Source organism: Siniperca chuatsi, linkage group LG8 (genome assembly GCF_020085105.1).
Source record: "Siniperca chuatsi isolate FFG_IHB_CAS linkage group LG8, ASM2008510v1, whole genome shotgun sequence".
NCBI classification, from domain to species: Eukaryota; Metazoa; Chordata; class Actinopteri; order Centrarchiformes; family Sinipercidae; genus Siniperca; species Siniperca chuatsi.
The window spans coordinates 4,802,657-5,091,014 of NC_058049.1; the positions used below are offsets into that span (position 1 = coordinate 4,802,657).

General features: G+C 39.7%; 2 protein-coding genes and 2 long non-coding RNA genes across 4 annotated transcripts; 2 read left to right on the top strand and 2 right to left on the bottom strand.

Annotated features, from left to right (window-relative positions):
* Nucleotides 1-8,313: 8,313 nt before the first annotated feature.
* On the bottom strand, nucleotides 8,314-90,643 carry LOC122880641. The gene is made up of 2 exons (XR_006378990.1): nucleotides 90,264-90,643; nucleotides 8,314-8,820 (listed from the first exon to the last, which is right to left on the bottom strand). It is a non-coding gene; the product is annotated as an uncharacterized LOC122880641 (long non-coding RNA).
* Nucleotides 90,644-108,203: 17,560 nt separating this feature from the next.
* Nucleotides 108,204-217,461, bottom strand: LOC122880138 (protocadherin Fat 4). The gene is made up of 17 exons (XM_044204945.1): nucleotides 211,870-217,461; nucleotides 161,290-161,421; nucleotides 154,616-154,877; nucleotides 153,470-153,820; nucleotides 150,122-151,044; nucleotides 147,902-148,076; nucleotides 135,554-135,734; nucleotides 132,033-132,283; nucleotides 127,364-131,713; nucleotides 125,719-125,823; nucleotides 125,002-125,309; nucleotides 120,651-120,736; nucleotides 119,599-119,778; nucleotides 119,011-119,135; nucleotides 116,848-117,065; nucleotides 113,272-113,533; nucleotides 108,204-111,468 (listed from the first exon to the last, which is right to left on the bottom strand). Exons 1-17 carry the CDS (start codon nucleotides 216,970-216,972, stop codon nucleotides 109,559-109,561), a joined length of 14,922 nt encoding a protein of 4,973 aa, XP_044060880.1. The 5' UTR covers nucleotides 216,973-217,461; the 3' UTR covers nucleotides 108,204-109,558.
* A 28,174-nt stretch (nucleotides 217,462-245,635) lies between these two features.
* On the top strand, nucleotides 245,636-254,259 carry LOC122880661 (C-type lectin domain family 4 member M-like). The gene is made up of 7 exons (XM_044205993.1): nucleotides 245,636-245,732; nucleotides 246,197-246,291; nucleotides 247,870-247,968; nucleotides 248,169-248,858; nucleotides 248,970-249,112; nucleotides 251,233-251,342; nucleotides 252,050-254,259. The coding sequence occupies exons 2-7, from the start codon at nucleotides 246,222-246,224 to the stop codon at nucleotides 252,183-252,185; spliced, it is 1,248 nt and encodes a 415-aa protein (XP_044061928.1). The 5' UTR covers nucleotides 245,636-245,732; nucleotides 246,197-246,221; the 3' UTR covers nucleotides 252,186-254,259.
* Nucleotides 254,260-266,130: 11,871 nt separating this feature from the next.
* On the top strand, nucleotides 266,131-279,286 carry LOC122880675. The gene is made up of 4 exons (XR_006379001.1): nucleotides 266,131-266,331; nucleotides 267,063-267,132; nucleotides 267,263-267,315; nucleotides 277,938-279,286. It is a non-coding gene; the product is annotated as an uncharacterized LOC122880675 (long non-coding RNA).
* The last annotated feature ends 9,072 nt before the right edge of the window (nucleotides 279,287-288,358 follow it).

Genomic DNA, 288,358 nt, shown 5'->3' on the forward strand with positions numbered 1-288,358 from the left:
TATGGCAAAACTGGTGTCGAAAAGTCAGTATGTGGTCTTAACTCAGTTTTGACCAAATATGTATGGGATGTTTAGTAACTGTGTCTGTTTATTTACAGTAGCAGCAGCCCTTAGTTGGTTAATTTCGAATTACTTACTTATAATTACGTGTTGTTTGAGTTAACAGGCTAAACTTGCTAGCATTTATTGAGCTTGCTAGCCTAAAAGAGGCAGGGGGCTTGAGACTGACTGAAAGGTTTGGGGACGGTGACAACACCATTATCATGAAAAGTCTATTATGAAATGAAATGTGTCATTACAAAAAGTGGCAGTATAAAATAAAAAGTTTCATTAAATAAAAGTGTCATTGGGGAAAATGCCAATATGGCATTTTGAAATAAAAATGTCTTATTAAATTAAAATGATGAAATAATATTTCATTTATATATTTTACACAATTTGTTCATGTGATTATTTCCAAATGACATATTTATTTAATACTGAATTCTTTGGGGCTCCAGACTACATAGGCTATAAATAATAATAATCAATCTAATTTCTTGCTGTTTTCTACATGTTTTTTAGAAAATAACAAAAGGAAATATTCCTTGAATATTTCAGTCACCTGTCACCATCTGGTCTATGAAATTACTGACGACAGACAGCCGTAAACCACTTGGCACCGCTAACTCTCAACATATTATTGTATTCGCAAACCTACACCACAAAACTGAAGGATTTATGAAGTGAGACTGACTGAGAAGGATGAGTTTGGTTTTGACCTGTGCTCACATATAGAGTTTACCACAGGAGAGTTACACAAGACTGGATTCACCAGGACAGGGCCAATAAAAAGGCAATTTGTCAGTTTGGTTCAGGTCTTTTTTTTCTTTGTTGGAAACCTGTAGGGGTTTCAAAGACTGCATTTCGATATGAGCAGCAGCAGCAGCTAGATGTCATTAACTAAACTACTTCCTCTGTCAGACGCAGGTACATTACACTCTATTTATTCGTGTCTCATAAACGTCTAACGTGTTAACAGCCTCTGTATTTGGTGACACCCGACAGACACACTTTCCCAAAGAAAATACACTTTGTCAATTAGAAGATGTAAATACCGACTTCTATGCTGAGCTCCAGAGAAGTCCTGCTGCTCCGTTTTTTCTCATACTGGTGGAAAATGAAGAAATACCTCGGCCATGTGTTACAAATCAAATGGAAATGATGGAATTAAAATGAAACAGGGCACTGAGATAACCATTTAATTAGCACTTGTGGTAGCGATCAGGATGAAATCCAAGAATAAAATCATGTGGTATAGTTCCTTCGCCATCAAGGCTATTGCATGACTGTTGCCCCACCTACCCCAAACTGGTCCTTTCAAAATTCTGCAGCAAAGGACTAATTTCACGCCTGTTATCATGCTACAGCACCTGGAGCCCTATAGTCGCTCAATGTGTGCGAGCGAGGATGTGGATTTCTTATATGAAAATTTTGATTAGATTGGATTTTAGTAGAGTTTCCTATCCACTCAGCTTAAAACACCAACGCCCAAATAAAGAATGTAGACGTATCGAGAAAGATCTGCCTCTTCGGACTGCACACTTCATTGACTGACGTTCAGTTTTTACACCCGTCGGACTTAAAGAGCCATGAAGGTATTCAGGACTACCGTGGCAAGGCCTGAAGGAAAATAAAGAAATCTTTCACCTCAGCCTAAACATGGGCGGATACATAGTAGCTCAAGCACATAAACAATGTGAAGTTGGAACGATCGCACAGTTTCAATCAGGACCCGTAGCCAAAACACAAATGCAAAGTCTTCCGGGAGTCGGGGCAGGGCCTCCTGAAGCCCGCTGAAGTGCTGAGAGTCCCACTCACATTTACAGCGTGTGTGTAATCATCGCCTCCCCGACGTGATGAAAGGACAATTAACAAGATGGTGAACATCACGCTGATAATGCAACCGACACTTATGCTCTCTCATCAATTTCTCATTTACAGCTTCCTCCCTGCTGGTGTAATTATGAAGTCAGAAAACAGAGAGCAACTATCTGTCTATTGGACAACAGGAAGTGGTTTCACAGAGTAGAGAAGGGCCTCCTTTATCTGAGAGCTGCCAAACCGAAACGCTTGCAAAATCCACCAGGAAAATTTAACCAGGACATTTCCAGGATTGGAAAAGACAGGATCATATCTAACTGGATTATATAATCTAAATTCATCTACAACTACCTAAAAAGTTTTACTTGACTGAAAGAGGCAACATTTCATCAGGCAAGTGACCAACATGAGAAAGAGCAGGGTACACAGTATATCACACCAAATTGGTTACATCATTCTACAGCCATTATATGTACAAATCACGATAGGACTCCATACATAATCAAGATAAAATACATTATCAGTGCCTGAAAGAATCACGAAAAACAGTCCCTAAAAATATATCAAAAAAATATAGGCACCGTTATTAAGGTACATCGTGTCAGTGTTATTCAAATGCCTCATGTGGCACAGTGCCAGAAAAGGGTAAGATACATTTGACTATTACTACCATTTAATCCAAGATTTTTTAAAAATGTGATTGATTCATTATCAGAATTTAATTTATCACAAAATAAGGTGAAAAAAAGAACATCATTCATTCAGTATAGGGTTAATACTTCTAACCCAACTACCTGTTGAGATTTCACCTCTAACTTGGCATTTGTTACTCATTGTCAGGCTTGTATGAACTTTGTGATGTCTTGTCTTTGTTTTATCATTTAGTTTAATACATTAAAACCTTTTCCATTGTCAGCAATTGTCCATTTCATAATAAAACTTTTTCTACATTCTGCAACTTTACAGTAGTGGCAACATGATACATCTGAGCATGTTGCCACTACTGCTTGCCCCCGAAAACTTGTTTATTTTTCCTAAGTTAATTCTTTTAGGAACTGGAACTGAAGATTATGCAAATATAATACACTGTTTATGACCAACATCATGTGATAGCTGGAAACGTGCTGAATGAGCCACCAAGATGATATTATTATTATATATACATTTGATTAGTGTGTGCTGTGCAAAGACAAAAATTCTACCTTGTGTGGTTAATAAACCACTAATCTATTTTATGTGTGGTGCTGTCTCATATAGGTAGAATATTGGTGCTAATGCAGCCCCTCTTTGGCATTTGATTCCTACATCTGTTCAGATAGACAGGTATCTATGTGCTGTGATATCTGTGAAAGCCTCACTGTATGCTGGCTGCTATAGTGTGTGAAACAGAGCTTCTCTTCATTGTACTGTGCATCAAATAACCATTAATGTTTATCTCATAAGTTCTTGGAAGATTCTGTCCTTCTTGGCTTTGTGATGAATAAGAGCATTTCTCTGGCCAATGTGACTCGACAAATATTGTGCTGAAATATAACTCTACGACTTTATGTGTTTAATAACGCTTCCGCTGTTGAAAAGCTGTGTGCTGCGAGGCCGGCCAGGCCTTCGTTTCCTGCTATTGACTGCAGGCCTGTTGTTTTTACCTGCTCAAACAATAACTTGGCACAAAGGCTTTGACCAAGAGACGTCAACATGTGCAAATGCAGAAGTCCGTGTGTGTTTAAGGGCCATTTATGCAGTTTTATAGACTTATAGGCAAAATGCAGTAGGTTATAGTCAACACAAGATTGATTTCTGAAAGGGGCCGGTGAGTTCAAGCCTCTGAACTAGCTGAAAAATCTTGACAAGTGAGATAAACAGGTAATGTTTTCCCCTTTTTCAGCAACGACTACTAGGTTCACATGAGCAAGATGCGTTTCACCTTATTGCTCCAGTTTCGAGCAGTGGTGGTTTTACTGGGCAGCACCCAGGTGTAAATGTGTATAATGTCTGTATGAATGTGAAGCAGGGTGTTGCTGGAAAAGAGCAGCACTCAGCAATCCTTTCCTGGATAAACACAGAGATGAAGCTGGAAGGCACTCAGCAGAGAACAAACCTCCATCAACACTAAATGCTTCTCCAAAGCAGCAGCTTCCATAAAAGTTTGTTTGTTTATTGTTTATCCTCTGGGTTTGATTTTCTGACTGCATTCACATGCTGTTTTGTTCAGTCAGCGACTTGGATGCCTGACTTTCTCATCAGCACATGAATGTAGCACCATAGTTATGGCCAAAAACAAACAAACAAACAAAATAAAAAAAAGATAGTTGAAATCCCACATCCGGATCAGCAACAAAAGCTAATCAAGTAATCTGTCTGCTACATTTCAGCCAAATCCACTTATCATTAGCAGACTGAAAGTTACAGTTCCATACTCAATATCTTCTTTTAAAACACGTCCTGTCCATGCACAAGTCAATTACTCAGCCATTTGGATCAAAAAGACAAAATCAGACAAGACAAATTGTTCCAAAAAAACTGCCTGCACACAAAGGCCTTTTCCTGGTCATCTGACAGGAGCAGAAGGTAGGTTTGTCCTGTTTAAGGCACTTTTCACAGCTACAGCTATCTAACTGGGTTTTTTGAGTTTTGTAGACAATAGGCAACAAAATATGACATGTTTAACAGAACATAACATATAAACATATCTAAACATTATAAACACAGAATACACATACAATAAAACACATATGGGTGTAGTGGTGGTGTCCATATTCTTCCTGAATCAAATTATTACAGTACAGTATTATATGTGTATTTATTTGTGCCCACAATTTACATGGGCATAAGCCGCCTGCTCCATTGTTAATAGGTCCATATATTCTTTGAGCCAGTTATTCATACTTTAACAGTCCTTTTTGGACTTCAGTTGATTAGGAATGTTCCTTTTACTGCCAGAAATGTAGATGCATTAAGGAGCTTTGTTCGCTGGACAGAAGGAAACGTATACATGTAATAATGATGACAGGAAATCAATTACATCCTTCCAGAGCCTCTTCACCTTATGATGTGCAAATCCATAGCATGTGCACGACTGTGCCAACTTCACCGCAACCATGTCAGCACATACAGTATAGTCTGGTTCATAACGGCTCTCTAACCGTGATTTTAAATGCAGACTGAGCCAGGAAGTTGTTTTCTAAAGGCTGTTGGTATGACACACTTCATCACAAATAACTGAGAACAAAATGTGGAATTGTGTGAATTCTAATTAGGATATTACAGGGGGATCCAGTACAGGTCAGAAATGCATGTACTCAAACAAATGAGACAAAGCACTGCACACAAATCTGTCCTGCAAAGTAAATATGAATATTTCAGTCATTTGTCATTTACAAGTTTCAACCTCATTTCATCAGGTTTGTAATGGAGAACAATCAGAATGTCTATTGCCTTGACTATCATATTGGCAGAATAAACAGGAAACAACATAAAATAAACTGTGAACTAAAGTAACAACCTTTGCATCCAAAATTTGGCATTCAGCTCATCAAGTGTGACACTAGGGTAAGGTAAATTCATTTTGGGCCACTTTGCAACATGGGAGGGAAGGTCCAGACAACTTGCCAATACAGATTAGAGTTGCAAATCATGTTAGTAATACATTTTTGTTGTCACTTTTCTATGAGAGCCATCTGCCGCCTGCATCACATGTGTATCCACAGTAACAACACTCTGGCACAGTAAGCAGGCAGTGGAGTCACCGTATGAGCCGCTGGCTTTAAGAATATATCACCTCTGAATAAATCAAACCACGACTGTTTATTTTGGCCCGGGATCACATTCATCTGTAGTGCTGCCATGTAATGTGGTAACACCTATGTAAAGTCGTGTGAAGCGTTCTGGGAGCCATATGTGGAATCTGCACAGCATCACGGCATGATTTAATAAAAGGTTTGACTTTCGCAAAATTAATTTTCAACAAATGTGATGAATGGCTTCATCGCCAAGTATCATTTCAGATAATAAACCATCGCATCTGTGTACTTGATTAGGCTGCTTTTGAATGCGATCCATGCTTTTGCACGCAACTTTGTCTCCAACAGGTGTTCCAGCAATGCATGCATAAAGACTGTTTTATGTATAATGTTTTTGTTATTGCATTACCACACTATGAGGTCAGATGAGCAGGTTTCCGTGATTGGAAAGTTAAGGTTTACGGCCTGAGACCACAAAGAAAATCTAATATGATTTTTTATTATCAGGGATGTGGTGGAACATAAAACAGAGGGTGAATGTCTTCAAAGACAGAGAAATGAGGTGAACAAACACAAATACTGACAATAATCAAGTATATGTACATTCTTTTCCATTAAAGACCCTCTTTTCATACACTTAACAATAGAAACCTTGCAATAAATATATCTGTCCTACAGTAAATAAGCAAAGAAGTTCATAATCTGTCTAATTTAAAGAAGCGCTGATAACACCGGCACATTCAGGCAGTGACTACGTGACCTCTGTGTACCTCTGCAAAGGCAGTTATACAGCACTTCCAATGTCTGCATAGCTGCAAGAGGCCACATAACGTTAATTTAGTTAACTACTCATGTCCAGACTGTAAGCACCTAAAAACTGTTGCGTTGTGTCGGGAAGTTCCCAGTTGTGCATGTGTGCAACTTGTGGCCTGCATACACATCCAATGTGGTATGTATAGAACCATTTGCATTCCACTGTCTGTATATGCATCTGTTTTAGACTACTGTATATCAGGGATGTAAGTGGCCTTCTGTAATCACTAAAACTTCACATATAAAGATTGCGGTCATTTCACTGCCATTAAACTCAAGATATAATGCTAATGGTATTTATCTTAATTTGACTCACTTGTTTAGCTGCCTTGGACTTTACACCAACTTAATTGCCGGGGCATCAGTCACAAACACAGCAAAGCTAAGCAGAGAGAGGTAAGGGTCAAACGTCTCTGAAGTCAAGTCAACCACATGAAAACTGCATCAGCAAAGACAGTGAACCCTTACTTAACAGACACAAAACAGGATATTCAATGAATCACTATTGTATCAAGTCCTCTGTCAACAAACTAATCACATCAAATGAACATTATGATATTATATGTTTACTGCTGGGTTATTATATATATATATATATATATATATATATATATATATATATATATATGATATTCTGGGTTATGATATGAGACGTTCTTTTACTGTTTTGAGGGAGGCAGCCTGGTTGAATGCTTTGGCATACAAAGCACAGGACTTTAACACCAGTGACGGGGGGGATCAAGTCCTGCATATTTTTAGGTTTGGGCTACTGAAACACTTTGTTGAGTTTTGGGAAAGATTGTGGTTTTGGTTTAATAGCTTCGTTTTTGATTTTTTTCACTATTTAACCAAGGCGACAATCTTTACCTAACCTTAGCCAAGTGATTTGAGTTGCCTAAACATAACCAAAAATGAGAATCATGCTTTTACTGCCAGAAGAGCGAATATTGTAGGAATACAAATGAGTTCACAGTGAAAATGACTAAATACGTTTAGTATGATTATTTTGCATTAGCACTATACAGCTGGCAGATATAAACACTTCCTTTTTATATTGATAAAAAACATGATTCTGGCAGCATTTTCTTTCCTACAAAAGGCATTTGCTGTTGCAAATTAGTTGTATATGAAAGTCAATTTAAGGAGACAGGGTTGTCAGCCTAGAAAGCTGAGTAAAACTAACTGTGGGTAAACTGGGATTACAAAGGGATAAATAGTGTACCAATCAGTCAACTGCTTGTCCCTGAACTTTGCTGTGCTGCATCCACACCAGGCTTAGGCTGAGGCCAGCTGCTGCTGGTAAGTGATAAATGTGCAGGTACCGCCAGTGGAAACAGCAGGAGGCAGGGAGGTAGTAATTACCTGGACGTAACAACAATATACACTGGCGCTGGTTCACACTCTGTAAAATAGCCTAATATTTACTCCATTATTTCTATTGGAAATTATGACCCTCGTCTCTCTGTCTGAAACCGTTGACCTCCCAAGAGAGGCCTTGTTATTCCCGCAGCGGCTACATCTCTACCTTTGATTCCAAATATCACCCCTGTGTGACCCTGACCTTTGACCTCGGGTAGTAAATTCTGTGCTTGCTCAGGTACCTCGGCGCCACGCTTCCGTGGGACCTGAGCAGTGCTTTTAATTGCTTATCCTCATCTCTGTACAGACGTTCGTGGTATTGAAATTGGTGCGTCGTATAAATTAGCGTGCCTGATGTCGGGCTTGGAGGAGGACCAGTGCCAAGAAATATATGTGAGTCTCTGCGGCCTCCTATGTCTTGGACAAGAATACAGTCATGAAGAATAGAAGCAGTTGGGTTTAGGGCTCTGTGATCTAGGGCAGTCTGAATATGAATATTTTTATATATATTTCTTTACAGTCAAAGAAGCACAAACAGCTCTGTGACATGTTTTTATATGGATCACTATCTTTTGCTTTCACTGTGATTAAATTAAAGGGCAAATTATAATGCCATTAATGAAGGGCAACAACTCAAACTTCATTAAAGACATCAGTACAGGCAGTAGCTCCATGAAATCTGCCAGGTTTTAATATAGTTTCAAAATGATCATTAAAAAAAATAAATACTGTGCACATGCCAAGCAACAGTGAGCCGACACTGCTTGTTAGTTAGCAGTTCATTTCAGTCTGCAAACAAATAAATGCAGAGTCAGGATCTGAACCTCCTCTGTCCACGTTTGTCCAACGCTCTGAACTGCATGTCCTTGATACTCTTGGTCCAAGCCTCAGACCGCATGCTCTTATCCTGGGAGTCCTGTTTTCGGTGAGTTATCCAATCACGGCAGCAGCTCTGGGGTCCTTCGGTCGACACTCCAGAGCTAAGGCCCCGCCAGGGACCTCATTCGCCATTCATCCGCTCCTGTTCTGCGTCTCTGTCGCCGAACCCCTGGAGCGGAAGTGGAAAACAAGAGCAGTGAAATGGCGACAACTCTGTTTTTAATGTTAGTTTTTATAAAGAAACCCCCCCCCCCCCCCTTATTTTCTCAGAGACAGGGAGGCTTAGACACTTCACATTTTCAGCACTGGATAAGTACATTTTCAGGTTTCCACAGTTGTTCCTGCTGCAGCCTGAGGCTGTCTTTTTCCACATTCAGCAGAGGTTCAGTTCCATTTTGGAAGGGCCAATGCTGCGCCTTTTTCAGGCATATTATTCTAAACGCTGCCAATGTGCCACAGGCTAAGAGGGCAGCACGATGATTTATGCCCAGCTTAAGTGATTTAAAAGTTCTTTAAAATATTTTACTGCGCTGCTTCTCCTATAGGAAATAAATACATGTATGGGAGGAGACGGGTATAGGCTGAGGGCGCAGCTTGCTGTTCCTACACCGGGATACGCACCATTTATTTGTACTTTAGGTGTGCAATTATGAGAAATAGACGAAATGGATGAGGTGGTATCAAACTGAATGATTTAGGATAAGCTAATTCCGAAATTGCAGATATGGGAATTGCTCTTTCCGGGGTTTTCAAGGTAGTTTCAAAGACTGAGACGTTTTCTTGGCTCCTGGTTGAAAAAATGAAAAGTGGCAGGCGGGGGGTGACAGGAGGTCTGGATCTGCTAAGCTGACATTGATGAAGTCTTTCAAGAAGTCATAACCACGCGTGGAAAGTCCTGCCCACTCTAGCATGCTACCACACACGCACCCAGGCAAACACACTCGTTGGAGCTCATGCTGTGTTAGTTTTGAGGTTATTTTTAGTTGGTGGCTGCAATTCACATTTCCACACATCTGCGTCTGTGCCCATGTTGTTCTTTATGATGCTGTGAAATGATACATCACTCCCGGGAGGCAATGACGTGTAGAGCTGTCGCCAGCGACTTAACACTCGAAGTACCCAGCGATAAAGCCTTAAAACGTAAAAAGCTATTTGTGATTATTTGAAAACTTTATCATGATGCTACTGCTGCACTGTGTGGCTTCAGTGCTACAGTTCCTCAGTAGATACAACATGCAGAAAGCTTTCAATCACTGCAGACCTTGAACCCATTATGATGGGGAAGCAAAAATAAATCCAAGCACAATGTGAAACACCATAATTCAACCGTTAATATACAACTGCATTACGGTCAAGGGCATAAAAATGCCAAATCCTGACACATGCTTGCACAAAAAACAAAATGTGGTGTTTACAGGGACTAGCAGCATTTGCTATTTTCGGCACCATATGGACAGTGCAAGGCCTTGGTAATCTGCATTGCTGTGGTCACCCACCATAGTGGAAATGAATTCGAATCAAATATGTCAACTTCTCTAAAAGCACAATCTTCCCCAGGCTGGTTATATGTTGATGCTGTGGGAATGTAAAAACCTGGGGATAAAGGATGGGAAATTCAAGTCGATGTATAATTTTCACTTTTTAACTCAAGAGAATGAATGAGCTTTCTATGTTTTAATCACAAACAACACTACAGTGGAGCTTCCATTACTGTATGAGCCTTTGCCAGGGCAGCACCAGGCCGACACTAGATGGCAGCAGCACACACTGCTATGTCTTCCTTCAGCTGCATGAAAACTGAGCTCTAACACTAAATAGGTGTTTGCAGAAAGAAAGTAAAGCCATAAAAATTGCACCTCATTTCTATTTGAGAGCAAAGAAGGAAAAATACTACAGCTTGGCCACTAGAGTGTGAGAAAACAGTCTGACATTGTCACCTGTTGGGCCAGACCTGCCTGTCATCGCCGGGACTGTTTTTGCTGAACGCATTTGAGTTACATCCTGGACAAAAACAAAGGAGTGAGCTCTAGGAATCCAGTCAAAGGAAGGAAAGAGAGGAGGAGGAGGAGGAAAAAGTTGCAGGAACAGGGCTTTGCTTCCATCTTTTACACTCCGGAGTGATGTTTGGAGTGGAAACACCCAGAAGAGATAAGGTGGGACGTCACGTCTGGCTTTCATCATGGCACTGCCTCCTGCGTGTTGCTGCCTCGGCGGTGCAAGAGCCGAGAGTGACTCCTATTCTGCTGTTCCCTCCCTGTTCAAACAACACTGCAGGAATCTGAGGTCACTCTCCTAAAACATAGCGCAAAAATATAACTTGCTGCACACTTGAAAGAAGCCATAATAAATCTACACGCGGTCTGGTCTAACTAATGCATGCAAGTAGGGAGAATAAACTGAGGGCTGCTATTAAAATGAGCTTGCTGACCACAACACTGAAAGTAAAAGAAAACACATTCTATTGTAAAGTGAGAGTATTTGCACTTCTCAAGTTTTCTCAAAAGATGGAGAGTCACATATGTTTGTTTACCACGAGGGGAGGGCTGAGATTTATATCCGCATCTTCAAGCTGATTCCCCAGAGGAACAATTCATCCTGACTACTTTTTATGGCTTTCAATAAAACATGCTTTAAAAGACGTTCCTTCCCTTTGTCTGCAGCTCTGATTTGATCACCAGAGCTCCTCAGACCGAGGGCCTTGGCCTGATTTTGCTTTCAAATAGGATCACATCCTTCTTGATGTTCCTCCCTCCACTTCCCCTGCGATTGAATTTGTTTTCTTAGATAACCACTTAATTCAAATTCCCATAATTTTTTGCGAGGCCATATAAATAACATGCCCGATTTATCCCACAAATAAGATATCTGTCAGTTTGCCAATGAAGTCCTAGCGGTGGCTGAGACTCATCATGCTGTGAAGTAAAGATCTTTTACTGCTGTGTCATAGTTGTGGCATCAAACACGCACTAATTTATGGTTGCACATCCTAAAGCGGCCCTCCCTCGTGTTTTGTTTTTAAACTGAGGTAAAGTGAGTGAGAAGCAGGCGCTTTGCTTCTCACGAGGTCTGGCCATATTTCAGGCTATAGTTGACCTTTGAACTCTGAGAGCGGGTCAGACCCTGTAGATTAAGCTGAATATTTGAGGCGAGTGCCACATGGGCTGTGAGAATGGACTGTTGAAGGGTTTGTCCATTAATCACAGCTTCAGCTTTGACAGAGTTGACCTCTGGAGTCAAATTTCCAGCACACTGAATCAAAGTTGGTAAATGTCACCTAAAGACAAATGGTCCAAATGACTACAGAGACTAAATAAGGACATAAATGTGTCTTGTTTGTTCAAATGAAACATTGATGACTCAGTGGTAGCTATCTGAAATAATGTTTGTCATGTAATATTCCAAGTTTGAATACATTTACATTAATTAATTACATTATGTGTGGCAGACAACTAGTCCAGAAGGTCACTTGTTTTGTCCTTGCTACAAACCCTGTCAACGTGGTTTTTATATTAAACCTCTATTTGCTCCATTGGTAAAATCCCAACTTAACTTATCAAATGTAGGTTTCAGGGCTGCAACAAACAATTATTTTCATTATAGATTAGTCTGTCAATTAGTTTTTTGATTGACTGATTAATTGTTTAGTCTGTAAAATGTCAGAAAATAGTTAAAAATACCCATCACTTCACGTCACAGTCCAAGGTGACATCGTCAAAGGTCTTGTTTCGTCCAACCAACAGTCCCAAACTCAAAGACATTTGGTTTACAATGACATAAAACAGAGAAAAGCAGCAAATCCTCACATTGGTGAAGCTGGAACCAGAGCGTGTTTGGTATTATTCTTGATAAAAGACAAAAAAATGAATGAATTGTAAATTAATTGACAAGAAGAGTGGCGAATAATTTTCGATCAGTCAACTAATCCTTTCAGCATTAGTAGGTTTGTGAACGTTTTCAGAAATACCCTGCATCTTCTTCACACAGTCTCACACACTCGGGAGCTGCCCAGCACAATTAAAACCTCACAGATTTGTCTCGCAAACAACTGCTTCTAAAATTGTAACCTTGTTTCTACAGATCTGAAATATCTGTGTGCTGTTTTTGCTGGGAACAGATCTTTTTACCACTAATATGTCGGCTACATTATCTGATAGCTAACCACTGCTGTCTTCATGTGAATACATGTAATTAGCTCCCTAGCTAACCTACAGTATCAACACTAGAAGTAAATCTGAAAGAAAATTTAAGTTATCACTTTACTGTGTGATTGTAATCCATACATATTTAGCGATAAAGCTTTTAAACACAACTCTGACCTCTCTGGTGACTTAAAGCACTCAAAATCTTATAGAGGGTACAGGGGTATGTTTACAATACAGTACAATGCAGTGCTTTCTAGTAAGGCCAACATCGGTCTGCTCACCGATGATTTAAAGCACTTTTCAGACCTCTAAACTACATCTGGCTGAACTGCCTCCTCCAAATGAATGTCAGCCACACCTGCTAGAGCTATTTCATATCAATTACTGGACTGATACGTTACATGAAAACTACGGTTCAGGTGTGCATGTTCACTACAGACACATGTAAAACACAAACACACACACATATGCGCACATGTACAGACACACACACAAACACCTGTCCAGCCATCACTATTCTAACACTTCCAGCTGCACAGCTGCATAGAGTCTCAGTGTCGGCTTCAAGGCTCACTTTAGTATCGACCGTTGTCAAAAATATCGAGTGAATAATGCAGTGTGGACGGGGTGGAGCGGTGAGGTCAGCTTTTCAAAGCCAACACTTGACAGGATTTTATCCTCTGCCATGTAAATTTGACACCTGTTTAATCTGACATTCACGACTCACAGATCCCGCATAATCTCTCTGCAGTGAAGGCAGCATCATATCCTAACAGCTACCAGACTGAGTCAGTCTCTCCTCTATTTAGTATTTGTGAGAGGCTTGTAAACCCTACAAGCCTTGTAGTGTTTCTACGTTGTGCTTCGTAAGGAATGACACTGCACTATATAATGTTTTGAAACCAAGTGACACTACACCCAAAATCTGTCTTATGAGTATAAAACAGTCACCCCCTGTAAAGTCAAAGGGTGGTTGAGACAATATTGAAGGCTACTTCCTCATGTAGAACTGTGTCTGTGGTTGGCTTAAATTCGTGTCTACACGATACAAGTTAGAAGTTCAGGGTTTCCTGCAGCATATTAATGGAGATATGAAGCTACTCAAATGAAGAGCGCCTTCAGCTTAAAGACGAAATTATCGCACTGGAAATATAGCATTAGGAAAAAAGCAGAGTCGCTACATGAAACAACAAAGGTCACATATTTCACGAGTGAGGCAATTGTTTAAACTGTCATCTGCTAACTAAATTGATCACAAGAAGGGATGCGTCAGGATATGTCTGATTCAGCTCAGCAGGGGACAATGTTGGATTGAACACATTGTATGTTCGGTTTATGGTATTTAATCAGAGGTTGAGAGAGAAAAAGTTGGGAAAAGAGACCAACGGCTCAATCAGTTACAGTCAGTGGGAATATGTGAGGGAAAACTCAGCACTGCATTGCGGGTGAAACACCAGGCTGAGGGTTTTTTTGATGATCACCATGAAGTTAGTTTGATAATACCCATCGATGTATGACGCAAAACTGGATACTGTGTTTCAAGATGGCGCCCTATTCATTCCTATGGAAAGTTGCTCACGTGGCGGATATGCCGAAAAAGTTATTCAGGCTTCCGCAGACTTCCGTGCTTTTGGGCCCATAGAGCATGCTCAGTAGAGTGAATGTGTTAGAGACTTCTTCTAGCTGAGCCAGTTGACTCCCCGCACATATGAACAACATTAAATAATTTCATAATACGGCCTTTCCAGATGGATACAATTCTAATAATACAAAGAGTCATTTTGGGGTGTCTATCATGTATTAATTGTTTAACAGCTTTTCTAATGATTGTATATGGGAAAGTCTTTTTGGGTCATTTTGCGTCAAGTGATTCTGCAATATCAAGTGTGGCCATTATACAAAATCACTTCAAAACCAAGAGCTGCTGCTTGGGGCTTGGACTTAACAAACAGAGCTTGCACTGAGATGACATTAGTTTAAAGTTTGATATGGACCAGATGGATTAATATTCTTTCCATCCATCCATCCATCCATCCATCCTCAGATGGACCTCAGGTCTACGTTCAAATATGGGTTAATCAATAAGTAGTAGTATTTTACATGTTATAAAACTGTACTTTCCTGCAGAACAGACCATACTGTCTGCTTCTTCCTGCGATCTGCAGCTCTATATTTTTCTTTTTTCTCCTTACTTTACGTTCATAGAAGACTTGCACAAAGTAATACTGCCTTTTTGTCAGCATCGCCGGGGAATTGTCACTGGACAAAACCTACCGGGGGGTCCGTGCTTACGTTCAGTGTGAGCAGCCACATCATGGCCAGTCAGTTGATCCCTACAGTGTGAGCATAAAGGTTGCAGGTTCTGTCTGTGCAGAAAGGCTGATTAAAAGTAGCAGTGTGAGTTAACACAACATACAAGATTAATAAATACGCAGAGTGTCTGCCACTACTGCAGTATAATCCACTTCTTCACTGTCAGCATGCTCACTATGTGGTAAACAGCCACAGTTTCACAAAAATATGACTACATATGCTACCTACAGTGGAGCTTGTAAATGACTGAAACATACTGCACATTAGGACCAAAGTTAGAACAAGGTTTGTTTTCTGCAGATTGTTGGTTTTGATAGTGTACAATACTAATAACCCATAAGCCCTAATAACCAATGTTAATAATGGAGCAGATACAAAATCCTGTAGACTCACAGCTAACACACAGACAGAGGTCAATCTTTAATTTGCCTATTGTACAGTTCGTATTCTCCTTGCCCAATGTGCATTTCAACTGCAATATTTGCCTGCCAGAAATGGAAAAACCAGTTGAAGTTTCATTGATAATGAAAGTATCATCAGGGATTTGTGGCTGTTTCAGCGCATCCTGGTTGATTTGTTGGCTCACTTACAGCAGCTCCAGAATTAATTTATTCCCTTTATCTCCATGAATGCCAAGAGTCGTGGGGTTCCACAAGGCGGCCCGAATACTCCAGCATTTATTTATGTTTTTTGGAATACTCTGCAGCCATGAGACAATCCATCATGCAAGTTTTATCTGCAGACAGAATAGTTTGAGGTAAAACAGGTTTTTTTTTTTTTTAAAAGAGTCTCATCCCTCCTGTTGGCTTTGTACATGACGCCTAAGCAGGCCCAAGTTTGGAAAGTAGACAAAATCTTGATAATGTGGTTTGGAGCAGTTGACACCGAGTCTATGCATGCAAAAACAATCAGAGTCATTAGTGGGAGATAGTCAAAGCTGTTGAGCTGCCCCCCCCAAACAGACCTTGAGAACCTCTTCACTGAGTTTTTTCTAAGCCTCTTGTGCTGAGCTTAAGCTTGCAGTATCTGGGTGGAGGTATCAACATACAGCAGAGACAACAAACCAGAAAGTGCAGATAATCACAGGAAATTTTGTGAGTGTCAATTTAGTGCATTTTACTGTAACTGACTAACCAGATTGAATGGCGAATTTGTTACCACTCCATTATTTTGTCTGACATTGCTGTCTTGATAACTGGAAAAGATTTGGATAAGTAGAACACTACTAGCCAGCGTACGGCTAGCACAAGTTAGCGTACAGTTAATGTAAGTTTGGTAAGATTACGTGCATGCTGCCTGTCGCCGTTGCTTAAAGAGTTTCCCCTCGGGAATCAATAAAGTATTTCTGATTCGGATTTTCTTACTAGCTAGCTAAATTAGCTAATTTACTAGCTACCTTATTATCTATCATAACTCCTCATTCATGTAACATCGTAGGAGACATGAACGTTCATCTCATGTCCATGTTCACAGCTACAGTGTCTGCTACTTGACAAAGAGAATAGCACAAACTGAAGCCAAAATGTCTAAGCCACCATTATTGGTTGCTCAGTGAAAAATCCAATATTAACATGATTCAGTTAATTAGAAAGGAGCTGTATATCCCACAGTGTGTTTTTATCTATTTTCACTTGTTTGCACAGTGCTACAAATACTGTATGCAATAAGAATATCTAATTTGAATATCTAATTAATATTTTGTGATTACAGCTAGCAAATGGATATCTATCTTAGGAGTAATGTGTCAACACAATGGGATATTTTTCCATTCCATTCCTTTTTTTAATATATACTATATTTGTGATTTCTCACAAGGAACACGCATTTAACCATAGATCCAGTGTCATAACTTGAGGAAAAATAGGCAGGTTGGGACAGCAGGAATGTGATGGTACAACATCTTAGCTGATGTTGCTAGCTAGCAAATTCTTTTTTAAAGCCTGTGTCTGCTAACTCTGCTGATACAGGTGACACTACTGCTACTACTCTTAGAAAAGAATAATTCATTTGCATTGATTCTATGATTAAACATTTTTATATTTGATAAGCAGTGACTAGTGCTAATAGTGAGTGCTGCAGTCTGCCTCACTGCTCACTGACTAGGCCATGTCAATGTAATTACCGCTCACAGAGGCTCCGATTAGCTGGGTTTTTCTGTCCAATTGGGGAAACAACACTACAAGAGCAACACCAGACTATTGAATATCTCCACTAACTCAAATTTGAGACGAGTGAGGCAATTCAGGGAATTAACGTTGCAATCAAAAAACCTTCCTGAATATTGCGATGTGTTCACCTTATTCAGAAGTACATTTGAGTCACTAATTGTGTTTTTCATTATTAGCTAATGTTTGATATGGACTACTTGCATGTAACAAATGCTCTCATTAAAGTAATTTCCCACAGATTCAACATGAGATTAAGATGATATTTAAGGATAAGAAGATCAAAAGGTAAAGGGTAAAGATGCAGTGATGTATTGATACAGTAGATGCAAGAAAGTATTTCTCTTTGCATGCAGTGATCAGCTTTGATACAAGTGTTAAGTGTAAGAACAGTCATTTTATGCAAACTACAAGAAATACATACAAACATATTCAGTATATGGACTTCAGGAGCCCAAAATATCACAAAAATTAATGACAGCATTAACCAAGGACCAGATGTACTACTGAAGATTATCGTTATTTAAAAAATAAGGTAATTAGCTTTTCCCTCCGGGTTATCTGATCTAATTTTGTATTAACTGTTTATTATATCATCAAAAGCAGCTGCTAGGCCAGCGCAAGTCTTTTAATAACTATTTCATTCCTGCTTTGCTCTTTCTTCTATGCTCCCAGAGTAATCCAGCAGGAGCACTGATTAGAAACGGATGCTTCCTGACTGTTTTTTCTCCTTTCTCCAAGTTGAGGTCAGCAGAAAACGAAAAGACGTAACACGAAAGATTTCAGACTTGATTAGCTTTCACTGACAGGCTGGATCTGTTGCCTGCGTTGGCTAATTGATCATACCGCTGTTTTGTTGTTAATGCCAAGAGAGTTGTGTTTGTTGCCACGCAAATCACTGCAACTTGCACAATGCCACGTGTGCTCGCTTTGACTCGGGCTTCACATTGGGCCATGGGAAAATATGGTTCCCCAGAGCTGGCTGAGCTCTGCAGCTCTATGTGTCATGGTGGTTTTAGGAGAAGGAATGTGTGATGTGTATTACATGCAAATATTCTTCTGCATTGACAGACAGTTTTTCAGCCTCAAAAAGCTTCTCTCTAATCATCCAGCTCAGATTAAATGTTTCTTTATAGCCACTGTAACATGTTATATAAAGTTGTTATATTTATTACTGTTATTATACAGTAGCTGCACCCTTGTACCCTAAGTGGAATTTGAAAAAGCACACATGGTATTTATTGGCAACACAAAATAACTTTTAAAAGATTTCTATGTGAATGAGAGTATACATGTGAGGAAAGCTGTGTCTGAAGGACATTTTTTCTTTAGTTTTTTTAGTTAAGTTTATTTCATTACTAGAAGGAGGACATTACAGACACACAACTATAATAATGTCAAGGATGAAGTCCATGACTTATTTTCCTATCTTTAACGCATGAGTCCAGGTGGCAAAACAACATCATACTACCAACAAAATAAATGAAAATAATAAATTAATTATAGAAAATGTTTACACATTATAAAAATAATTATAAGCCATAATTTGATCTTCTTTTTAAAGTCTGTAGGGCATGAGTTCAACCAATCTCTAAGGTGGTCTTTAACATACTAACTCAGGAGCTCTGTTATTAATATTACGTACCACACTGATCTAGAGTTGTACGGCTTGAATTACTGTTAGCCAAAATGTGCTCTTAGATTCAAACCCAACACAACCCTAACTAACTAGTTCTGAGAGATTTTTAATTTGTGTTAGCAGTCCTCCTGATTTGTCAGAAGCACAATACCAACAAGCTCCTGGACAGTTGGTGTTGCTAATGGTATCTGAATGCCATTCAGTCATTTAACAGAAGGAATTTTCAGTTTTCCTACTATGACATAAAATTAAATAAATTTAATTAATCCTCCATGTAGCTGTTTGCTAATGATGACATGATCATGTCCTGTTTACATGCTGAGGTCTGTAGTCATAGCGGACATGTTAAAATGTCCTTAGTGGGCTTACTGTAGCAAAGAGAATGAAAACACAACAGCATGTCAGCTGTGTGCCACTGTCAGTGCAGCCTGCCCACTTCCCCCTTTTGAGTTGGTAAGCAGCTTTGATGCAGAGAATAGCGTGACGAATCAACGGCAAGACATGGTAACACTTGCAGATAGAACAACTTGAAAATGATTAACTTCAGTGACACTGCCGGCATCAGTTTCGAAAGCTAACGTTAGCTACCACCAACGGGCTTGCTTTGGTCAGACGGTCTTCTTGCTATCAAAATTAAGCAGCTCTCTGCTCTTCAATGTACGCTACACACTTTCACATGCCTCCTTAAATCTGATGTGCTAGACATTTTTAAGCAATTAACTGTTTATATACTCTCTGCTGTTAACACATGAAGCTCCATCTGAAGGAGAGGGCTTGTTTTCCCTGTATGCCTACCAAGTGTAAGCTGGACAGTCACCAGTCTAGATCACACACACTTGTCATGTCACCACATGTTGAACAACAATTAAGAGAATGTCATCATTCACAAAATAAATACACAAAAAAAGGGTCACATTAAACACTGACGCGCCTAGTTATGTGTTTAGTTCCACTAAAATGACGGAGGAGTAACAATTAGGGTACTGATATGTAAGCTGCATTGTCAATAAGTAGGCTTACATTGAGTGAGTGCTTAAGTGAGTGAGATTATTGATAAGGAAAATAATGAAGGATTGAATTGAGTGTAAAGATGAATAAGTGAGATTGAGTTTTTTGTGGTCAGCTTTTAACTCTGCAGTCAACTCCACTGTGTATTGGACCAACAAGTAATCTGAGCAGCATAGCCTGCAGATGACCTACACACACACATACACACAACAAGGCCTATCAAAAGTCGGGGTACAGGGCCTCATCCTGTTACAACTCCTGCCAACAACAGAGCCGATTCATGCTGGCACCATCAAAGAGAACTACGGCAGCAGGTGAGAGTATTAACATTCTTTGGTTAGAACATGAGGATGTGTTTATTCTCCTCTGCATGTCTAATGACAGCATCTGGAAACCAAAAAAAAAAAAAAATCACTGGAGTGAATTCTGTTCTTTTTATTACTGTTCTGCCAGTTTTCACATGATTGGGATGGTAACATTTGGCAATGCTTGATTTAAAGATCGTAGATACACACTTGTTTGTTTCATTATGACACAACCGGTCACAGACATTTGTGGGTTTTATCAGGCGTGCAACACGTTATGAGCACATGCCCTTTTGCACTTTACCTGATTGAGCTATGACTACTACACAAGCAATGGGGGTTTCACTCAAAGAAACCATTACCTGCAAAACAGTTGCGTTAAAATTGCATTAGAAAATAATGTTCATGGTAACAGGACTAAAAGTCTATGGCAACGTTAGCAGCCAACAGAAAACAGAACTGTTGGACGGATGAAGAATGAAGAGACCACTTTGCTGTTCTTAGATCTTAAAATTAAGTCTGGTTGGGTGGTGACAGGGGAAAGGCCATTTTGTTAACCAATGACCTAGCTTACTCTGTGGGAATTATTCCCATTTTAACTTGGGTTGTGTCATGAAGTGTTAGACAAGTAGAAAGTGTGACCTGTTGGTGGCACCAGATGGAAATATAAATGATATTACAAACATCGATTGATATTGCCAAAACATACTTATTAGCCTAAATAACACTACTGCTAATATAAAAGATAATACTTATTAGCCTAACTCTCATACTGGGGACTCATTGGAGTAAAACATCCAATTCCCAGTAACTAAGACCCGGTAGAGTGATCCTGTTTAACCAAATTCTGACGTGGAAGCAGAGAGAACCATAAATTTCAACTCAGGAGCAAAACTAAATATTTTCTTCTAAAATGTAGCAAACATGTTTTCTCCATTTAGAGAAGACTGGACTCAACAATAAGGCATCAGTTATGTGTTTTGCCTATATATTGTTTAGAGAAACTGGGACTGCAACAGAGCAGATGTCAGTTGGCTGCCAATTAAAAATAGTATTTGTTTTTATGAAACAATCTACACATCTGTTTGAATCCTTTCACTTCACTTTATACAATTCAGCTGTAACATAATGGCTTTCCACATTTTTCTCAGAGTGATTTATGTTTCATGTCCCACCATATTTAAGGGTCCCATTCCACTTCCATGTCATGATCTAAATTCTGCTTGACCCTAACCCACTTCTTAATGGACATTTTAAATCCCTTCATAAATTGGGGTTAGGAGATTAGAGGACAAACTTCATTGTGCGTCGATTAAACAAACAGCATTAACGAAATACGGCAATGATTTATACAGCTGCTGTGTTTGAAACAATATTAATCCCACTTTTAGCTGCAGAAGAATTGCTTCCAATATCCCCAGTGAAAGAAGTCTGTTGAAATATCAGTCTGCGGGACAAACTTTAATGTCCCTAATGTGGCTCAGAGAGCTATTCTGTGGGATTGACAACATTCCAAAGTCTGCAATTAAGGCTCATCTCTTTGCCCACAAAATACAACATGGGTCAGCAACAACTGTTTTTATGTGCAAGTCATGGTGTAAAGACGTGCTGTATGATTAACTCAAGGATGGCATAAAGAATTGAAAGTTTCTGGTTCTCACGGACAAACCCACGTATACTCCCTTGGCCTTCTTAAACATTAATTATGTTCTGCCATTAACTTTGACTAAAAGAAGTGATCGGATGTACATGAAATGACATTGCATGGGAACGTTTGTTATGGGAAATCAGTCTCTCTTATATGGGTTTCCTTGTTTATGGTTCCACCTGGAGGGGGGCTTTATGAGTCAGAATTGACTCATTCCTGTATGTACAGCTAATTGGTGACTGAAATAAGAGCAGTGAAGATAGAAGTATTCTGAAGTCCTGTATTCATGTTGTTATTTAAACCTCCAATAACAGATTTTTTTGGCCACTTGGGGGCAGCAGAAACATGTTGTTAACAGTGACATATCATCACCTTTTAAGTTGATATGGGGAACTTGTTGGTAAACAGTTCAGCAGTTTACAGAGCAACTTTATCATTAATTTGGAGTCGTGTTTGTGTCCACCTAATAAATGTAAGTCCAATAATCACTCTCTTTTAGCTCTGCTTTTGGTCTCTACCAGCACCTGAGGGAAATATCTGGCTCTTTAGCTGCTAAATGCTCCACTATGTTCACCAGCTACTGCAGTCGTTAACTGTGTCTGTCTGCCGTTCAGTGCTGAGCAGGTAGTGTACAGTGGGTTTTTAGCAAAATGTTTACCAACATTTGCAAGAACCTAATATCGGTCAATACCAAACAGACAAAGTTAGTGATAAGCTGGTGAAGAAAGTGGAACATCTAGTAGATAAAGAACCAGATATTTTCTTTTGGAGTAAGTGGAGACCAAAACAGAGCTAAAGCGAATATTGGACTTACATTCATCAGGTGGAAAGATACTTGACTCCATGTTGCTCTGTGTCTGCCGGATGGGTAAATAAGCAAATGTTTGACACACACACATTCGCCATAAGAACCTTAAGCTGATAATATGTGAATGTTGTGTTTTCAGCTTGTTTTACCTCCCCAAGTGGCCAAAAAGTAAATTAACTTTGTTACTTTCCACTACCAAACCAGATAGCAATAATTGTCTAACAGATGAAGACTCGCACACAAGAAGCTACGACTCTCATTCTCAATCAATGGCTGTCTGTTGTTGGACTGTGAAAGAATCACTTTGGAAACATTTTTATGGAGCAGCTAAAAAGGAGGAGGATACTGTACACTTTCACCAGGAAGGAATGTTTTTCCAGAGGAAGAAAAGGTTAAGACCAATTTCAGGCCTGCGTGTTGCTACTGCTTATTTGGCCAAAACATCTGTAATAGCAAGAAATGTAGGCCACAGCAACTGGGAAGCCTGCGGCCCAGAGGACGCGAGGTACAGTATTATGAGGGCCTTCCATCTAAAACCAGAGTTGCGTCTGATATTGTTGACAAGCATCATTAGTGTCCCACTAGGTTTTCCCGTGCAAGCATCCAGCAATGTACTGTTCTCTGCAATATGTGGTGCAGTGTTCGTTGACATTTCAGTTCGTGAGCACAATGCACAGGACAACAGCTTTTAACTTATCTGCTATAAAAACAACTGAAGGCAGAAAGCAATACATTTCTGGGTATTTACGATCAGTATAATGAAAATAAGTTTTAGTATCATGTCAGAGCCAGTATAAATATGACATGGGTGTGTATCCGCAGCTTTGGTCTGGGCTATTGTACTCATATGTCTAAATAAGAGAACCCAGCCTGTTGTTCTCTATGAAAAGAAACATTTGGATATCCTCAGGTAGCAGCTGACCGAGGGTGTGACTATCTTCTACTGTTGAAGATACTAGTCAGATTCGTTTAAAAAGCCTCGCCTACAAAACCTTTTCTCCACAAATTGAATTGTGTTAAAACCATCCATCCATCCATTTTCTACCGCTTGGTCCCGTTAGGGGTCACGGGTGACTGGAGCCTATCCCAGTGACTTTGGGCCTTAGGCAGGGTACACCCTGGACAGTGGCCAACTCGTCGCAGGGCTAACACAGACACAGACAAGGACAGACAACCATTCACATACATTCAATACGGGCAATTTAGAGTTATCAATTAACCTACACATGCATGTCTTTGGACGGTGGGAGGAAGCCGGAGAACCCGGAGAGAACCCACGGTAACACGGGGAGGACATGCAGACTCCACCCAGAGAGATTGTGTGATGATGGTCTGGTCCGGGAATCGATCCCACGAACCCACGATCTCCTTATTGGGAGGCAGGAGCTTTAGCCGCTCTGCCACCGTGCACCGTGCATGTTTGTGTTAAAACATGGCTGAAAATAAGAAAAGAGTAAACTCACAATAGAGAAAAATAACTCAAAAGATGATTCTGTTTTATGACAACTTCAGTTTTATTCTCAAAGCTTTGGCCATTTTTAGTCATGCAAGTGGCTGTAGGGATGGCAATGTTGGTCTGACGGTCAGTCTGTTGGTCCACCACTTTGACCCAGACTGAAATATCTCAACCACTACTGAATGGATTGCCATGGAATTTTGTGGAGACATTCATGTTTCTCAGAGGATGAATCCTAATGATTTTGGCGATCCCCTGACTTTTCCTCTAGTGCAATCATGAGGTTGACGTTTGTGGTTTGGAGTGAAATGTCTCAACAACAACTGGATGGATTGCATTCAAATTTGGTTCAGACATTTGTTTTCCCATCATCAGGTCAACATTTTTGTCTGTCTGGTGCTTTGATTTATGACCAAAAACTGTTCATGTTTCTTGCCCCCTCTGATTTCTTTGTAGCAATGTCAACGCATTTCCAGATCCCACCTACCTTGGTGAGCACACTGTTATTGTTGCCGTTTGGAATGATGGCCAAAACTACACAAATAAATTGTGATTTTCAAAAATATAATTCTGATTTATTACATCTGTGTTGTTGCAGTTGAAGGTTTGTAAATGTCTTCAATGATCCATCTGACCCACACTTTCCACCAAACCATTTCTATGTCAAACAACTGCCTGTTTCCACGTGTGTCTCCTCCACTCAGTCCCCTTTTGGCAGGGACAGCAGACTGACACCATAATACAAGCTTTTATTAGGTCGTGCTGTCAGAACGTCAGATGTGACCGAGGTTTAAAGGCCAAAACCAGCCCATAATTGATCGTGAGTTCTGCTTCTCTGTAACAGATTCCCCTTGGGTGTTTGTGCAATCTGTTTTTTAGTTTGGTAGAGAACCCCAATGATCTACATCTAAGATAGAATTACAGATGTCTGTCATGCATTCATGCAGCTTCGGAGGTGATCACAGATTACCTTAGAGCCATCTGATACCACCCAGATTGAAACAAAGATGATTAAAGTGGTGACGGATTGCCGTAAAAGTAGTCAAGTGAATCTGCATAATTTGACTAATGGAAGAAGAAAAGCTTTAAGTTACGGAAATGCAGTACTGGTAAGTGGTGTAAATGGGGAGGAAATAGACCCAATATCCATTATGTACACCACATGATCAACTGTTGGTGACAAAGAGAGAGACATGCACATTTCTTGCATCATAGCTCTATCAGTGGCGATGACTCATGGAAAAGATAAAGTCTTAGATGAATAGAAACCAACAGCCTAAAGGAGGTGATCCAATCCCTGATGAATTTGCACAAAACCCCCTAATGAGTTAATTTGCATAATTTGAATAATGCTACACCCAGAGTACATACGTGGCATGAGACGTGTAGTACAGCAATTTTAAGATGAGCTGGCAAGAAGCTCACCCCACAGGTTTCAAATGATTTACTCCCAGTCATGTGTTGCTGATCATCTGAATATTTCCACATCACTGTAAAGAAGAATCCTACCATGACTCAGATCAGCGTGCAGCTGTGCGACCAAACACATCAAGGAGTAAAGGGGGGGGGAAATGGCAAGCATGCACAGAAATGTACTGGCTTACGGGATACCCTGCAGAGACACCACAGCCACAAAGTAATACAGTCAGACCCCCCTCCAATGGAAATGCTAAATGTCACGGGAGTGTGGTCAGTGCCCAGATGATTACCACTGATTTAGCGGTGACCCCCAAGCATATAATGAGTCAGGAAAGAAGCTTCCTCAGATGTATTAATACTGGTCTGCAGGCCATCTCCAAGTCTTAAAATTCTGAAGTTTAATGTGCTTTCCTGGAACACATACAGTACCAACAAAGGAGCTGTTTAATCTAGAGCTCAACTTGTAGTTAAAGGAATAGTTATTCGCTTTCTTGCCCAGAGTTAGATGAGAAGATCAATACCACTCTCCAGGAAGTCTCTGCTGGTTGCCTGGCTACCTCACGGTGACAACCAGAATCCAGGGAGTCACTGCCCCCGGACGTGCTGGATAATCCCCCATAAAACCACAACGTGCCATTTTTAGACCGCTTTTAGTACAGATTAAACAAATGAGATATAACGGTTATTAGTGACCTTTAGAGGTGATTTTAAAACGTAATTATTTCTTTATGTGGATGTATGTTGGAAGATGGAGGAGCATACAAATATTTTTCTCTACAAAAAGGGAGGCTCAACAAAAAGTTTGGGAACCACTGGTTTATTCACTGTTCTGTTAAATCAGACTTGGATCCATGTTGAACGAACACAAAGTGAATGCAGATTCATTGGTACAAAATCGTGAACTAACTGGTCAAAAATCCAGGAATTTCTTTTAAATTGAATTTAAGCTGAACTGCGTTACCCCTACACAGACTTATATGTGGAAGGCAGGGCTCTGAAATGCCATCCTACTCAGGCAAAATATCCAGTAAGTCTGTACATTCAGGAATTAAACTCTTTGAGACTGTACATCCCTCTCTCTTAATTTAAAATTCATTTTCGAAGTGTTTCTCATGCTCGGCTTCCGCAATTGATTGCAGCTGTCCAGCAATTTGTACCATATGTGAGGAGGTTTGTGTAAATATTGTACCACGGGAAGCCTGCTTTACATTTCAGTTACTACATTTATATAATCAGCAAACATGATACACAGGAAAAATGGTAGAAACCCGATTCTGCCTGCCATGAGCGCAATTTATCAGGAATATTTCGTCAGATGTTACAGTGTTGGAGGTCACCACACTGCTCTGGCACACTTTAAAACAATGATTGGCTATCATTCTGCTCAATGTCCTGCTTCGTGTGAGTCCCTTTGCAGTCACAGGAGGCTGGTAAATTAGATTAGACACAGGAACATTTGGAGTCTTGTTTAATACTGGAGCATTTCCATTTGCACAAACTCCGATAAATATTTCAGTAAATGTACATAAATGTTTATATGCGCTCGTGTCATTTTTTGTTTAAAACCTTGTCATGGCTAATACGGTAAAGAAGAGTTTGATTGTTATCAGATTGTGGAACTGAATATATTTTCAGTACTTTATTTTTCATTTACCACAATATGTTTCCTCCTTGCATATGAAACACACTGTTCTTGACTACAGTCTGTGCTGAAATGAAAAACACTAACCCGTGCCCAGTGAATTACCTCTGGCACCTTAGGCGAAGTATTAGAAGCCAGAGCAGTCAGAAACACTAGAGCACCTTCAGGAGGGTTTTGGCATTTAAACCATCTAGCTTCTTGGCAGGTGTTAGGGGGATTACAAATGTTATACAAGATGAATGTACAGTAAGTGTTGTGATTCTCTTAGTTTTGGCTGTTCTTTGCCCATGCTGCCTTTTTCGAAGATGCTTAGGTGTAGCTTGGCCTTTGGTATGAGGGATTGCGGGGCACCGGTAAGAACAGGGGTGGTAACACATCAATGACATCATCGTCAAAGATACAGTTACAACAAAATGGCAGATTGGCAGCCATGACCTGTAAACTATACAGAATATGAAACCCTCCAAAAACGAACACTGACCTGAAGGCTTTAAAAATAAGTGATGTTACTACAGCCAGACCACAGTTATTGAGCTGTCGCATGCAGGTATAATACTACTCAAGTTCAGTGATTCTGCAAGCTCTTACCAGGGTAGGCAATTTGGATAAAATCTTCTTCACTGTACTTTCTATGCAATTTTATTATAATTCAGCACATTTTCTGGAAACTCAATTGATAAACAGTTTATAGATAAAATTACCAAATGGGTATGTTGGTTTTATGGCTAATCCATTAATTTAGCATAGCGTTAGTTCAGGCAGGCCACGATGTCAAGCTCAGCTCACAATCCCAGCTACCTATCAGCTGACAGCAGCCGATCTCAAGCCAGCCCACATCAGCTGATGGCTCAGCTGATTCCCTTCTACGCATTCAATTGGCAAATCTCACACCCTTACCCTTATTTAAGCTGCTTTAGCCTGCCTACCCTTGCTGCTTCCTCTGCAAGCCTGGATTCGATCCCTGGGCGCTGCAGTCAGGACTCAGCCTTGGTACATGGGGCACACACATCAGGTGAGCTACTGGGGCGCCCCTGCAGAATTTGTTTTGGTTCTGTGAATCCATATAATCGGTGGGAATCTTTGGGAATCTCACAATTTGATCCAATCTTCAGGCTCTTTCTCCAGTGCTCTGCGTAACAAACTCTTCACCTATGTTTTTACTCCAATGAATTACAATATAACACATAACCGGCAGTTAAGCTAACTGTTCTTGATAAAAAACATTGTCTGACGGAACAGAAAAAAAAGCAGAGAAACAATGTGGGAGTATGCAGCTTTTATAATTGGTAAGTGGCTGCATTTACATAGCGCTTTTAACCAAAGCCTGCTGAATGTCTGTACAACATTTCAGGGCAATCAATTTAATAATTGTTTAGACATTTAATTTTGGACCAAAGCTGTGGGCCGACCGCCTGACCAACAGACAGACGGACTGTCAATTCCAGCCCTGAAGCCACGACGATAGCATGGCTAACAAGTTAACAGCAATTCTCTGAGTATCATGCAGTCTTCTGCCTGTATGAGAATAATGACATGAATGTGTAATTTACTGACCACGAGCTACTGGTCACTTAGCTTTGACTTGCAAAATTAGTTATTAAAACCAAAATGTGCCCACTAGATGCTAGCTAGACCTGCACTTAACAATGAGAAAATGTTATTATGGAGTACCAACATTTTTGCAATCTGTGAATTGTTTGGTTGTGTGAACTGAGTCAGAGAAGATAAGTATTGCAATTTGTATGCAGATCTATTTTCCCCCCACCACTATCCAAGATTAAAGCAGTCCTTTTTTATGGGCTTATACAACCAGAGATTTTAAAGGGACATGTAGCTCGGTGCTCAGAATGGTACAGCAAAATATGTACCAGTTGACAAATCTCCATCATCTCACAGAATATTGTCATAATGCTTAACCCTGTTTCATTCATTTCTTTTTTCAAAGTTTTTTTTTTTTTTTTTTTGGCATTTCTGCTTCATTATGATAGTGACAACTGGAGAGAGACAGGAGGCAGGGGAAAGAGAGGGGATTACATGCAGCAAAGGGCCCGGGCCACTGCGGTAATGACTCAGCCTTGATACATGGTACGCGCTCTACCAGGTGAGCTACCCGGGCGCACACCCTGTTTCATTCTTAACCACTTGTATAAATTAAACTCTTGAATGAATGAACCTATGAAATAGCAGGCAGAAAGTAGAAAAATGTATCAACAGCACTCACATATGCCTTGAAAACGGTACAATTTATGATCATATTTGATATGCTGCGATAACCAGGGGTACACTGTTATTTAAATCATAACATCAAAATACTCTTTCCAAATGGATTTCATGTGAAGCTTACGCCAAAAACTAAATCCAATATGAAAATAATATGATCTGGATACCTGTGCTGCTTCATAAGGATTACTTTAAATTGGAGTAAAAGCACTGCATGACTGATAAGCTGTTTACAACCTGGAAGCACATGTTCAATCAATTGCTGATATTGCCGTCCTGCGTTACACACACAAGCTGAATTGTAGTTACTTAATCATAATACAGTCAGTTTTAATAGCTCACTGTGCATTTTCATGTCTCTCTTGTTACATTTTGTAACAAGAGAGGAAGGATGACATAGCAACGATTTAAATCTTTCTGTCCACGTTCATAATGTTTGAATGCAGAGTTGTAAGTCAGTTTGGAAAAAGACTGATTATTTGGTGTAATATCACAATTCTGTCTCGGTTAAAAAACCTCTGAGCAGTTTGTCTAAGTGCAGTAGGCAGTTTCCCCCTTAAATTCAGCCCAGAGCAGCAAAGGGAAGCCATGCACACTGCAGCGAAAAATTCTTACATAAACTCCACAGTTCATATCACTTATCAGCTCGTTGGTAGGAGCATGTTTCTCCTCGGGGGTTACCACTTCTTTGTAAATGGCAGACAATGCTTCCTTGTTGAGCCGGCTGTGCCTGTCAAAATGAGTGAAAGCTTTATGAACGCAATCATAATATTTTCGAGTTGCTTTGCAGAAGGGCCGTTTTGGCCTCTTTCAACCTGTGTGGCATTGCTGGTTTTTTCATGGGAGCGGAGCTACTAGTTGGTATGGGTGAAGCCCTTTAGTTCCCAGTGGAGGAATTGTCTCCATGGGTCACATCCCGTCCTGGATTCTTTCAAATTCGGGGGATAAACACAAAACATTTTTTCGAGCCAAAAGGATGTCAAAGCAAGGGTGATGGTTTCATAAAAGCAATAAATCGCAGCAGCAAAACAGAGCAGGATTTCCATTATTAATATGTCCACATGCCTGCTCTGGTGCCCATGTTAAATCATTTGTTGTAATGGGATAAACATGACTGGGCGCCGGTTTCACACAAGGCCTGATTCAGAAACAATCTGTTGCCTTGAACCTCTCAGCAAAGGTTAGTCTGTCTGGCTCGCGGCCTTGGCTGATCCACCTGCAACTTTATGACCAGCAAACGGTCACAGCTTAAAATGTGTATCGCTACCGTTTCTTGTTATTTCCTGAGAGGATTATACAAGCATCAAAATACAACAAGAAAGAAGGTTGAACTGCATTTGTTTATCTTTTGTTTTGATTGATAAGCTGCACGAACCGTTGCTTTGGTTTCCCATAAAACGTATACTAATGTTTTACCACATCCAAAATAAAAACATCTGAAACTTCTTTCTTTTCCTTTACTCAAAACATTATTCATCACGTGTCATATATAATAATTTTGGTGTTTTCTTTTTCTCACTTGAATATAAAATATTCATGGTTGATTATATATTGAATGTATTTTAGGACTCCTAGGCCTGGACACCTCTACATAATTTTGAAACTGTTTTTGGCCTTTGGCATAAATATGAAAACAGCCGGCCTTTTTCGTCATCCCTGAAGCCATAATCAAGTGTTTTGAAGCTGCATGACTTTTTCCCATCAACACCAAGTAGTTGTTTTAACCTTTGTAGCATTAACAGCAACTCCTCCTTTATCCTCCGTATCTGGGATGGGTTTTTAGAAGACCTTAACCAGTATTGTAGAGGTCAGAGACCAGATGGTGAAGTGACTGAAGGACAATAACGCCAGGGACACACAGGAGGCCGAAGTGCTGCGCAGCACCACGCTAGGTCATTTCTCCTGCGAGCAGTAGCTTGGCTGTTCAGACCAGAAGCGCATTTCTCCACGGAGGTCAACAAGCGATTCTGCTCCTCTGTTCTTTTCTAATCACAATAAACAACCGATCTTTATAATAACCTCATGAATTTATACCATAAAGCTGTGTGTTTCCACGGGGGCGCCGCTTCATCTGCAACAGTGAAGTTAAAAGGATCGCCTAGTGTGATGATCTGCGGAGAGAGCACACACACACACACACACACACACACACACACACACACACACACACACACACACACACACACAGACGAGCAGACACACACAGGCCTGTGTCGTCTCTCTCGCTCTCTGTTTAGCGACAACTGACAAATATGTGGAATAAGTACGTAATTTAAAATACACAATCACAAACAGCAGTGATAGTATTTCTAATAAATATAGTGGATGGGCAGATCTTGATATTTCATCATGTGAGGGGGGACACATGATGAAATATCCTCCTGTTCTTCACTCCAGAAGAACAGGAGGGAAAGGGGCCGACAAATCAAAAGCGTTGGCAAGCATGGGATATTATTTATCAGAATCTGATCATTTCTATCATATATAATATCAATGTATGTTGTTTATAATAGATTATTAGTGTGTTTTCTTGCCAGATTCACTCGCGGCACACGGAAAAAATAGACCAGACCAGACCAACTATCGCTGCTGAGCGCGAGCTGCTTCGGGGCGTTTCGCGGCGCTTCCGCCTCCAGTGTGTCCCCGGCGTAAGCCTATCATACCTGAAAGTCAGGGTTAGCCTCATCGCTTCTTCTGTGACTGATAATGCTCGATGCATGTGGTGATGAAAGTCCTTTAGATTTAGAGGAAAGCTTTTAACAAACCAAACAAATGCCAGTTTGATTGCACAGACTAGATAATAGCAGTGAGAGTTATAGCAGGCAGGAGCCACATTCGAGAAGATGTTTCAATCCCTTGCTGGTGGTGAAACGTGTACTTCCAGAGCTAGGGATTTCAAGATTTCAGTTCCACTTGAAAGGGTTATTTGTGGTACACATGATCAAAGATTTTTCATAGAGACATTAATCATAAATAGATTTTCTTAAGGCGGTTAATTTTGTAGCTTTCAATATTCAAGCCTTTACACTCGACAGTATTGTAGAAACTGCTTTTTTCCCCCCAACAAAAGGGTCTCGATTAGTTCCCTTTGGCCAACAACATGATCCACTTCATCATGAAGACCATTACTTGTATTCTGTGGCATTAAGGTATATCGTACAGTTGGACTATTTGATAATATAAACCATGAGACGATTGAAATTTGTCAACCATCAGAGAATTTGCCATACCATTTATACCATGGTAGCTATCTGTTTACATCTCTGGGTGGATTAGTCTGCTGTGGGCTGTGTTGCAAATCAACGAGCAGAGCTGTGTCCAAAATCCCTACGTCGTACTGTTTTGCTGTTGGCTGTAGATGTTTAACAGATTATCAATAGAGTATATGTGACAATTCATGAACATACCCTAACCGAGATGTTTTTTGTGCCTAAACCTAACCAAACATATATTTGTGAAACAGTTGAATTGTTGAATCTCAATTAATAACCTTTTGAAATGTTACAAATACTATCAGTACCTCCAGTTTAGAGCTTAAACCATTAGTCGATTGACAGAAAATCAATCAGCAACTATTGTGATAAACAATTAATCATTTTCAGTCATTTTTCAAGCAAAAACATTCTGATTCCAGCTTCTCAAACGTGAGATTGTGGCGCTTATCTACTGTATTTGCAACAGAGGAAGCTATATGATGTACAAAAGCTTAAGGTCACTGTTCTCTACAATAAAACATGTCAATCTCTTCACTGACCCTTATGTTATGCATTCTACACTCTATCCAGTCTACAGTATGTGGTCACTACCCGTTTTCTCTTATACTTCTCAATGCTGTAACCTTGAACCACATTTATGGACTTCAAATATCGTTCAAGAAAGATATTGCCAAAGGGATGGGAGCAGTTTATTGCATCTACAGGTTCAGATAAGGTTTTTGGAGGCCCTGAGTCGTCCTCATGAGAAGAACTTGTAAAACACTTCAGCCCTCCCAGCATCCTCGAGGAGCTTACTCAGCTTATAGAGACAACAGCCCACTCTGCTGCGTTTCGTTGTAACCCAATCGCCCAACGAGGAGAAATATTTTTGCAGCCTTGCTATCACAGTTGACATTGGCCCCGATCAAAAACCAATTGCACCGTGTTACGAGGTTCAAGCAGAGGAAGTGCGTCTCTATTGAAACTTGACGTAGAAAACAGGCGAGCTGCAGAGCAGTGAGTGGGCGGCTGTTTTTTATTAAGGTGTCGCTGGATCTTCCGAAAGCACTTCCATCTTTCTGGTTCGGTTATACATGTGACGGATTGATATAGCATGTGTTGCTGCTCTGTGATTAGAAATACAGTTGCAAAGTCTTGATTTATACTGATGGTGGGAACTTTTAAAAACAAGTTTTTTTCCTAATCGCTGCTTTTTCTTTCCTTATTAATCAGTTGGGAGCACTTGATGACAAGTGCTTAGGTTGTTACCATTGTATTAAGACATGCACTCAGTGTGTATCTTATTACAAATGTATTTATCAAAGCCATTTTCCCAAATAAAACAGAATTGCAATCCAACAAAAAGAGCCAAAAACTACAAAATCACACACTGGTGCTTTACAATTACTTCACAGTGTTTTAAGTCTCAAACAAGAAACATGTTTCCATCACATTTATTTCTTACATGGAGTTTTTAAGTGCAAGTACAGAAATTACTTTCTGTGTGTTTTTCTCTTCCTTTATTTCCTTACATTCCGTGGTGCAGAAAACAAGACCACTGGGAGAGAAATGTAATCGCCTACACCTTGCTGAAAGTCAGACCTGTATATAACAACTTACAATCCCAGCAGTTTTTTTTTTTATTTGCTGATTTATCCACCATGTGCACATCCTAGTTCCTGAGACAGCTTTGCATAATATGGTATTTGACAGCCGGATGCGATATGAGGAAAAGGAAATAGGATAAAAAAAAATTCCATTTCAGCCCTGGACTCTGAACTTGGAAGAGCTAATTCTTCTTTTTTTCATCTCCAAATTGCCAGGTGTAAATCCGTATTGGCTCTGGGCCTGACAGGATACAGAGGGAATGGCAAAGTCTGTACAGCTCAAAGTGAGCTCCATTGAGTGGGAGTCCTAAAGTGACTTTTGATATGAAGAGTGTCAGTTATATCTCCCAGCTGCAGATGGATGAGGTCTGCTTTGATAGATGGGACCAAGCACCAAGCACCTGGACTACTTTTCCAAAAGCTCAGGAGAAATAAAGCTCAGGAGTTGAGTACTACACACATTAAAGTCAAAAGTTTTACTTCTGGCTTATGTTTTAATGTCCACCTGGATTCAATGCACACAAACAGTGAAACTTTTTTATAAAGGCTGCTCTCTTTAGACGGTTTAAATAAGTAAAGGTGAGGAGGAGTGTCCTGTTGGCTGAGTAGATTTTCCAAATCATGTACTTAGGCAGTCACAAGTTTAAATCTTGATTCATAATCTTGCACTGCATCTCACCAGAGTCTCTTTGCCCTTTCAAGTAAAGAATAAATACCATGAAATATTTTTAATGTGGTTACCATTGAGATGTCCATTAGCACTGCTCTTCTGTCTGCTGTGGCTACCGCAACGCATTCTAACAACCCATTCTTCTTCTAGTCATCATTAAAAAACCAGGAATGTAAAATAGAGCCTGACTGATACGGTTTTCTTTAAGGCCGATTTTGATAACACTATTTAATAGTTCAAATCCTAACCATATATCTGCCTACAGTCATATACTTCTCCATAAACACATACAATGAACAAACATTTTTGATAAGTAAAGCTTGAATTTAGTTATTAAAGAACCAAGATATTAATTGAGCCAAACATTTGTGGACAAACTATGTAACAATGACACTGTTTCTAGATTACCTCTGAATTACATCTTTTCAGCATTTCTGAGGCTCTCTCAGGCTGACTTATACGGTGATACGGATATATCTGTGATAAGGTAACACTGGCTACCAGGCGAAAGGACATATAGACCTACAAACTGCAATGTTGGCATTGCCATAACAGCATTTTTATTATAAACCAGGTAGTTGAATCTGAAGGCTGATGTACAGCAACTATTTTTGTTTGGTCTAAATATGATGATGATTTGTTATCGTATAGCTACGCTCAGAAACACCTAATCCACAATTCATCCTCCATATTTAAATTGCAGCACAAGCAGCATCCTTCAGCCGTTAACTGACCTCACAAAAGGTCAGTGTACCGTAAAAGTTCAACACACTGGACGTTTTGGTACGAGGCAACGCCACACAGCGCACCATATACATTAGCGCAGAAAAGAAAGCACACACTACACCCACATTAATGGAGGAGGCGCGAGCCTGTGATGTCAACAAAGCTTCGATCTGTGTTGGCATTAATCACTCAGTTATTTGTATGAATAATGAAAGATGTCCAGAGCCCAAGATGCAGCCTTCTATGATATTTTCTTTAAATTTAAACAACTCAAAACCAAAAGATATACATTTTTTAAAAATCATTTCAGTATTACTATTCACCACCTCCTGTGTGATTTGTTTCCCAAGAAAGACCTACCAGATCCCAAGTATTAGTACAAAAGTACAAAATGTAAAAACTGATGAACTGCTTTTAAGTTGAATTACTTTTATGAAAAAATGAGCCGTACAGATACTGTATGTGTTTATAGAAACTGTGACATAATGCAACGCACAGAAAAAAGTGGGATTAGAGTAGGATTAGAGTAAAACCAGTTTACGTTTCCTGTAAAGCCCTGATATGATACTATCAATAATGTGATTGCCATGAAATCAATGATATACATACCAAGAAAATACAAATATTTCCAAAACATGTAATATTAATATAACTAATACATTTACTCCTCCTGCTATAGGAGTGATTTGATACTATTAACTAGATTGTTGCAAAATAAGGCACGTTTATCTTTACAGATCTTCTAAGATTCATTGCTTTTGGGAATGTGTGATGGTATCACGAACAAGCACTTTCAGATGGTGGTTACTGGAATTGCTTCCAAATGGGTGTGGGGTTTTCCGGCCTTATCCCCCTTTTCCATACTTGTTTGACTTTTTTTTCCTAAAGGAGGGAAAACCAAACACTGATTGTAAAGCCAGTTGAGGTCATTAGATAACAGGAGTTCCTCTCTTTCTAGTCAACTTTTTCATTATCCTTTGGTTTTATAGCGGCACCTCTCTGTGTGATCTCGCAGAGTTCCGCTGAGAACTTGAGGCTGGGCCTGAAAGCAGAGCAGGAGTCTGGTAACAATATCAAATAGTCGTCGAGCTGCAAAGGAGCTTTTTGTTCCCTGCTCGGGTGTGACTGTGTTGGCTTGCTCTCCAATCACCATGCTACCAGACTGGAACCTTTTCATTGATAGCCAATGCCTTGTGAGGCGCTTGCAGGGGATCTGGCATACGGGTGACATCATCAAAGCTATGTGTGCATTTTTGTTCCTCTCTGAAAATAAATTTCACCGCACAGGCTCGTTATTTCACAGCCGAAAAGCGGAGCTCCTGGTTGTTTTGTTATGGGTGGTTCTCAGGATCGCCTGCCAGTGGTATCCGCATGCTCAAAGAAAACAGTCCAGAGGATACGTGGCCAATTCAGGCTGCCGTAGGGTTCACAGCTACATAACAAGAACCAAATGTTTATGAGATACTTGTGTCTTTGACAAGATTCCACTTGAACATGTCTCCATGATCAATTGATCAGTCATTTGTCATAGGGCATAGACCAAGGGCAAAATAAACACCCGCTTTTGTTGAAAGATATGCACTCATTGTAGAACATCTGTGAAGCATTGCACTCATGACAACCTTAACGTCCCCACGTCTTGAGAAATAACTGCTAGAGAACTGCTTCATAAGTACTGACATGTTCCAAAGTTTTCTTTCAGTTTTTGAATAATTATTCAGCCTGGCCAGTAAATAAATTGACAGAAATATTACATGTTTACTCGCTTAAATGATGCAGTTTTATGAGCGCTTTGCATGTTTTAGGCCACACTTGTATTTAAGATAACATTTCATATGCGCAGTTTGTTCACCGATGTAAACACCAAAAAAAGCATTGTTTAAACAGAAAGAGCCTGACAGTCTGTTAGGCATTTAAAGGCTTGGAAGTGCATCAAATCCAGTGCCATTCAGACCAGTAAAAGAGCTACAACAGCTACAAACCTTCTGTGGTGATTGGAGCTTTCCCTGTTCAATTGAAATTACCTCTCATCGTACTCTGTTAACTTAGAACTGAGCAGGAACAGCTTTGATGGTGTGGATAAACACTTGGGAAATGTGGGTCAATCCAGCTCACTGAATGCCACTGTGACTGTGAGTCCAGGAAAGAAATCCAAAATGAACAGCACTTTGCATGAGACTGAAATGGATATACACAAAGCACTACCAATATGCTTTATAAAAATTCTTAAGAAAACAGTCCAGTGACCTCTGCTTTGAAAAAAACTCCAATATGTTAAAACCTTTAGTTTGTATTTATTCAGAATTCATCAAATTTGATTTGGAAAAAGGTTTTCAAACTTTCAAATCTTTCTTTCCCGTTAAGCAGTGTTTGAATCAACAGAATATCTGTGCCACGGCTCAGAAATGTATATGTCAACAGTTTTGGCTTCAAGACATTATGGTTTTCAACCATAGCAGCAAGAACAAAAACTCCATCCACTGAGGAAGACCACAAGATATGTTTGAACAACAACACATAAGTTAGACTTTGTGTTGGGAATTCTTTTGTTAATGGTGTCATATGTTAAAATAACATGCATGCATTCTATTATATGGTCATTTTGCCTCAAGAGCATATTTTAAATATCATGACCTCACTTTAAAGCAGCTGTAATCGATATTTTTATAATGACAATGTATCAAGTGACAATGTGAAAAGGATGTGACAATGTGAAAGAGGTCGCTTGTAGTGATGAACCTAGAGAATCAACACGTGAATCTGCAGCTCCCCTCGGCTTTATGGAGCTATACACTGAGTTTCAGCTCGTTGTTTAGCTGTCCGACCGCAACTTCATAATTTTGGTTCATTCTCACCGCTCTCATGGACTCGTTTGCAAACTATCTGCTCAGCACCAAACAGCAGACAGACACAGTTTGCGACTAGCTGGTGAACATAGGGAAATATCTGGCTTTTTAGCTGCTAAATACTCCATACAGGAGTTGGTGGAGACCAAAAACAGAGCTAAAAGAGAGTGAATATTGAACATACATTCATCAGGTGGCTAAAAACACAACTCCAAACGAACAATAATGTTGCTCCGTAACTGCTGGATGTGTAAATAAGCAACTGTTTGCTAACGAGTTCACCATATCAACTTAAAAGGTGATGATATGTCAATGTGTTCACAACTTGTTTCTGCTGCCCCCATGTTTATGTAGTAAATAAAGATATTTAGCAATAGTTTATGCAATATATAAGAAGTGCCAATAATTCATATATTCTGTAATATACTTGATTTGATAAATACCACAATACTTTGCAAATATAAGTAAATCAATGTATTTGGTCTCAAAATATGGAAAGTGTATTTCTGTTTCTATTTCTGCAAGGTGTTTCAGTGATATTCAGGCTGTTTTCAGGTATACATTTGTCATGTGAGCATGACTAGTGGTGAGTTGAGTTATGGCAATAAGGCTATTAAGTGAGGCCAGCAACTGCTAAATGTACATCAGACACGATTCACCATTTAAAAATATTGTAAGTAGTGGCTCTACTCCATTGTGTCACTTATCTGCCTCTTCAGTATTGCTGAATGGATATCATTTATCTCAGCCTCAGGCTCCACGTTCTTTCACGGCAGACGGCTGAATAAGTCGAGACACAAGCTTTTGGAGTTGGAAATGAATGTACAGAGTGGAAGAAAGGTGACACTTAACAAATATATTAAGTGATTAACAAATATAATAAGTGCTTTGAGGGCATCTAAAAGGCTTTAAGTAAAGGCACTTTCATATTGAATTAGAGTATGAATACTATACTTACGTGTTCTTTATTCAGTGTTGTTATGTCCACTGACAGACAGTTCTTTCCTGACATTCACAGAACACCATGAACCTAACATTAGGCAGATGTTGAGAAAGGGTGCACCTCAATAAACATGAATTCTGTCCAAAAATCCTCATAATGAAAAACTAAACGTTTTCACGACTCCATTCCTGTGAAGGGGACAGCACAGGGGTCAAGTGCATTCTAGGACGATACCATTGTCCGCTTGTCTCAAAAATATACATCTGAATAACATTAACAATAAGATATCCTCAGCAACTCATCGAAACTAACTCATTGGTTCTCATTAGTTTTGACAGTCATTTAATCCTGTCAGGGCCCTCAAACCCCGTCATAATCCTTGTTTAATCAACTGGTCTTTACCCTTTCCCCAGTCATCAGTGACAGGATTATCATTTAGGGAGACACATCTGTGGCCAATTCAAGATGCTTGCTGTTATGTGAATGACCCCGTGAGATGATACAGGAGATAAACCCGCTGCATTGAAGTCTCCTTCAGACATAATCCTCTCAGATCTCAGCTCGGAACCACTAAGACGTATCGCGTATCCGCTAATCATTTTCTAAATTGTTTATTGAAAATACTGCTTGTCTGGTAGATAGTGAGTCTGAAGGGAGAAGGGGTTTTCTTTAAACTGAGACTTGTGCTTGGGGTCATGCGAGGCGAGCGAAATGTAGAACATTACTTAAAAAGGACGCAGAACACAAATAGGTTCTGGGCTTGTTAATGGAAACAATTATTGCATCAGCTTCTTTGGTTCACTGACACAAATGCCCTCCACAAAACCTGCCTTGTATCAAGTGTCTCTCGGAGTGCAGGAAAATTGCAATGTATTCCTGCGAGCCCAGTACATTCAACAAATAAACAAACCATGACTGGAAACATTCGGTCATCTCGGAGGCACGTGAGCTCAAAAGACAGTGATTTGTTTCCCCCCGGAAAACACTTATTTATTAAGAATCTGCCTGATACAAATCGTTTTGTTGAGAGGTTTCTCAGTTTTTGGAGGTAGCAGGAGGTGCAACCATTTCAGAGGTTGACCACAAGTAGTTTGAAAAGGAGATTAACCTGAATAACCTTTCAGCTGGCAACTTGGGTATTTAGATTTATTTGGGGGTTTCAAAGCTGCCACAAATGTCAGAGCAACAAGAAAAAGGTTGGACATGCTTTGGGTTTTCTTATTTTGCCAGAACTTGTATACTTTACACAGAGGAATAAAGAAACTGCCAACAAGAGCAGCTGCACAAATGTATCTGGTAGAAATCTGTCATACCATTGTTCAGGGAGGTGATTGATTTCTAGGATGCAGACAGCTTGGACCAATCCATTATCTACACCTTATTGAAGTTATTACAAACAGAGAGAAACAATATTTCAAAGTATAAAAATCAAAAAGGTCAAAAATTGAACTATGACAGTTATCTCTCTCTCTCTCTTGGTTTTAATTTTCTGCAGTCATGCCTTAAAGCCATTACTGTCGCCTCTTGCCAAGACAGACGCGGGACTCGCTGCATTCATGTGCTGTGTCCCTCACTTCGCCCACATCACAGTATCTCAAATGGTGCACGACTCCCCTCCTGGCTTCTCCCCATCATATCATACAACATCTGGGGCTGTGGGGCCAGCTCCAAGCTTCGGTGGAGGTCTGTGTCGCTGCACACTGCAACACATCTCTGAGAGGGCCCTCCTCAAGACGAAGACAGACTGCGCTGGCAGGTCTGCATCTCAGCAGCCCGCGATGTTCGTCATGCATTAACATCTGTCCACAACTCGGCAGGATGTAAAAGAGCTCCTTTTCATTTTCTAGAGGAGAAGGGCTGGTGCTCTGTTTTGTGTTTCTGAGTACTGTGAGGAATGGGTGCACTCGTGCTTGAAGACGATGATGCACTGCAGCATGGAAAGAGTTTGCTCCTGCGGTCACATCTTGGTACATGAACAGTTGTGATTCATGGTTATTATTTTGCACACATTTTGGCCGGACTACTGTAACAGTGAAAATTCATATTGGTTTAATGTTGTATATCCTTTCCTTTCCTCCTGTGAGCAGTATTCAGTAGTGGACATATAGTCCAGAAAAGTTATTTGTGAAACGACTGCCAATGAGTTATGTGCATGAATTTTCATTCTTTGGATGTGGAATAGTCAAGTTTACCAAATCAGAGGATGTGCACAGTGTAATTTCTTATAAACCACATAAGATTTATGCTGATTGGTAAAACTACTGCAAAATAAAAAAATCTTCCAAAGCATCTTGAGTACCAAATATTTCTCTAAAGAAATTACACTTCCCAGAAGTAGTTTTGCAAAATAATTACACACAGCACTTCTGACTTGACAGAGAAATGGCAGCATTGGCGGTTTGTTCACGTAAAGCTGCACTAGCCAATATTTGTATAATCAACAGTGGATCAAATGACTATGTGTAATGTGAAAGGGGTCGTTCATAGTGATGATACTACAGAGAATTATCACCTGACTCTGCAGTTCCTCTAAGTTCCCTTCAGGTCTACTGAGAGTTTAAGCATCTTTTAGCTCACTGTTTTGGTTTTCGGGATTGCAACTTGATTATTTAGGCCCAGTCTCATCACTCCCATCTGCTTTGTTTCCAGCACCAGCTGTACCTGTTTTACGAGGAAAAAGCTCTAAAAACCCACTGTACATTGCCTTATCAGCACCAAACAACAGACTAACAAAGTTAGCGAGTAGTTGGTGAACATAGTGGAGCATTTAGCAGCTAAAGAGCCAGATATTTCACATTTTAGTCATTTTTATCCTTCATAGTTTTAGTTTAGTTTTAGTCGTCAAAAAGTCATTACATTTTAGTAAACTTTTAGTCAAAATGTTTTCTTTCTTTGAACTACTCCAATTAGGCTAATACAGGTATCGGAAATTAAAATCGAGGTGACAGTATGTGTTTCTTTTTAAACATGCCAGACAGTTTGATCAGGCTGTTGTGTAGGTTGTACTTACAAATATTACCATTAAAATCACACCAGTGCTGAAACAATTAGTCGATTAATATGCCTACCTGGCTAAGAAATCATACACAAATATCTTCCAAATAAACTGCAATGCATGTTCAGGGTTTTCGATTTAGCTTTTTCTGGTTAGGACAAGTAAGTGTCTCTCTGTCTCCTGTTTCTAACAGTGCACAGTTAAAATAGTTGCTGTAGTTGTAAAAATATTACCCTTGTAAATGAACATTTAGAGGTCACAAAGATGGCTAACATCATGACAAGCAAGAAAAATATAAAATAGATGTTGAGATTTGGTAAAACTCTGTGGTTTGGATGAAAATCTACAAGTGGAGGAGGAGAGTCTACCTCAGTAGTACAGTATATTTTCTCCCTTGGCTTCATGTCTGTGTTCAGGAGAGCATAAAAGGAGGTGAAGTCTGGTCTTGAGAGCCTCATTCGCCTCAATTCAGCACAATTTGTTCCGTGACTGGATTTAAATCATGGAACTTGAATGTAAATATGTCTGCTGCCTGATATAATGGCTCGGCTTTGATGCTGATTTCACAGTGTAACATCCACTGAAGCATCAGCTGCTCAGTAGATTCCAGGCGATGAAATCAGATGAAGAAGACTGTCATAACAATGACAATTTAAAAATGGTGGAAATTATGCTTAAAACATACAAATCAGGGTCTAGATATGGTTGTGCTAGATATATAAAAGAGGGCATGAAAAGTAATATTGATGAAGTTTGTTTGAAAGTTGAAGATGATCCTGATGTGCTTCTTGTGCAATCACAGATGAAAATGTTTGAAACTGAAAAGAAATAAAATGGGACAGACTTCTGTAGCCTGCTTATCTTTTCTGACACTTGCTAGCTATCTTAGATTTGAATCAACACCTCTGTCATCTCTCCTTTTCTGGTGCAGTGGGCCTGTTGAATGCATTGTGGTTTAGGTTCTGGACGGCTGTAGTATGTCAAAACCAGGTGGTACACATCTTAATGCAACATGGCCCATCGTAAGCATTCCAGCGCAGGCAATCGCTCAAAATCATCAGTCAGACAACGGAACTATTCAAACCAGAAGCAATTCTTTATGAAGGAGGAAAGTGACATACATTAACTCAGGCACGTCTTTATCTTTCAAATATCCTGACCGGTGAGCAGATATGGGGTCATATCAGAACCCGTATCAGCGTTTGATGTGAGAATCCTGATGAATGATTCTTTAATGTGGTAGATGGGTCCTGCAGACCAAATCCAAAAGAAGGAATTCCGACTTGCATCTTTCTCTCTGTCTGCGTCTGACAGCGGGAGCAGTGGGGTAGCCTATCCTGCAAATGGAAATTTCACCTCATGCAAAGATAAGCAAGAGGAGGGTGGAGGGTGGAGGGAGGAGGGCGGTCTGCAGCTGGAAGACATTACTAGTACCAGTCATCCTCGCTGGAAAAGAAATAGACAAGGAAGAAAAAGAAGAAACAAGAAAATAAGAGACAACCTTCAGATATCCTCAGATGTTATTTATTAGAGAGGAGAAGCCCCCCCTCCTGCTCATTATTGGATGTGCTTGCCTGGAGACTGAACTGTGCTGGATTCAGTCCTCTTTTTGATGTGCTCTGACTCAATAAAGATTTGACAAATGCTTTCCTTCATTATCACTATTTCATCACAGTAATTATGTTGTGACTGAAGGTGATCAGACCTGAGGATTTGGAGCACAGAGCCTCCTGAGAATCTTACACCGTTTTAAGAAACACTATTTATATATATTTGTTGCCTTTTACACCTCTTGTAGTTGACTTTTTAACCTCCTTTGACCCAACGGTTAATGAATATCTCAAGTTTTACTTAGCTTATTGGCCTGTATTTCTGGTCAATTAACTGTTCATAAAAGCATCTCATAATGCATACATTATGTCAGTATTTATTTATTTTTTTGTCTTAACATTCTTTGAGGCAATGTTTGCCTGTTATCATTGTCTTTTCATGCCTATAATAATCAGTACCCTTTTCATAACAGTATTCATTTTGTTACTTAATTCATCCTATGTTTTACTGCTGTACTGGGAAGGGGTCAAAGTCATCAACCATGAATCAGTGTACGGCTGCAGAAACATCAAGGAGGGCATTCACATCCAACAGCAGAGACCATCTCCGCCACTATATACAACCACTTGTTATTAGTCATAAACTCCATACTTAAGTCAACGGATAACAATGAAACCATCTCCATGACAACTAAACAAACTCCGTCTGCTATTAAGGCCAAAAAATGTGACTGAAAGCTCCAGGAAACTATTACTTGGTTTGTTCTCAACTGGCAGAGCTCATTGACCTTAATGTATATGGATGCTGTGAGGTGTTTCTGGCATTCTCTGATTGGTGGACTCTTCCCGGGGGGATATAATACATAAATGGTACCAGAGGCTGTTTGACAAAATTAATCTCACCTGATAAAGGTCTACCCACTGAAATGTTGTAACTAAATAGTGTGAGTACAACGCCCATGTACATCTGGTATTAACATGCAATGTGTAACTAGAAATCTTATATGGATAAGGTAAAAACGCAAGTTAATCCAAGGTGTAAGGTGCAAGAGTCAATACAATGCTAGCAGAATCAAGATATATCAAGATAATGTATCCAGATACAGATTGCATGTTAGTAGCAGGAGGAAATGGTGTCCAAGTGACCAAAAAAAAAAATTAAAAAAGGAACAGTGAAGAATGTAAAGAAAACATTATTAGATAAACTTACTGTATGAAACTAAGGAAGGTAAAGACCTTAGTAATGCCTTAATTTTTAGGTTCTCCTACTAAACTTCACTGGGCCAGTTCAATGTTACTGACTGCCCGCATTGTAAACACTAATTATGTTGGAAAATACAAATACTATGAATCAGTAACATTATCCATTCACTCAACAGCCATGAAAGGCTCTTGAGCAAGGCATTCAGCCCCCACCATTTTTCCAGTAAAGCTAAACATTGGCCAACAACAGAAAACTGTGGTTTTACTGGATAGTTCCTATGTTTGAAAGCATGTAATTATACATATATGAAGCATGGATTTTGCTAAAAATGAGCAAACTCTCAATTTTAGAGAAGTACATTTTGAAATGCAGAGAACAGACCACATGAATTTACGGTATAAATACATCTGCCCACGTAACAGTACAAAAACAAAACTGAAACTCAACCAAATAAAAGCTATAACACATAGGAACATAAAAAAATACTGGAAAATGACAACAATGTAAGAATAGAAACAAATTAGTTAACAGTAGATATGAAAAAAGTTATGATACAGATTTTGTGTTGCCCCTGTGGTAGAAAATGCCAAAGGAATGCCATGCTCAGTAGCTCTTGTATAACAAATGTAGACCATTTACAGACAGTGTCCATTCTTCCATGGCAGAGAGGAATGGCGGAAATTATCTGTCTGAATGTCTTCATTTATTCCCCAAAAGGTTTTAGATCCCACTGTGAAAAGTGCAACCAAGGATTACCAGCCCCTGACAATATTTCATCCGAATTTGCCTGGAACTGCACATTTCAGCACGTCTCCCCCTACCTGGCCCTCTGGAAAGCTCAACATTTCCACACTTCTTTCTACATGTGAAGCTTGTATTATACTGGTTATCCAGATGTACCCACAAGGCACTGGGAGAGGAAGTATATGATCACGCTGTGATGATGAAGAAGCATGCGTGGGTGCGGCGGCGTTCTGGTGTGGCAGCTCATATACTGTGTAACATTTTATAACGTTGTTCACCAGCTTCATTTCTTCACAAGCAAGCACACACACACACTTGCAATCACGCTCATTAGATGTGGGAAAGGACCTCGTGTGAAAAGCTCACTTGGTTTTAATGTGGTAGGACATTAATGAAAGGCTGCGACATTGAGCAGCGGTGTAGACCACTCATAAATTCAGAGACAAAAAGAATCCGCAGAATTTCAGTCTGAAGGGTTTTCTTTCCAAAAAAAGAACCAAATGTAACTAAGTACATTTATTCAAGAAATAGAATTTTGCAGTACTTGTGCTTTGCTTCAGTATTTCAGTTATAGGCCACTTTATCCCTTTATTCCATTCCATTTATTTGTACTGTTCAGAATAAGAGTTTAAAAATTTATGAGCATATAATGTATGAGCATATTAAATACAGTTAATTGTTATACAGCAAATTAAACGACTCAACTAGCGATGAGCAATATATTCAATCAATACAAATTTTTATGTAAAATGTCAAAAAAGTCATTCTTGAAAATCAAGTTATTACAATGTGCACAAAAACGTTATCTTCAGTCAAAAAGTGAAGATGAGAGCTGGCTACATTAGCCAGCTATATCAGCCAGATATCAGGCTGGTGTCTTGGTGGGATAACCTGTATTTTTTGAATACGATGACAACCTTGCAGATCTTTGTTCAACTGCCTTGATATTTCAATCATATTTTAATCTTACTGAATCTTGCAGGGAAAAAAATTATTAAAACCGTGAATCGTCAACAAGCTTGAAAAAAAAATAGAGATTGAATTTTAACATTTTAAAATTAGCGCCTAACATAACAAGTGTCACTACCTTTAAGGTGAGGGTATGCAATTCAATCCAATACCATGACAAATACCATTATATAGAGTGAACAACAACACAGCAAGTAATGTAACTAGCGTTAGCTACGTTATGGTTTTTGTGGTTTTGCAAACTGCTAACATGCAGAGAGGACGAGACATCAGCTCCAGACAACGATACTCACAACTCTCCTGCTACTATAGCTAACATCACAACAGCAGCATATCTTGACAAACTAGAAAGTGAGCTGAATGTCCGTGGGCAAGTCATTTAACATTACCTGACACACAAATCATGGCTGGAAAGGTTGGAACAGTGTGGTGTGGCCCGGTCCGAGCCACTTTGTTTGTTTCCCATTTACAGAGCCAGGGCTGTGTACAAACACCGGAGTTTTTTTTTTTTCAAATTACATGTTGAACGGACAGCTAGCGGACCGGGAGGAGATATTTGCTGAATTTAACAAAAAGACGTATATTGGATTAGAATCGCATACCCCACATTTAAGGACATTACATTGCTAATAATACTTGTGGTCAAGTAAAATTTTGAATGCAAGGCCTTTCCTTGTTGTGGAGTATTTGTATATCATAGTATTGCTTCTTTTACTTAAAACTTGATCTTGGCCACTTGGGGGCAGCAGAACAAGCTGAAAAAACAATGTCTGACATATTATCACCTTATGAAGTCTATACAGTATTCACTCTCCTTTGAACTCTGTTTTAGTCTCCACCAGCTCCTGAATAAAATATCAGGCTCTTTAGCTGCTCCATAGTCTCTAACTTGGTCTGTCTGCTGTTTTGTGCTGAACAGGTTGCGTTTTTAGATACTGTTTGCTGAAAATAGCTGTCTGTTGCATCTAAAAAATGGGGTTGATGAGAGTGCTGACACTGAATCATACAGCAAATGTGCAGTAGAACCACAACAATGACCTAAAAGGAGGCTAAAAAGCTCCATGGAGCCGAGGGGAACAGAGGAGTTGGTGATAACTGCATAATAATAATAATAATTGCAGGTTTGTCACTAGAGGCCCCTCTCAAATTGCACATAGTCCATTCCATAGTCCATGATCCATTCTTTAAGTAAATGTTCTGAAGGTATCTGCCAAAGCATCGGGACTTGTAAACAATAGGATGTGTAAACATAAATTGCCTATTTATAATCCATTTAAAACCCCTTCATTTTGGATAAAAATGTCCCTATTGTTTTCCCTACATGACTTGAAAGATGACGTGAAAGATATGTGTATCCATAATTAGATGATCGCATAGAGAATATACAGTATTGTCATCACCTACTTAACTGAACCAATCACCGTGGATTTAGCATCATTAGATCATCCTTTGGAAGGGCGCCATCCTTCCAGTGTGGTGTCATAAATAAAGAGCCAATGGTGGGAATGATAAATTGCAGTGCAAGGGGCTGCTCCACCTCTCCACAGTATTTATGGCAGCAAACATTGAGGACACATGTAGATAAATTCAACAACTTACACATCATAACAGTCTCCATGAAGGCTGTGGTTTGTACAGTTCCAATTCCTGAGCAGAGTTCGGTATGTCTGCTGCCAAATTTTTACCGTCATTCTTTGAGGGGACTGAGAAGGGGTCAACATTTCAAGAGGCTCTACGAAAAGTCTGGGGGAAAAGGCACATTTGGGAGTCTGCTTTATGACAGTAATGTAAGCATAATTTGAGTCAGGTTTTATGATTTCTGATGTCATGTACTTGTGTTATGACTATGGAAGCTTGTGCCATGCTGAAGTTTTTTCACAGACCACATTGTCTCCAAGCTTAGAGAAAAATAGTCCATAGGACAGCCAAAATGAATGCGTATGATTAGTGGCAGTATACTGAAGGGGCATCAATGTGGCCACATGAGCCAATGGCACCATCTTCCTATTGAAAAAGACTCCTTTGGCAAGACATTTAATCTTGAGGAAAAACATCCAAAATCTATCTTTTGATTATCAAGCAATCAGGCTGTAAAATGTTTGTTGTTTCGTCCTTCATAGAGCACGTTAGCTTGAATTCAAGAAGGTTCCAATGGATTTCAACAGTGACAAATTTTGATACAGGAGAAAAACTTGCAATGGTGAAAGTAGTGAAAAAGAAAGTATATAACTCACTTTGAGTTGCGTTCTGCCTGAATACTGTATTTCCTTTTCATGCAACGTCCACTCCACTACATTTCAGGGCTAAGTATTGTAATTTTTACTCCACTACACTTATTTGACAGCTTTGGTAACTAGTTACTTTACATATTAAAATTTTGCATACAAAAAATACTCCCCAACCTTTGGCTGGTGACCCCTTTGAAACAAATTAGTATCTGCTTGCGACCCCTCATCACAGGTTGAAAGTTAGTTTCTCCAATAAACCTCTCAGATTATTTCATCTAAATAACTGTTAGGAGGCTAAAGAGGTAAAACTATCCATTATTTCACAAGAAAAAAAAAGCAAAGAGCAGAGGAAAGTCAGAGAAAAAAAATATTTGAGTAGAGCAATATTATTTGTCTTCTTTTCTTAGCAAAGTACTGCACTTATCTTGCGACCCCTACATTTGATTTTGCAACCCCTTGGATAGGTCCTAAACCCCACAGTACATGACCAGTTATACAACACTCTTAAAAAGGGCCATTCAGCATAATGAATACTTTTACTCTGAATACTTAAATAAAAGTACAGAGGTATTATTAGCAAAATATACTTAAGTAATTTTGAATGCAGGATATTTTCTTGTCATTTTTACTTTGTGGAATAGCTATTTTTATTTAAATACATGATCTGAATACTTCTGCTCCTAACATGAATGCACCCCACAGCCATATTAACAGAATGGATTCATGGTGTGCATTACAAAGCCCCACAGCAACAATTTTTTTTTGACTATTGGTAATTAACTGTGAGATGTTAAAACTTGACGTTTATGAATTTGTGCAAATCAAACCACATGCTGTACGATACACATGCTATCTGGTCTCTATAACTAAAGCTTTAAACACGAATAACAGTGACAAAGATCAGCTTTGTCAAGAAAAAATGGGGACATGCTCTCGATCTGGATGCCATATATTTTGCTGTGGGTGGGCTGGCGGCTTCAAGCTAAATTACACGCATTCTGCACAGCTGTCACTCACTGTGAACCTATAAAATGGCTTTTATAGGTTAGTCTGACATAGTTTGTTTAATCTCCGGATGGATCAAACCACTTCCTGTTGTTTGCCCCAGGCAGACTAGGTAGATAGATTATGATCTTGGATTGTATGGTTCCACCATCATGTAAAATATTCAGTATTACAGCTTATACATCCAAGAAAACATCATCCAGGAAAAGTGCTATGTAGGGTAACTGTGTTTTAGAGAGACACAAAACATGATAACTGAGTGCAAGGAATCAAAATAGAGTAAATATGTAGGTGGAATTACTGTAGTTTATCCATATCTGCCTTTCAAATATGATTATAGAGGCTCTCAGCTGTGTATTTTCTGTATATACATGACATGATAGCCAAACTAGCAGCGTGTCTCTATGAATGGCAATGTCGGTCGGCCCACCACTTTGGTGCAGACTGAAATATTTTACTAACTACTGGATGGATTGAAATTAAACAAAAACAAAACTAAATTTTGATCTCCTGACTTTTCATCTAGCACCAACATCAGGTCAAATTTGAAATTTTCCAATACTTTGGTTTATGACCAAATACTTGCAAAACTAATGACATTTAATTACATTTTATTTAAGTAGCGCCAATTCATTGCAGAAGTTGTCTCATTGAACTTTTCATACAGAACAGGTCTAGACCGTACTCTTTATATTATTATTTACAAAGACCCAACAATTCCCACACAAAGTGTAGCCTCACAGTGCTGGTAGCATGGCTGTACACTCTAGTCTTGTTTCCTCATGTTCACAACATAATGCACATGGCTGTATTAACAATTATGACCAATAAAGAGTTTACTGTATTTGTGTAAATAAAAGCCATTTGCAACTCAGCCTGTTGTAACTGTACTGTCTTGATCTGGTTTGTTTTAACGATAAATACTCTGACAAAAACGAGTCACTCTTTGCAGCAATGTGCATGTGTACCAAACAAAGAGCAATGACTACACCAAACAGAACAAGTACAGTACGCCTGCATTTTGTTATGGAGGGGCTCAACAAGGCTCAGTCATCGTGTCTATAAACCATTGTGTTTTTGTTTGAAACACAGTGCTGGGAAACTCAACTTCCCGTCCCTTGAAAAGGGATTGCCCAACAGGATTATTTCATCACCAATTTATTACCATCTAATCCTGGAGATTTCTGTCTTGGCACGGTGCTTCTCTCAAACAAACAGACAGAAGAGGGCGGACATGGGGTATGGGGCCTTAATCATCTGCTCTCCTGCTGATTCATCTTGTGAAAATGGGACTCTTCCTCTGTTTCCTCATCACTGTTTAGTTCTTTTGATTTGTACGAAGGCCAATTCTCTAGTAACAAGTCTGTAATTAGGGAATTGTCTCTGAGGTTTTGAATACAATAGCCAAAGCATGTAGTCACGGCATATTCAAGACGTTTCTCATGTTCAAGATGATTACTGACAGCAAGGACTGCAAAGGCCACATACTGTAATCTTTGGTTTTTTTGATAGAGAAAACATAAAAAAAGAAGAGAAGAAATGATACCTTGTTGGTGAGATAAGTGGCGAGATAATTTACCTCAGACAAAGGGAGAAAAAAAAACAAAACAGAAAATGTCACATCAAGATGACTGTGAAATTTAGCTTTAAAGTTAACTCTTGACCTTGGAAATTGTAGTTTGACAACAATCCCAACATAAAGTCCACTAACTAGTTTCCTTGGGAAGTTTCAATCTCATCACACAGTCTTGCTCAATGGACATAATTCAGTCCAGCTCAGTAGCTGATTTCATCCATAGCACTTTAGGACTTCTTGTCTCATTTGGCTTAAAAGTTAAGCATACAATTGTATTCTTTTTAAGTAACAATGAGGTTTCCCAGCCAGACTCGAACAAGGGAAGTTGAGGTTCATGGTAAGCGAGCACCAGGACACTCTATGAAAGTTAACTCTTGACCTTGAAAATAGCAGATTGCTGCAACAAACCCCCTAAAAGTGTTATGGATGAAATTACAACAGCTACTGAGCTAAGCTGAACTCCATCCACTGATAAAGACAATGCGATATGGTTGAAAGCCCTGGAAAAAGCCAGAACATAGACACTGAGATGGGATTTTTTTGTCAAACCACTGTTTAACTAGTTAAATTCAGTAGCACCAACTTGGCAACAACAAAATGCAATGACAACATTTTACTGGCAAGCTTGTTACAAAAGCTACTCCTGATTGAAGTAAAACTTCCTGAATGACTATAATGCCTTTGCATACCACATCGATTATTTACATGTAAAAATGTTTGGCGTTAAAAAATTATTAGGACCTGTGACCTGTTTAGTCCATTAGTATGTTTACACACCAAATTCAAAACTGTCATCCATCATAAATGGCTTTGGAACAGTTACGATTTTCTGCTTTTTTTGGCATCTTACAAAAGTGAATCCTAGGTTTTACATGTACATGTGTTTTTCTCTCTGTGTGTCAATCGTACTGCCAAGGGCCAGGTCCTTTTTGATCCAGCATTTCTACTAAGGTATCAAACTGGTCTCGTAATAAAGTAGATTTTTATTTTGCTAAAATCCCCCTGCTCTCGACACTTTTACTCAGGAGGGACAAGGCCATGATTGCTTGAGGGCTGCTTTTGATTTCTTAGTATGCATTTTCACAAGTAACAAGATTATTGGATAAATTGAGTAGGTATTTTCCAAAGTTATGATCTTAGTAGTAGTACAAAATTCCCTCTTTGCATTTCCCTGGACAGTGTTTCTCCCATACAGTAGTTCATCCTGGCAGTCATGAAATTTCGAAGACGATGCTACCTGCTCTATTTGGCTAACTGAACTACACATTAGTTTCAGCTAAACTTCAGGAATGCACAGAAGGACTGTGAATGTTGTCCCACATCTTTTTCAGTGTTTCTCTACAAAGGTATTGCTTCAGGGCTAGTGTGAAAAGGAGGAATGTGGAAGGAATAACTCTTTCAAAGTAGATATGTCATGTGAGTATTGCATTAATATAGACTCCAAAAAATCTGAACCTGAATCCTATAACAGTGTTCACTTAATTTAGAAACTCTCTGTTGTACTTGTTCTGGCTGAGTCCTAAAAACAGAACTGTTACAAGAGTGAGAAAACTTTACTGGTCCCTGCTGTCGTGCGGTAGACTAATAAGCACAGAGGGGTGATCCAACACAGTCAGGTTGATGAGCTTTTTGTGAATAATAGCCCTCAGTTCACATGTAGCATACAAGCTAACAACTGTATCTGACAGAGTCCAGGCTGAGAGGAAAAACTTGGAGTGGAGGGACTTCATGAGGAGTAGCCAGGCAGTAAAAACGGAGTGTATGTATGTATTGGCCAACCTTGATTTAGTCTCAGACCCATTACATACTGCTGAAGGATTCTCTTGGGTCAAGTCAGCAAAGCACAGAACACAGTGTTTGGTTAAAAAATACAAAATGCATAAAATCAGTTGGAAGCTGAAACAATAATTTGGGTTAATTTTGCTGAAAAGCCTTTCTAAATTAATATGTTGGATGCGACTCAAGTAATTGCCATCCAAGCATAAGACATTTTTGGCGCTCGTAGGAGTGTTTAAAGTGTGTCTCTAGTATGTTTTTGTATTTTGTTTATTGTGTTCATGCAAATCTCCCATTAGAGGCTGTATTGGACTTGAACTTTTAATGGAACTTGAAGTTGGCTTTTCTCAATTAACGCATTAATGTGGCAATAAATATTAAAGCCAATAACTGTAAACTAAAGATTCATAAGTCAGTTTTTCTTTTCCTTTCTCAAGCTGCTGTGAATGATGAACAGTGTCTTTCCAAAATAAAACATACATCATTTACACAGTGTAACATTCACATAAAGTGAGAGCTGGATTGAAAGTTAAACTCGTATGTGAGCAGTATTGAAGCTGATAGTGATCATTGGCCGTTTACTTGCAATATGCTAACATTTTGGTTAAATATTGAGATGTTAATACAAACAGAATGAAAGCCCAGTGTATGCATGTTTGCAGTACAGACAGAATTTGATCACAATGAAATTAAATGACCTAGATTTCTGATCACACCACTGTGAGCAGAGCTTGTTCTGTATCCTTTCCAGTGATCACTTTTTAAATGTTTTTCCACAACATTTTCCTCAACATTTAACAGATTTTCCACCTTTATCCTTTTTTTGAGGAAATCACTCGTAGGAGACAAAGAATTCCCAGACAGTAAAAAGTGTCCATAGAAACATGAGACATCTCTCGACTCACATTTGCATCCCCACATAACCCAGCATCCTCCTCGATTCCATACGGTAGCTTGTATATCAACAGATTTTATAGAGTCGAACTCTGTGTAGTAGTAGTAGTACTCTGTGGGTATGATGGTATACAGTTAGTGCAGTGATAAACTTCACAGCCAGGGGCAGAAAGTTCGCCGCTTGGATCGGTGGCCTGCGAGACATTACTTATCATTGCTCTGGTGAATAACAGACCTTGTCCTTTAATGTGGGTTGTGTGATCACGCCAAGCTGCACAAAGCAGCCGTTCAACCCACAGCAAAGTGTGGTTTCAGAGGAATCCCTTAACCCCCTACCCTTAAGCCTACCCTCAAACCCCCTCCTTCCCTCCTGGATGCTGCCTCACCATTTCTCGAGGTACTGCAGATGTGGAGTTAGTAGCTGGCACAAGTTACAGTATACGACTTTGTGGGCTGCGAAGCCTCAGTGTGGCAATCAGGGGTGCATTGGACTGGACTGCAGACACTAAGTGGGCTGCTGCCAGTGCTTTGAACTGTGAAAATAAATACTGAATAGGGCTACGTTGTGCTAGCCAGGCCTTGAGTCCTACAGTCATCTGTCTTGGTGTACACACTGGTGGGAGTGTTTGCCTTGGACTTAAGCCACCGCATGTGGTAGCTGCAACATTTTTTTCACACTGGATCACACTTTTTGAGGGCGAATTTAATAAAACTGGCTGCTGAATATGAGGGGCAAGAATTCAGACTCGTTTTGCACATGTGATAACTTTCCCTCATCTCTACTCTCTGCCCTTGTCATAGATGAGTTCTGCACAAACAGCCAGCGTATAGCTCAGTATCTGGTGGAGACATTTGTTTCAGAGCTGAGAGAGAGATCACTGGGGTGAGAGGATGTGGGCCACTCAGAGGAAGGAGGCAAACGAAGCACCTGGGACAGGTTGATTTGAATGTTTGGATGTTGAAGGGGAACTTGTTTGGTGGCCAACACTGTATCTTCACAGAGATGTGGAGAACTGACAGTGCTGGGCTGTCTGCTGCACAGTAGTTTTTAACAGAGAGTGAGAACAGGAGATTGGACGTCAGAAGAAACATTCAGGGCCGTTTCGGAGGATTGTACACTTATAGGTCCCTTGTTGCCATATATTGCTTTATCTGCTGCAGTGTAAACTAAATCCAACGCAATCCAATCCCAGCACGAGTGCAGGGATTAAAATCTGACTCTCTGTTAGAGAGTCATGTAATGTTTGGGTTTAACAAGTTACAGGGAGGATTATAGGGTATGCCATGCATACTTTGCACTAAATACCCTGCTCTTAGTTTTGATTGGAATATCCCTCTGCACTCAGATGTTAGTTTATTATTGGTAGCTCTCTACAGGCTGAGGAACTCTCTAGCAGGTCATATTAAGAGCACACCTTGAGTTTGTATGAAGGTTTTGATTTTTGACAGTTTACCATGCTGTTGTTCTTTCCCTCTGGCTCTTTTTCATTCATCCAAAAATGGATTTTCTGAGTATGCATGCACTTTTTAATACTACTTTATTATGCTAAAAGACATTCACAGTTGGGAGACAGCCAGCGCAACCCCATTCCTCTACTGTTGGCCACTAAACAGCTTCTCCAAAGCAATTGGAGTAATCCTCAACCCAATTCTTCACAACTGGCTTCATTTGATATTTAAAATGCAGGATATGCTGGCAGCTTACATGTTAAAGTTCTATACTAGTGTTTAGTGTTGCATAGAATCATGTGATTTTCTCTCCAACTCAGCTTTTTTGCCAATCAGTCTGTTTTTTTTTTTGTCTTTCGGAAACATCATAAAACATTTTAGCATTTTTGTTTAATTATGACATTTTGGAAATTCAACAGCACTTCTAATCTAAAAATACTAAAAAAGTGAAATATGCACTATTATCCCATTTTGGGTAGCTATTGTGGTCTAACTGCAAAAAAACATGAAATACAAAAACACACAGTGCCACAACTGTCACGCTGACATGTATGAATGCCTTCTGCAATGTGAGCCACAAACTAGCACCCACTTTTTCAAGGATATGAACCTTATCCAGTGTACCGGGAACAGTGATTATGTTTTGCCTGTTTCCATCTCACAACAGATGCCCCCCAGATCTGTCACTGCTACTGCAAAAGCATGTCGGCATAGAGCTTACAAGCTTAAATGTCACTTAAGCGTCCTGCTTTTACTGTCATGCCAAGAAAAGCCATCAACTTCAATCAAACACTGATAGAAAACAGATCAGATCCTAATTGGAGAGGTTCACATTAAGATCCTGGTGGCATTTTTTGGTACAAAGATGCGGCAGGCCGCGTTGAGAAATGTGCCCGTTTTTGCTTTGGTGTGCAGATCGTGGTACAGATTCAGTTTATCGCAGCTGCCATCCCTTTTTCTGGACTTTGCTCTTTCCCATCTGTCTGGAACAGACTTTATCCTGTTTTTAGCCATGTGCCATCTCCTGCAGTGGATGAAAATTGAAACATGCTTGATAAAACTGGCAAGATAAGCATGTGATAGCCAGTACACCTTTCTGAGAAACAGGTGTGGCTATAGTTTTACAGGCGTCTTTGTATATACATTTGTAGGAGGGTCGTAAGTGCTTCTTGTGTCCGCTGTTAAAAGAATTCATGGCAAACCATCACAAAGACACAAAATGCTCATATCTCTGACATGAAGGTATTATGATAGGGATAAAAGTACCAGATGTTAATAATAAATCTAGATAATGTCAGCTGTGTTTCAGTATGAGAATTTCATAAGACAAATTTTGTTGTATTCTCAGAGGTACCTAAAGGGAACATGCCAATGTGCAAAAAACATCAATATAAATGTTAATTCTAGTACAACTAACTATACAGTTTAAACATACAGTGCAATGAGCGCATACATTGTCTTGGCATGAGTGGCCGAAGTCTGGTTTTGAGAGTCTTGCTGATATCTTGGACTCATCTGTCTTGTGGCTGTTTTGACTCACACTTGTCTTGGTTTCTGCCAGTATTGGATATCAACTCAATATACAAACAAAATACAATGCCTTATTATTCATTAATTTTAACATATTACAGGATATTACTCAACAGTAAAATTAAACGTTATCTGATTTGAAATAACATTATGTTTAACGAGACAGTTCACCCCAAAATAAAAATATATATTTGTCCTCTTACCTGTAGTGCTATTTGTCCATCTAGATTGTTTTGGTGTGAGTTGGCGAGTTTTGGACATATTGGCTGTAGAGATGTCTGCTTTTTTTGAATATAATGGGACTATATTGCACTCGGCTTGTGGTGCTCAAAGCACCAAAAAAACTACATTTGAAAAACTCAACAGCAATGTCTCTCTCCAGAAATCATGACCCGGTTACTCAGATGAAACTGCTCACAACAAGATCTGTGGAGTAACTGAAGCCTCTGCATTGGCACAACCACTGCCACATTACAGTGGGCTAACTCAACGGAATAAGGTCGCTGCGTTTTTTCATGTAGTGGTAATGCTGTCTAGAAGCAGTCTTAGTCCGTCACCAGGAGCTTTTAGCGATACTGCAACTGTCTGTCAACTGTTTCTGCTGCCCATAACGTTAAACCTACCACCATCGTATTCGCACTGTTAACTGTTTTGGTCTTTACCTTGAATTGCACTTGCAGTTTGCTCTGGTTTTGGTCTCAATTGCCTTTGAACTACATCTTGAATTTGGTGGAGGGTGTCTTGACTTAATATCTGCACATTTAGGTATAGAAAGCCACTTCCCTGCTTTCCCACTTTAAAACAGAGAATGAAACAAGCTGCCATCTTTAAGAAGAGGAGCCCAATGTGGTTTTCATATTCACTCAGTGACTTCATACAGTGATTGGGGACACACTTAATGTGGTTCATTACAAACAGTGATGGGTGGAAGTGGGGAAGGACTGAGAAACCTGATTCTGGCACAACAGTAGTTTACCAAACCCTCTTGTCTGTTTAGAATTGAATCAGCAAGCAGCTGTTCCCATGTTGAGTGACTACTCTTCAGCAGACCGTGGTTGTTTTGCCTGCCTGGTACAAAGTGCCAGGCAACGTTTGGCTGAACTCATAGTGCTGCTAGCCCTCTGCCACGCACGTGTCTTTGATTCCTATGTAAGGCTTGAATAGCAACATCTTCTTGACATTGCAGATGTCGGTCATTAATAGCACATGTTTGTCATCTTTTTTTTTTCATCCCGTGTCCTAATAGCCCTTGAACTACCATTTTTTTTTTTAATCACTTACGTTTCCTTAGGTTCTGGAGGAACATCTGAGAAAGTGTTAAATGATTTAGTGCCTTGTTTAAATGAAGCTCACACGAAAAGGGGGGTATAATTTTGTCCTTGTGTGAAAGTTACGCCTCTCTCAATGATGACTAATGCCTATGATCCAAATAATCGTTTTTCAACTTTTGCCTTAACAATTAATTACAAAGACAAATGATAGGATACTAGTGGGCTTTCATGGCATTTCCTGTAAGGCTGCTGGGACATGCTCAACTTGATTCTTTGTCTAATTGGTTCATTTCGATGTCTTTCTTCTGTCTTTGCTTATTTGTAAACATATGACAACAGGTAGGACTTTCAGGATATTTATGTAAGCTTGTCCTGTTTAATATTCACACAGTTTGAGGTTCTTATTCTTGGGCTGAGAGATGTTTGTTATTCCAAAAGAGAGCTGGGGCATATTTTTCTTATTATCATTATCCTATTGGTTGTGTTTACAAGTTTTACATAATTGGCATGATGTATGGTTACTTGAGACAACGGCAATCTAAGAAACTCATACACACTGTCTGTTTTAGTCTTTGTCAGGAGTCGACGCACACGACTGTATTTAGTGTAATGAAAGCAGCACAAAGTAACTATGGTGCATTTATTTACTCGGGTTGAAATTAGACATTTTCCAGAGGAAGGAAAGAGCAGGAGAAATCATACAAAAGATTCAAAACACATGCTTTACTGAGTAGCTCTGCAGAGAGAGGCCTGAAACTCGGACAGTTGAAGTGGTTTAGAAGAATCATATCCATTTGCCTGAAGGAGGAGAGCCACTGGAAATGACTGGGGAAATGTGGACACACTTTACAAAGAGATTATGATCAGAAAAATATTCAGTACATCCTAACAGACCAAGTAAAGAAATTAATACAAGGTATGAATCACAAGTACATAGATAAGGTAAATGTGTATATACGAGGTTGTTGTATTTGTATTTAATTCTTTATTGTAATTTTCTTGTCTCCTCACCGTATTATGACCATTTTGTAGTTACTATTTATGTTTGGTGTATATATTATTAAGTACCTTTTATCCTTCCTTTTGTGTAGATACTCATAATGTATAAACTGTAGTATTCTAGTTACTTATTTATATTAATGCACCTGTTCTTGTACTACTGCTTTGACACTTCAGTTTACACGCGCGATATCACTTAAGTGTATTTTATCTTATCTTCAATATGTTTTTCTAAAAACCCTTTATTTTCATTTAACAAAATGAAAACTTAATCTAACAAAATGTTATGTTTTCTTAACACTTAAACAAGAGCTGCAATCAGATTTGCAAAGATTCCTAGTTTCCTAATTTAGATCGAGAAATCAATCTAATCAAAGAAGTAAACAAGACTGAGAATCTGACCTAGCATTCAATGCCAACTTTTGAAACTTGACAGTTTGATACGCACTCAAAATATATAGGGGTTTAATACCCAGTCCTACTTTTAAAAATTAAACTTAATAAATTTGACCAAGAAAATTACTAAGTTACTGAGTGTTTACATGCATACAAGCATCTGGTTTATTATCGGGTTTTTGGAGTATACTGGTTATGTTTTGCACATGTTAACACCATATCCTTGAATCAGAAACCTAGCCTTTATCCCGGTTTTGAGAAACCTGGATATGCCGACTGGAGTACTCTGATAGAAATGGGATACTGTGGCATGTACACAGCTTATCTGGGTTTCTTATCATTCTCTGCCATGGTCACAGGTGTTCTCAACACAAGTTATGTAGAAGTTAATTAGTAAAGTAAAAAGAAAGGTTCACTAATAATATACTGATGAGCTACATGCTGAAATAAAAGGCTATTCATTTTATGGTTGCTATCGTCTTCCATTACTGAAGATTAGATGTTAAGTTAAATCCAGTAGAGCAGTAAATGCAGTAGAATCTAGGCAATCTGAAACAAAAACTGGGTTCACTGGTCCTCACCTGTAAAGGTAACTCACTCTGTACAGAAATGACAGATTTGCCAGATTTCCAAGACAAACCTGCACCGACAAACACAATCAAAAACCTGGATAATATTAGATTTATATAAACAGGGATATGAAGGGATATAACCAGATTTCTCATTTCTCATTTTCCATGTAAACATCATATCCCAAATATGATAAAAACCAGAAGACTCAAAACCGGGATGCCAATGAGCATATAAGCGTAGTCACTGAAGCCATATTTGCATGGAACTGGGACTTAAAGTGATTTCTCATAATTGCACATCTACATTAATTAAATCCGGTGTAAAAATCTGCCATGTCAAATTTTATAATAATTAGTACCCCATGTGTCTATACTAATTCCAGTACAGGTACATAATTACTCATAATTACTAATTTAATTCCCATAGCCTTTAACAATCAAGCTCCCACTCTTTTTGCAGAGCATTGTCTAACGTCGTCAGAGCTTCATGTTCAGTCCTGAATTCAGGCATCATTTTTGTGTATGTTTGTATACAACCCATATCTGATATCAATGTGAATGACAGCAGTGTTGAAACAGAAAGTGCGGATGAAATAATGACAAGAAGATGTCCAAACAATATCAGTGACTATGGTTCTGTGGCTTTTTAATTTGACACACTTCAGTCATGGTGCATATTACTGTGGTTTTTAAGGTGATTCATGACTCAACATCACACCAGATACTGCTCGAGTTAGACGTTTGGCTTTTCTCATCATTTACTGGCATGGTAATGCTGACAAATTCTGATTGGACTATTCAACAACAAGCTGCACGTACAGTAAGTACCATGCCGTGGAAATGTATTTTTTTGTTAAACCACGTTAATGTCATTTAGATTGGAATTGAATTGCTGCTCACTCTGATTAAAAACATCAAATCTATGAGGGCAAAATGAAAAGTGGGACATTTTATGAAGCAGTGTAAACATAACCAGAGAGCTGTATTTGTATGAATTACTTGTTTAGTTCCCTTTCACTTTGTTTTCTATAATAAATGCATTAAACTCTGAGCATATATGATAGTATTTGGGACATAAGGCAGCACACAACCTCAAAGCTATCACAACTATGATACTATAACAGCCAATCTACAACAGAAACACTACAAAGAAATCTTAGCCACCATCTGAAAGCTCTTTTGTCCTTTTTTTGCCAAACAAAGCAATACAGTCGATCTTTCAGCTATGGAAAATGGATTAAGTCTTATTCCTTCACAGGATTCCATCTTTTGCCTTGAACCTGTAATGGTAACAATGAAAAAACTTGGCCAAACTCTGCACCTCTGTAAGATCGTATCAAGCAGTGGAACCAAAAAAGGCTGTAAATCAATGGGTTCGCAGTAGTGCTATATGCAGTTTTTGACAATGCCTTTTAAAAATGTTGTATGAAACCACCATGATCACATACAAAGTAGAGGTGCTCAGAGCCTTTTCCCAGATGCCTCAGGTTTCATGACTGGACTCAAGACACCAGGGCTCAACCTCTTTTGACACTGTTGTACTGAACTGCACCAATACAGGCCACATAATTCCTGTTTACATTATAATTTCCAGCTCTGTTCTACCAGAAGCCAGGTCAGTAAAGTTCAGGTCAATTTCATCCTATGTGCAACAGCCCTATGTAAACGAGAGGCAAAAAAGGAAAAGACTACGGTATTTCATTTCCTGCTTATACAAACTTACGTGGAGACCTTCCATTTTCCCACTAACCCTTTTGGAGGCCATTGGTTTTCTTCACTTCCTGTCCCTCTTTGAAGCTCAATCCTCGACTGCAGCATAACTAGCTGCAGCAGTCGGCGGATTATTATTTGTATCGCTCTCAAATTAAATTTGCTGAAAGGAACTGTCTGACAAATTAACTTGGAGGCAGCTGGCATTGTGATGAGGACACTGGCTTCCTTTCCTTGTTGGTTTGAATGGGCTTCCGCTACCAGCACCGGGTGGGCTGTCATACTGCTAATAAAGCAAAGAGGGGCTGGGGGTGAGAGGAGGTCACTGAGACGCGAAGGAAATGGGGCTCTTGTGAAACAAATGGAAAATATGTGCTTTAAATCAGCGTTTAAGGCAACAGGAGAGGGCTTGGAGCCAAACTATTGTTTCAGACTGTCTTTGTTGCTTTCTGCCTTCTGTTTTCTTCTGTTTTTGGACAAGAAACCCATCTCTCGTCTTGTTTTGTCTCACTGAGATTGAGTCCTCAATGCTTTTCCAGCCGCTCAACACACTGCTACACCTCACACTCTCAGGGATGTTAGAACAACATTGGGGGAGTTATATCTGCCGCCATGCGTGAGCCTCTTTGCTGTAGGTCGCCAAAGCCTGCTGTGAATCAGGGGCTTCATCAGGTAGTTATGTAGGCTTAGCTAAATTAAAAGCCAAATATACTCAGAGAGTAAATGGCTTTATCTGAAGCCAAACCAGCCGTGATCCCATGAACTCATTATTCACGAAAACGCATGCCTGACTGCATGCAATGCTATAAGGACACGCGCCATACTCCGCTCTGTATGTGTGTGTGGCACCCCTTTGTACAAAAATAAAGCTTCTAGTCGCTCTGCTGAATAGGAGTTGTGTGCTCATGCTCACTAGCGATTTCCTGTGGTCTAGTCTCCCAATATTGCAGGCTAGGATAAACCCTGATCAGGAGGCCCTTTACAATGAAACGTGAAATCCTTAGCACGCCAGCTTTGTCTCAGAGAATTGTGTAAAAAACATATTGTTTGGCTCCGACAAAGAGGGCAATAAAGACAGAACATTACTCTAGACATACAGTAGAGATGCATCACGTGCGACGGGAAACACCTGGTGCGTGCAGACTCTCTCGGGGGAGGATAAGGCGAAGAGCGGAGCCAGGGTCAACAGGTGGATGCAAATGCACTCCAGAAACAGCCATCGAGGGTTGTGTGTTAATAAGATGCAAGTGCTTTTCTCTTCTCAATGACTCTCATCTTAAAACAGGCACTTCTGGTTCTAATTCCACCTGAGTAGTTAACCCTTGCACGCGTGACTTGTGCAAAGGGGGCCTCACACAGATTTAGTTAATGGCTCCTTCTGCTGTCTCTGTGATATTTGTACTTCTTTGGTTTCAAAGAGGTAGAATTAGTCTGTGTTCCCATGAATCTGGAAAAGAAAAGATGTGGTTTAACCCTTCTTTGCAATGATTTGTTTGATTCCACTTTGCACAGGAGGCGCATGAAAGACTCAGTCTTCAGTGTTGTCTCACACTGATGGGGCAAGTTTCATTATCTTACAAAGAAAATCTATCAGGAATTTTATTGTAAATTATTCAATTGAAAGTTTAGTTAGTTTAGCTGGTTATGACTAAGATTGGCTGTGAAAAAATTGCAATTGTTCATTTTAAAATCAACTAAAATTCCATAGCTAACTGGCAAGTTTAAGCGCAGTGCTTATTAAGACAAATGACAGAAAAATGTAACTTAACTAAAGAAATTAGCTTATGAATGGAGAATTAAATATTAAAGTGTGATTAAAAAAGCAAACCTCAGTCAGTGGCTCTAATTCTCTCACTTTAGCTTTAAAATAAAAAAATCAATTTTTTCTGGACAGTTGAAGCTAACACTGTCACTAATATACAGTAAATGGAATTATTATGAGATTTGTCATATTAAGGAATCATGTAACACTGCAACACAGACCGTGAGAGTACGTGAACAGCACAGATGGCACATTGTGGTCCAGGATATTTCACATCATAGACTCCATCGACTTAACCATAACACCAATCTTCGGATGTGGCTACTGTCTGACAAATATTTAATGGAACCACAAGCAAACACAACATGTGATTTAATGTGAAAGAGGAGAGGTCAGAAGACGACATGCATATGTGATTTTTTCCCTAAACTCCATCCCCAAAGCAATATAAAACAAACCTGTTGAAATGTTAACGGCACATGACTTTTTGTACACAGAGTTGGTTGAGCCTCCACAGTAGGCTACTGTACTGCACAGCGGTGGGACCCAGTGGGACCACCACACTTCTGGGAGATTTTCAGACCATCCAAACTACATTTCCTCTGTGCTGGGTCAGTTGAGCGTGAGCTGATGGAGTTTCGTGGAGGGCCTTGTTTTTCCTGCTGTTATTAATCTTTGCTTTGAACTGAAAAATGATGGCGAGACTGAAAGGCACATGTTTGCTTTTGTATGCCACATGTCAGATGTTTCAACACATACTGTACATTTTATGACCATTTTATGGTCACTGAAGAGTTGGTGGAGCTGAGGCTGTACCGTTTTTGGCTCCAAAAGGTTATTTGGGACTTTATATGAAAAGTTTGATTGATTGAATTTATTTTTAAGTCACAAAATACATATGCATCAGAGACTCGCCTTTTACACCCAAGTGAAAGTAAATGATGCAATAAACCTAAAAAAAAAAGTATTTATCATTTCAATAGTGACAAAAGTCACTATTCAAAAGTAAAAATTCAAGTTTGTAGACATTAGAACATTATTAATTTGATGATTAGAACATTTAGTTTTTAGTTAGTAGGAATTTTAATGCATTTAAATTAACATAGAAACTCTACAAGTTAATATGGATTACATATATATTTTCACTCTCACATACATATATTCTCCTTTCACATTACATATATTTTCACTCTCATATTTATATATTTTCACTCACCCATTCATACATTTGCTCTCATATTCATATATTTTCACTCACACATGCATACATGTATGCATGGTGTGAGAGAGAGTATAGTGGAAACGGAAGGCAGCTCATTTATTGCGCTGTGATTGACTGAGAAGCTCATGGTCGGGTCTGAGGGGAGGGGGCAAGGAGAACGTGATTTACATCTGCATACAGAACGTCATTCTTCCTGAACCAGCAGTCCCCTCATCCACTCTGAAGCCTCTGGCATCACCGCAAACCTACGGCAAAGGCTTCCATGAGTTCACTGGGAACTCTCAAACAGCAAGAAAGTCTGTGTCTCTCCGATGAAAATGTATTTCAGAAGCTAAACGTTTAATTCGGTTTCCTCTGGAGAGTTTATAACTACAGTTTTTAGGTTTGCTGCTTAAATGTCCCACGATATTTGCTGTGACATTACTGGGTTAAAGAAAACACTCATACATTAATATAACACACCTGACCCGACCTCGAGCTTCTCAACCAATCACAGCGTAATAAATGAGCTGCCATCCGTTTCCACTATACTCTCTTTCACACATCCATATACTCTTCTCTTACATGCGCATATATATATATACATATATATACATATATATATACATATACATATATATATATATACATATATATATATATATATACATATACATATATATATATATATATATATATATATATATATATATATATATATATATATACATATATATATATATATATACATATACATATATATATATATATATATACATATATATATATATATATATATATATATATATATATATATATATACATATATATATATATATATATACATATATATATATATATATATATATATATATATATATATACATACATATATATATATATATACACATATATATATATATATATATATACATATATATATATATATATATATATATATACATACATATATATATATATATATATATACATACATATATATATATATATATATATATATATATATATATATATATATACATATATATATATATATATAAAATAAGCATATATTTTCTTCAGACATACATACATTTTCTTCTTACATACATATATAATAAATGTATACATTGACTGCATGTGCATGAGAGCAAATATATGAATGTGTGTTTTAAAATATATAATTATATATATTATAAAATATACATATATAAAATATATGTATGTGAAAGGAGAATGTATATATGTGAGAGGGCCAGAATGCATTATGGCTTGTACGGCCCCTCATACCCGGGGTTTTATGAATCTACTTCATAAATATATAGAGTTTGTACGTTTCTGGTGAGTTTTGAGTTCAGTCAGAGTTTGAGCTGAACACACAAGCCCACTTCCACAGATATGGTCGTAGCGTTCGTAGCTAGCTAGCTTACAGCTAATGTAGAGCTGGTACACTGGCTGTTTGGTGCGAATAAACAAACGGTCCAGCAGTCAAATTCACACGAATGACGCAAGGCGGAAATCCCATTTACCTTCTGTCTGAACACACCTTTAGTGTCTCATGTCTTTAACATGCCTTTAGGTTGTTTCTAGAATTCTTATTAGCAGTTATATTTATGATTTTACCATTTTTATTCTGTTATCTTTTCAATGTTGCTAGTCTGTAACTCATTGTCGTTGCTGCCTATCTTGGCTGGGACATTCTTGAAAAAAATGACAAAGAAATCTCAATGAGGCTTTCCTAGTTAAATAACAAATGCATTCAAAAAACGTAACGCATTTAAATGTTTTCAGTCTCTGAAACCTCAGCTCAGCCTAATGAGTTTCACAAACCAAATTTTCACACACTGAAGACTTTTCCAAACTCCAAACAGCACTATAATAATGCACTGAATCAATGAACTGACTTATATTACCCCAGATGACACCCACAGATCCTAAATGTAGGGGTTGCATGTCAGGAGCAGCTGGCGGTTTACAGAGAGACACCTGTGCGGATTAAGCTCTGGTGTCCGGTTGAGTTTCGTTCTCCCAGTGGCCCCGAGACTAGACTGATAAATGACGCCCCGCTCTCTCGACACATAGCTTACTGACACACATCTCACACACATGCTGCTCTGATTTCACAGTGGAAGTGGCCTCGACAGACCTAGATTGAAAATAGAATGGTTAGGTCATGTTGTCGATCTAGGAACCAGGACTATCGTGGTTAAATATGGATTTGTCGCAGTCTTGTGCCTTTTTTTAAATGAGACTTCTGGAAGCCTCAGTCATTATTAAATGTCTTGGCTATTTTCCGTCTATGTGAAAGTCAATACACTGTTGCAGGGAGTGCATCTTTTATGCATCATTATAGAGGTGAAGTAAGAGGAGAAGTTTTTTTTTTTTCCCCCAGAAGTGATGATGTTGGATCTTAGATTTAATTTTGACAGTTAATTGTTCTTTTATCATGCAAAAATGTTATACATTAGCTGAATTCAGCTTCTCAAATGTGAGGATTTGCAACTTTTCTCAGTTTTATATCATTATAAATTAAATACCTTTAGATTGGACTCGGGATATCCCGATCAAGTTTTTTTGGCCCCAATCCCGATCCAGGTCCTTTAATAAATGTATATTTACCTAAATGTTGATTATACGTATTTGACACATTGAAATAACAGCTACTTGATCCAAATACTGATTCAAAACTAGAAAGTTGATCAGCTTAAATTATTGATACGATATGGATGAAAGAAGAATGTGACTCCTGAAATTGACATGAAGTGGTTAGCTAGAGAAAAGATGTATCACTCTGTTGGAGATGTTGGAACTACAAAACACTCTACTCGCAGTGGTGTTACAGAGGGATGCTTCTTTTACCTCATAAACAATCTTTGACCAACGACCAACACCAGCTGCAGAGCACACAAACAGAAGTTGTATTTTGGCCCTTACTCACAGAATTAATATTAATTAGCAACAGCTGATATGACCTACAGTGCATGACATTTGTCATTTTAACCAGCAAAAGCGACGGCTAAAAATGAGAAGCTGCTTCCTAAATGTTTTGTAGAGCCCAGCTGTCATTAAGGAGAGCTGTGTTGCAACACAAGCAGGCTGAGGTGGAAAAAACAGTCGAGTTCAGTAAAGAAAGAATTGGATTTCGATCCGCTTTCTTTTAGCTGATACAGATTTTTTTAAAATATGCCCGAAAAGGCCCCAATACCGATCATCTTTCGATTGGACTGTTGACTGTTGGACAAAACTGGAAAGTTGTGTAGGTTTTTTTAAAGATTATTAACATGTCATTGATTAAACAATTAATCAAAAAAGGGAAATGTGGTACATAATCAAATATATTGAAAATATATTCATTGCACCAATACAAATCAAACGTTCCTTGGGATTTTTTATTTTTGTATGTGGAATTTTTCCTTATTTGAATCCAGGGTTACAAGGATAGAAGAGTCATATGTTGTAAAGAGTCCTCTGAGACAAACTTGGTTTTGGGATGTATAAATAATATTGACTTTATTTGTTGTGTGGACCCAATAAATTAAGCTTGTGACCTGTTTTGGACATCAGGTGCAACAGACTTAAGATTTAAAGAGTAACAAAAAAAGGATCGACTTTAAACAAACACAGATCATTATGGTTGAATGGCATGTGTTATAAACCGCTGGGCCTCCGAGACACCGCTTTTGATGTTTTTTTGGTGGAAAGAAACAATGTTTGTCTTTGATGACTTTGTGCTGTGGAATCAATAATATATAATAAACCACTGGGGTGGCATCTTCACATAATCCCCACAGGAAGAGCTGAAAAAACAAAGAAATAAAACAATACTGGGCTGAGCATTCAACCCTTCTATTTTTTTTAGATTCCATTCCAAAAATATTTGCACAATGTTGCTGAAACAAATCTATGCATCTTTTTCAATGCTGTGATCCTGACAGTTAAAAGAAAAAAACTCAAACAAAGCGAAACAGCCTTGTCTCACAAATTTTCATGTAATGCAGATCATGTCATACAATGCAAATTACCAGTCCTGGTGTGCAGAAAGAGAACGAAGTAGATTCCCCATCATTATGTCATTTAGCAGCTGAATAAATCTGGTAACGACAACAGACTGTGATGGATAAGAATTTAACCCAGGTCAATAGGTCTTCTCAACTCTTTTGTCGTTTTGTGGTGAACACAACTGTGTTGACTTCCTGCACTTAATCAACAAGAAAAGCTACACCTTGTTATTTATTGGAGGACTTCATGCTGTCAGCTGGCAAGGAAAAACCAGATCTTCATGTATGAAAGACCAGATGAAGCTTGTGGACCACTGAGGGAAGAAAACAAAGCAACGCAAGAAATCCGTGACAATAAACTGAATACACTACACAGCTTAAAAGTCCACTCACAGCTTGTACATTTTAGATCATTATGGTAGTGAAGTCAAACATCTTCATCAAGTTCTGCTGCTCCAACTAAAGGCCTCTGTATGCTTCAAACAAAGCACTTTTCGAATTGTCCAAAACAATCATCCCTACTTCACGCAGCAATTGGCCAGGTGTGTGGAGGTGTGAAAGTAGCCAGGGTTTGAACTAGACCCCAGAAAGAGTAGTTGTTGCCTTGTCAACAACAAATGGAAATTCCAATAAACAACTTTTAAGCTTTACTTTTAAGCTCTCTGGCATATGGTTTTAACTCAGCTGTACACATGAGAAGGTATCTAAGGTAGCTCTTAGAGGCATATTCTTAAGATCTGCGAGCTAGGTTTGACAGTAAGGGATGTTAAAATTAAGGTAGCAAGGGAGCATATTGATCAAGTCATGATAGAGACAGTTTTTTGCCATGATTAAGATATCCTGGGTCAATCTGTCTCTGCATCACACTCATATTTGGTTTTGCTGAAAACACTACAATGTATGAACCTCTCACCAAGTCATCAGAGAGATGTCATAGTGCTGAATCTAAGAAAATTCTCCTCAAGCAAAGTATTAGAGAACTTCATATTGATACCCAGCTATCTGGGCTTTGTATAGTAAACACACTATAAATTTAGCATACCAGTCCGAAAAATGTACTCTGAAGTTAACCAAATTTGTTTCACGTGCATTAGTCTCAGTATTACTTTCAGGTTATAAAAATGCACTGCTGTCACATTCTGTAACTTTATCATGAAGGAGGAAAAAAGCCAAATCTTGTTTTTTCCACAAGGCATAATCTTTGTTTCAGAGCCCCAGATAATTTCGCAAAAATTTAGCTTGACTGTGGGGTTAAAATGGTAAGCACAGACTTCTTTGTAGTGCTAGCTGGCATTAAGGATGCCTCGCAGCAACACAGTCCAGTCAGTTATAAACTATAGAAAAGTATGAAAAGGAGAAGAGAGGGGTAAAACGAATTTGGGAAAAGTCCCTTGACTAACCGCACAGTGAAAGGAGTTAATAGTTAGGGAATGACATATGTGTGCTATGTGAACAATTTTCTCTCCAGTCCCAGTTCAAGGCTGATATACTGTAAAAGGAGACATGTGAGACGGTATGCGTATGCAGCAGTAGCAAACACAACAGAGCGACAACATAAATCGAGTCCATGATGATGTCATTAGATTCCTGTGAGAGCAGAAACCATAAATGTAAAATTACACAGCATGAGAGCAGCCCCAAGAGTATATTCCTTGTGTAACGTTTTAATTTCATGTTTCCAACGTTAAAAGACACAGAGAACCGTCCTCCAGGATTTGGTCCTGCTGGATCTACTATTCCAGGATCAAGTTAGAGCACATCTGTTTTAGATGGAGAGCTAAGACTGTGGCAAATCATGGCTCGTTATGATTTGAAATTAAATTTATAGTAGACCATGTTTATTATGTATTCAGTATGTTTACGATATAGACATAAATAAAACTAGAGTTGTCCTTAAAAACCTGACACACAAATCATGGCTGGAATGGCTGGAACAGTGTTGTGTGGCCCGGTCCGAGCCACTTTGTTTATTTCCCATTCACAGAGCCAGGGCTGTGTACAAACCCCAGAGGTTTTTTTCAGTGCACACACTGAACGGACAGCTAGCAGACTGTGAGGAGATATTCACTGACGTGTATTAGATTAGAATCCCATACCTCACCTTTAATTCTAAAATAAATGATGACCAAAAGCAGCCCTGTTGTGCCTGAGTATCTTGTTACTTACACTGTGGTGTTAATTCACATATCAGTCTAACTGAAACTATTTTTGTCCCACAGCATTGTCTACATTACATCAGCTAAATTATAAAGTGTGCTAGGCAATCCAAGTTTTAAAAAATGGGGCATCTACTCAAAGAAAATTAAAGTAAAATTCTTGGTTGAATTTAATGTTATCTTGAGGCAGAGACTTACAAAACAGTAACATTTCAGAGGATGTAGTCATCTGTGCTTTGAGCAAGTCACACCAGCTTGTATTTCAGCAACAAAATGCACATAGTTCTTTGCAATGAAAGCCTTAAAGCAATTATAATCTATATTTTTATAATAATGTATCAAATGATAATATGAAAACAATGTGATAATGTGAAAGGGTTTGCTCGTGGTGATGAATCTATAGATAATTATCACCTGAATCTGCAGCTCCCCTCGGCTTCACAGAGCTTTATAGCGAGTTTCAGCTCATTGTTTAGCTGTCCGGCCATAACTTTACTGCTTTGGTTCACTCTCACCGCTCTCATAGTGTCGTTTTCAGCCGCAGCAGGCAGCAGTTTTCAGTAAAAAAGCTCTGATAAACCCACTGTACACTACCTGCTCAGCACCAAACAGCAGACAGACACAGTTAGTGATTAGCTGGTGAACATAGTGAAGCATTTAGCAGCTAAAGAGCTAGATATTTCCATCAGGAGTTGGTAGAGACCAAAAACAGAGCTAAAAGAGAGTGAATATTGGACTTACATTCATCAGGTGGACACAAACACGACTCCAAATGAATGATAACTTTGCTCCGTAACTGTTATCACCTTTTAAGTTGATATAGATGTCAGTGTTGTGTTCAGAACTTGTTTCCACTGCCCCCAAGGGGCCAAAAAAGTCAGTTATTGCAAGTTTAAGTGTTTTTGACTCATAAGATGTTAAAGAATAAGGCTGGCAATATTCTGTGTTTTTGTTATTGTCAAAAAATTGGATGAAACCAACAATGTGTTAGACCATCTCAATAATGACTTCGCTATGCTGTCTGTGGCACCTAAGACCCTTGGCTCATAATGAAGATGTAAATCTTGAAAAACAGGTCAAAATGTATAGTTTCATTTTTAAAAAGGCCAAATAACTTCCTGAAACAGTTAACTGTAATATTCAGTTAACAGGAGTACATAGTGTATTTGCTGGGGAGTATTTTCATAAAAATTTGGTATGCTAGTGAGTATTTATAGTAGCAGGATTGAATCTAAATAAACTACAACGTGTGTGTTCATCGTAATGAGGGAACATGTCACCCAGTGCAACAGTGTGGCTCATTGTGAATCCAAAGCCTGATATAACTTTTTTCTCTGTGTCATACTCTTTAAAAACAACACTTGTTAGTAGGAGTTAAATTATTGTTTTTGTTTTTTTCATTTGTTGACAAGAAAAGACAGAACAATACCAGACTTATTTTTAACTTATGTTAAAAATCAGATTGTACAGTAATAGACAGGTGTTGTGGTAACCCACAGGTCTGAACAGCTTCCTCAGGCATGGTGGTGTCACAGCCGGTGCGTGTGAATAATTCCAATATGAGTCATCCTCTCCTCTTCTTTTAGTCCCGCAATCACCAATTAGAAGAAGAAAGAGCCCTAACATGCATCGTTTATAACTTCCAGTAGTGCAGACATTAATTTTAGCCCAAGTTAACCTGTCTGCACGAGTTAGACATCAGCGTAGAGTTCAGAGGACGAGCCCAGCGGGAGAGCTCCTGCCACAACAGAGTCTTGCCTTTGAAAGGATTTGAACTAGTTCAGAGGACACGGAGGGGGCAGGAAGTAGAATAGCGATGGCAATGGTCTTTAACACTGTAATCCTATTGTCAATTTCAAGGATTAATGTTCTTTCATCACGGCCATTGTTTATGTGTGTATGAGTGCATGTGTGTGTGTGTGTGGAGGGCAGGCCGTACAGGTTAAGGGACATGTCGGCAGTTAATGGATGAACCAACCAACTAGCCTTACAGTCAATTACAGGTCAGTCCCTCTAAACCTTTGACAGCGCCTGTTGCTGTGTGGGACAATTTTTTATGTTTTACCAACAATACTGTGAAAACAGGAAAGAATAGGGATGCCAAAAATAGTGTGCAAACATCAGATATGACCCTGCAGGAAATTCTTAATTTTCCTCCAGTGGAGGTCAAGGGATTTAAAAGGCATTTTAAAGAATTTACATACGTTTGATGTAGTATATTAATAGAGAACTTGAGCTTTAGTTTTGCACATATTTTTTGGATGCAGACTGGTCTATGTTGAAAAGGAAGCACACATTGAGAAGTAAAAAGCTGACGCCGAAGCCTACCTGCATAGAGTCAGAAAGCTGTTGCAGAACCACTGTTAAGGCTGAAGCTTGAGAAAAAGCTAAGAAGCTCAAAAGTTATAAGAATCACATAAGGTTTCAAATCAGCTCAAGGTAAAAGTGAACATTATTTTGAAGAGCTGACTTCCAAATTTGAGTCTCCAGGATGACAGTCAGGGGCACTGTAGTGGGGAGAAAAGTGGGACTGATTACCCAGGGCCCCAATGCGGGGAGGACCTCTAAGCTGCTTAGATTGCACATTCAAATATACATGTCTAAACTTTTAATATGGACATGCTACACATCATTAGATCAGTTAGATTCTCCACAATTCAGTCAGTTCATTTTACAGAAACCCGTGAGCACCAAAGTATAATTTATTCTGATTTACCAGTCTGCATGGTAAACAAGAGACGAAAAAAAAGGTGACTCCCTACTTTTAAAGCGGTTATAAAATCTGATTATTTGTCCATTCCTCGATTATTTATATTCCTTTATTCCGTAAGGGTCCACCGATCAAAAGAATCTTTTTAGATTGCTCAGAGTGCAAATCACCCTCTCCGTGGCTGAGTTGGGTTGTGAACTCTCTGCCATCATTACCACATGGTTGTTGTTGAATTATTCGCTTGTTTCAGCTGGACGCGCTAACGTAGGCGGGGATGGAGAGAAAAAAATATACTAGGAGAATCACTGATCCTGCGTTTGAATTCAAAGTGGTTGCCATTGATGGCAAACAAAGGCTAAGAATTTGTTGCCAATTTCTCAAAATGGTTGCCAATGGCAACCGTTACTGTCCAGCCCTGAGCTTCAGGTGCATCACCAACACCCTCTGGACTGAAGCACCAACCGGGAAAACCAGATTGATGCTATTGGATTTGTAATTTGTAAGCCAAGTGTAAACAAAAGTGTAGGAATCAAATCGAGAAATCAAATATGGATTTTATCCAGATACGAGACACTTGAAATGACAAGTGTGAATGGGGCCTAAGAAGAAGCTAATTTGAAGTATTGTTATGCATTTCAGTTGTACTATGTAAAAAAAAAAACAAGATTTTGTTATTAAATGAAAAAAAGTAGTTCACAGTGTCATAATAGGGAACCTAGCTTAACTTGTCTAGCTAACCTTTAACATTTAAACTAGCCATACTAGCTATTTAGATACAATAAGCTAGTTAGCAAGTGTGTTATATGTCAGTTTATTTGCTAAAGCTCACTTTTGCATTTCTAAATGATTCAACCACAATTTTGGCCAACAGGGCACCAACCATGTCAAAACATCAGCAGCTTTGACTGTGATCTAATGGTGACATAAAACAAAGTCTGGGTTCATTGAGGTGAGAAGGTATTGCCAAAAAAGGGAAAACAGCAGCCATTGTAAACTGTGAGTTGAAGCAGGTGGAATAAAAACTCACATTAATTCCATTTTGATAAGTCTCTGGAACACATAAGGAACATTGAGGGTAAAGAAATAGAGCAAATCCTCCATTTCACAGACTGTATTCATACTTTAATAACAGCCATTGTTTCGGGGGCCAAGTAGCCAAATAGCTTATTATTCAGTGATTCGAAGGGGCTGGGAAATGATTGCGTTGCAGTCAACTTGCAATGATGAAAATCACACAGATGAAAGAGGAGGGAACTGTTTTTGTCCTCAAATGAACAGGTGGAAACATTAACTGCAGTTGGCAGGTTGTGCTAACAAGCTGGAGGGCGTTTGAAGGCTTTCTGGGATGTGTGTGTCTGCACCGTGGCTAATTAATCACAGTACTGACACAGTTAAAATGAGGCAAATGACTGCACTTCTCCAAGAACACAGAAATAAATGGGTGTGTGCTCTGTAATTGATTCCTCATTTTCACAGACTTCAAAAGCAACCAAGAGTTTTAATCAGATAACAGTTCTGGATGATTCCAAATTTATCAGCCAAATTAAGAAATGTTCTATTTACTCTTGGAGGAGTGCAGTTTCTCCTCTTGACAATGTTGGGAATATAATGACCTTATGCTAATAATGCCGCCCCCCCCCCCAGAAAAACAACAACAGATAATACACTCCCCTCAGGGTTTTGAGAAATGCTGTTTTGGGTTAGATGTTCTTTCATGTCTTTGGGTTTGTTTTACATTTACTCAAAAGTAAGCAAACTTTTGGAAAGTGGAATACTCTCGTTGAGATGTAGAATATGTTAAGCAAAAACTCAAAGAGGATGGTCTCATACCACTTACTGAATTCCCACTATATTACTCAGTTTACATAGTTTTACATGTCCGCCATGGCAAACATCTGACATTCATTCAAACTATTTAGTTAACAGGGATTTAAGGCTAAACAAAAGCTGTTGTGCAGAGAAGTGGATTGGATGTCAGAGTTAGTCTTGGATGTATGAAGCACGTCATGATTAAGCACTTTTATTTAGATAGTAGAGATTTTGTAAAAGTGAACATAAATTGCACGATGATGTTTGAGATAAAGCTTGTGTGCCACAGTTATAGTGTTTATGTGATCTTTAATATCCAACCAGTTTGTTTAGAATGATTGGGATTCGATTACCTCGCTGAGTTTTCACAAAGCAACCCTTCTGCTGATGTTGCACTATAATTAGTGTCCAGTTGTACAGTCTTTATTTTTTGGAAATCCCGCTGGGGGACTGGCCCAGATGAATCTACATTATCATCGTTATTATAAAAAAAAAAACTTTTTGCATTTCAGTTGAGAAACTTTCAGGCTTCAAGGGCATGATTAATGATTAAGAAGGAAAACTTCTCATCTTTGAAGCTCTTAGAGACATCAAAGCTATTCAGCTTATTGTTAAACTTAGTTCATATCCTTAAGCACAGCTAACACTTAACTGCATTAAAGAGAGTTTCATCAAATGTGGGGAATGAAGAAAACTGGCAAGGGAGGTATAAGCTGTCAAGAATACATTTCATTCAAGTATATTTAAACTATGTATGTATATTCAGTTGGGTTTTAATAGTGTGCAATATTGAATTGACCATATAAATGTTTATAGTCACATATACAGTATTATTAAGATTTCCCCTAGTATATGGTTAATGTTTAAACTCATCTTAACCTAAAATGCTGTTTAGAATATATACTGTACATATACACATCATGTGTCATAAAAACACAATATGTGTAAACTGCAAAAAAAAATAAAAAATAAAATAAAAAAATAAAAAAGAGGGCACAATGTTGCATTTACAGAAAGTTTTAAATTAATGCTCCAAAAGCTCCTAAACTCAACTTTTGCTGTAAACGTTACTGGATGTTGTGTATTCACTGACAAAGCTTAACAATATATCCATCAAAATGAGTGCATATGGATCACCACAGTAATTTTTCATCTCGCAATAGATAATTGTGAGTGTGTGAGAGGATTCAAATTCCAGACAATCTCCATGTCTGTCATGACCAGTTGTTTAAACTGACTCTTCTCTTTCCAAACAATAATAAATGTAATAGAGTTGCGAAGTGGGAGGAGCCGTTTTTAATGATATCCTCAATGTTCCTTAAAACAGAAACGCAGGAATCTCAAGGACAATGTAACAGTACTATAGGTTTCTGTTATGGTTTGAATCATTTTCACTTTGTTTCTGAGAAATCATGTTTTTTCCTGGCAAGTGTGGTATGGCATATGGCTATAAATACTGCGATAACCATGAGCCTTGGTTGTCGTTGCTATGGAGAAGAAGCCAGTTAGAGGCATGAATGTGACGTGTAGCAAATTCCAAACACGTCATTGAATAAAACACAGTTACCACAGTTGCCAAAAACATCCATAATTGACCCACAATCCTGAACAGATTTCATTAAAGCTACTTGTGTGATCAGGTGACTGGATGTTACTGAAATGCACCTTGTACCTTTGACTTTGTTATTAAAAAGAACCAGATATAATGCAGTTGCTCATCATTTGTATGGATAATTCAACAGGGAGTTTTATGCCCACCCAAGTACGCCAACTGCTAGTCACCTACACTGTTTATGCAGAAAATGAATGGGGCTTTTACTGGAACCCTGGACTCTGGTCACCCAAAAACCTTTCTGACCTGGGAGCATTGTGTAATATTTCAAGATGTATTGTGGATTTAAATTTGTTGACACAAGGACCTTTTGCAGACTTTACCTGTAGGCATATTTACAAAATTGGTTTAAGTAATATATTAGCTGAATATCTGAAGAAGCATTATTTTGCCTTTTGCAGTGGCCCATTTTGAGCCTCTTAGCCACAGTTTCAGTGTTCTGGCTGACCTGAGCTCCATGTTTACTGTTGGCCTTTGGGGACAAAGACACTGCAAACCTCCTGAACTTTTGGACCCCTACATGTATCACACATACTCTTGTTTAATCGCACACTCAGACAGTTGGTTTTTCCCAAATCCATGATAACCAACAACAGACTCCATTAAGTGTTTCTCTTGTATCCACATGGTGCCCACAAGCATCCGCATTCACACTGGAATGTGTTTTTAATCCAAAACAAAGAGTCAAACAAAGGTCTCTGTCTGATAAAACTGACAGTCATAATGACAAGTTTGATGGTGGCCCTAAAGGTTAGGGAAGTGAGATTGTGACTTAGAGGTCAGTGATTTAAATCCTCAGAGCAACTGGGCAAGGAAACAGTGTGAGATACATCTGACCCCCCTTAAGAACCATCAACAAGGTAGGGATCCTTGAGCAAGGACGTATGATAAAAAGTCAGTAAATATATTTATCTATTTCTGTGGTAGATCTGAAAAACCACCAAGCACAGAGCAGTTTAAAGACCACAGTTTGAGCTCATTCTTCTCTCAAACAATTTAAGTGATTGAGATCTGAAGGTGCAGAGTTCCAAAAAGAGCTTCTTTAAACAACAACTGCAGGATAATCCAAGTTTGTTGAATCCAAGCAATTTCACTTTGAGTCAAAAAGGCAAAGGAAACAGGAAGTAAAAGTCCCATATGAAATTGGCCCAAATGTGATTAACTCAAATAGATAAGGTTAGGGATAGTTAACATTAGCACAACCTCTTTAATAGCAGGTAAGCAACTGCATGTGGTCTTGAAGAAACCCAGTACAACCATGTACTTACTTGGTCTGTGAAGAATGAAACATCCAGAAAAGAATTAATGAGCACTTCATGCTGTTCTTTAAACTGTAAAACAACCAAACCCATTTCACTCTTGCGGTGTAATCAAGTTGCAGTATGTTCTGGGGTCCTACTGTCTGAACTGAAGTGTTTACTGCCATGAGGGTGAATAGATCATTTTCAGTTTGGGGTTCTTTTAGCTTCTCAGATAAATACATCAAACTGTTAATTGACCAGCAGAAGTAGCCTGAGAGTCAGACTGAATTACCATTTGTTTCACCTCGTTCATCCAGTCTGACATCATGTTAATGTTACTCGTTTTCTATTTGTTTTCTACTATCAGTAGCAAGTGATGTGAAACTGAGGCTGGAGTAGCGATTGCTGGGAGCAGTTTACGGTTTTCACATCGGACCAAACAAATCAGATGTTGGCGTCTACAGCCACACTATTATGTTTGATAGTCCTGCATGAACTTTGACTTTCTGCTGCCAAGAAGCTATATGGATAATTATAAACTATAATGTTCATTTTAGGGTACACTGATCGTTTGGACTTTTAGATAGACCGATCGAACCACTCTTTGGCTACCAGCAGAACATGTGGTTGTGCTGGGCATTTACAGTTGTAAATAAGTGAGCCTCTATGAGACAGATGCTAGTTTGTATTAAAAAGAAGCATCTAAGCAATGTGAAACTCTTTTGGTCAAACAAGGTTAAATTCAATAAAGCAATCAATATTCAGTATAAGCCTGATTTGTATAGTTGGGTTTAAAAGTTGACATGTCATCATCAATAAACAAACGTACACTTTAAAAAAAAAAAATGTCATTTACACACCGATGGTATGTGCTTCATCCCATCTAATCCTGCTAAAAAATACGACATTTGGGTCAAAATGTCATCCTTAAACTAAGGAGCAGTTTCCCCAAGGCCAGGTCTAATAATAGCCCAGCTTGAGATCACTTCCACATCTAACATAAAATGTGGCTGCAGCCCGGGTTACGATCATATCTTTCCCTTTTCCACAATTTTTTGCCATCATGAACCAATCTAAACCAAGCTGGGGAATGTTCCCTGGAATGACAATTAAAACGAACAAAGAGCAACCTGTGCAATGAACCAAAACAAATGGAAAGAGAAAGCCGTTGCCAAAATCTATAACTGTGCAGCAGCATTTTACACACTGTAACAAAAATGTTTTTGTTTAACATAATAGTAAGGGTGTATTTATATCTGAAGTGATATGCTGGTGATTTCCTGAGTTCCACAGATGAACACAATGCACCTGTACCCCCCCCCTCCACACACACACACACACACACACACACAGGTCACTCAGCCCCAATGTGACAACCATGGCCTTGTTTTGTCTCTAGTATTCTTGAGTCCTTAATTAAATAATCCAAAAGGGATTAGTATGGAGGTCTTTGAAGTCCCGTGTTCTTTGCCTCTGGTGAAATATCGAGACACGGTGCTTCTTTTGATCAGTGCAATCAAAATCAACTTTGGAGTGGCCGCTGTGTCGGATCCAGTCCAGGAACAGAAGCTTCCGCATGGCTTCATCTCCGCTGTGAGGGCCAAGGGATTCCCTTATTTGCCACAAAACGTGTTATGAGTTCATAATTATAAACTGTTCAGCTGTTGTTTCATGTGTATGAGGTAATATGTTCTTTAATGACCAGATTTAAGTAAATTCACTTAACTGAGGTAAGCTCGTTCTTGCACTAAATTGGATGTAAAACTTAACATCCTTCCTTTGAGATTTTTAACAACAACAACAACAACAACATCTTATTTCCCCATCTCCTGGGGTGCAGCCGGGTGTGTATTTGCCTGGACATCTGAGCTAATTAGCGTTTTCTTCCGGGGTGGGGGAGGTTTGGGTTCTCAATCTATAGCTTGATTCACAAATTTCACCTCTGGGGCTGTCGTGTGTGAGAACCAGCATTTCAAACTTGTTTTGAAAAGAGTTCAAAGTTATTGAGAGAAGACAGCGCTTTGTGTCGTCTTTCATTGCACTGAAGAGACTGAAAGGAGTGAAAAGCGTCACCATGACGAGCTCAGTCATCTGTGAAAATAAGTGCCTGTGTATTTATCCTATAATTAATGATGCAGTAAGGTGTTTACATAGTCTAAGATGATGGTGTGATTTTGTTAAATTTGTATACATTATTTATCTTTTTTATCTTCTATTTGGTCTATGTGAAAAATGCCCATAACAGTTTCCCAGAGTCTAAAGGTGACATCTTCAAATGTTTTGTCCGAACAGTCCAAAGATATTCAGTTTACAATGACATCCAACAGAATAAAGCTGCAAATCCTCACAATGGAGAAGCTGCAACCAGCAAATGTTTGTCTTTTTTGCCTGATTAAAACGATGAATTGATGATCAAAATAGTTGCTGATAGATTTTATGTCAATCATCTAATGAATTAAACGACTAATTGTCTCAGCTTTAATCTTTATATAGAAATGGAAATGTGAGCTAGTTTTGACAGCTGGTGAATTTAAGGTGTTAATGTGTCATCTTATTGGATATTACAAGACAGGATATTCAGATTAACGCCTTTGTCTGTAGCTGTGTCAAACTCTTTCCACTTGTTTAATTTGAGTCTTTGTGAAAATAGTGAGAATTCAGAACAGATTTGGACTGAAAGTATAGTTGAGTGTAACATTTTTTCATTTGAGGTTTTATGATAGAAACGTCTGGCACAAAATGAAACAATACAGAAAGGACTCAAATAACTTATGGGCCCAATCAACTTTTATACAAGCACAAGCTCAGGTTAAGTAATGTACGACACATCAAAATGAGACTAGAGTGCTCACACATGGTGGAGTAACTGTGGTAGCTTTTGATGTCCTGAGCGCCTTACAAGCTGATTAAACACAAGGTTTACAAGGCCTGTGAAACACTGGCGATGTCTCTCCACAAACCAAGCAGCATGTGGTGTTGCAGTAATTAAGTTATTAAGTCCTTAGTTGAAGGTCCATCCTCTGTGCAAGCTGTTGCGAGGCAAATTTATGGCTCAAATTAGATCCACAGCTTATTACAGCCTGAGTGGTATGGAGCTAATTTTGCATGGCGAGTAAGAAGTCAACCAAAATCTTCTCTACAAGTGTATTTGTCCATATGGACCTGTTTAAGGCTGAAATGTGTTCCTTACATAGCGCAGCACTCAACGAGTTATGAATTAGCCTGTGACATGCAAACAGGTGCACACAGCCAGAAATATACACCGGCTAAGCTAATGTTTACTCTGAGTGAGTCACACCAGGCATAATGATTATCATTCCACACCCTGTCCAAGATTCCTCGGACTGTATTAGCAACATTACCAATCACAATGTCATGCCTTGTGTTGATATCCAATCAGCTCGTTTGAATAGCATCAAGATGTGTCGATCCCAGATGCAGGGAGGGGAAAGTGGGTGAGGGGCTGGGGTCAAAAGGTGTACTGCAATCTAAACTTTCAGATTTTGCCAAATCTTCAATTTTGTTCCCTCTCCTCACTGTGAAAAAAAAAAATGTATTTGATGAGTTGATTTCTGATCTTTATGGCTTTGGAAAATTTGGGTCAAAACTTCTTTCAAAAACAGGTGGTTGTCTGCTAAATTAAACAACAGTATTTGTAACAGAACTTCCTTTCTTTATGTAAAGCAAACTCATCCTGTGAGTGAATATTGGACTTAAATTCATCAGGGGGCCAGAAAAACGACTCCAAATGAATGCTGATGTTGCTCCGTATCTGCTGGATGTGTAAATAAGCAATTGTGTGTACAGTGGTGTTACAGATTGATGGTTCTTTCCTCACAAATGATCTTTGGCTACATACCAACACAAACCAGACAACAGGCAAAGTTAAATTTGGGCCTGTCATCAAGTTACTCACAGAATTAACATTAATTAGCAACAGCTTATATTAGGCTACCTACCATTGGCAAAGTTTGTCATTTAAACCGGTGAGAGCAACGAACAGCGCCAGCTAAAAATGAGAAGCTGCTACCTGCACACTGCTCTTTGCTAATGATGATTAGTTTAGCGAATCCGTGCATTTCCCCAACCCAGATGTCAGAACTCTGAGTCACTCGGCGGTGCACCCAAATAATGTTCCACATTCTCACACTCTAATTTTCACTTACATATGCAGCGAAATGCTCGCAACACTAGCAGGCTGAGTCCGACAAAACAGAGTAGAGTACAATAAAGACAGGATCAGCTTTCTATCAGCCAATACGATCCACAAAAATATGCTCAAATCGACCCTGATACCGATCCTTGGGATCAGCTCAGGACATCTTTAGTAATGTATGAAGATAGTAACTGTGTGGTCGCCACTCGTAAAAAAAAAAAAAAAAAAAAAAAAACTCAACGCACCTCATACATTTTTCATTGGTTACAAAATTAACTTTGCTTATACTGATTGGGAGACCAGAACCGCCCAAAGAGTTCACTTGTTTAGTCCACACCATAGTTTGAATAACACCTTTCACACCAGCCCTAACAAACCAAACAGGTTAGGTGTGCAAGAACCTTAAATAAAATATAGTCTAAACTTAGAAAAGTTTTCTTTACTAAATAAAGAAATACCTGATTAAAGAATAAGTAAAGAAGCCTTGTCAATACTAAATGCTACGGGAACATTTTAGTTGGTACCCAATTCATTATTTGGAAAGCAAATTATGTAGATGTCTTAAAACCTAAATAGTTCACAAAACTGTGCTTTACTTTATCAAGCTCCTGCTTCACCAATGTGTGCATGATGACTTCATGATACAGTAGAGACATTAAAAAAAGTTTAATTTTTACAAAGGAGTTGTCATTTAACTAATGTTATCACAATTTCCTGCACTTTATTAGGTCCTTGGTTACCATTAGCATTCTCATGTGCTGACATTATCTCAAAGCAGGCCTACATGCTAAGTTGAGCCACCACTTGGCAGGCTGACCCACTAACCCAGACCCGCCCTTGGCTCAACTTAAGCTACTGGTGAGATTTACTACAACCAGAAACTGGCCAGAGCTTTCAGCTTAAAGAAGAGATCACAACTCCCTGATCAGTAGATACATGCCTCTGAGTTATGGACAATAGAAAAGTATCTGAAAAAGTTTTTGTATTTTTTGAAATCATACATGTTCACATTGATACTTTACGAGGATTTGAATGCCCTGGGTTCACTGCATATTCAAAGAGCAAACTTTAAATTCAGAAAAGAACACCCCAAAAGCTTCAGTTGGTGTTTCTGGGAAAGCAGCAGTACACATTCCAAACATAATGTATGGATGCTTGAATATCCATCTGAATGTAAAGGACGCCGGTAGCAGAAGAATACTGCCATGTATCCTTCTATTTACTTTTGACGTTATCTGTCATGCCAACATCTTAATTCACTTCTGCATAGCTGGTGAAGCTGTTTTTACTGAATGATACTGTACAGATTCCCTGGAGATCTAGTCGAGTATCCCTTTTTCATCTGAAGTGAGAAAAACTGACATAAGAATTTAGTTTTAATGCACAATTACTTGGTTGTCATACAGCAATTTAACAAAATATGCACCTGCTGCAGAAGAATGCAAAAAGCAGGACTTTCACAACTACATTACATTGAGAAAGTCTTCTGGTAAGCTACAATAATTTGGTATCACAAACATGCTTTTTAACTTCACGGGGGAGAGAAGTGAATTCTAAAATGCGTGAAATTGAGGAAGTAACAATGATTTATTGTGACAAAGGCTGAGGCGGAGCCATCATTGAGGAATGCGAAAGAAATACTGTGTTCGGTGTCAAGAACATGTCCAAGTTTGGAGCCAGAGATTGTGCTGTAAACAATCTGTTATCTCTGCTGTCAGGTTCACAGAGGGCAGGACGTTAATCCAGATGATGGAGTTTTAAAAGATTGCTGTCCAAACATTAGACTCTTAAAGTGTTGTTTGCTTTTCATCTCCAGGTATCTCTGCCCACATATTCTGAGCTTTCCAGAAACTGTACGGTATGTTTTTTATTATGATCTTTTTCATTTTACATTTAAATCAGGTAGAATTTTCTAAATTGCAAAACACACGTATTCCACATATTTAACCAAAATCTAAAAGTTTCACTGCCTGTAAGTGAGGGTAAATGTCTATCTGTTCCCCAAACTGATGATTACTGTAAATATTTTTATCTTAGGGGGTAAAATGTTTTGCTAGGTTCCCTCTCCCCGTCTCTTCTTGCCTCCTGCCTGCTTGTCTCACTAAGGTTACCCTTGACATTTCAGGGAGGTTGTGAAGTTTTTCATGGACTCCAGGGAAAGAGCCACACAGCACAAGACAGGGAGGGCTTCTCCAAGGTGAGGGATGTAATGTGTTTTCCAGGAGTGATGAACTTTAAACTGTAAAACAGAGACGCTGACAGGCATAACAAGGAGCCTCAGCAAAGTAAATAAAATCCCTGTAAACTAACTTTGTAGTTTCTTTTTTTATCAGCAGCATTACAGTGACATTGTATTTGTACTGTCTTTGATCTTATAGTTGGTTCTCTTACTTCATGTATAGTCTTTGCTGCTGCAGTGACCCAGTTTTCCCTCAGAGATCATTTAAGTTTTGTTGAGGTTGAACGTATCTGCAGATCTGGATGAAATACTGCATATTCACCAGTCTTTTAGTGTCATTTCAAGCCTGGACTCTTCAACTGTTTTAGATCTGTTACTTCCACAACTTCTAGAGATCTTGTGTGCAGAGATTTTAACTTCTGCAACAGTTTGTCCTGAAATCTACCAGCACCCCATGGAACACATTCTTCAGCTGTTTGAGAGTGAACACACAACACTTTTTATTGTCAAGTCATGTAATAAACCTTAGTGGTAACAAACCACGGTTGAAGCAGCAGTTCAGCATTATATTATACTCACACAGCCAGCAGACTGCAGTGAATTTAGACCAGACAAACAAACATTATTATTATTATTAAACATTTATAGTTTAAAGTTAAACCAATTATAGTTTATAAGTGTGTCCAGATTCAATACAGCCAACTCACATGGAAAAGATGATTATGTGACACAGCGTAGACGGAAGCACCAAGCTCAGCACAGCAAGGAATGGGGAGTGACAACAATGACTTCCCTGCTACAGGAATGTAGACTCATAGCCTTCAGGTGGATGTTGAGGTGGAGGTGGGTCTTTTGAAATGCTATTTGAACAGCAGCTGGTGACAGCATAGTTTTCAGGCAAGTCGGGTGGCAGCAGACATGACAGCAAAACAGTGAGTGAAAGTAGAGCTGCAACTATTAGTCAACTATTTTGATAATCAATTCATCATTAAGTTATTTTTCAAGCAAACATGCCAAACATTTGATTAACCCAGGTTCTCAGGAGGTATTTGATTTGCATTTTTTGGTCCAACATTGTAGTAAATTCAATAGTTTGGGGGTTTGGACTGTTGTTCAGACAAAACAAGACGTTTCAAGCCTGTTTCACCTGTAACCACACCCAACACTGATGTCACAGGGTCCTGGAGTACACTTATACATCACTGCAGCAAGGCGAGAAGTTAAGTGTAAATAAAAGTAAATTCTTCAGAGAGTGGCATCTGATCTACACTGTAGGTTTCCACCGCTTTAGCTAGTTGTCACAGCCAACAGCTAAGTAGAGGGCTACTTGTCTGTTCCCTATAGGAATTGAATTGGAACTCCCCTCTTTTGCCTGTACTCTGGACTGGCTAAGTGAACTGGTCATTAAGGCAAGAAGAACACAGTAGAAAATGTGATTTTTACATAGGCTTTAAAATGTTTTTTAACAAATTACTCGGGATAAGACTGTATTGCCAATATTGGCAAAAGTAGATATCAGCAAATACAATACAACCACCACTACGGAGGTACAGATGAAATTTTACTTTAATAGCCAGTTTGTAAAGTGGACAGTGAAGCCCTGCCTTGAGAAGCTGTTATCCCACCCAAAAAAAAATTTCATTAGTTTGTTTTTCAGTGTTTTAATACATTTTCCACCTTCGGAAGAAAAAAAATCTTGAGGAAAGACTGAATCCCCAGAACCTTTTTTTTTTTAAGGTCATGGCAGAAAGTGGTCAAAATTAAACTGAATTTGGGCACAGATTATAAGCTTTGGCAGCTTCAATCTTAAACTATCACTGTCAGTATCAGCTTTCAAAAGCTATGGGTTTAATAATTACTCAGCCTGGCCTGAATGTACAACTTTCCTGGTACTCTTTTCTATTTAGTTTCATTATCACTGTTTGGAAGTTGGAAAAAGAGTAGAGCAAGAACATAAATCCTATTGGCTGGAGGCAGAAAGTCCTTGCTGACTGAGTTTTGCCACTATTTGAGCTTCCATTTATAGTGTGGCAGCACTTCCTGCTATTGTGTGCCAGGAAAACCCAGGCCTCTTGGCTGCTCTCTAATGTCCTGTCTCTCTTATCCAGCCTGAAACTCCACACAGACATAGAAAAATCACACAAATACAGACCAACACAACCACACACACACACATTGAGCTGTCTTGGTAGAGTGCCTCTTACCACTAAACAGATTAGTGAAGAGGGCTCTTGCTTGGACACAGCTAACAAAGTGCTTTCTCAAGTCGATAAAAAATGATGTTGAACTACTCAAAATCAAACCAGCAGCCAGAGGTCCTCGACCAGGAAAGGTTCTGGATCCCCAAAGTCACTTGAGACTATAATTGAGACTGGAAAGGTTTTCAATTGGGAAAACTCCTGGCTCTGGATATCACAAACAGGCAGCGCTGTCAGACACACTATAGAGGAAGCATTTCATTGCTGCACCTCATCAATGAGCTGCACAGAGTGCGGATTACAGATTTAGACTCCAGGCTTCACTCCTTTTCAGCTTCATTCATGTCTCATCCATCTCAGCGTATGGCAGCACAGACTCCTTTTGTCTCTGACGCCAAGGTCCTGGAGTTGGGAAAACCATCAGGACACTGTAAATCATCTCAGGGGCTGAGTGTCAGCCAAAGTATCCTCAATTACTGGACCACATCTCTGTGGATCACAGTTGTGGTCGACCTCTAACTGTACATGTCTTTTAACATCTCTCTCATCTCTAAGTGGAAGGTTGGGCCTCTCTGCTTGAAAATGTGTTTTTGGAGATGATCTAATGACCTTCTCAACACTCATCACGCAGAGTGATGAGCCACAGCGGCTGAGATGACCGTGGAAAACGTTTGTTGGTGTTGCTTGACAATTAACTCCTAATCTAAAAGCTAAGGAAAGTACAGGTGAAACAAATAGTCGATTAATTGATCAGCTGGTTGACAGACAAATAATCAGCAACAATTTTGATAATTGATTAATCATTTTTAAAGCAAAAATGCCAAACATTCTCTGGTTCGAGCTTCTCAGTTGTGAGAGTTTGCATCTTATCTTTGTCTTATCTGATGGTGAAATTAATAGTAGAGAAAAATGCCCATTATAATTTCTTATACAGAGCCTAGGTGTCACAGTCACATTGCTTGTTTTGCTGCTTCATCAGTCCAAAACCGAAAATATATTCAGTTTGTTATACTGTACAGGCAAAGAAAAGAAGCAAATCCTCACATTTAACAATCTGAAACCAGTTCAAGTTTTGTACTTTTGCTTGAAAAATGACTGAAATGATTTATCAATTTTCAATATAGTTGCCAATTAATTTTCGACTATTCAACTAATCAGCTCCAAGTCCAGCTATTGTCATCTTTTTTTTCCAAGTTTCTTGACCAGTCTGTTTTTGACCCAGCTCTTGTCATCTGCTTTACTGTAGTTACTCCCATCTTATCTGGCTTGGGGCACAGTTGCCCCACATTGGCACGTTTATAAATGAAAATGAAAATTCAAGTCATTGTTGGACAGTTTTGACCCATTTCTTTAGTTAATGTGTCGTTTTTGCAGAGCCGCACTTTGCCAGTAGTCCACTGACAGACAAAGTGATAAATACTAAGTATAGGTGTACATATCTAGCTGCAGAGTTAGTGTCAGTACAGTACATGTATGTTTAAAATGGCTTATTATAGGAAACTACATGTAAGCCCAGCTTTACAGCCTCTGTAGAGTCTTTATTTTGCAGCACATTTCACCAAAGAGACTTGCTAACACAGCAAAACATCTTTATGGTATCACAAAGCCACAGAATGCTGGAATTCTAAGCATGGCCAGCAATTTTGTTTCTCATTTCTAAACCATCAGAATCCACCTCAACAGATGTAAAAGATGTATAAAGCAATGCTTAAAGTCAGTGTTAGACTGTAGGACCAACATGTCCAGTTTAAGGGGTCAAACTAAGCAAAGCACAAGAGCCTTTGTAGAAGCAAAATAATAAAGCATTATAAGATTCCAGTCGGCCAACCCGTGGAATATAATAATTATGTGAATAGATGATACAAAGTTGATATTTTGCATCTAAAGCATATCAAGCTCAGCACAGCAGAGACTGGGAAACATTAGAATAAACTTCTCTTCCCAAAACCCCATTACATACAGAGTCAGACACCAACTATTATGTAGAGCATACTATGTGTGGGACGGCAGCACCAACCACAATATGACCAATCCCTTGGTAGGCATCCCAGACCACAAAGAGTACACAGCACTATAATGTGAGCAGCTCCCATGTGGGAGTCAAGCCGCCATGTGGCCATTCCTCAAAAGAACACCTCCAACAATTGCAAGACATACAGTATACTATCCAGTTAATTCTGATTTTAAGAATACTAAAAAGTCATGGTTTGGAGCAGATAATCTCTTTTATAAAATAATGTTTGGCAGTGATAAGTAGCAGAAGACCATCAGTACATTGATATACAGTAAACTTAGCTGGCAATGAGTGCAGCACAGTGTAGCAGCATCAGCAGCATGAAATGAAAGCTTAGATGTAATTATGACATGAACAGTAAAGCAAAGTGACACATACAGTAAAACCACTGCTTTTGAGGTGAAATACTTCTCCAATGCTTAGCTGAATGTTAATTGTGTGGAGAAAATAGTTAGCTAATGTGTCAGTATGCTATGTTGAGTTTCCCAAGAATCCAATAATTATGTAAATGAGTTTTGCACAAGACAGTCATCCCCAAATCCACTATACTGTACAATATTTACCTCTACTAGAGACCTTGTTTGTTTTTAGCTAGTAGCAATGCTCCAAAACAACAGCAACAACTTATTAATATTGTACAAAATTTAAACATCAAACAGTCTTATATTTTACCATCACTAATCAACATCATGAAAGCATCTCAAAGCAGGTCCCAGCCAACAAGCAGGAGGAAATGAGCTCAAGCACATCCCAGCACACAATTAATATGCACATGCTAATATTGCATAGGTAGAGGACAGTAGCATAATAGCAGAAATTAGCAGCCAACAAGCCCATAAGCACATCTAATGGAGACTAATTAAGCTTCAGCAGCCTCATTAGTACAGCCAAGCATGCAAACACCAACTGAACAGAGCAACTCACAACATGCAAGTTTGCATAAAATAGCCGGTTTACCTTGATGCAGTGAAGCAGTGGCATGACTGCCAGAGTATCATTCCTTTAGGAAGAATGTAGTCCCGAGCTGCCAACATGGCCACCGGAAACTCTGTCTTCTGCGTGTGTTTGAAGCCAACAGATGATAATACCACAACTGTATAAACAGATTATTCCTCCACAAAGTGTCCTGAAGCTACATGACCAGACTGTTGGCTAGCTAGCTTGTTTATTTCAATGCTGCATAGCAGAAGTAGCAGCGGTAGCTAATTTTAGCAAATGAGAAGTTCAGCATGACAGCAAATTAAAACAGTGGGCAGGGCACTGACGGTGCATAGGCCACCTTACTGGAGAGGTGCGTTGGATTTATGTTGCAGATAGTACAGACTGTCATATGTGGGTGGAGCAGCTAACTGGCAGTCTTCAGTCCACTGCTTTTAAGAAAAATAGAAAAAGAGTGAGCTAACAGATACAGAGCAAAGCTAGCCAACTTTTTTCTAACATTTTTTTAAATTAATAAACAATATTTCAACAACATGCATGCATCCATCTATATAAAACATACAGTAAATAATCCAAGTTACAATAATTAATAGCTACAAACATAAAAAAGTTACAAAATGGACTATACTTATATACTATATATAAACATTATATAGGTTATTTATATAATGAGGTGTCACACAATACACAGTACATTGCCAGTTTTTACATAATCCTAAGGGATTTTAACATTTATAGACTTTGTTCTTGCTACCTATGGTGAGTGTGTAAACTTCAGCATATTACATCTGTGCGTCTGACGTCCAGCTCTTTTTTTTAAACAGGTAGTCAGTCACCTGACTTCAGTCCAGCTGAGCAGGTGTTTCACTTGCAGCACAGACCTGGCAGAGCATCAGGGACTCTAGCAAGTGTCTAGGTCTGATGTCAGTGGATCATAGACCTACACTACATCATATTAAAGTTTATCTTAATGGGTCAAATTACTTTTGGTCACCTAAAATTATTACTGACTAATTGTTACTGTTTATTCAAAAGGCTAAAATTCCTAAACCTTTGCTGGTGTGAAGTTAGTATTAAAGTATGTACAGCAAGTGTTGGGAGTTTTCAAAGACGTTCGTCTATGTGTTCTCCAGGTGTACTTGGCCAAAGAGGTATGTGTCGTAAAGATTCAATAAACGAGATTCACACAAACGTTACCATGTTACTAAGACATCGGTTTCATACATTACAAAAGATTTTGTTCTGCTGCAGAGTTCCCAGAAGAGGAGAGAACTTGAGAGACACCATGGATGACTGGATGGACAGAGCTGATCAACCTCTGCAGCCTCTGTTGGGGTTTCGACAAATGGCTGCTTTTTGTGTCACAAACCTTACCCACCAAGAAACAGCAGGCCCCCGAGTTTGGCTGTGACTTGAAAACGTGGTTTGCTCATGAGGACTTAAACCATGGGAAGTATATTGTATGACTTCTCATCCGCTGTTATTCCTGCCTTTTATAGACAGTAAAGTTTACCAAGCTTGGTTTGATGGAAAATGGTGAAACAGGGTCCAGGTTGGAAATGGTTGGAGTAAGGCTTTTTAGTGAATAAAGGTCATGCTTTTTGGATCAGCAAAGATTATGGCTAAAAAACGGTTCATTCAGCTCCTTGTTATGCAAAACTTGAAGCAGTAATGCTGACACCGGCATCTACTGTCTCCAACTTTGATTACTTGAATAGCTTCATGTCTCTGATGAATCATTTTGTTTTTGCCAGAGAAAGTAGCTTTCCACACTTATAGCCAGAGAGGACTTTGGAGGACCAGTAAACCTATCACAATCCATTATATATGCCCTTACTCAAGATAATGGCATGAAGCACAGGAATTTACTGCTATCTAATAACCTCGGAGCCACCTCCGTTTGCTAAGTAATAAAAACCTAAATGTAGACCGTCCTGACTGTGGGACATGGAAATTCAGGCCTGTATGGGTTTCTGCATCTAAGGCATCCATCTTATCAGATAATGTGTTTGCTGACACTGTTCAGCAAAGACAAGAACCATGTGAGGACAATTTGGTGCTATAAGTCTTTTGAACCATCTCATAAAAATACCTGAACAGAATCCAAGATTGACTTGTTCAAGTGGTGAGTACAAAAAAAGCATTAATAAATCCCATAATTGTTGCTATATAGACTGTATGGCTGTCTGTCTCATTCAGAACTCTTTTGACAGTCCACACCCTGCTGCCAAATCTCAATAAATCTATTTTCCAAACGGCTCAGAAGGCCGTCTCTCCACCTCACCTCACCATCCCCGAAGACAGTTTTTAAGTATCAGCGTGTATTTTATATCTCAAAGAGCTGAAATCAAATAAGAGGAAGATGCAGTGTCCAAAGAAAGCAGATTGTGAGGATGGAATACGAACCAGGTGCAGAGCTTGGAGGGTCTTCACAAGACTCTCACCACTGAATTTAATCTCCTGGAAATATTCAGGCAAAGCCTTCTTAGTTGACCTGCTGAACTCTCAGATGCTGCCTCTTACGTTCTACTCTCAGAGCACTTATGAGCCTATTTGACATACATTTTGTACAGCAGGATATAATAATACTATTACTATGGCTGCATATTTTTGCACATAATTTAAAATCAATCACTGAACACATATGTTCAGCTGCTGTAAAAGAAACAATGCGCTGCGTCTTGTTTTTAGATGTTAACAACTGTCCATCATATGAACTGGAGCTGGAAAGGATCCTTAGCTTTGCACACATGCACAGTGCATTTGCAGTATTCAGGCCAATACACCAGTATGCAATTTTCAGGTATGACTCTCTCTAAAATTCCTAGTGTTTTGATTTATTACCATTGTTGCAGCACCCCTGCAAACCATTTCACTCAGGAAGTTTTTGAATGGCTCAAAGGGCAGGCAGATCAGCCACAGTAGATACTGTACTGTTACTGTAAGCAGAGGTAACAAATGTTTTGGTGTTACTTGCCCATAAAAAGTTCCTCTAACAAAAGTAAGGAGCTGTCAAATACTAATGTTACCTGGGAAAACACAAGCAACATGAGAGCAACATTGCTCTCAGAGTATCCTGTGTTCAAAGAGATAAAACTCAGTTTTATGTATTTATGTGTTTGTGCCATTTGAGTATCATGTGTTGGTGTAACACTATCCAGCTGGGTAGGTTGGTGAGGTGAGGTTGTATTATTTGGAAGCATTTGACAGTAGGACTCTATTTTGTGGAATTGCAACTGTGATTGTCAACAAACAGAACATTTTTTATTTAGAAAACAATATTAATGACTGTATTTAACTAGGAAAGTGCCTTGCTGAGATTAAAAATCTCTTTCAAAGGAGTGTAGAAAGCAGCACAAAGAACATATAACCCAGACATATAATATAATAGATTAAATATGTTGAAAGAAATCAAGGATCAACAAAACAGATGTGACCCAAAGGATAATTTAAAACTGAAAAAATAACAGCAATATAAAATGGATAAATAAAATCATAAAAACATGTCACCTTGATGATTGCAATAAATTGTAGAATTACAACTCAATAAAAGTGGTGGACGGTGGGTGTACAAACACAGGACTTTTTCACCAGAGTCTAGAATTTGCATCTTTCCATGTGGTAAAGTTGGGCAACATTTCCTTATGTTGATAAAAATCGTAATATGGGCGGCATTACGTTTCCTCCAAAACATATCTGCTGTTACAAATTAGTGGTATATAAAAGTAATTTCGAGGAGGAGGCAGGGTTGCCTTAGATAGCACTGGTAATACAGCATGCAATGGACTATATTAGATTATATACACATGAAAGTAAACAAAAAGAAACAATAAAACTGCAAAGTGAACGGTAAAATGAAAAGCAATAATAATTCTATGAAAATGCAGTCAGTTTTTTTACATATTTATTCCTTCAGGACCTGTTTTCTATGCACATGGCAACCATACATACTACAAGTTCAAGTTTACTATACTATTGATGACATAGGATAATGCAGTATACCCAAAGGTTGTGTAAATACAGTACCTATGTCTCCCTCACCTGCCAACCAAGCCTAATGTGAGATGTTGAACAGCAGGTTTGAAGAAAACATCTCAGAGCTCATCAAATATTTCACGTTAAACTCTTACAGCGCTGTATCACATACTGTACACTGATTTTGTTTACAATTCATCTGAATGACTGTGATGATTCTCAAACTGTGCATGTATCCTTTGATTATAACATTACTCTGAAGGACAACTATTGATTTATGGTTTGCTGAACTTTTGCGGATGAAAAGTATCCAGTTGCAGGACTTACAAGAGACTGATACCTTCTTTCAAACTGTCAAACTGTGTATTATGGAGCCATGGAGAGAGAGAGTGAGAGGCAGGGAGGGAGGTTTTTATTCTGGACGTCATTTTATAGATCTTTCCAAAAGCTTCCCCGCTCTTAGAGTTTAGAGGAGTGGTGAGCTTTCCCAGCTGGAGATATAAAGGGGCTCAATCCAGCAGGACCTGCAGTAATTGAGCTAAAGCTGTTGTGGCAAACTGTGTGGGCTCGGAGTCGATGCTCAGCAGAGGTGAGCGTATCAGCGGAAAACCTGGGTGGTACACTAAAAGGGGAGAGGAGTTCTTGTTTAGCATGAATTCCATTAGTTATTGACTCTTCGCTCTCTTGAAGTATCACATGCAGGATAGCATTATCATCCCATGCATAAATAAGAGACTGAAAGCGAACCCTGAAGAGGAATCTGCTTACATTGGCAGTGACTAAGAGACAGAGCGGAGAGGTTCAGTGGCGGGTCAGCAGGCTGAACTTCAGCATACGTCGAGAGCGAAGAATCTTTCCCCTTTATGCATGATTTCATGGTGGCTGATGAGAAAGGAGAGCACTGTTTGATTTTCTTTGATTGATCAACATGGAGAGGTGGTTTGGATCCAGTGTCCTAGACACAGACACAATTGACCTCCACACAAACTCCCACTCGCACTGACTTCAGTGTCGGAAGGCAGACAACTCTCTGCCATCTTTTTTCATCATACACTCTAAAGAACAATGGTTTCCAAAAGGGTTCTCTAACAATGTCATCAAACCTGTCTACTAGAAATTCCATCTATTATTATTTATTATTTTTACACTATGTGGGGAATGATAAAATTGCTGACGTCTGTCATTGCTGGAAAATAGAACGGCGAGGAAGTCACTGTGATGTCCAAGAAATAGTCCAGCACATGACCCCCGGTAAAACCACAACTCACTTTTACACTTTGGTTTTTGCACAGCTTTAACAAACCAAAAACGATGTGTTAATTAGTGAGCTTTAGAGGTGCCGGTAGCTGGAATATGTAATGTTTAAAAGCACCAGGCTAGCTGTTTCCAGTCTTTATGCTAAGCTAAGCTAACTGACAGTGGGCTGTATCTACATATTTACAGTACAGATATGACAGTGGTATCAATCTTCTCATCTAATGCTCGGTAAGAAATCAAGCATTAATCCGTTTTTTTTTTCTGCTTACAGGGAGAACAGGCAAACAGAGAAACATTAGCATTCAAGTCTCAAATCTAGAGGGAAATATCTGACTCTTTAGCTGCTAAATGCTCTAGCTAGCCACTAACTTTGTCTGTTTGGCTTTGAGTGCTGGACTGGCTTTGTTTATCAGAGCTTTTTTGCTGTAAACAGCTGCCTGCTGCTGCTGAAAACGTCATTGAAACTGAATCAAAGCAGTAAAGTTGTGGGCCATAAAACCAAAACAATGAGCTGAAAGATGCAAAAAATTCTCCCTGGGTTCATTACTACGTGTGATACTTCTAACATTACACAGTCATTTGATCCATTGTTAATTTAAAAACACTGATTAGTGCAGCTTTAAGTTTCTCATCAGTATAATAAGTAATGAGTATGAAATAAACACCAACAATAAGTTTTACATTTGTTTTTTACTGCATATAAAGGAATTTTATGTAATCAAATTTTATTGAATGTAATAATTGAAAGCCAATAGTACAACTAAGCAAAAGTGCAAATTTGCTTAAAACTTGTCACTGATTTGCATTTTTGCTTCACTGTGGTATGATGGTATCTGAAAAACAGAAGTATAGAGAATTTGGTTTTCTACATAGAAATGCCAAACAGAAGGTTTATACAGTTATTAGATTAGCAGATTTTCCAGTTCTGAGTCAAACGGATTCTAAAAAAAAAGATGAGAACAGTTAAATTTTTTAATAATTTCATCATATTTTTTTCTTTTTACTGTCCACTTCTGCCATAAAAGGTCCTCAAGACAACCACCTAAACCAACCCCTTGTACTAATCTATAGGGACACTTATTGGAAATCAGCGTGCTTTCCCTCCGCAACTTGGATGGAAATTACAATTAAGTCATTTTTTGGCATTTTAATGGCCGAATGACATCAACAGTGACCAAGGAAAACATTCAAACTCGAGAGAAGTTATGGCTTATTATTGTAACCTTCTGCGCCTCAAACTGGCAATTATAAATTGGAATTAGATGAATCGGGGCGTGTAATAAAAGCTAAACTAAAAACCACAAGAGAACAAAAGATGTCTTAAAGTCAAATGGCAGGCCGAACCGCTGGCCCAACGTGTTGAAAGTGTGTGGGAGAGGACAGTGGACTATCACTGGGTGTTGAGGTTTTTAACCCTGAGGCAGCAAAGAAGGAAAGTTAGTTTCTATGTTGCGTGGGAATGCCATCTTTAAACCTCATTATAATCATGGTCTACTGGTCAGAGAGACGAAACTATAACCAATAAGTGCAGGTTGAATTCCCAGCAGGCAGTACACTAAATTCCTAGACGTACAGATAGATAGATGCTGTTTAAATGTCGATGAAGGGTTAATGGGGGAAAGGAGTGGTGAGATATTGTTTCCATTTCTGGAGATCCTGGTTTGTCTGATCAAAAACAATGTTTCAGAAGACGCTGGGAAAGAACCATGATCCAACCTGATCCTTGCCGTCTTGTTTCTGTATTCAAAAGTGACTTCATAACCCAAACCAGACAGAGCAGACAGGCTGCCCTTTATGAGCGCCATCATGGAGGAGGACTGGAAAACAAAAACCTTTCAGGCAGACGTGTGAAACTAATTCTGGTTGCGGTGTTTCAGTACTTTCCCTCGCTCTGTTCCTAATTTTAGAAAAACCAAAATCAATTGAGCTGTAATTTCATTGGCAACTACAAGTCAAAAAGAAATGTGTCATGGCTAAATAAATGCTGACGCTGATGATCGTGACATCAGAGGTAAACTAAAGTCATTAGCTTGAAATGTCACAGACGCCGCGTTGACAGTTTTGTGATATGGATCAAAACGTTGCTGGGATGATATCAGGATCAGCTCGTTTCTGAGATAACATTAAAAGCTTTCTTTGTGTTTCCAAACAAAAACACATGTGGATCCTGTGCAAAAAGCAAATATTTATCCAGCAGTTTTAATTAGCGCAGCAATTTCACTATGAAATTAAGCATCTCCATCATAACTCAAGCATTCTAATAGAGAAGCCTACACACACACAATACACCAAAAAATCCACAAAATAGGGAAGAAGAAATTATGTAAAAATAGCAACAATGTGGAAGCAATTTATGCTAATTAGGCTTTTATTTATGGTCCAATAATTGGGCGCATTTGAATTGTTGATGATGTTTTTTCTCCTTATTTTTCTCCTCCTGTGTTCCCCCATTGCTCTCTCTCTCAGCGAAGATCAAAGCATGTGCACTTGAATAGATGTTAATGGTGCATGGTTGTCGTCTTAGTCCTGAGTGGTTGAGATCTCTCCAGTGAAAGAAAAACAGCCAATTTGGGGTCTACGTGGACACAATTAGCACAATTTATGTGTGCCTTTCAGGACAGCAATCCCATTTAACCTGCAAGAGGGGTTTTGCATTCATGTCGTGAATATGATGTTCATAACCTTTACCTCCCTTAGCCTTTTCACTGCGTCTGAGAACTATAGATCAAACTGTTGGCAGATGTAAAAGAAGCACGTGAATTGGAAGTGAAGCTAATTCAAAAATAACGTGTATGATTCAGTAGCGCTGCTGCATGACATGATGAACTGTGTGATAAATGCTGGCATGGAGAACTTGTAGTTGAGAAATTACATTTTGTCTAACACAACAGCAATCACATGCAACTCATCTTTCAAAATGTCCCACTGGTCAGCCCACCCACAGAAATTTTCCGCCAAAAACAGGGAAGCAAATCATTTTTCCCCCCTTTTTTTGGTAGATGCTTTGCATGGCTGTAGCCTTAGGCATTGCTTTTACAGTCCTTCTCCCTCCTGAATTTAAATGAGCCAAAATGGTGCAACCCAGACTGAGCGGAGGAAACAAGGTGCATTATGTAGGTGGGAGGTAACCGTGCCATTGAGAGACAATTAGCATGAAGCCCAGACCTTTGGAAATAGTGCAGAGGCTGCCGAGAGCGGGCCTGACAGAATGAAAAGATTAAGACTTGAGAAAAGATAGCAGGGCATGGGAAAATCCAAAGGGAACCGGGTGACTGAAGTAGCCAATGAGCAAAGGAGGGACAATGAGGCAATGAACGTTTTTTCTTTCTTTTTTTTGGTGAAAATTAATGTGCTCCTGTCAGCTGCCAAGTGTGTGCGCATTCCTCCATACCTAAAAAGTGCCATTTGTTTGTATGTAACTTTTGTTTCCCACTGCGTATACATGCAAGGCTGTCAGGAGGGTGAAAGACAGGAGAAGTGGAGGCTATTGCAAACTATTCAACTACAAAATTCCACCAGGTGTTAGCAAAAATGGGGATCTGTTATGGGATTGCAGCTAAATGGCTGTCATGTGTCAATGAGAAGCCCATATTATTCTAATGGTTTTAATGAGCTGTCCTTTCACATGTTGTTGTGTTTTCTTTCTGGAAGGCTAGTTTGGTGGGGCAGAGAAATTCAATCTGTATAGTTCTGTAGTGTAATAATGGGCGCAGCTCCATCGAAGCGCTGCCAACTCCCAAGCCACCCAGCATAGCCAATTTTAAATTTAGGAAACAGATTATCCACGCTGGTGTTGTGGATTGTGACATTTAGCCTTTGCCATTTCCTACAGGCATCATAATGAATAACCATCCATGGTTATAGCCTGGAAACCAGCACATGAGAAGCAACAGGAAGGTCAAAAGGAGCACTTACAGCTGTTTTTGTGTACAGCATGTGAGCTGTTTACTGTATGTGCATACACCTGTGTGAGAGAGTTTATGTACGTGCTTCACACACATTCACACAGAAACACCAGGGTTTCGTAAACATCACAACAGGCAGGCTACAGAAAAATGTGTGGTAATTACAGACAGTGTAGAGCAGCTGTTTCCGTGTTTCATAATATGCTGTCGCTCAGAGAAGACATCAGCGTTACATTAGTGTGGGTTGTCGTGCACGGGCTGTGAAATAACTGGAAAAAGACAAACACTTTCAGAATATGTAGCTCTTTTTGGATTCTTCATAGACTATTTGTTTGGACTGTTCATTAGTTTCTGTACAATATATATCATTTTGAACTAGAAAATCATGGGAAAAGATATTTGAGTTTGAACAAGTATACAAAGAGGACGTTCAGTGACCAAAAAGTTGCCGGTTAGATTCTTGTGTCCATCATCATCACCACAGTTTTTTGACCATTGGTGGTGCTGCACAGCACTGGTTCTCAGTGTGTCTTGCTTGATAAGAAGAATACGAAATAGATGTCTACTTGTGAACTCATCACAGGTCGGATATCCATGAGTTGCTGAATGAAAGAGTGATTTTCCCTTCTCAGACTGTCTCATCTGAATTTTTTGGAGACTTGAAAGGGTATTTCTTGAAAAAACTCCAAAAATTTGAGAAACGTCTGAAAGGTAAACAGTGGAATTTTGTTCTAACTCACTTCTTAACCTCGTAGGTTCATCGTGGGATTCCTGACCACCAGGTTTGTGGAGTATTGTTGTATTATTTGTACCCGATCTATGCACTGAGCTGACATCAAGCACAACCCCCCTCCTCAGTGCATATTAAATGTCAATGGTTTAGTCTACAGCCATGCTAACAGCTCTGAGGTAAATGCTAATGTCATGATCACAATGAAAATGGTGATGATTTAGGTAAAATGTTTACCATATTCAACATCTTAGTTTAGCATGCTAAATATTTAGTGCTAATTAGCAAATGAGACGGTGTAGTCCCTCATTCGTCCAGGAGTGTTCTATCATAGAAAAGGTTTCAGTCGTAGTCTAATTAGCAAATGTTGTAGCATGCTAACTTTGGCTTATTAGTAATAAATAAAATGTACAGCTGAAGTTGATGGGAATGTCATTAGTTTACAGGTATTTCATCATTAACCAAGAATAAAAATAAATTCACCTGATGATGGTGCTTGATAAAAAGTCAGAGGATAATCATAGTTATTACAATTCATCCTGTGAATGTTTGTACCAATTTTTATTGCAATCCATCCAATAGTTGTCAAGACATTTTACTCAAAACCACAAATATCAACATCATGATGCCGTTAGAGGAAACGTCTTTAGGATCCATCCACTGAGGACCATAAATATATGTACCACATTTCATGGAAATCCATCCAATAGTTGTTGAGACCTTTCAGTCTGGACCCAAGTGGTGGACCAAACGACAGACCAACATTGTCATCCCTAGAGCCATGCTGCCCCATGGCTAAAAGTTCATAATACAAAGAGTAATAACTGACCTTGTCTGCTATTTGCCAATATAAATGCTGTGAATGGGAAAAATGCTTTCTTGGCAGCAGCTGTTTGCTGGTCTCAAGACATACAACAAACAGCAACAATATAAAGTGGCTACATCAGTTTCAGCTGCCAATAATAAGATTCTTGTTTTTTGGCTGCAGTGTCGTGGTTGGCCTCTGGGATACACTGGGAGCAAGGCTAATGCGACTGACATATCCAGCTCTATTAATATGTTATTGTGTAATGCTCATTTTCGTCAACATGAGAGTAGCAATCCGCAAATAAGAAATAATAATATGAGGACGTAGTTGCAAGCCAGTGTTAACAATGCAGGGTTCAAAACATTCAAAATCATAAAAAAGGCTTTGCAGATGTTTTATCAGGTAGGAAATGTATTCAGCGTCTTTGTTCAAGGATCTACACACAGCATGGTTTGGTGAGAAACATTAGAAGTTGTTTGTTTACAATGAAAACTCCACTGGGTACCTTTAACAAGGATCTGAATCCTTGCTTGCTGCTGCTGCTGCTTGTTTCTGTGCTCTGATTCTCTCAATTTCAGTTCATCTTTATTATCCCTGCGGGGAAATTCTCCTTGTAGCCAGATGCATAAAAGCATATAACACAAATACACAAGGCATAACGCATTGACTCAAGGGTCATAAATTCCTGTGTTGATCATCCATAAAGCAGCATTAAAGTAAAAAAAAGTAGCAACGGTGTCCTTCGAAGCTAACTAATGGAATGGAGGAAAAAAATCCTGACAAAGTTAAACTTGTCTGAGGGAGGAAACACATTCAGATGAAATACAGCCTGGTAATGAATATATACAAGAGAACTACAAATTCCTATGTACAGTATGTGTGATATAGCAGGTGAATTGTTTTGATATTATCTAAATATGAGGTGGGGTATCCCTGTACTACATTGCCACACATGAAAGCTGATGGTTTCTGATTGTGGTTTGGATTGAACAACAACCTCCCTCAGTTCATCGCGGATGTTTGTTTTGCTGAAGTAAGATCTTGGCAGCCGAACCAGCATTGTTTTCACTTTTCAGTAGTCTTCTCCCTAATTCAGCACAATAAAAGAAATGCTACTGTCCTGACCAAACCTGTGGCACACAAGTCCACAATAAATCCACAGGGACATGTGCCATATCCAAGTTAGAAATACACAACTCACCTTAAGTATAGAGAAGTACCGTTGATCATGGAGGAACATATGGCACTAATTTTATTTGTTGTCATTAAAAGTTAAAAAATTGCAATATTGAAGCATTCAGTTTAATTTCCTGAGTTAATGCTGCAGTTGAAAATATTCAAGATGTTGATTTAAGATGCAGAAGTGCAATTAAATAATCAACTTCCTCAATCAAAGACCAATCTTGATTCATCATGATTACAATATCTTGCACTGTAATCAGGATTATAAGACATAATCATGCAACTTAAAGCTACCCTCATAGTTTTCAAATTAAGTTTTATACATTGTAAAAACAATTTCACCCTTTTATTTTCTTCATTAAACTGCAGCTGAGGCCTTCAAAGTGCCTGTTACAATGAAGCAGTGGCTTTAGGAACAGTAAACATTTAGATAGCCAGTCCACCCACACCAGGCACATTTGGCCACATGGAGACTTCTGTGTGTGTGTTTGTGTGTGTGTCATGTTTTATTCTGGTCTTGGGGTTTTGACCCTGCCTGTGCGATTTGCTTGTTGACCATCATTTATACAATGTTATTGTGTATAAGCCATGGATCATGAGTGATTCGTAGCAAACCCCTCAGGAAGGTGGTTAGATGGGGTTGTGGTCCAGCTGAACTCCAGTATGATTCAAGAACTGCAGAAACAGAGTTTAAACCCTTGATAAGGGCTAAATCCAGATGTCCACCCTCCAGACTTGTGGACTGAACCCTGCACGGACAGTACATACATGCTGTGATAACCCCAAGTGCTAACCGCCTGCAAGGGCGCTGGGCAAGGGCGCTTCAAGATGGGATTTCAAACCCCAATCCTTGTCATGAATATATATATATATTATATATATATATATAGAGTTGCTGCACAAATTTCTATTCATTTTTTGGAGTTTTCTCTAATTTTTACTTTGCTTTGGAAATGTCTCTTTGGTGGAATTGCTAAACATCTGAAAAGTGACAAGAGGCCCCAACTAGACGCTCTTTTGTAAGACGTCACAAGCCATAAAGCCTGGGAGCCACTGGTTTAATCTTTAGAAATGTATTGTGTTTAATAAGTTTATCATATGTTTCATTGTAAAATCTTAATCTGTAAAGTAACCAGTCAAATCTGTCAAATAAATGTAGTGGAGTAAAAAGTACAATAGTTCCATCTGAAATGTAGTCAAGTAGAAGTATAAAGTAACATAGATTACAAATACTATACAAGTACTTCAAAATTGCGCTTAGGTACAGTACTTTCCACCACTGCAGAAAATGCGCTGGATTGAATTGCACCCTTGCTAACTTGATGAATTGTGGATTTGGACAGACCTGGGCACTCCACCTAAAGTCTGCAATTGAGGGAAAGTCTGGGCATTTTGATTGAGGGGTTCTGTGTCATTTCTTCAGTTGGTCACAGAGAATAGAAAGAACTCATGGTGTGTGATGATTTAGGAAACTTACATGGTCTCAAATGAGACTCATTAGGCAGTGGTTGAGAGGCAAAAACTATTTTTAACTTGATCAAAAATAAAATAAAAAACAGGCAAGCAATCATACATGGTAGAGAACAAAACTAGGAAACAAGGTATCACAGACAACCTAGCAAAGGAGTGAGCATTGGCTGGGGAGTATATATACAGAGGCTGATAACAAATGTTGAGCAGCTGTGTAGACAGAGGAGCGTTCAGGTGATGTGTTCGGGCAGGAAATACAGTACACTGAGGACAACTGGTGAGGAATGGCAAGGTCTAAAATGACAGGAGAGGTTAGTGTTGCACTGCAAAGAGAGTGATCAGGGGAATTATAGTCAGATGAAGATGAATCTGATGAAACTAGGAAAGGGTGGGTTGGACCCAGAGGGCTTAATTTAGGGTTAATCATAATTTAGCTGGTTTAGTTTAAAATATTAAACCAGATGTAATTTTAATCCCATTTCTGTTACACAGCATAAATAAAAATGTAGTTAGATTATTAAAACCATAGTTTAATATTACATCAACCATCATATAATACTGTACAGGCCAAAATGAATGAGCTCCAGATCCCAGTCAATGTCATGGCCTATTTCAGTGTTGCTGCTCCAATTAGCATTTCGCTAACTGCCATGTTTGACAACAGATCTAATGTTTTGTTTCAATTTCATCACAGACTCTATTCTGAACTGTTGCTCATCTGATTTCTATATTCAGGACTTTTACAGAAAGCTTTAGTTTAGAAATTTGGTTAAAGTATCATTAATTCTTTTTTTGGGCCACTTGGGGGCAGTGGAACAAGATGCAAACACAACATTGATCCATTACCACTGTATAATGTGTGTTTACACAAGTGCAAGCAGGTTGGAACGGGTGGAGAAAAGTGGCAGGTGTGTTGTGTGATAAAAGAGTATCAGCAAGAATGAAAGGAAAGGTGTTCAAGATGGTGGTGAGACCAGCGATGTTGTACAGCTTAGAGACAGTGGCACTGAAGAAAAGACAAGAGGCAGAGCTGGAGGTAGCAGAGCTTAAGCTGTAGAGGTTCTCTTTGGGAGTGACGAGGATGGACAGGATCAGGAATGAGTACATCAGAGGGACAGCTCATGTTAGACGTTTCGGAGATAAAGTCAGAGAGGCCAGATTGAGGTGGTTTGGACGTGTTCAGAGGAGAGACTGTGAATATATTGGTAGAAGGATGCTGAGGTTGGAGCTGCCAGGCAGGAGGTCTAGAGGAAGACCAAAGAGGAGATTTATGGATGTAGTGAGAGAGGACATGAAGTTAATTGGTGTGAGAGAAGAGGATGCAGAGGACAGGGTTAGATGGAGGCACATGACAGCCCTGAGGGAAGTATCTGGCTCCTTCGCTATGTTCACTAGCTACTCGCTAACTTTGTCTGTCTGCCGTTTGGTGCTGGGCAAGTAGTGTACAGTGGGTTTTTAGAGCATTATTGGCTGAAAACAGGTTAGATGAGACTGAACCAAAACAGTAAAGTTGTGGCCATAAAACTAAAACACAGAATTAAAAGATACTAAAATGCTCCACCGATCTCAGGGGATGTGTAGAGCCGGGTGATCATTCTCTGCTCTACGTGCACCTTTCACCTTTCACAGAGTGATCGTGATCTGTTGTTGATATAAAAATATTGTTAGTCCAGATTTAAAGTCTTGCTGTAACAAAATTATAAATTAAAATATGACTCAATCAAAACCTTTGGTTGATCCTGGCTGATACACCCCACCTAAAGGGAAGACTTTTGCAAACAGTGTGTGTTGGTCATCATATTCATCCCACTGTGTTTCATTTTAACCCAAGCCAATGTAAACAATACCAACATCTGCTTTGTCAAAGGAAAAGAAACCGGTGGGACCAGCTGGGAGAATCCTCTGTTTCCCAGCGGAGTGGCAGTTCTGCCGGTTGCCAAACACACAGTGAGTTAACCAGCACTCAAGTCAGCAGCATCTCCTCGAATTAGAAAACAAAACAAAACTCCAAAATTGCTGAAGCAGCAGAATGTCGCACATGGGATCAGAAACAGATGTGTTGCCTGGGGTCTCATGATGACGATGTTGTCTGTTTAGCATCCATCATACACTATAAATGTTCTCAAGCTGGTGGCAACCAGTGCCTTGCTTAATCCAAGCCCCTCGATGCTGGAGTAAAAACCGCAGAGTTTTAGAGTCGAAGAGGAAGAAAGGCGCTTTTCCAAAGATGGGACAGCCAGCGTCTTCCTCACACACACACACACACACACGCATCTATCTTTCTCTTTCATTTCCCAACAGCTCTGACTCCCTGAAGCTTTCATGTGTGTTGAAAGGCATTGCCTGGCTGCAGTACACACAGCATTAAAGAACACTTATCGAAGGCGAGCCTCGCGGCTTTGATGCAGATGTGAAATGGGGAGCGCCACTAAGATCGGGTGATAATTTGTGGAGCGTTAATGTTGTTTCACATGTAAGCCCTCAGAGGATGAACCGATGATTTGTCCATCATGCTGCAGACCCATATCAAGACTCTGCTAATGACTGGAGACATACTGAGTGGTCTGGTGGGAGCTGAGGATGTGGGTATATAGCCTACTGTACAGAGACAAGAGGTATGAATACTGTAACCCCTGACATCTAAAAAAGTGACATAGGCCATTAAACCAATATTTCATTGATTTTTTACAGCTAACAGTAAAGAAGTGACTGAAAATGAGGGGAGAGATAGAAGAGATGACATGCAACAAATGTCCCCAGCCAGAGTCAAACCAGGGACACTGTAAATACATGGCCACCCTCTTAAACCCCAACGACACCAGGACACCCAAGCTAGTTCAATAATTAACTCAGAACCTCCTACCATTGAAAAAGCACCCAATATTTGTATGGAATATCTGAATTTTACAGTGTTTACAGTGAGATTTGTTTCAAGGTTTAGATAAAACTCACTCTCACTGCCCGTTTTATACACAAATCAAAAGTCGCTTAACACTGACCAATGAGAATAAGAGTGAAACATGTTCTTTGTTCCAGAAGTGAATGTGCTTTTAATTGTGAGTCATTTGAGTCAAACTTAAGGAGGTGCTGTAGCTGTATGAGGACACTGGGGCTCAGAATAATCAATCTTTATAAACAAGCTTTTGGGAGGATTTTTGGGGAGGAACTCTTTGTTTCAAGGAAGTCAATCGCAGCTCAGTGCCACATCCTTTTGTAAATACTGGGGAAACTCTTAAATCAACATGGAAATCATCTTAATGGGAAATATGTTTTGATGACGTTTGTGGATTCAAGGGGGAAAAAGTCAGTACTCTGTAGGAACTCCATGGGAACTCGAAAGGCGGCTCTTTCGCACCTTTATTCAAAGATGAATACATTTTGTGTGGAGATCTGCAAAACACATTATGGCTGACATGTTGGCTAGACACTTTTGGTGTCTGCATCTTCAGGATTTTATGAAGCACACACATGATTACTTTGCTGCATGGCTCTCCAATATGAGAACTTGAATGTGTAGTTGTGCATGGTAGCATGTTTCTTGTGTCATTACTAACACAAATAGCTTATTGCTTACTGAAATAGCACCCATATCCATTTGAGTCTACAGGAATAACATGGTGTATTTTTGTAAGGGCCATGTCCCATAATGTAACATGCAATGTTCGCACTTAGGATATATACTGCAATTAATCCTTAAACACATCATAAGCTCCTCTGCCATTCTATGAAGTCCAGCAGCCATCTGGACTATATCCAAAAACAGCAAGTGGAAAAAAAACGTACACCCCCGGCACCCTGCCCCCAAGAAAATCAGGAAGACAGATTCATGTCAGTCCTCATGAGTGTTTTACATCCTACCATACTGTAGAACAATGTGCCCTTTGTGTATACAAGCCTCTCCTGCTTACTTATAGGGAGGAGGTGGGGAGTTTGCTCCTGAGGTTGCCTCTTCCTGATATCTTTCAGAGCCTGCTATGTCACACCAGAGGAGAAACTGTGAGGTTTATTTGAATTCATCTCCTATTTACTCGTCCCACAACCCACCCACTCTCTCATTATCATTGTAACTGTTATTATTATCTCGGCATCAGCATGGTACGGCCTTCCCAAAGAGGCTTCGGTCAACAGAGCTCTCTGCAGAACTGAGCCCCTCTGCGAGCCCGTAGTAATTTACCCAGATTCGGGCTGTCACTCTTCGCCGGGTTCATGGCTCCCTGCGTTTTCTCTCGTGGCCTCTCTCCCCTTGATGACGGAGAAGATAAGCATGTTGCATTCCGAATCACTGAGCTATGACAAAAAAAGGGGTTCTGCTCAATAAGCCAGATGTAAATAATTGTTGAAAGCAATATACGGCCCTGCGTTGCGGAGTCCGCTTGATGTTTTGCTTGGCTGTGAGCGAGGTGGCTCAGTTTCATTCGGGTCCTGAAATGCCTTTTTAAATGTTTTGTTCAGACCCAGTATTATTTAAAGACAGCACAGAGTGAGCCTTGAATATAGAATACCTTACCACCCAAATGATTTAGGGTGGGAGGTAATCTCAGCTTGAAGGTGACAATTTTTAAAAACTGCCAACGCTTATATGCATCTAAATCAGTTGCTTACTACTGCAGGAAAGAAAAAGTTTCTTAATCAGCATTTAAATAAATACTTTTTTTATTCTGTTATTGGCTTTTTACAGGTACAAAGCATACAGCATGTTATAGTTTTATCAAAAGTGGAAAATACTGATGTTACATATGTAACAAATGTAAAAAATAAGTCTTCAATCTTACTTTCCCCGAAAGTAAGAACATACATTTCAGCATATGAAAATATCCATAAAAACACAGCTTAAGTAATTTAAGTTAATAAACAGTACAAAAATGTATAAACCATACATGTCAAAATAATGGACAAGGACACCAATAAGGACACCAACAACAAATGACTTCATGATTTCACATGAATTAAAAAAATTTACACAAGTTCATAGTGTTTTAGTTGGGGTCATGTCTATAGGATCCACAGATCATCATCATCATCATCATCATCATCATCATCATCATCATCATCATTGTCGTCGTCATCATCGTTGCCTGAAAAACTCTTGGCTGGTCAGAAAATGCAACGCAAATCTGTGACAAACAACACTATCCCCTCAAACCTCCTCTCCTACTGAACTTAGGCCAGAAAAAAAGAAGAGGAAAAGTCCTCCCCTGTACTGAAATCCTCAAATGTCTGTAAGGCAGGGGACTTGGTTAATCCTCACTCTTGGAGCATTTAGCCAGTCTTCTGTGAGAAAACATAACAGGGCAAAGACAGACAGAGAGAAAAGGGATCATAACATTGATGGGGTCTGCCATACCGTGCAAGAAAAATGGTGTACTTACTTTCACACTGAGGGCTGTGTCCTGTCACATACAGGTGCAGTCAGATCAAACACACATGGTTCCTTTTAAGTAAATAAAAAATTGACCCCTAAAAATACAGAGAGAGACCGGGAGTTTTCTTTTGCTTCATGGCCCGTTGGAATTTTCTTCCTGTGAGTGTTAATATTATCTACCCCCTTATCTCTCAGCTGTGAAGTTGTAGATCTTTTTGGAAAGGAGAGGCAATATTGGTAATAAAAAACAGAAATGTTTGATCAAGATAACGTGAATGGAGCTTTGCAGTCACTAAATGGAATTCAGACATGGATTTCTTTTTTCTCTTTTTTTGAGCCATTCAGTGTCAATGGATATGTTGTAATGAGGCCTCAGAGAGATGAATGAACGTACAGTTGAGTTTGAACCTGGAAAAGACTGGTAAATTATTCCAAGGTGGCTAATGACAAAATCTGTCATGTTACAGGTGCCATTTTTCTGCCTTACTGCATTGAAAGTCGTCTTATAATTTTGAATAATGTAAAAAATGTAGTCCAATGTTCTCTTGAAATATACAGTCTTCCTTTTTCTTTTTTTTTAAATGGAGAACATAACCATATTCTACAACATCGTAATAAATAGTCTCATACATATTGCTCAGCTTCTCCTTCGTTTAGAATGGTCACTGAGCCATCCCCACTGTTCATTTCAATGTCTTTTGCTGCTGCGTTCTCGGGAAGCAAGGCTAAGTCCTTGAACACATCTACATAATGTCCAAAGCCGGGGCCCCAGTTCAACAGATTGTCCCAGTTGAAGCCCCCAGCTTGCTGGCCCAGTCTGTGGGGCAGGGTGTAGTGCTGGTCAGTAGGGGGCATCTGGGCAACACCAGGCCCTCCTTCTGCCCTCCGGCTCGAGTACCGCCTCTGCTTGAGCCTCCCACCATAGTCCTCATCGTCGGCGTCTGACTCGTTGACTTGCGAGAGCTTGGGAACTCGGGAGCTGTAAGACACCGGCTTGTCCCGGTCGTACTCCATCTCTGAGCAGGTGAAGGAGTCATGTGAGTCACTTTCTGAAGAGGACTCTGGGGCAGGGATGCCATCAGCTGGGTTGCGGACCCTTGACAGTGGCCTGCGGCAGTCCTCTTCGGAGCTGGAGCGCCCGTGGTCAGCGCTGCAGATGCTGGGGTTGCGTGGGCGTGGAGTGTTCAGCCGCTCCACTTCCTCGATGGACAGCCCCACAGGAGGCCCTGTCTCCAGGGGGATCTGCTCGATTGGCTGCTTGAGCCGACTGCCAGGCCGGGAGGTGTGGCCGTGGCTGGCCATGGTCTGCGGGCTCTTGCTGCGCCTCCCCAGCCGGGTGGCATAGTTGAACATAGGTGGTGGCTGGCACATGTCATTGTGCAGGTCCAGCGGGCTGCCCTCACGGCGAGCCAGGTTGAGTTCTCTGGTTGGAGTGTTTCGGTAAAAAGAAGAGGGCTTGGTGAACGGGGCTGGGGAGTGTCTGGAGAGAGGGTTTGGGGTGGGGCATGCTGAGTGGGAGTGGCTGAGCGGGGTGGACCTCAGTGCTTGGGTATACTGAGGCTGGTAGGTGTAGCTTGTTGCTCCGAGGGGTAAAGGAGACTGTCTGGCGAAGCCCAGCGGGCTGTGTCTCTGGATAGAGAACTTGGGCGTGTGGCTGCGGAACTGCTTGTAGTGTTGGATGATGTCTGCATCTGAAGGTGCGATACTGCTGGCATTGTCTATGTCATAGTGTTCGATATCTGCCTCTGGGCCGTTGCAGGGGGCACAGGGAGCACTAGGGACGGTCTCATTGTTGTGGGGAATGTCTGTTTCATCATAGATCAGATAAGGGTTCTCCCTTTCAATGATGTCCGGTTTGGGGTTCCCTTCTGGTTGTTTCCGTACCGTCATGTCATCTCCGTATGGCGGGATGTTATCTGGGTCATCGAACGCTACGTTCTCGCTACCCTTTTTCTTTTTCTTCTTCTTCTTCTCCTTGGGCTTCTTCTCCTTGGGTTCCTTTGGCACTTTGGTCTTGTTGCGGCCCTTGCAGTGGTTGCACAGGATCAGGCTGAGTACCACCAAGGCAAGGACAGTGGCACAGCTGCCAACAATAGCGGGCACTGCCCAGATAGGGAGGACCATCGTCTCAACTGTGGGGCTTGGGCTGCAGACAAACCCGCCATTGTTGGCTGTCTTGCAGACAGTACCCTGAGGGCACTGGGCGCCCAGACAGGCCACCAAAGTCTCACAAGTCTTGCCTGTGTAGAACTCGGAGCAGACGCAGGTGAAACCTGAGCGGGGGTCCGGCACACAGCTGCCATGGTTCTGGCAGGGATTAGAGGCGCAGTCGCCAGGCGGGACACACTGATATGTGTACCACTGGTTGACGCACATCAAGCCGTCCCAGCATGGGCTGCTCTCACACAGGTTGGGACCCCTGCAGCCGATCTTGACAGATGAACTGGTCTTCGTTAAGGTGACAAGGCTGTGTTCTCCAGTAAATGGCAGGTTCTCCCCATTGTACTTCACATAGGCCAAACAGCCGTCGAAACCTGCAAAAAGAGAGAAAACTGGTTCAGATAACAAGAAACAGCCATCAGCAGCTAACAAGGACATAACAGTGGCCTGGAGGGGAATCATTTCCGATTGCCACCAGACTGATGGGTTTTCAAAATGTAAATAACAGGAACTGGGAGCCATAATCAGGAAGGAATTTTGTTTAGACGGGTAATTGGTTCAAGCTTAGGACACACAAAAAAGGTGAAATTTCCTCCTTAAAAAAATGTATATTTTAAAAATAGTCCAAATCAATTGCTGGCCAATTTAAAAGAAATATGAAATATTTTCTAAAAGAGAATCTATCATCAAAGCTATTATAGCTTCAAGACATACATCTGGGTTGGATGAATGTCTCTGTGTTTAATTCAATCTTTTGCTTCGTGTGTTGCCTAACAGCACTGCCTCACCGATGTAAATAGATTTTTATTGAATTTATCCCAGTGCAGATTAAATCCATTTGTGTCTTTTCATTAGCTCTTGAAAAGTGAGTACACAACAGAACACGACTGTTCAGACACACATTGAGGTAAGAGTTGGTTAACAGGCAGCCTGCCACATATCTGCGTGCTAAGAAGATGCTTGTTTTATAAATGCCCTGGTCCTTGTGTAAAAAGGTCAACAAATCATTAAAATTGCTAATTTTTACCATATTAGTCTGTAGTATTAGGTTAGTTTTTCCCTCCTCTGAAATTCTGAAATTTACTGTGCTGCATTACCTCCCTCTGGAAACCCTCTCTTTCACCTTTTCCAAACTGTTCTTAACTCATGCTCAAGGACATCTGATCTGTGATTTAAGTCTAAACTAAGATGAGAGTCCATGGAAATAAGACAAAAACACCAAAAGTCCTCAGAGGCGGGCGCTCCAAGACAAAGTCAAATTAAATCAATATCAGTTATTTTGTCCATAAATGATACTCTGATAAAAAAACATTTATTCAACTACAGTATATTCATAGCAGGTAAATCTCAGCAGTGTCAAATAGAAACAGATTTCAGGCCAGTTTCACAGAGTCTTGTTGGACGGCCACCAAATATGGTCAGCAGTTTGCATAGCAGACTATTAATTCATTTGGGGAAAAAAAGTTTTTACTGGATTTAAAAGGTTCACAAGCTGATGAGTGGTCTGTCACACACGCACAGTATGTGTATATGTATGTAGAAGGCGTTTCCATAATGTGAGTTTCTTGGTCAAACAGCAGTTTTTCACAGCTTCAGCATGTGTGTTTGACACAGCACGTAAATACACATATACATTCACACACATACATGTAAATGGAGTGTACATGCAGCAAGGGTTGTCTTAGTTTTTTTTAGATTTTTAGACTTTATGTACAACAAATGGCTTGTCAAAACATTACAAAAATCTAGTGTTTCCCTATCAAATGTTTTCTTGAAAGAGTAGAAAAGCTTCTGGGATGGCATTTAGATCATGGGACACTAAAACTGTTTGATGAAATTGAACATGACCCATTCCCACCACATACATTAGGTACTCTGAATTGAAACTACATTGAAAAATGACATTATGTGCATTATGTGCACAAAATATATGATTTCTTTGGACACTGCAAAAATCTCTCTTATCAGATGGTTGTGTCAGGAGCAGTTGGGATTAAGGGGCTCAAGGGCACCTCAGCTGTGGAAATGAGGGAGGGCAAATCACTGTCCAGATATATCCTGCTACTCAGGGATCAAATTGGTGATCTTCCAGTCACAAGCCAGAAAATAAGGTTTTTAGCACTCAAAGACAGAAATGACCAACCCAAACACATAATAAATACACTGTTGAGGCTCACCTGCTGCAGTTTTCTGTTGAGCAGGTCCGGGTGGGATCCCTCCCAGGGAAAAGGTTAAAACGCTAAGACCTCCAAAGTCCTGGGTGGCATGCTGGATGACCTTGGGGTGGCTGCTGTCTACCTGGAGCACCGTGGCTGAGCCGTTCTTGACCAGCTGGAGCATGTGCCACTGGCCATCTGACAGCACTAGGTCTCCCATGGTCCGCTCCACCTTCCCCCCAACGCCCGCATCTGAGATGTAGTGGATGTTGCCGTTCCTCAGCTGAGAGACGTAACAGAGATGGGTTAATGGGTTATTGGTCACACAAAAAAATATCAAAGTAGATCAGTCAACTTTTACATGCTTTGATTTTGTTGTCCATTGTAAAAGCATATTTTCCTGGGTGAAAGAGACAAGCAGCTTTGAATCAGTGTTGAAATGCATGAAAAATGGTTTGATCCCTTTTATGGCTGGCGTTATCTTGATACATTACATTACCAAAGAATTCAAAATCATGTGATAGAAAGTGAAGCTTGTTTATGTTCATGTGCTTTACTACAGCAAATTTGTTCTCAAGGGTTTACGATCATGCTGTGACAGATTTTTGTAATATTTTACTGATGATTAATTTTCACAAAAGAACTGTGAATCTCAACATCTTGATATAAGATTTTTTATCTCCGTACAATTACATGTGGAGACCATAAATGACAATAGTTAACTATCACACAGCCTCAAGACTAAGAGCCTACATCCATGCTTGTGGCACTGTGAGGCTGTACTTAGGCACAGCAGTGTTTTGAGCTAAATGCTAAAATCAGCATGCTGACATGCTCATGATGACAATGCTAACATGCTGATGTTAAGCTGGCATAATGTTTATATCATGTTCTCCATCTGGGTCTAGCATATTAGCATGCTAACGTTTGCTAATTAACACTAAATAAGTATAGCTAAGGCTGATGGGAATGTCATTAGATTTGCAGCTATTTGGTCATAAACCAAAGAATTGGAAAACGTGAAATTGTGACCTGATGATGGTGCTAGATAAAAATTTAGGGGATCATTAATGTCTGAACAATCCAACCGATAGTTGTTGAGATATTTCAGTCTGGACCAAAGTCAGAGACAGAGAGCAGCTCTGAGTACACCAAATATGTATACAGTAATATATGTCTCTATGTTAATATCCGCATTAAACAGTGCATCATAGATAAGAGATGAGTAGACAGACTGGATAAGATACTTGATAAATTGCTCAATTCCTGAATCTACATATTGTTATAATTCTTCATTTCAAGTGTATGATAAATAATGTTCTCTGAGGGGAGTCGCATAAACTAGGGTTAAAAATGCAATTTTTCTGATTAATGCAATGACTTATCATATCAGCATCAATCATGAGCGATGAGAGGAAGTGTTCTTTCACTCTCCACAAAACTACCACCACACTGCTTTTAGGATCTGATGCTGAGGTCAGGGATCGAAAACAAAAATGCAGCTTGACGCTCATAAATCTTTCTCCCAGCGGGACACACTGCAGTTAATCATGTTCTGACGACTTGTGTGTGTAGCTAATGTTATTCAGCCAGAAGATGATCAGAAGCTTGCTAACAACAAATTCATAGAAAACATGCTCATTCAAACGCCCACTGGTGAAGGCTCTTTCCAGAAAAGAGACGACAGAGTGCATCTTTAAAATAAATTAATCAAGCTCACTTTGGCATGGACAACAAATTTGCGGCTTACACTGTGTATGGTAATCTCGTAAGTGCACTCCCCACTTCGATGGAAAAGTAATCCCGTTCTCCTCCCTTCAAAGACCCCAAAAATCAGCAATGATAAGTAGCTTCTGGAAGAATTGATTTAAAATGGGAAAAACGGAAAGTCCCCCAAGCCAAAGAATACTGAGTGCTCTAAACCTGGAAAACCAATCATGAAGTTTATCTATTAAACATCTTGCTTTTTATATCTCAGTATATATAGTTCTGACTCTCAACATATGTACATATACAGTATGTATTCCCCTGCTGCTCTACTTTTTTAGACGTCATGGTACTACTACTTTATACTAATACTTTTCTGGACTGTTTGGGAAGCTGTGATGGTGAGCACCAGAAGCTGCTCAGAAAGGGAAATCAAAATCATAAGAGAGAAAGTCTGATACTAAAGTGGGAAGGGGTTGGTGGTGGTGAGGGTGGAGGGGGTCTATAAGTAAAACTGAAGAGGATGAATGAGCGCACAGGCCTCTTTGGGCAGCTGCCCAGGCTCAGCCAGAGGGAGGGGGTGCTGAACAGGATGAGAGGAGAAAAAGGGGAATTAGACTAGTGGCTGAGAAAGTCCCATATAGTTTGCCTATAGTTTATACTTGGAGAGAGTGCGTGGGGTGGTGACTGGGGTTGTAAGGAGTGAATCAAAGTAAGGAAATGCTGTACAGATATGTAGACATCCATTATACATTCTGTACATACAAAATTAAACTAATGTCCAAATATTCAGGGGACCTTTCAGTGTCAGTGTACTGTTTGCACATACACAAACCAACACATGCTCATGACTGCAAATGCTTTTGGTGATGCAACATATCATCTGGCCGCCACATTGCAGAACCTCAGTTCTGTCATCTCAAATGAATGGATGAGCCAAAGCTATGCTGACAGTGACTAGGAGCGAATCATGAGCTAATTATTACTTGCACGTTAGCTAACGAGCCTTGTGAGTCAGCAATATGGCTAGTGGCTGATATTAAGATTGCTGCTTATCTAAAATTATCTAAAAAATGCCAAACTAAACTGATTCTGCTGCTAGAAATTGTAGTCCTTTTACCAGTGATTTGGGGTAATGCATAATGTGTACATGGGACCATTTCCTGTGTCAAAGTATCCAAAATTTGGATGCAAATCTACCTCCACTAGACCTCAGTGATGAATGTGGTTTAAAGGAAATTTGTGATACAAATGCAGCCTCTATATGAATGATTACTGGGGTCTTCTAGTGAAATAAATTATTAGACTAGGGACCAGGGCCTTTATTTACCTAAACTAAAGCCTTTATTTGAGACATACTATCACTAGAGATAGGCCTGTCTTTCTAATTTCCGCTGTTTCATAGGTGTATTTTATTATACTTTAGCAAGTTTTCCATGTTTTCTCATCTCATTTGCCACTACTTTGGAGGTAACAGACGCAACTTAATACATCCTCCCGTGAACACTTCCAGAGGATCACTATCCATTCCCTGCCGCAGAAGGCTTTTATTGTGAAATTTCTTAATTAATAGAAATAATAAAAAGATGCATGATGCAACAGCATTTCTCTTAAGAAGAGAAACTCTAGGTCTGTGACTATGTTGCTTTTCTGATGGAGATAATGCTGTGGAAATACATTATGATGAATTCACAACGTGAGCCATAGCATAAATAATAATATTTTCTCAGATTCTCTATCTAACTAACCTTTATTTGTTCGTACAGACTGCTATTAATGCAAACTTTCATTTGAAAATTGACATATGGCTCTTTGTACATTGCCACATCGTTATGCCCATAGAAACATGCCCAACTCTCACATAACCTTCATTTCCTCTCTCTCACATACCTTAACAGTAGTGTAGTTGCTGCTCTCTTGCACATGCAGCAGGGTGCCGCTCTTGCTGCGTGTCCTGAACTTGACCTCCAAGCTGCTGGGACTGGCGGGGTCAGAGCTCATGCCCTGAAGTGATTGTCTCAGAAGGACGTCACGTTTAGGGCCCTGCTTCAGGGAGTAGTCCAGACGGCCGGTACCATCCAGGGACAGGGCAGTGTCTGCTGTCATGTCTGTAGGAGAAAGATAGAGAATATCTTCAATCCTGTCTGATTTCACAGAAGTTTCACAGGCGACTGTAAAACTTGTATTTCCACTCCGGTGCTGGCGGACACTCAGGCCCAAATTATTTTCCTAATCTGACTGCCATAACCACAAAATAGTCCTTACATTCTCACCAGTGGTTACAAATACCTTTCCATCAGTGAAAGATGTAGGTCAATCCACAGAACAGCCCATGTGCCCTTGAGCAAGACACTGAACTCATACCTATACCCTCTTCAGAGCTTCACCTAAATACCTGAAATTAAATCCCCAAGATTTCTGGTAATTAATTGAGGTAATACAAAGAGTGTGGATTTATGTGTTTATTAGCTGTGTAAACCTTAAGCTTTGCTAATAAACAACATGATGTAATTTTCTAAAGCTACAATTCAATAATTAGGTATATTGTAACTGTAGACGCAATATACAGTTGATATCATCAGTGCATCCAGAAAGTCAATCCACAGTAAACGTACATTAACCCTCACCATAACAAACACAAAATATGTAGCAATTAAAAATGCTAATAAAACACTTCTACTTACAAATACATTTTTGAAGTGTGAAGAAAGATCAGGCTACAGTCTCAGTTAACAGAACCTTGGCACAGTTTAATTTCTTCTCAAAGTTGGATTTATAAACACAGTTGAAATGAAGATGTGTGGAGGTTTTTATGGGTAACACCGTAAAATGGTCGATGGAATTTAAGTGTTTGTTGTTTATAATGATTTCCATTAAAACTATGTTTTCTGTTTGTGCCATTCTCCCTCCTGCTCACTTAAAATGCTTTTGAATATACTGCACAGTGCAGTATAGAGCAACATTTTATGGTCATGGAATTTGCGACTAGATTTAAGATGAAGCCACACCAGCATTAAAATGTCAAAATGCTGTGGCAAAATCAGTTCATTTCAATCAAGTGAATCATTGATCAGTGGCTCTGCTCCTGGAAGTGAAGTACATCTGTGGAAATATTTTGCATCAAGTTCAACCAAACTTTAGAGGAAACCTAGAGCCAGATATTTGAAAACAGATAAAGCTATCATAGCTCATTAGCTGTGTTGCAGTAAACATTTTTTTCACTTAAGTGGCATGGTTTGTAGACAGTTATGAGACAGACGTTGATGGTACGAATCTGCCTTTTGAATAAACTTTGTGAACTAGCTAGTACTTCACAAACCAGCCCAGTAAGAAGTCACTACAGTCACCAAACAATTTATTCAAATTATTGTGACCTCAAGACCATAGTCAAGATGGTTTGCAGCAAGTCTGCAAGTCACGCCACTGGTATTATTACTATCAGAGTAAGCTCAAAATTTCAACATTTCTCATAAACCTCATTGCTTCCGTCTGTGAAGAGCATGTTTCTCCTTGTCATTCACTGTACTTCCTGGCATTTTCTCTTTCTCTTTCCTGAAGATGATACACATGACTCCATTTGTATTAGAAGAAAAGTGCTGTGATCTTGTTTCGTGCCATGAAACAAACCAGCAGATTTCCCACAAAATCAAACCCAATGACTGAGAAAAATCCAGGGTGGAGGTTCCCAGACTTCTCAAGTGATGATCTTGTTTGTTCCCAGTAACAATATGAAAGTCTCAAAATAAATGTGGTAATGGTTATTGGTAACACTCCTAAACATACTGTAGCACCTTACACAGTAGCTGACAGTTTTTGTGGGCCTCAAAGGTTTCTCAGTCTGTTTTAGCTCTCTGATGTCGAGTCTGAGTATTTATACAATGAAATACAGAAATGCTTTGAAGTAAAGCTCAGAATGCAGTGATGTGGCCTATATTAAGCTACATGGTGCAGTTCAATGACTCATGAGGGAAGAATCATAAATAGTCATGATAGAATATTCCTTAGTAAGTGCAGCCTCAGCAATAAAAAGACCCTTCAAAGGCATATACTTACATTTCTCACAGAATTTGCCAGTGAAGCCATCTATGCACTGGCACTGCTGCCAAGACCAGTGGTCCAAACAGGTGCCCCCATGTCTGCAGGGGCTGGCGGTGCAGGCTCCTTCCAGTCTCGGACATCTACAGACACAATGACACACAAACCGACAATCAGACAGTCAGTTTGACAAGTCAGCCACACAGTCAGCAGCTGGGGGGTCCGCCGAAAAAGAAACTCCAGAAAAAGGGGGCAGATGAGCTGTGATTTCTCTCCCTGTGCTGCAATACAAAAAAAAAAACCCATAAAGAAACCCAAGAGAATTAGCATATTAAAAGATCTGTCCTCGCCTCACTATTCACCAGCAGGACAGAAAAGAAAAAAAATTCTCCGGAATTCTGCAATTGGTTTCCCCCGTCAAAAATCTGCTATTTGTATTAAAAAAAACATCTTTTTAAAATCTCTCGAGAGGGTTTGAGAGTGTGAACAGATGTCCCACAGTGAGAGTCGAAGAGGTTAGAGAAGACGGACAGTTGGGAAGAAGAGGGAGATGATGGAGAGAGGGCAAAAGCGGGAGTAGGAGGGGTGGGGTTGGGTTGTGCGGACCTGTCAAGGATGCCACGCGATGCCAGCGCCTGACTGGGCTCCAGCGGGCGGCCGTTGACGGCGAACTCCATGATGCAGCCGACAAAGTCGTGGGTGGCGACCTGACCGCGCCGATGAAGGACGGATTCTATTGACTTGACGCCTCCCACCGAGAGCCTGTTGGGCTGCACGTCCAGGATCCTGCACACACACACACACACACACACACATATAGATGAACAGAAGCACAAGACTTAAATGCACACAGACACAAAAGGACATATGCACAAAAAAGAAATCCAACAAGAAATCCAAAAGCTTGCAAATGCATTCAAGTATTCAGGAGGTATGCACACACACACACATACACACTCACACACACAGAAAGACACTGTGGGTCAGCGAGTTTCACAACAACATGGTCCCGAGACCTTTACAAAATAAACCTTCTGCAGACCTGTGGCCCTTCCTCTGCCAAATCGATCTCTCTCTCTCTCTCTCTTTCTCATTCTCACTCTCTCTCTCTCACACACACACACACACACACACACACACACACACACACACACACACACACACACAAAAACACATGTGCAGTCTCAAGTTTTCACCCCACAGGGCCTGGCTCAGAGCTATCTGTGTGTAAAGGCAATGATCATCCAGTAATTTAATGAAGGTTTACATCATATATTGTATATTTACAACAGATGACTTCATTTTTCATTATCATTGCACAAAAATGTATTAGAATTGCATATTATGAGTTAAGCAATTTGCTTTCATCCAGATACTTAGACAGTAAGGTGGTTATAAAAAAATAAAAAGCAAAAAATAAAAGCTTGAATTCTCCATAGAGCTGTGTCCGATTGCGTAGTATTTTCTCTATAGAACAGAATTCAGAAAATATGCTTATACCAGGTTTTGTATTATTTTCCATTATTTTGCCAGACATGGAAAATTTCATTAGGCATTGAGTTTTCCAAGCCTTGGAACTGAAACTGTCAACACTATTTTAATGTATACAGTTGGATCATAGAAACAGAACATCTGTGCACTGTGCGTGATTTTCTTACCAGTCAGTGTGTACTGCCACATTGCTCACAGCACAGTAGCCTGGTTCCTGGTCATCACCACACAGGTCCACAGTCAGGGATGCAGCCTACATGATGATAAGAACAAATATATTAGAAATATATTAGAAATATTTATCAGAGGCATGAATAATCTCATTGGTTAGGTTCAATGTCAGTGGGTGGAGTTCATACCACAATAAAAAAATAACAACAAACTAATTTCTGAATGTAGTTCAGAATGTTTGATGAAGTTGATTTACTGTGATAAAGTTGACGTGACAAACATATGTAACAGAGCTGGTAGGTGGATTTTGTTACGGCTGGACAGTGCCAGGCTAGCCGTCTTTGTGCTAAGCTAAGTTAGTTGCTAGCGGTAGCTTCATATTTAAACGTGCAGACATAAGAGTGGTATCAATCTTTTCATCTAACTCTCTGCCAGAAAGCAATTCCCAAAATGTTGATCTATTCCTTTAAAGCTTGTGAAAGATCTAGTGAAGACTGCAATGCGTGTGTTAAACCACATTCTGTGACTGTCACAATGAATGACAGTGACAAAGCAGTCGGATGTAGGCTGTATCACCTATGTGTTTACACTACATATGCGTGTTAATGCTTATTTTGTGAGATTGAAAAACCCTCAAAAGCATCTTGTTTGCAACATGATTCCCTGCCGAAACATAATTTTATTGTGTGCACATCTTTAGGACTAAAAACGCATGAGAGTGTGTCAGACTATCTTCTTATGCACTGTAACTTTCACTCCAGGGTTCTGGTTCCACCCACTGAGGGTTACTTCAGCCAATAAACTGATTTCTCCCTGAGTATTTGTGTAACTAAGTCCTGTTCAATGGTTAGTGTGAGCTTTGTCCACCAAATGGCATGTAGGCCAATTATTCAATTATTAATTTCATCATAGTGGTTGATGGGAGAGTGGCATACATATGCCATACATTAGAGCATTTCCCGTTAATGGTACTAAAGCTTTTGACCAGATGTGGGTTATTCTCTTGCTCTCTCTGTGCTCTGAGAGGGAACGACCCTACTAGGACGAAAAGAAATGAGCAGGTGAAGGAACTGTGTGTGAAAGTGTTGAAAAACCGGGGCAATCATGCTCCACCTCTCCCAGATCTTAAGTAAACATGGACCACACAGGCCCAGATCTCCGACACTCAATCATTCAGGAGAGCATGACCCCACCACGCACGCACACACACACACACACACACACACACACACACACACTTGGTACGCTTGAGTCACACTTGAGTCAGACACATGGACACGTACACAGAACCAAGTCAGAGTACAGTATAACACACATTCAAACACCAACGCGGTGACAACAGCGAGGCAAAGAACAACAGGACTCATTTGTCTCGAACACATTCGTGACTCTCTGAAGCGCCATAAAGAATGTCAGAACCACATGAACATTTCATTAATGTCTTTTCTTGTGATCAAAGGCACTACAGCCATGCCTTACATACACTGCACTCACTGTCAAGTGTCTCACACTGTGGTAAAAAATATTCATCTCAAGAAACTCCCTTGGAAATTAATACAGAGTGTAACACGAAAAATTGAGGAGTGTGTTTTTGTGCTTGGCTAACATTGAAGGAAATGTGAAGAAAGCGCCACTGGAGATCATTGTTTTCCCCATGACTAATATAATGGAGAGACCATAGCATTGATCTCTGTTGTGGTGCAGGCACTGAGTAACTGCTGTTACGCATTTGTTTTGTGCTTGTTTCTAGGACAAGTAATTCAGCTAATCAAAAGCTTGATGATTAGCTGCTGGTGCTAATCAGCTACAGTGAGTCCTAATCTGTCAAACTACATTTGCAAACCTCATTCACAGAATAGTTTGTTGTTTGTTCTGACTTAAAACCCCTTAAAATAAACTCTTGCTTGGATGTTCCCAGCTCTGATCTTTTCCAGTCTGTTACTGTCACACGGTCACACAAATTGTTAATCATGTGTAATTTCACCCAAATTACATTTATTATTCTCCTACTTACCCCTGTGGTATCTAGCCTTGCAGATAGATTTGTTTTTGTTTGTACAGATTTTGAGACTTGAAATTTGCATTGAAAAATTACATCTGAAAAACTCATCAGCAACGAGTGTTTCCAGAAACATTAGGCCTTGTGCAAGAATCACTCATACAAACAGATTTGTTTTTAAGTGGCACGTACAAGTAATTAAAGATAACTTGTCGCATTAACTAATACTACTAATACTACTTTTCTTGTATTTCGAATTTTCTTTGTTGTCCATGTCACATTCCCTGAATAGCCTCCTATTTTAGTGTTTTGTCATCTAACCTCATGTCAAAACATCTCTTCTTTATTTCTATCAGAATGTGGCTCATTTTGTTATGTTTTTGTCTGCTGTTCAGAGGGAAGTTCTTCTTTTTACTCTTGGGTGACACTTTTGTGAATGCAACTTGCCCACAAATGGAGCGGAACCGGTAGCCTTACTGACTTAGCCCATTACTCGGGATTATCCACAGATGTAGCTTTAGCAGTTTTCATTAGGGACAATTCACCACCAAATGTGATTGAGAAAAAACAGTGAATTGCCCCTTTATCGTGTTCTTCACATGAAAAATGAGATTTTACATGAGATGTTACAGCTAATGCTAATGCTTATCTAGGTAACGTGTAGATCATTTTTGTGGTAAAGTCATGTTTGATAAGTTTGGTAAATGCACAATGTCAATGGTGTCAAGCACTTTCGCAACAGTGCTGTATGTCATGCACTGAAATATTGATCTAAAATGGATCTCTGAATATTGAAACGGATGTTCTGTCTGTTTTTATGCCAGCAATGGCTAAAATTATGTGCTAACATTCTGCATCTTTCAAAAAAAGCCTTTAAAGCTGCACTAATCAACATTATTATATCAACAATGGATCAAAAGAGTATGGGTCGCTCATACAGATAAACCCACAGGGAATTATCACCTGACTGCAGTTTCCCTCAGCTCTATGGAGCTTTTTGTCTTTCGGCTCATTGTTTTGATTTTAGGACCCACAACTTTACTGTTTTGATTTACACTCACTGCTCTCGTTTCCACCATTTGCAGGCAGCTGTTTTCAGCAAAAAAGCTTTAGTAAACCACTGTACACTGCACCGGCACCAGCACCAAACATCAGACAGACAAAGTTAGTGACTGGCTGGCGAACATATTGGAGCATTTAGTAGATAAGGAGCCGGATATTTCCCTGAGGAGTTAGTGGAGACCAAAACGGAGCTAAAAGGAGAGTGAATATTGGACTTCATTCACCAGGTGGCCAGAAACATGACTCCAAATGAATATCAACTTCAGTTCGGTGATAATAAATCAATGTTGTGTTTACAGCTTGTTGCACTACTCCCAAGTGCATGGCAAAAAACATGAAATCAATTAATGCAGGTTTAAACAGCAAAACTGAATTGAACTGAACTGATTATCTGGAGCCTTCATGATGAAGTAGTGCATGACCATGTCCATGGTTTCTGTCTGCTTTTGACATTGGCTCAGAATTCAGGAGGCAGGAACTTAGAACAGACCTCAAGCCTGACCACCGAAATGACCCATAGCACCTTTTGCAAACATAGTGATCAGGTTCACTTTACACCGCCTGAGGGAGTTGGCACTTGAGGCATGACACACACACATTTCTCTGTCATTCTTCAAGGGCCCTTACATGGCCACCTCCGCATACTTTTCACAGGGCACTATGCAGACAGAATCACAGTTCTCAACGAGTGCTGTATTCCTTTCCATCCCGTCACTCTGCACCATCTCAAAACTGACAATTTAACGATTTTACCAGTTTCCTATGAAACTCTCAGTACACGGTGGGAAATGACAGATTTGAAGTCCAGAAGGAGAGCTACATTATAGAAGGTTTGACAGGGCCTGGTTGCATTTTTTCCCTCTTTCCTTGCCACTGCATTGCTGGCAGGGAGAAGCCTCTCATTCAGAGCACAGGAGACAGAATTTCAACCTTCAGGGTCATTTTGGATCCTCGTATTGTAAATCACAACGAGCAATAAAATATAATTACAAACCATGAAAACCATAAGCTGTGCTACCCGTGGTTTGGGGGAGTTTAATTATCATCTGATGGTGCAAAAAAGAATATAAGGCCAAATTTGGATGCAGGTTTCAGCTATAAAGGACATAAATGCTATTGATAGTGCAGCTCACGTTGTAAGTCCACACCATGTGGCATTTCGCAATGTTTTTGCTACTAGACCCATGAGAACTATTAAGCCACTAAATAAAAAGTTTTTCAAGAGTGCGTGATGAAAAATGTTTAACATGTGAGCTAAGTTCTACCATAAAAATAGACATTCTTACCATCCCAGCTCTCCTTGCAATGACTGTGTGGAACTGCCCATCCGAAACTTTTATCATGGTCATTAGTTTATAAGTTCCACTTCCCAAATTGAAGGAGAAGCGCATTCGTCCCTCGAAGATCTCAAGAGCCAGGAACTCCGCCTTGTCTCCGGTCTGGTTATCGTGGTTGTACATAAGCAGCGCGTTGCTCTTCAGTGTAGCAAACTTGATATATATGTAGTTATTGTTGGGATCCAGAGACGGAAACTCCATGTAGGAGAGCTCCTCAAAACCATAGCTATTCAGTTCACAGTGTTTGCCGAAAACCCCTGAGGACAAAAACAGACCAAAAGAGGACTCAGAGAGGAAGCCAATGAATGATTCACGGTGCTGCTGTGATAAAAATATCTACAGATAAAACAGAATCTTTATCAAGCAATATTATATGTTTAGTAGTAACAAAGCAGATATCACTGCTGCCAGATCATAATCTTGCATCTTTGAAAAGTTACAAACTTATACTTTTTGCCCAAATTGGAGGCTTACTGGTGACAGCAGCAATACAAAGCATGAAAAATGGAGACACAAAATGAAATGACAGTGTCCACATTTGTTTAAATAATCATGGATTACATAACTTTCTTTTCTTTAGGAAGATTGCACGTCTGAAATGTCCATCTTGCTTTTCAATTTACCAGGGCTTGCTAATACCCTAAAAAGTTTCCTACTATTACTTACCAAACGGACAATGACAGTAATATCCATCCACCCGATTCTGACAGGACCCGCCATTAAAACATGGGTTACACTCACAGTGATTGATGATGGAATCACACGTTTTGCCTGGGTTCACAGAACAACACAAATTAAAATGGATGGGGTGGCAGACAACACGTGAAAACCCAGAGGGGAACACAGTTCATTTTCCCCACAGGCCAAGTCAGGCAGGCCTTTCATCACCTCACAGCTGAGAAATGCACTGCAAAAAAAATCTGGGCACCAACAAATCATTTAAACTTGCAGTGAGTCCTAAAATTATTATTATTTTTGTTGAAACAACCATAAAATATATAATAGGAAGATGTAATTTCACATGTCTTAGAGCAGTTTCACTTATTTAAAAAAATATCTTGAAGTGATGCTATTTTGGAATAAAAATCACTTGTCCATGATGACATCATTTGATCCAAAACAACATCTTGAAACTTTCATAGGAAAAAAGAAATGATCTCACTCAATTGGCAGATTCTCCTCACTAAGAATAATCAGATTTTCAAAAGATCAAATTACATTTTGATTTTTTTACAGTGCAGAAAGACAGACAGTTGCAATGTACATGAATATAGGTGGACATCTAAATGAGTTGAAAGGTTTAACATCATGATAAGGAATGTAACACTGATAATAAAAATAATGGACTGGTAATAAATGATTCAGGCACGGCACAATACAAAAAAGACTGACAATGAACTTCTGCAAATATATTTTAGGCTGTAAATCCTGCTACAAGTTGCTTAATGGAGATAGATTCTGCTGCCAAAAACCAGGCGGGGAAAACAGGAAGTTTAAAGTTCATTGTGAGGGCATGCAAACTACTGTAAGTCAATAGGTGCAATTCTTCAGGAGGGTCATTTATCTTGATGAAACCTAAAGATTTGTGGTCATTTTTTATCGTCATAATAAAAAGGGACAGTAATGACTTGACTTGAGGCAAATCGCCTGCTACGGCCCGCTTTGAAAATGTCTTTCAGATGCTGGAGTCAGCGGTTGGACAACATGCAGGATTCAAATGACTGTTCTAAGTAATTCCACTTAAAATACACTCCCCTTTTATCAAGGGTAATAATGCAGTGTATTCATTACATTTCCAAACTAAAAGGCCTGATTGGATCTTTTATAAAGCTGCTCATTTGTCATACAACTAAAAACAGAGCCAAATGAGAAATCCTTGATTAAGAAATCCTTCTGTAGACAGTTGGATTAGAAATATATCTGTGTGTGGTCATAGCTGCATACACATGAAGGCACACAATGAAATGTGATACTGGTGAACTGTGTGTGGAGTATACACTCAAGTCCTGACTAGGGTCAGCTTCGCATCATCCTATTTATTAAAGCAAACATGGCAGGCTGATATGCATCACAGCTAATACCCCCCAACTAGTAATCTGAAAACTGTTTTTGGCATCCATGCTTGTATGCTATGGCTACAACACCTCTTGGAAACATTCAGAAGCAAATATTTTCCTTGGACCCAAAGCCATGTGTGTGACTACATTATTGTGTGAGTGTCAGTGTGTGTATGTGTGTTTCCCAACATGTTTTCTTTCAAGCCTAACATAAGTGAGTCAGACATAAAATGTGACTTCTGCGTGCATAGTACCTGCAAAGCCGGATTTGCAGAGGCAATTGAAGCCGCCGGGGAAGTTCTGGCACAGCGCCCCGTTCTTGCAGGGATTGGAAAGGCATTCGTTGATATCCCTCTCACAGGCCATCCCGGTGAAACCTTCAGGACAGGTGCAGGAGAAACCCCCCACCAGATTGTGGCAGGTGCCGCCATTGTGGCAGGGCGATGGCTGGCACTCGTCAATGTCTGTCTCACACAGAGCTCCTGTGTATCCTGGCCTGCAGCTGCAGGCGTAGGGCTGCAGGGGGTGGTTGGAAACAAGGATCACTGGGACACTTTCTTCTGTCTTCATATCAGGCCCGACACTGAGACGCCTCTTGCAGCTGCCTCCATTCTGGCACGGGTTACGTGTGCAAGGATCATGGTCCACCGCATCTATTTGCACCCCGCTCTGTCTATATAAAATGTCTTTGATACTCTGGAAGAATGTGGCCACGCCACTGGGGTTGACATATTGTCCGTGGCCCCGTTTCACAGCTGCCATTAGGAAAGTCTGATTGTTGAGTTCAAACGCTCCATAAAGCAGCACCCCTGTGCCTAGTCCTGCTAGCTGAGAGTTGGCAATGCGTAGGAAGCTGAGGTAGTGGTTGGTAAGGAAGCTTTTGACTCCTTGAGAGTGGAGTCGAATGAGTATGCTGTTGTCCACTGTGGCATTTGTGAAACCCATGAAGAGGACTCGGGCTGTATTGCTGACTGAACCGTGAACACCATCACTGCTACGGATGGTTAGTTCAAAAGTTCCATCTGTTGAGCGGGCTTTAGAGTTGAGGTTGCACGTACCGGTTGGGATACTAAACAGACCTGAGGATGGTGGAATAAGGGAGCAGTGGAACTTATCCTGAATGTCAGGGTCTTGGGGTTTGACATCTCCCAAAGAACCTCCAGGAAACATGTTCCCAAAGTAGTGGACAAAGATTTCCATGGACCTCGGCTCTGAAGGATTGTCATTCTGATCGTTTATTTTGACGTGAATTGTTCCTGTGGAGGACATTTGAGGCACACCAGAGTCTTTGATCACAACAGAGAGGGAGAAGTCGCTAAACTGTTCTCTGTCGATCTCCCGACTAGTGGTTAACACTCCAGATGGACTAAGGCTGAAGTAGCTGTTGGCAGATCCAGAACTGAGAAGGCTGAATAAGAAAGGGCCTTGGTTGGGTGGTAGATCTGGGTCAGATGCTGCTAGTGTTGTAACTGCAGTGCCAGCTCTCTGATTCTCCATTACCTCAGCATAGGCAGTTGTCAAAGTTGGACCGTTATCGTTGATGTCTTCCAGATTCACAATCACAGTGGTGCTTCCGGTTGCAGGAGGTGTGCCAGTATCCACAGCAAGAACTGTTAGATTATACACAGGAGTTGTTTCTCTGTCTAGCTCTGCAGCCACAGCCACTTGGCCAGTTTTTGGGTTGATAGTGAAAACATTTTTATCAAACTCAGGAGCAATGGAGTATGAAAATCTGCTCCAGCTTGGTACAGAGTCTGAGTCCTCAGCACTCACAAAGGTAACCAGACCACCAGGTGAGAGACCTTCACTAACCTGCACATCATACAGTTCTTGGGTAAAAACAGGAGGATCGTTGGCATCAAGAATTGTGATGTTCACAAATACCTCGTCAATATCTGCCCCGCGGATGCTTCCGGCGTTCTTTGCCAACACCTTCAGTGAAATCTTTTCCTCTTTCTCACGGTCTAGAGTACCTGTGACATAAATCTGGCCCGTTTTCTTGTTGATGCCAAAGCCCTTCTTTCTGCTCTTCCCAAAAATTAGGTAGTAAACCACTCCATCATCTCCTTGGTCTCGATCACTGGCGAACACTTCCCCGACCACTGTGCCTTTTGGAGCAGCTTCAGAGATTTCAAAGTAGTACTGTTTGGAGACAAAGCGGGGTACGTATTCATTGGCTCCCTTTAGCTGAATGTTGACATTGGCGAAGCTGCAGCGCTCCTCGTCTGGGACATTGAAGGCCTTTACTGTTAAATGGTAGACCTGCTTAGCCTCGTAATCCAAGAAGCCCTGAGTGGTGATGGTGCCCGTGTTCGGGTCAATAACAAAGAGGTCACTGTCTGATGACTGTATCACATAAGCCATGACTGCGTTAGCTCCCGAATCGCGGTCTGTGGCATTCATTTTGACCACAGTGGTGCCACTGGGAACATTCTCCTGTACAATAGGGAAATACTCGTCCGGATCAAACACAGGAGGGTTGTCATTCACATCAGTCACATGTATTGTGACGGAGACATAGCTTGTTTTTGCAATCCAACCACCATCAGTGGCTGAAACTTTAAGCTCATGTTGTTGCTTCTCTTCAAAGTCCAAAGGGTGAGCTAGGGATAACACTCCAGTTTTACCATTAAGTGAAAACAGACCCTTGTCGTTGCCTGAAGTAATATTGTATGTGATAAGGCCATTAATTTCTTTATCTTTGTCTCTGGCAGACAGGGTCCTTATTGCTGTTCCCACAGCAAGGCTTTCAGGTACAGTAGCTGAGATTTGGCTTTGTGAGAACTCAGGCGTGTGGTGGTTTTCCTCTGTGACTGCAATTCGCACTGACATTCGTGCCGACAAAGGAGGATTTCCTCTGTCACTTGCTGTGGTATCAATGAGGAAAATTTTATTCATATCAGATGTAAGAGAGGAGGCAACAGTAATCCATCCACTTGTTTTATCTAGTTTGAATTTACTAGAGCTGTTTCCACCTGTTATTAAGTACTCAACCTCAGAATTAAGGCCAAAGTCTTTTTTGTCGTGAGCTACAACCCTAATCAGTCTTGTGCCAACCTTGACACTTTTAGTGACAGGAGTAAAGTAGCTAGGCAAATCAAACTCAGGGGGATTATCATTGCTGTCTACAATGTTTACAATGACTGTCGTCTCACTCATCAAAGGCTTGACTGCCCGGTCTGAGGCTGTGACAATGAAGCTGTGGCGATTTATATTTATACTACTAGCACCTGTCGAGTTCTGATATTTCAACTGCTGCTTCACGAATATCTCTCCAGAGCTGGCATTAATTCTGAAATACTCTGACTGGGACCGAATGAAATAGAAGATTTTGCCATTAAAATCTTCGTCAGGATCTGTGGCAGACACCTGTGTGACCAGGGAGCCCACCTCAGTGAGCTCAGGGTAGTCCAGATAGTAAGAGGGACGACTAAATCTGGGGGCATTATCGTTAATATCTGTTATAAATATGGTGACATCTGTGCTTACTGTCCAGCCAGAGTCATGGGCAGACACTTTAACAATGTAATGATCTGTGTCTTCTCTATTGAGTGGCCTACTTATTGTTATGTCTCCTGTGTTTGGATTAATACTGAATGGAAGGCTGGTATCTGTAATTGAATATCGGCTAATGGCATTTGAACCAGCATCCTCGTCTGTGGTGGTGACTCTGGTGACTGTGTAACCCACTGGGGCATTTTCAGCCACTGTAGCACTGAATATCTTGGAAAACCTAGGAGCATTGTCATTCACATCCAGTACATTGATTAGCACTTTGACTGCTGTGTTTTTGGGTGGCAACCCCCGGTCAGTGGCTTTGACTTTCAAAGTGTACTGAGCCACCTTCTCCCGGTCCAGTGGCCTGGTGGTTCGTATTTCACCAGTTGCTCTATTAATGCTGAAACTGTTCTCCTTGTTGCCATCAATGATGGCGTATTCAAGCTGTCCATTAGGCCCACTGTCCAGATCAACAGCAGATACCATCAGCACCCGCTGAGGTGAAAGGTTCTCCAGTATCTCAGCATGGAAGGGATCCTTATCAAACACTGGGTGATTGTCATTCACGTCCAGCACAGTTATTTCCACTTTCTCATAAGAGGAATAAGGTGGGAAACCCTGATCTCTGGCCTCAATCCAGAGAACATACTTCTGAATGTGTTCATAATCTAGTGGATGTCTGATTGACAACTCGCCTGATAGCTGGTCAACGTGAAAGGCATTATCCAGGTTGCCGCTGGCGATGTAATATGACAACGGTCCACCCCTCATAGAAGATCCAGTCACTGTAGTAACAACGTGGTTGGTCGACTGGCTCTCAGGGAAAGTGAATGCATGCTCCTTCAGTTTGATGACAGGGAAGTTTCCTCCAGTAACAAAGCGGACAGTCACGGTGGTCGTATCTGTTTTGGGGTTAGCTCCACCGTCTTTTACTCGAACCGTAAGGGTAACTTCTGAGCTTCCAGTTAGCTTCTCATTGGCAGTGATGGACCCTCTGATAGGGTCGATCTTGAACTTCTCAGAGTTGCGCCCTATAAGGGAGTAGTGCAGCTGGGCGTTGGAACCTGAGTCCTCGTCAGTGACAGTAACAGCAAAGACCAGGGACCCTAAAGACATAAATGAGTTTTCTGTGAAAATATGTTTTTGTTTTAAAGATGATAACAATGTGTAAACTTGCATATAAACATATACATGTAGAGAGCGTTTAAGTGAAAGTCAAAAAAGACTGAAAACACGGAGCTTTAACAATACTTTCCCATGATCATAAAGCCTTTTTTCAACATGTGATGTGTTCTTCTTCTTGAATCTGTTTGAGACTAAAGTTACAGATATTTAAAAGAAAAAAAAACTGAACTAAAGTACATTAACAGTGAGAACAGGTGCAAACCATAAAATTTTTCAGTGCCTTTAAAGGCATGTACTAACCTGCTGCAGTATAGGCGGGTATATGGGTGACATAGGGGTGGTGGTGGAAGTGAGGAGGGTTATCATTGATGTCAGCCACCGTCACCGACACGGTGGCGGAACTGGACAATCCCTGGGGCTGCCCTCCATCTGTTGCCACAACCAGCAGCTGGTAATCGGACCTGTCTTCTCGATCCAGCAGGGAGCTGGTGATAATCTGTCCTGTAGCCGGGTTGATGGAGAACTGGCCATGTCCTCCAGTCAGGCTGTAGCTGTAGGAAAGATAAAGAAGTACAAGTTTCAATGAATGCTTTTTGATTGTGATTTTTACTACACGTGCATATATATACATGTTTTTGGTGTTTCAAATAAGTTATTACAGTGTGAATTGACACTACAAAGTATGAAATTACACATAATCACTCTTTCATTCCCTCAAATTCTCAGTACAACTCAGTACAGTTCTACTCAGTGGCTATGGAGCTACATCAATTTCTGCATCATGAACACATCTTATTACAGTGAAGTAATTGTGTTATTACAGGTGTTTCTAATGTAAATACTGACCGGGTGTTACATGAGTCATTCCTCTAAAACAGTTTCTACGTATCGGTTGCTGCACTGTCAGTGACTGAAGGGTCTTGTTGAGTACTGTCTCAATGTGGTCTATAGAGGGCACTGTTTCAAGCTTCACAAAAGCACATTTAATAGAAAAATATGCCAAAAAATGGTCACCACATTGTACTGGCATAACTTCAAATCAGTTAGTTTACTGATTGAGGCATCCAGCTTCATAGTCTATCAAATGCAGCCACTGTTTTCTGCTTCACTGCTCAGAGATCCCTTGTGGTTCAGGCTGCCTTCTCTGCTGAAGTTGGAGAACTCCAGAATCCTTTATTTGATTTATCTTGTTCAATTTAATTTACGTTATTGTGGAACATGGTATTTATAAAAGAAAAAAAAAAACATAAAAAATTCAATAGCTATGAAAAATATATATCACATATAAAAAACAAATAAACAAAACATAAAGCACAAGCATAAAAAACATCACATAACATAAAACTCTTCAGGACAGAGGGGCCACAGTCTTTGGCTCTCAAACAAATATCACGTTTCACCCTGTATCTCACAAGTCTCCAGCAGGACCCAGACATAAATGTAAACTGACACATACATGTACACACCAGTGCATATTTTGAAAAGGCTTCAGAAAAAGCATCCCCCTCCAGAGATAGGACGACAAATTTCAGAATGTGTGAAAGCAGAGTGGATGCAAAGCTTATTTGGACATCATTAACAACATAAACTGTCCACAGATGCTTGTGGTCTGAACACAGTCCAGAGACAAGTCTAGATTTCGGAATTGCATTTAATGGGCTGTGAGAATCCAAACTAATAACTGAAGGTAACCTGTTCTGGTCTCCATTAAGGGCCTCGAACCCCCTGGAACCCCTGATGGGCACAACTCGTACTGTCATAGACAATTAACATCCTCATTACTGTGTTTTGGGAAACTGAAGCGCACTGCGGTACCCCCCAATGTGCACCCAGTGGGGTTACTGAGGAGAGAGGAGGGGTCGGACTTGAGCCAGTGTCCGGCTTGAGAGAGACCGGCCAGAAGCTCTTACAAGCTCCCCCATGGGGAGCTGTGAGTGTGAAAAAGCTGTTGTCCAGCTTGAGAATCACAGCCCAAACAATGACTTTGGGTTCTGAGTAAAATTCTACATTCTGCTTTCTAAACTCCTGTCAAACAATCGCATCAAAAAAACATCGGGCTGGAATCACCAAAGCTGGTGATTAGGTAAAACCTTTTTGTACTATGCTGTTGTGGGGGTGGAGCTGGACTCTCTGGCGGTGGTGTCAGAGAGGAGGATGCTGGCCAAACTACACGCCATCTTGGACAGTGTCTCCACCCGCTCCATGACGTGCTGGCTAAACAAAGGAGCACCTTCAGCGGAAGACTCATCCCACCAAAGAGCACCACAGAGCGCCACAGGAAGTCATTCCTGCCTGTGGCCATCAAACTATTTAACTCCTCCCTCTAAGGATTAGTCTGTTTGACCCTAGGTCACTAAACTGGACATTGAGCATTACATCTTAATAATAATTGTGCAATATTCTGTTTACTACTCAAGTGCAATATTAGTTTTCCCTTGTTAGTTTTTCTTATTACTGTTACGGATATACCTCAATTACTCTCGACAGTACATGCACCTCCGCTTTTACTATCATTTATTACATAATTAGTGACATTGTATTTATACTGTACTTCACCATCTACCAGTAAACCCACTTGGTACTCGACACTTAGTTTATCTTATACTTATACCAACATGTTACTTAATTTATTTCTGACCTGTTTATAGTGTATAATATCGTTTTCTCCTGTGTGCACTGACGTAAAGAAGAGCTACTGGAACAAAGAGTTTCCCTACGGGGATCAATAAAGTATTTCTGATTCTGATTCTGATTCTGAAAACGTTTCACTGAAGGCGTGAGGATAGCCAGTCCTGTATGGCCCTGAAAGGGTATTTTCACACCAGGGAATCAAAGCAAACTTAAACTGACCTGATTACTCACAGTAGTAACTAACTGAACAGAGCGACATAGATCTCATCTGGATTGTAAAAAATGGCTTCATTAGTCTTATGCACACAAAAGATTTTATTCCTGCATTAATCTGCCTGTAATAAAGTAAAATTTGAAATTGATCATCAGTGCAAATTATCTACTGTTTCCTTGGAAAAAACTAATCAAACTATTAGGAAATTTCCGTAATTTGTTATTAGTGATTTTTCTTCTTTTTCTGTATTTGCTCCTTCTGTCAAACTTCTAACCCTGTCATTAAAAGTGGAGGTAGTAATGAAATCTAAAGAGGAGATTTTAATACAATTTCAGTAAAAAAAACAAAAACATTAAGTTGCTATTCAAGAAATTACATAAAATCTTAAATGTTGACTATTTTAAGATTGTGATTTTGGTGATTCAGGACAATATCATTTGTGTTAGTATTTTTGTTGGTAATTATTTTATTATGAGGCCCAATTATGAAACTAGGCCCTTGCAAACAATGCTTTTGCACCCTGAATGATCAGAATAACTAGATCAAAGTCAAACTTATTTTTATGTATAAATTGGATTAAAAGTGCTGACCCTCTCCAGGGTTCTCCTACCCTCCTTTGCTGCTTACAGAGCAATGTCCCCAATTCGAGTTCGGCTGGAAACATTTGTTGCATGTCGTTCCACATTTCTCTTTCAACTTTTTAATAAAAGCATAAAGACATGCCCCCCACAAAAAATACTAAAAACACATGTAACCAGGTCAAAAGAAAGAGACAACAAACAGACATTTTAGGAAATGAAGCACGTCGTTTATGTGGTACAAATATTTCAAAAGAATAAGGAGGAAAATCCTCCATAGTGAGGACATTTTGACTAATTGTATACTAAAACTATAAAGTATACTTTATACTATACTAAAGCATAGTACAAAAAGGTGATCCCTAAAAATAAAATAAAGTGCAAAGGCCTAAGGGTACCTTATAACACCATTGACGCCAACATCTGCATCGGAGCTGTTGACCAATAGCACATCTGTCCCTGTCGGGGCGTCCTCCATGATGGTGGTGTGGAAGGTGGAGGAGGTAAAAACAGGGATGTTATCGTTCACGTCGTCCACCAGAACTGTTACCGTCCCTGTTCCGCTCAGCGACGGAGAACCTGGAGATGAAGGGAGAAAGGGAAAGAAATAAACTATGAGTGACAATAGCAGTTTGTTTTTCCTTCAGTGAGTACACTAAAAAGAGGTGAAGGAGAAACTGCCTCAATGGCCAGGACAGAAGCAACTCATTACACTTTCCATTCACATGGCAGACCTGAACACGGAGAATTTGCTAACTGACAGAATTAGGAACTCTTTTTTGTTCCATAGAAAGTGGACACAGTAATATGTGAGCGCCATGAAGACTCCCATTAGACACACGATGACTTATTGTACATGACTTGTCATTTGCAGCGAGATCCACACTGAACCAATTCATACTCCTGTGATGGCTCAGCCACAATATTCCTGCTGCATTTAATTCAAGAAAATTTCTCTGGCAATCAGTTTGGGTTTCCATCGGCCGCCGTACTGCCACATCAACACACTCCAGCGCAGAACACATCAAAAGGGCTCAATGTCTCTGAAACCAAATCTTTCAGGCGTCCTTCCTGGGGTCTTGGACACTCATAGATTTAATTTCCACAGCGAGATATCTATTTTAAGGTGCATGGCACTGAGCGAGTCAGTCTGTGGAATTTGAGTGAGGAGAAGTGCTATTTTCAGCAAAAATCTGACCGGTTTTCTCCCAGAGCGGGTGACGAAACGGGCTTGCTGGGCCCCGGGGGATGCATTTAAATCAATAGCAGATGAAAACGAGCTGCAATGCAAAAAACCTGAAGAGAAAAAAAGATTCAGACATCTGCCTTGCTTGAGTTGGCCTTTATAATCCTTCCTTAAATGGTACACTGAACTGCCTGATCTATATTACAAACATAAACATAGGTTCAGCCTTGTTACTGAAAGTCACAATATGGGATTTGGGGACATCTTAAAAGGCTTGGTATGCATATGTTTACATTGTTTATAAGGACAGAGAGCACCTGAGGATTGAGAAAAGCTGAGATCTGCAAGCTGTATGAGGGACTTTTCCCACCTCTAACTTGTAGTTGTTCCCTTCTGCAGCTTTCTCCAGGAATCTATGTGAATGTGTCAGCTATAATACACCCAAATAAAAACATACACAATCCTGAGCTTGTGTCTCCTGTGCCTGTGTACTCAGCTGCTGAAAACATCAGATGCTTGAACTTGTGTACCGTGGGGGCCTGTATTAATAAGAGATAATAAAAACATTTGGATGGTGGCCACCAAAATTCTCTGCTAATGCGGAGCTGTGCAAAATCAAAACATAAGAAATCTGAGAAAAGAGGGTGTTGAGGGGTGGAGGGTCAGAAAAGAAAGCTTGAGGGACGATAAGGCTCTATTGCTCAGCCAGCATGGATTATCTTATAAATATGATAAAATCAGGGCAACATGCTCATTATATTTTGTGCCAATTCTACTCATTTGAAAGTCAGATGATTTATCTTTCTCTCAACAGCCTCCAGAGATGATACATGAATACTGCTGCTAAAATGACTCTCTGTCATACTTTCTGTCACCAAAACATGGTAAAGGGAAAAAGGAACATGAGCACTGTCGAAAACGCTTTTGCTTTTAGTCACATTGAGACTTACTGTACAGGTACTTGGTTTAGATATGAGGTATTTTAGCCAAGTTAGTGGTATGGCTCTATGGACGGCAATGACGGTCAGTCCACCGCTTTGGTCCTGGCCCTGAAATATCTCAACAACTACTGGATGGATTGTCATGAACTTTGGTACAGATATCAATGATCCCCAGAGGATGAACCCTACTGACTTTGGTGATCCACTGACCTTTTCTCGATCTACCATTAAGGTTCATATTTGTGGTTTTGAGTGAAATATCTTCACAACTGAATGGATTGCGGTGACATTTGCTACAGATACTGATGGTCCTTAAAGGATACATTCTAATGACTTTGGTGATCCCTTAACTTTCATCTAGTACCATCATCAGATCAAAATTTCATTTTGTCCAAAACATAAAACGGCTTTAATCAATATTTCAACAATAACAATGTATCAAATGTCAATGTGAAAACAATGTGACAATGTGAAAGGGGTCGCTTGTAGTGATGAACCTACAGATAATTATCAGCTGAATCTGCAGCTCCCCTCGGCTTTACAGAGCTTTATAGTGAGTTTCAGCTCATTGTTTATCTGTCCAGCCCACAACTTGACTGTTGCAGCAGGCAGCTGTTTTCAGTGAAAAAGCTCTAAAAACTCACTGTACACTACCTGCTCAGCACCAAACAGCAGACAGACACAGTTAGCGATTAGCTGGTGAGCATAGTGGCTAAAGAACGAGATATTTCAAGCCTAAGTACAGCCATAAAGAGCTGCTAGGCATGGCTGTAGTTAGGTAATGGCTGTACTTACTTGTTTGATTAGTAATTCCAATATAATACCTGAGTTTTTGTACCGACACCAAAACAACTTTTTCGATACTTGGCTTTGAGGATTGCATACACATTTTCCTACACCTCCTAAACCATTTTTTTCATATAAAAAATAAAGTCAAACTTTACTTTAATGTGAAATATTGTCTTAAGAGCCACGTTTTGGCTAAAAATATACAGACATTTGCAGAATTATAATTTAAATCAGGCCTGATTAAAGAGTAAGTAAACTCGACTTGGAATACGACCAGACATTTATTGCCAACTTTTGGTACTTGACAATTTTCAAAACTCAGTGCCACGACACATTTTGCTTGGTACCAAAAAAGTATTGAGGTATACAGGCATAAAGATCTACAATTTACATACAGTATGTGCCAGCAGGGTAGGACACAGGATTCAAACTGTTTCTAGCTAACTCTAGTGTCCTTTAGAAAAAAATGAAATTTCCTACAAGCGCTGCAGCCACTGTTAAATTACTGACACTAAATTGCCCTGTGGGCAGAGAAGAGAAAGATAATTTCCTTACGAAAATCAATAAATGTGAACATTATTGTGGGGTTTGGAGACCACCACAGCTTCTTTCAGAAGGGCAAGGGATTCCTCACAAAGTGAGATTTAAGATAGTTTACTGTAACATCATTTCACTGCCTGGCTTTATGATAATAAACAGACATTCGACCTTAAGCTTCTCATGTATCCAGGTTTTCTGGTCAGAACAGAAGTGGCTAACATACGCGTTCAGAATAAACAGAGCTGAATTCCAGAAGCAAAATAAATGATACAAACAGAGGTAACAGTAAACAATTTCTATCCCAAAAGAGGCCCAGAAACCATACAGCACTAATCTTTAGTGACTCATTACCAAAATGAGTCATGTCCTTTGCAGTTCTATCTAAGACTTTGCTGGCTTTTTAAGAATCCTGTGTTTATAACCAAATATAGGCAATGTTGAATTTCGAGGTGATTATGTATTTCCACCTTTACAAATATTTGTGAATACAAATAAAAGAGAATACTGCTTGTAAACAAAATACTCCAAAATCATTGCCGTTTTATACAGGGACAACCGATGACAAATTTGGTGTCAAATGCAAAGAATTAACAGCAGCAGAAACACAATCCAAGCGGAAAATGTAAATTGTGGTATGCAATTTAGGTAGCATCTAGTCTATACTGTATCATCACAGGGCTATTATGTAGTCAAAGGACCACAACATGTGGCTAAGTTCACAAACAAATGTAGTCAGCAGAATTACTTAATCAACATCATACTTGAATGCAGCTTTCTAGCCCCCCTACGCTTGAGCCTGCGGTGTCAAACGTTCAGGCGCGCAATGTGATTGAATTGACATGAGTCATCATTTAGGAGGTTGTCATGGCAACAGATTAGAGCAACTCCTGCTCCTCCTCAGCTGATCCTCTTAATTGAGGAGTGATCCAAGTCAGCAAGGTGTCTGTATCACTTTAAGTTAACCGGCGTAGAGCTGCTGCTGCCAGGCAAAGTGTGTTTGACAGTCAGCAACTCACTAAGACTGTTGTTGATCAAAGATGTTCTGTGCAGGCCGGAGCTGCTGGGCTGATAAGTGGCTCTGGGAGCTAAGTGGCTTTGTCTATAAAAGCCATTAGCTCCTACCAAGAGACTGACTGAATGAAGAAAACATTTGGTTTTGAATATCAAGCCAGCTGCTATATTTTTCTGAACTCAAACTGCCTTCTGTTACACAGTGAGTGCGGTTGCTGCATTTCAATAGCATTGTTTCCCCACTAAGAGCGGAAGCAGGCCAGGCTACAAGGCTTGCCCTGTGTGTGTGTGTGTGTGTGTGTGGAGCACACTGCCCTCCTTCCAGGCATTTCACTTTTGCACAGGATGTGATGTCACAACCTGTTTACTGCCTCGGGAGAACGAACAACCTCCTCCTCCACCACTTGTGTGACCTTTGACCTGCATTGCCTCTGTCACCACACGCATCAGGGACTCTGAGGCAGAGGACACTGTTATTCCAGCTAATCCTTAGTAAGCATAAAGTAAAGACACCCCACCCCTCTTAGTGAAGACCCAAACTGGGCTAAAATACCTGCCCCCTGACGCTCCTGCGACCCTGAACCTGTGCTGACCCCGCCGCCGTCGACAGTCGTGGGTTCAAACAAAGCATTTTTCACATCTTTCTTGGTGTATCACTTCTCACAGCATCATACGCCTCTGTGCAGCCTCAGGACGTGCCTTCGTAGCCTCCTGGGGCTCACTGATATCACATAACCCCTGGCAGCTGTTTCCCCCAAAACCTGCTGTCCAATGTGTTAATAGTTCAGATCTCTCTTGTTACATCGCGTGGGCTGACAGATTTAGTCATCAAGGAACACTATATCTTGGCAGGTAAGCAAATGTATTTAAATGACAGTTGTTTCAAATAGTTAAGGTTAGGGTGAGACATTCTTAAGATTCATACAATGGCGGCTGCGAAATAATGGGGTCAACATCGCAGCTAAGTATGCCGCCTGTTTCCGATTCTTAAATTTCCTCAGAATACCATACCTGCAATATTAAGAAAAGCAAACCCAGAACACTTTATTATGTACAAAATAACCTCCATCCCATTCTTCTTTTTTTTGGAGGGAGTGACTCAACAGGAGAGGAATGCTCTCCAAGAGTGCTGAGAAATGCCAGCATCTCCTCCAAACAGTCTTTGCTGGAATCTGGCAAAGCCCAGGGAAGAGTGTCAGGGTCAATGATTTAGACGACTGCAGCCGAGGCGGGTGTCACCTCGTGCGCCGTGGCTCAAGCTGTGGAACGGGGGGGGTGGAGATATGGTGAGGAAATATGCCTAAATCTGGCAGCGCACAATCTGGCCCACTGCTATACGACAAATGACATCATTTTGCCATGGAAAGAGAGCTGGTGGAAATTTGCAGCGGGAAGTCAGCTGCCTACTGGTGGGTGCCATGCACTGTGGTTAGAAAAGTATTTTTTCCATTGGCAAATCCTGTCCCCAGACCCAGACCCAGACCCTATTTTTTTTTTCTTTCTACAGTAGTTTTGTAAATTTTACACTTTTTAAAAGGCTGCATACAAGCTGGGCCTGTTTTATTTGCCTGTTGTATATGCTGACATTTGAAGGTATGAACAAATGTTATAGACTCCATGAAACAAAGCCATGCAGGTAAATGTTCATCAAAAGATAAGATACACAATTAATTGAAGAGATCACTAAATGAGATACAAAAACTTACCCAAGTCACTGCTTGTGCATGTTCGAAAGGAAAGAACTAGTGTTTGCATTCTTATTACCATTATGTTTAAAGACCTCTAATTTGTAGATCACTTGTTTGCCAAAACAGATAAGGCAATCAAGGCACTACCTCACCTCTGTCTGAAGTTTGTGCCGTGAGCATAATCTTATTTCAGGGGTTAATCTTCGGTCACTTAGGAAAGCAAACCACCATGACCTGACACTACTCTCCTGGTGATTACAGCCTCACATCATCTGAATTTACCTCACGGTGAGAAGTTATCAACATTATCGCTCAAATCTCAAGATAAACTGTGTACTTTTACACGAGCAATTTTGCTGTGGCTAGAAAATTGTTTTGGAAGTAAATGCCACTCGTCGCTTACAGTCCAGGCGAGTGAGTGTGTGTATATTTGATCCAAATTCATCTTGGTTATTATTGCACACGAGGAAATGGAATTTGGATCCAGAGAAGCATGCTCTCTCAATCAGTAAAGAAAATAGTGGACCATGTGGTACTGTGTTTCCATGAGGTGGTTTTGCCCTAGAGAGCTGTGCTGGAGTCACTGAGCTCCGAAGCCGTATGGATACCATAAAGGATAAGTCCCTGTCTCCAAGACTCAGGGAATTCTTCATGGGAACACATCAGACTGATGTTATTCAGATAACTGTTTTTATCCTATGAACAGCCATTACACTACGGGATAAAGTAGAAAGACACTGGCGTCAGTGCACCTCATTTCACACAAAGCAACTGAATTCATCGGGGAGCTCAAAGCGCTCGAGCCACGAGAGGATTCCTCCCTGCTTTAATTGAATCTAGAAACACCATTACCATTTAATTAAACACAGCACATTCCCTTCAGAACTGGGAATGACACAGCTGGGGCAGTGACAACCAAAACAGAGCCCTCTGTTTGATATTTCACAATAATCCCAAAGAACTTAAAGTGCTTGTTAAACTGGCGGTGGGAATGACATTCAATTCTGTCTGCTAATATTTCATTGATGCATGTGAGCTCAGATCTAAGCGCTTTGATTCAGTTTGGATCACGTTTGGAGAAAATGGGAGAACCCAGAATAACCCCAAAGAATCGGCGTCCAAAATAACAAGCTTTCAGGACCCTGAGACTAAACTAGACCAGCTGACCTTCTGTTGCCTCCTCTTCCATCCTAAAGATCCACAGACAGTTTCTCTATAAGCCTCTCAACCCAGAAAGTATTGTCTAGCATAAACATATGGCTGGGTCTAAGCACCTTATTAGTGTACATTACCACCAGACAAATCACATTAACCTCCAAGAAGGTGCCGTGGCCATACTTTCTGAACCGGAGGGGGTACAAATACATGTGTTAATGACGATTAAGCTATCTGTTTTTTGACCGCTGCAGCTGCTATGAGGGCACGCACTGCTGTGAGAGCCTCACAGGGGGTTGATTTGAAGGAAACAGCAGCACCCACCTCCTGGGAAAGGCTGCAAGTTGCCCTGAGTTGCTCAGTCTAACCCCTGCCAAGAAGCTGGTTTGGGTGTCTCTGCTGGCACAAGAGATAATCTCTTCCTTCACTATGTATTGACTGATGTTTTATCGATTAACAGACAAACTACCATAAAGCTGGGATGCCCAAACAACCGGGTTCATTAAACTGGGAAGTCCAGGACAGGTTGACTTAGGGAAGATGGATGAATGTGTAAATTTATGAGACAGCCCATCTGGAGCCTGAAGCTTAAGGCTAAACGGTTAATTAAGGTTTATGGACTGCGGCTAGATTGTGCTCTTAAGGGACAGCGTAAATAAAACACATCATTACTGGGGGGGGATTGGTCGCCATCAAGGCAAAATTGACATTTTTCTGCCTCGGAGAACCTGTTGCTTTGCGACAAAGCTTCTTTTAATGCAACCCCGTACAGCACCCATGAATGGCCTCAGAGGAGCTGAGTGCAGGGTGCGAGCTGTCCCACTGCACAGTTTGCCAAACATAACAGAGTAAACAGAGGTTTTCTCACAGTTAACAAGCCAGAGAATGAAAGGGATATCTCAGTAGAACACTCAAGGCTGCTAACCAGTATAAGGGGGAAAGAGTATTTCTAATAATACGGCTATCTCAGAGGCATTCGACAAATTAAACCTAAAATGTTATACAGCTTGCCAGTTATTTATGGACTGCTGCTTCTGAATGCTTTTGTATAATTTCTTCCCCATATGTTACGGATAGGGTTTGGCGGTTTGCAGGCAGGGAAGGAAAGCATATTGACAGACAAAAAGTGCTGCTTTTTCTCATATTTTAGGGCCTGTGGTGAAATTTAATAAAGTGTTTTGCCTTTTGTGTTTTATTACAATGGTGCTTTTATTTGCTATGTTGTTGAATATTTGGAAATCCTTATTTAGCAGTGCATCTGTGGAACATTCAGTGACTGTTTTCCATTTTACAGTGACACAGCAATACCAACAGATAACCAGTGTGAGAGGTGGAAAACACACTGGCAGTATAACTTGCTCATAACACAACTCTGTAATGTTCATACATGGGCCATATAAATCTGAAATATGACTTTGGAAAAGTGTTTAGGAGTGAAAGCATGCATTGTTATGTAAATACACATTTCATACTGCAAGTTATTTAAATAGAAAAGCAAGTCATGAACAGCTACAGCTAGTTATGAGAATATTAACTTTGTGAGAAAGTGATGTGCTAACCAGGGTCCTAAGAGAACTGGAGCAAATTAACATCATTAATAGGTGCATCTTGCCAGGCTGAAGCACTAATCATCCAACCCACACCACCTTTTTTAAACCCCCCTATTACTTACCAAAGCTATTTACACAAACATTCAGATCCAGCAATTGTTAAAGTGTACCAGGGAGTGGAAAAGAGAAAACAGGCGATAGGAAAAAACTCTGCAAGACCACATTGTTACTGCAAAGTTTTTAAAGAGCTGATCCAGAATGTTACTGCTCTGTTAAAGTTCATTTGAGGAACCTGATATTTTATTTGGCTAAGTCCTGTGTTGCCACTAGACTACAGACAGGCTAAAACCTTCAGAAATGGACCCTATTAAAGATTTATTGTGGCCAGAGTTGGACAGTGATCTAGCAATTCCCCGGCCACGTTTTAACACCGCGTTATCAGTGTTCGTATAAGGACTTCATTTGCTCTAAAGTATATTTCTATTTGCCTAATATGCCAGAGATAGATAGATATACTGTATGCTCAGGTAAAATTTTCCTTGCTATTCTTGTTCAAAATCCGATGACATACAGGACATTGACTGACCATTATTCAACTAATCAAGTCAGGGGGAAAAAACTCAAGCAGACTGGAGGGTTTATACACGAGATTCATGGGAGCCATTTAGGAGAATAGGAAAGGATCCTGCTTTTAAATAGGTTGGTCATTAAAATTCTTTATCTGCTAAGCGGTCGTTTAGCCCCCCAAAACTTCTCTTCACTCACCAGCCAAAAGACCATATACAAACAGTGTGGCACTATGGAGCGATGTGCTGGAGGCATGTGAAAGACATTGGATTCCTATGCGACCGTATCTGCCATAATAGGCATGGGCCAAGGGATTTACTGTGCCTTCTCTTTAATAAATGTGACCAAACACGGTACATGTCAATGCGCCTGAGGACGCTCTCACCACCACACGCAGACTCACACGAACTCGGAGGCAACAGACATAATACACAAATACAAACTTACAAAGTCACACAAATACAAATGTATAAACATGCACAAAAGACAAAGAATAAGTGAAGACACAACCTTACAACCAGTTTAACTTCTCACTTTAGGTCAATTTTAACTCAATTCCTTAATATAACTTATCTCAGGCTTCTCAAACTTAGCTTGAATTCTAATCTAATTGATGACTCAAGTAAACTTTCATTAATAACTTTGCACCATAGATAACCCCTGAAAGTCCCTCTTGCCTTTGACAACTTGATATTTAATGGAAGGCTGTTCCATAGTAGGACACCAATATAAAAAAAGCTTCTGGCACCATTATTTACTTACTGAGAACACAGTTTACACAGAAAAAAGTGAACAAAATATTTTCATATGATGTAAAGTCATTAAGTTTATGAACATTGAAAAAGAAGAGGACTGTTTAGAGAATGGAAAGAATGCTATCAAACTTTTTGGTACTAAAAAATCCTACACCTGACCAGCTGCCAGATACATAAAAATATGTTTTCTTCAACCACAGATGCCCACTTAAAGCTATTCCATAAACACTGACTAAGTATTTTACTGCGTGGCTCTGTTGGAAATCTTATTGTTTCACATTCTTCCATGGCGGGATAACATGTACTTTGCTAAGCAGTGGCCTACAAATCTGATTTGCCTGCAGCTGATCCCAGATGTTGGCCCAGCATTAAGATTAGCCTCGGACCCCGCAGCCCCCAACGTCTCCCACTATCTGCACAACTAGTTAACTCACAAATGCTGCAAACAACTTTCCATAAATACGGAAGAGAGAGAGAAAAACCCCCTGAAATATCCCAGGTCTGATCTTCAAGTTTCCTCTCAACAAGACGCCTTGTAAAACACCTTTAAGCAGCTTGTATGGATGCCACATTTCGGGGGGCTGTGCTCAGATTTTCAAATAATGGCAGACGTCTGCCAAATTTTGCTGTTCTCCTGAGCCAGAACCCATTATGGGTACCAGCAACCAGTGAGTTCTTTTGTTTCCATCCATTTCATGACAGATTTCAGTCAGCACAGCAACAGAGAGGGTCCTTCTGAAGCTGCGATTAGTGAGTTTATCTTCACTGAAATGACTGAAAATGTCCCAGAAGGATGGACCACAATAGCACAATGTAGAGGAACACAGCCTGCCATGATACGTGGAAGTCAGTCAATGATTCATTCACAGAACAAGTTTAAAAAAGCTGAGAACTGAGCACATTTGTCTGATCATAAGTCATGTCAGTTATCTATTCTGCTCATGATGAAGTGTCTGTAGGGCACAGTGGCTGCTGCAGGGATCTGAATGGGCTTTCATATAAATACCAAATATGACAATACAACATATTTTTTGACAAACACATAGCTTAAATCCTTGTCTGGCAGAATAATACTTTTACAGACTGAAGGCTTAGGGTGATAAATCCTCCACATTAATTTTTTCTCTCTGTGTTACATGGTGATTTGGAGTAGAACTAGTCAAATACGGCAGTACAGTAAGATAAAGGCAGACATTAACATGTTAAGATGAATGTCTGTGGTTGAAAATGGGTCATGGTAGACAGCAGACTTGGAGACATGTCTGCACCATCCACCTTCAACATTTCCTGCCAGATAGCGCCTGGGAGAACCATTTCCCCCCACTGTCTCAGCCGAGGCCTCAAAAATGTGAGAAAATGCTTCTGGGTAATTTGGCCTGTGCTATGATTATGGGGTTTTTGATATTTTACCCCAAATCCCTCTTTCTGTCTCTTACCGACATTGTACTGAAATGTCTTGTCAAAATATTTTGGAATTGTTGTCAGGGCTCTAAATATGGACTCCTTGTGAAGCGTACAAAAAGGGATCGAATGCTAATTAGTATGTTCGCTTGTTGGGCAACTTTGTCCATGTGGCACAAACCTCTGAATACTATATGAAGCAAGAAAATCTTAACAAAGCATGAAGAAAAAATATACTTTTTTTGTTACATGAATTAATGATCTAAAAATAATGTGTTAGCACAGTTTTTAAATAATGTATGCTTGTAATGAAAAAGTTACCTAAAACTGGCTAGGAAATGGATATAACACTCAAACGTGTTTTTATGTAGAAGCATCTAACATTTTTCAAAAACAAGACACTCCATGCAACATTGTCCCAATTCTCACCAAAGCCTGTGCACAGTCAAAAATACACAGCATTATGAACAGTCACATGGTCAGTACAGGAATGAAACAGAACCACCCTCAGACCATGACGGCCGTGCCAGAGCAGCTCGGGGAAACATATACTTAACTGGGATACCATGTGATTTGGCTGCAACGAGGATACGCATGTACTCCTTTAACTGCACATTAACTGGCCTCTATGCAATAACAAGTTAACCTTTTATCTGGCTATAACAAGCTCTACCGCCGTATCCAAATAAACAGAGGATGCTGTTCAATCAAACCCGCTGAAAGGACTTCTGGGGAATAGGTCAAAAAACACCCATTTTGCAAGCTAAAAACTCCCGAATGTTTAGGTTATTGTGCCACACAAAAAGAGCACTGTGCACACTATGAAATCAGTTCATTGTTGACATTGCTGTTAGTTTATGAAAATATTCTTTTTCAGCTCGGTTTTGCTGGCTGATTACAAAATATGTTTCTAGCTTTGCTAAAATTCAACAGTGTCCGTGTAAGGACACATTACACGGTGCTCAGTCCTCAACCAGAAACACCAGATTATGGATGATAAAGTTTAACAAGTTGAAAGTGGTACGAGTTCTGACATAAACAACTGATTTTGGAACACTATAAACTGAAACATAATACTGTAAGGCCAGCATAAAATCATCTTTCAAACATTTCAAGATGGTATCAGCCGCCCTCACAGCTCAAAACTCCCACCGCGGTCTTACCTGAGTCGGTGGCTGTAATCAGCAGGATGTATTTCCCCTGAGCCTCGCGGTCCAGAGTCTGGGTCAGGCTAAGCTGACCGCTGGATGACAGGCTGAACGTGCCCTCATCATTCCCACCACTGAGCATGTAGCTTAGCTGGCCGTTGGCACCTTGGTCATCGTCTCTGGCAACAACCTGGAAAACACAGAAACAAGCTTCTTAGAGATTCTGAGGATTAAACTTCTTCTTGTACAAGAAATGTGTTTTTCATTTGCCGCAGTAGAACAACAGTGTGTCTGGAATAAATAGAAGAACTGGAGAGTTAGAGGGATTACTTTGCAGATGAAGATTTTAAAAACCTATATTAAGCATATAAAACACAAGGCATTGTTGTAGAGTAAATTAAACTACTTAAAATGGGTAAAATTAGCTCTCTCGCAGCCAGCTACATCATTAAATTGGTGTTTACGTGTTAATGCATCAGCAATAATAATCCAATAATATAATAAATTGTAACACAACACTGACATTTTGCATCCTTAAAGAGTACTTTTACTTTTATACTTTAAGTACATGTTGCTGATAATACTCAAATACTTTTACTGGTAAAAAAGCATTTTTAAATTGCTTCTTTTACATAAGTAAACGTTTTGTGTACTCCTTCCAGCACTGATTGGCAGCATCACATCTTATAGAAGTACAAACTTCATATCACATCATTTTTGTTCTGATAAAGATTTTTTTCCTTATCTCAAAGGACAGCGTGAGGATGTAAGATAAAATATGTTTGATGAAGATTGAAAAGCTCTTACCAGCAAATTATAGTTTAAATATAAAAAGTAAAAACACTATTGCAGAATGGGCACTTTAAGACTTTTATCATTATTTATATAAAATCATTGGATTATTATTATTGATGCATTAAAGTGTAATAATTTTTTATGTTGCAGCTTGTCGAGACTTTTAACTACTTTGCATACTGTTGGGTAGTTAAATCTATAACAATGCATCATTTCCTAGTTGATGATCACATTTTACATTTAAAATCTGAATCTGTGATATAACAAGAAATAAATAAAAGTAGGGGACTAAAAAGTGCAACATTTCCCTATGTAAGATAGTGGCATAGAAGTATAAAATAGCATAAAATGAAAATACTTAAAGCAAGACTGTAACTTCTGAAAAAGACACATTCTTCTTCTTAATGAAAAGTTTAATCTATAAGCAATAAAACACACTAGTGGAGCATTCTTTCTAGCCAGCTCAAAGAACTCATTTAACACAACCCAATATAGCTGGGAGTAAACCAGTATAACCAACATCCTCACTGAGTCTTTCCAATGGAACAGCTAAGGGTTAATTACCATCACGGTGCTGAGCGGCACCATGAAGGTAATTGTTGAGGGAAGGAAGATCATTACTTATTCACTTTGTCTAATCAGGCTTTCCGAAGGAATCCATAAAAAGAAAACCAGAAAGGCACAAATGCCTCTACTCTAGGCTGCTGTGGGGATTAAGGACTGACATTCATTTAATGGTTTCTGAGTATGAAACTATTAGTCAGTCTGATTTTTCCCCTCATGCTGCAGCATTAAACTACCACACCTCACTGGTGTACCCAAATGCTTTGTGGGCTCCCCAGCTCTCCTTGCCGTGCATGACGCAGACAGGCATAGCCAGGTTAGCGTACAGATGTGTGTTCTTGTGTGGCAAAACCCACAACGTCTGGACCCCTTCCCACCACATAACTGTACCCTCATTTCCTCACAAGGTACACAAGCGAAAGAAAATGGAATTGCCCCGTCGCTGGAAATCAGTCCTTTCCCTCCATTTTTTATACATGGCTCATTTAGTCATCAGAGTGGTTGGGATGTTAATTGCCTTGTCATGCAATTTAACCGAGTTTCATATTTCAGTGAAATCCTATAAAGCCCTAATTGTGCAGAGCAAATTGCAGTCATATATCATTTCTTTATCATTTCAGTCAGGTATTTGTCATGGCATTTAGCAAAGAAAGACCACCGTGGTAAGTGGTTTAGTGCACTGATACCACTCACATACCTGTACTTATTAAGTTAGTATTACTACAAATTTAGTTAAGGCATTAGCTTAAGTTCTTAGAACTGTCATTCAAAACACTGCCTTCTTTTCACTCAGGAAGTCCTGTCTGTGAATGTTAATGTCCTAACTGCTTCAATTTTAATGAATGTCTTGACAAGAGAAAAAACAAATACACTTACCTGCAGAATGTTTTTTGGTAGGTTCTCCAAGTTCTCCTGAACATTGACAGTGTAAGGAGAGAGCTCAAACACAGGTGAGCAGTCATTGATGTCCAACAACACAATGTTGACAGTTGCACGGTCCACCCTGGGGCTGCTGCCTCGGTCGGCGGCTTGGACCACCAGCGAATAAGATGAACGTGCTTCACGGTCCAGCTGCTTGGCCACTGAAATCACCCCTGTTACTGAATCAATCCTGAAATCAGAGTTGGTGTTGCCTCCTGAGATAGAAAACCGGATCTGCCCGTTGGTGCCCTCGTCTGCATCGCTGGCGAACACCTGGATAACATCAGTCCCAGTCAAGGTGTTCTCCTCAATCTCAATGTCGTAGATATTCTGTGAGAAGCTTGGCGTGTTGTCGTTGACATCCAGAACCATCATAGTCACATCCATTGTCGAGGAAAGAGGGGGTTCGCCTTTATCTATAGCTACGACTGTGAGGGTGTAGTTGGAAAGCTCCTCACGGTCGAGTTCCCCAACCAACCTGACGTCTCCATCGATTGTACCGATGCTGAACTTGTTACCAAAAGGTCCTCTGAGGGAGTACTCAACGTAGCTGTTGGGTCCACTGTCAGCATCTGTGGCCTGGGCAGTGAACACGACCGTGTCCACCGGCGTGTTCTCCTGAATGTAGGTCATCTTCTGAGAGGTGAAAGTCGGCGGGCAGTCGTTGACATCCAGAAGAATGACCGACACCTGGGAAGTGCTGGTGAAGCGGGACATGGGAGGCGGAGCCAGGTCGTTGACTGTGATTACCAGGTTGTAGAAGGATTGGGTTTCTCTGTCCAAGGCCTTCTTGGTTTGGAGCACTCCTTCCTTGGTGATGACAAAGTGGCCCTGGGGATCACCAGATGCAATTTTGTAGAGGAGCTGGGCATTTGGGCCTGGAAAACATGCCAAGAGGGAATCAGAAGACAATAATAATGATAACTAAATTATTTCAAAGTTAGATTTCTTTTACGGTGACCTTTTAAAGCTATACTGGGTAACTACACATGTTAGTTAGTTTCAATGCCAATGGGATGAGACAAATTGAAAATTTTGATCTTCAGCACCCACAAATTCTTATTTAATTAATAGATTGATAGTTTTGTCCACAAAATGTCAGAAAATAGCCTTTGTTACCTGAGTCAGGCTGTTTTTTGAACAAAAAATCTTGTCTAGTGACACACACAGTGCCAAAAAGGAATTAATCTACAAGGAACTATTTAGTATGACCTTGAATTAAAAAAATAACCAGATAACAAACAGACAGTATGGTATAGCAGAGGTCAAATATTGATATTTTTGACTAGCATCCATTGTTCCAGATGTGATTCTGTATGTGTCTGAATTAGGCACTTATATTCAGTATCAGCATCCATTTCCACAAATTGTGCATGTGCAACAGCTGGTTGATACTCTTGTCCTCCAAGTTGACGATCCATTCATGTAGCATGACAGATTGCTATCAAAAGAGAAACACCACTGCAAACCACTTCCTAAACTGATAGTGCCATTTTGAAAAATCCCTCACAATTGAAACATTTCTTTAAAAGCGATAACTACAGTGTGACCGAGTGGATGGACGCAGTAAACTATCTAATCTTGAAATCTGGCCTAATCCGCAGCCCTCCCCTGGAACTCGGGGTTAAAATGAGCTTAAATTGAGCGTCTGTAATTCAACTCAACGGGGTATTCATGTGGAAAGCATCGGCACCTTCCCACACTCCAGTGTGTATTTACAGTACACAAGTAATCCCTTATCAAAAGCTTGAGTGCTACTTCCATCCGAGTTTAGGCTACGCCGTCTAGAGACAAAGTCTGCAGGTCGGGGGTCAGGGTTTAGGAAGTGCTAACAATGGCAATGTTTTATTTTGACAGTGGAAAGAGGCAACTATATATCTGAGAGGACGACGCGGTCAGATTATGTGGACAGTGGAGAAAGAAGCCTGACTCTGGTTGAGAACTGCAGTGTATTTCCCAGGAATGTAGGTCACAATAACCACATTAAACCTGGGTGAAGCGGTAATTACAGCAGAGAAGAGTAGCGGTGACTGTTCAAATACCACACGGCACTTCACAAACACAAAACCCACCACCTGAAACGCAAAAATAACTCAAGCTACTTAATCATACGGTGAAGATATATTTCATCAACTCATTCATGCATGACGCAAAATAAAAATGAAAAATAAAATGTAGGTTTGAGAGCTTCTGTGTAACCAACTGTCATAACAAAATGACAGGCCTACATTAAATTAAGCTTCTATGGCTAACTCACACTTGATTTACACAGTACAAAGTACATTACTGCTTAAAACATTCTCACAGAACTGTTTTCTTTAAATAGATTGACATGTCTGGGATACTTGAGCAGGGTTTAACTTGATCTAACTGGGATTTAACTATAATTTATATAGCATTTATATGGCATATTTTTCTCGAACTAATAAAATTTATCTTGAATGTTTCTGATATTGTGTATTGTTAAAAAACATTTCTTACTGGTGGTATGAAATGATCATCTGAAATACCTGATTTCAGATGATCAGAGAGTCAAATCAGTGCCAAAATTGCTACATGTAAATGTGGTTGTGTTTCTGATTTTGTCTGAAGAGTGATGTTTAATGATACCAAATTGTCAACTAACCTTACAGTTAAATAAAAATATGATAATGTTAAACAGTATAAATATAATAAAACTTCAAGTAGTGAATAGATAAGTACATGACTTTAAGCAGGTACTTTTCTGATAAAATGTAATTATTACACAAATGATAAAAAATAAGAAAACAAGCCATGAGCAATCCAATAGTTGAATAGTGTATCTCCTATATATAGGTATTGCAGCCTGATCAATGTATCACTTGATACTGGTTTATCACACACACACACACACACACACACATATATATATATATATATATACAATATACATATCAGTATCAGCATATATATGAGCAGCAAAAATAAACTGCAGTTAATGAATGTTTTACAGGTTACATTTTTTTTAACCTATATTTGACCAGTTTTTATTCTTTAATTTTTCTTTGTTTTCAGTTGTGTTTAGTGTTCAAAATGTGTTGTTATCTTGTAATTATGGCAACCAAATAATAAAAATGTTTGAGGGAGCCCTTCCAAAAATATTTCTTTGGGTTATGTTATCATGTTAAAAGCAAATATGGTCCATTTCATCATTATCATATTATTTTTAACACTCAAATATTAATATTAGCATTGACTAAAAAAAAATTAAACATTGTTTCAACTCAAGTATTTATCTTTTATTAAATTCCATCTCCCAAGTAATTTCCCACATGTACATACCATCATCAGCATCACTGGCCCCAACAGTGACAATACTGGATCCAGGCGGCAGACTCTCTGAGACAGACGTGCTGTACACGGTGGTGTTAAAGATGGGGGGGTTGTCGTTCACATCCAGGACATTGAAATACACTCTGACTGTGCTGGCCTGCCCCCCACCATCCAAGGCCTTTGCTGTCAGAATATAGTACTGCTGAGTCTCGTAGTCCAGCGGACGCGTCACATTGAAAACTCCTGTCACTGGGTTCAAGAGGAATGTCTCGTCCTCGTTGTCCTCTTCCAGTGAGTAGGTGACCTCTCCGTTCACCCCTGAGTCAGAGTCGCTGGCCAGGATCGCCGCCACGATGGAGCCTGCGAGAGTCAGACGGGTTGTAACACAGAGGCGAGAAGTTAGACTTTACTGCCCTATAGAACAAAATTACTTTAATATATCTGCAGGGGGTTATTAGGGCTGTTTGTTAATTCCAGTGACTCAGTGATTGCTCTGCCAGTTGCTAAAAAAAATATATATTTTTTTAACTCACTTGGCCTGTACTGTTTTGGAACCAAAACTCCTCCATTCATTGGTGTTTGATCCGATGACTTAGGGATGAAGATAATGCCACAACTGAGCAAACAGCTAATTATTAAGTGTTTTTATTGGTACTTTACATGATCATATCTTAATTACATCCTCACTGCACATTCTTCTTTGATTTTGAAACTTTTTTCTCTTTTTTTGTGGTTGAAGCAGTGAGGGGGATAAAGAAGCTGTGCCAGACAGTTGTCAGTATTATTGTAAATCCTGCAGGTTGCTGATAGATTTCCATATAAATCAAACATCAGTTACTGTCCCTTTGACCTATTAAAGTCTTAATTTTTCCCTTAAGGAAGATACAGAGGATCTGGGAGAGCTACAATGGTTACATAAAAATGTAAAAAGAAATGTAAAAAGAAACAAAATACTTTTATAAACTGCTACAAAGAAGCAGCTCCTAATAATCTGAGGCTCTTGATGACCTTAACAGAGCTGTCTAAATTCAGTCTAAGGGCTTTTGCAGAAGACAAAACATTGCCTGTCTGAGTCTACAATCTTCTACTCTATGTCTAAATTGTATGCATTTTTGTTTGCAATGGCTGCTTTCTTGAGTGACACTAAGACCTTACCCGGTGCCATGTCTTCGGGGATATCAAACGAATATGTTGCACGAGAGAACATGGGCATGTGGTCGTTGACGTCCTTGACGGTGATGTTCAGCCTCATGTCAGACGACTGTTTTCCATCATCTGCACGCACCAGAAGGGAATATTTTGAACGGCGCTCCCGATCCAGCTTCTTGGTGGCAATCAGATCACCGGATTCAGGGTCAATCCGAAAGCTGTCATCTGCCCCACTGATGATGGTGTACGTCACAAGAGCATTGGGACCCTGAGGTGAAGACAGAAAATGTTATTTTTTACTTTATATTGACTTTTTGTTTTTTACTTGACTTGCAAATATAGTAACGTGAACTCAAGTAAATTTTCACAATTAAATCTACATGTTTACGGCACAAAACCAGAAACTTAACATTAAGCAGAATTGTGGAGTCAACATTTGTGTTTACATGTTCATTGTTTCAAATTGACTGAGTTCATCTCAGGCAGCAAACCAAACCAAATTTTAAGTCAATATTTGCTAGCTACGTTTTCTAGAACACTGTTCCAACTCTCTCTCTCTCAGGATTGAGAGGGAAAAAGGGGTCAGTAGGTTAGATGTACTTTGCTGATCTTTGTCTCAAATGTGAGTTCTCAGGCCACGAAGAGGAAGCGCATCGTGATTACAAGCATCAAAGCAACTCTATTTGGTACGAAATCAGATTGTTTACCATGCATGTTAGCGTGTCATGTCTCCAGATCAAACTACCTACTTGTCTAGCATGAATGAAACCCTTCACAGTGACTCTTTCACGACGACACACCATAAAGGAAAGGAAAAGATCACATAATTAAGTTGGAGATATCAACATAAGAAGACAAAGGAGAAAACGGATGTAAAGGGATTATACCCAGCGGACCTGCACAAACATGAGACAAACTCCAACCTTTATGAATGCCCTTGATGAGAAAAAAGCTCTACACTCTGCACAAACAAGCTAACAAGAGAATGTTGAAAATCAAACAGGTGAAATGCAAGCTCTAAAATACAAACTAAAAGGGAAAAGAGAAAACTTTATTAAATTCATTAGAGACACACTGCAAAAAATCTCCATCTCATCAAGTCTAGTCTAGTATTAAGCCCTAAAAGTCTTTAAAATAAAAAAAAATCCGTAAACCAGTTTCCAATTATAAATCAACTTGTTTGCAGAATTTAAAGAAATTAGTGTCAGTATCTTGAAAGAAGACAGTATAAGGCAAATGGCTGCGCAAGTATAACAGAAAATGATTTGATTCTTCAAAATTCTTTAAAAAATGTAATTTGTATGGGACAGAGGTTGAGATTATGTCACTAAATTGGTAGATTTCTTCACTTGTTTGAGAAAAAATGACTTTTAGCACTTAAGGAGATAAAAAATGCTTGGTATAATGTAGATTTTAGCAGCTCAGTAACTCTAAACACTTCCTTTAACCTCTGAAATCTGTCAAAAACACAAACTACTGTTCCACCACTTAAATCACATTATCTATAATAAAATGTATCTTTCGTAAGGCTTATCAAGAAGAGGACAGGTCACACTAGACAAAGAAACACAGACGCTGAATAGCAATGTTCTAGTGAGACTCACTTTGTCTTTGAACTTTTGGGGGCTATAGTGTTCCTCTATAAATGCAACTAATAGATCCCCTGTTACCTTGGACAAGTACAAGCGCCATGACACATGTGATAGCTATAGCAAGAGGCTTTGGAATCGGAGAGGAGGGCTGAATGTGATATGACAACTGAATGAGCCTGACGACAGAGCTTGACAATTATATTTGTGCCGGGGACAATAAGAGATCAGACAACTGTCTCACTCTGTGTCTTCTGCCAAAAAGAAAAAGCAACATCAAAAAGCTACTGCTATTCAGTGAGATGAAGCTCTGGTTACAGCTGGCTAAGAGCTGAGCTAAAAGAGACTATTTCAGCTATGCTTGATGTTTGAGTGATGCTTTTTGATCCTGCCAGGACAATGTAAAGGCTTATATAGAGAGCTGTTGCATTAAGCTGTTGCTGTATCTGCATATTGACACATTTACTGCCTTGGTGGACAATGGTGCTCACAAGACAAACTATATTTTACATAAACTGTATGCATGCAGTAATGTTGAAGGGTAACATTAGCTGGTGGAAGGTAATGTGTTGGCTGTTTGTTGTGATACAAAGAGGCACGCTGTCTCTCACCTCTCACTTAATCTGTAGCTTTCAGGCATGTATTTGCTGAGCACCTAAGTTACATTTTCAACTCTTCCCGAACAATTAGTTTTCTGTGGGAACACAAGCTTTAGGACACATAAAGTTAAACTGTTTTCAACTGTCTGTTGTTGTGAGTTCGTTGCTGCTCAGCATCTTTGCCCCTCCGACACTAGTGCTTCTTTGTGTAAAAGGTGTCCAATGAAAATGATTGACATCCCACTGCCTCTTGTCTTTGTTGCTGCATGTTTAAAGCTGCACTAATTAAAAAAAAGAAAAGAAAAAAGGATTATGTGTAATGTCAAATGGGTTGCTTGTAGTGTCAACTCCACAGATTACTATTACCTGACTCTGGAGTTCCTCTCTGCTCCAAGGAATGATTTAGCATCATTGGGCTCATTGTTTTGGTTCACTCTCACTGCTCTCATTAGTATCGTTTCCAGAAGGTACAAAGTTAGCAACCAGCTGGTGAAAATAGTGGAGCATTTAAGTTAAAGATAATTATTTCCTTTAGGAGTTGGTGGAGACCGAAACAGAGCTAAAAAGTTGAGGGAATATTGGACTTTCCTTTGCCAGGCGGCAGAACACAACTCCAAATTAATGCTAATGTTGCCCCATGCCAGTTGGATGTGTAAATAAGCAACTGTTTGCTAACACGTTAGTGATAACAATAAGGTGATAAAATTTGTAAAAAACTTTGTGTTTACAGCTTGTACCCACTGCCCCCAAGTTGCTAAGAAAATCTTTTAATGTAGGTTTAAATTCATTATTAGATAGAGGCAGTGGGTGATGAAAGGAGTAGATATTTCAGTATTTATTTATTTTAATAAGGGACAGACCAGAAAAAGAAAAAGTTCTGTCTGTCACAAAATCAAATTAAATATTCTCTTTCCCTTCTATCTTTAACAGACTTGTGCATAAATGCGAATGCACAAACCAAGTCTGGACACAGCAGTCGTTCGCCAAAAGCTTTAGATGGAGTCAATATTACAGGGCCAAGTTCATGACTTACTCTTATCTCTTTCCCGTGGCCTGTTTTTATGACAGATAAAACCTCTGTCTTCTTGACCTATTCTCTTATTGCATTCCCAGAGAACTGGTCAGAGATCCAGGCCCAGTAAAACGAGGGAGACGAGGAGGACGGAGTGAGGCTCTGCTCATCTAAGGATGCTGCTGTCATCAATCAGTGGTTCCAGATCTGGCAATCCCATCAGCCACCTGGGCTGCAGTCCGGAACCTAACACCTGCGGTTTGCCAATTAATTTTCTGATAGGGTTCAAAGGCAGAGCAAGGGAGGTGGAAGAGGCCGAGCAGGGGGTCCATCTAGGCCACAATCCAACACATATATAACACACGAATTACGAACATGGGCAAGCATTTACACACATAAAAATAGCTTCACTCTCATTTTAATGCACTAATTTCTCTGACTAGCCCCATCTCTCTCTCTTACTAAACTAACATAAGTAATTAAGATCTTAAACACACAAACACACACTCATACACTCACACACTGGTCGCCCTCTTGACCTTCACTCAAGAGTTTAACTACTTTACAACTCTCCAAAGACACCGTGGGTTGTTGGGGGGGGGGGCAATTAAACAGTGGCGTTCCAGGGAGCAAAGCGTACCAGACTGGAGCAGAAGGAAACTCATTTAGCAGATGAGTGGTTTTTTGGAGCACGCAGTTCCAATGAGAAGTGAGAGGTGCGAAGCAGACAGCGCCGGCGGGGATAGCGAGCTTCCTGTATGCAACAGCACAGAGCAAGCAAGCCAATCATAACACAGACTCCTGAAAAACAAGCAATGTGTTGTCACTAGGCGCTCAAAGCCTTTGAAAGGTAGAGATGGCCCAACTGCTGCTTTGTAAATCTGTTTTGAATGCATTCACAACTGAAAAAACTGTCTAGAAATATACTTGCAGTGGGTGTGTAGGCCTCTGGAACATATTACCATTCATTTTGAGGCTATGCTTGCTTTAAGAGACCTCTCCTAAAACACCAATTGTTGCACTTTTCTTCATTAAGAAAGGTTTTTACCTGTGACATATTTTCCACATAAGGTCAGAATTCTAATAAAACATTCACAGCCTTTCCAAAAGCACAAAAGGCAGCATATTTCTTTCAAATGAGGTGAGAAACATTTTCAGAGGCCTAGCCTGCATTTGACAAAAAGGCAAGTTTTAGATTGATTTTCTTTCAACCCTAATGCAACCTCTTCTTTCTTTTTGTAGTAGAAATGGACGTAGCGAAAAACGGATGCGTAGAAACAGCATTTTAATACCCTCACACATGAATCCCACATGTAGCACTGTTAAATTGGATGGGATCATTATGATGTCTGAATTCAGCACGTCAGCTGGCCAACAGCTTGCACTCTTGGCTTCTCTGCACTGGCTCACACATGTGGCTTTCTCAACAAGGGCTCCAAATGCGTTCTGTACGCTTAGTGTCAGCGCAACTTAAGTTTCCTGCGTAAGGATGTGGGCAAAGACTTGGCTGGCCTCATATCTGGCTCAGAGTGAGAGCTGGAATGAAGTACGGGCTTCTATTTAGCAACCTATTCATGGCAGCACTGAATTTTGCAGTAAACATCTCTAGAATCTGTAATTCCTAAAGAGGTTTCTTTACATTCTCTTTAAGTGTTTTCTTTTTCACTTGAATCCCTGCCTGTAAGATAAATTTGACTTCTCTTGAATGAAAGTTCTTTAAATTGATAATTTTAGAAGACTTATATCCATATATGTGCCATATGTCAAAAAGAAAGGGGGGCTGATGCTCCTCTTAAATTCAGATATGAGGAAAAAGTGAACAACTGCACAGTTTGATTTCAATACCATATGCTAAACCTTTCAAGATCAAAGCTGTGAATACTCTGGCACTGAAAAAAGAAAATAATCAAATAATGTCCTCAAAAATCCACCAACTGAAAAGACTGACCTGCCACCAGGTCTGAGATTTACAGTCAATATAGTATTCCGATAAAAGAAAAATGGCCAGAAGTGAGACTTCGTACGACTTTTCTCACATTCGGAGAGGAGAGAAGGGGGTGAGGCAACAGCTGTGTAATAAAAGACGTGTGGCCTCATACGTTAACATTCAATTTGAGTCCATATTCTCTCTTTTAATCTCTCTCCCCTCTATGGCCTGACTTTTTCCATTCACTTCAACTGTGTCCTTTGGCTTGGATGAGGGACCGCAGACCTTGGAGATGCCGGCAGGGCCTGCGTTTCGCTCACTGCAGGATTTAATGTCCATATCCTGCCTCTAGCAGCTAAAGATGGAGCCTTTAACTAACTGAGAGTGATGCCTGTGATGTAATGTGAACTATGGGGCCCGCAGAGGGAATATCAGAGCGGCAGGCCGAAAAAATCAATCGCTGGTCGCTCTCCTCCAGGCTGTGTGACACCAGTGGTGACATCTCGGATAACGTCAACACATGAGAGAGAAAAGGACAATTCTATGTGTGTGTGAGATATTGCTATGAAATAACTTATTTTGTTCACTCTCATATGCTCATAGTTAGATTTATACAGATTCATTTTCTGCTATTTACACTGTGAGAATCTGTGGGTGAATCTGCATATCACTTTGCTTGTGAGTAAGGCCGGTATGGCCGTTTATTAATTATAATTTATCTGCCTGTCATGTTTCAATGCCAATGAGGTGTATAAGATCATATGACATTCAGTGGCACAAATTACATTGCTAAAAAGTGGCCTTATTTTAACATTTTAAAATGTGTGGCCAGAATTCAGCGTATTGAAAAACAAGCCTTTATCCACATTTTGTGGATCCATATAGGGACTTGAAGTCTCTCAAGTCCATACCCGTTTCCAGAGACAAGAATTTACTGTCTTTGTCCCTAAACTTGTGGATAGTTTACTTTTTACCAATGACATTTTAAGACTCCCTTACATCCCCTTGCTTTTCTTAATTTATCCGTTTGCTCTTAAGTTTTATGTTATTTCTATTGTACTGTTGTTGTAGCTGTTACTATATAACTGTTTTAATTGTGAAGCACTACATAACTTTTGCTTTGGAAAATGCTGTAAAAATACATCTTTACTTACTTACTTATCAGAATGATGACGAATGTGCTACCACCCTCACCTTTACAATAAATATTACAGGTTTGTCAAGTTTGCCCTGGGGCAGACAGTTTCCTACCATGGTCTTAATGCTGTTTAACTTGTTTTTCTGCCCTGAATATCTAGTTTTGGCATGAAAATGGCCCAACATAAAGATACTAAATGTCGATTTAGCTCCATTTCAATATTGACAGCTGGGTTGGCCTCAAAAACCCATTTGAATCTATAGTGGTTTTGACACTGTAGGAACAAAAATTTACAGCATATTTTTAATTCAAATCACTCCCAGTGATATCTATTCTGAAAGCAGTGGAGTGGAAAACTGGCACAGAGAAGTACAAAAACACTGTCAGACAAAATAGAAACTTGGGGAGCCATTACCTCGTCTGCATCCGTGGCTGTTAGCTGCATTATCTTGAAGCCATCTCCAACGTTCTCCTCAATGGTCACATCAAGAATATCATTAGGGAAAACAGGCGGGTTGTCATTGACATCCTGCAGCGTGATCTCCACCTGCAGAGGAAGAATAAACACCACAGTTTCCGTTAAAGCGCTGCCAAAGTTGGCCTGCTGCAGCTGTTAAGATCACTGCAAAGAAAAAAAAACATGTCCATATTCGTGGATTTCAGATGATGAAGAAGCTGCACAAGCAGGGGAAAGTTATCATTCTCTGACTCCAGAGAGGCTAGAGAGGAAAGCTGTGAAGTGTAGTATATTGACTTTGAAAGGTCAAAAACTAAGGAGACTGAATTATTGTTTTATCCATAGATCATTTATTTAGATCTAGTAGTAGAATAAGTCTGCTAGTGAGATAGACCTAAAGCTAATTTACCTTTCTTTTTCCTGTTTCATGTAATTGAAAAATACATGTTGATGCTCCAACAGTAGTAATTATTAATTGAGTTAGCTAAACCATACAAATAAAGCAGTAGCTAAATGCGATCATAATGTTAAAAAAAAGTAACACCAGATAAACAAAAAGGTAACTAGCCTAGCCTAGCGGAGTAGCAGTCACTGCCATCTCTGCCTCGACTCTACTGAATTCAAGTGATTTGAGGTGGTTAAATCACATATTCAAACTTTTTAAATGAAAGATTAATGTATTAAACTAGCTCAAATGGACAGGAAAGCTGAAGAAGAAACAAGAACAGTTGTTGATATTTGTAGTAGTGGTGGCAACAAAAGGCGTATTAGTACTGTTCCAGATAAAATACCCACTTTCCACTGCCAGAAAGTAACATATCTAGAGAACTGCATTGTGGGTCTATGGCAGACCTCATATATCCCACTGTCACTGGAGCTCATGGAAAGTGTACAATATACAAATTGACTTGATGGCAGCTACAGCTCCTGCCTCCCAATAAGGAGATCGTGGGTTCGTGGGTTCGATTCCCGGACCGGACCAACATATCTCTCTGGGTGGAGTCTGCATGTCCTCCCGTGTTATGGGTTCTCACTGTCCAAAGACATGCATGTGTGGATAACTCTAAATTGCCCATGTGAGTGAATGGTTGTCTGTCCTTGTCTGTGTCTGTGTTCGCCCTGCGACGAGTTGGCCACTGTCCAGGGTGTGCCCTGCCAAGGCCCAAGTCACTGGGATAAAGTTGAGCGGTAGAAAATGGATGGATGGATGGACTTGAGGCTCTTTTCCATAGAGACTTACAGTGAGTGTAACAGGAGAGCAAACTAACTGCAGCTTAGGGATTTTCACTTTAATGTCTTAGAAACCAAAATAAACACAAATTATTGTAGACCACAGACCCCCCATGTGGACTAACTTTGTCCCATGTAGTGTTCTCTGATAATCTAAATTTAATACAGACACAGCAGTAGTAAGAGTGAAACCTATGATTAGATCAGTTGTTTATATAAATTATGTGATTTCAAGTATCAAAGCGACATTTAACTTTTTCTCATTTTACAAAAGACCACGTGATCCCACTTAAGGACCTCTGATGGTTCTCCCACCAGGCTTGGAGAACCCTCAGTCACCATCCTAGCTTGCTGTTAATACACTACATGGAGAAAAGTATGTGGACGCCCTTTCCACATCCCTTTTTGTGCTTTTTTTTTTCATGGTTTTGAATAGTCCCCTTAGTTTCAATTAAGGGAAATCTTAATGCTGCAGCATACAATATTTTAGACAACAGTGTGTTTCCAACTTTGTGGCAACAATTTGGGGAAGGCCCTTTCCTGTTTCAACATGACAATGCCTGGGTCCATAAGGAAATGACTTTCCCAGTTTGGTGTGGAAGAGCTTGACTGGCCCTGACCTCAACTCCATCCAGCACCTTTGGGATGAACTGGAACGCTGACTGTGAGCCACTTATCACCCAACATCATTCACCAACCTCACAAATGTCTGACATGACACAAATAAAAACCAACTAACTCCCAGAGCACTAGAATAAAAAGAAACATATAAGAGCAATAGTGTGTACGTCAAAATACATTTACTGCTACAGTTCCAATGGGAATCAAACCAACCTAACACAACCGACCACCTATAGCAGGACAGAGAAGCAGTTACACAAGCTCAGCTATGCAAATGTCTGAGGGAAAGTGGAAACCCTGGAGACAGTGAGAGTGAGACATTTATGGTTTCAGATGTTCTGTGTCTAGTGTGGCGATATTACATTTCCACTCATATCCCACAACTTAAACTGTGATCCCCTCCGCCTCATCCACTAACCCAAATATGCATTTCAAAGCAAGTAAACACGGCTCACTTTTGAATCATAACAGACATTTTGCTGCACATTCTCTGTTTATTGCCTCTATAAATATGGAAAAGCCGTGTTTAAATTCTCCAGTGATAGGATCTCCATTAATGTTGACAGTGATTATGGTAATTCTTGTGCCAGGCATCACAAGATGCCCCCACCTCTCTTTCACAACCCCCTGAAACACACAGAGATGAAGCTACACATTAGTGAGATGAAATAGGAAACAACTGTCAAAAGTCTACAATGGGTGCAGATTTTTAAGGCAACAAGAGTTCCCAGTGGGCATTTACAGAGCAGACAATGGGCCTCAAGGCCGTATGACCACCGAGGTGGGGGGTCAGATACAGCAGCCTATTCATACCCAGCTATTGACAGGAAAAGCAGACTTTGCATGTCCCACAAATCTGCTTTGCAACCAACAGTAGCAGGAAACTCTTCGTAACTGCTGCCACAGACTCCTTTTGGAAAAAGCTTAGTTCATTAAAGATGACCTAGAACAAAAAGCTTGAGGGAGGCATGACTGAAATGGTGTCAGAGTCTGGCTGAATAAAATATGCTTCTTGCTGTTTACTGCTACCGACCCCAGCAGGGCAAGTCTGTGCAAGGTCACAATTACAACAAATCTCATCACTGAACACTTAATCATCTGATCTGCTTGTGCCAGGATGAGGATGTTGTCCACTTATTAAACCGACTCTGAGTTAGTGTCTGTGTATCTGCATGACTAGAGATAATTACAGAAGAACAAGGCAGATTATGTCCTGGACACCAGCGATGCAGAAGTCGCATAAACAAGCCAATGACAGCGGCTCTCGACTCAACTTGCGCCTGAGCCGAGGGACCAGGGCAAAGTCAACAAACAATGAATATTTATCTCCCGCCCTGTGTGTCCCCTTGATGTGTAAATAATGCAAGGCCCACTTCTGAGGAGTGAACTAATTAGGGTAGAAGTACAGTTTTGAGAAATTATGCCTCACGCTTCCAGTTTGCATTACCCAGGCTCCCACGGGACAAGAATATATCAAAGAGCTTTGGTGAAAAATTCATTGGAGGAAGAGGAAGCGAGGTCAGGAGGGGGGAGGCTGAGAGAAGCAGGAAGAGAGGTTTTGTTCCCTCTACCTGTCTGCGGCGGACCCAGACGCCCCGGCCGAGGCAGGTGAAACACATTAGTTTACAAGGTAAAAGATTGTGTTACACGAACTACTGTTTCAAGTTGCAGGTGCTGCTAACTGGCTGCCAGGGTTTTATTATTTATGGGGCGGTATGAATGATTCACGCGTCAAGTGGTTCCTGAGCACTGTCGATTATGAGACCTTAAGTGATGGAAGGTATTTGTCCATGAGGTTGCGACTGGAGCTCGTACTCAGTAGTGATAATTTAATCTTGTTGCAAAATTCCCAGAGTTTACATGATATACGCAGGAATGACAGGTGGGATAATTTAGATGTCTGAACTTATGTTATGTAATCTAGTCTCCTTTCTCACTCAGAATTTCAATTTAAAGCATCAGTTCACCCATATTAACAAAAAGACATGCAGATAGTTTTGTTTTTATGTGCCGAGGTTTTGAGATATCTGAAATTTCTGTGGTGACCCAAATATAAATGGGGAGAATGGGTTTTCATTTTTATTGCACTCAAAGCATGGGGAAACTTGGGTCCTTCCAGTGAAAATGTCCCAGTTATTTTGAATAATTCACAGACCTCACTGGAACTACTTTCAACCAAAGAAATAGTCGGTATGAAAACGACGGTATGAGACATCTGTGGATTATACAGAGTAACCAAAACATTGATTCTGGAAAGACATGCCGCTGTTAATTTTTTTAAATGTCATTTTTTAATGCTATGAGGAGCACAAATTAAATTCCATTAACCTCTACTGTATTGGGGTGGATGCAGAAGTTTCAAAGGCATTGGCACACAATATCAAAACAATCTGTTTGGCTAGGGCTAGTTGAGAAAATACAGTGTGTCTTTTTGTCATTTGAGTGAAGTGACCCTTAAAATCATCTGCATCTGCATGCTGCATCATTCATTCACATTTTGTAATACTGACACTCCACATTTAGCCATCTTTAAAAAGACTTGCTTGTGGAAGCCAAGCAGACAGCAGACATCAAAGTACAGGCCTTCACCTCAACAGTAACAGAATATACCAAAATAATTCTTCAATCCCACCACACTGTAATATCCAAAGTGAGAAGAAACAGTTCTGGTTACAGCTGAAGGTAAAAGCATCACCTGTGTCCCTGAGAGCAAACAACCGTTGCCATTTCCCCCACATCTAAAAAGTGGAAGTAGCACAGCTTTCCATATGTTTCCCACTTAAAATGTCTCATACTTGCAGTTCTGCCAAGTCCTCTGCAGACAGACAGACAGACAGACAGGGGAAAAGTCACTGTAGGAGCAAGAGATCTATTATTTGAGCACAATCCCATGTAGGCTGAGCACATATTTTGTCGGTTACAGACTTTTTTAATAACCGGTAGAGGGTCTGATTAATTAAGTGAGGAATGGTTTGCATTACAGATGAGTAATAAAGCGGATGTTTGCTCCATTGAACACCATGAACCTCTGAGTTAAAAGGTTAAAATTCACATCATTAGCACACACATTTCTTCCAAAGCAGACTTTGCAGAAAAAAATTTAACTTTTGAGTGCAACTGATGCAACAGTTGGCCTGTAAATGTTGAGCTCATCTGATCGTAAAAACTGGAGCAGGGTGCGCCTCCTGCAGGAAATAATCATTTCAAAATGATTGAATATCTGATTAGATGCTGTTGACGAGTTGGGGTCAAGGGTTGGGGGAAGCACCGACTTCCAGCTCTCATTACACTTGGCCTCTGAGATTGAATGATTCCACTTTGCATCATCCATTTTTTACTGATGACAAAAAACTAGGATCACAAAGCAATTCCAAATATAACACTTCATCATAGAGCCAGATCCAGAATCATATGCTGTTAAAAGAAATTACTCAGGCTTTGGCGCAGTATAAACTGCTAAATAGCACAAAGGAATTTTTGCAATGCCATAAAAGAGAGTCAACACTAAAAGCCTTTGAGACATGCCGATTCTATTGACGTATGATAAATCAATAACAAAAACTAATCCAATCTGAGGTATAACACACTGTTTGTTTACACTGACATGATGGTTATCTAAGGTTACATTGGTCTAATGCCTGGGCCAGACCCTGTGTAATGTGAGGACAGTGCTTTGAGACTGAGAAGAGTTGAAGGCTGGTACAGCTTGGGCTGGTTAGCAGAGTGTTCCAACAGAAGCAGAAAAATACAAAGGCTCCAAGTGCTGTGCTTCTCAAAAGGAGCACGAGACTCATCACTGAGCCTTCTCATATTCAGACGGAGAGGTTACATCCCTTCCAACCGCTGACTGTGAAACCTTCGAAGAGCCGCACCCATGCAGGTCAGTAAGGACTTCCTAACTAATTACCACAACTGCTTCAACAAAGCATTAAACTCCCAGGGCTTCTAACAAACTCCCTGCACATTGGAAAATCATACTTTTCCCAACGTTCGTGCTCTATTTAAGAGCCACTGTGTTGTATGGAGGAATCTGTCATCCCCTCAACTTTGAAAATGGATTATCGACCGTCTAGTAAAAGCCCGGGCCCGTGTCTGTGTTTGCCTTGCTTAATCTGAAAACCGTATGGCATGATCCACGCACATCTGATGGATGCCCTGCTATATAAGAGAAACTGTAAAGTGGGACCTGGGTATTAAAACGCCACATTCAACATAATTAATTTCCTGCAACTATACAGACAAAGACCATCATTATTTAACTTCATCTTCACTTCTTTCTCTACCTCTCCTTGTGGTTGTTTCAACTGTTTAGATAGAACGTCATAGACTCTAGGCTCCAGATTTATGGGGAGTTTAAGAACTCATGGGTTCTGTGGGTCAAGAACACTGGTATAAGTGCCATCTTGGTTCTGTCTTTTAAGAACAAAAGGAAACACAACTAAATAATTAAGACAAGGTCAAACTGATCTCTTCCGTACGGCTTCTTTAACACGTGTACAATCGCAACTGGCTCGGTCTGTCAAACAAATGCCTGCAGAGTAATTCATCTTCCAACCGCAGTCATCAGGCTCTGCAAAGTGCAAGCGCGCTCCGGAGACAGGAATTTGTGCGTGCCAGAGATGGGAATGTGCTCGGGAAAGAGCAGACAAAGCTGGACGTCAGCCAAACCTCAACGTACTGTGCAAGAGAGAAGTCAGGATACGATCATATCCCCCTCAAGTCCCCCCAAAACCTTCTGCAGTCCCATGGAAAGAAAAAAAAGAGTGAGTAAGAGAAAGAGACAGACAAAACAAAACAAAACAGGAGAGCCTGCAAACGATCACAAAGCACCTTGGCCTTATGTAACCAACAAGGGGAGAGAGAGAGGAGAGACAATGTCGGACAAGTGGTTTTAATAAAGGGGATCACTGTCCTCTCGGCGGACCACTTCACCAACTGTTAAAAGATTGTTTGTCTACAGCAGGCCCCTTCAAACCCCCTGCGAACCCTTGCCAAGCGAGGTTCCCTCTGAGCATTTCTGGTGGGACATATAATCCAACAGAACAAATAACCCACCAGGTCATCTGGACCAGTGTATTGTTTCACAGAGGTTCTGGGCTCGTTGACATCTCTGCACACAGGAGAGTGGAAACAAATCGTGATGGATTGCCATTTTTAATGGTCTAGTATCCGGCCATGAGTGGTGCAAACTAGGGTTCTTTTTCACTATAAACAGCCATAACTCTTTCTCTATTATTCCTACCTGGGAGAGTTAGATGGAAAGTTTAATTAGACCTTGGGCAAGATCAGAGCAGAGCTAATGGAGGTGAGACAAGATTTAGCTCTCCTTGAAGCTGGAGCACAATTCAAAGCCATCATCGAAATTACCATAGCCTATTAAATGCAGTGCATTCTGTATCCCTGGATTAAAAGGTTAGAAGAACATCAAAACAAGCATTTTCTCCTTCTTGTGAGATGAAAGGTAAAAAACAAAATAATTAGCCTATTTGTGAAAAGTATGCTTTGAAGAGGTAAGGAAAGAAATGTATTTTCTTTTTATCAGCTGTCTGTCTTTTTTAAGGAATTCTTAAAAAGTGTAAAGAGACCATAACTGAAGTCAGCCGCCTATCGGTATCCATGTCGGTGCCACTGACTCTGCGTGAGTCTACGGCCTTATCACTCCGCTCTTTCCACAATTACCTCCAATTATGGCATTCAAACCACACAGACCATGGAAAGGAGAGAAACTGAAAAACATAGCACTTTGTAATTGCTCATGAAAACCCTCAAAATAGATCAAAAAGATTTTCAGATTTTTAACCATTTCTGGTACTGAAAACCTACAGATTCGAACTGAAATAAACAACATTCAATATGGAATGTAATTAAGTGCAATTACTCAAGTATTATACCATTAAATACTTCACATGGGTATTACAATTTTTGGAGACTTCACACTGTTTCTCTTCTGCATTCCAGACCGAAATATTGTACTTCTTAATTCTTTTTCTACTTCTGATGGCTGGAGTTACCATATACTTTGCTGAAAAACATTTTACATTCAACATATGATAAGCTCATTTGCAGTGTTCAGATAACAATGTCAACTTTTCAAGAGCTGCCTTGTGTTAAACTTGATGGCAACACATTTTTTCAAAGGATAAGAGGTAAGAGAATGCTGTAGAGAAGCATGTAATCCTTCAACTGATATGAAAGGAAGAAAAATCCCCAGAATTGGAGATACAAGCTTCAGCTTTCATTCGACAGCTGCAATATAACACATTGCTACAGTTTAAACTCCAAGAGAATAATGAAGTAGTCAGAGTCAGTGCCACCTAGACCACTTACAACATTAAAAATATAGCTTACATGTTAAAAAATCAATAATTTAACACACTGAAAGGAAGCATTCTTCACCATCCCTACTAGTGCTTTTGATACATGAGTATATTTCACTCCTAGATCTTACTTGTAATTAAGTATTTTTCCAATGTGGTATAGCTATGTGCTTAAATAAGAGATCTGAGTACTTGTTCAACCACTGGTGATGTCCAAAAAAGTAATATCATTGTCTTCTTCTGATTCAAATTGGATTTGATTTGTCTGGAGCCATCACAAATATATATAAGACAGGGAGATTGTTCCAAATGGTCCAGTATGTAATGTCAGGCCTTACATCAGTGGGATTTTAACAGATAAAGACTAAATCTAAGTGATGTACAGTAGATATCAGACATCTTTCTCTAAATCCAAATTTGGTTTCCAAGACTTCTGGAAGGGCTGCGAGAGGCTTTAAAGACTATTATGGCATCCATTTCATAGTTGCTGTCGGCCAGTGATAAATGCATGAGATTTAGGCTACAGGAGATGAGGGGACAAAAAATGCATTAGCAAAGGATCTCTGTCTAGGTTTCACCTAATTATTAACAAGTCACATCTATGATGACATCTCCGTCCTGCAGCAAGATAATTCCTTAACCTAGAAATCTAGATTAAATAATTAGCCTACTGTAATGATGTTTGGGACTGATTTGATAATAAATTAATCTAATAGATCTGGATTCCATCAGGGTTAACGTTATATTTGGGAGTTCACATAGCATCAAAGGAATTGTTATTCCCAGACTTTTCCCGTCTACTTGTTTGTTGCTGACAGGGTTAGGGTTTTGAAAACTGTCCCCTTTTAGTTTTGGCAAGTCAGGAAAGGGTTTGCATAGTCAGTATATTAGCACATTATGAATAAGAAAGACTACTCTGCAAGTCACTAAAGAATGCCAGTTTCCATCCACGTCATAAAAATCAGTTTTAAACTAAACTTTTAAACTAAAGTTGAAATGAACACACCACTGGCTGGCTGAGGTGAGAATTGAAAAACGAGGATCCTTAACTGCTGTTTACTTCATTTAAACAAGCATGAGTGGAGGAGTGGAGGACAGCGAGTCAGGAATGTAAGTACATGTGTATATGGTTGTGTGCCCTTGTGTGTGCATGAGGGGTGGCGTAGAAACCAGTTTTAATCCAAAACAGGACTTGGATTGTTGTGTGAAAAGCTCCCGGCACCCCCTCCAGTGTAGCCTGTTTATGTGAAAGACCCCTACAAACATTAATGTCGGGAGAAGTAGCAGAGTGGGGGTGGGCAGGGTTTATGTGTGTGTGTGTGTGTGTGTGAGAACGGGGGGGGGTTTGCACTAGTCGAACTTGTGGCTGATCTGTGCTCCCGACTGCCACCCAAAGCTCCTGCTGATCAGACTAAAAATAAGATGGTAGCTTAAGTGATAACTTGGAAAATGGACAGAAGTTTAGATTTCACCACTGCAGTTTGTTACATTTTGATGATATTACATATTTCTGTTCAAATAATACATCACTTTCTGTGTGACGGCACAATTTTGTGCCAGTTTCCTATCTAGTACTGCAAAGATCAGAATAGGCAATTCTGAATGCACTGAATAGTTCGCCATTTTGGGAAATGTGTTTGTTCACATTCTTACTGAGAGTTAGGGTAGATACTCATGTCTGTTAAGTATGGTGGGAGAAGCGGTCAGCTTAGCTTAGTATAAAAACTGGAAACACAAACGGAAATGTGAAAACAACAATTTGGGGTTTTAGGGGGAGTTATGTGCTGTAACTATCTTGACCAAAAACAGCTTATACATCCACCTACTGCTTTTTGCTCGGCAACATCACTGTAATAACTGCACTGCACCTGGCTGTTGGTTGCCAAGAATAACATTAATTGGCACATTTTCTGTATGGTTTAGCCTCACCGCACTCATCAACCGTAGCAGGCAGCTGTTTTCTGCAAACAAAGTTCTGACAAGCCCACTCTACGCTACCTGCCCAGTGCCAAATGGCAGACAGGCAAAGTTGGTAGCTGGTGAAGAAAGTTAACAGTTAACGTGTCAGCTTAAGAAAGCTTAAGAATCAGATATTTTTAACCGGGGTTGGAGTAGATCAAGTCAGATTTAACAGGAGAGAAAATATTGAACTTACATTCATCTAGTGGATGCCATATGAATGATAATGTTGCTCTGTGTCAGTTGTTTCCTAATGTTTCTGCCCGTAATAAGCTAATAAGCTACACTTAACTTGATAGTTCATGCACTATTACCTTATACCGTATTATTATCATCAACCCGTAAACCCACTTATTTTATACTTATACCCACTTGGTACTTAATTTATTTTCTGACCTGTATTATAGTGTATTATATTTTTTACTTAGTACTTCTATTCCTGTGTGCACTGACGTGACAGTGAGCTGCTGTAACAAAAGAGTTTCCCCTCAGGGATCAATAAAGTATTTCTGATTCTGATTCTGATAATGGGCAAATGTATTAATGCAGTTTTACATATATATCTAATCAAGCTCTAAAAAACATCACATCATATAATTCATCTCGGTCATTCCTGATCAAAGAAATGACTGTCTCTTCTTTTGCTTCATTGTCATGAAAGTTATTGCTCTTTTTGGCGCACCATACATCTGCCGCGGCCATTTAGGCCTCAACAGGAACCAGCTTGGCAAGAAAACCTGATCTGAAGACATTCTGAGGGGCAAAAAAAAAAAAATGACAGAGAAATGTTGATGAATTTAACATGAGGTGACGTAAAAAAAAAAAAAAAAAAAACGACTGCCAAAAAAACCCAACTTGATAATGAGGGACAGTTCCCCCTGCTGAGGCCATTCATGGAAACAGACTGGAGGGCCTTGTGATAGCTCTGCCTTTTTTTTCTCACACACAGATACAAATGGATGAAAACGCAAACTGTGCTCCAATCACACGGTAGGCTATGACAGGCTCATTCATACATGTGTGATGGTAAAACCCCCCCCCTCTGTCATACCGGACACATACCTCCACATGCACTTCCACACTACAAGGAGCTCTTACAAGGCTTCACATGTTAAACTCTCTCTTATTATCATGAAGATGGGCCTTTTAGAAGTACCATCCATCTTAATTAACAAGCCATTTGTATGCACTTCAGCCCCCAAGACAAAATAGCATGGGAAGAAATCCTGTGGCCAAAGACGAATTCTAGGGCTCTAAGACATCATTAGCGGATCACAAAAAACTTCAATGGTCTTCCCATGTTGCCTGCTCATTTCATTATCTCTCACTGTTCATTGCAATTGCCAGCTTCACTTGCATTTTACGGATGTGATCCAAAACTTTCCCCATGGAGCGAGAGCCTCGGTTCCCATTCCTTTAGAGTTCCAGATAATTTGAGGCACTCTCTTCGTGATTTACGGCCCGGCCGTAACATCAATGCCTCACTGTCTGTAAAGCAAAAGCGACTGACGTATAGCATGCCGTTCTGTGGCTACTGAAATGAATGAATAGAATTTTGCTTTTAGATGTCAAGCACGAACAAACAAATGTCAGCCTCAATATGATCTGTTCTCTCTCACCAGTCCTGTGGCTAAACTGCTCACAATAAGAATAGCTGTTGACAGATCACTATTTTAAAGTGGCTCTGTTTTGGCCGATTTCTGACTTTTGAAATGGTCACTTCACTGGGTGGTGTGTAAGTGTATGTGAGTGCACACAAGTGCATGGGGGTCTTCCTATAGGGCCTGTGTCTGCAAAACAAAAAGGAAATGTTTCAAAAACAGCCTTATGGGTAATTCGCCGTCACAGCCACCGCTTCTTTCTTTTTTTCTTTTTGTCTGGCAGCACGCTTGAACGCAGCTGAATAGCCAAGAGACAATTCGTCTCAATTCCCCATTCAGGAAACCTACAGAGACTATTAATTGTCAACTCATAAAGGCCCCATAGACGCCCCATGAGAGAGGATGCAGCTCATATTCTAAGACTTTTTTCTCACTCTCCTCCTACTTTCTTTCTGCCTCTGCAATCATCCATAACACCTTTAGGTTTTCTCCAGGGTTTAGAGTAGCAGCGTGCGAGGTCAGAAGGTGATTATTAATTCCTCTGAGCAGTTGCATTGTGGGAGCCCTTGGTTACTCTGGGGTCAAAACCTCCAGTTTAGCACAAGGGTGTCATTTGTTAGTTGACCTTTCCTGCAGCTCTGACATGCATTTTGTGGATCAGGAGAAGAAAAGGAGGAGAAGGGACGACTTCTGTATTTCATTTCTATCACTTCTTGTTTAAATAAATCCTCCAGACTTTTACCAATAAAAAAAGAGACAGACCGCCCAGACAACAAGACTTGTGGGCATTTGGGAATTTGACAGAAAGAAATACTCAGACAACAAAAGAGCAATGCTGTCCTTCTCCTCTTCTGACTTGGGAAGTGAAACCAGCAATCAGCAAACACTCAAACAAAGGGGTTCTTAAAACGGTGAACACCAAAGTCTGACAAAGTTGGTGTTTACTAGCGAGGAAATTGTTTAGTCTAGCAGCAATAGCAAAAAAAAAAAAATAAATAAATCTAAAGTCATTATCAATATCTGTGGCAAACAATGTGGGGATGAAACACAGCATATACAGTGTCTCCCAAACTCACTCCACACCCAAGCAAACACACAAACAGAGCCCTGACAAGTGACATATTAATTCAACATTTACACAACATTTTAAACAATGTGTCCAGGGAAAAGCAGATTGTGTTCTGAACCAAAATCTTTATGAGATATGTTTAGACTGAACTGCTTCGGATAACACAAATACACAAATTTCTTGTTGGAAAACAAGCAAAGGGGCAAGATCTTATCCTGAGCATGTTATAAAATCAGATCTGCTTTTACTTTCCCGTTAGTGTTAGGGACAGTTTTAACAGGATGTCGTGATGAGTCCTTGTAACGAAAACAATATTTACCCACAAGCAGTCAGTTCCACTTTCATGACTTTTTGTGGATTCAGGAAAAACATACATATCACTACCATACGGCCGGTTGTGGACGCTACGTCAAAAAATCAAAACATCGGTTTGACGGCTGCACGTCATCTGGGGCAGGAAGAGAAAAAAAGCTTTTAATTTCTAAGCTGGAGGACGTCTGGCCGCTGTCAGTCAGTGCAGAGAAGAGGATTTAAGAAGGGCTGTGCCTGGGTAAAAGGGCTTACAGTGTCACATATGATCTAGTCACCGACAGGAACAGTCACCACCTCCACCTCCACCCGTCCAACACCCCCCCCACCGCCATGGCTCGGTATGCATGGATGAAACCAACCACTTGGCACAGCAGGACAGAAAGAGAAGGGGGGTTAGAGAGTGGAAAAGGGGAATGAGGGCAGCAATTGAGAGACCAGAAAAAGACAAGTGAGGCCCTAAAGCCTCTGTGAGGCTGTAGTTAGACACAGTAGTACTTTGAGCTATATGCTAACGTCAGCATAATAACATGCTCACAATGACAATGCTAACATGTTGATGTTTGGCAGGTATAATGTTTACAATGTTCACCATCACTATCCAAAGAGCAACAATCCCATCCATTCAGCCACACTGCGAGCGTGGTAAAAAACCCAACCAATAAAACCACCACCTCTTTTTAAACAATCCCACCTTCCTGCCTTTCAATCAAACTGACAGGTTTAGTCATTTGATTGATCCTTCATTGTATTATGTCCTGCCTGCATACCCTATTTAAACAGGAACTGCATCACATTAAGGAAGTAATACTATAGGGGACAGAGCTCCACGATGGTCTAGATGCTTTTTCAGATGCTTGACCACAATTAAATTCTAGAGGAATCTCTTCATAAAGCATGATAATGACAGAATGTGGCAAAAATGTCTGCTGTTATCAGCAATATCAGCCTTCAATATCCACTATCAGTCAAACTAACGTCCTTCTCCAGTCCATTCACTACCCTCACGTGCACATCCCTCTAGTCTCTCCCACTCTGGGTCTTAATTCCTGTTTCTATTTTTCCACTGCACGCGAGAGCTCCTCTTTCATATGAGATTCCTCTGACATGTAGCTCAGATTTCAAGTAAATCCAGCTCTGGGCACCACAGTTTATTCCTACCTGTTTAAACAATAGCCCAAGAGTTAAGAAAAATAATGAGATATTTCTAACAAAATAAATGCTACTGTATGTCTCCATTCTGTGAAGTTTAGCACACCAGACTGTCACACAGCGAGAGGTTTATTTTCCATTACAGTGATATAATTTCCATCTGACATGAAGCTTGGTTCGTCAGCGGACCATTGAATTCTCATCTTTCTACCCTGGGAAGGGTTTTGCTGAGCAGACATTCAAGTAGACTGCTTCACATTCATACAGTTACACACATTCACACCTGGGAGCCGCTCAATGCAAGCACTACTGTTGGCAATGAGACGCTTTATTTGAGCAGTTGTGGCTTGAATGAGTGGGTAAGTGCCTTTCTCAAGGGCACCTAAATGTTATTTATTGAGGAGGTGTTTCTCATTCAAGTTCTTATCCCCATGTTTTCCGAGCCTGTCCAGAGATTAAAACAGTGGACTTTCTGGTTGCACAAGTTGTTGTAGTTTTTCAAGCATTTTTTAAAAAACTCAGAGCAGCTCTGGTAGCATTAATAATGTCATTGGATTAGCTAAACGCCATTTTTTACTTACATATCCTCACATAATTAAAATAGTGAAAAATGTGAAAATTAGAGGTAATTAATAAGCCCTTATTGTTTTTTCCCCCTGTCTCTGAACTCCATATTTCATCTTTTATTAGGCTATTAGCAAAAAAAACCCTCTAAAACTTGAAGCTAAAGAACCACAGCTCTCTAAGCGCAAGTAGCTAACTGGGAACTTAATCACATATGATAGGGCTCTAGTCAAAAAGAAAATGAAAATGTGAATGTCGAGGCATTTTGTAACTCATTTATAACCATGGAACTGATGATTTTAGGATAAGCTGTCTAACTACTTTACCTTGACAGCGGGGCTAGAATGGCCATTTTTAACTTTGGCGGTTATTGAGCTAGCTACTCTATCTAAAAAACTAGCCAAAAACAAGTGCTAGCACTCCTCTCTTCACTTTGCCTTTTCACAGAGCTTTGGTCTAACATTACTTATCCATATAAAATGGTTCTTTGTCTCTATCCATAAAGCTTTAACTCAAGGGAAAAATATTATAGGCTACTTCTGAGGAATGATTTCATAGTTAAGACCCCTAACTGCCTTTCAGAGAGAGAGTCTTTCTAACCCTTTAGCTACCGCCACTCTGCATGTCTCCACATTGTCTAGGAATGCCTTTGCATAGCACAGTAGCCCTAAGACTTTGCAGGCCAAAAAAATCTCTCTAGGCCAGGCGGCGGAGGCTGTCCACAGAGGAAACACTGAAGTTGGAACTTTTTCAGTTACGATCCAAGCTCCATGCAGCACTCTGTAATACCATGATTCAAACTCATTGGGCTATGTGATGTTTAATTGAACCACAAGCTGTTAATCCAAGGAAAGAAAATCAACTAATCCAGATTAAGGTCAGCCAGACGGGACTGGAATTGTCAAGAGCGCTCCCTGGCCTGCTGGGTACCTTTAAAGATCGGGCTCATTACTAGAAAGCCAAACATGCTCACATGAAACAAACACCAAACCGACTGGAGGGGTTTTGTCGCGCCGTGAGAAGATTTTGACATAATATCACACAAATTACACAATTGTTTGTTTGTTTTCTGCTAAACTAAGGATCCAAATCAGGGAAAGATGAATGGAATTTTAACAAGAGAGTTGGTAGGTGTGAGAGGCGAGCAGACGGAGGGGTATTTGATAGTGTTAGCAGATGATGGCATTGGTTTCATTGCAAAAACACTGCAAGTAATTCACTCTCTTATCGTTTGCAAATAGGCAAACACACTTTCTCACTCAGTGCTTTCTCTTACAAACACATACATTCCAACTTTATCTGCATTTCACCATCTTTCTTTCACCATCCATCTTATCTTCTCTCAGTAAGGGAATGACCGGGCCAAAAACACGTCTTTATGAATGCAGCGTTGACAAGAAAAATTCGCAAATAGTTCTCTGTTGCTCTGGTGACAATCCCATTCTCAGAGAAAATTGCAAGATTATGTCATTTCTGTTCATCACATCAATGCAACAGCGGGACATTTGGTAGGGCTCACACAATGTTCACTGAATACCGATAAAGTGTGAGAAAGCATAAAAAAGTGAAAGCATTAATACAGCTGGGCTATTCTTACACACGTAAAGGGGAAGAATCGGCTTCAAAACAGTAATCGGTAACACTTTACTTTTAGTCTATTTAGCATTATAAGCAGTATACAAACATCTAATAAATGGTTTACACTATAATGTAGTTGTACACAGCTATAAGGACATTTTTGAGTGTTTATTAATGATACAATATTTGTCAACAATTTTAACTTGACATATTTTATATTTTTACAATTGTGTTTTACTATATTGCCACTCATTATTTGTTTATACAGCGGCATCCAGTCATTGATGTCCACAAGAGAGAGTTAGTTGTTGACAAATACATTAATAAACACTTATATCTGCATACAACTACATTATTATTAATGATTGCTAAATAGGGGCACTTGAAGTAAAGTGTTTCCCAATAATCATTTCTTAAGATTTCCTGCTTTCAGAACTCAACTTTCCAGATACATTTGCTGAAAATTCTAAATGATCCTAGTCTCCAACCCCGGATTAGCATTTCAATTCAATGATGGTAGACAGTCCAATTGAGCCACTGTCAACGGGACACTTTTCACTTACAATGGATAAAACACCTCCTTCACGCAGACCTTGCACTGCTTCAGGTGCTGTTGCTGTTGATGTTGTGGGCCTATAAAGCCCACTACGACACTGTATGTGATATTCGAATCTACAAATAAACTTGACTTTAGCATGACAGTTCATTCTTGACCTTGGAAATAGTAGTTTGACAAAATGATCCCAACTCAATATCCAATTACTAGCTTTTTCGGGCACTTTCAACTGTATCACATGCCCTTCATTAATAGATAGAATTGGCTTAGCAGTCGTGGACTTTGTGGTGATAATACACTGTACCTTTTCTAGATGTTTCTGTTGATTATCTGCTTTAAATCCTATTGTGAAAATGCAATTTCCTTATTTTGGTAACTTACTGGCTACTACACAGTATTTCTGTGGGGATGAAGGGGCTGCACCAAACAGCTGTGGGGGAAGAGATAAGCTCTATTGATGATGCTGTATTTCCTACTAATGCCTGATAAATGATGACTGATCAAGGATTAATTAATGTTCATGTTATACATGAATAAACTTGATTTTCTGCCTTATTGTGTCAATTTGAATCACTGTGGTCCATTGTAGTTCAGTGATTGGGGTATATCATGCACACAGCTAGGTTTATAAATGTGAGGTGCTTTGGATTAATCTCTTGAACAATGACAAATGGCTTTGAGTGCTGTACTTTACATCCTGTGGGTATTACTGCATACCAGAGGGGGCCAACTAGCAAAAGAATCAAAGCATGTGGAGATAAACCCACATAAACGTAATACAGAGGGGACCTTTATTCAACCTTTTGGTGCTTTGGTTAACACTGGTCCATAACACAAAACAATTCAAATACAAGCTAAAACTGTTGACAGAAATATTTATTTAGCTGACACATCTCTACATGTTTTCACATCTCTCTGAGATAATAATTTTAAGGCTTTAAGGCATGTCAACAGATGGGACTACTGCTTGATAATTTACTATTGAGGATGGTCAAATGGTGTTCCAGAGGTGGACATGGATAATGCATCCCACACTGTATCCCATACAGCAATTCTTCATACGCCACTGAGTTATTTCAGGTGAGACTGGACACTAACAGTTTTCCACAATGTCTTCGTTTTTCTTGGGGCAGCAGTGAAGAGGAGGGGAAAAAAGGACCCAAATGTGACTAAGCAGCTGTGTTTGGGAAAGGAAACTATTTATCAAAAACGGGGAGTGATATATGCTAGCCTCTCTGCGCTAACCCCAATTCTGCATGTGTCTTCTCATCTGCGCCCGGTCTCATCTACAACTGTTCTCAGAGATCCATCACAGCCTCAAAGACAGATACGCAGCGCTCGGAGGCCTCTGCAATTAGTGCATCAACAGCTGGGGAGACCATTAGACACTCCTGGGTGTTTGCTTCATCTCCTTTGTTTAGAAAAGGCTGAACAGCACAGACAAATACAGGACACTAATGAATGGTGTCTGTCACTGTGAGTGGGGACGCTTGGGTGCGACCCGGGGAGAGTTTTTAAGGGCACAATGTGAATTTTGGGGCAAAAATGGCAGGGAAGGGGGCTGAAGTGACGTCAAACAAACTGTGGAGAGTCGTTTGGAAAATCTTATTAAGATGTGTAATTTTTGCAGATGTTCATTATACTTTGGCCCGGGTTAAGAAAATAAGTGGTATTACAGTTTTTGCCATTTGTCTTTGGAGAATAGATCATTGGCTGAAGCCTCGACTATGAGCTATTTGAGGCCATTGTAGCGTATGCAAGGCAATCAAACCCAAATGTGAACGTAATGTTGGCCTGATGAATACTGTGTACTTTGTGTGCTTTCAGGCTCGCTTTGGAGAATTTAAATCACTGAATGGCTCACATTGTGTGTGGCCGCTTACAACACTTCTGAGCCCAATTATCTGCGTTGATACCAAATTCCCATCACTGATATTAATGTACATTCATGCAGACAACAGGTAGGATCCAAGGCAGTGAATAAGGTGAAATAGTGAGAGTGTGGGAGTGTGAGAACTGTCCACCTTATCTTAAAGAATTAAGATAACCCAGAAGTGAATCACTCAACATGGTCTAAACCTAATCTAAGCCCTGGCTGACGTATTCTGCATTATCTCACCTACACCAGCATGCACACACACACAGACACACACACACACACGTATAAAAACAAATACAGATTACAGATGCCGTTTATCCTCTATAAGTCAAACCCAAGGAAGGCTAAAGTGTATGCACAGATGATAAAACCTTTACCCCAAATACCCTAAATGTGGTTAAGTCTGCTTTTAGGAGATACTGTGAGAGATGAGATACGGGCTGAGTGTTTGCATCGTGCTGCCATGGCTTCCAAGAGAGAGACAGTGATAATTTTTTTTCTTTTTCTTGGGCAGAGTTCAACAAAGGTTGTAAATGTAATCCATCCAAAAAGGAGTGCACTCCTCTTTGCAGCAGACTCCCCTCAATGTTGTTATTGGCAAACGCCCTGGAGTTGGCAATTGAAAAGAGTGATGCTATTTTCTGTTAAACACTCTCCTCTTTCTTTCTTTTTTTGTTTGGTCTCTCTTCTCATCTATTCCTGAAATGTAATACAGTAAATATGTTGATTCTTTGGTCAAGTGTGGGCTAGAAATCGAAGGCCTGTAATCAGTTTTCCAAACCTCTCCGCCTTCGCTTGGCCAGGCTGTTTATTTCTATCTTGATGACATTGTCCGAAGTAGGTTCATGCTTAAGTATGAAACATCAGGGCTTCCAAATCCATGCTGCTGTATAATGGTTAAAAACGATGTCAGAATAGGCCTGCTTTTTGTTAAGATTAAATATAAATCTAAATAAAAGCAGCATAAATACAGTATAAAGATTAACTTTCTCTCCCAGCATGATCAGGATGTATTCGCTGAGTATGAGGTTGTCAAATTTAAGGGTACTACATCTTGGTAATTTTCCATGCATTCCACAAGTGTAACACAAGTGTATTTATGCTGTGCAGCATACTGCCCATAATCTATGACATGAAAACGAATGGGATAATTAAACCACTATTGACACTAATTAAACGTTCTCCAGCATCCAGATTTAGAAGATAAACAGAGCTGAGCCAGATTTAGTTCAAACTGTAATCGACTGTGGTCATCATGTCTGTAAATCAGCTTTACAACCAGTATGTGGGATTTACTACCTAACCAATGCTATTCACCACTGGAAGCTATATACTCATATAAGAAATGCCATATGTGTGAAGATTAACAGCAGAGAATAAAAGGTTTAATGCTGCAATGCCACACTTAACTTTTTAAGAAAACATTATTTCATGGCAAGTTTGGAGAAAACAGCTGGCTTAATTATCAATCAGAGGAATGTTTATAATCGGCAAAATAACCTACTAACTCATCCGTTTACTGTGATGTCAAGAGTAATTTAGTCAGAGGAAATGTGACACTTTTCAAATGGCGTCTTTCTCCATTTCAGAACAAGATGCTTCAAAGGAAGAAAAGCTTTTAGCAGACCACTTTTACAAATTACTTGGACGAACTGTACATGGAAAAAAATATGCTTCTGACTCAAGTGAGGAAGATCTGAGATGGCACCAAGAGTTTCCAAGTCAAACTCTACAGTACTTCTGCAATAGAAATAAAGAGCACATAGCACAGACAAAAAAATGACCCTGACAATGAGCAGCTGAGGCTGAAACACTGCTAAATAAACCACTAACCCTGCAGCAATCCAGTACGTTTCCTTCTTTGGTCTTTGCTTCTAAATAAGGCAAAAAGTGGACAAACAAACAATCCCTGAGTCACGATGTGATCGAAACAGTACTCAGTGGCACTGCTTAGTGTCAAACCACTTCAGGCCAGATCTGACCGAGGCGACACGAGGCTGAAGGAGGTCGTAAAGTTAAGTCAGCAGAAAAAGGGAAGGAACGAAACACAAGGGTGGGGATTGTTGGAATTCTCACAGAGCAGCCAGCACAGCTTCCTGTTATTTGTTTTGTAGTAAATGCTGACTCTCAGGGGGATATGACTGACCGTACTGCTGGACACAAGTCGCCATCTGTCCTCTGACCGCCATTGTCTGCATGGGTTGGTGTGTGAGTGAGTGTGACTGCATGGGTGTGAATGTGAGTTAACTGTGCGTGTCTAAATGTGTTTTTTCATGTTTCTGAGTTGTGTTTGTTAGTGTTGTTTTCACAATTAAGGTCAACTTGGTCAACTCGAATTTTAAGTGATGTCATGCTACTGAATATGTTGAATATGTGAAATTTTACCTCAAACCTGAGTTGAAGACTCAAGTTTGTATACACAGACACTGAAGAGGTTAATGAATGGCACTGCTGCAAAAAGGTCTAACAAAAATGCAATATGAATTCAGACAGATGTAATCGATTTGCCAATCCAAGAAGCGAATGTAATAAAATTGGTACTTTTCAGAAGAATTGATGGGCTTGAACTCATGATGACAGACGTCAAGATGCTCTCGGTGTGTATGCTGGCCTTCAGACTAACTAAATGTAAATTCTAGTCTTAGGCTTAGTCCTAACATGGTGATTTTAAAACTAAAACAAAACTATATAACCACACATACATGGTGGACTGTTTAGGTTAACATACGAGGAAGCAAACTCTGTAAACCCAGCACATTTCCAAAATTTGCTTAATGCTCAAATGCTGAAAACTTGAAATCTTAGGCTGCCTGGTTCCGATTGCACCTAAATTGGTAGACCAAACTGTTACCAAAGGTGGAAAACAGACACCATGCCAATGCACTTACACTGAAAAAAGCTGTGGTAACACACTGCATGAGTTTTCTTTCTTATTTACTGTGGTATTGTACAGATCTTGAAGTATTCATGGATGATAAAGTCCAATTTTCCCTCCTTTTCTTTCTTGTTGCTGTTGTCGCACAGACAGCACAGTTGGAGACGCAGGAGCCTGTTTCCTTCCCTTCAGAAGAAGATTTACTGGCATTTATTCCTCTATGAAAACAAAAACAACTTCCACGAGGCAAAATATCACTTTCTCAATTATACTTCTGCGTTAGTGTTTTCAGGGGGCATTTGTATTCTAAGAATATGACAAAAAGTGTAAAAATATAAACACCTACAGTGTGCGCTGCAAAATAACTAGTAATATGTAAACAGGGCATAAAAAGAATCAAAGGGGCTGCAACCTCAAATGAAATCTATACAAATCCACTGTGCTGTGTATTTATGGTGCAGAGTTGCATGAGTCAGCATATCAATATGTTTACCAGTAAGTGATTTGACTCAACTGACTCGACACCATAAAAAGAGTCATTCAAATCTGCTGCTCTCCTCCATCGAAAGCTAATGTGCCAGTACCTTTCCTCGCCTCATTATCTGGTTCTGCTCCTTCTCAGAAAAATAAGAGAGAGAGGGGGAAAATAATTTTAAAAAGAAAAAGAGAAAGAGAGAGTAAGAGAGACAGGGAAAAGAAAAGAGAGACTGCAAAGGAAAATAATCCAAGTAAGAAGAGGTATGGAGGGACGTGGAGAACTACAGTAGGACAGAGTAAAAAGAAGGAGAGCAAAGGAGAAAAAATAAATAGCAAGAGAAAGAGTGTAAGAAGACATGCCGAGAACAAGAGAAAAAGGGGCAAAGCAAAAGAGAGAAACAATGTGTAAAAGGAAGAGAAAGAAAATGGAAAAGAGAAGAGAAAGAGGGAGAAAAGAAAAAGAATAGAAAGAGATAACTTAAAGAGGCAAATAATGGAGAAGACTGACAAAGAAAAAAGTGAGAAAAGACAGAAAGAAAGATGAGATTAAAAAATAAAAATGGAGAGAGTGTGAGAGCAAGCAGTGGAGGACTGAGCAGACTCCACGGTGTGAGTTTTATTGTCTAACTACTAAATTGTAAATAACAGGCCTCAGCGATGTGAACAACCATTCATTCGCCCAGACAGAGTGATTAATCCATGCTGGGCTTTGGGAGAGTGGGCAATGTGTGTGTGTGTGAAAGAAAGAGAGAGAGAAAAAGAGAAGGGTCTTTCTTTTCCTTTCTTGTCTTTATCTCACTACCCTGCAGGTCCTAATTGGTTAATTTCATAAACTTCTCAAAGGGGCGCTCACTGAAGCCCTCTCTCTCTTTTATTGAGAAAACAGGACCCAGTTTAGCATCGCTACCTGCAGCTCTTCTGGTCTTTGTTGCAGAGGGGGATGAGAGTCAGACGGCAACCACGGGGGTTCCTTCACAGGGAAATACAGCAGGGAGATAATGGGCTTGTTGCTCGGGCCAGACAGGGAGGGAGTTCTGCGCCCGGCTTGAAGCTGGTCACTTCCCAGTGTTTTGTCCATGGGAAGAGTCTATGACCTGCTCATTATTTCATTCTGGGGTGCTGCCGTGATATCACAGCTAACAAGCTGGCCGGGGAATTGAGCAAATAAGATGTGTTGCCTTGCAAGGTGCTTTTGAATGCCAGACTGACTGTTTTAAAATATATGTAGTTTCATGGGTACTCAGTCTCACTGCACTAAAGTTAAGGAGCCATTTGCGTTAGCTCTTGGTCTAAGTTCAAAATTTGCCTAGTTATAAAGTAAGTGTTAAAGTTACACATCACTGAATTAAAATGGGTTCTTACGTAGAGATTCGTTGTTATTAAATATTTACATCCAGTAACTGCCAGGTGGAACTGTTGCGTAGCTAACTGAACAAACTGGGAAGAAAAAACAAAAAACCTAAAATACCAGTACACCTTTCTAGCAACTGGTTTACACATTTCTAAAGTCTTTACTAACAGGTTTTATGGGTGCAACTCAATTTTATAACTCACTTTGAAACTAGCTAGTAGTTACTAAGAACTTTGAAAGGACTTTACACACAAACTTAGTAATAAATAGCTAGTGCAACCCAATCCAGGGTATTGCATGTACATCTAATATGACTATGTGTTCATACACCACTGTCACCACAATAAATGTCTATTCTATTTGACTTGGTAACTGAAGTGACTCAGATTTTCATTTTGGCCCAGCAACATTATTTTCATGCGAGGGAGTCATTTGGCTTCATGCACAAAAGTGTTAATGTTTGTTTGCCAACTGACCAGGGAAGTTGTTTCTTCTATATGAGGCTGAAAATAGATTTGATACGCTTAAAATAACATTCAATGAATGAAGCATAATTGTATATTACCAAAACGGCCAACCATAATCATTCAATAATAACTGCATTAAATGGCCGTCTGAGAAATTGGTGCAGCCAGACATTGAAACGTCTACATCAGTTACTCTGCAAGCAGGAGTCGCCACACAAATGCTGCTCTTTTGGAAGAAAGGCATTATGGAAACCTCCCTATCAAAGCTTGGGATCAGAGTCTTTAAAGTGTTTTGCCCCTAAAATGAGCAAGCCAAGGCTCTGAGGACGTGTTTACACTCCCCCTCCACGGCAAAGTGGACCCTGCATGCACGTCTGGTCCAGGGAGGAGATACCATCAGTTCCCCTTTCTGTTGCATGTGACGGGCGTACTGCTGCCTCTCCACCCACCTTGACCGATTATTCCTTTCATTTATTTATTTACATGGTTTTGCACTGCAGTATCGAGCTTTTACGAGAGGAATTCTAGCCTTTGTATGGTGGAGGGCCCTTCACAGCAGATAAAAACTCAAAGTATAAACACGCTCCCATTAGGGAACTGGCGGCCAACCAGCCTTTACCTCAAAGGGATCTGTGTTATCTGCAAAGCGGCCTCGGTCTGCGTCCGAGTGATTCACTGCAGGGACCGCTGCAGAGGACTTTGAGATGAGCCAGGTCTAGGTGCTGCCGCGGTCTAAAGGCCAATCTGTCTCCATAAAATTTTCTTGTTCGCTCGAAATGAAAGAACAAGGGATGTCAGCATATTTGAATCCATGTGTACCTTCTCTCAAAGCAATCCTCAACTTATTATGTGTGAACTTTGTGTTTTAAGTGTGCATTAATAACTCAACAAGTATGAGCCTCTTGGGCCATTAAGAGTGCAGCATTCTCATGAAACAGCAAGACACATACCTGAAAAGACAGAATTTCCCTCAGGTGGCATTTGTCTTTGAGCAGTTTACAGTTCTATAAAATTGTAACTGTGTCTCTGCCTATCTGTAAATCAGGTGTGTAGAAGACTGACATCATAAGTAACAGAAGACTAATAAAGCAGCAACTAAATCTGAAGGCGTTTCATAAATAATGTACATTATGAAGGTAGGGTGGCAATAAAAATGGAGACCATGGGAATGCTGTCCTGCTGCTGAGGCATTTTTTTACTCCTTGTAGAGTCTTATGAAAGAATATTTGAAGATTTCAGCTAGATTGAAAAGCACAGAGGTTTGTCTTGCAGTTGGTTTGAGAAGAGAGAAAGTTTGAGACAAAATTATAACATGAACTGTAAAATGAGCTACCAGAAAAAATGGTTTGCAGGATGTGTTTCAGTGAGTAAGCCAAAAAAAAAAAGAAGCAGAAACACAAACATTCGCCTCTGCAACTTTCTTTCATCTCAACTTTCCGTGCCGTTAGCCATGACCACTGTTAACATTTGCATTAACATATACGACTCTGCAAAAGCCATCTTATTTTTTGCTTATTGAGGCTGCTTATCAGTTGCTGTTCCCAACCCGGCATAAATCCTGAGGATTAAAAGACTTCAAAAAAAGACGTTTTTGAGGGTGTAGGAGGGTGGGGGGAAAAAGTGGGGGTTTTGGGGGGAAAGAAGCCGACAGGATGAAAAGAAGTTGGGGGCCCATAGAAATGCTAAGGAAGTGGCCCTCTTTTTTTCCCCCCAAGTCGCTCAGGGGTAGGAAGTTCCCAGCTCCGCCACTTCATTAATTCATGCTATTTAACAAGTGGGATTGTGGTGGGGCTTCTTCGGCCCCCTTCACATTGGAACCAACAACAGTACCATCAGTAACTGACAACCCCCCGGGCGGAGGGGCTATGGCCTCCGGGGTCCACGCTGCAAACAGAGCCACGGGAAGCAGAACCTTGCCATTCAAGAGTTCAGCCTTTATTTGTCATCCCTGGTTTCTCCCCACCATACACATCCCCAATCATGGGCCTCCGGGGGTGGACGGCGGATTGGAGGATGAATCTCCACTGTTTCCTATTAGGACAGAATAGAGGAAGGGGGTTTCGCTCATCAGAGGAATCAGTATGCTCATCCATAACTTCTTAACGTTCGCTGACCACAGGGTTTGTGAGACGCTGGGAGAGGAGGAGGAGGAGGAGGAGGAGGAGGGGAGTTAAGGTGGCAAGTGCCAAAAAAAAACAAAAACAAAAATAGCAATGTGCTTGCAGACCAAATCATCCAAACTTTTGTTGTGTATATTGCTATGTTTATGTGGGTAAATGATTCACAGGATGCTTTCTCCCCAGGAACAATGAAACAACTAGAGCTCTGTCCAAAAGAAATTGCAAAAGTCTGAGGAAAATGCAACAGCACAAGCTCATTTAGACAGTTCTTCACAGATAGAGCTGATTATGTCCCACATGCATTCATCTGCTTATAGAAAAGGAAATATTTACTACTGAACTTTTTATTTCTTAAATTTAAGGTTGTTGATATGTTCATTGAGATTCATGAGACTTGATGATGCTTGAAACTAAAGTTATGGTACTGAATTAAAAATATAACATAAGCATACTTTTATAGATAGATAAGAAGACGGAGAGACAGATAATAAAGGTAAGAAACAAAATACGATTAAAAGCTATAAATAATCAACTAAAATCGGAGAACAGAGACTGAACTAAAACTATAGGACCGTACTCAGTGTGTCCCAGCCTGAGGGATGGGACCCTTCAAGGGGTCACAGCATTAATTTGAGGGGTCACAAGATGATTAACAGAACAGAAAAAAAGTTTTGCCACACTAAAGTATATTCATTTTCTGTAATATTTGCTTTTTTTCTTGTGAAATACTGGATAACCTTTTGTTAATTTAAGTTCTTCTAGTCTTGCAATACAATTCAGTACAACAATCCGGCAAGTTGTAGCCTGTATTCAAGTGCTTAAAGATGAGATTATTGCTGACAGTGAAGAATATTTATGATCCACACATAATTACGTAATTGAAGGCCCCAAATCATCCCTCACAATGTGATTTCCTGAACATAATTATTCCAGTTGTTTTAATTTTGCGTCTGTTATGTTCTAAATTGCCAAAGTGAAAAATTTTAATCTAAAGTTTGGACGAAATAATAAAAAAAGTATGCCATTGACATTTATAAGAGACCAAGCGACCTGTTTCTTTAAAATACAGTTTCAAAACCAGACTTGAATGAAAGCCAAGAAGACGATGCCAAACATATTATAGTAAAACAGTAATAAATGCGTTTAAACTAAGCGTATAGGAAGATATGAGTTAAAAGTAAAATTTATTGTGGTGGGTGGGTAACTTCACGAGCTTACTACACTGACAAAGCTGCCACTCAACAATTGTTATCATACCAAAATATTAACTACAGACATATACCTTTTCAAAAATGTTAACTAGATTTTGCCACTTTGAATAGTACAGACATTATGGGAGCTGGCCCGTAGACTAAAAAATAATTGAAACGACACAGTCCAAGGTTATAAAGGAATATCACTCACTGGTGGAACAGCTCCCAACTCCAAGACACAAGACATGTGACGAGGGTTTGCAAGTAGACATTGCTCCATTTTAAAGCTTGCTGTAACTATAAATATGTACTGAATATACACTGTACAATTATAGTACCCAATAATATGCTGTACATGTGGGTTTCATCCAACAACAACTTCATGCGAACATGATAAGAACCCCCAAGGAAGCCTCGTAAGGACATAAGCTGACAGATCATCGTAGCTGTGAGGCTGGTAATTTAGCCTGAAGAAACCTGCATGTTAGGTTTAAAATGATTATGGAAAGAAAGCTGGGTTATCCTCTTGGTAATTTAGCCAAAATTAAATTGTGTTAATGCCTGTCTGAAAGAATGTTACCCAGAATTCTTCAGGAGATCCTGCATGGGCCCCACATCACTCAACGTGCCTGAAGGTGTTGAAATTGGGGGTTCAATTCCCGTATCTGTAACCTCAGCTGTTCCACGATCTGCTCATTTATTATCTTACACAACCGTCGAGGGACAGCGACTGAAAATAAACAGTGTTATATCGCCAAGTGACATTATCTTGAGTCTGTTATCTATTATGGTGAGACCATAATGAATGAGGGTTAAAGAGTACATGGATGATGTCTTCTCACAGCCCATTAAGCCTGGCCGCAAGCGGACGAGATGAGGGAAGAAGGGACAATTTGCAAGGGCGGCTGCAGGCTCTGATTATGGCTCCGCCGCGTCCCTTAATTGCTAATACAGTTATTAAGGGATGCCAATGGGGAGACCACCGGAGTAGGATTGTCCCTGAATTATCACAGTTGCTTTTCAGTGCCGTGGAAATCCTCTAAAGGCCAGTGATTCAGTGTCACACAAGGCTTTTATCAAGGTCCCACTGGGGCCCGAGAGGATCCCCACTAAGACCCACAAAGCGCCACACCAACATTGTGCACACACACCCACACACATGGACTTTGCTCACACATACACTGCACACATAAGTATAAGAATCCACATATATATACGGTACTTGGTGATCAGTGACAATCATTGATGGTCATACTACATACTAATTCTATGAAGGTTTTGAGTATGAAGTGTGTTTATTGATGTGTAACTGCACACATCTTGTATCACTTACTGTTAGTAAAAAAACAGAAAAGTACATTGATTTTTATATATTAACATCAAAAGAGAATACTATGAAAATTAGTATAGAGTCAGTGTTGCATTTGCAGTAGCGGCCCTACAAGTAGCAGCGTTACTAGTTTAACTAAATTCTGATGCTGTTTTCTGAATCAAATAGCTTTTCAGTAGCTTAGCTCTTTTATTGATCAAGTAGTGCGGTAGCGTCCAGAGCGGAATGCAGACACGCAAGCTTGAGTTTACACATTCAGGTGATTTCCGAATAAGCTAACACAACCATCGCCAACCAAGCTGACCATCACAATCATAGACTGTATGTCTATGATCACAATTCAGTGCAGTCTGCAAACACCAGCCATCAACTTGTCAACAACTAACCACTAGCTAGTTACAATTTTTTTCACTTTCTGTTGGCAGAAAGTGAGTAAAATTAAGCGTTTTATTGATCACTGAGATAGCACTGACTTGGAATGAAGTTGGTTCAATGTAAAAAAAAAAAAAAGTTTCTACGTAGTAAGCTACTTTTGACATGTTGCTGTAGCTTAACATTTCTCTTGGGGGTAGCTTCAGTGTAGTGAAGCTTCATTTAATGTAGAGTAACTGGTAGCTTAGCTCACTACACTTTCCAAGCAGCTTGCCCAACACTGTATATAGTATATACTGTGTACTATTAAACAGTATATCTTATACTATGTAGTACAGAATTAAGATACAACCTCTGTCTTTTCTCTGAATCTGCAATGGGATAGGGATGTTTAATTACAAACATAATTGCCACAAACATCCAGAACTTTCTAACAAGCCAAACCATGAAAGCCTCATACAAACAAAACTCTGATACGCCTTTGGAGAAGACAGCTAAAATTAATGGCACAATTTCATTTTAAGAGAGGTCATCTTTTAGCTGAAATAGATCTGAGCAGAATCAAAAGTGCTGTTTATTCTTCACTTGCAATTAATTCATACATGTCTCCTCCTTGAGTAAACTTTATTCCCATTACTAGGAGCTAAATGTATCGTGACAGATGTAAAAAAGAATGTACCATTTAAATGGCAAGCCTCTTCTCTCCCTTTTTCTTAAAGTATCAGTTTTAAAACATTTCCCAGGATGGGACACATCTTTTCTGAATGAAGTAATGAGCATTAAGGACGCTCTTGCACATATCAACCTCAAAATGTTTTTTTTCCAACTGGCTGATGACTTTAACAGATGGGTAGAATGGGTAGACACTACTTTTTTCCCTTAGCCAAACAAGGGGAAATGCTTGGGAATTACCTGTTGGACCCAAGAGAACTTGGCAAGCCCCATGCCAGGGCAAAAGGGCTGCAGTGAAAACACTCAGTTTTACAAACAAAGACAGAGGCAGCTCAGGTCTCAAGGGCAAAATTTGCTCATTAATTCCACTTAGCTCGATTTTGCACGGTTTTCACTGAGCAATGACTGACAGAGTTTCCAACAAAGACAGCATTGAGACATCTTCACTTGGCGAAAATCATTAAAGTTTGATAAGGCTACTGTCACGCTGCTGGAGCAGAAAAACTGCAACTTTGACCACCAATTTGGCAGGGAGAAAGTTTCCGATCCGGCTCCCCTTACGACAACTTAGGCTCAAAGAAAAGAAACACACTTTTTCCAAATTAAACGCAATATGGCGTTACATCTGATTGCTGGAGTGAGCTTTGCTCAGCTGGTTTAAGTTAACCATCACAACGGTTCAGTGCTTTTTAATGTAACTTTGTTGCCAGGAAGGACAGCAGCCCTCAATTAATTGTCAAAGGGAAAGCGGAAATCCTGCAATAAGAGTTTCTAGGACGGTCCTGTCAATAGGCTGTATAATGGGGTGGAAAAAGAAAGACGAAAAATTTTGGCTGAGTTGATGTGTCACAGTTCATGACTCTTTTCCCCTATTTCTGCCCTGTATTGTTTCATCTGAGTCAGTGTGATATAACTAATGGTGGAAAAGACTGACCAGGCGTCCCTTTGAAGGCAACAAAAGCCCCCTGGGCTTGTGACATCTCGGCCTGGTAACACGTAATCTCAGCAGTCCCAGGCTGTGCCACTATTAGCATGGCAGCAGCGGTGCGCGGTGAGCCGGCCGGCCTCTGTGCTTGCTCAAACCTCGGCAAAATCTGTCTGATTCTCATCAGACACCGAGGGGGGAGAGACTGAGGGGGAAAAAACTCAAGCCTAGACTCAATACAGACACTGTACCACACAACTTGCCTGGCAGGCATAGCTGTCACCATTCAGTTTACTCCAATCCTCCAAAGAGACAAGCCAGCTACAAAAACAGTCTGGTGGTGCCTTGAATCATGAGAAAGAATGAGGGTACAGAGAGGGGAGAGACAGGAGTGAGGTAATCTCAAATTAATGGAATATGATAAGGAAAAAGTATCTTTACCAAAACAAGTCAAGATGACAATTGAAAGGTTAGTTTTAATGGCGTCTTTTAGGGTGGAGGCCTTGGCAGTAATGGGTGAGATGCATCCTTGACCTCAGTTTCTGTGAAGTTTCACTTCTTCTCAAGTGGGACAAGAGGTTTTTTCCACCTTTTGTGTGACCCATTTTTACCACCTCTATCCATTATCCATCCACTAAGCTCGCTCCGACTGCTTTTGTACCCCCCCCTCCAAGGGGTTAACCTCGGGTCACCACCAACTTCTTAATCAGTTCAGCACATGACCGTTCCTTTCAATCCCCACATACCAGGAGAGAAGCACTCCCTGATACAGTAAATTACGATAAAGAGCTCACGACCCAAAATCGAGGGACCATATCCCAATATGAAAGCCGGGGCCCTGATACATCAATAGACAGATTTCGGTGTGGGGCAGCAGGGAGGGGCTGCGAAGCACTTCTCCAGAAAATCCACACTTCAAAAGAAGCCTGTATTACATTGAGGGGGTGAGGTGGGGGGTGGGGGGAGGAGGGTGTGTGGGATGTGAGGAGGATAGAGTCCCTCTATAAAGTCTGCCATGCCAATCCACTGTGGTCACCAAGAGAAAAGAAAGAAAAAGAAAATATCTGAAGGGAACCAAGATGTTAATGTGTGTGTTCATGAAATTCTTTGAAGGATACAGGCCCGAGTTTCAAATAGCCTAATGGTTACCAGTTGGCTTATCATCATTTTGATGTCTTGAAACTAAAATTCATGGACTGTGATGTCCTACTGTCAACACTGCATGGTTTCTGAGTGTTAGACTCTGCATTGTGTTCTCATTATGGCTCCTTCACTAAATGTCGGAAAGATGGTACTGAAGGCAGCGTTGACTGGCTGTCAAGGGGGCCGGGGCAATTTCCTGGGTTAGCCAAAGAGCCTGAAGGTTAGAGGTCAAAAAGTGCTCAGAAAGGTCGGAAGCCAAGTCAGGAGGGGTTAGAGTTCAGCCTTTGCAGTTCTATTTCTTTTTCCTGCTCATAAACCCACAGGGTCAGCCCCCCTTTTCTGTTAAAAACACTGACAGCAAAAACTAGCAGGATCGTCGACTTTTCTAATCGTGTAATTCCTTCTGTTTAGTGTGTTCTTTTCATCTGTGTGCAAGATTACAGATTAAGCTGTGAAAAGGTATGAGATATATAAACCTGATGTGCAATGCCAGACCCCAGGATTATATCAGGCTGATGACAAATGTCAAATTTTGGACTCCTCCTTTGCACCCAACAATGCGGCACTGCATTCTTCAGCATCAAATCGGCTTTAAAATTATTTTTGGCAATCCTTGGCAATATATTAGTTGGTGTTTTGGAACACATTGAAACACGCACTACCAGAAATTATTCCATCCATCAAACATCCTGGACGTCTGCCCAGACTAAGCCCACATACAGTATTTATCAGGAGAGAAACACAGCCAAGGCTTACTTCAAAGAGAGGCCTCGATAAGAGTGACCTGATAACCTTAAACCTAGACTAGTGTACTACACACTCTGATGAGTGGCCAGAGCTCTTTGGCTCTTTGACATGAACTTGTAAAAACAAGAGCAAGTGCTTAAGAGCAGGACTTGACCAGTATTGAACTTGTGTTTTATACAAATGTTTTTGGACAACCGCTGTCAATATGCCAATATTTTCAGCCATTATTTAGAACTGAGACTATATTTCTTTCACCTAGTATTTCAAATGGACCCTTTTTCTTTGATCTACTTAACATATACTGGTGGGTACTTTTTCCTACAGCAGTGCTTCATATTTTCTAAGTTTATCAAATCAAATCCAATCAAATTTATTTGTATAGCATGTTTAAAAAATAAATGGACTTGACCAAAGTGCTGCACAAATTAAAGTCAACAGCACAACATAACAATAGCGAGTAGAATGACATCAGTAGCAAAAAGGCACAAATAGTGATAAGGCACAATAATGATAATAAATAGCAATGATAGAATACAAGAATATGTAATATAATATATCAAAATATGTGCACATATGTAAAACAGAAAGAGAGTAAAACTTGTAAGATCAATTTATAAAAGTATAAAAGTATTATAAAATACCTAAACCACTGTGTTATGTGTTTTGTAAGCTTTAGTAAGTATAGTGAGTAACTATAGCTGTCAGATAAATGTATATTTCTCTCTGTAGTGAGTGGAAGTATAAAATAGCATAAATGGAGCTATGCAAGTGAAGCACAAGTACCTCAAAACTGTACTTAACAGCAGAACTTCAGAACCTGTACTTTGTTACTTTTCACCACAGGAGATCTGTTGTGATATTACCCTATATCACAGTATTAGAATCAGAATCTGAAGAGAAAAGTGGGATCACTATATCCTTTGTGGTAAAGGAATGACACTGACAGGACATGTTGTATTACAGTAAAAGGCCGATACTGGCCCAGAGTTAGACCCCTACTTGAGAACACCAGTGAGGCTTCCCCGTATGGTCCACGATAGATACAAGTGATAAGCACTCTCCTGCAAATGAAGATGACAAACAACCTCTGCACTCAGAAGCGATGGGACTCAGAAGGAGGGTGTCAGGGGTCAGACAATGAAACGGCAACACCTCTGCAGCCACTTGACAGGATGAAAAAAGAGCGGGAGACGGGGGTGGCAGGGTGTTTGAGAGAGGGTGGGAGTAGCACTTGAGGCCAGAATGGAAGACACAAGCCTCCCAGCAGCAGCAGTCAGAGGCAAGGGGACACAGGGGCTACTGTTCCCATTGAGGTCTTTGTCTCCCAGGCGCTCTCTTGTTTTTCCTCAGCAAACCGTGGGTACAATGAAGGCGGCATGCTCCCCTCCCCTCACGCAAAGGGCTGTCAATACTGGACCTATCAGACCCTGAATGGCCGAATCAGCCTTCCCATGAAAATCAAGTCAATGACCTGCTTCCCCTGGCTCTCTTCCTTGTGAAGTGGGTGACAGCTATAATTTCAATAAGTAAAACAGAGGGAGAAAGAGAGAGAAAGAGAGCAAGGAGAGAGTAATGGAGAGAGAGAGGGAGTTTTCTCACATGTTGCTGAGGGGACTTTGCCTCAGACTCGGCATCCTCATATAAAATGCATTAATTCCTTCGCTGTGAGCTCACCATAAATGATTTGATTGTGGCCGATTCGACATAGTTTTTCCGAGCTTCTCTGAGCACCATTAAAAAAAAGAAAGAAAAAACATGATGCTGGGAATGCTAAGACAATTTTGAACCAAACATTTAACTTTAGCCTTCTGACCCAATCAAGTGGAAGAGAAGACAGGCTTTGTCCACCTTGGCCCATCCAAGAAAAGTTAGCCAAAGGAGGGGGGAGAAAGGAGGAAAAGAAATGTAAAGATTTTGCCAAGCTTTTGTCACGCCTTAAGGACTGGCTTAGTCAATTGCTGTCAGATCAAGAAGACAGAAAGGAAAACAGCCGTGGTTGCCTTATATAAAAAAACACTTTCTCTCACAGCCAAGTCGGGAGAGTCCCCATAGACAGAATTACACAGTTACTTTTAAAGGATTTGCATTTAAAAGATTGCGTACAGGCCTGAATGCGGGTCGTTTCCCCGTGACCATAGAAACACTAGAAAAGGTGGAAAATTCAGTCCACTGAACTTTAAACGACTTTATTAAAGTGTCACTAATCAGACGTGAAAGACACAAGGTTTTAGTGTTTGGGCAAACTTACAGAAAAACTAAAAAAAAGCTTAATGACCTGTTAAGAGCATTACTTTGAAAAGCCTTGCTGATGTCCTGCTCCATAATAAAGAAAGAACCATTGCTCACGTCAGGAAAAAATTAATACCCAAAATATTCCAGGAATTTGACTTAAGCATTGTGCTGAGAAATTCTGATATCAGGCCAGCAGAGTTATAATAACAATCCCTTAATACCTGCCTCTCATCTCATTTTCTAATTTTCTAATAATTTCGTATCGAGTTTTTGCCCACATAAAGCAAGATATGCTTTTACATTTAAATACAGGATATCAGTGCCTCAATGAAAACAAATATTTTTTACTTTGGATCCAGACGACAATTGAGAGAGTCATCTAAGAAGTCACCAGCCGTGGAAATGTAATCTAACACTTTTTACAAATTACTGAAGATAAATGCTTGATTCAAAAACTTTCTGGCATGTATTTCTCCCCAGAAAAAGCCAAATTCCAAAGCAGAAAATTGCTACCATTACAGAGTAATGGGATAACAACCCAAAGAATAATCCCTGGCTAACAACGGTGAGTCCTGTTTGGTGTATGCCAGGGGAGAGCTGCATTTTACAGCCACCAACCGGCGATGTAATCTCTGCTCAGTGGAGATCTTGGGAGAGATCCATCTACTGATCTATTTATCCCATCCCTAAAGAAATGGATACACCTCATTTCCATCCGACACACACTGCATGAAAGGGTTGGGGGTCTTATGATCGGAAAGAATGAAACCACAACAAGACAGAAAGGGATTGAAAGAATGAGGGGAGTTTGGGGGGTTGGTAGATGAATTAGCATTGGTGCTACAGATTAAAAAGAGCCTCTGATCTTCCAGTCTGGGCCTAATCATATACCACCTAAATATATCATCTCGGGACTTCTCCCAAGTTAATTTCAGCGCAAGAATTAATTAACGCAAGAGCGAATTGATGTATACAGAGCAGCAGAAAAACAACAATGTAAACAATCCCAACAATGGGGTAATGATTGCAGGGGGCTAATTTGTGTCATAATGATATGAATTTGATTTTGTGAACCGAGCAGGATTAATGAGGGAAACAAACACGCTTTTTTGAAGATGAGAGGTTTTCAAACGGTGTGGAAGGGATGTTGGTACTCATTTCGTCTTCTTAGCATAAATCCTGAATAATGCGTTCAAGATTGTGCAAGAGGTGCAGAAATTACATGAAAATTTGACAACCAATGTCACCAGTTTTACTGTGTATTTGAAAGCTTTAACTCTTTAACTATAAATGTACTGTATGTACTTTATATTTTTGCGAACCATTTTCAAATGTTTACTGAAAGGTTTGGATTTTGGATGTATTTTTCCTTCTCTTCCAGGTTGCAATTGGTTCACATGGATTTCTGTTCAGTATAAACAATAATCAGCAGACACACCAAGCTTTTCTGAGTTGGGTAATCCATCAGGTTTGCATTCATTTTTGCCAATGTTACATTACTGCAATGCAGTTTATGTGCAGACTGATTTGAAAAGCTTGCATTTCCTTACCTCTTAACAATAATTTGTGTCAGTTTTAAAAATTAATGGAGACTTTTCTGTAATGGGTTAAGGGCCTCATGGCAGTATTATACAATTAGCTTCCTCAGTTCCAAAAAGTCAAACTTAGCCCTTAGTAGTATTGCTAAACTCTGCTAATCTGCAAGATCTTTGAATCTCTTTTTATTTGCGTGACATCATTGGTGCTAAGCCGCCATTGCTGTAGTGTTACTACACTGCATTTTCCCAGAGATCACTTGTTAATCAAACTGTGTTTGCTCCTCTGTAGATGGGACTTTGTTCTTTACCTTCTTGGACAATGTGGCTACAGTAGAAGCTACCAAGCTAATGTTGCTGTTAAAAAACATTGTAAAACACTTCCCGTGCAGCAGATAATAATACTCAAGAAAGACCACCTGAACACAAGAAACAACAAATGTGACTTTTATAAACTGTCAGACTGCTTTAAAATGATATCAGTATAGAACAGAACATATCCAAATGTAATTGTATTTGTGTGAAAATTCTGTGTATTATGAATATGACACCACCTCCAGGTATCTACAGTAAATTCAAAAAAATTTAAATCTAAAGATTTACTTGTTGTCAATGTCAAATCCACTACATACTTCAACATCTGCCCTCTTAGTCATCTAACCCCCAAGTGGGGAAAGAGGAGGTAGATATACAATCCGAACTCTTGTGAGAGACTGGAGTCATTGTTGTGTTAATACCAAACAGCACCATGTCCACGCAGCCTCCATATGGAGTCATACACTGGGGGCAGACAGGGCATTTTGACAGCCAGGGGATCAAACTGTTTCCATATGACCACAGCTGGCATTACTCCAAGCCTGGGGCAACTTCAGCTTCCTCACAGCCCGAGTAGAGGGCTCGTGCAAACTCAACAGCGGGTGTCACATATAAAGCCTGAGAATAAATCTTGAGTTTCAAAGACGATTTGAAACCTGATGCCCATGCCCTATTTCTGATTGATTTCCATGAGGACAGTTCCCAATTCCCAAAGAGGATACTCAGAATTCAAAAGGAAAAACCTCTTACTGTAAAAAAGACTTGATCTCTTAAAAGCTACTATGTGTCGAATTTTTATGTGATTATGGCATTCTTCAAATTTTTTCATCATCACTTCTTCATAGGTTTTTTGTTTTTTCAATTAGACACACCTGGTGAAAATTGGTACTGTCTATGTGTTACTTTTATCTCTTTTTTTCTCAGTGGCCCCGAGTGTGCATTGTTCTTAGCCAAAGTGTCTTTGATTTGACTGCTAAGATATTCATGTATACATATATTTAAAAATACATGTTTTGTAAGATAAAACCGCAATTTTTGGAAGTATTAAATGCTTCTTTCAAAGGTCCAGTTTGTAACATTTATGGGGATCTATTGGCAGAAATGGAATATAATATTCATAAATATGTTTTCATTAGTGTATAATCACCTGAAAGTAAGAATCTTTGTGTTTTCATTACCTTAGAATAAGGCGGAGGTCACCACGTTGCACCGCTATGTAGAGCGGTGGGAGTGAACCAAAACAGTAAAGTTGTGGGTCAAAAAAGGTGATAATTATCTGTGGGATTGTCACTACAAACAAACCCTTTCTTATTACACATAGGCATTTCATGAATTGTTTACATATAAATATTGACTAGTGCAGCTTTAAAGAGTATTAGAAGAGTATTCTGTGTCATATACTTTGATATGACACAGAACTTTGTTTATGACACGAAAAGCCAAAAATGCTGCTAATGTCTGCAGAGCTACCAACACAGACAGCCATAGCTTGTTAGCATTAGCCATGCTTGAGAAGATGTTATGATTTTGTGTTTTGGAAATATTGAGTCATTAGTGTTTTGTTTTTGTTTTTTGTTTCTTTCCTATATACTTATAGGTTATTGGAAAAGTCTCTGTGTTTGATGAGGTAATTTTTTCTTCCTTTAATGCAGGTTATTTAGCCTTAAATAATTAAAAAATACAAATAACCTTTAAATACTATAACTATCTATTTTGTTACTGGGCAAAACAGAATTGACACCTTATACCTGTAAATATTTTAAAAACAATATCACTGTCCCAAGACATGACAGAGGTAAACAGAGTTATATTTTCATGTTTGACAGGATAACATGATGAAATCACACATTAAGCTAGAGAACAGTGTTGTGAATGAGGTCCCATGAGTAAGTCGCTAAACAGAGTGAAAACACTTCATAAAAGAGCAGCAAAGTGCTGGTCTCCATAGGCAGCTGATGATGGACAAAGAGAATATGCCGCACTGTTTTACGGCCCGGCCTGCAGCGAGGCATGATGGGATGTAATAACCACATCATTACCAACAGTGCCTCAGCCTTGTCAGACGTCAGAGGAATAAAAGAAGCATGCAGAGTTCACACTCGGGCTGCCAGTCTACTGCGCTGTAAGACCCTGTCACACATATGCACATGCTCATTCACACATATACACAAACATTTATCAGATGAAACACACTCGCACTTTCTAAAATACTATGTGCACAAACACACACTTAGAGACACACATAGCTGGTTGTTTAGCTGCCAAGACAGGAGGCAGTGCTTCTGCTCAAGTTCTATCAGGTCAAAGGTGATTCACTGGGAAGGTCCTGAGAGTGTTGCTTTCCATTGGATCACTCACTCATTATCAAGTAACTGCATCAAATGGCATGAAACCTCTGCAAGATCATGTGTAAATCTGCAAGAACAGGGATTTGCACAGAGGCAGCCGGTGTGCTGGATGACGGCAGCGGTTTTAGGGTAAGATGCAAACACAGAGTATGCACAAACATATGCCTGCTTTCTCCCTCATACACATGTAAGGAATTTCTCTTCTACTAGTGCCTTTCTCTCTTTCTCTCTCAAATTTGAATTCACCTTAAGTATGGGAAGTAATTTGGTACATTATTGCCAATACAGGTTAAACAAGGTCTACAAATAAGCACAACAATTCGGATTTACCAAAAACATTAAGAAAACAAGTGAAAAAATGGCAACACTAAACCTTATTTAGCATTCATAAGCAATACATAAGATTTTTATAAATTGTTTACAACACACAATAATGTCATTGGAAGCAGATATAAGTGTTTATTAATGTATTTGTCAACAACTATAAATCCTTCTGTGGGCACCCATAAATGGAGGCTGTGTAAACAGATAATAAATGACAGTATAGTAAAATACGGTTGTTGTGTGAAGCAGTATATACTGCTTAAAGTGAAAAAACTATATATGATAAAGTCACAAATAAAATGGTGCAATGCAAATATTTTCTTTCAAATCATTTTGTCCTTTATGGGGTACTCCAGTGACTTAGTATTGCAATTCCATAAGGTTGGGTGGCTTGTGTGAGACAGATTTCAATACAATGATAAAAATATAGCAGCAGAGGCTGGAATATCCTGAGTCCTTAATATTGGTGAAGCTACAAAAAACTGTGGATCCTACACTTCCCATAATGTAAGTTGAGAGCCTCCTTCATTAAGCCACGTTCATGTCACATGGGATGGAGAGTTTGGCAATATGAGTGTTAAAAATAGTGTACTGTGCAACAATATAGCACTATATCCATTAAATTTGGGTTTAATTACCTGGAATGAAAGACTAAGGCTGACATGAGGCATCCACAGCTCCTGTAGAGCCACAGAAGACATAATAATGTCGTCAAACACAGCTATTTTCATAGGCTGAGCCTGAGCAGTACTCCCAATGATGAGTAAACTGAACTTGATGTGCAGAATCAGTGGGGTTTCCCTTTAAAATCTAATTTCCTTAAAACAACTGAAAAAAAGAAGAATAAGAATAAGTTTCATGTGTTGTGTTGTTGTTGTACACCCCTCTCTCTCTCATATACCCACAGGCTTCTGCACTCAGTCTGCAGACCTCAGTGTAAGTGAAGCCCCAATAGCAGCAGCCCCCTGAAGGAGATAGAGACATAATGTAATATCTGATCACCCTCCATGTAATACCATAAGAACACAATGTCCTGGGAGGGAGACTTCATTACGATCTGTCCGTCAACAGCGGGCCAGCCAAGTTTAGACAAAGTTTTGGATGATTCATTTTTCAGTGGGCTGTTTTTTTTCTTCTTCATCTCGGGGAGCTACGTGTCAGTGCCAGAGACGCCAAGCAGGATAACTGCAGAAAAATGAGGAGAGGGCGCCAAGATTTGGTAGATTGTGCAAGAAGTATGCAAGAACAGTATTGTTTAAGGCTGAAGGCATGTACTGTTACAAGGAGATATGCATGTGAGCACACAACACACAAACACAAGCAATGCATACAAAGTCAAAATAGCCCAGTGTTTGAAAGGAAAGACCATAAAGTCAACTTTCAGAACAGCACTTTGTTAAATTACACCTCGACATCCACACACAATAGAGCATGGTGAAATTAGGCCACTTTATCCATTTGCATAGGAAAATCACATAGTGGGCAAAAAAGAAAAGAAGTAGAAAGAGTAAAAATAGCACATTGTCAACGAATGTAATCGAAACCAGAGTCACAGCTTTTGCCCTTTAACTTCTCAAAACAGTCACACTTTACTTCGTTTTCAGCTTGAAATATCACCAACTTTAATAAAAACATAACTTTTGTCTGACAACAGAACCAGGGAGGGCAGCTCAGGTACCCCGACTGCAAGTGAGAGCCTGAAGTCACGTTGACTGGACCCGCACATCGATGCCCAGAACCCTCGCCAGCTGGTTTCAATTAAACAGGCCCAACTAGAGAGGGGAGAGGAAGGCCACATTCACCAAAATGGCTGGCTATTTCAAGCCAGGAGTCCTTTCTGATCTGTTTCTGACAGCAGATCAGTTGTTCGAAATTTGTGTAAACACAGTGTTTTGTTTGCTATCGAGGGCCAGCCTTTGCTAGCTGCCATGCAGAGCCACATAGTATATCGTGCGAGATGGAAATGTTTGAATGCAAAGCTTGCATCCAGTGTTCTCTATGATATTTCAATGAAAAAAATGCTTTAGTATTATTGCTTTGGAAACACAGAGTAGCTGCGCCAACATCGAGCCGACTGATCCAAGAATCTCCTTGAATGAGATAATAATCCTCCAAAGTGAGGCTCATGCTCTGCAGTTATTGTCTTGGTGACCACAAGCTATTTTCCCCGAGACGTTCCACTCGGCTACGTGCTCAAACAACCACAGCTTTTCTGCAAAATGACCCATGGGAGGATGATGTGTACGGGCAATTTAAGTAAGGAAGCTTGTGTGTTGAGGAGGTTTTGTTCAGAGTCAACAAAGCTGCACAGAAACACCTGATAAGAAGCACCTGTCTGGTCAATAAAAGCTTAAAGGGTCAGTTCACCCAAACGGCAAAAAAAACCAAAAAAACCCCATTTCGTCTCACTTACCTCTAGTAATATCTTACACTGTAGATTTGGCATCATTTGGCCATTTTTTTGAGATATCTGCCTCCCTTGAAATGGAATTGGATACAGAAATCTCACAGATGAATATATCAAAATCTGGGCAAATAAAACCCAAACTATCTGCATGGATAGACACCACTAGAGGTAAATGAGAAAATACGTTTTTTTTTTTATTTAGGTGAACTGACTCTTCAACCTTAGGCTTTCCTTTAAGTAGCTTTTCAGCTATTCTCTATAAATTGTTCCAGCTCTTTAACGCCAAGACTCCATGTTTTTTATGGCTGCATCATTGCATTAAATGGGAAGGTTCTAGATGATTAGTACATCATTTTATAAACTCGTTCTCAAAAATGAGCCTGTCACATCTGGTATTTTTGGAAACTCTAATGGGATCTCCACTAGAATTATAGAAGTTATGTGGGTCGGTAGGGATTTAGAGGTAAATAAGATTACACAATTACTCTGCATATGTCTTTACAAAAGAAGGGTATAAAGGATTTGAAAACAAAAAGAACAAAACATAAAAAACAGCTATAATAAGGGGAAAAACCCATTAGATCACAGTGGATGGGTCAGTGGATTTTCAAGGCTCGAGACAAGGCCAACAAGCTGTCAAATGAAGAGCATGAACAGAATTACGACTAATACTTTTGTATGATTTTAAAAATCTAACAACTTGCATAGAAATTGAACGCCGGAAAAGTCATGCAGGGACATTTTGAAAGCTGAAATATTTCAATTCCAAAATTGAAAACAGCTGCAAATCGACTGTGGCTTGGCTTATTTTTTGAGTTAAGACTTGCACAGCAGAGCAAGCAAGAAAAAGCACAAGATTTTGCAAGCTTGCTTGCAAGTAATATAATCACAACAAAACAACTAGAAAACTTAAAAAATAAGTTCTGTACAAATGCTAAATCACAATATGGTTAACCTCTTAATAAAGCTAGAGTGTGTGCTGCACACAGAGCAGGAGCTACAGTGGATCTCCTGATGGAAAACTCATAAAATAAGAGGGGAGATAACAATAACACGGGCTCTTGCTCTCTGGTGCCAGTCTATCTTTGCTTGTCTCCTGCCTCTGACACTAAAGCCCTACTCCAGCCCTCCCTTGCTCCCAGCCCCCCCATTTTCCTCCCTCTATCTCCCATCTAGCTCCTAAATTATCTGTCCGGGCTGTGGGAGATACCCCTTCCTGCTCAGGGTCGCTCGTCTGTGGAGATGAGGTGTGTGTACATTTTTGTGTGTGTGCATGTGAGAACAGTGCATACGATGCAGAAAACGAACATCCTCTCTCCCCTTCTCGTTTGATGTCCTCGGAGGTGGGAGGATCTGTGAAGGAGGTGACCGCACTAAATGTCACTTTGGACGTGCCGTTGATGGACGGCCAGCGGGAAGTGAGATGTGCAAAAGAGCAGGAGCAAGCTCTTTTTTCTTTTTTAAGGCAAAAGGCAGAGAGACAGGTCAACAAGTCAGCACAGTGAAGTTTGAGCTCTGAAAACAATGGAAATTTGCTGTGTGTATCTCTGCATGTGGATGTGTTTGAGTGTTTGTTGATGCTAGAGAGCTCGGTAAGTCACGTGTATGAACAAATCATTCTGTAGCTGGGATCCATTATTACCGCGGAGAATATGTGCCAAAATCAACCCTCCACTCTCCCTCTTTCTCTCTAACCCCCTTCGTTTTACAAGGGAAAGTAGTGGAACATTATTTTTTTTCAAAGCTGGACAGACTTGGGCATATTTTATGGTCCCTTCACAGTCAGAGCAGAGCAGAGCAGAGCAGAGAAAAGTGATGAAGAAATCTCCTGGATGTAGTCATACTCAGGCAAAGATTTATTTCCTTGTGTAGCACTTGCTCAGGGAAAATGTAAGACCCAAATCATAGCTATACCTGATCATTCCCACTTCAACTTCTCCCAATCAACCTTGCTGTGGTTGAGTGACTATAAAGCTTGGAAACTTTAGATCACAGCTTTTGATGGACCTTTCTGATTGCACTTGAAGAAATCCCTCCCTCCCAGTACAAAACAGTAAACGGCTCCCTTTTGATCACGCCTGATTCTGCAGACCAAAGGAGAAAAGCATTCCCAGCGGAGATTAATACTATTTCAGTCGCACATTTGGTCCGAGCATGTGTGCTTAAGACAGAGGAATGACCCCTCCCAAATGAGGCATGACAATCAAAGTCACAGAACAAGAGAAATGTATCTCTGATGTGAAAATAAACCTGATGATGCAAAACTCTGCGGAGCATGCACAACTATGGCCACATGCATTTATTATTCTAACCTCAGGTCCTGCATTGACTTTGCATGAGGCAAAAGGGGGGTAAAAATGAAAAGAAAAAGGCTGCGGACAGTCAACCGCAGAGCTGAAAGAGTTTTCTTTTAATATACATGTACATTCTTTATAAACATAATTTAGTGGCAAACCAAGTTTAAAAATAGAGTTTGTGAATAATTTTTGTTTTAACCTGTTTAGAGTAGCAGCAGGGTGGAGTTACCACACCAGGACAATTCAGTTTGCCACAGAAGACAATACAATGAGTGCTACAAAGTTAAGACAATGCCATTGAAATCTCAAAGGTAATAGTGTGTACTTTTACTTTACTTTGACTAGATCTAACAATAGCTAGATTTTACTGATTCAGTAAAACCTACTCAGATCTAGGGCTGGATATCGAACATCGATACTTATTTGGTATGGACCAAAATGTGTCCATAGAAGCATCAACAACTGTCAAGTAGCAAAAGCTGCAAATGAAGGTGCCTGGTCAGACACATCATCTTGTTTACTTACTCTTTTGATCCGATAGTTCCCAATTTAAACAAAATTTTGACTATTTTATACTATTTTATTAAGCAAAGTCTTTATAACTGCTTGCTTACAGACTTGCTTGGTTTCTTTTGTTAAATAAATGATTATAGGAAAACATGTCTACACAGTATTTCTCAGACTTTGGCAGTGGTTTCCAACCTGGGGGTCGAGGTCCCCAAAAGAGGTCACAGGACAAATTTCAGTGTCCACTAGATAACTAACAGGATGGAACCCCAAATTATGTTTAATTTTTCAGGTGGGGTCGGAAGCAGACATTTTTAAAGGGTTATAAGACAAAAAGGGTGGGCACTGCTAATCTGAGGTATCCAGAAAAAGTATAATTTTAAATCTCATCAAATATTCAGCATACTCAGGCATCGTATTAGCACTAGTATTGACAAATATCTAACAATACCCAGCCTCGCCTAGGTCATGACAGATTCCTTTCCACACAGGTCCAAAATCTTCTCTTCATTCTCTACCAGTTTATTAAAAGGCATCATGTATGTTTCTGCATAGTTTCACTTCATTTATTCAGATTTTTGACTGCGCTGTACACCGTTCTGCAAACCATTTTTCCAATTACACACAATAAAGTCTTAAACTTGAACATTTTGGATTTTAAGCAGGTTAAACCAAATGCTGAACATGACAAACAAGGAAACAACTCAATAATGTAACTTCATGAAAAACTAAGCCATGGATAATGAATTTGACGCCTCAGTCATTTGAGCAGGTAACCAGCCATGTATAAAGATCTGAATCTCTTCTAAAAATCTGCCAGGTTTGTAAAATACCGAAACTGCCTGGTGAATTGTGGGATTTAACAGCCTTTGTGGCTTGTGGCCAAAAGAAAGTTAGTTTTGCTCTTTCGTTACTAACGTGACACTTGGCTTAACTTTATAGAACATAGCACAGTGGAACAATATGACCCTGCTCCTGACCTTTCTGCCCCGAGTTTGACAAATGTGTATTATGAGCTGTGCCAGTCGCTGCTTTCTGATGAGAACATGGTGAAATGTGAGACAGCTTGTTATACAACTATGGTTAAAACTTTTGAGACTTTAAGCTATAGGAGTTCTATAGAAAAACACAAAGAACCTTAACTATATATATAATAATAATTATATATTCATCTGAAGTGGTCAAATGAGCTGGAGAGCAGCAGTAACTGCTTAACACTTTCCCAAACAAAGTTACACTGTGGCACAAAATAAATGAATCAAGACAAACACTAACAAATGTAATAAAAGGAGGACATAAACCGCTGGCTTCAATGAGGCTCAGTTTGAATCTACAGAATAGAAGACACAAAGTATCCCAATCCCTTATTTGACAGTAACATAATCATAATAATCTAAATGAAACTGAATTATTTTGACTGTGGCTACCATTTAAAGTTTTCCTGCACTTGAGAAGTAGTGTGGTCAGTGTGTGTGTGTGTTTGGCAGCATTTGCTTGCACGCATCTATGCATGAGTGAATGTTTATCCAACTTTTATGGCGATTGTCTCGTAAAATGGACAGGCGCTCTGGGACAACCTGCACTCCTCGGCACTGGCTCACCCGCAGGTTCACCCGGAGTGACCACCTACCAGGAGGGCCGAGCAGATGCTCACCTCCTTGTTGACCATTTCAAAAACGCGTGTCCAGCCGGATTACTGTGTGAATTACAACCTTGGTTACGGCCAGACTGGACTGTTACCACCCTTTCTCAAGCACATGTGCACAAGCAAAGACACACTCAAAAAAATCGCAATTAGACCATGAATTACAATACACAAGGAGGCAGTTTGTTCTGCATCATTCGTCTTCCAGTTGTTGTAAAATGTCCCTTCTGAGAAACATGAAATTGTAATACTAAGCTTGTGTATGATTCGAATGTAATCAAAGCAGGTTTTTTTTATTCGACAAAGAACACTAAATGCTCCACTTAGGGGGCTATCAGTATCACTGTTCGACCTTTCTCTGGAAACCGCAGTCATCAATATTTAAATTTTTATTAACAGTCTCACACACAGACACAAATACACAAAGAAAAACCAGCATCCATATCGTATTGTCCAGTCATACATGACCTTCTCCTCCCTGCTTTGGTGACCTGGCTGGATTTACAGGTTTTGCGCATTTTCAGAGAAGTTTTTTTCCCCCTCTATCTTCTCTACAACCTCAACACTGCCTCTGACAGCCTAATGACATATCCCTCAGAGTTTATGTTGAGGAGGTTCTGCATCACCAAAACACGGAGAAAGCAAAAGAGGGAATGAAAGAGAGACAGAATGAAAAGCAAAGTGACTTTGAAGTTTGTTGCCAACAAGATTTATGAATCAGACTGATCCACAACACAGAGAGACACAAACAGATTCCCAGAGACACAAAGCAGGCAGGCAGACACGAAAGAGATTCAAAGACACAAAGATATACAGCTTAATGAAGAGGAGGATGAATATAACAGAGCTCAAGCTATCCATAGCAACAAAGATCAACTCTTATTTCTATATCCGCTTCAGCCATCTGCATTCCCTGACTGTGATGTCCAAAAGCTCTGGATAGCCAGATTGAGCGCTCTTGCTCCCACCTGCTTAGGGCATGAACAGGAGTCCCGCCCTTGCCACTTCCTTTCCATGATTCCTTGCAACACTGCCTATATCTGTCACTTCCAGAACCCTCCTAAAAATGTTTCCCTCCACCCGTCCCAATAACACTGTCTGACATGTCCAGAACCCTCCCAAAAACACTCTTTTCTTTCTATCTTCAGTCTCACAACTCCAAACAGCAATATCGTACGTCCCTCACTGGTGAGGAGAGGGGAGGAAAGCTGGCTGACAGGGGCATCCATACACACTCTTAAATCTGCCAAAGCAAGACGCTGGCACAGACAAAAAAAATAACAAGACTCCCGATCAAGACACTTTATCTGCAAAGGCAAAACAAAGGAAGGCCTGTTGAACACTCAGACTGTGTTTACTTTCAACAAGGAACAATGCCTTTAAGAGGAGGGGGCAAGGACTGATGTGGCACTTGAGTGCCTCCCAGAAAAAACAGCACTTCATTTTGATTCACAGTGAGTTTAAGAAAACAGTTGTAGCAGTCCAGTCTATAGGAGCTGGGGGGTTTGAATGTGAGGAGGTAGATGAAGGGAAAGAGTATAGAGGACAAGAAACAGAGATAGTCGAGGTGAGAGAAAGAAATCTTTTCTACTTGTTCTCTGTGCTTTCTTTCTTATCCCATGGTGGTATTTCTTTCTTTCTTTTAAGGAGTACGCCACCAAAAACCCATCTTTGGGTAGGATACATTGGTTTTGAAAGGTGGCTCTAAAAAATTAGCAGCAACTACATTCACTTATGTTGGTCACAAATGACAAAATTAGCTTACATAATTACAAGATGTGTTGTTAAGCATATAAAAACATCCCTTAACATTAGCAAAAAAACATTTCAGGGGTAAATCCATGCACTTCTCTCATCTGAAACATTCTAGCATATTACACTTCTGCTCATACCCCAATCAGCGATGTGCAGGTGTTCTGACTTTAATAGCTGATGGGAAACACCTGCTGTCACATCACTGATTAACTTGTGGCCAAAAGTGGAACCAATGCTTGAAAGTTTCAGCTCTTGGAGAGAAGTCTGTCATAGGTGATTCAGTGTGAATTTTCTCTGTATGAGTTATTGGGGGAAGGGCTTCTCTCCACCTCTAAATGAGGACATTGCAGGATGTGATGACTTAAAACCAACAATGCCAAGATATTTTATTTCAGCATCTTTATCTGTATCAGCTAGAGGAAGAAACATTTGCACGATATTCCAAACAGTTAGAGGCTGCTGAAGAAAAACAACCAAATATGATCATCTACATTTCTGTAAGTCACTGCACGACAACTGGTTGGCTGAAAGAAATGCCCATTGCACATCATACATGACCTATATGTGAAACAAAAGGAATATACATGACAAATCTTATCAACAATCACTGACAATTAAACTTTCTAAGATGCCAAGAAGGTCAGGAAAAAACCCAGAATCTCCTCTCTCCACTGCCCAGCAGGGTCCTGAGTTGTTTAAGATCACAACAGTCGATAAAGCGTGTCCAGCCAAATTCTCTTTGTTTGAGTGATTCCAAAACATCACACATGGTGCATAGTAGAGGAAAAAATGCCAGCTTTCCCTCATGTATCCAATCAATGGGGAAAATGGGAAATAGAGAATGTGAAAGGGTCACAACCCCGGGGGGTGGAAATAATCCCCCAGTTGCTACCGGGTATCTGGTGTGTAAACACTTCACTGGAAAAACAGTCTAAGTCTGAAGGTTTACACTGTTGTACCACGCTGTCATTTGAGGTCCCATTGACGGAGGAGATACAAATAGTATGAATGTGACCTGTTCAGTTTTGCTATTAAAATTATAGCCATAAAGACGGCTGCCCATTGCATTTCAGCACAAAACCAGCCCATATTTCCAAATGTGGAAGGTCATTTGAATTCGCCCAAGTTATTAGATCTCACGCTTCTCAAAATGGAGAGATTGACTATTCAGCCAGGTGGTATGGTAAAGTCATCTCTCCAAGGGGTGAGAAAGTTCAAGGTAAGCATGAAACCAATCTAGAGTTTAAGGTTTGGGAATGGAGCACTGAAGCACTATATTCTCTCATTAGCCTGACAGTAGAGTCTGCAGCAAAGCAGATTGCCATCTTCGCTGCAGGCAAAGTGAGAGAAAATTTGATATTCCCATTTGGCCTGAGCAAACCTTTAAGTTAACTTAGCTAACACGATTTTGCCAAGTAATCCTTGATTTCAGTAATATGTGAGTTTGTCTCCAAATAACTGATTGCTGTATTGGATTTCAGTTTCAATATTTGCAGTGGTTGAAAAGCCATAAATAACACAACTGTCAAAGGCATCCCGCTAATCTTAAACTCTTAAATCATTTCACAACAGGCATTTTTGAAATGAAATTACACCTTTTTGTTTTTGCTCTAAAAAGCCCAACTTATATGCCGTATGTGTGTCATCAAACCTGTAATAACATGGCATTTACAGTCCTGGTTAAAATTTCCAAAACATATATAGACTCACATTTGTTTTTCATTTGACTAGCAGCTAGGCCTTAGCCACTCAAAACTGGGTTTAGAGTTCCCGCATTACACTTCAGAGAATTTAACCCCCTCTTTCTTTAGGGAAAGGTGCATCGCGTAATGCAAACTCAGTGGACAGCTTAAGTTTCACTCTCTCTGCCCTCAGCGTCTTAAGAGGTCACCCAATTTCAATGGTCACTTATTGCCTGTGGAGCAGTTCCCGGTGTTATAATGGTACCCCAAGACCACCCCAGTGCCAAAATAGCCTCAGGCTCAAGGGCTCAAAGTAATACTGGCACTGATGATGCATACCTGCACTGGAAGGTTATGAATTACTCTCCTTTTCATTTCTACTAAGGGAACCATCATGGGCCTTGAACCTGAAACAGCAGCCCTGAATGATTTATGTCTACAGTGGGGAAATTAAAAAGTGGTCCTTTTTTGATTTGTGCAGTTCATATCCGCTGATAAGAATATTTCAGTTCATGAGAGCAGGAGAGGAGCTTGTGCAGAAGACATGCAACACTCATTTATTTCCCTTTCCCAGACTGCTCAAATATTAGCGGAGGCACATTCACGATGAATTGTCATGGCTAGTATGTTTTGGGAACAGGAACAATAAAGTTATCATGCCAAAGAACAAGGCCTTCTTACTCATGTCCAAAATTATGATTTAATATAATGCAGAGCCATGCGTAAAAAAAGGAATTTAATTAATGAGCAGACAAATGCAATAGGTGGCTCTGTTTTATGTGTGACTTGGACAGTCTCACTCCCCATTTTTTCCAGTTCAAAGCTTGATCTCATTACACTTCTTCCATCCAAATGTCTATAACAAATGCCAGTGGGTGAGTTCATGCCCTCTCCCTGCCAAACAGATCAAATAGACCAATATAGCAAAATATAAGGTGGCTTTCCAGTACCTGTAGAGAATAAAAAAGTCAGCAGTGTACTAACCTCAGCACGCTGTGTTCTGGGCTGGCTGGCGTCTGTCTCAATGGCGTACACATCCACCAGGTAGAGGTCGGAGCCTTGTTCTCGGTCCAGCTCTGCAGCCGTCTGTATCACTCCAGTGTGGCGGCCGATGGTGAAAAGGCGTCCCACAGCTTTTCCACCACTGCGAACCGCCACAATGAAATACTCCACTTTGGTCGCTGAGCCCCGCGGGCTTGAGGCATCCAGGGAGATGACGTTGGTGCCCGGCGGCTGGCCCTCTTTGAGGATAGTGATGTATTTTGGCTGGGAGAAAACAGGCCCATCCATCCCTGGGAGGATGATAGTCAGCTCAGTTCTGGAGGTCTTGCGGTCGGTGCCGTGGTCGGTGGCTGACACTGTGAGGGTGTACATGAGTCGGGACTGTACCAGCTGAGAGGCCAGACGAATATCTCCGCTGTACCTGTCCATGATGAAAGTGTTAGAGTCCCCTTCTACAAGCTCGTACTCCACTTCCCCATTTGCCCCCTCATCGGGGTCAAAGGCCACCACTGTTGTCAAGATGGATCCAATGACTATGTTGGGCTCAGCCACAAGGGCGTTCTGGGACACAAAAGTGGGAACATTATCATTCTGGTCTGTGACCCATATTGTAACATTTTTCAGGGCAAAGCGGCGGAATTCAACTGGAACTGCCTGGTCAGTGGCTTTGATTGTCAGCTCGAACAGATTTGAAAACTCCCTATCGACTTCCTTGTTGGTGTAGATGAGGCCGGTGCTTGGGTCAATGCTGAAGTGGCTTCCCCGGGGAATCTGTTGAACAATGGAGTACTCCAGCTGCCCGTTTATGTCTGCATCTGTGTCATGAGCTGTAATTGTCATGACTGAGGCTGAGATGGGAAGATTTTCAGGGATGGATTTGAAAATGTCTCCAGGGGTAAAAATGGGAGGGTTGTCGTTAAAATCCCTGACATGAATGACCACAGGAATGGATGAAGAGCGGGGTGGTCTGCCATTATCCTTTGCAGTGATGTTGAGTTTGTAAAATGACTGAGTTTCAAAGTCCAGCTTTTTCACCAAAAAGATGCTGCCGGTGTTGGGGCTAATGCTGAAAGTGCCGTGGTTGTTTGTGGCTGTGATGCTGTACGTTATGTCTGCGTTCTGACCAGAATCTGCATCAGTGGCAGTCACAGAAGCCACCAGCTCCCCTATCCTCATATTCTCCAGGACATCCACAGACAGTGAGGATTTAGGGAAGGAGGGGGAGTTGTCATTCTCATCCAGGATGCTAATACTAAGCATACAGGAGGAGGACAAAGGCACAGCTCCAGCATCAACAGCTATGATTTTCAATGAATAGGAGGATGTAGATTCATAGTCCAGCTTTCCTACTAAAGTAACCTGTCCAGAGCTGCTATCAATAGTGAACTGTCTTTCCTCGTTGCCTTCAGGGATGTGATAATGAACCAGTCCATTTTTGTTCTCATCCACATCGGAGGCGGAGACCCGCAGCAGTTGTGTCATATTTTGAGCTGACTCGGATATGGAAGCCTGGTAAATGTCTTTGGTGAATTTAGGCGGGTTGTCGTTGATGTCTTGAATGTAAACTTGCACTTTGGCCTGGTCTCTGAGGGGCTTGGGGAGACCCTGGTCTGATGAGACGACCACGAAGCTGAACACAGCGGCGCCTCTTTGTCTCATGAGCGACTCGCGATCAAACTGCAGCGTGCTGGTCAACTCCCCTGTGATGGCATTCAGCTCAAAGTTGGGCTGTGGTGTCTCAAATGTATATCTGACCTCACTGTTTGGGCCAAAGTCCTTATCCTCGGCAAAAACACGCCCCACCAGCGACCCCCTCTTCTGCTCTTCCTCAAAATGAAACACATAATTGGTGCTGTTAAAGAGGGGACGGTTATCGTTTACGTCATCTAGAATCACACTGACATTGACAGTTGCACTTAATGGTTCCACAGCCCGGTCTTTGGCCACAACCACTAAGTTATATCTGTCCTGTATCTCTCGGTCCAGCTCTGCTTTGATGTACAACTGCCCGTCTGGAAAAATGCCAAACACATCACCTGTGTTGCCACCAGCAATGTCATACATAATCTCTCCATTAAGACCGGAGTCTTTGTCGGTGGCCTCCACTTTGAAAAAGCGGCTGTTGACAGGCTCAGACTCCAGGATGATGACCTCATACGAAAGCTGGTCAAACACTGGCGAGTTATCATTGACATCATAAACACTGATGATGAGGATGAGGCTGGAGGTGTGCTGGGGGACCCCCATGTCTGATGCAATGACCTCAACCTCGTAAGAGCTTGTGGTGACCTCCAGTGGCCCGGTCAGTGTGATGAGGCCATGCTTCTCATGAATATGAAACAGGTCTTTGGGGTTTTGTTTGAGGCTGTAAACCACCATGCCATTTGTCCCTTCATCAGGATCTGAAGCTTTGGCCTGGAATATGACATGACCTGTGCTCCAGTTTTCCACTGCACTCACATGCTCCACAGCGTGAATAAAATGAGGGGCATTATCATTTAAGTCCTTCACAGTGATGTTAACAAAAGCCTCTCCTGTGATCTCCCCAGCTCTGGCTACAACTTTCAGCTGATAAAAACCCTGCTCCTCTCTGTCTATCTGGCTAGATGCTGTGATCTGACCTGCGCTGTTTACAGCAAAACCCCCCCTCTGGTCCCCTGAGGTGATTAGATATGAAATGTTTGTGTTCAAATCTACAGTGGTGGCTGACACTGTCCCTATAACTGTCCCAATGCCCACATTTTCAAACATGACAAAACTGTACACTTTCTGACTAAAGACTGGTGGGTTATCCTGTGTGTCTATGACAGTTACAGTGACTATGGCCTGGATGTGTGAGCGCAGGCCGCTACCATCTGCAGCTGTCACCTGCAGCTGGTATGCAGTTTTCTCCTCTCTATCTAGGGGCACAAGCGTGGTGATTTTCCCTGTGCTGCTATTAATGCGGAATTTGGAAGCGTCTCCAGCAGTAATAATATATTTGACTGTGCCATTTCGACCCAAATCGGGGTCTGTGGCTGAAACTGTGGTTACATAAGAACCTGAGGGCTCGTTCTCTTTCACATTGGCAAAATACTGCACAGGGTAGAAAACTGGCCTATTGTCATTGATATCCCTCAGGGTGATGTTGACTTTTCCTACAGAGTGCAAAGGAGGGCTGCCTGCGTCTGCTGCCTGGATGTGGAGTAAGTAGGAGGCCTGCTCCTCCCTGTCTAGCTCCACGGCTGTGCTTAATCGCCCTGACACGGCATCCAGGCGAAACAGCTTCTGGACTGTGGCTGGAGTCTCTGCATCAAATGAGAACCGGATAGTTCCATTGGCCCCGAGGTCGTCATCTGAGGCAGACAACACCACCAGCTCAGTGCCTGCAGGAGCGTGCTCCACCAGGGAAACATGAAATGTGCTTTGTGTAAATGTGGGCACTTGGTCATTCACATCAGTGATGTTGACTATAAGTTTAGTGTAAGAAATCTTGGGCTGCAGCCCCTGGTCTTTGGCACTAATGTTGAGCACAATTTCAGATGCTATTTCCCTATCCAGCAAAGCGGCGCTGGTAACCAGACCACTGTTTTCACTGATGGAGAACCAGCCCAAAGCGTTTCCAGACACCAGGGAGTAGCGCAGGTTGGCATTCTGCCCAGAGTCACCATCTGTTGCAGAAACCCCTTTAATGTAGCTGCCTTTTGGTATGTCTTCACTGATATCTACTCTGTACAGTGTTTCCTGAAATATGGGTGGGTGATCATTGATATCATTCACAAAAATAACCAGACTGGCAAAGGAGGACCTTGCAATAGGCTTGCCATTGTCTGACACAGACACAGTCAGGTTGTATGAGGAAATTCTCTCTCTGTCTAACACACTGGCCACTTTGATCAGACTTAAATTGGGCACAGGAGACGTGTGCACTTCAAAGTGTCTCTGCTCGTTGCCTCCTAAGATTGAAACAGATATGTTACCATTAGCCGTGGAGGAGTCTGAATCTGAAACAGTGAGTAAAGCAACAACTGTACCTATCTGTGCATTTTCATCAACTGAGGCAAATTTAGAAGTTGTGGGAAAATACCTAAACTTCACTACTGGGTCATTATCATTCACATCTAAAAGTTTGATTGTGGCTTCTGTTCTGCCTGACAGAGAGGGCACCCCGTTGTCTACTGCATGAATAGTCAGGGAGTACTCTTTTTTGCTCTCATAATCCAAACCCTCTTTTATAATAATAGTACCTGCTTTAGGGTCAATTTGGAAAGGTGTTCCTTCATCTAAAAAGTACCTAATTTCAGCATTGGCTCCCTCATCCTGATCTGATGCTGTAATCTGCAGAATACTAGAACCTACTGCTGTATCCTCAAAAACACTGGTTTGATATTGATCTTTATCAAAAATAGGGGGGTTGTCATTTATGTCTTGAATAGTGACGTTTACTTGCAGGTAGCCAAACTTTTTTGGGTCTCCTTTGTCCTCCACTTCAATCAGGAGCTGGTAGAAGGGAGTAACTTCCCTGTCCAAGCCACCAGTTGAAACAAGGTGCAAGAATGCCCCCTCTCCACTAGGATTGACTGTAATATCCAAGCGGAATTTCCTCTGCTCGTTGCCTTTCACTATTCTGTACGTGGTGTGATCAACTCCATTACTTCCAATGTCTGAATCTGTAGCAGTGTCCAGAATCACTTGCCTGCCACTGCTGGCGTCCTCCTTAAAAGACACGACAATTGACGCGTCTGGAAACACCGGGGAGTTATCATTAATATCCAAAACTACTATCCTGACCTCAGTGGGGTAGGTGGGTTGGCTGGACAGCACCACGACGTTGATGACATCACTTTGCAAAACCTCTCTGTCAATCACCGAGGAGGTGTAAATGACTCCAGTGGTGCCGTTAATTGCAAAAAGTTTGTGGTTCTCGCTGAAGCGGTACGTGAAGCTGGGCTTGGTCTCTATCGTGCCCACGTAGGTGCCGATGGGCTGCTCCTCCAGGACCTGAAACTCTTGACGGACTTGGCTGGATGCTGAGTACTGCGACAGAGTCCATAACATCAGTAAAATCAAATGAAACCGGCCTAAGCCCCTACCTGTGAGCGCCATGGTCAGTTAGCCAGTCCACCTTTCTCAGACAGAGTCCATGCCTATGATGCATCAACTTTATTGAGGTCGGACGAGTCACTAAAGCATTGTATTCCAGCAAATGTGCAGAGAAAACTCAATGGGAAACCCAGCAACGACTCTTTCCACACTTATTCAGTGTCCCAAAGTACTCCAGAAGTATTATTTTATCCGCGCAGCGCTGCGTCTCAATGCAACAAAATCCTCTGAATGGAGAGAATGATCCTACAGATCAGGGAAGTTTCATTTCAACTCCTCAAATAGCATTTTCAAAACGGAACCTGACAATCCCTCGAAAGACAAAACAAAACCAAAGTTCCTGTCTCCTTGGAGATGCGTGAAGAAAAGTTTATCCAAAGTTAGGGCGCAAGTGAGCGGTGTTGAGTGTGAGCACGGGGCTCAGCCTACGCACCGTCCCGTGGAATAACGGTGCAGGCGCCTCAGTCATATTGTGCTCAGGAGTCCCAATAAGTTAGGACAAAGCTGGTGTTCGACAAACTCCCTCCCATCACTGATCCCATTGGATAGCGGTGTTCCTGCCCGCCTTTCTCCTTCCATTGTGCAGCGCAGCCGTTGTCCCCGCTTGTGGAAGACGATGTCAATCAAATAAGACAGGTAACGATGCCCTGAGCGCTCTTAATTACTTCAATAACAGATGAATGTGAGTTAAAAGGGTCTTAATGAGCTCAGGATATGAAAGTTACCCAAAAACTCTCAGGAAAACATACAGAAACATACAGATGTATGATATGATAGAAATACTTTATGAAATATCAAAGCATGCTAACAATATATAAAAAGAAATATTTCAAAATACTAGGGATAATAGGAGATAAAACTAAGCATAAAATGTGACAAATGTATTTTAATATTTCATATTTGAGTGCACAAAGTCCTATTAATATATTATAATATAATATTATAAAGTATTATAATGATACCCTTACAAAATCATAAACACATGATTAAGTCAAGATAAGCATATACTTATTTGTGCTACAATTTGCTCTAGAAACAACCTTTTATTTAAATAGTATGGTATATTTTGTTGGGTAATTTAAATTATTTGCACTGTATATTGTTGTATGGAAAAAAAGAAGGCCAATACTTCTAATTCTATTAATAATTTATCTTACTGACAGTCAGTTGTGGTGAGTAACAATCAAACAGTTATTTCCAATTCCACCAAAAGATGTAATTTAAGCCTATTGTCTTCTGTGTATGCCAGTGTGGTCTCTTCAGTTATTTTGGAGCCAAGTGCTGCTAAAATATATATTTCTCAATTATAATGAGGTGGCTAATAAAGCTCAATGTTTGGTGTTATTTCCAGAATTCTTAATAGCCAGTGAGATATTTGCATATAATGGAAGTTGCAGGAAGCTTCATGAACGTGGGTAAGTTGCTCCATCTAGTGACCGAATGCTGGTACTTCCAACCAAAACTCATTTCATTAAAGCTTTCTCAAGACCAGGCGATATATATTTAAACATACGATAACTTTGGTGCTGTATGACAAAAATAATACACTACAGTACAGTAGTTTTTTGTATTTAGGTACTTTTGAACTTTGAACCATATAAACATGAAAGGATGGAAGCACAACGTTATTATTGACAGGCTTACTGGGCGCATCACTGGCTACATTAACTTCTGTGTGGACTGCAATGTCCCAACTAAGATGGTTCATTGTTATCCAAAAAACAAACCGTGGTTAACAAAGGACATCAAAGACATCCTGCCAAGAGGAAGGCCTTTACTGATGGCAATAGGGAGGAGGTGAGGGCCATCCAGGCTGACCTGAAGGTGAAGATCAGGGAGGTCAAGGAAAAGTACAGGAGGAAGCTGGAGTGGAAACTCCAGCAGAACAACATGCAAGAGGTCTGGAGCGGCATGAAGAGCATCACTGGCTTCAGACTGACTGGCAGCTTGGACAGGGCCAACGAACTTAATCTGTTCTTTAAAAGATTTGACACACCGGCTCCTGCTCATCCCCCGTCTAACTCAGCTACTCAGTCGGCCCTCAGACTCCTCTGAGTCCACTGCTCCCCCCTCCTCTATCTTCCTGGGAGAGTCCTACTCCCCCCTCATCTGGCTCTCAGGTTGACGGCCCTCTCATGATTGATGACTCCCCCCCCTTACCTGTAACCTCTGCTGTGTGTCTGACTGCTGACCAGGTGAGAGGACAGCTGATGAAACTCCACTCAAACAAGGCTGCAGGCCCAGATGGTGTTTGCTCTGGGGTTCTAAAAGCCTGTGCCCCCCAGCTATGTGGAGTCCTTCAACATGTCTTCAACCTGAGCCTGAGTCTTCAAAGGGTCCCTGTTCTGTGGAAGACATCTTGCCTCGTTCCTGTGCTGAAGACGCCGCGTCCCAGTGGCTCCAAGACTACAGACCGGTGGCACTGACCTCCCACATAATGAAGACCCTGGAGAGACTGGTGCTGGAACAGCTGTGGCTCATGGTCAGACCCCTCCTGGACCCCCTTCAGTTCGCCTACCAGCCCCGGCTGGGAGTTGAGGACGCCATCATCTTCCTGCTGAACCGCATCTACACCCACCTGGACAAGCCGGCAAGCACGGTGAGGATCATGTTTTTTGACTTCTCCAGTGCCTTCAACACCATCCGGCCAGCCCTGCTTGGTGAGAAGCTGGCAGCGATGCAGGTGGATGCCCCCCTCGTGTCCTGGATTGTTGACTACCTGACTGGCAGACCACAGCACGTGCGTCTGCAGCACTGTGTGTCGGACGCCATGGTCAGCAACACTGGGACCCCTCAGGGGACTGTCCTCTCTCCCTTCCTCTTCACCATCTACACCACAGACTTCAGCTACCACACAGAGTCCTGGCACCTTCAGAAGTTTTCTGATGACTCTGCTGTGGTGGGATGTATCAGTGGTGGTGATGAGTCTGAGTACAGGGCTGTGGTGGGTAACTTTGTCTCATGGTGTGAGCAGAACCATCTGCAGCTTAATGTGACAAAGTCTAAGGAGCTGGTTGTAGACCTACGAAGGGCCAAGGCACCAGTGACCCCAGTTTCCATCCATCAGTGTGGACACTGTAGAGGAGTACAAGTACCTGGGAGTACACATGGACTGGACTGGGCTAAGAACACTCAAGCTCTTTACAGGAAGGGCCAGAGCCGCCTCTATTTTCTGAGGAGGCTGAGGTCCTTCAACATCTGCTGGACAATGCTGAGGATGTTTTATGAGTCTGTGGTGGCCAGTGCTATCCTGTATGCTGTTGCATGCTGGGGCAGCAGGCTGAGGGTAGCGGACGCTAACAGGCTCAACAAACTGATCGGTAAGGCCAGTGACATTGTGGGGGTGGAGCTGGACTCTCTGGCGGTGGTGTCAGAGAGGAGGATGCTGGCCAAACTACATGCCATCTTGGACAGCGACTCCCACCCACTCCATGACGTGCTGGTCAAGCAAAGGAGTACCTTCAGCGGAAGACTCATCCCCCCAAAATGCACCACAGAGCACCACAGGAAGTCATTCCTGCCTGTGGCCATCAGACTCTTTAACTCCTCCCTCTAAGTGTCTGTCTATATGACCTTAAGTCGATAAACTGGACATTGGATCATTACATCTATGCAATACTTGAAATAATTGTGCTATATTTTCTGTTTAATACTCCGGTGCAATATCCTCTGTTTTCAGTTTAATTTATTGATATTTATTCATACTTCTATTACTGCTGTGCAATATCCACCGTCTCATAATAATCTTAATAAGCTAGACTTAACTTGACAGTACATGCACTACTACTTATTACTTATATTATTACATTGTATTATTATACCGTACATACTTATCATCAACCGGTTATCCACTTTGTACTTTACACTTATTTTAATTTTATACTTATACCCACTTGGTACTTAATTTATTTTCTGACCTGTATTATAGTGTATTATATTTTTTGCTTAGTACTTCTATTCCTGTGTGCACTGACGTGATAGTGAGCAGCTGTAACAAAAGAGTTTCCCCTCGGGGATCAATAAAGTATTTCTGATTCTGATTAGAAAAGACTAACGTTGTACCAGTTCGTGCTGCATGAGATGAAAGGTCAGATGAACCGTAGCACCAATCTGATACGAATTTTGCAACAGACTCATCAACCCATGAACAATATTGTTTCTATAGACCCTAAACTACAACTGGAACTGGTACATACAACACAGTTTATCACTGGAAATGATAAAATAGTGATACAACCAGATCCTCCTTTACATCCAGGCGAGTATCATTGTTTTCTCTAAAGAAGCATCATATCCTCAACTTGGTAAACATTCAAGGTTAACATGAAATGACAGCTGTTTTAAATTCTAGAAGTGAATAAGATATCTCAGCATCCTTCATGACATTTCCCAAATCTACTTTTCTATGAAAACCAGTGTTTATGTTCTAAAAGCACCAAAATATATAACATAAAAGCTAATTTATTCAACTTTTTTTTGCAACATGTTAAGTTAAATTTAAATACATAACACAGTTATATGCAGAAAAGACATTCAGGGTTGGGCCGATATAGATACAAAATTATATATTGGTCAAACAACAGTATTTAGACAAATTAAGGGTTACAATAACAGTGGTGGACAGTGGTGTATTTTCTTAGATGTATTAAATACAACTTTATTATTTATTTTGCAATTGCTGGCAAATATGGAAAAGGAAATTTGGTCATTCAGGTGACAGCTTTTTTTGCCATTCTAAATGCCATTCATAAATGTTTTTTCTGCCGTTGTGCTAACTTATGTTATTTTAGCTTTACATTCAAACACTGTGACTTCTTAAAATTAGTCCAGTCATGCAAATCTTGGAATTTACTTTAAATTAAGTTCCATATTGTAATAATTTAGTAAAGTAATTAAACATTTTTAGATTTTCCATTTCTGCTTGATGAACAGAACACTTTGGCACTGGTGTATTCTCATTATTTTATACATTAAAGATATTGTCATTTTAGCAAATGATATGGTTTCATATTCACTCTTTATAACCTCTCCAGCTGTGTTCACATTGTAGTTTCACTTTTATACAGAAACATTCTAGAGAAAGTATCAGAATGTAGAAATAAGGCAGATAATAATACTACTGTGGCACTGTCTTCAATCACTTTCCAATAAAAGACATAATACGCATGTCTAAATTAAGTGCTTGCATGTGAGCATTAATTGTACTACCTTTATTGATTGCAATGTGGGAAAGGACATGATCATGTGGAATTCAAGGCATTAATAATTTGCAGAAACACAGTTATGATGTCTATAGGCCATGGGATGAGGTTGGGTCAAGGTCAAATGAGTTCACTGAAACGTCTAATTTCAGTAGGAAGAACTGTTTGAATTTCTATGTAGATGATCTGGGAAGTGAACTCCTGCGCTGCACTTCATCTGTCCTGCGAAATAACATTACATAGGATAATTACAACCCTCCTGGTTTTGAGAGACATAAATGTTTATTCAGGTTTGGTATTTGACAATTTGTGGCTTCCGTAATCAGGCCGTTGGCTGCCTGGACGTTAAGTAGGACATGAGTCAACTAATGTAATTGAATTACAGAGTGGGCTGGACTGGTGGTAGCTGCTCAGCTTGCGTAGCCTGACACAGATTCAATGTTTTGGTAGCAGACAGAGCATCAAAGTAGATTACTTCCCCACAGGAGACGTTTAGCTAACCTGATTACGCTGCCTAAGCCAGGAGCTCTCAGGATGCTTTGATATAAATATCAAGTTGTTGTTATGTTTGAGCTAATTCCCTTATGCTGACTGATATTTTCACATGCTGTTGCTGATCCGAGCACTAATTTTGACATGGATGAGATGTTGATCCGATGACCTGCACCAACACTGAAAACACATGCAAATACAGTAGCAAAATTAACGTTGAGATGACTTGCGAAGCTGTCTGTATATGAGTTTTTACCCTGCTATCATATTGTATTATCGAAATGCTGAGATTGTTTGGATTAGCATTGATCTTTTACTATGCATCAAATCAAGGATTCATGTAATTCCTAATTCTCTAGTTGCCACTTTGTGACAGCCATTTTGCATCTATCCTAGTACAGTAAGCTCTTTTCCCAGTTGTTCCCAGGAAAGATGGTAAAGTCAGTTAAGTCAGTGAATCAGTGGGTCAGTCCATCCATCCAACACTTTGGTCCAGCGCACAACATCCTGACATCTGATTGCTATCAAACCTGGTATTAATTATATTCTTGGTCCCCAGAGGAGGATTCCTGATAATTTTGGTGACACCCTTGACCATTTGTCTGGCGCCACAGTCACCATGAAAAAGTGACTTGAAAATACATCACTAGATAACAATTAAACCTGTTATAGTGGATATGCATTGTCTCCAGAGGATATAATCCAAAGTTTCTGGTGATCCCCACCACCGTAAGGCAAACGTTTTGACTTGAAGAGCAGATTGTAACAAAATTTACTGAGCAAATTCATGCTCCTCAGAGGATATGCCATATGTCTCTGTGAGCTTCCCCTTTATGCCACCTTCTGGCTGAAGTATCAACTATGCACACAAAATACTGTATCTCATAATTTAGCTAGACCGACATGAAATGTTCTAATCACATTTTAGGATAGCCTTATAACAAGATTTTTACATAAAATCTAAATTAACCCCAAGAATGGCTGAATATTTAGTATGATGATAATGATGATGATGACAATGATCTTTCTGCCCATGTTCCTCGAGCCAATCAGTCCCTGATGCTGTTCTTTAAATATAACTGTAAGTCTGTTATTCTGTCTTTCAGACCTATTATTGTGCAACCCTCCCACCTCCCCATCCTATCCTCTCTCCTATCTTTACATGGGCCCATGCTTAATGAAGATGCTTCGCATCGATGTCTGAGTCTTTCTCTGTTGCTAATCACAATAAATATTGTTATACACTTCCAATTTATCTCTCCTTATTTAAATAAAGTATCTAATTATCATAAGTGCATTTAAATCTGCAATAGCGAAACAAATCAGTCAGTACACTTATTTTTATCATGAGTTTATATTGTGAAATTTAAGGAAACCAAGGGAACAAGGGAGACAACAGATCTGAGATTGATGAGTCACCTCTTTCTAGACAAAATGTTGCTTACTGCTGAGCTGGTTTGTATCTTACCATTGCCTTCATTTGGCAGATGCTTTTGTCAAAAGTGACTTACATTTTTCCCCACATATACACAAAAGCAACACTTTTTGGGTTCAGTGTCTTGCTCAAGAACACTTTAACGTGTGTACAGGACAAGCCAGAGATCAAACCATCAATTCTATGATTAATGGTCAGTATCTCTACCACCTGAGCTACAGCTGCCCACTCATGCTCAATATTGTCATGTCACTTTCACAAAAATTTGGTACAAGCAACCTTCTCTGCTGCAACCCACCTTATGGTTTCAGCTGTCAGCTGATCAAATGGTTGGATTTAAAATAGTGGTGCTTTCAGTTTAGAGTCAGAGCTGAATGAAATACCAGGATACTGTCTTGTAAATCAATCATGCACCAACTAAGTGATTTAGTTTTTTTGTTGATGATTCTGGAAAATTATTTTTCTGAAGCCGAGTAGAGAGCTGCATGCAAAACAAGTTTATGAGGATGTTGAAATGAAGGTGAAATTAAGTTTTCTTTGGCTCTGTTGATAACCAAATATGGACCAGGCAGACAGATGTCAGATAGCAATTTGAAATCCCCTCAGTAAGATTAGTTTAGACCATCAAAGGCTATTTCCACCACTCTAAAAAAGCTCAGTGCAAGTATAGTGCCTACTCTCATAAAATCAATCAACATATTGTAAAGTCAAAGCTTGGCCATAAAGATCAAATGCAGGAGTGAATGAGAAGATGAAGGGCTACAGTAATCCAAAGCAGCCATTCATGCACCATGTTCTGTCGTCTGTGAAGTGTACGGATATGGGATCAGACCTGAATGAAGGACAATCAGGTTTTAACTTGAACTTGAGTTAAATTAAATATGAGGACAGATAATGAGATGCTAATCATCATCTTTTCACTCTGTGGCACTTGAGCGCAGCTTTCAGGGTCAGTCCTGTCTCATCCTTCGAGGATCGTGGAGAAACAATGTTGAAGAGGAGGGTAAATTGTTACTTTTTATACGAGCGAGTCGTTGGTTTCAGTCTCAGGCAACAGGAGTTTGGTTGAATAGGCTTTTAAAAAGTGAGCTACAAAAAGGTTATTGTATGCCTCGGGGAAGTGAGAGCCAGCAAAACAACGCTGCCCTCTTTTCTAATAACGAGTGTGTGAACGGCCAAGCATTAATGCTGACAGTGGATCTATTGCATGTCTGTATTTGTTTAACATGCTTCTGGGTTTTAAATTGTCGTCCTGGTTTTCTGCAGCAGTTTTCCCAGCGACCCCTTGTTGCCGAGTCTAATGTGAGGGCCTGCTGTTTCCTAGTGTGCTTGGCTTCTCCCAGTTTCCATCTCCCTCGTCTGCTCATGCTGAGGAAATCTCGGTGCGAGGAAATAAATATCAATCAGTAAACTCCGCTGTTGGGTACATTACATGGGCGTGCATGAGATATCGTTTGCACCAGCATTTGCCAAACAAACCAAACAGTCATTCATTGTGGGGTGGAGGGCCAAATATTGCAGCCATGTTGAAATGTAGAATTACAGTATACAAATCCTTTGACGAAATATACAGGAGCTATTTCAGTATTTTCTCACTAGAGTGAGTCAGAAGGGAAAAATAGTGGGATGATGACATGTGATGGAGTGGTTAACCCATCCTGGAACATAAGAGCAACAGCTAACTCACTAATGAAGCTGCCAGTACTGTATGATTCAATGTCTGGTATGATAGTATTATTAACTTTAATCACTTTGTGACTGATAAATAAACTATATGGCCAAAGGTCTGTGGACACCCCTGTCTACTGCATGTCTGGTTTTCCCAGTTTGGTGTGGAACAACTTGACTGAGCCCTGAATTCAACCCCATCCAACACCTTTGGGATGAACTGAAATGTGGACTATGAGCCAAGACTTACTGCCCAACATCAGTGGCCAACCTCACTAATAACTGTTTTGGACCATATAGTTTCAGGAACTATTCCAGGAACAAGAGGAACTAAACTAGGAGCTAAAAGTTCTGCTGCCACTCTGTCTGTCTCATTTGCTCTTGCTCTCGGCTCATTCGCACACGTCTCTGTTTTTATCTAACTCTTATTTAAACTAGTCAGGGAGCAAACATCAAGGAAGATTCTAACATGAATAAATAGTAAGACATTTCCAAACCTCGTCCCAATATTATTTCTAGTGGCACCCGGTACTTCTTTATTTTGTGAATTAAGCTGTACATAAGTTGTAGTTTCCATGGTGCCTGTGTTTGACCAATCAGCTGAAGTTCAGAACTTTATTCTCCACCCTGACAGGTCCCGGACCAACAGAAAGTACTAGCCCTGGAGCAGGGAATTGTTTGCCATGGAGCTATCATAGAGGAACAAAATTTAGTCCCTGGTTCTTCTGGTTGAAATGCAGTTAAAGTTGAAAATGCCCAGTAAGTGTAGCACCAGTGCCGTCTACTGTAGCCCCAGAGGAAGCGGTAAGCCCGGACACACACACAACTCGAGGACACACAAGACACACAAGGAGAGGAAAGCACGCAGGGGTCATACAGGCATGGTGGCTGACTATGAAATATAATTTAAAAGTAACTAAGAAGTTAAGTAAGAAGTTCTAAATCAAAGTTAAAATTCCAAGTTCAATCAACAACTGTTGGGTCACACTGACAAACATACCGTCAAATTTTGAAATCTTGAAATGAACAAATATATTTACATTACGTTAATGATAAAATATTAATCCACTAATCCAGAGTCCACTAATCTTTTACAGTGAAGGTGTAATGTACACATATTTAGTTATGGTGTCCACATACTTTTGTCCATATACTGTAAGTGAACCGTGACAAGGACACAAGCTTGATGTAAAACCACCAATTAAACTGTTTGGATAAGATTCTTAACTGGTGTGTTTATTATATTATATTCTTTCAAATGATTTTCACTCTACATACAGTACCCCAGCCGACCCACAGGTGTCACTGTTGTATTATTAAAAAACTCATCTTTGATCAGCAGCCACAGTAGCAGTGAAGGCATTGCAAAGCAGAATTTACATTTTTTTAATAAATTTTATTCTTTCAGAACTGTTTATTCCTCGGGACACAGGACTGTTTATAGAAGAGCATGCTGATGGAAACCTGGAAAAACCAAAATATTTCTGTGAGAGTCCGGAGGGGAATGGCCAGGTTTCTGCCGTTTCATCTCACAAACCCCTCCGAAATAGTGATGCCAATATGTTACACCACAGGCACAGAGATTATAAATATCATTAATTAATTAATTTTGTAACTAGTGAGTCAAAATAATATGGCATGTGTCATAAAAATAAATAATTAGCAAGTTGTGCATTTTGTGTATTTTCAACTGTGCCATTGTAGTGAAATACTTCCCAGGAGAGATTCACATCCTCCGATGCAGGTTACACAAAGAAAACAATCTGAAGTAACTGAAGTCATTTCAATAGCAATGTTACCTGTGATAGGTACAGATGGGGATCAGACAGTGGGGCAGCTACCATATACACAAACTTCAAATTGCTTTGCTCATGCAGTTGATCCTGATTCAAGATAAGAAAATGAAGAATACTGTGCTCTTTGATTCCTTTGAAACTAATATGAAACTCTACTCTAGAGGAGTGAGGAGGACAGTGACAAATAACAGCGAGTGGAGTGTGGTGCTGTTCATTAGACCCCTCATCCAATTTCACACTCGCACTGGACCCCCCTTTTTTGGTTGCCCTTTCAAAGCACAGTCCTGAGGTTTGAGAGTTTGTCTGAGTTTCTTCAAACACCCTGAGGTGCAGAGGACAAATTTAAACAAGTCAAATGTGAAATCTGCAGCCCTTTTTGGTTGAAATGTCCTTGTCACACACAATTTTCAGGTTTGAGAGTTGTATGTATGCTGATGTATGAAACATGAATTTTGAATTACATTTGAGAATGACAACAGACAGTAGCATTACAGGCATTTGTGTCTGGGACAGAAGGTCACGTCTGACACTTAAGGAACATTTATAGTTGTGCAGTAAGAGGTTACGGCGTGGCTATTAACCTACGAATGTAGCAGCTGTAGCTACGCCATAGCTAAGCTCTATAAACAGATATCTGCACATGAATGCATTTATCTGCATTCAAATTGTTGTCAGACGATAGCTGATGGGTTCCAAGATTGCTAATCGGGCTGTAAACAATGACCGGCGCACAGAGGAGGCTAAATCGTCGTCAGACGATAGCCGATGGGTAACGAGATTGTGCCAAAGCTGACGTACACCTCCTCAAAAACTGTAATGTTGGGACTATGGCGGAAATGGAGACACACCAAGAACTGTGATTGGTAAGCATGGGCTGCTTGTTGTATAACTGCTTCTGCTACAGCTAGCAAACTGCTACTATTTGTTTGTCCTCCATTTTGAATGTCTGTTGACATTTGGAAAACCCAACACTGATTGGCTTTCATGTCATGACCTCACATGAATTTTTGTAAGTAAAGACATTTTCAACTGGCACAGATGAGCCTTTGCCCCAATTTGCACCTCCCAGGGTTAAAATGGCGTTTACTCTTGTCATTTCACTTCACATGCAGTTGCGTTGGCCTATGTGCTCGGCATTCGGGTTGAACTTGCAGTGTACAAGAAATATCAACCTGTACGTATCCAGCGCCAGAGCACTTACTACTGTTGCTACTTGGTAACAGTTAAAGGTCCAGCGTGTAACATTTAGGAGGAGCTATTGACAGAAATGGAATATAATATTCATAAGTATGTTTCCATTAGTGTATAATCACCTGAAAATAAGAATTGTTGTGTTTTCATTACCTTAGAATAAGCCGTTTCTATCTACATAGGGAGCCGGTCCCCTTCTACGGAGGTCGCCATGTTGCACCACCATGTGTCTACAGTAGCCCAGAACGGCCAAAGCAATCCCTGGCTCTAGATTGGGCCTTCTGCGTTTATTCGCGAGTTTCGCAGTCACCGTAGTTTCTGCTACACGCTTGAAACGCGAGGGTGAAGCGAGCGGTATTTAAATGGTTGCAAACTGCAATTTCACCGCTAGATGCCAATAAAGCCTACACACTGGACCTTTAAACTAACTCTCCATGATGAAAAACTAACTATTAATTAAACTGACTCCAAATAAACTCTAAAAAAGGGATGGCAATGACTTATTTTTTTCTGTGGTAAGCAGCCACAGTATAAATGTAATATGCTCTGAGATGACACCCCTTGCCCTGTCTGAATTAGGAAATGCAGATAGGAATTTATTACATGACATGACAGTTTTCCCCTTTATACCTGTGAGGTCCTTCTACCACTTTTCTAAGGCGTTAAAGAAGTACCTCACATCATAAAGTAGCTCCCTTGTCACAAATATAGGTAATGACTTGGCAAAAACTGAAATGAAGGTATTATGTACCACATCAGCAGGGGCACCATTTTCTAAATCCATGTTATTCCAGTTGCGGGAAACTGTACTTAGGAGGGTTTATGATGTTGGTTTAATGACACAGGCTAATAGGAGATCTGAACGGCACACTGGGTTTGTTGTCAGACTGATGGCATCTTGGGTTAAGTACTTGTTGGAATCTTTTCAAATGCTCAGGTAATTTACTTGAGGATGGCCCTTTCAGATGAGTTCATATTTGAATTATCCTCAGAACTATTGCACTGCCTTGTGTGGAGTGAAGAATCAATGCATGTTGTCTTGATTTCAGAGAGCACAGTGTTTCTTGCTTGTTTTACTGAGGAAATAATCGGCACAAATACATTTTCTGCAATTACATTTTAACACTAGACTTGATGATTATGGCATCATTGAAGAGACTTATGGGGAGGATTAAGGTTAATGCGGAGTGACCTTTTCCTACTATTATATCAGCAAACACTGCCTAATTGTTAACACTGCACAGGCTGTCAGTTGTGGAAAGGAACAAATTACATTTACTGAAGAACGGTACTTGAATAAAACTTTGATGTACTTGGACTTTACTTATACATAGTATTCTTCACTATATATTAGAAGGTGATATGGTTTTCTATCCCACTTCACTGATTTGAAAGCTATAACTTGTTACTTTGCAGATTAAGCATATAAAATAAGATGTGATGACATAAAGAACATTCAACTATCCATCAGTGCATCAGATACGTAAAACCAGATGCACCTTGACCAGATACATTAAAATGCTGATTACACATGAATGCATCACTAATAGTAATAATATAAAACTGACATAGGCCATTATGACTGCATAGTGCTTTTACTATTTTCATACATTTTGCTAATCTTACTTAAAGCAGCATTACAAGATTTGTATGGACACTTGGAGCAGCAAAACAAAGCTCGTAACATGACATATATTTTTTTATTACATGACAATAACATAACTGAGATATTGTATAATCAATTTAAAACGTTTTTTTCATCACTGGAAAAAGCTGCCTCCTGTGGATGCGAACAGGGCTGATGAGAGGGCCATAAAACTAAAATAATTAGCAAAAAGATGCTAAAAAACATAAACCTGGGCAGTGCACAGTTGGGTGATAATTCTCTGTGGGTTTGTCACTACAAGTGACACCTTTCACTTTACACATAGTCACTTTAGCTTTTACTGCTACTTTTGCTTTATCAATTGATTTTTTAGCCACTTGGGGGCAGCAGAAACAAGCTCTAAACATTGACACAATATAACCTTATAAAACTGATATGGCGAACAAGTTAGCAGGATGTAACGTAGAGCAGAGAGGAGCTGCAGTCAGATAATAATTCTCTATGGTTTTGTCACTACAAGCAATTATCACATTATGCATATTTGATCCATTGTTGAGATAAAAAATATTAATTAGTGCAGCTTTAAGTAAAGGATTTGAGCACTTCTTCACCACTGCTTGCTGTACATTGTGAGACGAATGCCTCATGCAGCAGAGATTATGCAGTGCTTATCTATTTACTCAGATGTGAAGCATGCAGCTCTGTACAGTTAAGTAAGTTATCCTCTGTGGCCATGTGAGAGTTGTGAATCATACTCAGATAAAAGCCTGAAGCTGTCTGAGGAGAAGTGTGTAAATCTTTTACTGTACATTGAGCCACCTCTTTAAATGCCTCCCGCAGTTCTATTATTGCAGGGGATAGATTTCATGTTTGTCAAGGCAGAAAATAATAGCTTTGAAAGTGTTACGTTCATCCATGAAAAATGTGGAAAAAAAGCTGTATTAAAATGTGCTGACTGTGGGCGAGCTTGTACTGTACCTCCCACAAGGGAGAGGGGCTCCCTTGATTTGTGTCCCTCGATTCAGCGATCACATATCATAAATGGTGTCTTGGTGGGAGGAAAAAAAGAGCAGTGGTGCACATGGATCCCTGAGGCACCCCATTAAGCAAAGTTTAACATCGTAAGCATTTCTTGAGTTACACTGGTATCAAATGCACTGCTGCCTATGAAGTGCCTAGGGATACATTTTTCAAGTATGAATAAAAAGGTACATTCAGACTCAGGCCTTGAGCTATTGCTAGAAAAATAGTTGAATCAGGATAAAATCTCTTTATAACATCACATCGACCATGCTCAGTATGAAGAAAAATAAACGTCCATCTCCTGTATGATAAGTTAGAAACAACCTTCAGTCAGAAAGGTCTATTTAGCCAGCTTGAAAGGGAAACAGGAGATTCATTAGACTGCAGGAAGCTGGTCCTGAAAGTTGGCAAGCTCCTACAGAGAGTTCCACTGAGGTTGGGAGATGTTCTGTAATTTCCGACCCTGAGCTAATCTGTACAACATGCTGTGTGGTGAGAGTGCGATTTCCACTAGGGGTGGGGGGGATGACAGATTCGTTGCATTTTAACTCCCTCATGTCTTCCTTGTCACGTCTGTAATTAAATATGTCCTCCCTGGGAGACAGTGGGGTTCTGGGTAATAAAAAGCTTGCTTTGTGAGCTCTTTCTTGCTCTCTTCTGCTGTTTTAGTTTGTGTTTGTCGGCTTAGTGAGAAAGCCCCAGACACGCTTTACATGGAATTTTAATGCTTGCAAAGTTAATCTCTATATCTGCCAAGATCTAAATCTGATCAAACCAGGCTACATGAGTTTTTATGTAAACGACTCTAACAGACATCTACTTTCATACAGCTTGGAATGCAAAAGAACATGTGGAAATGTTGGGGATGGGGTATCACTGTATGTCTTGATGACATATTTTCACCAATGGTTGTTTGTTTTTGCCAAAAGTCATTTGGTTTCAATCTCCAGACCAACTTTGATTGACGTGGGCTGTTTGGGGTTTCTTAACATAAACTGCTTCCGTGATTTTATTTATTAGTCACGGCTTTATTTTACAGTTATGTTATTTATTTATTTTGTTAGTATTGTTCGTAATGTAGTATATTCCTTTTCCCACTGGGGCTGGTTTGTTTTATTTAAGTGTGACATGAGCACCCTCTTGTGGTAGGTCCCTTTGTAACTTGATGTGCAGTAACTGCTAGACGCCACTGAAACTGTCTAGGTACAGTAAGCAACCCGTAGACTGCGTTGTATTGTGATGTGTTGGGCGGAGGAATGATGGACTACAGGAATGATAGACTGGAGGCCTGCATTTATTTCTGTGCTGCCATTTACAGTGTAGTCTGGATAGGAACAGACTACTGATCAGTCATACAGTTGGCTCGTCAGCACACTATAAAACATCAAAATATTTCAGCACAATGGCTAGCTAGCTTGTTTGTCGAGTGCATTATTTAATTATCTGACCAAATTATCACTGAAAAAATGCACGTTACAATGAACGTTACACTTCCTGATAGCATTTCAATAAGGCACAAAGCTAGCATTTCTATACAAAGGACATAGGAATATGAATCGATAAGCTAAACACCCTCCTTGGACATATCTCTTATGAACTGGCAGTTGGAAGTTTCACAGCTACCAGCAGCACTTACCTATAGCATGCCTGGGACCCAACAAACCTAAACTGCTGCATAAATGGCAAGTGAAATCATACTCCACAGACTCTGTTAACACTTGCAGACTTAAGTTTTGATGTTTTGCCAGTTTGCTGTATCCTGTCACTATGGTAGGTTGCAGTATATGAACCTGGTTCAGACCGTGAATTAGAGAAGTTACATGCTGAATATCAGAGCTGTTTTTTAGTCTTTAGGTTCAGGTACAATGAAAAAGCAGGTCCCATTATGATGTCAGTTTTTCAAAGTTTGGGATGAAAAAGCCACAGTACAGAATTTTACATTTACTGGTCTGAGTTCTCCCAATTTGTCCTTCAGGTCAAGTCGAGTCCAGTCTCATGGCAGACAAGTCCACGTCCAGTTGAAAGTCTTCATTTTTGCAACTTGAGTTAACTCTCAATTCTCACATTTCAGGTCTACTGCTCTGTTTAATACCATTTGTGTTTCCATTTGTGGCATCACACCTGTTGCATGTAATCATGTTTAAAAGTTATTGAAACAATAAGAACTGCTTTATTCTTTCAACAGAGAAATCCATCCCAGGCTAGTCTTGGGCTTTCCTTAATACCATCCTCAAGTTGCTTGATGATAATGAACAATTTAGTTAATTTGTCTACAAATATGGAACAATGGTGAAATTCTGTACCTGTGTTACATGCTTTAACAATGAAAGTAAATTAAGTTTCAACAATGTGTGCCTTACAGTGCCCCCAGTATACATAACTGGCCATAAATCCACTTTTATCGCTCCTGCATTCCTCTGGATAAATGTCCTCTCTATAAAGCAGTATTAGGTATCACTGTGCAAACACAAAACCAATGATATCTCCTCCATCACATGCATTGCTCATACAGTATCTTTGTGATCAGGGCTGAGGGGTCGTCTTGCGCTGAGCGTTTATCTCATATTTCATCTGTCTTTTCTAACAACACAAGAAGCAACCAGTTTCTGATTCGTCCCAAAGCCTCACTGATGCAGGTTTATCATGTGTCTTTTGTCAGCAGTTTCATAAATTAGTAATAACCATGTTAAGCTATTGTGTCGCGGTGGAAAATGAATACTGGTTCTGATATTGTCAGCCTTTCCAAGATCATATTTCAGGTCTTACATTTGCTTCCCTTCAGCATAAATGACTATACAGTATGTGCAAGGAAGTGGAATACATTCCCCCAATTACTGCCCAAGCTCTTACTGTATCTCAACTTTCATCAGACTGGATAATGCACTGTGGTTCCACTCCGTTGCTGTTGAGAGCGCTGTTCCGACAAAAAAAAAAAAAAAAAAACATCTGAGGGAAATGCAGCGTTTATCATATCTGCCCTGATGCCTGCTGTGTCAGAATGTGGATCCTGTGTTTCTCTGTACACAAGCTTAGGCCGTTTATCAAACTTGTTATGATGGACTTGGGTTTGTGTTGTCAACTCAGCAAATGATCTGTGACTGAGGCTGAGGATCTCAGTGCTCTGCACATGCACATACTGCAATAAAAGCATGTTTATTACCTCTTTTTTTGGTATTTTCTGTCTTGAAATTAAGGTTTATATAGATGTTTATGACTTTATATGTTGAGTATTTACTTCTTTTTCAGAAATATGTAGTAAAATAGAGAAAATAGCATTCTTTTTCCATTTCGAAGAATCATGCCTTCCCCATGGTGGAGAGGAGATCATGTGGCTCAGGTCTGTTTGGCAACACCTGAAGTTGCTCAATGTCCTCCCAGATCCATAATCTTCATATATGTTTACAATCTATCTATAATTTTGTCTTCATGATTGTCCATACTGTAATTTTATTATGTTGGTCTATTCTGTACACACATCCTGGGAGAGGGATCTCTCCTCTGTTGCTCTTCCTGAAGTTTCTTCCATTTTTTCCCCCTGTTAAATGTTTTGTTTGGGGAGTTTTTCCTTATCCAAATCGAGGGTGTAAGGACAGAGGGTGTCATATGCTGTACAGATTTTAAAGCCCCTTGAGGTAAATTTGTGATTTTCGATATTGGGATATATAAATAAAATTGACTTGACTTAACTTGACTAAGCAGTACTCTAGGAGCAAAAGTGGACAGTATCGGTGACTCAGCAATTATTTTGCCAAGATTTGGTAGCCTGGCTCCAGACTTATGAATCACCGCCCACATCAAAAATAAGTCTTGGGTTGTGTGCATTGACAGCTGTTTGCCCAGTTGGAGAAACAATCAATCAAAGACCAATCAGAGTTTTGTCAGCAGGATTAAGATTGGGGACGTCATCTTCCTGTACCAGAGCCAGAAAAATAGCCTCATCAATTACAAATCTTGACAGAAAATGATGGCCGCAAAAATGCTGACATGAAATCAGTGCAGCTGTTCAGGTCGTTATAAGTCAACGTACAGAAAAAACAACTCTTAAATAGACATATTTCTTCAATCATAATGAAAAACGTTCAGTGTCTACTTAAAATGATGATGGAAGGGCAGATATGCCACTTACTACTGATTGGTTAGGGCAAAATAAAAAAATAAAAAGTCAACATATATTGGTTCACATGAACAATACAGTATTTCAGACTCAATAATGAAGTGAAATGAAATGGCAGTGCAGTCTGATTATCTGGCTAAACATGTGGGGCATACAAAACTCAATTTCTGACCTTTCTTTTATCTTTTTGGAAACCCGTGATTGACTTGCCAATCTCTACTTCTTGTATTTTCAACCACTGAACAATGGAAGATCAGAACAGATTAGCAGTCAGAAAGGCTTTGTTTTCAAACCAAAAACACAAACAAGTTAGTTTTTCCATTCCTCTAGTGATGTTATCACTCTGTGCTCCGATAGAGAAGCTTACTAGTGTGTCTGCTGTAAAAATGTGCTTCATGGTGTATGTGTCAACTCCAGGTCACAATATTTCAAGGGAACAGATGGTTGTGGTGGGAGAGGCTGTGAACATTGATGCTGAAATTAACTGAAAGTTTGTTCACTTACTTTATTGCTTGAAACTGCTTTAATTGCGACTATTTATTCCCAACCTGTGTTGTTGCTCAAATTCACAAGACTTCATTCCAATCTTTAAAAACTTTGAAATGATTAACACATTTCTAATCTAATCCAGCTTTACCATTCCCACTTGGACAGACAATATGAGTTTCATTGATAAAATAATGTCCTGAGCTGATGTTTGAATCACCCAGGTGTGGTTTTTCTTTTCTTGGCCATTTTGTGACCGAATGTGGATCATTGTTTGAGTCCTACTTATTTCTTAACATTGCTGCCAGATTATTTCTCCATTACTAAGACCAGTTAAGAGCTGTCTTTAATGGACACATTTGGGCTGCAAGCCAACAGTCATTTTCAACTCTGCTGCTCTATGAAATGACTCACAATTAGCTCCATTGAGGTAACTGTCAGCACACTAATCTCTGGCTTTTTTATATAATTAAAGGAGAGGCTTCCAGGGTGTTTATACAAAAACATGATCAGATTCTTGAGAACAGTGGCCTTGTTGATGAGCAGGAGCTCTGTGTTTGATCCCCCTGAGGCTTCACAGTGTGTCAGAGACTTGATGGACCGTGGGGGGAGACAGGTCACCTGCATCAAACAAATGACCAACCCACTCCACCTCCACCCTCCCCCAGGATGATGAGGGTGGTGGACAGATGAGTATTGACTAAGTGGTGCTGACACGCCATTCCTCGCCGTCTATTTGTATGTGTGTGATGTTAAAATGCAGGATTTTAACTTACAATGGAGTGTTTACATTGCTAAAGATCTAAATACTTCTTCCACCACTGAACACACCCCAAAAGACTGTGTATATTTGGAGTTGGATATTCCTTCATGTCTCCCTTTTTTATCTTGTTTGATTTGTCTTTCTTTCTTTCCTTAGCCCTTCAGAATTTACGTTTTCCATTACTCAACACTCTGATAAACAAGGCTGGTCTGTTGTGCTGGCTCTCTACACTTATCCCGTGTGTATGAATTAAAGAACACTTTCAAAATGTATTTGTGGAAAAATCATTTGGATGGGGAGGAGTGGTGGCATTTTATGCAACTGAATGCTTCCATTCACATGATGGGTATGAATGAATGAAGTAGGAAAAAAGGGTATAGGGTTAGTAGCTGTATCATTTTAAGGGTACTGGTATTAGTACTGGTATCGTAATTTTTTAAACGATTCCCAGCCCTACCCTCTGACCCTTATACTGTTGCTACAACTGTCAAGCTTTCTGTTCATGCATGCCATGCATGCAGTTTACAATTCTAATGGTGGCAGATTTAAATTTAGAGCAAAACTGGTATTTTAACCCAAATCCTGATCTTTTCCTAAGCCTAACCAAGTGGTTTTTGTGCCTAAAGATAACCAGACCTTAACCACAGCATTTGAAACATAGGGATTCAACGAATGAAACGTAGAGATTCAACGTATCCGTAGTTTGCAGGAACACAAAATGGCTACATTTAATTCTGGCGATTGGGTTGCTTGGGGAACATGTTAGGCTGTGGTCGCTGGACTGTAAACTTTCTTAAATCCAGTAGAGAGCAGAACAGAGCTGTAACAGTTGTGAATGGTGCTTTTTCTACCATAAACTGTAACACTACAAAATAATGTAATTAGCAAAAGGAATGCTATACTCTGGCCTTGGAAGTAATGCTTGATTACTGCTGTAGGTAGTAAAATAGTGAGCCAGGCACACTAACATTAGCAGCTTATGTTAGAACAGATAAACATAATCCATTCCTTTCAATCCATCCCTTACTCTTTTGTGTTTTTTGGTTTGTGAAGGCGGAAAAAAGACACGACCCTCCAAGCTCTTTGGATTCTAAGTATCACTCTTCTCACAGCCCCATGCACACCACTTCAGTGGTGCCATGCCATTGTTCCGACTGCCCATTATTCCTAAACCCCAATAGTTCAAAAAATGTCCCATTGGACCGAAAGCCCATTTGTTGGACAGCCCATTATCCCAAAAACAAACACCCATTGCTCCAAAGGCCCATTGCTCCGAAAATACACACTCTCCCTGCAGTTGGTAGTTCAGTGATGGATGGCCCTGTCCATGGTGCTGAATCGGTGGGGGTTTTGCCCGGGGGGCACGCACCAACTGACAGGCCTGTTTCGCCTACTTACGGTTACTGAGCTGTAATCTGACAATCACAGTTTGGGGAACTTTGAACCTGAACATGGTACCTATGTGCTTCCAAATATTGCTATATGTGTACAGTTTTCCCAAGTGAGGACATTTTGCCACTTGTCACTTCTTTAAGAGGCTATTTCGGGTCAAGGGGAAAGAAGAAATCTCATCACTGAACTCAGTGATGAGATGGAGTCAGGGAATGAATGTAGTCAGTGAAAGCTGCTGTGGGTATATATGCAGTAAATACCATGTGTGTATATGTGTTTGTGTGGCAATGTATTCATGCGTGAGATTTAGGCAAAAACCTGCATATACAGTGTGTGTGTGAGTGTGTGTGTGTGTGTGTGTGTGTGCGCGTGTATGTGAGACAGAGCAAAGGGGAGGGGAGTAAAGAAGGTGAGAAGGAAGGGAAGCAAAGGAGGAGAACAGAACAAAGTAAGAAGGAGAGTAGAGGAGGATGGAAGGGAGTAAAGGGGAGTCTGAGGCCAAAAGGCCGGATAGTTAGCTGATGGATTAGCCCTCAGAGGCTGTCTTTGTGAGGGCAGCTGGTTGCTGGTGGGGGGTTTGGGGAGGGGTGAAACCGGGCCTGTACCTGTGACTCACTGACCACAGGTGTCAATCAAACTCGACCTGGCTGCCAGAGGAATGTGGTAAATAAGGCTGTGTGGTCCCAGAGACCCGGAGCGAGCGGTGTCTAACGGCGGCTGGAGCAGCAACGTGATGGCTGAATCATTCTGCTGCTCGCTGCAGTGCAGGCAACACCTGGAGGTGAGGAAGACAGAAAATACACCCCTATCTCTGCCTCTGCTTTGTGTTTTTTTTAAGGAGTTGTAATTGTACGCCAGGTCCTCCTGCCTGGAGGCGATATGAGCAGAGGTTATTGTTCAGTCATCTAACAGTGCACCTTTCTTCCCTCTCAGGTTCCACTTGAGCACTTTCATTAGTCGAGTCTGAGAGATTTTTTTTAAGCTCACAAGCCACTATTTCTGCAGGCGTAAAACACTGATCTAAGACATACCTGTATCAAATACAATCCTTGATGGGATCAGCAAATTGTCAGTCTAATAATATACTATTTATACTTGCAAATATGTAATTTTTCAAAATATTAACAAAGAAAGAAATAGATTGCTCAGATGAATTTATACTAAATCGCTTGCCTCCATCTCAGAGACATGTTGTTTGCAATCAAAAGTAGCAGCAGAGCCGTAGCCACCATTGAGGTAATTGAGGTAATATCCATTGCAACAATTCCAGGAACATGGGGGTTTATATTTTATACACACATATTGAATGTGTTGTTTTAAAGCTGTTTCTGATATTTCTAAAGTCCTAAATCAAAAATGTCTTAGGCGAGTTGGGGTGGCACTGGGTGGATTTGTACTCAGGACCTCAATATTTCTAAAATGCAAGGGGCCTATAGCACCCCTAACTTGATACATGCACACAAGTTTTGCTTGTCAAAACACTTCACAATCAAGAAAAATAGATGCAACTGCAACATGTCGCAGCTGCATCTGGTAGACATGAGGGGTTACACTCATCCACTTACACTTGTGAGCTCAAACATAATTCAGAAACCCCAACCTGTCCATACTGGTACTATACTCACTTAAGCTACTGCAATTATTTTTTTAAATTTTGCTCTTTGGTTTGTTGCGTTGTGTTTATTGGGGCGGTGTTCAACATCAACCATTTAATTCCACCTACCGTAGTTTTGATTGGTTTAACTGTAGAATTTGGGCAGGGTTCATCGTCGATTGTGATTGGATGCTACACACATTTGGAATCTCACAATAGAATAAAAAATGAATCTAGAATCTAGCAATGATATAGGCTGTGTGCTGCCAGCAAGAAGCTTCCAGGACATCGTAATGGGAGAAGTTCTGTACATTAATGTTAAATAATAAACAGTGCTTACTACTGTAAAACGTATGCGCAAGTCATTTCTGGTAGAATGGCCTTAGGAAGTCTGGTGACATAGTTTATAAAGTGGGAAAATGTCAGCAATAATATGAAGAAGTGATGGGTGAGTGGGTTATACACAGGGCCTTCCTTTTGGAGATTTGGGTTTGAGTCCCGTGTGAGGCAAAGTTTTCCTTATACTGGCTTTCAACTGAGAAAGTTTAGTTATGTTATAAGCTATTTTTTGCACAAAATTGGATCCTAAGCCATTATTTTGTTGTATGTATGTATATGTAGCAATAGCAGTCTAATTAGTGACTAGACTATACTTGGGCTATGTTTAGACGTCTACTAAACTTTCACTGATAGCATAAATTTAGCTGTGGTTTAGCCTAGATGTCAGGTCTATGTATAGACGGCTATTAGACATATTTTAAATGCAGAATTGCTTGCTTGGTATATTCCTTACAATCTTCAAGAATGAAACAAGTTTGTATTCAACGTGCAAAATTGCTTGCTGGGTATTTCTTACGAGCAATAAGTAAGTAAGTAATAAGATTTTATTGAAGTGTGCCTTTGGTCAAGACTGTCAAACCTCAGGTGGACAATAAAAATAAAAAAGAAAAAAGTGGGCGTAGTCAAACTATAAGTGGATGGGGTCAAATGTTTAACTCCGCCCACACTGAGCACGGCCCCGTTCTACAGGCTGCAGCCAAGTATACTTGGCTTGGTCAGTGGCCCTACGCTTCAAACTATGACGCTATATGTACCCCAGTCAAGTTAGCAATGATAAATATGCAACTTTCGGTTAGACTTTCAAAATAAAACAAAAAAAGCTACAGGGGCGCCTCCAGAAATGACGCTAGAGGGGTTCCTACAGCATCATAGTTTCGACTGACCAAGCTGCCGTATTTGACACTTTGGGAATGAGAACGGATTGACACACTATATTAGGTTTTGTATGTTAACCATTTGACCTTTGTCTATTTTTGTTGATCATATCTCTGCCTCTATCTGTACCATCTCTGTCATGTAATGTATTTTTGTTCTTCACTTATTGCAAAAGGAAAGAAAATCCAGCACAGTGATTAGTGTCTTGCTCACTTGCAGTAAACAAGCAGCTCTGCGCTACTGCTCACCCTCAGATGACCTCAGACTGGAGAAGAACTGCTGATGTTCACTGTGTGTTTGAATATTTAGCTCCTGTGCTTTACTGTCTGTTCTCACCAGTTTCCTTCACTGCTGTTTCTTCTACAACTTTCATGTGCTGTGGCAGCTACTGCACTAGTGAAAAAAGGGAATTTGATTTAAACACAAGGAGTCACACCATAATACACACTTAATATATAATATACACTTATTATGTGATTGTTATTTTAAGATGTAAATGTCAAATGTTGCTCGCTGAAATGTGAAATTTCTTGGCAGTAACTGTGTTCTTTTATCTGTCTGTGGCACCTTAGTATAAAAAATATACCTGCAGGTATTTGACTCTGGACTTATCTAAGATAAACAATATCAGAGAGTTAATTACTGCTCATTTTTAAAAAGTAACAAATGAAGATGCATTTAAAGCAGGACTATATGACTACACAGTTATCAACAATTTTGTTGACTGCAAAGTGTTTTTTCATATGGTAGTTTTCATTTTTATAAATTTTATAATTTTTCTATTATTGTCTCATTAGCTCAAAGGGCTAATATGAAAAATAAAATACTTGCAATTTTATTTTTCTCGAAAGGCAAAAAAAATCGATCTGCTCTTTGCAAAAGTGCTGAGAAAGGAAGCCTTCTTAAAATTGTTTCTTGAATAAAATATTTAAAGTGTATTTTTTGGATAAATGGAAGTTATGACTATATTGATGGTACATATGTATGATTCCATTGAATATACATTGTTGAAATGATAATGAAGGATTATCATAGATGTATTGGCTAAACAGATACACAAAATATGATGCTTTTTTTTTTCTCCTGGCATTTTTAGATTTGAAGCCTCTCTATGAGCTTTAGGTGAAACTCACGTTTAGCTAGGCGTGCTCCACTATGTTGCTTGCAGTCACATGATTGCGATGACATTGAAACTTGAAATTCAGAATGAGGCAGGAAGTGAAAGGCAGAATCGATGAGGTGGAGGAAAGCCCATACTGTGCTAGTTATTGTTTAGTCATTGTGTCGTCCCAGTCAACGTGTGTGAAATCTGGAATCACCCAATTCATTCTTAAATTATGGCTAAAAACCTGTTTTGAGGTCACAATGACCTTTGACCTTTGAGTCAAAAGTGTTACCTATGCAGTGTCCAACCACCTGTGAAATATGGTCACAATCTCCCCTTCCAAATTTGAAGAGATTCCCTCAAGGTGTTCCTGAGATATCGCGGTTATGAGAATGGGACGGACATACGGACAACCCAAAAACATAATGCCTCTGGCCACGGCTATCTCCGGTGCCTAAGACATAAAAATATGAATCGATTAATCGTTACAGTAATCAGCAGATTAATCGGTGCTGAAAATAATCTTAGTTGCAGCCCTAATTTAAACAAGAGGAAAACTATCTATTGCATTAAGATGACATGTGTCCAAAGAGGGACGAAATATACAGCCAGCTGCAAATATAGCATTTAAAAACTTCACATATGAATGACTTCCATGGCTTCTCATGTGAACACTCAGCTAAATGTAGCTCTAGTCAGATGGGTGCCAAAGATATTCCTATTTCAGTTTGATAGTGACCATAATATTCCCACAGAGAAGTGTGTGTGCATGTACGTGTGTGCTTGTCATTTGTATTTGCTCTCTGATTCTTGCCTGATAAAAGCCGACACATCAGCTTGTGGGAAATTCAGGTAAAGGTTTTTCCTATCTGTCCTCGGTTTGATTTTCAGAGCATGATTGGCACCTGCAGAGTTTCTGCTTGTGTCTACATGCATGGTGGCATTTTGGTGCTCATGTATAGCTACAACATGTCTGCTGTTAAACACCTCTGTTCCCTGTCAGTGCACATGTGTCTTAATGTCTTAATGGCTACATATGAAAAGATCCAGAGTTGATTTATTCTCTAATGCTTTGCCTCTCATCTGAAGTGAGCTTGTATTTCATTCAAGCTGTTCAAATATTCCACTTGCTACAGTGGGAAGTATAATTATGAATTGTGATTATGAAGAATTTTAAGGCACACACAATAAGGAGCATTTTATTTGTCATTTTGCCAAGATCCATATAGTCTTGGCCCCTGATTCTCTCAGTCTGCTTGACTGTGCCGTTTGAGCGCTTACAGGCTCAATTCTGAGTTTGCACTCAGCTTTTATGTGATTTTTATTTTATGGGTGCTTTGGCACATGGTGCTGTTTTATTTGTTTGCAACCTTTATAGGCGTCAACGATTCTGATGTCTTGGCCAAAACTCTTAAAAGGTTTATAGGACAGTACATGCACAGAATTTTTATGTACATGTGTTTTGAATGATCAAGGTAAAGATTTCTTTTTCACATTAGACATTTTTAGCGATGCTAGTGGCATGGCTCTAGGAATGCCAAAGTCAAAAACGTAGCCTTTTAGGCGCTAATATAAAAATGTGTACTCTGGACTCTGGAGATATAAGAAATTGTACATCTAGATAAGGAACGTAAAGGAAGTTCACAAAGAAAAGAAACTATGTATTTTAGTGAGGTCCATCATACATTACAATGAGCATGTGATTCAACATTCAAAATACAAGTAGACTGTGTATGTGACTGTGTGACTGTGTGTGCCTATGCAGTCCAATGCAAGCTTCCACAGGGTATCATTAAAACCTAAAACAATGTGAACTGAACAGGATCTTTTTCTTGCTGCATAAGGAAAGTATTTTTTTAAATGTAAAGGTTAAAACCTTGGGTTTCATCTATAGTGGTGTGTTTCGAACATCTTGATCTTTTTCTTGAATAAGTTCTTCAGTTACCTCATATTCACAGTTTCAAGTAACAATTTCTTTTATCATAAAAAACAGAAAACCTGTGTGAATCTCTTTCTTTCTGCTTATCTCTGTTGCTCAACTTGCAACAATACTAGGAGTTAATCTTCCTGACAAGGCACCAAGATACTTTTTAATGGTTTGTGTAGCTACAGATCTGAAATCAAGCACAACAAAGCTTTAATTCAGTGCTCAGCACTATCTAATCTCTATGAAGCAGTTCAAACAGTCAGCAGTCTCAGTGTTTTCTGCAATAGTTAAGAGACGACGCTAAGTGCTCCGCATGGAGGGAGGGATCAATACTTAAGTACAGCACAGCAGCTGCCCTGACAGCCTGTCTTCTCCCCCCGATGTCTGATGCAGCAGTGAGGAAAATCAAAACATCAACTGCTAGGATGTCTGGCACATGTCAACTTGACATCCGTTTCTGTCATTTCTTAAAATTTGACAAATGACACACGGTCTCGTTTCTCTGCATCTTATCCCATCTCATTTTGTTACAGCTGCCACCGAGGCTGATGTCTGCGCTACAGCTGTATCTAAAAAAATACTTCATGCTGAGGAGTGCAGATATCTTTCAAATGGCTTGTTTTCAATAAAGCATTCAGAGTGTGACTCAGGTAAAAACATCAGATAAGAATTTAAAAGAAATGTCAGTTGCATGTTTCAAAGAGAGATGTGTTTTGATGATTGAAAGTAAAGAAACAATTACAGACTTTTTATATCAAAAGAGGTCAAAAAGTCTTGCCAAAATGTTATCCATTTTAGAACAAGAGTAAAAGTGTAGTGTGTTTGAATTCATAAAGAATGAATTAAGGCCGCTGATAGCACCATGAATTGCGCATTTGCAACTGCTATCTGCGTCGTCTCAAGGTCCAGTTCACAAAAGACATTGCACTAATGATATTACAGCGCAAACACGGCCATAACGTTTTGCAGCTGAGTGCAATTTACCATTGTTTTGCATCTGTTAAATGTTCATCTGCAATTTTCTGCAGTGGTCCCAGTAATATTTGTTCTTAAGGTGTACTGTAGCAGCATATCACATGACATGGTTAAGCAACGTTTGAGTCAAAAAAATGTTACAAATGCAATTTTGCGCCAAATGTATGCATATTACCTAATCTACATAACTGTAAATAGCACCGAACGCTATTTGCCTGGCAGCACAGTTAGATATGCAGTTTATCCTTTGTGGGTGCTTTAAGAGTTGCACGGTTTCTTTTTGTCATATTTATGCAGGTTTAGCGGCTGCAAAAGCTGCACAATCCTTTTGTGATGTTTGTCTGTACTGTACACTACTGAGGTTGCATTTTTTAAATTTGTCTGTCATTTGACCTCAGCAGGAAGTTAATCTGTGGGAAAAGGGAACAGAAACCAGATAAATCTTGAGCCTGAGAGAGAACAAGTGATGAGAGGAAGGAAGAAAACGAAACTACTTCTCTGTGATAACTAAACTTGGCTGGTGAATTCCAGTTCCTATATTTCCTACAAAACTTCTGGCCGCAAATTACCTGAAATCTGACCTGAGAATGTGGACATACAGTACATTTGTAAAGACTTTTTCTGACCAATCAGAGTTAAGTTTAAGTCAGCATTTGATGACATGGGCAAAAGGCACATCCTGTTCCCTGCACAATAAATGATGCTGCATTAACATACATTCATTGGCACCATCTCAATGTGAATGCAATCATACTGATACCTTTACCTTCTCAGATCAAGGTAAGTGCATATTTAGAGGCTACTTCCCACTTCCCAGATTATTGAGTGCTATACTGTAAGTAAATGTTCTGCAGATTAAGTAAACTCTGATTCACACAGTTATATTTAAAGTGCTTCTATAGAATATTATTCTCATTTAAATAGCTGGATTACCTCAAGCAAGTTTAATTTTGTGCACACTAAAATAAAAGGCTCCTTCATGTTACCAGCAATTTGTATTAATTAAGGAGGATTTTAATGTAAATGCCACATCTTAGGAGACTCCATACTTGTAATTATAACACTTAGTCAAACACAAGTAAGCATTCACAAAAATAATTGACTGAAGCATACTTATAAATACTGATTTAAAAAGATTGTAAAAAAAAGTAACTTTAGAAGTCCTAAGGAGAAAATGCTTATGTCTGTAACCTAATAGTGTATTTGTGGCTTTACAAACATTGATAAATGTCTCCTCTAAACAGGAAAAACAGTGAGACCATTATCAGAATGGATTCAATGGAAATTGATGACAACATATACATGAAGAACCTCACAATGGAAGGCCTCATTAGCCAAGGTACAGTATCAACCTGAAAACATGGACAGACAGAATATTAAGAATATTAGGTACAACTAATAAATAGTTTAATCCATGTGCTTTTGGAAACTAACCTGCTGATCAACTTCAATTTTAAAGAAATAATATAAAACTCTCTATTTGTAGTTCAAAAAAGCTTTTATATTTCTGAAGAACTGTGAGTGTGCTCCTATTTCACAGGGATAATCTGGTAAAGACGCAACCCTGTCTCTTAGAAATTTCTGTGAGTGTCTAAACATAACCATAAAACAGTTCATAATGCTGTAGTCAGTATGAGCGGATATTGTATTGCAAGATCGGATATTTGAAACAAAATGAAATTCAGTATTAACATTTTTGCAACTTGCCAGGCACGTTAATTATCAACATTTCCTCATTATGTTAATAGAAAATGGAATCTAGGTGACATTATGTTTCCTTCAAAATTTATTTGCCGTGCAAATTAGTTTTTTTAAATTGTAATTTCTAGGAGACGGGCATGAAAGAGGAGACAGAGATGATGTCTTTGTTCTCATCACTTGGACCAACTGTCCGACACTTGATTTTAATGCTTTAATGTGGTGAAAAAGTTATTAATAAGCAGAACACCATTTGACCGTAAAGTGATAGATGTTGTTTTTTCTGAAATTACATAGCATATTTTTGTCTGCTACATCTACGTATCTGCTCTGTAAATCACTTGTCCTGTGTTCTCCTTTGACAACAAAATCAGAAACCAATAGGGAGAAATTTATATTTAATATTTTTTGGTTTTATGATGACGCCCACTAGTTTTGCATTAATTTCACAGAATATACTGTTTACATAGATGGAGACCTTATTTCAATACAGGCAGTCAAATCTTACATAAAGCAGTAACATCAGCGTTGTATCATCGTCACACTGAGCCAAACAGCAGCCTGCTACACAACACAAGAGCCACACACTCTGAACAACAACCCACATTAGCTTTCCTGCTAAAGTCTCCTTCTTATCTAATTTATAAACATGAACACACATCTTGTCCTGCACCTTGGCTTGTTGATGGAGCCGCCAAACAAACGGGGAGAAGTGCACCGCTAATGTCAGTTTGCAGGATATAACTAATTAGCTGCTTAGCTGCAGCACATTAAACAGCATGTAAACATACCTGCAAACGTCACTTCAGTCTGATTAGATGCTGGTGTGGTTCTTACTCTTCAATACCACTAACAACATGCTGTCTGCACGCAAATGTATTTACTTTGTGTCTCGTTCCCCACGGTGTAACACTGGCACTCTGCTGTCAATCAAACACAGACATCAGCATTTCTGATAAATTCCCCAATGACCTTTTTTCTTCCCTTTAAAAAGTAAAACTATCAACAATACATTTAAAAAACAAGTTAACATTATTTTTGACTACAAAAAGGATGAGTAAATGTGAAAAATTTCAGATGGAAAAAAATGTTCTAGCACTAAAATTTGAATGTATTTGGGTTTGATGGGAAAATCTTATTACTAACTACTTGAACTGCAGTACTGACAAAAATTCAGGAAAAGAAAATACTAACTGCTATCTTACTTTTGATTTTGTAGATTTTCAGACAAGAAAGCAGCCCTCTAGATGTGTGACTGCGTGTCTTGGATTACTGTGTGCTGCCCTGTTGGCTGGAAATTTAGGACAGATTATCTACTGTAAGTGATTTGTTTGTTGTCACTAAAAATATGAATGATGTATTTAACAACTTCCACCTGGCCTTGAATTGTTTAGAAACCAGGTGATGTGTAGATAACTATGCATAATAATAATAATAATAATAATAATCTTGTCAAAATTCAATAAGCAAATATGTTAAACACTTTAGGGCATTGTTTCATTTCTTTGCATTTCACAGATGAGACAATCAGCCGTCCCGTGTCAGCAGACCCAACGCAGGCCAATTACAGCACTCTGACTCAAGGAGATCAACTGCAGAGCAGTTGTGATGCTTTAAATGCAGAGAGAAAACAGTTAGAAGCCAGACTGAGTGATCTGACTAAAGAAAAAGACCAGTTGCAACAGAGTTACAGTTCTTCGACTACTGAAAGAGATGAGTTCAAGGCCACGTTCAACGATCTGAAAAACGAGAGGGATCAGTTACAAGCAAGTTACAACACCTTAAAACAAGAGAGCGATCAGTTACATACAAGCTATAATGAAATGCAGAGGAATTTTGAGGGGTTAAAGACTAATCAAAATAATCTGACAGCAAGTAATGACCAGCTGCAGACCAATTACAGTAACCTGAAGAGAGAAAAAGATAAGTTACAGATTTTGTGTATTACGCTCATAACAAACAGAGATCTGTTACAGAGGAATTACTCTTTGTTAAAGAAGAGCAAGGACCAGTTGGAAAGAAACTACAATACACTGAGTATAAGTAAAAATCACCTTGAGACCAGCTACAATTCATTGTGGAAAGACAAAGAACAATTGCAATCCCTTTATAAAAATCTGCGGGGGGAAAAAGAGCAGTTACAGACCAATTACAGCAGTTTGGCTGCAGATAGAGATCAGTTAGAGAAGAAGATCGACAAAGTAAGAGGTAAGATGTTTCTCATAAAAGTTTAATTAATTTATTAGTGTTATAATCAGTGTTTTGGTATTCTTAACCTGTTTGTGATATTTTACACCTTTTCCTGTTTTCAATTTGCAGGCAAACCCTGTCAAACAGGCTGGAGGAAGTTCGACATCAGCTGTTACTTTGTTTCAGCTGTAAAGAAAAACTGGACGTTAGGCAGACAAGACTGCTTCACCAAGGGAGCAGATCTGGTCGTCGTAGACAGCAGGGATGAACAGGTGAGAAAGAAAGAAAGAAAAGACAGAATAAACTGGGAGAGATTAAAAAAAAACGTGTTGTCTTGGAGAATTAATGGAGCAGAGGCAGCTTAGCAGCATGCTTAAAAAGCAGAAGCAAAAATTGTGTTTGACCTCTGTGTTTAAATGGGAGCAACTAAACACACATGCACGGGGGTAGAAAACAAACCAGAATGACTGAGTGAGAGCTTATGGGAAGATCCACATGAGGAGTTGTTTTGTGCCATGAACTGCACAAACTGCAAAAATAAATCTAGCGATCTGGTCAAAGCCCTGGATTTTAATAAGGTGGTGGATACTCACTGTGTTTTTATAATTAAAATTGCTAACATTTGTCAGGTTCTGTGATCAGTCCTTTTCTGTTTGATGTGTATTTAGAGTTTCAGCTGCTGGAGGTTGAGGATTGATGTTTTGGGTGGAAAATGCATCATGTTACAATTACAATTTTTCAGAAAATCACAAACAGGTGTGCAGAGTCTGTTTCCTGATCCTGTTTGGCTAGCAAAAAATTCTTATTAAGTCCTGTATTGACATTCTCATGAATGAAGCTTTGCCTGTATGTATCTGGTGGTATATTTTGATGGTAAACAGCAGGATCCAGAATGAGGGACCGTCTGTGCTCTTAATTTATACAGGCACACAGCAGGAATTTTCTGTAGGTCTACTATCTTAATTTGTTTAGCGCTTTCGTTACTTGTCTTAGAGGGGCTTCTGTGCTTTTAAAAGCCCCTTGGGACAAATTTGTGATTTGTGATATTTACTTGACTTGAACCCATGCTGCCCTTTGATGGTGTGGGACCCGCTCACAGGTCATTTCTCACTACCTTTAAAGCTACCTTTGTGTAGATGATTTTGTAAGCATTATCACTGCTATTAGCTGCCTTTCTCCCATGCATGGGATTTGTCTACCCCCGCTGCATGGCTCAATTGGGAAACCTGTCTATACCATTAGCTAACTGTTATAGCTAGGCTAGCTGGCATTCATCTCTGATACAGTAGTTAGTTAGCTATTAACTGTGTATGCTGTGTTTCTACTTAATTGTGTGCCTTTTGAAATACAAATTTTCATTGCCTTGTGATAGACAATAAAGTTTTTGTACTTTATTGTCTATACTTTATTGACCCCTGAGGGGAAACTCTTTCGTTACTGCTGCTCACAATCACGTCAGTGCACATAGGAATAGAAGTACTAAGCAAATCGCAATATAATACGTTATAATACAGCTAAGTATAAATTAAGTACAAAGTGGATAGAAATATAAAAGCTAAAATAAGTGTAAGTGTAACAAAAGTGGATTTATAGGTTGATAAGTATGGTGCAGTATAATACAATGTAATAATATAATTAATAAGTAATAAGCAATGAGTACTGTCAAGTTAAGTGTAGCAGATTAACCACATTATTAGATGGTGGATATTGCACAGCAGTGATATAAGTATGAATAAATATCAATAAATAGGGAATATTAAACTGAAAACAGAGTATATTGCAAAGGAGTATTAAACAGAGGATATTGCACAATATTTCAAGTATTGCAGTGATGTTAGAGGGAGGAGTTAAAGAGTTTGATGGCCACAGGCAGGAATGACTTCCTGTGGTGCTCTGTGGTGCATTTCGGGGGGATGAGTCTTTTGCTGAAGGTGCTCCTTTGTTTGACCAGCACGTCATAGAGTGGGTAGGAGACACTGTCCAAGATGGCATGTAGTTTGGCCAGCATCCTCCTCTCTGACACCATCGATAGAGAGTCCAGCTCCACCCCCACAATGTCACTGAATGTCTGAGACACTAGCATGCTGGTTAGCCAGCTTTGTTACCTAATCTGTACAATCATTATGTGCATAGATGTATCATCTCACTGCCTGTCTTATTGCATCTGTATTGCTAGATGATGTGACACTGCCAAAGTTAGAGTCTTCTGTTGGTTGGTTGGTTTGGAGATCAGCATGTCCAAACTAACATTAAGCATGTTTCTGTCATGACTCTATCTAGCTATGAAAAACTGACGTCTGAAGCAGGGGACATGACAGTACAAAGCAAGTAAAAGAATATTGCATATTTATGTTTTAATCATTCTTGCATTCTCTTTGTGCTACGCTAACAGGGATTTATCAACGCGTTACTGCAATCAGGACAAAATGCCTGGATTGGTCTGACTGACATTCTTCAAGAGGGGACTTGGATGTGGGTGGATGGGACCCCGGTCACCACAACGTAAGTTTTAAGCCAGAGTGTGTGAACTAAAAAATCTCATATTCTCACGTTTGATGGCAGTGCAGTTGGACCTTAAATTACCTTAAGTAGTTCTTTAATTAATCATCTTTTGATTTACTGTATTAAAGAACTCTGCAGCTCTGTAATATTGCATTTATTTCACGAATATTACCTACAGTTATTAAGCAATTAATATCTACAAGGATCAGTGGTGATTTTAATGTTGTATTTTGTTGAAGACCTGATAATCATCTTATGTGAATTGAACTCTAATTCCTGCCAAAATATGTTTTTATTTCTATCCTTCATGAAACAATGAATTACTAGAAAATGTGGAGGAAGGTTTTGAATGCATTTTTGCCACAAAGTACAGCACATTCAGCTCAAAAAAGTGATGTACCGTCAAACTCAGACCTTACACAACTCCATTCGCAGAGACATTGATTTCAGCGAAATTCATTATATTTTGTGAACGTGTTTCAAAACATGCAGGGGTGGTGATGGGGACACTTTAAAAATTCCACAACTACATGAGGACTCTACATAGTACTATTTTTATGCAAATGAGACTTAAATCAAAAGAAAAACTGGATTACAATCCCTTCTGTCATAGTTTGGGTCAGAAACAACAGGTCAGAGCAGCTGAAAAACAGAACACTTAGTGTAACTTAGTAAATTGTTTCTGTCTCTGTTATCTCGTACATCAGGTACTGGCAGCCCGGGCAGCCCAACAGCTTCAGTGGGAACCAGGACTGTGGAGAAATAGTGCCCAAATCATCGGGCGTGGGAGAATGGAATGATGATGGCTGTTTTGCTGAACAGATCTGGATCTGCGAGAAATAAGATCAAAACGATTTACACTGTTAATGATGGTATGTGGCTTTGGACTGTGGTTCTAATGTTTAAGTCTGGTGATATTATATATTGTATGTTTGTATATATTGATGTTTATTGTCAACAAACCCCACGATAAGACCAAAACCAACAATGAATTGATTCTACTAACAATCTTATTCCTGTGCCATAGAGCTCCATTGTTATCCAAAAACTAAATGAGCCACACCATTGCACTGTGTGAAATGTTCCTTAATTATCATGAACACACACGCTGTAATTTATTTTGAGTCCTGCTGCCGGAAATACTCAATAGAGCACCAAGTGTGTATTAATCCACAGCTGAAAATAGTCCCCAACAAACACACTACTTACTCCAGTTTTAGTAACATTTGCCAAAAAGTACTGGTCCCAGCTGTTTTAGGAAATTACTGAGTCCTTTTTGAAAATGATAGTATATATTAGTGGCCCATTTTTTCCCACTCATCTTCAGTGGGAACCATAAAGTGTTGGACAAACACATTGATGGTTTTGGTCTTTTCATGGGATTTGTAGACAATAACAAACATATAGTATAATGCCAGCCTTATTCTTTGATACTGTTGAAGGGTCAGTTCACCCAAATTACAATAAAAAACATTTGTCATACCTCTAGTGGTATCACGCCACATAGAAAGTTTTGACGTTCTGAGATTGTTACGGACAGACCACCGGAGACAATGGTAACGTGACTAGAGAGTTTATTGCAAACACAGAAGTATATAGAGAGGAGTAGATACTGTCCTTTCTCTTACGGATGGCGGAGGCGTGTGGGCACCGGGGCACCACACACCGAAGACGGGGAACACTCAGGAGCTCCGCACACAGGAGACAGACGGGAGCCAGGATTAGGAGCGGCACACTCAGGAGACGGTAGATCGATAGGAGCTGAGGTTTAGAGTTCGTAGCGAGAATTATCCAATATTTGTAGTGTTGAGTCCGTGAAACATACACAGGCAGACTGCTCTGATCTGTCCTTTGTAGAAACGAAACCGGACACTGACTGAGGTGCGGAGCTGGGTCTTATAGGGAGTAGGGTGGTTGATTATGTGCAGGTGTGCTAAAGGTGACAGGTGCTGGGAATTAATAATCAGGTGAGGGAGTGCAGAGTGACTGTGATGAGAATAGTGGCTGGTGAGGCAATGACAGGTTGTAACAGAGATATCCGTCTCTGATCTCCACTCCAATACAATGAAGATGAATTTGTGCTGTTAACATCACTGAAAAATGGCAACAACAACAGCTTTTATCAGAAACAGTGTTCTTGTTATTCTGGCTAATCCACAGAAAACAATGTCAGTTTTCATAGGACCATGTCTCCAACAGAAGGTAGTTCCAAATGCCTTTTTTTAATTCAACAGCATTTTATACTTTATTTTCAAATGCATTTTTTTTATGCTGTGACCACTCTAGTAGACACGGCAAATTGCAGGAAACCAGTGGGCTTTGGGCACATTCTTGACTTTTCTGATTTCCATCAGAATCTTCACATTTTTAGTTTGCAGAGAGTCAAATCTTAGTATAGTTTATTTTTTAGCTTTCATGGTTTTAGACGTAAGTAAACTTTGCTGCAAAACATTGTTACTAATTTCATATATTTACTATTTAGCAGATGATTAGTGTTTGATGTAATGGAAATATAAAAAGTGCTTGGTTGTACAAAAACAGATTTTGCTGTCAATGTCAAGTACTCCACTATAGCATTATGTGGCCTTTGACATGGCTTTAGATATGTTTGCAAATTGCCATCTGTGTGATTAATTAATATGTATGAAAATGAAAGTTTACAAAGCACATACATACAACATTTGCATATGATATTAATAATTTACTGTACCACTCTGTATTGATTACATGATACTGGTGAAACACGCTCCCTGGCACAAATTAATTTTTATCTCTGTATTTTCCCAAAACAATTCACTGTTTGTGTCTCTTCCCTGGGTACTTAAATGGCAACTATCTACTGCATTTTCATAGCAAATTCAATCACAAGAACTAAACAAAGATTTCTTACAATATTGGAATAAAAAAATTATGAGCACGTCTTTTTCTGTTTAGGAAAAAACAGAACATGCACTGATACTTGTATACACCAAGTAAGCAGGTTGAGGCTGACGTGGAAATGGGTTACACTTTGAGAATTACTAACTAACGCTGCAGATTGATTACAGTAATGAGTAGATTAGATGTTTTGCATCATGGGGTGTTAGCTAGAATATCTGGTTGTTAAAATCATTTAGCTTTTACCTGGTTACTCAAGTAACCTATTTTTGGGGTCAACATGCAGATGTCATAAATAGGTAAAAATAATCTAGTTTAGAATACAGTCTGACAAATCTGTTAACACTTCCTGGCCTACTCCCCTTTGTAAAATGTTGCCTAGAAACTTCCTTTCTCGTTCGCCATGAGCAGACCCAATCAGCAATAAGATTACATTTTGATAACAAGCCTGCACACTTAGGAAGGCATTGGCTGAAACGTTCGTGTTGGTCATTCTTCATCAAAAAAGGTGAATGATGATGTTGGTGCACATGCAGTAGAAAGGCCCACCACCAGAGAGACTAAAGCTACAACAGCTGAAGTTCCAGCAGCATAGGGGAGCTCATATGTTCCAACCAGTTCCAGCAAACATAATTGGCAGCAAAATACAGTGCCCCTTATTAGACATGAGAAAAAACAACATGTCCCTGTAGGGTGTCCATAGCATTGCATGCAAAACTGCCACTATTTTGTGTAACACATATCAAGCATTATAATTAATGCTATAAATGTGCAAAAACTATAAAACTACCTCAACTTCCAAAATTACTAAAGAGTTAAATCAGACCCTCTCTGATAATGAGCAACAGGAACTGAACACAATAAAGTAGGATGGGTAGCATTGCAGAGCTGTTGCATTGGATTGCATCATATCATACAGGTGTTGCTTCCACTGAGTCCACCTCTGCTTGTCACCCTGCCACACCCTGAACAGATGACAATGCACAGAGACATACCAAGTGCTGACGATGCTCTCTACAGCCACACCAGACTACATGTTACATAACACAGAAGAAGACACAGCATGTTTTAGAAACACTAACATGTGAGCAGTATACAGAGCAGATTTATTTAGCGGGCAGAGACACCATGCTCTGGCATGTGGCTCATTTTGGGTGTGGTTGCGGTTGCATTGAGTGCGGCTGCTCTTGAAGGGGGCATCTTAACCATTAATTGGACTAAGCCTTTTCATTCGACCTAGAGATGAGTCCTATCCAAACCATCTGTGGTCGGGTAGTGAGATGGAACTCCCCCCGGGACATAGGCGGGTGGTGAGGTTACGCTTTGGGCCGCCTGACTAAAAATAAAAGATCAAGGAGCCTCAACCAGACATGTTGGTCTGGTTAGACTCACAGAGCAGAAAAAGGGTTAAAAGGGTGTTGCATGTGACCTAATGTACTTATATAAATGAGGGTACTTTTCCAAGTACAGTACATAGCAACACGGTAGCAAACTGAATGGCCATATTAAACATTTTAAAGTCAAACTGAAATTTTAATTCTCCTTACTTTGTATAGGGAAATATAAACTATAGTGATACTGCAGTTATTGTAAGTACTTCTGCATTTTTCGTAAAGTAGTAAAACCATTTTTAAACCTATTTGTTCAAATATATCCAAGCCCCTGGGTGAGCAGGCCGAAGTTGACCGACATCTGAGAGCTGGCTTTGCTTGGAGAGGTGCTGTCATTTTCTGTGGTGCTCTAAAGTACTGATTGGAGAACGTCATATTGTACAAGGTATTTTTTTCAAACAAGCCCTGTCCCTTTACAACATTCAACATTTGGGGGGACCCTTAAGATTCTACCAGAAACGTACATTTCCACTTCTAAAAATCCTGGAAAAAAAAATCTTATTCTTGAATCTGAACATTGAGTCATATGGAGGACATGTGGATGGTAAGCACAGAACCGTCAGGCCCTCATATGGTTATTAAAAAAAACTACCTTTACATAAGAGATTTTTTACAAAAACATAATGCCCCCACCTTCATCTACACAGTTAAAGAGATTACTGCATCAATATTTTCTCAAATAGTCAAATTTTATATCATAATGTCCTGTGTGACAAGACTATCTTTATGGATTTTGTTGATGCAGGAAAAGTTATGTTTTGTGTTCTTTAATTGACTTTTGGTAATTGTTCCTATTTTAAATTATTATTATGATTTTAATGTTAATGTATTATTAGACTAATATGGTAAAGTTCAACCAAGGACATATAATAAGGACCTAATTCATTCGAACTTGACTGGTAGTTCAAACATCTTTTTAATTCAATAAACAATCAATAAAACTTCAGAATATTTCAATATAAAAACATAATTCATTTAACAGTTCATTAAAATTTCATTTAACAATAACATGGCGATGTACAATAACAATAACAATAACAATGAACAACTAGAATGGCACAAACTCAGACAGGAGTAAAAACAAAAAACCCCTGCTTGCGCTATGCGCCTGAAGGTGTAGTAATCAGAACAATAACATGAAATTTAAGATAATTGTTTTCTAATCCTTACTCCACAAGCTTTGCCCAAATGTCTTTTTGGATCTCATGGTGATGGGTGGTCACAGGCTGAGGAGGTGGAATGAAACGAGTGACATCCTTGAATATGTACCATATCATGTTGTCTCTGGTTGGCCAGAAGAATCAGTTCACTCCCTTTCACTGCATGCATCTCACTTGCACCTGAACTTCATCAATGGTGATGCTGATGCCTGGGTAGAGGTCTCTGTCATATTTTGTGATGCACCACTTTTGAATGACTTCTGGACCCCATTCTATCGCTTCTGTTGTTGGTGTGCTTGGTGTGTTGAAGCTGAATGCCTTTTTGTTATAGCATGTGCACTGTAGAATCTTGTCTACAGTGCACCTGCAGCTCACTACCCAGTACAACATCAGCCCAGGAGAGGTAGTGACAACCTGATTTTTCATTGTTGATAGGACTTGCTGTCTGTCATGTCATTCATTGCCCTATCAATGGACACTTCACTTACTTAGAACAGTTTAAGAGTGCACCAAGGCCTAAAACAGATCCATTCCACCTCCAACCCCATGGTGCCCCTTTCCCGTGGCTGGCCTCAAAGAAATTCCATATTGGTATATATTACCACGGTATTATGCTGTTATTACCAAGCTGTAATATGAAGATGAAGTGGTACCGTGATGGTAGTCCTTTCTAACCTTGAAGGCCCTGGCCCTGACTTTGGCCCTGGGTGTGGCTGTGGAACTGTGGCCTTTCTCTTAAAGCAACATTATGTAAGAATTAGAATTTTTTGCAACTTGGTGCCCCTACAGTTTCAGAGTGCAATTTAGTTTATTTACAGCGGCTCCAGTCAGGACTCTGATCTGGATCGTATGTTGTGCAGAAAATATTTTCTGGTTTTCCCTCTGATGTCCTCCGGCTGCAGACATCAGTGATTTATTGTGATTTACAGAGTTTCCTGATGGACAGATAGCATCACTTGTTGGTAAAGTAACTGCTTGCTGCTGCTAACTATAGCTGCTGTTAGCTAGTTTGCTCAGTTAGCATACCAACCACTGTTCTCTGATGCCTTACAAAGAACAGTAAAGGGATTGGAAACGAAAAAATAAATAACTTGGGTGAGTAATTTTTCAATTGTCACATCCCGGAAGCTGAGAAGTGTACATGCTCAACACCAGAATTTCACTTAAACTGCAAGAAGAGCTCTTGCACATCTAAAGCATAGACAACTTTAAGATAACTTCTACTATTACTCCAGATACTGTATGAATGTCATCAGCATGACTGGATTTCTTTTTTTGTAAAATTCAAGTTTCTTCTGTTTCCAGCGGCTGGTGGATTTTCAATTTCAATTAAAATACAAAAGACATTTTCAGAGCTCAGTGCAACAGTGAAAATAAACCCAAAGAGCAAAAATGTCACCACATCATACAAATCAAATCTACAGATCTACATGCACATGGAAATGTCCAAATCAGTCTCAGTGATGAGATTAAGATTAATTTATGCTCCACCTGATTGTGCAAAAATTAACTTATGTTTCTAAACAGGGGCTTTGTTTGCATGCCCTGTTGCTGTTGAATGGTGTAAAATGGATTATGGTTGAAGTACCCTCGCAGACAAATGATTTAGCCTGGCAGTGGTACAAGATTTGAAGCTGTGCCAAATTGGAGGTGATGGGCGTTCCCAGCAGTCTGTTTTATGGGTCAGCTCACATTTATCTGTTGTGTTGAAGACACAGGTTTGGGTTGATTGTTTTTATCCATATAATAAAATAATATCTAAATATGCAGTTTTGTTGGGGATAAAGAAAAAGAATAATTGATTTGGTGACACTTTATTTTAACATCCCCCATATCACATTTACAAGCAGCACATTAACACTTAATAAGTGGTTTATAACACATTAAGATTAGATTGTTTTGTTCCATACATTGTTACATGTTTGTTAAAGCTATTGTTAACAACAGTAACTCTTCCATCCATAGCTGACACATAAACAGTTATTAAATGCCAGACAACACTGTGTAAAATATATAATTACACATAAAAACGAATATTACAGTGTGTTATTAAGTACACAGTGATGGATGCTTCATAGGAAGAGTTTAAGCTGTTGACAAATCAAAATAACAAATACGCTCAAAAATGTCCTTTTATCTGCTTACAACTACATTAGAGTGTGTTATAAGCCATTTATTAACTAGTTATATACTGCTTATAAATGCTAAATAGGTGGGGTTAAAATTAAGTATTTCAATAGATCTTGAAAATATTCCTTATCTGCTAGCATTTAAACCTGACCTTGACGTGATGATGGAGCTTGATGAAATGTTAAGGGATCACCAAAGTTATTACAATTCACATTGACAGTAATGTATGTACAAAATGTCATGGCAATCCATCAAGTAGATTTCGGGATATTTTACTGGGTAAATTAAAACTTTGACCTGTTGATGGTGCTAGAGGTCAGGGAATCACCAAAGTTATCAGAGTTTATCTTTTTTGTCTACAAAATTTGATGGCAAACCATCCAATAGTTGTTGAAATATTTAATTCTGGACCAAACTGGTGGACAGACCAACATTTCGATCTCTGTAGCCACGCTACTAGCGTGGCTCAAAAGATGAAAAATAGTAATAGTATGACACAGATAAATAAAATGAACGAAGTAGGCACATAATACATGTTTAAACTTTTGTTAGATTTGCTTTCATGACTAAATTATATGGCGTCATAATAATATATTAATATAATTTACACATTGTATATTAACTCTCAGTTATCAGTCACCTGCTATCTTGATCTGTCAAGCTCTAACATTTCTCTTGCCGGCATGAAGAAGCTTAGGATTTAACTGAGCTCAGCCACTCAGAAAGCAGATTCAAATTCCGCTGACAGAAAACATGTATCTATTTTTAGTGGCTAGACTGAATTTCCTAATCACCTCCAGGACTCCTGAATGAATAATGAATAGTATCTTGTCAGTAATATAATATCACGAAACCAAAGCAGGCTGAGCATCCAAATCATGTCAATGGTGGAACATGGCTTTAAATCAGATCACACCGAGAGCTGATTATATATTTTTTTCAGCAGTTTGTGACCCCAGTGACCATTATCATACAGCCATACACATCTCCCATCTAAGCTAAAGGGAGGCTGTGAATGAGGAGGGTGAAGTTGCTGAGTGTCTGTTGGAGATAAGGGGAAATGACTGTGGCCGAGACGCTATCCTTCAGCCTGTCACACCCTGCACTGCCCATATTAATTAGCCTCTATAACTTATGAACTGATCTGAAACAGCCACTTCAGGAAAAAAAGAGGAGAAGACTCATCGACATCTCAGGAGTCTGCTATCTCTACGCAATAACAAAACAGTGATGTTCTTTGATATGATACAGGGACGCTGAAATACAGATCATAATAATCCCAAGAAATTACTTTTCATTATTCATTTTTAGGTTTTATTTGCTTCTTAAGTTGATCGTCATTGCGTTGTGATAAAATAATGCATTTTTCAAATGATATCCAATAGATGCTGCAGGTCTCATTTCCTGAAATTCTGTTTTGCATTCACTCTTTGATTATAATTTAATTCATTACTTTCAGACAACAGAATCATGTATCCAAATAACTCATTATCATCATCATTATTTCATGCTTATATTTCTACTAGGATCTGTAATTTAATTGAAATAAGTTATAGTTACATAAGAAAATAAGATGAGTTGAGTGATGTCCCTTACTTTGATCATGGTGTAATGTGGAAGCTGCTAAGAAGTTCTGCCTCAAATGTATTTATTTTATGAGAAATCCATATTAGTGTAGATGAGTTTGGCAAAAGCTCCAGCAGCTGTCTCAGTCTTATTTGTAGTACATGTAATTCAATCAGGAGAAACTTAATTGCAGAGATGATTAAAGAATAATAAAATACATTTATTGACATAGTGCACAGTAGGAAGGTTGACGAAACAGTGTTTGGTGATAGCAATGAGATGATTGGCTCAGAGAGGTGACAAAATCTGATTTTAATTCTGGTTTAACTGAAAGAGTGAACACCCTCAGTCAGCTGATGAGCTGGAAGCGGGAACAGACAAAGACAGAGAGAATAAATAACATATAGAGTAAGCATGAAAATAGTCAGTCTTCCTGATTGAACTCACGCTAAGCTTCATGTGTTGTAAACACAAATACCAAAGTTTTGTCCTCCAGAACTTCTCTACATCATGACTGGTGATCAACTGAAAGCTGAAAGCAATGAATTTCAAAATGAAATTGCACCATTTGGAAAAAACCTACTCTGATAAATACTTTTTGGCATGAATGTAACTATTAAATTATAATGACGTCAAGAGTGATATTGAGTCCTTTAATCATGAAACAGTAATTGTATGTGATGTAAAGTTTGACTGAGCTGAGTAATAAACATGGAGAACCTTTTTTACTTTTTCTAGTGTTTAGAAATTAATGACTGATTGATGGATTTTTTAAATAATAGGGCTCTTAACAGTAAGGGCTCTGAAAAGTTTGTAGATTGCTCCTTCATGGAGGACCGCATGCAGGCCTGTGTTCACATTTGTCACTCATGACCAACATGAGTTCAATAAGGAGAGATCAATTGAAAGGGAGGAGAAGCAAGTCAGTAAAGTAGAGGTCTGACATTTTAGGGAACGTAAACATAAGAAAAACCCATTTTTGAGTGGAGGGGTACTTTAACAACAGAGAAAGACTTTGGTGATTAGACCCCATTGATGTGATGCATTTTCAGTAAGCTTCGGCAAATGAAGATAGAGGAGCTGGAGTTGCAAGGTTTACTACAGCTGGTGTCCTCCTAGAAGGAGCAAGCTACAAACTTTTTTAGAGCCACATTTAAAGCCTACAGGCTGTGAGTGATTGATATTTTCAGGGGCAAAAGAGCACAACCACCACAAGCCTCTGATCAAACCTAAATCTAACCTTTGTTAGATATGTTGCTTGTCTAAGTTTATTTTCGAGTATGGGAGGGGCTCACTGGTGCCCCTTGTGCCAATGGGGGAAAACAAGTACCATGTTTGTCAAAGAAATTAAAATTTAACTATGCACAATTCTCTGGTGCAGCAAAAGGTCTGGCTCTTTGCTTAACTCAGAAAAACAACATTTTAAGGCAGTTTGATGTTACATGCATACATTTTGAATTGCTTTGTCTCATGCTAATCCATGTACCCTTTACCAGAGAGTCTTAACTGTATCACAAATTGATGTTTAAGCTTTGACTTGCAGATTTGGTTACACAGATCACATTTCAGAACATACCCAAGGCTTTTTTGTATATAACACATTAGCTCATGACTTAAAAGGCAAAGAGCTCCAATGCCGCCCTCCTCCATAAGGTACTGCCTCTGTTTTAGTTACAACCTTGAGATGAGTGCGTATGGGTCCCCGAGGAGGTACTGGAGGAGGGGTTGTTATCATTTTTGGCAGTCCTCCCGTGTAAACCCAAAGGCCCTGCTCCATATTCATCAGGCGTGATTATGTGCTGACCTCCGTCTGCCGTTAATCCTGAGATGATGTATGCCCACCAGGCAGGCGTCATGGAGGAGGGCGAGCAAACCTGACACTGCGGCCAATTAGGTGTCTCTGAGGTGAGAGAGACAGAAAGAGAGAGAGAGAGAGAGAGAGAGAGAGAGAGAGAGAGAGAGAGAGCAAGGGTGAGTAACAAGATTGCATTCATATCTAAGGCCTCGATGTTATTTTCTGAGTATGATAGTGATGATTGATTTTATTATTGTGTCATTAATACAAATATGGGTTTATAAGAAACCACAATTCGGTATGAACCAGATCCAGAATGCAGCACATATATTTTAAAAAGATACTGTAAAAAGCAAGCGAGCAAATGGTTTTAGACAGTATATTTAAAAACAAGGACAATATCATAAGACAATATTAAGACCACATAGATCACATAGAATAAAAATAAGGCAGATAATAATAAGATGCAGTTAAGGAATATCTAAAGATGCGATTGAAAGCTCAGAAAAAGCTAGTAAAGCTTTTGTCAAGTGTACAGATAACACAATCTAAAGTCATAAAATCAAGAAAAGGCTCAAATGTTTTAAGAAGAGTTGAGCTGAAAAAACAGCAAAGAAATTTGAAAAAGAAGAACACCAATTCAGTTATGAAATTTTCCGACCTTTATGTCTATAGCAAAATTCATAAATACGTAATGCATAAACATCTGTAATTGTAAACTACAAGAGAAATCTAACTGATGATTGAATTTATATTCCATCTTGGCTTTCTTTGCAAAAGCTTTTGAGAAAAAGTCAGCTAACGTAAAGACATTAAAATAAACAATTTCAATTGATCTGTACACCAGAATTGAATTGCAGCTAATTTGTTTTTCTTTTCTTTTTTTTTCTTTTTGCCATTATTTAATTAAGGAAGAATGGCAGGTTAAGGGCCTAACTCAGTGGTGGTAGTGAGAGTGAGTCAAGCGCTGCTCTTTATTTTTCCCACCCAGATTTATCCTGCTGTTATGGTAATTGAACCGCCGACCTTCCGGTCATAAGCCCTCTTCTCTAACCAAAAAATGTTTTCAAAATGTAAGTTAAAAGACTTTAACTAAAGGAATATTTAGGGATTTGGGGAAATTCACTTGTTCTCTTTCTTGCTGGTGCAAGATCTGTGTGATGATTATCTTTGTCTATTCCGTATACAGAATACCAACCAAAACTTTGTATCAATCTTCTCAACCAACTCTATACAAGAAAGCGTATTTCCCAAAACAATTTATTTCAAGAATTGAACAAACTGAATGATTTAAATTATTTGAATGGTCTCTGCAAGCAGTAGCCTGTCACTATTTCTCTGCCTGTCTATTTTTGTCCTCTATGCTGATGCTGATTCAGACAAGCTGGCAACATTTTGGTGCCAAACCTGTGACAACTGTCTCAGGTGTCATCACAACACTGACAAATTCCAGTTGCAGGAGTTCAAACATATGTCACGTTGTTTCTCAACATGTCATGCTGTGATTTTGTTTTTCATATTCAAAAGAAGGAACGCAGTGCAGCCTTTCACTCTTCACACTGATTAGAGAACATCATGTCTGTGTCACATGTGAAGGAAAAGCATCAGAAATGTGACATTTTTAGACGCAGTGTGAATGTAGCTACCCAGAGAGACATATAGACAGATGGAGTTCCTATAGAGAAACAGAAGAAAAAGAAGGGACAGTGGGGGGTTAGACAGATGTTTGGACTGGCCACATTAATAAGAACACTAACACCCTATGGGCTCCAAAGATCCAATTTGGGAGCTGGAGAGCCAAAGGGAATCCATACCAGAGAGTTACACCAGCAGGGAAGGATCACTCTGTATCAAATTAACTGCACCATAATTCATGTGCAATCCTGCTGCATTATTAAAGCCTCAGTGCTGCTTTTTCATGACAAGATCAATTATGGGTATGTTTTCTCTTCTAGGGTGTAATTAGTGGTGTAACCATGGAAAGTACAATTTAAAAGTATTATCTGTACATTGTAAATGTTCATCATACTGTCATTTAAAATTCTAATACAGGTCGGTTTACCACCAGTGATAGAAAAACCACTAAAATAAACTTCTTTTAAAGCCATATAATACATTTGAAGCAGATGTGAAGCCGTCATTGCATATACCGTGACTGTCAGTATAAAGCTGAAAAAAAGGCCAATGTCAACTCAAAAATAATGTTTTTTATAAGCTGTCCGCAACTACGCAGGAATCTGTATGCATGTATCATGTTGAATACAGGTACCAGTATATTTCACCGTGGATGCAACTAGTGAATTTATTCTAAGTTGTCTATTTATGTGCATGAAGTGAGCTATTTTCTGTTAGCCTTATTGACTGAATTTCCCCTGGGACAGTGATTGACATCGCAGAGCCTTGGAGTGCAAGGCTCTGCGATGTCACCACAAGCGGTAAGAAAGGTGTGTATTTTGAGTTTACAATTGATTATGTCCAGGGCATGAGGCAGGATTACACCCACAACAGAGCTTATGTTTGATTAACTTGAATTCACAAGCTACACATCAGTCCTTTATTTGATCGATTTTTATAGTTTGTGTGAAAAAGTTTTAAATTAAAAATTCCTGGTTTGTGTTTTAAGCAGCAGTCAGGATCTGTAACTTTTAGCTTATCAACTGTAATGATTTTTAACTTTGACAGTGCACACACAGAAAGTTGCAGTGAGTGTCAGTATGTCCATCAAAATTAAACATGTCGCACAACCTCTCCTATTTTATACTATATTCCAACTGTAACAACAATAACACTAATAATAAGTAACAAGTAACTTCTGCTATTTCATTATGGTATAATTATTCTTACATTCAAACATTCAAAATGTGATACTTGTCCACCAGACAATAGTATTTACAAACGTTTTTGCCTGCTGAGGGAATGAGGTTGTTACAGTTACAAAAAGGCAACTGAGGACGTGAGGACAATTATCAGGATGGTATTGTTGCAACTGCCTCGTTGCTCTATTTTAATTTCTGTTCACAGTTTTTAAACTTGTGCACATCTGTAGTGTAGCACACTACAGATGTGCACATGTGACCTGTAACTTTCCACCAACAACCACTCCCTGGTGATCTGCTTTCTACTGCTTTTGTTTCCATTTTCAAGTGGACTGAAAAAAATAATTATTTTTTCACGGATAAAATGTCATTTTCTGTTTTTCTTCTTTTTAAATTGTGCAGTTAATTTAAAATTCACCTTTGAAACACAGATTCAATAAGCCCGGCCTCCAGGGATTCACGAATGATAATCACTCGTAATTAACGCTCAGCTGATTTTCCCTGTTCCCAAATGTGTGAGTTAAAATCAGCCTCTCACCCATCCTTTCCAGCCTTTGACGCCAACACCAGGATTAAATTGCCAGTTTGAAGACACTCAACAACTCAATTAAAACTGCTGGACTCCATCAGCGAACAGAGAACAGAATTCAATGTGCTGATTTGCAGAAAGCAGAACCTGTCTGGGATAACGTGCTGTAGAAGATGTGTATTCTCCGCTTCATGTCTGATGCTTAAGTACCTGTCGAGTTCAGTCAGTGAGGAAGGAATGAATTACAGGAGCAGAGCAGGTCTATCCTCTGGAGCACAAAGGTTTTAATTTGCTGAAAGCAATAGCTGGCTTTCAAGGGCCTTAGGAGAAGAATGCATATAACTTCACCTTACATAGATGTTTAATTATTAACTGAGTGGCAATGTATTTATAATTTTATTTTGTCAAAAATTTTCTGTACTGTCCTTATTTTTTTATGTTTGGTCTTTAATAGTATCCCTGTCACTCTGTCCCTCTTCTAGTACACCCTGTGGCCCAGGAAATACAGTCACTCACCTGCAAACACTTTAGCTTGTTAGTGCTCGTTAGTGGTGAGTGTGTGTAGAGCTGAATTCAGGTTCTCAGCCAGTCATTTGGACTATCAGTAGGCTTACATTTGCCACTAAGAATTATGCTTAGAGTTGATTTAAATTTGCTAATAGTTTAATTATTTAATTTAAAAAGTTGAAATCCTCAACATAGCAGTTGGAGCTGGCTAAATGCAGGTAAGATAAAATAATACAGCATGAGAGATAGGTTTGTTGTAAAACAAAGTTGTAGACAATTTAAAGGAGTAGTTTTACATTTTCAGCAGTTGCTTTGACTTTTTTTTTTTTTTGTTTTGTTTGTTTTGCCAAGAGTTAAATGAGACCATTGATATCTCATGTCTGTGCGTTAAATATGGAGCTGGAACCAGGAGGCAATAAGCTTAGATTAGCATAAAGACTGGAAGCAGGGGGGAACTGCTAGCTTTGGCTCTTTAAATAAATAAGCATCGCTCTTCCAGTACTTGCAATAATACTGAAATCAATTTTTAAAAATAAATTAGTGTTTGGTGTGCGACAAATTCCTTTTTCCTTTTAGTTTAATATGATTTTCATTTATAAGGTATTTTTTACTTAAGGTGTGATGAGCAGGTTTATGTAGACTGGACCCTACACAAATCTTAGAAAAGGAATTAGACTAGCTATGTTTAAAAAGATCAATAGACCTTTTTTACAGCTGACATTTTGACATGTCATAGCAGGAACGTAAAAGCTGTAATTAATAACATTAATAATGGCTACATTCAATTTAGGTGCGCTACTTCCAGGGCTCTGTTCATGCTGGCTTGCTGGGACACTTAAATTAATGTTATTGGTTCCTCCACAATGACAAGTCAGAATGTCTGCCGTGGAAAAGGCTCATTGTATTTGGTTTCATGCTTTTGTTAAAGGCTCTTTATCTGTTTGGACAGAGGATTTAGAGTGCTGGAGCCAGTCCTGTGCAGTACATGTCAACACTAACCCTTTTAATACTATGTTGAGGTAAATACTTGTGGATTTAATGTGACAACCTTATCTCATTTTGCCTACTGCAGCTTTGACATTTGTTTTTTTTAAAGCATTTTAGGTCGATTTATTCTGGTCTGAAACTTTTATCCCTTTTTATAAACAGAATGTGATGGACAGTTGCTGAATGATGGGATGTGGCCTTCCTACTCACTGCAGGTATTGGTGGTAATTGAGTGAACTCTCACCTTTCTTTGCTTGCTGTAGTTTTCTATGTCTGATGAAGGTGCTCCCGGCCCTGAGGTAAACCTGCAAGGTTTTCATGAGTTACCAGTGTATTAGGTTCACCTCCTCAATCTGATGCAATGGAATATAACACCTCTGCAGTAAATCTTGTTTTAAGCTTGCAATCAGTTTTTGTTGACACTCTCTAAGGCGTGTTGATTCAGCTCTGTGGCCTTCTTTAGTTAGTGGAGACAGAGGTGTTTCTAATATTTTATCGTTCTCAAATATGCAAATAGGGGTGGACAAAATATTAGAAATATCTTTCAATTATAATTCTGTCCAATATAACACTACCTTCCACCGCAAAAATGACCATAGTCTTGAATCATTCTTCTCTGACACAGTGTCACTAAAACTGAATACAAGCTGTTCCAACTGTTAGGGGTTGTTGGATGTGCTGTTTAATAATGGAATCCTAAGGTCTACATAAACAAAGCTATGGATCCAATTGTGGAGTAAATTCTGTAATTGTGTTGTTTCTGGATCATTATGGCATGGTGTTTAATATCATCTCGATTTTATAACCTGAGGCAGACTTTCTGACTTCCCCTAGTGAACAATGTGCACTCACAAAAAATATCTTAATATAAGAGTAAGAGTCCGCCTGGAATCACAAAGCATTTCCAAATAATTCTTGCTGTTTGTTTTATCCTTCATAAAGGATGGGTGGGGTTGACCACAAAGCAAAATACAAAGAGTGCCAGAAGGTTGGGACAATAACAGGAAAAGCATTTGAATGTCAGTTTGCCTGTAACTGACAACTTAGTCGACACTATCTGATTTATGTGGTTACTCCCACCCGTCTGGGCAGCTAAAACACAGCGAGATTTATTTGCATATAACTGACAAAGGTCAGTTCAGGTCAGTTCAGTTCAGGTAACAAATGTTTACACCTGCCAACAGAAGTGTTCTTCTCAGTCTCCATGAGCTGGTTTCCCATGTTCCACTGGCTGCGTGAATAAAGGTGGCTTAAATGTTTTAGTGGCCAAGTGAGTTAGGATATAAACTTTATCTAAGTGGATTCCTCCATTACATCACAATACACATAACAGCAATTCAAAAAATAAACAGAAACAAAAGAATGAATGGATAGTTCATTAGAGAATAGATTTCTTAATGATGTATTGTAGAGCCAGGAATACTCCATTCCCATTGGCTGGAGTATGTACTTTATTTTTTGATAACTGCACAGCTACACACTATGCAGCTATGACCTCATCAAGTTAACACTCTGAAAGACTACTTTAGAGTGTGCTGGAATAATTACAGAATTTTTCAGTGTTTAATTATAATCAGTTCATACTTTTAAAAAAAGTGTGCATAGGTGAGGTGAAACAATTAAAACTACATGGTGGATGGATGGATGTACAGATAGAGGTATGAATGCACTCTCATAATCAGTAATGTGATTTGTGCCAGTTGAAATCCACCTATCGAAGCCTTGTTTAGCCACACCTTACACATGGATCCTTCTGACATCAGAAACCACGTTAGTTCAAATGACTGACCCATAGACTGTATAAAACAGGGCTGACCCTGGTTTAAAGCTGGAGTGTTTTTGTGATTACACAAACACCATCGACGGTCACCCCAGGCTTGTGTTCAATAGTTACAAAAGTACAGAGAGATTTCCACAGTTCCAAGACAATAATCCATTATTTAGGTAAATAAATAGAGTAAATGTAATAGCTACAGAGCCTACTCCAAATATTTTACCAACCTGTCCAAGAACAGTAATGTGACATCTGTGTCTGCCCTCAGTCCCTTCTCTCAGTGCTCCTCAAGGAAAACCTAAAGCTACACCAAAGGTTATCCATGTTTGTCCTCGCCGTCGATTGCTTTCTTTTTTTGACTGTAATCCATCCTCTGAACGGCGAGTTTCTTTTTAATCTGGAGCATCAGAGACTTTTCTTGGACGCTTCTTAGGTTTTACTCCTAGCTGCTGTAGCTTACTCGCTGCGGTTGTTCCAGATCCATGTTAACGTTGCCAAAGCATATTAACACCAGCTATACAATCAAAATTTAAAAAACAATACTAAATTCTCAATTTTTTTTTATAGCAATGGCTCTGGGTTGCTCTCACACACAGAGAAATGTACCTGGCGGTGATAGGCTTAATCAGCATTGCGTGAACTCGTTGGCAAGGGCTTGAATGTAACGGACGTTCATTTATATGTAAAAATCCTGCACTCTAGCTTTAACTGCAGATGGCAGATATGAAATCCTGGCTGAATTATAAACATGAAGGTGGGAGGAGGAACAAAGACTTTCATTTGGACCATCTGGATGGTGCAGACACCTTAGTGCTTTCATTCAATAAGCAGTGTGGAAAAAAAACTTTATTGATTGGAACAAAAGCCAAGTAGCATAGCATGAACAACAGATGCTCTAGTCAATCACTAAAAAAACCCTCAATCTCCACATAGCAAAAAGAAGAGTGATAAAAACATTTGACAGAAATGTAAAAATTACCAGAAGTGAATATTTTATTTCAGTGAATCTTGAGTAGATTTGATGATTACAAGAATGATTTCAAGGCAGAACTAAAGTGAATATACCCATACATAGTTTTAGTAGGCCACTGACTATTTTATTGCTTTGGGCATTATGTTTTGAGAAGCAATTCCTGCTGCAAGATTGAAACAGTTGTTTATTGTTTTGTATAGGTGAGGAGTCTATCAAGCAAGCTGTTTTGAAATCCTTGATGTTCATGACGCACAGCTACTTTGGTGTTTCTTATTTTATCACTCAGTGTTGACTACAGCTATACTGTACACTTACTTCAGAAGTGGCTCCAGAATTGAATTCTCTTGAGGTTAGCAGATGTGGAAAGAGTTGTGTCTCCTTACAGATAAAATCTGATAGGCTGTAGTCAAAACAAATGTACAAGGACAAAATCCAAGGTTGAAAGAGAAAGGGAAGAGATGTACTCATCACAACAGTCTGCTATTTCACCACGTGTAGAAGACGTATCTGCTCTCAACGTGTCATGTCATTGCCCTCACTTGCATGAAGATGAAGATGGCGCTGCATGAGTATAGTAAAGTATATACCTTTACAATTTCCTTTTACACTCCATTTAATTACTTAACAATATTATGTATTAAGTTAGATTTTAACTAATAACCTTTAACTTCATTTTGTCCTTCCATATAAAAGGTTTATTTAGAAAGATTTGAGGTTTGGAAACATTTGAATGCAGAATTCTAGCTGTTCTGAATTATTTCTGTATAAAACAGGAAAGAAAGCAAAGCCTTTAATTGCTGGAACCCCATCAGTATTGTCAGGGAAACAATTACAGATGGATGTCAGAGGTTTGACTTAAGAGATATTGCTGAGCTCCACTGCGGATAGTAGTTTCATTTCGACAGATTTTCCAATAGAGCTGTATTTGGAATAAAAGACACAGCTTTGCTCACTCCACTGTGTGGGAGTCCATTTCCACCACATGTGCTCATATTTCACTTAAAGCTGCAGAAGATTATTCCAAGGTGGTGAATCTTGAAATAAGTGTTGCTGCTTGCTGAGGAATTAAATATGAAACTGAGTTTGGTGTACAAATCTGTTACTCTGATTACCACAGCCAGTGTAACTTACTATACAACAACTGCACAATTGTTTACAGTAAAATGCTTTAGCAGTTAAAATAGGGTTTCATATATTCTCTTTGGGCCTTCACAGTCTGAGGAGGACAATAACAGCCTTCCCCTGAAATTACTGACACATGGATCACAAACAAACATGGGTGAGACTGATTGCAATTTGCATAAATACACATGAAAGAGTAATCTCACATACACACACCATTTGCCTACCAAGGTCTAGTCTTAATGTAACTGAACTCAATAACATCCAACCCTGGCAGAAATGGCTTGAAAATGTGACTGATTTAGTTTGGAAGTTAGCAGCTCCAGAGGCAGAAGCAGTAGTTTGTTTTGAATAAGTAGCAGAACTGGTTAGACATAGTATGAGCCTAACATGGCCAGACTTGACTAACCTATAACCTTCTTCTGCTTCTTCTACTGTAGACACTGTTGCGTGGCATAGAAGGGAAACAGGGAACAGGACCCAAACGCAGACAGAGGCAGAACAGGTGCAATTCAGTGATTTATTACTAAAACGGCTCACAGAAATGGTCAGGCAGCCAAGTGTCAATACCAGAAAAGCAGTCCAATGCAGGCAAACAAATCCAAAGTCCAAACAACATAAAACAAGGTCCAAAAACAGGCAGGTAACAAGTCTCTGGTAAACTAAATAAAGGTTTACAAAAACACTAGGAACCCCCTGGAATGCTTGACACAGAGTACAACGATGATCTGACCCAGAACAAATGAAGCACACAGACTTAAATACACTCAGGTAAGGGGGAGACAATGAGACACAGATGAAACTGATCAGGGCGGAGCAAACAATCATAACGGGCAGGAAAAGCAAACAAAGTCAGGAAGTAAAACTACCAGACACATGAGGGGGGAAAAAACATTTCAAAATAAAACAGGAAATAACTACACTGCAAGCCTCAAACCATAACAGACACAGTGTTCATGTTATGCTGTCGCTCACTGTTAAATGCGTCCACTCCACCAGAGAGGCCAACAAATAAAGAATAAAAACAGTGGGGGTGTCCAATTGAATAATGGGGATGCATTTGCTCCACTTGCTCCATTCCTCAGGTGCCTATGGTGACAGTTGATTTGACTGAGAAATACTAATTGTTACATAGCGTTGTGTAAGGGGTCAGAACATTGCAGAATCATTGAATGACTCTGATTAGACTGAAGATAATCTTTCAAAACCCAGTGGATAAACATATAACTGTGCAGAGCTAAACAAGATGTTTTTCTTCCTGAAAAGTTAACAGTTCCATAAAGTTTCACTGTACATTGACACGTTTGTCAACTCTCACTTGGAATGTCATGCTACACAAATTTTGAGTGAATGGAAACTTTTTAAGACATTTTTTATAGCAAGAATCAAGTTTGGAAGGACACCTTCCTCAACCAACTGTTTTTTTCTTCACTACTTTCACATATTCACACCAACACACACACACACAAAACAAAACAGACTGTGCCATTCCATGCTAGATAAAATCACTTTTTTGTCGTAGTGCAGAAACTACTTGACAGCTAGAAGCCAGAAGACTTGTTCTGCTGCAGTCGGGAAGTTAAGTGGCAAGATAAATTTGTTCCGTCTTCGTGGCGGGACACGCTGTGAATCTGGCGTACAGTCCTGGCCTAGAAAATACACACAGCGAGATGCATCATTTCACATTTTTCAGAGACAGAATCAAAAACATTACTTCTGGCCCATGAGTGTGTGCGTTCCAAACATCTTTTTGAAAAATTCCCTGTTGTCTTCCTGTTGCCCTACTTATGTCAAATGGCCTTAAAAAGTGAAGGGGCAGAACACACATATTGCTTATTTTCTCTATCCAGTGTTTAAAAAAGTATCCAGGATCCACATTGCTCGTCTCAGTACACTTTTCATCTGTAGCTTCAACTAAGTAAGCTGCGCTAACACATGTTGTGTTCTGTATTTAGGCCAAGTAAAAATGTCTACCCCATTTTTCACAACAAATCTATGACCAAAAATTGTTGCTTGCTCCTTTGCAGAGAACGACAGCTGTAGTCAGCTTGGATTCACAGCAGTTATAATGGATTGTAATGGAAACTCAAAGTCACAACAAAAAAACGTCAAAGTCAAAATTTATCAAAACATCCACAGAAACAACTCCTGTATGCTAAATTGATCTGCAATTGATCTGTATGCTAAATATGTGAAGGAGTAAGCTGAAAACTTTTCAGAGCCACTTCTCAAGTGAGGTTGAGGTTTTATGCTCAAAATATACTCAAAGGATTTCATAAGTGTCTTATGAAACGACTGAACGTGTCTACAAAAAGTTCAATGCTGTTTTCCCCACAGTATCCGCTCTTGCAATACAATGTCCTCTTGTAGCAACAAAATTATGATTTATGTATTTTATGGTTCGGTTTACGCAAGTGGTTAAGTTAGGAAAAGATCGTGGTCTTGGTTTAAAACAAAAAAAGTCCAAAGTGACTTGAAAACACAAACTATTTACTTCATTAACACTTAATCAAAACCACAAGACTTGAAGCACGAGACAATGTGTGTTTACTTTTTAAAAATTGACCAAAAGTAGTAGTATATAACCCTAATTTGCTTTTGCAGTATATGTGAGGTATATTGTGTAGTGATAAGATGTGAACTGTTCACGTCTCTATGCCATGCACCAAACCAAGGCAAAATCTAGTACAAGTATTGTATTTAGCATCAAAATAACTCAGAAACTGATCACGACTGGTTCGTGGAAGGTGAAACTTACCTCAGATTTAAAAATATACAAACTTAGGTGACAGAACAAACTGGACTTCTGCTCTCAATAACTATAATTATTAGAAACTCCAGACTGATTGTTCTAAGTGCTCTTACTCTGAGCAGTCTGATTAGCACTGGCCTTGTAGTGCTGCAGTAGGCTTTATATTCATTATGTAACTGTATTATGTAAATAAACTGCTGTTGTTGGGATGATGTGTTTGCTCAGACTGAATGACAAGGGCTCCACTCCCACACTCGTCTTCTCAATGAGATGTTTTGGCAGTTATTGTAAAGAAGCATTATTAGCTGTGGGAGCTTTGTGCATCATCGTCATTCATTCTCTTAGGCTTTCTGTCTTATATTTTTTCTTCTCGTTTCCCTTGTGTCTCACAAACAGACACACACACACACACACACACACACACACACACACGCACAACCCTCTTCGATGTGAAAGCTGGTAGTTTGATTGGAGGTGAAAGACAGGAAGAGTTGGAGCTTGTGAGAGAGAGAGAATGAGAAGGAGCAGCAGAGTATTCTCCCAGTTTGCTGTGTAAGGCCCGGGTGAAAACCTAATTACTTGTGTCTGTCGGAGATGGACGTGTTTGGCTCGTAAGCAGAGAGCAGCTGGAGATTCAGGGGCTCCGACGGGGCTCCGTGGCACAGCTGCAAGGCATTCTGGGAAAGCTGCACCTGTCAGGGGACCACTGACAGCTTGTCCTGCTCTTGTTATACAGCCATGCGTGATCCCTCCCATTAGCAGGCCAATGACACAGTTGACTTGTTGTCAACAGGAGGGTGAGGGCCGGGGGGGAGGCTCTTTACCAGCCATGATGCTCCTGTTTGGGGCATTAAAGCTGTCACTGCGACCTGGTTTACGCTGCCAGCTAGAAACTGATTTATTTCTGTTTATTTGTTTTTCTATCTATCTGTCTGTCTGTCTGTCTGTATTCATTCTCCTGTCTAGAGCTGGAATTATTCAACACAAGTCATTTTTCTTGCGCAAACTAGATAATCAGCCCAGCATCTGCAGGAAAAATGTTTTTATTTGATGAATCTGCAAAGCACGATTTACATCAAAAGTTAAGGGTGTGAAGGTCGGGTGGTGGATGGGTGTGTAACACATCCGACATTTGTACAGACACCAGACTTTGCAACCAGACCTCCAGTTAATGCTTGCTTTTTCTTTTTAACCATAACCACGATCTTTCCCTGACCTTTACCATAATGAAAGGCAGAGACATTACATAAAGAAAGAGATGTTGGCATTGGAAGTTAAAAAACATTGGCATTGAATGTAATCCCTTGTTTTTGCGGAATGGTCCAATATTAATGTACGTTTCTAGCGAGGGATACATTGTACCATGCAGTATTTTAATGGACCATAGGCTTTGCTGATGGAAGGAATCTGCAGATTTAGAGCATGTCATCGACTTCATCCATGAACTACTATACAGACCAAGAAGATCATGTTTTGGATCATGAGAACTGCAGGACTCCAAGATGATTTCCCTTCCTCCAGATGAAAAAAATAGATTTCTGCACATTGGCGTTTCACGGCTCTGGGAACGTTTAACAACCTTCATTAAACCATGATAGATTAAATGTCTTTTTGGCGACAGGGGAATTTTTCAAGTTGCAGTTCTGCAGTTGGCCACTTGGACACAATGGCTGCAAGTCTGACACTCTGACTATATCCAGCTCTCTAAAGTACATGGTTTAGATGGATGTTTATGTGCCAAGATATACAGTATACTATATATAAAACATATCAGGACTTTTGCACTTTGCCTCTGAATCTGAGAACAATATCAAGTGACCTTTTTAGCTTTGCTTTCACTTAGAATCTGTTATTACTACTCTGCTATTATTTAAAGTTATGTACATTTTTGCTAAATTTTAGAATTTGTTAAGATGATAATGGTGGTAGTTGTTATGCTAATGAAAACTCTTGTGGTTATTGTTATTATGCTGAATTTCATACAAAAATTGTTTAATTATTATTATTGTTCTCATTTTATATGTGATTTCGCATTCGTATTGTATATCAATATGGCAAAAAATGTTATTAATATCATGATATTGATTTTAACCATTTTGAGGTGATTGATTAGTTTTGTTTGTATATCACTAAATCATCATATCAAAATATGTAGTTCTTTTTGTTGTCATATTGTTATAATGATTTCGTAAAAAAAGTCAGAGTATCACACTTGTGAACCACGAAGAGAAGTTGTAAAGTCACAAGTTTGAATTCCATCAAGAGAATCAGATCAGGGGAAGACAGTAAGTAGCGTCGTTCTGCCCAGATGCCCTTGAGCAAATCATTCCCCACTAACTGCTGCAGTGGAGCAGCTTAGTATCCGGCAGCAGAAGGCTTTGCTTCACCCTGCTGTGTTTTGTATTAGCTCTCTGTCTCCCTGCAGCTACTTTGACAGGCCATTTCTGTAAACAGTCATTTGTTCTTTGTAAAGTGCCCGGTTAAATAAATGTTTAAAACGTATCGATTTTTGTCTCTTGCCGGCTCCTCTCCCTGCTCAGGGCAGCGCTGCCAATCTGCATTGTGTAAAAAAGTTGCCCACGTATCACAGCTGTGGAAGTGTAGCACATTAGTTTTGGCCAGTTTATTGTACTGTTAGTTGTCAGGACTTAAAAAGACTCCACAGAGGGTGGAGATGTTATCTGGAAATTCATGGCTCTCTGCATGTGTTTCCACCCAGGCAGCCGAGTTTGGGAATGACCCGATTGTACAAGCAGCAGGAGACTGTTGTTACACAAAGACAGCTGATTTCAGAGACGCCTCCCCGCTCCACAGGTCACCCACCGCTCTGTTTGTTGTGCCAGCAGAGACCTCTGTGGGTGCTGTGTGGGTTTCATTGTGTGTACATTTCTGTGTGTGCATGTGTTCACGTAGGTGGGGCTGACTAAAAAAGACAGTTTTTTTATGCATTTCTTTCCCCCTTTTTTCACTTGTAAAAGGCCTCTGAATCATCAGTGCGACATTTCTCGGCACTTCTTATGAGCCAGTCATCCTGTTCTTCCACCAAAATCCTTCACATTCTCAGACAAACCCCCCTCCTTCAAATGGTGGAGGACAGACGGATTAATGGTAACCCACAGCAATCAGAATGTATATATATAATAATCACATTCTACCCAGTGATATGAATATCTAAAGCCTTAGTTCATCTTAAAAGCAAATGCGAAAATTACATTTTAGTTTTTGAAACTTGGGTTTCAAACACCTTCTACCTCAGCAATTAAACTAAATGTTATCTGTGATTTATTGTACTAATATTTTAAATCAGGTTCCTCATCCTCAACAAATGCCATAACATGACAAACAATATATGAAGCCATCATTGAACCAAACAATGCCAACCTTTGAGTTGAGCTCAAATGATGCTTGCTGTGTCTGCATACCCATATGAGTCTGTTTCTGAGGTTCCGTGTGACAAAAATGTATTCTCCCCATGTCTGCAGGGGACTGCAAAGACATCAATGTGCAGCCAAAAATGTATGATTGTACTCAAGGGCAGTTTGAGATGCCTAGTAGTAGTATGAACACAACCACATCTGTGTCAATTTTGGAGTATATCAGGGCCTTTAGTGAGCTGTACGAAGCATGCAGGAGACTCATCAGAAAAAACAAGCAATGGCAACTCCTGCTGTACGGACGAAAGTGTGACTCTCTCAAGTATGTGCACATTAGTTGTTGTGGACAGTGCGCCAGGACCATGCTTCAAGGATCCACAAAAGAAACTGCTCCATAGCACTAACAGAGGTCAAAAACTCCACAGGGTACCTTTAGCCTAAATCTAACATATCCTGCACCATAGAGGTGTCAGATCAGAAAACGAACATAATCATAAGCCTTTTGGAGGGCACTGACAAATGATTTTCAGAATTGTTTTAAACACATCTAATGGTACTCCTGGGTAACATATCCATGCGTTTATACAGTAAACTGTTTTCCTGTGAGTCTTGTTCTCTGACTGACTAGATGAGATTGTAAAGGTTCTTCCTGTATTCTTTCTAGATGACGCAATTCAATCCCCTATTTAGATTTAACTTTGTGTTGGTGGCTAGAGTGACTTTGCTCAACTTGAATTTTTGCATTTGCTAAGTCAATAAGAGTAATATCATAGCACAGCTTGGACAGTATGCTGTTATCTCCAAGTTTTGAATAATTCCCTTTGCTTATTCTTTGTTAACAGCTTGGAAAATGACAGATTGTGACTGCTGATCACTCATACTGTAACGCTGACGTCTTTCGCCTCTTGAGCTGCAGTGAGACAATTGACGCCTTAGGAACCGTCACACATACTTCACATGCCACTGAGACATGTTGGAGTGCTGGCAAAAACTTTGGCTTAATTTGTTTTGTATCACTATTCAGGACTTGTGATGGAGGACTCCTACAATCAGATGACTTCTCACTCACTGTTCTCATGTGACATGGTGATGCTAAAGAGAAAAAAAAACATGCATTCCTGCTACTCAGTCCTCCTCTAAAATGACAATCGACCTGTTCTTTCTCATTTTGTACGAAATGTTTACCCCCTGTCTAAAATCTGTGAGCATTTTTGGGGAATTTTTATTATTTTCCATTGATCCTGTTCCACTTTAATTCACATTCATAAATGCATAATAGAAACACAAAGACATTACTGTATATATAAATTAATCTGTTAGGAAGATCCATAATTATTAAAAAGGTAGTGTTAACTTTTGATATTATGTTTCTGCCAAAAACAATTTGGGGCCATGGGTATTTTCAGATTTCCTGGTGGATTTCTGATCTGGTCTGTTCATCATACAACAATTTATGTTGGTTGTTCATGTGAATGGCAGGAATGTCTTTGGAGCTGCTTTTACATATTTATCACCTGGACAGTAAAGTCTCAATTCTTAGACATTCTGAGTCATTGCAAAACTATTACAGTACAGAAGAGCTTCTTAAAGGGGTATTCAGTAATCCATGAATTTATTACTGTAAAGGTTATTTTCATTATCAATTAATCTGTTAGTTGTTATTTTCTATTGATCGATTTATTGTTTTTTCTATCAGACAACAGTGAAAAATGCACATCACAATTTAATCATTTTCAAATGTCTTGTTTTGTCCAACCAGCAGTCCAAAACCCAGAGATATTCTGCAAATAATAGAATAATAAAACTTGTTAGTTATTTCCTTTTTAGGTTTCAGATTTGATGTTCTCAGTTTTTGTAGATGAGATGTTTTACTGACTCACACATAACATAATGCTGCATTACAGAGGCGTTGATTTAACTGTGTGGGAGGACTTGGAAGTTAAGTGCAACTCCATTAGTGCATCATTCATTCTCAAATGTGGATGATCCATTTTGCATAAAACGTGTTATGTCAACCAAGAGCTTAAACCACATTTTGTATTTTCAGTTATTTCATGCTTGAAACTGTGTGTCAGTTGTAAACATATATACATACAATTTTGCCATGAAATACTTATTAAATTATTGGTTTTACTCTCATTTTAATGTAAAATTATCAATGTGCAAAATAAATCAAACAACTTTCTTTCAATTGTGGTTGCAGTAAATTTTTTTGTTTAGTTTATAAAAGCCAAAATGAGGGTCTCATTTATCAGCACTAAAGAAGAAGTCGAGGGCGTGAAGATCTGAGAAAGATGTGAAACCTCTCGTCAATTTAATTTGCTCATTCAGAAGTTTTTAAATTTGCGATGCAAGCAGTTCAACAGCTTCACTATCACTACTCAGCCCCCGCCCCCCGCTCTGTCTATTCTGATATAAGGTTCACAGGCCATATGTCCTGGTTTTATTTCCTGCACCAACACATGAACTCACACTTGACACACTCATCACACACAGAATTCACATTCATGCTCACACACACACACATACACACACACATCTCAAACATATCACCCACAGGTCTCCAGAATATTTCACCAGATGGTGTGAGGAACATGGCGGATTTTGACTCGTGAGCCAGGCCGCTGAGTCTGACTTCCGTGTTTTCTATCAGTTTTCAAAGCTCTTCCATCATAGCAGATCCAAATAAGTTTTGAGTCTTAAAATTTAGTTTTACTTGATTTTTAACAATGTTTGTTGGAATTAATTCTCAGACAAAGACAGAAAGAAATGGAAGGGGAGAGAAAATCTGAAATTGAAAGACACGTGGGGAAAAAGACAAATATGAATTAAAATATACCTAGAATATATTAATGTAGAATTGAGACTAACTTTACTCTTCGGCAAATTTATGGCAATCTTGAAAAACACACATCACCAAAATAAGAGTATACCTTCAAAGTAAAAAAAAAAAAAAAATCAGTGAGTATCAGCAGTCAGCCATACAGGAAGTAGTGAGCATGACAAGTTATTTTGTGTACAATATTTATTAAATGTGCTCTCAAGTTACTAGCAGGGAAGGACTGTAATATATTAATTTATAGGGCTTATGCAACCACACAAACCTATTATCTATGCTTTTGTTTTAAAGCTTATTGTCTGGTACAATATCTTTGCGGTCAGGTTGTTGGCAAAGGCAATTAACTCTCAATCTCCTTGTCATAATGATACATTGCATTACAGTGCTGTCAGTTGTTAATGTTAAGATGCCTCATCCCCTGAGGTTTTTGAATTTTAATCAACTAATTTTATCCATTATACTGTATCAAAAGCCTCATTCAACTTAATGTATCCCTGCTCAACAAAATACCAGGTTAATTAAATAAAATAAATGAATTAAACTCATTACGGTGGATGAATAAAATTAGTTTGCAAGTTGAAGGAGATTAAAAGCATCCAAGGTTTTAAAAATGGCTGCTCATTTTATTATTTTCCTTCAATACTTTGGATTAAACCATGTTTTCTTGCAAGAAAACATGGTTTTGTTTTCTTTCAGTGTTGATCACCAAAACATATTATAAATATCCATAAAGAGTAACACGGTGTAGTCCCTCATTCGTCCAGGAGTGTTCTATCGTAGAAAAGGTTTCAGTCGTAGTCATCTGGAAAACAGTGCACACTGAAAACAGTGTCCAGATGACTACGACTGAAACCTTTTCTACGACATAAAGAGTAACAAAACACCGGGCTGAAAAGCAATGTTTCACTGCCCTTTCCGGTTGTTTCAAGTGTGCTCCATTGCACCTGTAACAACACCTAAAAGTGATGTCATGATGTACTGACACACCCTGGAGTACACTTCTACATCACTGCAGCAGCAAGGTGAGAATTTAAACTACTGGAGATCAGCAAAAGCAAGATTTTCAGCTGCTGTTCAGCTGCTCTCTAAGACCTAACAATCAGATTGAATACATCATAAAACATCTGCAAATCCTTTTTAAATAGTTTTGAAGCCCTGCATTGTTTACATCAGATGGCAGTCTTCTACTTCTGCCCTTTTATTGGCACTTTGCTACCTTACACAGGATTACAGCCGCAAACTGAGTAGGCCTAAAACCACTTTTATTAACCAAGAAATTTCACATGCAGGCCTAACTTGCAAGTGATGGAATAATTGCAGATGGTTCCCGAGTAAGAATATCCTAGAAACTAGGAACTAATTAACCTTATTATCAAAATTAAATAATATTTTAAATAAATCCTGTATGGTCACAGGGTTAGCTAGTTTAATACTCAAACTTTAGATACTGCCCTGTAAATTCACAAGACAGATCTTCACATTAGAAGAAAAAGGAATAAGTGTGTGAATCTTCTCTAATCATTCTTTTGCCATTTATATTTCAGTATGTGTGTATGGTAGTGACCGCACAGTCGACCACATGATACAAACTAAATGGGGACCTGCACATCAAAATATTGTTCCATATCTCAACTACTGGTCAAAAACTCCAGTGTACCTTGTGCCCTTAAAAATAACGTAAATAATGGCATATAAACATAACAAGTGAACTTCAATTGTATGTTAAGTTTTCATGTGTATATGAAACCTCATTAAATGCTGTTAGTACTAAATAACGGCCTTAAAATATATAATTGAATCTACTGAGCTCTGTAACAGTCCGATGTCATACAGAAAAACCTGCAATTGCTTGGAATTGAGACTAACCGTTCCCTACTACTTTGAAGATACTTAGTCCTTATTCTGGCTGAACTCATAATGAAAAACATCCATCACTTGAATCCATAGCTTACTTGGCATTTCTTTAGCACTTCCACTGCTCAACATTCACAAAGACTCGGCCATCTGGGCACTCTGTGAGCTCTCTTCAATTCAGCTCGAGGGAAGCTTTTTTTCTCCTCTAACAAGAAGCAGCTTTTCATAATTTAACGAGAAGCAATCTTTCTATAAGAAGTGTCTCAATGCCACTGTGTATCCACTACCCAGCATGCCAGTGTTGGTGGTTGGTGCCACTGTCCAAGAGAAAATAAACAAGCGACAGAAAAGCCCCTGCAGACTCTCTGTATCTCTGAGTACAGCATTGTTGTTTCAAACAGTATACAAAGGAAAGTCATTGTACCAGACCCAGATGGGTAAAATGTAAATGACTGTAGTATGTTGGACCACAATGATGCCCCACATGACTCTTAGGAATATACATCAGACAATGCTGAATGGCCAACACTTGTTGGCAATGCCAACACACTATGATATCTCAGAAACATGTTCTTCTTTCTCTTTTTGCTTTAGAACAAGTATGCACTTTAATGTTGCAGGTAGGAAAACTTACTTACATAACTTACAAAACTAATATAAAGCAAACAAACTAAAATAAAGCTCCCCTAATCAGTATTGTTTATATAAGGATAGCAACTAGCTGCTGTCGAAAGTGAAACATCTAGCAGCTAAAGAGCCAGCTGTTAATCTCAGGAGTTGGTGGAGACCTAAACAGCTTAAAGAGCAACTAAACCCCAAAGTTTTGGCTGAAGTGCCTCTACCCTGGAAATTAAAAAAATGCCTCTAGAACGTGAAAAACATATCAGTAACAGTAATGCAGTAATGCAGTAACAGAATCTTGATTCATATGTAATTGTCAGGGCTATGTGTCTATCAGCTTGTAGTGAAATTCTTCTGCCCCCTAGTGGCAAAAAAATCAATGACTGCAGCTTTCAGCTGGTTTGTCTTTTGTTATATGTAGGAATGGGGATCGAGACCTGATTCTATAAGGACCCGGTTCCAAATTTCTCAAAACCTGTAACTCACAACGTCAGTGCTAAAGCACCTTAACGTTGCGCATCAGTTATGGCGCGCGCACTCCAACTTTCCCCAAATAGCAAGTCCCATTCGTTGACAATAATAATCCAGAAGAATTTTTTGTTAGTAGTTACAATGTATAAACCGTGTATAAAGGTTGCTTTAATAGAAAATGGTACCAACATGTCAAATCTGGACCAGCACCAAGGTCCATCTGTCCTTACTGTTATTTATTAAAACAATAAAAAAGACATCTACACATGTAGCTTTGGAGACAAACTGCTGCTGGACAGACAAACAGAAAGCAAAAGACACATTTAGCCTCTTAAAACAGACACACCCACTCAAATGGAACTCAACCTGCAACATTTACAGAAGCTTTGTGGGGTCATATTTGGGTAAAAATAAGTAAATATTATTAAGATAAGTAAATCTTTGAATAAATACTTTAAAAGCTTGGTGTAGGCAGCTATGGGCCTGTGTGTCCCAAAACTATCTTTTGTGTGTTTTCTGCATCTTCCATATTTCTCCCGTCTCAGCACAGAAACAACAATGGAGGAAGACAGGCTACATTCTTGCTAAAAAAAAAAAAAAAGCATTTTTCTCAAAGTCACCAACATTGTCAATTCACATGCTTTGCAAACTGTGCTGGGTTTTTTTAGACCTGCTTAGGAAAAACAGTGTTCTACTATAAAAGGCCCATAATAGCATAGGGGGAAAAAGTTAATGTCAATATACCCTGAATGGATAGCATTTCTACAAAACACACAATTTCCAGCACCTGGTACGGCAGAGCCCACTTTAGGCGATGATTGCAAATTGGTTGTGGAGGGGAAGGAAGTGACACGCTGTGAATCGCCACCTTTAAAAAGGTTGACAGAACAATCTTCTCTGAAATGCATTGGAGGAGCGATGAAGCACGCTCAGAGGGAGAGAGGGGAGGAGTAACAGAGAGAGATGGAAAGAAGAGAGAACAGCTTGCAGATCATTTCTATATTCTCAAGGCATTAAGCCCCTGTTGTCTTGCTTTTGTGCTTCCAGGTTACATTTTGTAAAGCAGTTCCTAATTCTTTCTTATTAGTGGAACAGAGGAACCATGCTGCATGCTAGATTTACAGGAATTAAATCAATTTTGTGGATGACTTTGGGGACTTAAAGCTACACTGAGCAAGGTTTTTAAGTAAAAATACACCAATTTAAATGTCAACGTGAGGCTGCAGCAGAGAAAAGCACCCCATTCCCTCAAAACTAAAGATGCCAGAGTTTACAAATAACAAGTTCTAGTCTCTAGTATGGTCAGGTACTTAACTACAGAAAGTGACAAAATTAAATGAAAGCCCTATTCTGACGGGATTAATATTACAGGGGGAGGTGGGGAATTTAACTCATCGCTCCGGACAGCATTTCAACAATCGAGAAATTACAGGATATGGTCTCTAATAGCAACCCGTTCATGAAGTCGTCAATTCATGAAGCTTGGTCAGTATCCCTCCACTTCAAAATATGATGCCGTAGGTACCCCTCTAGCGTCGTTTCTGGACCCACCCGTCTTCAAAGTCAGGTGATGTAGTTTAAAGTAACAGTGTGTAGGATTTAGTGGCATCTAGCAGTGAAATTGCAGTTTGCAACCATTTGAATACCGCTCACATCATCCTCCCCTTCCAAGCGTGTAGGAGAAACTACAGTTGCCCTATCTAGAGTTTGTCAGGGCTACTGTAGAAACATGGCGGTGCAACATGGCGACCTCCGCTCCCTATGTAGATAAAAACGCCTTATTCCAAGGTAATGAAAACACAGCGATTATTATTTTCAGGTGATTATAAACTAATGAAAACATACTTATAAATATTAGATTCAATTTCTGTCAATAGCTCCTCCTATGTTATGTTAAAAAAAGTTTGAGTCCTGTGTGAAACCAAATGTAAATGATTTATTTAAAGTAACATACATAAGTGAACTTACGTAATGTACGTAAGTACTTAAGTTACGTGAGGTAGGCCTACGTAGCTGAACCTAACCGAGTAGTTTTTGTGCCTAGACCTAAGGAAGTGGTTTGCGCCTAAACCTAACCAAAGTGTGACCGTTTCACGACGTTAACCACGCCAGCTTTATTTTGAAAGTCTAACCGGGCGTAGCATATTTATTGTTGCTAACTTGACTGCAACGCCCTGCGCATCCAGAAATGACACTAGAGGAGTACCTACACCATCAAATTTTGAAGCGGAAAGGACACTGACCAAGCGGCAGTATTTGACCAGTTGGGTTGAGAATGTGTTGCAAAAAGTACTTTATCACTAATTGTAATTGCATTGCATACATTTAACATGAATTGATTATTTAAAGTTTCTTTAAAGTAGTTTTTAGTGATACTGGTGGTGATCAAAATCTAAATCTCCTAAAGTACTCTGATGACCCAAAGTTAAAGAAAAAGGCAAACAATATATTTTTCACAAAACACATGCATATACACGGCTTCCCATGCTTATTTTAAAGGTCTATTGCGTGACATTTCTATACTGATTTTTTATGACTACATATTACTTTAGTGTAGCAATGATGCACATTCACACTGCTGGCTTTTTTTACCATAACCTAGAGTGACTAAAGAATCTTAAGAAGTCAAATTTGTGGGCAGAAGGGGGTTGCAGGGAAGAGAGAGACAGTTTACATTTAGTTAATAATTACATTTTTTCTTGGTAACCACCTGGCAACCCTTTCAAAACTCCCACAGCTCATGGGTGGGTCGCAACACAGATTTTGAAAAGCAAATTCTAATTTTAGCTTTAAGTACAACTCTGTGAGGAATGGAATGAGATTAAGATTACTTTCTAACTTTCATTTATCTCAGATTGTTTTCCTTTTTATGCTCATGGTACAAAATTATTTAGTTAGCTCATTTAACACTTATTCCTATTTTTACATTTGCATTTAAGCATTTAGTTGATTCCCTTATGGGACATATAATGAATCCAACATTAGGATAATCTTAAATGCCTATTACCAACATTACAGTAAACAATCTGTGGTATACTGCAGTTATTACAGTTATGTGTGTGGCAAAATATTGCAGTAACTAAGTGCTAAGTGCTGTGAACAAAATAAGAGCTGAGGAGGGAGACTAGGAGGACAGGGGGAAGCAAAGGACTTTTGCTTTTTAACAGCAAAGTATTTGTGATTGATTTTCATTTCCCATTCCATCTCACACACTCTTCTTGAAGTATGTGGGACTTTAAAATGTGGCTGAGGTTTTATTAAAATACTTTAAGACTAATGAAACAGATTTCGATTTTCACAGACTGAGATGATGGTTTTCACTGTCCCAAAACCAGCTTCTACAGTATAAAGAGATCCTTGTTTAATCCAACTTTTTTAACTGCAAAGAGTCTTTATGCTGCATTTGATGGCTTCAATACACTTTACCTGGCATTAATGAGATATTTTACTGCATATGACTTCAACTACCCCTCTTATAACATTCTGCAAGCCAACTCCTCCTGCAAGGCAGTGGTCATTTCCCATTTCAAGTCACCTAATTAGTCCAAGTGGAAGAGAGAGAAGAAAATTTAAGAGCCTCTGCTCAGAGTGACCTCTGAACTCCTTGGTCAGTGCACACTTGAGTGAGCGTGTGTGTGACCGTGTGTGACAGCAAGGGGTTAACCAAAGAATGCATGAAGTCTGCTGGTACCTCGGATAATTGAGCCATTTGTTGCAAGGTCACTGCAGAGCAACCCCCCCAGAGACCTTGTGCCCTCAACAGCCTTGACCAGAGCAACACATCAACAAATGTGTAAGAAATATGGACTTTTGGTCATTTCTCCATCTCCATCTTTCATGTACAGTGGTGGTGCACCAAGAAACATAAAATGCATGATATTTAGTGGGAAAAACAGACAGAACAGCACACATGTAAAACAAGTTTTTTTTGGTGGGCGTCTGTTAGACCGCTGTTCTGTTGTATCAAATGACAACACAGAGTAGAAAACCAGATATTTCATTTCTGAAAAAATGTTGGAAAATATAACTTTAAAACAGCACTGTGTTTTCTTGTAGCATCAAATAATACCTCGTAAAAAATTGTGATGATGTTTCCGCAGTGGCCCAAAAAAATCTTATTTATTGCAGGTTTATTGGGTTTTTTTTTTTATCCACATTGGGCTTTAACCCACTTTGAATGAAGTTGTCAATCTGCAAACAAAAATGTCTTTTCTCATTTTTTTGTCTATTATTACATTTTTTTTAAACGAAACAGAATTTGGGTGATTTAACAGTTTCCGTTACATTTCAACCAATTGAACTTTCTGTCACTTTCTTACTGTAATGTTAGTGCATCTGCCTTATTCTATTGTTTCAAGATACTGACATTAATTTCCCTCAAACAAGGAAAACTGCACTACATTGGAAAAAAATACTTTGAAGACTGAATCTTGCAGTGGGAAAAGGTTTGATATTAACAATCATAATACTTAAGCTGGTGATTCAGAAGTCTTTGCATCAGTACATCAGATCAGTCAGACTCTCCTTTTCAGAAGAGGAAGTACAATAAACAGGAAAGCCTAGGTGAAACCTCACTCTAATTGACTTTATGGCCTCCAAACACAAACTGTAGCCTCAGCTGAGTGTGTGTCCTTTAAACAACCAGTATCACAGTCATAAAATCACACAGACTTGCTCTTCTCTAAACACTTGAAGAAATGTTAAGTGGAGGTCAACAAACGTTAGAAACAGACAACAAAAAACTTTCATTTGTTTAATTTCACAGAATCCCATTTAATGAAGCATTCTTTCCAGCAAGCGTCATAAGCAGCCAATTTTGGTACTACATTATTTTAAGGCAGAGCACACAGTCTTTCATAGCAATTCTATTTCATACAGGCTGCTGTCTGTTTGCAATTACACATAAACCAACCAGTCCTGGGATTCTGACTCTCAAGTTTTGGTTTTTATTGTGATGGAAACAAAACAAAGGAATTATTAAAACATACCACTGTATTTTACTATTATGTTTATTTTATTTGTTAAACTTTATAATTTTGAAGTCTGTAAAGTCAGGGAGCAGGTAGTAAAAATGGGTCTGACATTGCATTGGAAACGTTTGTATTTTATAACTGACAAAACTTTGGACATTACATATGAACGGTATGCTACTGTAAATGTCCAACCCGTTCTCATTCCCAGGGCGTCATATAGCAACATTTTGTCACACCCCTTGGCGTTGTATACAGACATGGTACCCTTTAGCATCAGTAGGAGACGCCTTCAGAAACTACTTTTGCGTCTGTCGAAGAAGCCTTCAGAAACTACTTGGTTAGGTAATAGGAAGTCACTTGATGTAAGTGACATAGTCACGTGACTTGCACTCACTGTTTTTATCTCCTCACGCCTTGATTATTGTAACAGTCTGTTTGTACAACATTATCATTCATTTGGCGTTGTGTTTCTGGCCACCTGGCGAATCGCCTTTTAGCTCTGTTT

Excerpts from the sequence above, each read along its gene's own strand:
- LOC122880138 (XM_044204945.1), bottom strand. The coding sequence starts at position 216,972 with ATGGCGCTCACAGGTAGGGGCTTAGGCCGGTTTCATTTGATTTTACTG. Across the intron at positions 161,422-211,869 it reads CCAGAACACAGCGTGCTGAG|GTGGAGATCACGCTGCAGGA; the intron begins GTTAGTACACTG and ends CTTCCTCTGCAG. Across the intron at positions 148,077-150,121 it reads TACCAAAAAACATTCTGCAG|GTTGTTGCCAGAGACGATGA; the intron begins GTAAGTGTATTT and ends TGTGTTTTCCAG.
- LOC122880661 (XM_044205993.1), top strand. The coding sequence starts at position 246,222 with ATGGATTCAATGGAAATTGATGACAACATATACATGAAGAACCTCACA. Across the intron at positions 247,969-248,168 it reads TTTAGGACAGATTATCTACT|ATGAGACAATCAGCCGTCCC; the intron begins GTAAGTGATTTG and ends TGCATTTCACAG. Across the intron at positions 248,859-248,969 it reads GAAGATCGACAAAGTAAGAG|GCAAACCCTGTCAAACAGGC; the intron begins GTAAGATGTTTC and ends TTCAATTTGCAG.